General features: G+C 46.6%; 1 protein-coding gene across 2 annotated transcripts; it reads right to left on the reverse strand.

Annotated features, from left to right (window-relative positions):
• Positions 1 to 43,828: 43,828 nt before the first annotated feature.
• Positions 43,829 to 180,660, reverse strand: MAMLD1 (mastermind like domain containing 1). 2 transcript variants are annotated; one of them, XM_069463269.1, is made up of 7 exons: positions 180,615 to 180,660; positions 103,225 to 103,383; positions 81,163 to 82,908; positions 79,118 to 79,240; positions 53,073 to 53,316; positions 46,957 to 47,041; positions 45,040 to 45,092 (listed from the first exon to the last, which is right to left on the reverse strand). In XM_069463269.1, the coding sequence occupies exons 2-6, from the start codon at positions 103,318 to 103,320 to the stop codon at positions 47,001 to 47,003; spliced, it is 2,250 nt and encodes a 749-aa protein (XP_069319370.1). In that variant the 5' UTR covers positions 103,321 to 103,383; positions 180,615 to 180,660; the 3' UTR covers positions 45,040 to 45,092; positions 46,957 to 47,000. The 2 variants fall into 2 exon arrangements, with proteins under 2 accessions (XP_069319369.1, XP_069319370.1); XM_069463268.1 differs by lacking the exons at positions 53,073 to 53,316; positions 79,118 to 79,240 and adding an exon at positions 43,829 to 44,469 and having other exon boundaries at positions 44,518 to 45,092; positions 81,163 to 82,902.
• Positions 180,661 to 288,358: the final 107,698 nt, after the last annotated feature.

Here is a 288,358-nt window from a genome sequence, read left to right on the forward strand (position 1 = left end):
GCTATGTGTGAACAGAATGGAGTCTCAGCCACCTCCCCAACCCCCTATCTCTGCCCTGGTTGGGCCCCCAGAGAGTGAAATACGTGAGGTTTCAAGCAGCAGTGTTTCTAGTGACAGCTGTAGACCACCCACCTGTCCTTCCTCACACCATGGGGGCTCATGAGAACAAAGCTGAGTGAGAGCATTGGCAACTTTCCAGACTGCTCATAGGGCACCAGGACAGCTTGGGCTTTCAGTGCTGCACGTAGAAACCTACCTGTTTAGGCTAAGTGCCCCCCGAATTCCCAACCCTCATCCCCCCAACCCCTGACACAGAACATTGAGCATTTTCTCTTTTAACATGAAGCTATAATTTACACACTATAAAATTTACCCATGTAAAGTGTACAATTAAATGGTTTTTAATATATTCACAGAGCTGCGCAACCATCACTGCTATCTATGTCCTGAACCCCCAAAGAAACCCCATATCCATTAGCAGTCACTTCCCATTTCTTCCTCCCCCCCACCATTTCTCCCTCTCCACTATCTCCTGGCAACCACTTTCTCTATGGACCTGCATATTCTGGACATTTCATATAAATGAAATCATACAATATGTGGCCTTTTCTGTCTGGCTTCTTTCACTTAGCATCATGTTATCAAGGTTCATCTATTTTGTAACATGAATCTTTACTTTATCCCTTTTAATGGCTAAATAATATTTCATTGTATGTAAATATGTATCACCTTTTGTTTATCCATTCATCTGCTGATGGACATCTGGGTTGTTTTCACCTTTTGGGTCTTATGAATAATGGAGCTATGAACATTTTTTTACAAGTTTTTTGTGGACATAGGTTTTCATTTCTCCTGGGTATAGAGCAAGGGGTGTAATGACTAGATCTTATGGGAACTTCATGTTTAACATTTGTGGGAAGTGCCAGACTCTTTTCCAAAGAGGCTGTACCATTTTACATTCCCACCAGCAACATATCATTTCCTCACACCAACACTTGTTATTATCCATCTTTTTGATCATAGCCATTCTAGAGGGTGTGAAATGATACCTCATTGTGGTTTTGATTTGCATATTCTGATGACTAATGAAATTAAGCATATTTTTATTTGCTTACTGGTCATTTATTTGTATATCATCTTTGGAGAAATGTCTAAAAAGAAATTTTGCTCATTTTTAAAATCTAGGTAGTTTGTCTTTCTATTATTGAGTTGTAAGAATTTATGTATCTTGGATACAGATCCATTATCAGATATATGATTTTCAAAAATTTTCTCCCATTCTGTGTGTTGTAGTTGCACTTTATGCATGGTTTCTGTTGAAACACAGAAGTTTTCAATTTTGATGAAGTCCAAATTATCTAATTTCTTATTTCATCACTTGTGCTTTGGGTGCCAGATTGAGGGAATCATTGTCAAATCCAAGATATAGTTTTAGTTAGCTCTTACATGTAGGTCTATAATCCACTTCCAGTTAATTTTTGTGTATCATGTGAGGTAGGGGTCCAAATTGATAATTTTGCATGTGGATACCCAGTTGTTTCAGCACCATTTGTTGAAAAAACTAGTCTTTCTCCCATCAAATTGTCTTGGCACCCTTGTCAAAATTTGGCTGACTATAAATGTGAGGGTTTATTTCTGGACTCACAATTCTATTCCATTGATAAACATGTCTATCCTAATACCAGTGCCACACTCCTTTCTCTTTTCTCCCCAGGTTTATTGGGAAGCTATATATATATCCTGCGCTTTCAGGTTTTGCAAGCACTTTCAATTCCTCTTCTTAACTGGTCCACACAGTAACCTTAGGAGACGAAGAGGGTGATCATCCCTCTTTTACAGATGAGGAAACGGCGTCTCAGGGAGGGTGTGAGTCACTCAAGGTAATTGTGCTGGTAGGTGGCGCAACTGGGACCAGAACCTGTTTTCATCTATAAATCCAAGCTCCTTCTTCGACACAGCACACTTCTCTCTTTAAGAGACATGACTTTGTATAGCTACACAATGGAATACTATCCAGCCTTAAAAAAAAGGAAATCCTGTCATTTGCCATAATGTGGATGAACCTGGAGGGTATTATAAGTAAAATAAGCCAGGCACAGAAAGACAAATATTGCTAGAATGGTGGCTACCTGAAACTGGGGGTGGAGATTTGGGGAGATGTTGGTTAAAAAAAAATTAAAAAAAAACAATATGTTTTTAAAGATATAGATTTGAAGATGTGCTATTTGACACTTTTAAATACAAGTAGCTCCCAGGGCTTCTCTCCCCACCCTAGCTAGTCCATAAAAGTTTTGTGAGACTCAACATAGCTCATGTAAGTATAAACCTTTCATAAACTGTCAAGGGCTAAATATATGTGAGGAGTTATTAGTCATGCATTTCTATAAGAACTCTTGCCTGAAATCATCTGGATCAGAGGTGGAAGTGGGCCATTTCCCACACTTTCCTGCATACTGCAGCCGTAGTCGGACAGCAAACTACTGTAACTATATCATTTTTCCATCCAGGTAGAACGGTCACTATGAGACCTATTATTGTCCCAGTTGTGTTTATTGTTAGGGAAGACCTCAATATTACATGGAATTTCTTCAGGGAGGGAAATAAATACAGTAGCCTTTTTTTGAATCATCGTATTGTTCAGCCACTGAGTTACATTCTTAAAAACTAAACACTATCTCAATAAACAGGCATCGAATATTTCTGATGTTCTAAACATAGTATTAGGTGCTAAAGGGGACACAGAGAAGATTAAGACACAGCCAAACAGGCAAGAGATGACAGTTTTACAGCGAGGACAAGCACCTAAACAAGTGCCTATGACGTTTCTTCATTTAAATCCGGCAATTTTTTATTGTGTGCCAGAACACAAACATGGTCCCCACTGCCACTGGTTAAGAGCAAGTAATGGATTACCGTAATGGATACCGACTCCCACAAGTAGCTTATTATAGCCTGGGCTACAGGTCATGAATGGTGCTATGAAAGCAGTGACCAGGGGGCATCCCTGAGGAAGGTACATTTGAATTGACATGATATATGGTGATAAGTGCCGTAGGCTGGAGATGTATAAATTGCATTGGGAACTCAGAGGATGAACTGATGAAATCTTGAGTGAGGCAGAATACATTTCATAGCAGCAGTGATGTTTGGAATGGGCTTTGACCAATGAGGAGACGTGTACCAGGTAGAAAAGGAGAGGAGGATCACTCTAAGCTGGAGTTAGCACAGACGAAAACTAGGGTGACCACAGAATATATGGTCCAAACCAGAACACCTTTGCAAGGGGGTACTATTCACGATTATATTGGGACAACAAGCATAAGCTGGGGCTGTCCTTATAAACCTGGATGTGTGATCTCCCTAGCAAAAGCACGCAATGGCAAGTGTGCAGGAAGCATTTGGGCTTCAGAGCAGTTAGAGTGTAGGATTGGGATGGAAGGTGAGTGCATTAGTTTGCTAGAGCTGCTGTAACAAAGTGCCACAAACTGAGTGGATTAAGCAACAGAAATGAGTCCGCTTACAGTTCAGGAGGCCAGAAGTTTGAGATCAAGATGTTGGCAGGCCATCCAGGATCCCTCTGAAGGCCCTCTGAAGGGATGGCACCTGGTCCAGGTTTCTCTCCCAGTTTCTGGCAGCTCCATGGCTTGTGGTAGTATAACTCTTACCTTCATACAGTGGTCTCCCTATGGGAGCATCTGTCTCTGTGTTCAAATTTCCTCTTTTTATGAGGATGCCAGTCACATTGGATTAGGGTCCACCCTAACGACCTCATCTTAACTTGATCATCTGAAAAGACCTTATTTCCAAATAAGGTCACATTCACAGGCACTGGGGTTAGGACTTCAACATATTTTGGGGGGACACAATTCAACCCTTAATGGTGAGGCAGAAGATGGTTATAGCTGTGAAAGAATACTACGCTAGTCTAGACTCTCCTGAAGGTCATGGGGAACTGTGTGTGACCAGTTGGTGAACCAGAGTGCAGCACGATTTGTTTCAAAATAGTAACTCTGGCAGCCCAGCCCTTCAATTTGAGCCAGTTGTAGATAGATTACGCTTTTTTGACTTTTTTTTTCCCTCCTCCTAGTTACAAAAATACTTTTTTTCATATTGTGTTTCCCTTTTGGAAATCAAAGAAAGCAAAATATGCACCCTGAAAAACAATGGGATCCCTTTAATCGAAACCATTTTCACTGCCCCGGCTTGCAAGCTAACAATTGCTTTCTCTATCAGAATACACAGTGTAGGCTGCCTTTCAGTGCATGCTTCTGGGTTGGAATACAATGCTGTTTAATCTTACAAAATTAACTTTAGGGATGGTTGTCAATGCTTTGGTGCTGTGTGCCCATTGGCCTTTGATTGCTGACCTCCAACAGGGGTTTCCATGGGTTCCCTGGAGCTCTAGGGTCCAATGGTGCCCCAGGAAGTGCCGTAAGACTACTTGGAGGGTGAGCAGGGCAGACCAGAGAAGTTCAGCTTGGATTGCTTTTATATTTATCAGATTTGTCTGAAAAATACTTTCCCCTCTTTTTTAAAAAAGTTAGGAAAATGGGGACTTTGTGCCAACAGCCAGCTTCTCTCAGCCTAAGGGCAAGCCCATTGGGCCATTAAATGGAGTTCATTATATTCCTTCATCCAGCAACCATTTATTGAGCACCTACTACATACCTGAGACTGTTAAACAGACAGCAGCATGCAGCAGGGTGCTTTTTGGAAGAGAATTTTGTGAAAATGGAAGCCACTTTGAAGCATAATTTTTCTCAATCAACAATATCCTCATTAATAATATCTAATAAAGATAATTTCTGAAATGCCCACATTTGCACAGACTTCAGTTAAGAGTATGCAGTGTGTTGAATAGTGTCCCATTCCCCAAAATTCATGTCCACCCAGAACCTCAGAATGTGACCTTATTTAGAAATAGGGTCTTTTGCAGATATAATTCGTTAAGGATGGCAAGATGAAACCATCCTGGATTCCGGATGGGCCCTATAGCCAAGACTGGTGTTTTTATAAGAAGAGGAGAGAGCACAGAGTCACACAAGAGAGCAGAATGCCATGGGAAGACAGAGGCAGAGGTTGGAGTGATGTGGCCACAAGTCAAGGAACACCTGGGGCCACCAGAAGCTGGAAGCAGCCAGGATGGATCCTCCCCTAGAGCCTCAGAGAGAGCATGGCCCCAAAACACCATGATTTTGGACTTCTAGTCTCTAGAACTGTGAGACAAAACATTTCTGTTGTTTTAAGCCACCAAGTTTGTGGTACAAATGTTCCGGCAGCCCTAGAAAGGCCTCCCATCAAGGCTTTCGGGACTCTCTAGCCTCCTCTCAGAAGCAAAGGGACAGCCCACATCAGTCTCCGCACACTTCCTGACATACGCTAGCACCAGCCCTGCTGGAGCAGAGACTTGTGCTGCTTTCTTGATTCCTCATCCTCTTCCTCACCTGCTCAGTGAGGGCTGACCCAGAGCTCCAGAATGCTAGTGGGAGAAGCATAGACAAGGCAGGGGCAGGTCTGGACTGTTTCTGCTCCCCCCGCCTCCTTTCTCAAGGCCAATGTGTCTCGCACACAGTGATTGCAGTAGCAGCTCTGGCCCTTCTGCACGCTCCAGCCTAACCAACCCAGACTGGCCAGCACAACCTCTGTGCACAAGCACTAACCAAAGCAGCCCCTGTCCCCCCCAACACCATGCATTCTGCACCCTCTGTCTCACAGCCTCCAACAGGCCAGCAGGAAGTGGGGTGCAGTCAAGCCCACACCAGCTGGGTCTTGGTTGTTCCAAATGTGGGAGCCGTTCTTGGGAAACTCCTTCAGGGAAATCAGTCTCAGTGACGTTGGAAGAGTGGTAATTGTGTGAACAAAGTGCCCCGAGCCCGACTCCCACACCTGGCAGTCTCAGGGCCATTTATTCCCTCCCATCATGCCAAGAGTGCCCATTTTTTGAGCACAGAACATATCTTATCTTACTGTATAGTATCATAGTGAATCCTCACAGCTGCCCTGCAAGGGAAGGATGCTTATTATACCCATTTCAGAGAGGAGGAAACAGAAGTTCAGAGATGTTTGGGGAATCTCCCCAAGGTCACATGGCTCTTAAGTGGCCCAGTGATTTGAACCCAGGGTTGGTGGACTCCTTGCAGAGGGTGAGTAGCCATACCATCCCCCAGCCACGTTCAGCAGCTGCCTCTTTCTTCCTGCACTCACTTCTGGGACCAATGGGCTACCTCCCAGGGCCTCTACATCCTACAGTAAATTTTAGTTCCTACAGGGAACTAAAAAGAAGCCATTGGCTCTAACATCTTTGGGGAGTGCCTGTTTCAGGAGAGATCTGGACTTTTAAAATAATTTTCCCCAAATACCTCTAACTTACAAAAAGCAAACAAGATCACTGCTAGTTGAAATTTACTTCCTATTTACAGTGGTTAGCATATTTATTTTAGTCCAAATTAAATTCTGGTTTTATGTATAACCCACATCCATAGCATATCAGTGCCCAATGACAAGCCTCGATGTCCCCTTCTCTCCATTTTTGGTGATTCTGGTCTCGAACTCCTGACCTCGAGCGATCCACCTGCCTCAGCCTCCCAGAGTGCTAGGATTACAGGCGTGAGCCACCGCGCCCAGCCATTTTTGGTGATTCTGGGGGCTTAGATAGCTGTCAAGCCTGGCATGAGGTAGTGTGCCAGGCTATCAGTTGAGCAGCCCCAGTATGGGAAAAGTGCGGGCGACTGTCTTTTAAAGTTGGCTTCCCAGTTTGCACTGCAATCTGACAAGGGCAGAGCTTATAGGGAAAGCTTGCCACGTTTCCCAGGTACCCTCAGAGAGAAGGCCAAGAGTACCACTCAGAGGAAATTCACTCGGCCTCCAGCCTCAGGCCTCCGACAGCAGTTCCTAGCCCCCCTTGCTGTCGGGACTGTGCCAGCTCAGGCTCCCTGTACTACTCCTCTACAAACCAGGCTCTAGCTCCTCTCCTCCTGGCTCTCTCCCCTTTACACTCAAGGACTTCCCTGCTCACTTCCAGGGGGAAACGGACAGGCAGGCATTGCTTTCCCAAGCCGGGAAAAATGACAAACTCCACAACCTCACTGAGTTCTCAGGGCATTTTCCCTGGCGGGTAGGTCCCAAGCCCCTTTTAGAAGTGTCTCCAGGAAGCCTCTGGCCGTCAGAACTTTATTCCTTGGGTGGGACTTGGTCCTACTTTCTCTCTTCCTCCCCTTCCCTGCTGGAGGCTCCCCCTCCTTTATCTTGCAGGCACACCCCTGTAGCAGGGCCCTGGGAATGACAGGCTGGACCCAATCATGGGCTGGAGGGCTCCAAGAAACCTTTTCACCTGAGGGGAGTGCCCGGACTGGGCACTCTAGTCATGCCTGAGTACAGTTCTAGTATAATTATAATGTGAGGTTTCACGTCTTATTCTCCACTGGGCTTTGAGTTTCTTGAGGGCTGGGACTGGGGCTGATTCATCTCCTCTCTCACTTTCTTACACTGCCCAGCAGAGTTTAGGGCCCAGGGTGGACAGAGGTCAGAAGTGGCTTGGTGAGCGAACACATGCATGAATAAATAAACGAATGCCCCTGATTGCCTCCACATGCAAAGGGGTTGTCTTGTGAAAGGAAAGACCTGGCCTGTCTTCCTTTATTGCTAGAATGGCGGCTCCCAAAGGGTAAGGATCTTACCTGTTTTGCTCCTTGCCCTATCCCTAGCACCTAGATCCCTGCTGACACCCAGCGGGGCTGAGGAAACACATGTTGCATGAATCAGCAGTTGTGGTCACAGTTGACCAGCCATTGAGTTTCCTACCTTGGATCTCTTTTTCCACCTCCACTAACATTTCAGAGATGCCTGGTCCTCATCTACAAAGATGCAGTGAGTTGAGTGGACAGTGACTAAGGGAGTGAGAGGCAGGAAACTCCAAAGGGCAGGGAGGACAGTGAGAGGGAGTCCCACTGTCTGTTGGAGGAGACTACAGGTCTGGCTGAGGGCAAGGAGAAGGAGGGCTCACTTAGAAGGGAAGCAGGTAGTGAGCAAGGCCAGGTGGTGCCAGGCAGGAAAGGGGTAACTGGCAAGGCAGCCGGACGGGCCGGGTGCTGGGGAAGCCGCTGAAGTCCGGCCTGTCCAGGCCAGCTTTTCCCCACACCTCCCTAGGTGGGAAGGGGGTGGGGGGATTCACGCTAGAGCAGGGCTGCTGGACGGTGGCGATTTGCAAGAACCCTGGCACAGCACAGAGGCAGCTCCGTCGCCAGCTGGGGAGGGGAGCCGAGCACATGACCCGCTGGGCCAATGGGGAGGCGGCAAAGTCCATGGTCAAGGGCGAAGGGTGGTGTGGAGCCTCGTGTGCAGCCGGATGGGCCCATGGGCTTGGGGCCCCTGCCAACCCTCAGGGTCAGAAGAAGGGGCGTGGGTGCCATGAAGCGAAGCACCCGGGCCCTGCCCCGCTGTCAGAGCCTGCCTGGCACAAACCCCAGCTTGGAAGGGCCAGAGCTTTCCGTTGGCCTGTGTGTGGGTGGGAGCCGGGAGGGTGACCACTGCCAGGAACCCAGCTGGGAGGCCCCCTCCAGCCAAATCTGGAGGGAACAGGACACTCCCTCAGAAGCTGGCCTGCCCAGAGGCATTCTGGGATGGAGACCTGTACTCTGTCACCAATCAAGGACCTGCATGCCCTCTTTCTGGGAGGGCTGCTGACCAGCCATAAGCTCTGAAGCCCACCGTCCTGCTGTGCCAGGGGGCAGCCTCTGAGCACCCCTCCTGCCCTGTCCCACATAGGTGAAGCCTGAAAGAGTGGCAGGAGAGGTCCCCAAACCCTGGAGGAGGGTTAGTGAGGGGGCCCGGATGCCGTTCACTATCAACACGGGGTCATTTCATCACCCCCGCGCTCACCCCATGCCTAACATAGGACCTCACAGCTAGCAGGTGCTTGAGAAGTATTTGTTGCTGAAGAAACAAATGCATGAATGAATGAAGTATGGCAGTTGTAGCTGAGGGTGAGGACTGGGCCCTTGGGTGACACTTGCTAACTGTGATGTCTCCATATGAGGAGCTGTGACAATTCACCTGGGGCTCAAGCCAAATAACCAAAGTGCCCACTTTGGGGGAATGACATAAGTCTGAACAATGTAGTAACACAAGCCTCCTTCTTGTCCCAACATCCATTTCTTCCAGTGTCGCCGTCCTCTAGCAGACCTGCTATGCTCTGCCCAGGAGCATGCCTGAGGTTCCTACCGCCACAACACCTCGCTGCCACAAAGGTCCTCCAGTACTGCAGAGCCAGCTGAGCCTGCCACCTCCTGCCACCAAAGGCAATGAATGGGCCCTTCCCTCCTTGGGACATCCCCAGCACATTCCTTGTCTTGTGGTTCCACCCTCGAGGCACTTCCTGTCTCCTGGAGTCTCAGAAACCTGGGTTGAAATCCACAGCCCCCTTGCTAGCTTATGTTTTTGAGCCTCTTTATCTGCATCTACAAAATGGGATGATCATAATGGCACTGAGATTATTACAAGGCCTGAACACAATGACTCCTATAAAGTGTCTGGCACAGAAGCGGTCCTTGGCAAATGGCAGTTTTCAAGCTCCTGGACAGCAGGGGCTGTATCACGTTTGCTCACTGCCAACTGTCTCTGTGGCACCTAGCAGCCAGCCTGGTGTGCAGTCGGCACTCCAGGAAAGTGCGCTGAGTGAGCTATTGCTGCACTGCCTTGCTTGGCCACTGGGCATGGCTGAGCTTGCAGGCCACTGACGGGGTCGGGGGAGGGATGCAGGGGTGAAAGTCTGGGATAGTAGTTCGAAAAGTACCTACCTCCAAGACCAACTGCTTGCAGATTAGGAGTGGAGAGGGATCAAATCCTTTCACTTGTCTCCGTAGTCCAGCGCAGTCAGGATTCGGGGGGCCTGGCTGCCTCCCTGTTTCAGTGCCCTCCACAAGATGGCTGCTCCTGGAGGTCTGGGCAGGGCCAGGGCTGGAGCTCAGGCAGGCTTTGTGCCCCCTGCAATTTGCCTAGTAACCCAGATTTGTGGCCAGGCACCGGTCTAACTCCTGCCTGGTTTGGCTGGAGCTAGGGTTTCCAGTTTTAGCAAATAAAGTTACAGGCTGTCCAGTTAAATGTGGATGTCAGATAAACAACGAATAGTTTTGTAGTATAAGTATGTTCCAAAGATTGCATGGAACATACTTACACTACAAAACTATTCGTTGTTTATCTGAAAAACAAATGTAACTGGACTCCCTGAATTTTCTCTGGCAAGCCTCGCTGGAGCTTGTCCAGCCGCTGGGGAGTGTAAGGGAATCAACCTTGGGGGTGGAGTGGGAGGGAACTGCTCCCACCGAAAGTGCTTTGAATTGATGTCAGAACAATGGCATGGGTTGTTTTGTTTTTCTTTGCATAGAAAAAGAGCATTCCATGTCATTCAAAAGAAAACAGAACGGTGAATTTCAGCTTTCTGCCTTGCTCCGTTGATGTTGACCCGGAACATGCCTTGATTCTGAAAGGGATATTGACTGGTAGACAAGTAGCTCTTTCATTTTCCTCTGAACCCTCCTTCTAATGGTTAGTGCCTACTGCCCTGGGTCCCATTCGGAATACACTCGGGATGGGATGCACAGTGGCCATTTGCCTCTCCAGAGGGTGCTGTTCTCCTCGGCTCTTCAGATGCTCCAAGTACAAAGGCCACTTAATCAAGTGGCCTTAGCTACAGACTGGGGAGCAGATATTATATTAAAAAAGAAATAAGGGTAGTCCAATTTCCTAATTTCAGATTTCCACATTACACAACCTCTAATCCTCACAGTGAGGCTGACAGGTCGTATTATTATGCCTATTTTACAGATGGGGAAACTGAGGCCCAGCCAGGGAAAGGTCTTGTGTAGGGTCATACAGCAAGTGAGTCCTGAGGCCATGGTTCAAACCCTGCTCTCTTTGAATTCAGTGCCTAAATTCTTTCCCATTGTCCTGCTCTGTGACTTTTGTGCCATCTAGCTTGCTTGATCCCTGCTAAAGGAGTCATTTGTTAGATAAGGAACACAGATGAGATGATCCCTGAGATCTCTCCAGTGATTCCCTTTTGATAGAGATCACCAAAAAGATGAGTTCACTCACCACTTAAATGCATGTGCTTTTGCAGGCAAAGAGATTCTGAGGGTATTTTTCTTCGCCTCAGAGCAAAAAGACTGACTAACTTTTATATTGCAAAAGTTGGCCAGCAACTCAGGGGCTGCCTGTCCCCCATGGCATGGGCCTCATGGCTGTATACATGCACCATGGTCAAGGCCTCACAGCACCCTCTGCACAGGGATGGAACAGCAGGATTAGCTGCACACCAAAAATACATGCAGCACACTTGTAAGAATGACACTTGTAAGTTATGGGCCCAGCCTCTTCACCTGGACGCCACACTGCCAGATGTCATGAGAATAAAGGAGAAAGCTGCCTGGAAAAGACTCGCTCTGCCCTCCCCTCCTTTCCCTGACCTGCTCCAATCCAGCAAGGTGGCCAAGACTCCCCATGGCCGCCACCAATCATTGCTCATCAGCGACTCAGCAGTGGCATGACTGAGGCTGACTTGGGCCAGGGTTGGGGACCAGGAGGTGATGCCCTTTCTCAGGTGGGGGCCAGCTCATTGGTTTCAAGCCCTTGTGACTTCCCCTACCTTTCTTTCCCTGGCTAACTCTCCCCATTCTTCAAGACCCAGCTCAGGGGTCACCTCCTACAAAGAGCTTGCCTGCCCTCACTGGCTCACCCAGGTGGAATGCAGTGCCCTCCTGTGGGTCCCGGCGATGCCCTGTGCCTGTCCTCAGAGTGGTTATTTTGCATTCTCAGCAAATCTGTCTCCCCACTGGGCTGTGAAGACTGCGCCCAAGTCTTTCTCATCTTGTCGACCTGGACTGCTCTACTCCAGCTCTTTGCATGACCAGCTCATCACTTCCAAGTCTCATTACTTCCACCTCCTTGCGGGGGGGTACTTTATTGACCTCCCTGGCTAAAACTGCCCCCTACCCCACTCTGGTTATTTTCTTCCAGTGTCTACATAGCACTGATCACTGTCAAAAGCAAGTGATGTATCTACTTTTTATTGAGGTGAAATTCACATAACATACAATTAACCATTTCAAAGTGTACAATTCAGTGACATTTAGTACTTTCACAGTGCTGTGCAGCCATCACCTCTATCTAGTTCCAAAACATTTTCGTCATCCCAAAGCATGACCCATACTCATTGTGCAATTACTCACCATTTCTCCCTACCTGAGCCCCTGGCAAGCATCAGCTTTCTATTTCTATGGATTTGCCTATTCTGGACCTTACACATAAACGGAATCATACCATATGTGGCCTTCTGTGTCTGGCTTCTTTGACTTAGCACAATGCTTTCAAGGTTCACGCAAGTGGTAGCATGGATTAGTACTTCATTCCTTTGACTGGCTGAATAATATTCCATTGTATGGATAAACCACATTTTGTTTGTCCATTCACCAGCTGATGAACGTTTGGGTTGTTTCTGCCTTTTAGCTATTGTAAATGCTGCTGCTATGAAAGTCACCTACCAGTTCTGTTGTGAACGTGCATTTTCAATTATTTTGAGGATATACCTAGGAGTGAAATTGCTGGGTCCAATAAGGACTCAATGTTTAACTTTTTGAACAACATCAAATTGTCTTCCAAGGTGGCTGCACCATTTAATATTCTCACCAGAAATGTACAAGGGTTTCAATTTCTCCACATCTTTTCCAGCACTTGTAATATTATTCATCATTTTGATTATAGACATTTTAGTGGTGTGAAGTGATAGCTTGTTGTTTTATTTTTTCTTGTATCACCTCCCTCCTGAATGTGGGCTCCATGAGGCCAGGGGTTACATGTGGCCTGTTCTGAGCTATATCCTCAGCACCTAGCCCCTGGCACATGGTAGGTTATTAGCACATGGAGGTTGACCAATGCATGAGTGAATGTGTTCTCCTGAGATCCTTGGCTCCTAACCAAGGGCCTGCTGCAGAGAAGGCCTGCAGTGGCTGTGTGTTGTGTGTCCTGACTCAGTGGCTCTGAGATACAGTCCGGCCCCCAGGGGAAGTGGCTATCAGGACCATCTAAAGCAGCAGTCCCCAATCTTTTTGGCACCAGGGACCAGTTTCATGGAAGACAATTTTTCCATGGACCAGGGGTTGGGAGGATGGTTTTGGGATGATTCAAGTGCACTACATTTATCATGCAGTCAAACCTCTCTGCTAATGATAATCTGTATTTGCTGCCGCTCCCCAGCACTAGCATCACCGCTTCAGCTCCATCTCAGATCATCAGGCATTAGATTCTCATAAGGAGCTCGCAATCTAGATCCCTCCCTCGCATGTGCAGTTTACAGTAGGGTTTGCACTCCTATGGGAGTCTAGTGCCGTAGCCAATCTGACAGGAGGCAGAACTCAGGTGGTGATGCAAGCGGTGGGGAGTGGCTGTAAATACAGATGTAAATACAGCTTCAGTTGCTCACCTGCCAACTCACCAAGGGGTTGGGGGATTGGGGACCACAGACCTAAAGGGTAGAACCCCAGCCATGTGGGTGAGGCTTAGAGCAGTGGTCTTTCCTCCATAGGACCTAGAGCAAGGGCTCAGCCCATGACAAGGACACCTGCTCCATGTGGGGGTTTGGAGGGGGGTGAGCAAGCGAGGCTGAGGCTCCCCCAGGAGAATTAGCCCACACTTTGTAAGTCCTCCTATACCTGCCTGGCTTCCCTGAGTCATGTTGCCCCTTTGTGATTAGACCAGACTCTGGGCCAACAGCTTGAGAACTGAACCTCCAACGATGCAGCTTCTGGTAATTGGCCCTCAGTTGCTCACAACTATGGGGGTGGGGAGCCTCTCTCACTGCCTGGTGGGGAAGGAGATGGCTTGCCAGGGGCTGGTGCTTCTGGGAACTTCTAGCCTGCCTGGCTTTGCTCTCCTATGCTCTAGGATGGGGCATGGTGAAGCTTGCAGGCTGAAGATTCTGTGTCACTTGGGCTCTGTTCCCTGGGCATTCCACAGGCCTTTCCAAAGGCAGCCTTCAGAAAACATTTTGGTGTTTTCTCAAAAAGTTGAGCATAGAATTAGTATGTGACCCAGCAATTCCACTGCTAAGTATAGATCCCAAATCATTGAAAACAAGTGTTCAAACAAAAACTTGTACACAGCTGTCCATGGCAGCCCTATTCACAATAATCAAGAGGTGGAAACAACTCAAATGGCCATCAACTGACGAATAGAAAAACAAAACGTGGTATTGCCAAACAGTGGGATATTACACAGCCATAGAAAGGAACCAAGTTCTGACACAGGCTACATGGATGAACCTCACATGCAGTATTAAGCTAAATGATAGCCAGACACAAAAGGCCACATGCTATGTGATTCCACTTATATGAAATATCCAGAATAGGCAAATCTATTAAAACAGAAAGCAGATTAGTGCTTGCCAGGGGCTGGAGAGTGGGATGGGGACTGATTGCTTATTGGGTACATGGTTTTCTTTTGGGTGATGGAAATGTTTGGGAGCCAGGTAGAGATGTTGGAAGCAGAACACCATAATTTTACTAAATGCCACTGAATTATATATTTTAAATGGAAAATTTTATGTTATGCAAATTTCACCTCTTTTTTAAAAAAAGCAGCCCTCCATACTTAATGCCCATTTAGACCTCAAGATTGCAAGCCCTCATCAGGGTTTGCTTTCAGACAAAGGCAAGAAAATAGTAGGTAGCTTCATGCCAGGAATCACTGGGCTTTGGCATAAGTGCCCACTCAGTTCCCACACGGGCCCACTGTCCTGCTCTGATAACGTCTGTTGGCATTTTCCCCCTTGAGAGACGCAACCTAATCAATACCTATTGTTCATACCCTTCTTGAGCCAATGTCCAGAAAATGTGGGATTAGAGACTCCTGTGGCTTTTCTCATTCAGGTAATCCCCAAGAGACTTCTGGGGCTGGCACACAACCAAAGTGTGGAAGGGCTTGCACTCAATTTGGCAGTGAAAAATAGCAAAAACCTGCTTCTGCTGGAGGGTGGACATAGTCATTTCAGGGAGCGATGTCTGAGAGAGGCTCACAGCATGGGGAATTGTCAGAAGCCTGGTCTTGACTAGTGGGCCAGCGTTCAGATGAGTGATGCTTCTGAGCCAGGGTCTGCTGTTCCCCAAGGCTTCCTGAAGTACAGAGATCCTGCAGAAGACCTCAGAAAGAGCAGTGAGGCTTTCAGGGGGCCGCCCTCCCTTGCTAAAGAAGGTGCCAGGGCATTCAGGCTGTTGCTGGACTCAAAAGGCCACCTACACTAGAAACCGGAGCCCAGCCAAGTCCTCATGTCAGCCCCAAGCTGGCTTCTCTCACAGTTGGGCTGGTCCTTCTGACCTGCCGAGGCCAACAGGGGCCTCTCAGCCCAGGTCTTCTCTGAATCTGGAACTCTGCCTCAAACCCACTTTGGAAGCATGTAGGAACTAATTCATACGTTAACTAATATAGCCTTCAATCACATCTCCTGATGCCAGAGAGCTCTTTCTAGAGCACAGATTGGAACATGTCCTTCCCCTGCTTAAAACTCTGCTAGGTCTCCACGTTGCTTCTTGATTCAAATCCAAGCTCCCTAGACTGCATTCCAGAACATTCATGGATCCCAGGTCCTTCCTGCCAGTTCTAGCCTTATCTGACACCCTACAACCCCCACACCTCCCTTCTGCCACTTAGCCAAACTAGTCCGGTAGTATTCCAGCCAGGGCCTGGGTTCTGCAGTGGAGGACAAGGGACTGGGCTTTGGGGAGCCAGGCTCTAGGGTCCAGAGGGGCCAGGCAGACGTGAGGCTTCGGGAGATGCTACCAGTTGCTCAGAGATACAGCCCAGGCCCCAGGACAACAGACCAGGTTCCCGGCGCCAGAGCAGGTGTGCTCCAGGTCTGCCCTGGCTACCCTCAGCGGGCTGGGTGGAGGTCCCCTGGTTTTTGCTTTACAGCATCTTAAAGTCACCATGCAGGCCCTGTCACATAGCTGGACAACCCAGCCCCATGGAGCCTTTCCTGGCCTTTGTCTGTCACCTCAGCTTGCAACGCCCTTATGCCCACTATTAACATTTTAAACAATATGCGAAGTTATTAGCTCATAAAACAGGAAGTCCAAAGATAGCGCAGATCCAACTATATTGCCAAGCACCGGATTTTTTTTCCGCCTTTCTTCATTGTCATCCAGGCGGATTCCTGTGTCCCTAATGTGGCTGTGATAGCAACTCTGGCTATAAAATTCCTTGTTCGAATTCATTGGATGAGAGAGCAAGTAAAGGTCTTAATGAGCCCGCTTAGTTCACCTGCTCACCCCTGGATCAGTGACTGTCATGGAAGGAAATGCCATGTGCCGTTTGGCTTGAACCTAGGTTCCCAAGTTTCATCTGTGACCATGTGTCGCCAGGCTCCATCCCCGCCCCACACCTCCTGGCCAGTCAAGCAGTCAGTCCCTTCTCAGGGCCCCCCCAACCTCTGTGCTTCACTCTGTCACAGCACTGCTGCCACTGTGTGGTCAATGAGGTTTTTTACTGTCATCTCCAGGAGGACAGGGGCTGTCTTGGGTTCTCTGTGGCCCCAGGGACTGGCCCAGAAGAGCTGCTTTGCAGTCTTTGTTGAAGGAAGGGGAGCATGAGTGAATGAGTGGTTGGTGGGTGCAATGCCTGAGCGGGGCAGGGGGGGGTGTGGGGCTAAGGATGAGACTGGGTTGGGTAAGGAGGCTCTTGCTACAGGTGGGTTCCAGGGTGTCGGAGCCGAGTGGCAGTGGGGTGTGCTTGTGTGTGGGCGCCGAACAGCACAAAGTCTGAGCTCTCTCCTCCCAGGGGGATGCCCTGGCTGGCAGCCCCAGGGAGCACGGGTAGCTCCTTTAAGCAGCTGGGCCAGCACCAGGCTGACCCATTCTCCTCCCTCCCGCTGGCCTTTCCTGGATGCTGACTTCACTCCTCCTTCGCCTGCCTGTCCTTGCCTCACCTTCTGGCTTTGACACACACTGGTGCCCTCTGTCTGGATACTAATAATACTCAAGGGTCATGCTAATAGTGCCCATTCCCGGAGCACTTTCTCAGCGCCAGGCCTGAGCTAGGGGTTGCTCCAGGCACTGGATCTCCTCCCAACCACAAGGTGACATAGGCATTACCCCAATCCCAGAGGAGCATTGGTTGGGAGTGCAGGCGGAAAGGTCCGTCGTGAGTGGTTGCTGCTCTCTTGTCATGCCAGGGGAGGCAGGTTCTTAGCTGAGGCGCAAATCAGGGTGCAGTTCAGTGTGAAAGCAGCAATTCCTTCTTTCAAGGGAAACCTTAGGTGAAGTCCCCATAGAAAAATGGGTCACAATAGACTTGCTCTGGCTGGGAGTTGGGGCTGGAGCCCTGCCTCCCCACCTCCCCATCTCCTGCTCAGTGGACCCTGAGGCTCAGCCTGGGCCTGAGATCCAGCTCTGCCACTTAGTAGCTCAGGGCCCTGAACAAGTTACCTTAGCTCCCTCAGCCTCAGTTTCCTCTTCTGTAATGGGATGGGGAGTGAGATTCCCACCTCAGAGGATTCTGGTGGGTATGGCATGAGATGCTGAGGGGTGAATACGCCCATGAATATGAAGTGCTTGGTATTTGCCTGGTACCAGTCATGTCTCAGTAGGCTGCCCAGGGACTGCTCCCTACCTCCCAAGAGTCCCGTCAGAATAGAAGCCCGCTCTTTCTCTAATTCTTTTGAGCACCTCCCAATCTGTCCTTTATTGCCCAAATTCCCTCCCCTTCCATCCATCCATCCATCCATCTATCTATTCATCCCTCCCTCCATCCATCTATTCATCCCTCCGTCCATCCATCCATCTATTCATCCATCTACCCATCCATTTATTTCTATGACAAGTATCTGTTGGGCACCTACCGCGTGCCAGGCACTAAGCTGGGTACTAGAGGCAGAGGGCAAGGTATCTGCCCTCACCATGCAGTTGTGATCATTCAGTGTCGGGAGAGCTGAACTATGGAAGCAGCCCTCCCCCCACCAACACTCCCCCAAATATCCACAGGATAAATCCATTCACATCTCCCCAGGAGCCTATTAAACAGAGGACTGGAGCCCATGGCCCCTAAATTTTCTGTGGGGGAGGATCTGGGGTGTTTCCTGATGCTGCTAGGAGAAGACAAATGCTGCGATGCCAGCCTCCTGTCCCCACCCTTTGCCGGACTTTTCCCAGTGGTCTTCCGGATGCTGAAGCCCTCAGCCATTCGGTCATGAAATGGGTGCATATGCTAGATAGTCTTGAGCCCAGGAGGCCCTCTTGGGGCCACTGTGGGTAAACTCTTTGGGGCTTGACTCAGCCAGCTGGAGAAGCCTTCCCTCTACCGTGAACCTAAAATCCTTCTGAAATCACAACCACTATAGCTGAGGGGAAGAAAGTTATTTGATTTATTGAAGCCCGTGTATACCCAAGCTACTTTCTAGGGACATGGCCTGTAGCCTTGAGTGATTTTTCTGGGCACTCTGTGGTTTGCCACCCCCTCTGCCATGGGCACAGGCCTGGGGAATGAGGAGAATACCCCACCAATGAGACAGCCACACTGCCTCTTCCCACGGATCCCTCAACCTGGGCACATGGGGCCCTGGCTTGCCAAGTGGGGCTGATGTGTTCATGGGCGCTAACCCTAGGATGCCAGGCCTGCCAGCCTTGTGGAGGTGCTTGAGGATCCTCAGCTGAAAAGGGAAGTGGCTCCTCAGATTGTTGAAAGGTCAGCATGCCGGCAGGACCATGTGCTGTCAGCTTTATCTGGAATGCTCTTCATTCCCCAGACCCTTGGGGGTCTTTCGGGTCTCACCATAGACATCACTTCCTCAAGGAGTGACACTTCCCCCTGAACCCTTTCCTCTGGCCAGGAGTGACCTCCTCCTTTGTTGTCTAACAGCCCCCTGAGTTCGCCTTGGCCATGGCACTTACCGTCCTGTATTATCACATCTCTTTCCCCCACGACCCTGTGACTACTTCCTGTTGTCACTTACAAGTACCTGGCATACAGGAAATGCTCCAGAGAAAGAGTGAGTTAGCAATCCTATATTGAGAATATCTCCAAGGGCAAGAGAGATGAGCCATGCCAATCCCACCACATGCCTCTGATCCTCCAGGCATGGCCCTGGCAACCCAAGTGGTGGTAAGAAGGGCTCATTGCCAGGCGCTGGGGACAAATGGGGGGCTGGGTCACTGCTTGGCAGAGGTATGCAAGGCCCTGAGCCCCCACGGGGGCAGGGACCACACAGTGCACACAGGGCCTGCCAGGGGTGGCATGGAGCCTGCTGGAGGAACAGGTGCCAGATGTAGGCCCAGCGGGGGAGGATTGAGTGGTGACCCTCTTGGCCTGAGCCCTGACAGCAGTGTGCAGGCGGCACCTCTGGCTCCCCAGGTTAGGGGTCAGTGTTGATGGCAGTTTAGTAGAATGCCAGGCCTCTCCAGCTGGGAACCCTACACCTATGACCAGTCCTCCTAGAGGGTCAATTTTGCTCTAAAATTGGGGAGAAAGGATTACTTTAACTGGTAACAGAAATATTTTTTATTATATTTAAACAAGTATGAATGTCTTACATATTAGAATGCAAACGTCATTGGAGTTTTGATCTATAGCATAAGGTGTCAAAAAGGCAACTTTGAGCTGTGCCCTAGGACTGCCCTCGGGGTCTGTGTCTCATCCTCGTCAGTGGTTAGGGGGACCCAGTGGAAACACCTGAGGAGCACCAGCATGCTGGCAGGGGAAAGGTGGCCTTTGGCATCAGATGGACTTGAATTCCCATCCCACCTCCCTCCATAGCTTGAGCTTGCTGTCGATGAGGTGTCTGGGATCTTGAGCAGGTAAGTTTAATTCTTGGGGGTTGAGGAGAGGTTGCCCTAGAGACTGGTGTGAGGACTGGAGACTAAGGAAGGAAAATAGGTCCTGCACAGACCCCTTCCTGGGGCCATGAACATGACAACCTCCCCATATGGAGACGGGGGAGTTGGTGTGACCCTCACAGTGGATGCAGATGTTCTGGCTCCTTCTCCTATTGTCTGGTGGGGGCGTGGGCATTGCTGAGCCTCATGGGCCCAGGACTGGAATCCTTAACATCTCCCAGCACTCAGGAAAGGGAGACCAACTCCCATACTGTCTACTCTGCCAGGCACCGGCTGAGCCCTTTAACCCACGATTGCCCTTTACCTTCCTACCAGCTACGGGAGACATCTGGGAGAGTCTGGGCATTGGGGAGGAGAGAACAGGAGGGGTTGAGGTCCCAGGAAGGCTCTTGCTTGAACACTGAGTGCTGATTGGCTGTTCCACACCCCTGCCCCTCCCTTCCATGCCACCTCAGCTTCTGGGTCAGCCTCCCCTGGTCTGGCCTGTCCATGACACTAAGGGATGGGAGCCTGTTCTCAGCTGGCCAAGCCTCGGAGGGAGCCTGTCTTGGTCTGCTTGGGCTGCCCTAACAAAGTGCCATAAACTGGGTGACTTAAACCACAGAATACATCGTCTCCCAGTCCTAGAGGCTGGAAGCCTAACATCAAGGGGTTTGCAGAGTTGGTTCCTTCTGAGGGCCGTGAGAGAGAATCTCTTCCAGGCCTCTCCTCTAGCTTCTGGGGATTTGCAGGCAATTTTTGTTATCCCTTGGCCTGTGGCAGTATAACTTCAATCTTCACGTGGTGTCCTTCCTGTGTCTCTGTCTCTGTGTCCAAATTTCCCCTTCTTATAAAGACACCAGTCATATTGGAGTAAGGCCCACCCTACCGCAATGTGACCTTATTCTAATGTAACTAATTACATCAGCAATGACCCTATTTCCAAAACAGGTCAAATTCTGAGGTGCCAGGGGTTAGGATTTCACCATATGAAGTTTGAAGGTGGGCACATTTCAACTCATAACAGAGGTGGGATGGAAATTCAAGTTCATCTGATGCCAGAGGCCACGTCTTATTCCAAAATGCTGGTGCGGCTCAGATTTTGCCACTGCGCCTGCCTAAGAGCTGAAGCGAATGAGAGGCAGCCTCTCACTTGCAGCTACTACAGCCGGTGGGGAGAGGGATTTTGAGTGCTTGCTTCCACTTCCGCCTCCCAGGACCTCTCTGCTCAGGGCCACGTCCTGCTGCTTCACGCACCTTGGTCCCCTGTTTCTTATAACCTTCCTCTCCTTACCCCCTGGCCAAGTCCAAGGTAGCTTTGAGCTCCCCGGTTTGTCCTAGGGTCCCAGTCTTGGTTTCCCAGCCTTTCTCACAGAAGGAAGCCCCATATAGAGAGGCTCCCCATTGGTCTACTACCAAGATCCCCAGAGTGCTCTTAGTGACACCCAGGATTGGCTCCCATGGGTACCCTTATTGCATTTCATTGTTCCACCCCTCTGTGGCATTCCCTAGGCTGGGGAAGAGTTCTGGCCCAGGTGTCTGGGTTTGTTGGTAGCCTCCAGATTGCGTCTTGAGGAGCGAGTGCTCTGGGGGCCATGTGCAGCCTCATTTGCAGCGGCCGCGTCAGTCAGAGCCTGGGGTTTCTATTATTGCCATTTCTGCATGCTAACTGTGTGCTTATTTTAGACTCCTCTCAGGAAAGCCTGCTCCCGTTTAATTCCTCTCAGCCACACTTTCACACTGCTCTAACCTATTTAGATTTAACAGTTTGAGCACTAAAGTGCCTTGATTAGAATAATCAATTCTATATTAGAAACAGCCTCCCCAGGAATGAAGACTCGAGCCAAGTGCCCAGATGCCAAGAAAGCAGCCCTCTCTTTCCAGCTACATCCTCCTAGATCTCAGGAGAGCTGTGTGTGGTGGGTTCTTCAGTCCCCAGGTCCTGCCGTTGTGGAAAAGGAAATCAATTTTGATCGAATTCTTCTCAAAGGTTTTATGAAAGGGAGTTGTCCCGTCTGCTCAGCAGCTTCAGGGTTTAAGTTTGTCAGCATTTGTAGTGACCCCATAGGTGGTAGGTACATTTAAGGACAAGCAAGAGTGTGTGCTAATAAGATGCTAATCGCTGAGGCTTATGGAGCCCTGACCACGTGTCAGGCAGGCGCTGGGCCAGCGGCTGTCCCTGCAGTGGGGTATCTTGCTTGACCCTTGCAGCCACCCTCTGGGGCAGATCTCATTATTGCACCCAGTTTACCAATGGCTAGATCAGGGCTTAGAGGAAGAAAGTAGCTTTGAGATCATGTAGTTAGTGAGTGGCAGCAGTCACACTGGAACACATGTGGTCTGGTTCTGCAACTTCAGAACAGAACTACTCTCCTGAGCTAAGTGTTGTCACTAGGAGGAAACTTGAAGATTTAATCAACCCCTTCATGTCTAGGTGAGGAAACTGATGCACGGGGAGGGGAGGGAAAGGAACCTGCCCGAGTTCATAAAGCAAGTTGGACGCACAGGCCAGCACAATTTCACTCGTCCCCATGGCCAGGGCCTGAGGGGTGGGGGAGGGAAGGGCCCTTGTGGCTAGTCTAATTGGGGTCTCTACCCCTTTGGTGGAGGTCTGTCCTGCCAGTGGGCTCCTCTGGCCTGTGGCAGTGAGGGAGGCCCTTGTTACTGCCCCTTCAAAGACACCTTCAGTGTCACCGCTGTCAGAGAAGGTGGGCAGTGGTGGCAGCAGAATGGAGCAGGGAAGCAAGAACGGAGCCTGTGGCAGAGGTCAGCTCCTGGCCAGCTCGGGCTGGCGGTGCCTTATCCCCACCACCAGCCCACGCCAGCTTACCCCATCCTGCCATGGGCAGATTGTCATCTTTCCCAAGCCCTCCCTGGTCTCATTTGTAACTGCGGCCTGAGTTCCTAATGCCCACAGCAGGAGTTCTCAACCATCCTGGGGCTCCAACTGAGTAATAGGACACTGGGCTTTCTCCTCGGACCCTGAAAAGCCTGGACTAGGTGCCCAGGGGAGGCTCCTGAAGTCTTCAGACCAGGAGCCATCAGAGAGAGGACAGTGAGTCTCTGCTCTGTAGAACCCAGGCCTCGGAAAGGACTTCATGGAGGATTCATGCTGCCCCTCCCCTATAAATCATCTCTTCAGGTCCTCTGCCAAGAGGCTATCTTCCCTTAATCTCCTTTTTGTTATTGTGGTAAAATGCACATAACTAAAATCTACCATTTCAGCCATTTTAAGGTATACAATTCAGTGACATTCAGGACATTCACAACACTGTGCAACCATCACCATTATCTACTTTCAGAACATTTTTATTACCGCAAAATGAGACCCCATACCCATTACTTGTCACTCCCTATTCCCCTTCCCCCCAAGCTCCTGGTGACCATGGGTCTCCTTTCTGTCTCAGTGGATTTACCTATTCTGGATATTTCATATAAGTGAAATCGTGCACTATATGACCTTTTGTGTCTGGCTTCTTTCATGTAGCATGATGTTTTCAAGGTTCATCCACATTGTAGCATGTACCAGACCTTCATTCTCTTTTATATTTGAATAACATTATATTGTATGGATATAGCACATTTTGTTCATTCGTTCTTCTATGAATGGATATTTGAGTTATTTCCACCTTTTGGCTATTATGAATAATGCTGCTATGAACATTGATGTACAAGTTTTTGTTTAGATACCTGTTTGCAGTTCTTTGGGGTATATACCTAGGAGTGGAATTATGGTAATTCTATGTTTAACTTATCAAGGAGTAGCCAAATTTATTGTTTTCCACAGTGGCTGTACCATTTTGCATTTCCACCAGCAATGTACAAGGGTTCTAATTTATCTATATCCTTGCTAACACTTGTTATTTTCTTTTTCTTTTAAATATAATAGTCATACTAATGGGTATGAGATATCTCATTGTGGTTTTGATTTGCATTTCCGTAATGACTAATAGTGTTGAGCATCTTTTTACATGTTTATTGGCCATTTGTATATCCCCTTTGGAGCAAAGTCTAATCAGGTCCTTTGTCCATTTGTTAATTGTGTTGTTTGGTATTTTGTTGTGGTGTTCTCCCTTCACTCTTGAGCCCTTTCTGGAAGCAGAAGCAGGGATTGTCACTTTTAGGAAGCTCTCATTGTTAGGAAGTCCTTCTGGGAAAATCACCTCCACTGGTCCTACTTCTGGGTGTTGGAGCCACACGAAGTCTGTACCTTCTGTCCCATGAAAGCCCCTCAGAGAGCTGAAGGAGACACCACTTGCTTTCAGAATTGTCTGTACTCTAAACATTCACAAGTCTTTTAAATCACTCCTCAAATGTTCTGATTTCTTTGTAAGGGTGGAAATTCCAGAAAATTAATCCTGTGCTTACTCAGGAAAGAAGATCATGTCCAATGTTAACACCTGTGCATTTGTTCATCCCTAAAATTATTGTGAATCTAATATGTGCCAGGAACTGTTCTAACAGTGCAGCTGGGGTGTGACAAAGGGGTGGGCCACTCTGCTTGCTGTGGAGAAGGGACTGGTGGGAAGTGGAAGCAGGGAGACCAGTTTGGACGCAGCAGTTATTTGAATGGTGGCCCTGCTCCACCCAGAACCTGTGAACATGACCTTATTTAGAAAACGAGTCTTTGCGGATGTAGTTGAGTCAAAGATATCAAAATAAGATCAGCCAGGATTACCTGGGTGGGCCTAAATTCCATGACAAGTGTCTTTATAAGCAAAGAGACAAGAGGAAGTCCATGTGAAGGAGACAGGTAGACTCTGGAGTAAGGTGGCCACAAGCCAAGGAATGCCTGGAGCCACCATCAGCTGGAAGAAGCAGGAAGGATTCTCCCTTAGACCCTTCAGGGGGAACATAGTCCTGCCAACACCTTGATTTCAGACTTCTCATTTCCAATCCATGAAAGAATAAATTCCTGTTGTTTTAAGGTACTCAATTTGCGATAATTTTTATGGCAGCCCTAGATAACTAATTTATTAAATAGATGCTATTGCAATAAGTCAGATAGAGATGACGGTGGTTTGGCTCAGGGTGGTAGTCATGGAGATGGAGAGGTGAGGACATTTGGGACATATTTTTAAGGTAGAACTGGTGGAATTCTGATGGATTGGACATGGTGGGCGGTGAGGGAAATGGAGAGAATCCCTAGCTACAAATCCCAAATGGGCACTCCACACTACCTGGCCATGCTAGTAGACTTCCCAGATTTTTCCCTTAGGTACTTGGAAGAATAGCAGTGCCATGTAGTGAAATGAGGAAGACTGGAAGGGAACGGCTTGGGAAGAGTGAATCTGCAGTGTGTATGTGACCAGGTTAGGTCTGAAATGCCCATTAGATATCCAGGCAAGCTTGATGAGGTGGCGAGATACATGGGTATGAATTTCAGGAGAGGACCTTGCAGGCGTCATACATATTTGGGAAATTGTAAGTGGAGAAATGATGTATTTTGATAGTCACAAGACTGGATGAGGTTGTCTAGAGGGTGAGTGTCAATACCGAAGAGAGGAGAGATGCAAGGACTGAGCCCTAGTGCATTCCAACATTTGGAGATTGGGTGGTGAGGAGGAGCCAGCAAGGGACACTGAGAAGGGCAGCCAGCGAGGTGGGAGAGAAACCAGGAGGGTGTGGGCTCCTGGAAGCTGATGGAAGAAAGTGTTAGAAGGAGAGAGGAAGCCATTGGGTCCAATGCTGTTGACAGATCAAGTAAGGTGAGGACAGGAAACTAACCAGTAGTTTTGACAAGATGTAGGTCACTGGTGGCTTTTACGAAAACTTTTGTAGTGCATGATGGGGATGGAAAGCTAGCTGGAGTGAGCTGAGATGATGGGAATGAAGGAATGGTGACAGCCTGTATAGGTAGCTCATTCATGAATTTTTGTCTGAATGGAAGTGAAGAAGTGAAGCAGTTAGCTTGAGGGAAATAAGAAAGTGGGAGAGGGATGGATATGAAGAGAATGATCCATAGGAGGCAGAAATTGGAGCAGCAGTGAAAGGGGATAACTGTAGAAGCCAGGTCCTTGTGAGGGTGGTGATGGGGATTCAGGGTACACTTGGAGGGGCTGGCCTTCCAGAGGCACAGGGACATGTATCATGTGCTAATAGGAGGGAAGGCAGGGTGTGTGAGCAGATGTGCGAGTCTTTGGTAGGTTTGATGCTAGAGGATGAGACAGTTCTGGTTTGATTGTCTCTACTTTCTCACAGATGGGTGTGGAAAGTGTCATCATTTGGCAGTGGAGTGGCAGGGAGGTTTGAGGAGAGAGGAGAAAATGTGAAATAGTTATTTATGAAAAACTTGTACTTGGGGAGTATGGTAGGATATTGGACAGTGTTGACTGCTGATTTGAAATTTATGATTGAGACTGTGAAGGGAGACCAGTTGCCAGAGTGGAAGCCTATTTCTTCAGTCCCATTCCAGAGCTGAACAAAATCAAGTTTCCCTTTGTTCTCTCATGTCTTCAGCCTCTCCTTCTTCATTGGCTCTTTCCAGATGGCTCAAGTCTGTTCTTTCAACTCCATACCCTTCTCCAGCCACCATCTCATCTCTTTCCTACCATTCATAAACTTCTAGAAAGAGCTGCCTACACTGGCTGTGTCCACTTTGGCACCTCTCACTCATCCCTCATCTCACTTGAGTCAGGTTTTTCTCTCTAATCCTGTATCCAAATAGCTCAGGTTACATATATGTTGTTTGATCCAATGGACATTTCTAGTCCCCATCTTACTTAACCTCTTGAGAGCATTTAAATTAAAGCTATCCTTCCATTTGTTTCCATAACATAGCACTCTCCTAGTTTTCTCCCTTCCTCTCTGGCCACTTTTCCCTATGGTCTGCTGGCTTCTTCTCTATTGGGCCATTAGATGTTGTGAGTTCCAAGACTCCCTCCTAGACTCCATTCTCTTCCCACTGTCTCTCTAGGTGATCTCATCCTCACCTGGCCTTAGCCCCACCTATATGCTGATGACTCCCAGATTCTTATCTCTACTCTGAACTTCACCTTTGAAGACAAGGCCCATAGATCTAACTGCTTACCTGATATCTCAGGTGTGATTTTACACAGGTACCTTAAATGCAGTGTGGCCAAAACCAAACTCATGATCTTCTCCCTTAAACCTGGGCCACTTTCAGCATTGCCTATCTGGGTGAATGGGCTCTGACATCACCCACTTTTGCAAACAGAGCCATTATACATGCGCAGCAGCCTGGGATCATGGTTAGGAGCACTGGCTTTGAACTTTGGCTTCTTGGATTGGCCCTTCCTAGCTGGGGAGCCTTGATCAACTCACTTAAGTTGCCCAGAATCACACAGAAGAGGACTGAGCTGTGATTCCAACCCAGAGCCTCCAGGCTTTCTACTGTACCATGTGGCTTCTGCCAACCAGAGAACATGTAAAGTATCAGGAAGTAGCCAAAAAACTTCTGCCATGAAGATCTCATTTGGGAAAATGTGACTTTGGGGGCCCTGAAGTTTGCTGCATGCTCATTTCTGGGCATTCCAGCTGGGGTTGGAGAGACTGTGGAATTCTCCCTGGGCTGCCTGTGCCAGGTTCCCAGGCTCTGCTGCTCTCCTCTCCCCAGCCCTTGAGCAGCTTGTCCCTGGCACCTACACGCCCCTCTCTTGGGGCCTGGAGCACAGCCCAGTCCAGCTCAGCTCTGTGCATCAAGAGCTTTGAAGAGAGGCAGCCTTTGTCAGGCTCTGTGGGACTCTCCCCTCACTTTCCCAGAACTAAGAGGGGCCGGGCCTGGGATTCTCCCGTGGTCAGAAATACTTCTTTGAGGATGTTGAAGAGGCTGGAAGAGGGGCAAGGCGTTCTAATTCCCACCTTACCAGGCACTCACTAAAAATTCTTGGCCCAGTGCCTGGTGTGCACACGGAAAACACAGCAAGTGCGATGACTGACTGGTATTAAGAGCAACTTCAGGGGGAAAGTTACTTTAGTCTAAAGACAAAATCACTCAGAGTCTTTGGGTGAAATTTTCCATTTTTTTAAAATGTTGGCAGTGAATTCAAATGAGGAACACAGCATCAAGTGTTCAGGGCCCTTGTCCTCGTGATAGCTTCACTCCAGCAGAAGGTGCGTCTCCTTGGCCGTTTGGAGAATATGGCCATCATGGCTCCCAGGCATTCACAGGACCTGCAAGAATCACAGAGGGGTCCAGTCCACTTCGTGGGTGAATCAGAGATCTGCCTCATGGAGAAGCATTTTTGGAGACATGCTGGAGGCTTTTTGATGTTCCAGTGCTTCCTGTCTTTTCAGTCTGCAGCAGACCCTTTCGATCGCAACAGAATCCTGCTCTATTTATGACCACGTTCCCCATATCACACCAGGACTGTGCGGGTATGTGCCAGGCACTGTTGGAATTGCCTGTTAGGGTTAGAACAGGAGTCAAAGATCCCTCAACACTCGACTTCCTTCCCGCCTACTTTCTGTCCCACTGGGAAGCCATTGAGCAAGGACATTGAACGGTAAGGAGCTAGGAGGCCCACTGGGCTAGGTAAGGCCCCCTGTGCTTTGACATGCGTGTGCGTCCTAAGGGGAATCCAGACTACCTGGAACTATCCCAACGGTAGGTGGAAGTTACTGAGGGACCTTCTGTGCAGCTCTCCTCCAGCTAAGCTGGTGGCCCCATGCTGATGATGCCAGCAATGCTGTCCCAACAGGAGGTCGGCAATGCCACTCATTCATCTCAGAGTGGGGCCAGGCAGAGACTGGCCCCGCCTTGGGCTGGGGGCACCACGATGTGTTTGGTGGACAACTTGGCAGTGCCTCTGTCCATTCGCCCATACAGGTCCTAGCACATCCCAGCACAGAGGTTGCACTCCCTTGAGGGTTGCTCGTCTGCCTGCTGTGAATTGGGGTGGTGGACCATGGAAAGCGGAGAGCAGATTCCCTGCACTCCACTGAGACCTGCATTTTCATCTTGCAGCTTCTTTATTAAATGAGGGAGTGGCAGTCACCATGGTGACTATAACGCTTCTGCCTCTAGAGTAACGCCTGGAGGTAGACATCCTGCAGAAGTAGGAGTGCCTGTGCCTGGGGCAGCAGGAGGCCTGGATGGTGTTTTTGGCTATTCCATAGCTGGACTTCACAGTGGCTACGAGTGGGGGGATGGGAGCCCACTCTACCTTTATCAGCTACGTGACCTTGGGTAAGCCACTCTATGTCTCTGAGCACCAGCTTCTGTCTGTGCTAAAAGGACATCATAACACTGCCCCCTGAGTGTTAGCAAGAGAAGTAAAGAAGACCAATGCCCCTAAGGCTCTGGGTTTGGTATCTGGGATATACCAAGTGTCTAAGTGAGATTGTAAATTTATACCCATGACACTCTTCACATGTGCAAAGAGAAAGTTTGCTTCATCATGTTCCATGATGGCTCTATTCTTGCTCACAAGTCTCCACTCTGCTGGGGGAAGCAAGCTTTACCCTTGCTGACTGATGGTGCCATGGTGTCCTTTTTAAAGTCACTCCTGCAGGTAAATGTGCCCCTTCTCTGCACTGCTTGCACAGATGGCGCCCCTGTCAGGCCCAGGTCTCCAGCCCTGTCCTCAGACATTGCTGGGTTTTCATGGCCTCACCACCCTCGACATGGCACTGAGCCGAAGGCAGGGCTCCTCCTGGGCTGTGGATGGAACAAGCCACCTTCCTCGTCCACATACAGCCCTCATGGACACCAGTCCCAGGGTGGGAGGTGAGACCCACATGTCTCCCTTCTCCCTTTTTCTTTCCCTTCCATCCCTTTGGCCTGAAGTAGAGTGGGAAGGGGAGGGGAAGGCAGTGCTTCCCACTTCGTTTTCATCTTATCCTGAGTTTCTGCTACCCCTGACATATAGTAAAGTGGCCTTGGCTCTTATGTGATCATGGGAACTGTATCACTGAGGTTTCTACAGAACCAGTAGGAGATATGTGTGTGTGTATATATATATATATATATATTGACATGTACACACATACACATATATTGTATACACACATATACATGCATACACATGTATGATACACATATATATGCACATATACACCCATATTTGCACACATATACACATATGTGTGTGCCTATATGTATATATGTGTGTATATAATGTATATACATATATTACAAGGAATGGCTCATGTGATTGTGGGGGCTGGCTAGGCATGTTCAATATTTGCAGGGCAGCCTGGCAACTCGGCCTCGAGACTGAAGCATCAACTCCTGCCTCATCAGTTAGGGCTCTCCAAAGGAATAGAACCAAGAGGAGATTAGATTGATTGACAGATAGATAGATTTTAAGGAACTGTCTCACATGGCGGTGGGTCTGGCAAGGCCGCAGTGTGCGGGGCCGCCCGGCAGGCTGGAGACTCGGGCAGGAGCCGACCCGCTGTCCCGAGGCAGAATTTCCTCGTCTCTGGGAAACCTCCGTCTTTGCTCTCAAGGCCTCTCGACTGACTGGCCGAGGCCCGGCCGGGTCGTCCAGGATTAGTCATCTTTACTTCAAGTCCGCTGATTGTAGACGCCACCCCAGCTGCCAGATACCTCCGCAGCGACACCTACACTAGGGCTGGGTGGAGTCACCGGGGACTAGGGCCTGGCCCAGGTGACACCTGAACCTGCCCACCACAGGATCCAAAGAAATTTAGAAGCAAAATCCTTTCTCTGTAGATAAAGCATGGCTTGCAAGACTATTGTCTGGTCGTGGACACAAAAATCTTATTTTGGGTATCAAAAGCAGACTATCTTTCTTGTTATGTTTTTCCTGTGGTGGCTTTAGTCTTCCTGTTGTTTCTGGAAGGTTGTGGAGAATACTGCCTCTGGAATATTGTGGATGGAATGACACCTACAAGGAAATGTAAATGAGAAAAACACATTAATACAGTTTTAGTGGGACATTTTGCCTAAGGAAGGGTATTTGGTCTTTACAATTACAAATCATCCCAGTGAAGATGAAAAAGAAGAGGCAACTAGTGAAAGCAGTGAGCCCACATTTGAAAAGAGCATGTACAAAGCAGGGGCTTGTCCCCAGGCATGGTGGACACAGTCTATTGGAAAGGCACGAGGAACGCTATGTCTGGAAGGTCAAAGCTGAGAAAGAGATAAGGGGAGCAAAAGATGCCAAGGACAGAGTAAGAAGCATGCTGTCAGCCCCACTTGGCATTAGGTCAAGGTTCCCATAAGGGACGGGCCTGTTGCTTAATGAGACCAGTTTCATATGACCACCTGCTAGAGTCAGGGGGAACTACTCAATTCCTATTTTGTTTCTTATCTGAGAGACAATCTCACACCGCAGAGGATGCAGCTAGCATCTCCAAGTGGACAGGAACCTGGCAAAGAAAATGGTGGGGCAGAGGGGGATGGGCATCAGCCCCACCCTCCCTCAGGGACTTCTGCCTCCAGGATCAGGCAGACCTTGGCTTGTTCCTGGAAGGCTGAAGGAGAAAGCAAGAGGGAAAGAGGTCAATGTGGTCATCTGTACACAGAAAACCTGTTTCTGATCCCAGCAAATGTGCAGGAGGGTTTCTAAACCAGATGCTTGGCTGGGCCTCCCCTGACCCACACTGTGGCCCTCTGCCCCTCCAACCTGTGGCCCCTCCGAGTCAAGGCCTAGCCTGATGCCTTGGTCCTTGCAGCTCAGACAGTGCCAGGCTGTGCCCAGAGGCAGGGAACCGGGCACTTGGGCTCTGTCTTCAAATCTCCTCGTGGGTGAACTTGTATGATGGCCCTAGCCCCTGCGCCGGTGGCGAGGATGACAGGAGAGGAGAGGCCTGTTCTACAGGCTTTACATGCACTCATTCCTCTTTTTTGAATTTAATTCAATGGGCAAGGACATTTATTTTATTTTTTGATGTTTTGTCTATTTCGAGAAACATAACATTTTTAATTTTTGAAAAAAACAGTTTTGTTGAGATATAAATAGCATAACATACAATTTGCTCATTTAAAGTGGACAATTCAATGGGTTTTAGTATATGTGGAATCGTGCAACCATAACCACAGTGAATTTTAGAACATTTTCATAACCACAGAAAGAGCTGTTACCCCTGATGCCTCCATGCCCCCCAGGCTGGCAACCACTAACCCACTTTCTGTCTCTATGGATTGGCCTGTTCTGGTCTTTCCAATGAATTAGATTATATAAGATGTGGACTGTTGTGTCTGGCTTCTTTCCCTTGACAGAATGTTTTCAAGGTCTATCCAAGTCGTGGCATGTGTCAGAACACCCTCCCTTTTTATGGCTGAATAGTATTCCACTGCATGATGGACCATGTTGTGTTTATCCATCCATCTGTCGATGGACATTGGGGTTGTTTCTACTTTTTTTTTTTTTAATTTCAGGATATGATGGGGGTACAAACATTTTGGTTACACGTTATAACTTTGCCTCACCCAAGCCATGATTTGAGGCATGCCCTTTCCCCCTACAATGCTCACTGCGTCCATTAGCTGTGAGCTTACCCACCTGCACCCCCCAACCCCCAATGAATATTACTACCACGTGAGCACCTTAGTGTTGATCAGTCAGTGCCAATTTGATGGCGAGTACATGTGGTGCTCATTGTATGAACGATGTTGCTGTGAACATTCCTGTATAAGTTTCTGTGTGGACATTTGTTTTCATTTCCTTCGGCTATACACCCAGGACTGTCCTGTGATAATTCTATGTTTAATCTGCAAGGACTGTATTCCTTCTTTTACTCCTCACAACGGCCTTATGAGATAATACTACTATTATCTCCATTTGGCAGATGCAGAAACCGAGGCACAGAGAGGCTACGTGGTTTGCTGACCTGCCCAAGGTCCCATAGCTAACAAGTGGTGGTGCCACGATGTGAGCCCGGGGGGTCTGGCGCCAGAGCTCCAGTGCTTAGCGGCTGCCCTGTGCTGTCCCTTGGCTCACAGAGTACGTCCAAGTCCCATGAGGCCTTGGGGTAGCTGGGTCTCTGCCTTTGGCCTGAGTCCACGCTTGCCGAGTCTTCCCATTGCTGCTTGTAGGCCAGGGTGGTCAGCGTGCCAAGTCTGTTCTCTTTGTCCCCAGAGGAGCTTTGCAGACACAGCTACTCAGGAGGAGGCAGGGCTCTGGGCAGGCAGCATGGAGGGTGGGCCAGGGCTCCGCGTGATGCTTTGAAAGGCCCACACATTTCCTCATTTGTTGCTGACTGTGGGCCACATTATCGAGTGTGAGGAGATTGATTTATCAAGTCCAAAGGCAAAGCAACCCAGAGAACAGAAATGACAGTGCTGCATTTCCGTGAAGCCTCTCTGCCATGCGCTTTGCGTCTTCCATGGCCAGAAGATTTCAACTGACAGAAAACCAGCAGATGCTTCGGCGGCCATGGTGAGCTCCCGGGTTATCCAGTGGGGAAGCCTCCCCCTGTGGCCACACAGATGGGAAAGAGAAGGAGAAAAGTCCACTTTGGAAGGAAAGAAGTGGAACTGGCCTATGCCTGTGGAGGTGGCATGTGGGCTGGAGCTGAAGCCTGGCATATAGGGCCAGGGCAAAGCGGGCTGCAGTCTGGGATTTGGAAAGCCTTGTACCTAAATCGACAGCCCCATGGAGGCCCAGGCTGAGCCCCATTCAGACGTGGGCCAGGTCAGGTAACCCTGGGACAAATGAAACCTGCTGGGGGGCAGAGCTGCCCATTTCAGGAATGCATAACAGCAAAAGTGAGATCCTCTTGTGACCCCACCCAGGGACAACCTCTGGTAACAGCCTCAGGTACCCTCTTCCTGATTGGCAGGCTGTTACAGCAGGTGGCAAGAACTCTTATGAAGATATCACTCTGTGTGTATGCGTGTGTGTGCGTGTGTGTTTCTTGCTGTGTTGTCCTTATCCCCAATTTCTTCAAGCAGGGAGCCTTGCCTGGCTTCTTTAGGCACCCTTGCCTCAGGGAAGGTTTAGAGGATGAGCGATAGTGTTGTGTAATGCGCTTTCCTTCTTTTCATTGGAAAAGCAGCTTGAAGCACTGATGGAGGGTGCTGGTGGGGTGGGCAGGGCGGGGACCCTGGACAGAGAGAAACCATGAAGAGGTCATGGCTTGCACTTTGCCATGTCTCAGGTGTGTGTGTGGGGCATCTGTTGTACACTTTCAAAGCAAAACTGAATCTTAATGACAGGTTCCTTTAAACACATGTATTCGCTACTGAAAATGGAAAGACAATCGGTATGGAGCAGAAAAATATTTCCTTTATTGCAATTGTGTTTTACCCAAGCAGTACAATATAAAATCACCAGTATCCATTTCCACATTCCCTGGCCCCAGCTATCTTCTGCTTCACATCCTTAATACTGGGTCTCATCTTACTATTGACTTTACCATATGAAGACACATGTGCGATGTACACCTATGAACGGTCAGTCAGTCCAGGAAATGGAACAAAGCATGTTCAAATCCAGAAGGTAACTTTCAATTGTGTAGCCGGGCATGGTGGTGTGCACGTATAGTCCCAGCTACCCAACAACATGGAAGGGAGGAAGATCTGAGGAGAGAAGACCACTTCCATCTCGGAAACCTACCAGCTTGCCCTGCAGTGATCCTAAGATTACTAATGGGCAGTCTGGGTGCTGGCACTGACATTGCATCCAATCTGCTGCCAGTGAGATCCTTTTGCATCATTCCGCATTTTGCTACTATTTGTCAATTCCTCAGTTCCCGGGAAGTATGTTTGCAATGCAGTAGGGACACCTGTGTCCAATCTGATCTCCATCCTATGAGCAAAACAAACCTTCAACCTCAAATTGCAGGCCCCTCAGAGTTTCTCTTTCATGGAGAAGCACCAAATTCCATTTCTACTGCCTTTTTGGTTGAGTCTTTTCTTAGTCCTGCCGTTGGAAGAACTCTTCTAGCAGAGGGGAGTGGTAGTTGGTTAGGAGTAGGGCTGATAGTCAGGTTACTGAGGCCCTTACTTGGCATTCCTGAGGGGGACGGATGAGAGGGTGCTTTCTTCACTCGAAGGTTCAAAGAACAATTCATGAAATGAGATTAAAAATTAAAGCTCAATATAGTCTGATAGCATAAATACCGAGTAAGCATTTCCAACAGCGATATGTTCCAAGCGATAATGTCTCCTCTAATGGCCTCTTTTGTTGGATCTCCTCGTCACTGTCTTGCTCCGAGGGCAGGCTTTCTGGTGGAGGGTCAAGTTTCTGAGGCCCTCTCTCCGCGTTTCTGGGAGGAAGGATGAGGCACTGCTGTGTCCTCCCGGGAATTTTCTTTTGAGGGTGTCTGGGAAGGGGCGTAGCAGCTAGGGTTGGGTTAAACATCTGTGGTGCATCAGCGGAGGTCCAGTTACAGCTTGAGGCTCCTCTTGGATCTTTGGGTGTGAACAGAAAGGTGATGCTTGAGGCTCTCAAACTGGTGCAAGTTGGTCCGGAAAGGATTCCAGCCTAGTTTGGGCAGTGGAACCCAGACTTCCAACAAATGGTGAGTCCAGCGTGCTTTGTAACAGCTGCATGATACCACATTGAATGGCTTTAACCAGTCCCTATTTTGGACACTTGGGGATTTTCCAGGTTTTGCCTGGGTCAAACAATGCTGTAATCAACAATTTTGTGTACACGTCTTTGAATGCCCACACAAGTTTTCTCTATAACAGATTCCTATCATATCAATAGCCAAACCAGTTTTTCTTGACCCTGGAGCTTAAAATACAGATTCCCTGGCCCTGTCTTAGCCCCACTGACTGATCATCTTTGAGGTTAGGGCCCAGGGCAGGTGTATTTTTCAAAAGCTCCACAAGCGGTTCTGCACAACCAAAGTTGAAACTCTGCCAGGAATTGCCAAACTGCCCCCACAAAAGTTGCACGTGTTCACCCTCCAGCCAGCAGTGAAGGAGAGAGAGGGCCTGTGCACTCATGCTTCATCTACATTGGCTATTATCATTTGTTACATTTGGGGCCAACCTGATAGAAGTGACGTGATACAGCATCATTGGTCTTATAGGCATTCCTTTCATTATGAGGGAGGTTTAGGGTCCTCTATACGTTCACTGGCAATTTGTATTTCTCCTATTCGCTGACAATCCATGTGCTTTGCTCATTTCTTCCTCATTGGGTAGTTCATCTTTTCCTTATAGATTGGAAAGAGCTCTACTTTGATTTCTTATGTAATGCATACAAAAGAATAAATGTTTATCAAGTTAAATAATTTAACTAAGAAGATGAAAATGTAAACAATTTAAAACAGAACAATTTTGAAAATATTAAGACTACAGGGATAATTCAGGTGAGAAAAACAGCTGAACGACGGTTTGAGTGATCAGTTTCTGCAAAATGTTGTCAGACTAGGTGAACTAAGACCAATCTGCTCGGTCATGTCATGTATTGAGTGGCTGTTGAGTTCTCCCTGTGGTTTTGTGCTAAGCTACACTGGCTTCTGGAAAAGTGGTTGTGGGAAAATTGAACAGTGTCCCTTTTACTCCTCTCAGATATAAACTTGGTCTCTGGCCTTTTTCTTCCACTCATATTGCTAGATTTCTATTTAAAAAGCACCTCTGTATTTGAAAAAAAAATTATTTTCCCCTAGTATTTTAGGAAACTTTTCAAATGTTCAGCAAAGTCTGAAGAAATATACAGTGGATCCCCATAGAGCCACCTCCTAGATTCTACTTGTTTTATCACATGTCTATCTCTCCATCCATCCCTCCATCCATCCATCAATCGTCTTTGTTTATTTTATGTGTTTTAAAGTAAGTTGCAGGCATCAGTACGCTTCACCTCAAGCACTCCAGCAGATCATTAACTAGAGCTCAATATTTGTTTCAGATTCTTCTATTGTGGGTAAAATTTACTTACAAGGAGATGTACAGATCTTAAGTAAACATTCTCTGAGTTTTGGCAAATGCAAACATACACCTGTGTAACCCACATCTCTATCAAGATATAGACTCTGCCATCACCCCAGAAAATTCCCTCGGGTTCCTTTCCGGTCAACACCCATCCCTGCCCCGAGGGTCCCATTGTTGGTTTTTTTTCACCATAGATTACTTTTGCCTATTTTAGCACTTCATATAAATGCAATTATACAGTATATACGCTTTTGTGTCTGGCTTCTTGCTGTCAGCATCATGCATTTAAAATTCATCTGTTTTGTAGCCCGTATCAGTGGTTTGTTCCTCTTCATTGTTAAGGAGTATCACTTTTTATTGATGAGTAGGATTGCATTGTAGGAATATACCAGAGTTTATTTGTTCTGCTATTGATAGACACCTGGGCTGTTTGCAGTTTTTGCCTATTATGAACAAAATTGCTACGAAATTCTTATATTCATCTTTTTGTAGACAATCTACTACTTTTATTTTTAAATATTGTGAATATTGGCCTTTTTGTGGCATGTGTTGCAAATTTTTTTCTCTAATTTCATCGTTTATCTTTTGATTTTTATGGTGTTATTTTCTGTGTGCAAGTTTTTTTATTTTATGCAAGCAATTTCATCAGTCTTTCCCTTTATGGCTTCTGAATTTCATGTTGTGATTGGAGAAACTTGATCTACTCTGATATTATGAAAATATCCATCCTTTTTTCTTATAGTGCTTTTATGTGTTCTTTTTTTCTATTTTAATTTTGGAATCATCTGAATACATCTTGAGGTGGAGGATCTAGTTGTATCGTTTTAACGACTGGCCAGTTTTCCCAGCACCAGGCATTGAGTGTCCCTCGGACTTGATTCGCTGCCTTTCCCATGTCTCGATCTCCACGTGCACATCTCTATTTTCCTTCCACTGACCCATCTGTCTTTTCCTGTGTCCAGGGCCATATTCTTTTAAATACAGCAGCTTCATGATATGGTTTAATATCTGCTAGTGGTAGAACCCTTCCTTTTCTTTTTCCATTTTTTAAAATTTCAAATGGTTTTGGTTACATGGATCGATTTTGTAATGCTTGAGTCACAGTTATAAGGGCATCCATCCTGCAAATAGTGTTCACTGTACCTGTTAGGTAAGTTTTCGCCCATCCCCTCCTCCCCACTCCCCCTGCTTGGTTTCCACTGAGTTTTACATTCCTCTGTGCACATGTGTGCCCATCATAGAACACTTTCTTGATTCTTCTTTTTAAGAAATTTCCTGGCTATTTCTATTTTGTAGTCCCCCAGATGAATAATTTTGAAGCATTTTGTCACATTCTAGGAATAATCCTACTGGGATTTTTACTGTGATAACAGAGCCTTTGCAGATTCATTTGGGGGAGAACTCCACCTTGATGGGACACAGGAGGGGTAAGGGAAAGGCAAATATCAAGGGCGACTCCCAGGTTCCCAACTCAGAGACCAAGAGGATTCAAGGCATTCAGGAGCAGGGCAGAGGAGTGTGATGACTGCTTTGCACTTAGTAGGATAACCAGGCTTGGGGGAACTAGGAAAAGTTTGGATCTCTTGGGTTGGAGATGTCCCTGGGAAGTCCACAGGGGGAAGCCCGGGAGGTGGAGGCTCCTTCATTCATTCTGAGGTCCATTGTACACACGGGCACTGAAGTGACCCAAAGCTTCCTTGTAGGATCAGGATAGCCTCCAGGGCCCTGCGTGGTCTGGGCCTGCACCTCCCCAACCCCTCCTACCTTCCCTCCTTTGCTCCCTGGGCCCCACCCACCAGCCTCCTTCCCATTCCTCTTGGCATCTGCACTTGCTGTTCCCTCTGCCTGGAACATCTCAGCTCTTTGCATGGCTTGCTCCTTCCCATCTTTTGATCTCAGCCCAAATGCCACCCTCTCAGAGATGTCTTTCCTGGAGACCCCACTTCCCAGCAGCCCCACCAAACTGGGGTTTCTCCCTCTTTTTTTTTTTTTTTCCTTAAGACACAGTCTCACTCTGTCATGCTGGGTAGAGTGCAGTGGTGTCATCATAGCTCACAGCAACCTCAAACTCCTGGGCTCAAGCGGTCCTCCCTCCTCGGCCTCCCAGAGTGCTAGGATTACAGGCGTGAGCCACCATGGCCGGCCCTGTCTTTCCCTCTTGTTTTCTCTCTCTCTGACCTTTTTGTGTTTCCTTCACAAACCTTAACACAACTTGTTACTATTTTGCTAATGTGTTTACAGCATCTGTCCCTTGTGACAGTTTTCCTTGTCAACTTGGCCAGGCTATAGTGGCCAGTTCAGCAATTAAACAGTAATCTGTTGCTGTGAAGGTATTTTGTAGCTGTAATTAGCATGTGCAATCAGTTGACTGTAAGTAAGGGAGGTTATCCTGGAGAAGCTGGGTGCGCCTCAGCCAATCAGTTGAAAGACCTTAAGAACAAAACTGAGATTTCCCTGAGGAAGAGGGAATTCTGCCTGTGGATTGCAGCGTCGGCCCTGCCTCCTGCGAGGTTCCAGCCTGCCCTTCCTGACAACCTGTGCTATGGATTTTGGACTTGCCTGGCCAAGTCCCCCCTGCACCACCCCACCAATCTACTGGCTCGATTTCTCTGACAGAATCCTGATAGATGCACACCACTCCCCCAGCTGACTCCAGGAGATTGGGGATCATGTCTGTCTACCTCCCCGCACCTGGCACACATGTGTTTGTTGAATCACTGAATGGCCGCCCACTAGGGAAGCCAATCATATGTACTTCTTCAGGACCTCGTGTCTAGCGCCCGAGCCCTGGCTTACCCTGCTGGTGGAAAAATGAGAGACAGCGGCTTACACACAGACCTTGGCCCTGGGGTCTCCAGGGGCCTGAGCCTGCTCTGAGGGAGGAGAGAGATTCTGAGGTCTCACATACTTCCCTGGGGACTTCTAGCAATATCCCCTGGGGCAGGAGAGGGAATGATGGTGTAGGTTGTGGAGTGGGCATCTCCCCTCTAGCGATTGTGTTTTTTTCTGTACCTCCCATGCGGAGACCTTCAGGGGCCACCGGCAGCTGAGTGCCTTCTCCCCCAAAGTCCTCCCAGGGAAGAACTTGCAGCCAGAAAGAGGGGCCCATGGGGGACCCCAGGCAAGGCTGCTGTCAAAGTAGGATGAAGGTGACCTCTATCATGGGAGGCAGGCTCCAAGCTCATTCACCTTTTCTTCAAGGGGCCTCCAGCCCAGCAGCTCTGCCCTGGGGGCTGAAAGTTAGGCCCTGACCAGACACACCATGCTTTTCTCAGCCGCGATGTCAAGGCATTGAGGTGCTGGGATGTAGGCCTCAGACCCGTTGATGTACCTAGGGGAAGAATCCAGAAGGCAGGAAGAGGATGAGGGAGTCCTAGCGGAGTGAGAGGAAGTAATGGAAGGAATAACATCTTGTAGAGGGGCGGGAGGGAGTGGGCCTCAGGGCAGGAGAGAAGGCCAGGCTGCAGGCCAGAGGGGAAGAGGGGTCCCAGCGGAGTGTGGGCCCCTGGAGTCAAGGGGCAGCAGGTCTCTGGGAGGAGGGAGGGTCCAGTGCTGCTGTAGGGGCAAGTCTGCTGAGGGCTGCAAAGCGTCGATGGCCGGGAGGAAGTTGGCACTTTGACCAGAGTACTTGGGTGAAGGAGCCGAGACTGGAGCCAGACTGCTTGGGGTTGAGGGCAGCAAAGAGCTAGAGCTGGTGCTGGATGGGCTGTGGGGTTGAGTGGGTGGTTTTAACATGGCCAGGTAGAAAGCCTCGGAGAGGCATCTAGCAGAGAGGCTGCTGGTGCAGGTGAGGGGACAGCTAAAGTGAGGGCAGAATGGTGGGGCTACCGCCACCAGGAGGAAGGGGGCAGGGATGAGACTGCTGGGGGCAGTGAGGCCAGACTGGGGTCGGTTGGCAGGAAGCATTCAGGGAGCTGGTCTGCACCACAGCCCACACTTGGCTCAGCCCTGAATGTGGTTGGGATGGAAAGTTGAGCCCTCTGGGAATGGAAGATGGAAACAGTTCAGTGGGCCAAGCTCAGCTTTCATATTGGGTCTCTGAGGGCTGGCAGAGCTGAGTGGGGACAGCTGTGACTCATGAGGCTTTCAGGCAGCTGAGGTGGCCACACTAGGAGGGCTGGGCTGGGGCATCTACAGGCCACAGGCTTCCGCACCCGATGGGCAGGTGTGTGCACCACAGAGCCAGGGAAGGGCGAATGGGCCTCCTGGTGCTCAAGCCGTGCTGCCCCTGGAATCACTGACAGGGGGACAGGACAGCTGAGTCCAAGTGCCCTGGTGTGGCCTTGAGGGACAGCGGGGCCTGCCTGGGGCCTGGCGTGGCTGTGGCACTGGAGGAGAGGGAACCCTGGGAGCTGCAGCGAGGCTGGCTCCTGGGGAGGCCTCCTGAGCAGCTACTGCCCACAGGGGCAGCAGGCACAGAAGCAGAGACGGTAATGGGGAGCGATGACTGGCTTAGGGCACCTGTGGGACTCGCCCTACAAGGAACGCTCAGCAGGAAGCAGGAGGGGCCTGTGTGAGCATTGGGCCGACAGCCAGGGCTTTTGGGTAATGACTCTTTCCGCCACCCCTCTGGCTCACCTCTGGCCCCTGGACTGAGGAGGGTGCTTCCGTCCGTCCACCTTTGCCCTTAGTCACAGCCATTGAGAGTGCTGGGTGGGGGCATCTTCTTAGAGCATCTTTAGGCTCTGCTGGACATGACAGGTCTGCCTCAGAGCATGTGCCTTTCTCGGCCTCTGAAAGCTGCCACCACGTTGGAATACATTGGGCATGAGGATATCGACTCTCCCAGCCAGTTGGGGCGGGGGGTTAATGTGATGATGTATTCAATTCTGACCACATCTGATCCCAACTGTTGCTTTAGCTGCACACTTACAGTACATACAGGGGTGTGTGTGTGTGTGTCCCACGTTTGGGGACATGTAGTTCCTTCTGTGAAGCCCTGCTTCCTGCCCACCAGGTCCTGGCCACCTCATGGGAGAGGCACAGGTCTCAGCTGCCTTATCAGGGTCCCCTTTGGAATGAGGGTCGACCATAGCCAAATTCGAAGCTCTGTGGGAGCCACCTTCTTGCCGTGATGGGGGTGGCCTGAGGATGAGATGCCCAGGAGCCCCATTGTTTTTGCACAGTTTAAACTAGAAAACGGCCACCTGCAGCAAAGCCACCTACTGGGCCAGGGCTTCCCAGTCAGCTAGGATCGACAGCAGGTCAGGATTTAAAGGGGCCGGGCTGGGACTGCCGGTGTGTGCCTCCGAGTGAGGTGACAGGGCTCCACAGGGGTGGGACAGCTGTGCGAACCTGAGCAATAACTTCCACTGGCATCTTGGACCTGAAGGCAAGCCATAGGGACTTTGACCCTACCCTCTGCCCCCATCGCCCTCACACCTCTGGCTCCCTGAGCCCTTCTGGCTCCACCGCTCAGAGTGAACAGGGCTGGGTTGAGCCCAGGCTCTGTGCCAGCGACAGGGTAGGGGCGGCGGGAAGATCCTACTTTCCTGGGATCACGCACTGCAGGGGTGCTCAGTTGCCTGGCATTACCAGGGTCTTGTTGGCTGTCTTTGTGAAGTGAGAGTATTTCATTCCCCCATGCAGCAGACGTGTCACTTGCCTCAGGGTCCCTCCGCCCCACCCATAGAGCCACTCTATATGGTGTCTCTTATGTGGGAAGAGTTGGATGTTGAATTGGGTGTGTCAGGCTCTCCAAGGAACCACAGCAGCCCTGAAGTTTAGGCTTTCTTGCTCTTCCATGGTTCATGGTCTGTATTATGTCCCTCGATTTCTGGGGCCACATACAAATATCAAGTCGACAAAGTAACGAGCTCAGTTCTGTTTGGATTCCCTGTCACTCTGTATTCAAAGGTGGCAGGGGCCGGCTGAAGAGGGCAAATGTGGTCTTCAGCAAGGCAAGGAGGAAGGTGGTGTGGAGAGTCTGGCTTCTCAGCACAAGCCCCCACCCGGGCCACCCCCAGCGCAGAGTTGCCTTCGTGGCCTCCTGTCCCCTCTGCTTCATCCCCTGTAAAATGAGGGGCTGGGCCAAAGTTAACATGCTTCTATGCTGTGATGGGAAATTCCTGCAGCACACGCTACACAAACTTGCCACTCCGTCCCCTCAGCGCAGTATCTTTCTGGTGCACAAGACATCGAGCAGCCCACGGAAGAACCAAAGACACTAGTGGGCTTAGCTGACTTGGGTTCGTAGGTACTGAATTCCCCCTCGATAAATGAAAACATAGAGGCACTTTTCTCCTGGCTGTTTATTACAGAACGAAGAAAAAACGCACTGGCTGGAAACAGATGCCAGATTTCAAATGTAGAGGCGAAATACTAGGTGGCAATTAAAATGTGATTACACAAAGTCTGGACACTGAGAAAAGTTTACAGGACAGTGGGTGTGGGTTTTTCTATAACAGACATTTAAATATACATGACGATAATTGCAGATAGAAACCATTAAAGACAAGCCCCAAATCAACTATTAATGTTTACAGATTTTTTTCCCCAAACCACAGAGCCTTAAAACAAAACAAATACTGAAAGGCTTTTACCCAGGACAAGCTCGCCTTCAGCCTGCGAGGGTGCACGCAAAGCTGGTACCTTCTCTCTGCCTGAACCAGAAAGGTAGGAGGGCACTCCAGTTCCTCCAGGCGGAGGCTCAGACAGTGCTCGGCTCCTGCTGTCTCTGCACCGCTCCCGGATGTAAGAAACTCTCTCAGCCTCTCGGCAAAGTGTCTCTGGGGGGCACTTAAGGACAAAACAGTTTCTTCCGTAAATGCTCATTAGGAAAGAGCTAGCGGAGACTGAAAGGTTTGCAAAAGAGATTAAGAACCACACAAGGCAATAGAATTTTTAGTGAAAAATGGAAATACATGGCCAAGTGGTTTTCTATTTGGCATTTGTCAGTTTGCACAACACCCCTTGGTCACATCGACATCGCTCATTGCATCAAAACCATAAGCGACTCAGCCACCTAGCTCAACAAGGTATCACTGGAGCAAACAACACAGTCTGCGTATTTGTAACAATGTATAATAAACACAAAACAATGCATAATAAACACAACTCTACTGAAACAAAAGCCGTCACTTTATTTACAAAGTCACAAAACGAAGTATAAATACTTCTGTCATTAATGTTTAGGAAAACCATTTACAAAATTTTCAAATATGTACAAGTAGCTTGAAAAATCACCAGCTTTCCATTTTCTCACAGGTAGAGAGAGGGATGGGTGTGGGCTTGTGCCACTCAAATGGTAATGAGGAGACAACTGCAGCTGTCTGGGGCCAGGTGTGAATCTGCTACGGCTCATGCCACTCCCTAGAGTGATGCCAACGTGTGGGGCTTCTATGGGCAGCCTGCTCAGATTTAAAGCCCCCCAGCATTCTGGGGGAGTTGGCCAACCTTCTTGGCTGAGGCATTTTGAGCAGCAGCATGCTGGTCCAAAATGTCATCGATCAGCCTCAAGTTGCACACCCAGTCTTCACCTGGGCTCACGCTGGAGCCTTGCAAGAGAGCTTCAATGAAATCCACCTCACTGCAGTCAGGTGGTGAAATCAGATCATTTAGTGGGGGCTGGGGCTGGGGCAAAACATTGTTGGGTGGCGGCTCAGGGGGAGCACTCGTTCTGTTGAACGGACTCGGGAAATGGCTGGCGGTGATGGCAGAAGCAGCAGCGGCAGCAGCAGCAGCGGCCACATAGCTTGGTGGCTCAATGCCTTGTATGGGACTCATGGGATGGAAGCTGGCCATGCCCTGCTGGAGGGACCTGGTGGTGCTCGGTACAGGCACTGGGACCCGCACCGGGCTCTGCCTGAGGCTCTGGTTGCCCAGCAGGCTGAAGCTGGAGCTGGCCAGGGCAGGACTCAACTTCTGGCCAGGCCTGCCTCCTGGGGCCATCTGATCGGGGGGCACAACTGCCTGCTGCGACAGGAATGCTGGGGCTACGGGTGGCACTCTCATAGGTGCCTTGGCAAAGATCGAGTTGCTATCAAAATGCTGCTGAATGCTATTATCTACTTGGCTTGGGTGTGGTTCCCTCGAAACTGTTGTGGTCGCAGCTGCTGCCACCGCGACCCATGCGGCATTGTTGAACACAGTGGGCATTGTTGGCACACTGGGCTGTCTGAGCTGGTGGGGACTCAGGGCCTGGCTGCCTAGGAGGCTGGGACAGAACCCAGGCAGGGGCACTCGTCGAGGGTTGGCCTTGGGACTCAGTGTATGGTGGCAGACAGAGCCAAGACTGCCCAGGGGCTTCTGGCCAGAACGTGAGGGTATGGGAAACCGGGGGCTGCAGCTGAAAATTCCGCGCTGCTTGCCTGGAGTTGGCGAGATCACGCCCACGTCCTCAAGGCTCTGGCGCCCGGTGGGTGGGATCATTCCAGGACTTAGATTGTTCTGAAGGAGTCCAGTTCTGGGTGGCATCATGTGCTGGCTGGATGGGGGGCTTGCCTTGGTCCGGCTACACTTGGAGGTGACTTGTTCTTGGACGGCTACAGGAAGAGAGAAGTGGGGGTCAGTTTCAAAGGCATCTTTGACTCAGGCTCCCTGCTGAGCCTCCCCTGCTCCCCAGTTCCTCTCAACTCCCCTCATTTCTTTGCCCTCAGCCTGGACTGCAGTCCTTTGGGGAAGCCCTCCCAGACTTCCACACAGGCTCCCCGAGTCTGGGCTCACAGCCTGTGTACCAAGAGCATATCATGCTGGACTGAGGCACCAGCTGATTTGTCTGCCTCTTCAGGTAGATCAGAAGCTCCACGAAGCCGGGGTCTGTGTGTGCTTTTGCACATGGTACCGTGTGCACCCCGTGACAGATGGTGCACGTTTTGCAGAAGGAAGGAAGGGGCAGGGTGGGGATGGTGGGGTGGGTGTCAGGGGAAGCTAGTGCAGCCTCTCAGCTTCTGCACAGGACGCATGGGACGGCAAGTGTGGTGAGAGCGAGTGTGGATGGTGTTTTGTTCCCCTCGGTGCTCCCCCCAGCCTAGACGGCCCCTGAGCCCAGATCTGGGGCTCAGACAATATGTTCAATTGAACTGCAATGGGGGTCCTTTCGAAAGGCTGAAATCTAGGAGTTCACATTCTGGAGAGCCTGGGGGTAGAGAAACACAGAGCTGAAGACGGAGGGTCGGTGGGACCCCAGTGCCTAAGATTGGGAATTCATTTCCTCTCATTGTCATGAGAGCCTACTGTGGCCAGTAGCTACTGTGGCCAGTATCACTACTGGTACTTTTGTGGAGTGGAAACTGAGGCATGTGGTTTACCTGAGGTCAGGTAGGGTAAAACTGTGCAGTCTGGATTCGAGCCCTGGTCTGTCTGACCCACCCTAGAGTCTATGCTCTTAACTACGAATACTTTTTTCCCCCTTGTAACTGTGCCTAGGTTCTTTTATTATCATAGGATGAGTAAGTTTTTCAAATAGGTTGCAACCTAGCCTCAGAAGGTTAACCCCCCCAGTGGCCACCCACCATCCCGAACCTTGCCTGTGCTGTCCCTGCAGCCAAGCTTGCCTAATGTGCCACTCCAGCCTGGGCAGGTGGGACACAGACTCAACAAGTATCAAGCCGAAAGGGCCAAGGATTTTGTATAAGAACGGAGGAGCAATGGCGTGGACTACAGTGAGGATGCTGACCACCTGTCCAAGGGCAAGCAGCCTTCCCTGGTCCCCAGACTGGTGCTAAGTGCTCCCTGACCTGGTCCAATCTCACCCCAGTGGCCTGGAAGGATTGCTTAACTCAGGACTCCATGAAGTAGGACGCATGCCTGGCTCTTTGTTGTTGTTGTTATTGGTTATATTCATAGCTGCCATGGTAGGGTGGGGACCCCTGCTATCTGTGGAGGCTCTGGGAGCCTCCGACATAGACTCTCTGGAGCCAAGCCTCCCCAGCCCCTTTTCTATTCCTCATAGCTGACGGATGGCCCAGGGACCCATCTGAAATGCAGCGTGTGAGTGTTTTTGTGGTGGGGAGGAGGGGAAGGGCAGGCTCAGATCCCTCCCCCCCCCAGGGTGTGGCAGCCCCCAGGTGATTCTGATGCACACCCGGGGGCCCGCCCCTCTCTCACTGAGAATAGCTGCTTTAAGGGACCTGACTCAGCTAAATCAATCTCTTGAATTAAACAGTGATTTTGGAGCCATTAAGCCCGGGCCTTCAATTGGGATTGTCCTCTTAGAGCTGGATGAACTACTAATGTGAGAGATCCAACCTGTGTCCTGTTTAACTGACTTTCAGACCTCTCTCTCTCTCCCTCAAAGCTTCCAGGAACACAGACAGTAACTGCTTACTCTGAAATGAATTCAAACCCTACCTCCATGTATATGCCTCCTCGCCTGCCCCTTTGGGGATACTGACCTTAACTACTTACCTTGAAATTGACTCATCTGTTGGGCGATATATGCACTCTGCTGTTCAGGGGTCATTGCCATAAGACCTGATCTCTGTTTCTCTTGCTAAACAGAAGATGAAAAAGACATTAGATTACAGCTACCAAAAAATATTAGCCATAGGATCGCCGTGTGGGGACCTAGGACTTGGCTTTGGTGTAGCAGAAAGCATGAGTGAACACACCAACACACACTCACATGCATGCCCACCCTCCCGAGCAAAATTCCACAGGTATAAATAAAAGTACGATTCTGCACCTGGGTTAAAAAAAACCAACTGCAACAGCATAGGATGGGGCAGGAGAGACAGAGCTTAATAGCAAGAGCACACAGAAGAAAGATTTAGGCATTTTGGATGTCTGTCTGCTCAGGATGGGTCAGCAGTGAGATGTGGTCACCAAAAGAACAAATGTAACATTAGGCTGCATTAATAGAAGCAGAGTATGTAGAAGGAGGGAGGTGACAGTCCTATGCTACTCTGCCTTGGCCAGACCATGCCCACAGTGCTGACGAGTCTGGACGTGCCCGTCTCAGGGAGACCCAGACAGACTGGCTGCGTTGAGAGGCGGGTAAAGCAATGAGAGTCGGGACTGGACTTCAAACTACCCAGACAAAGAACAGCTGAGCAAACCGGGGCAGAGCAGACTCTGGGCTATGCAGTGGCGGGTGCCCAGCCTCTGCAGGGCTGCCATGGGGAAAGGACTGAGACTTGTTCCGGGTGGTCTTGGCACGAATGGCCGGATGATCACATGGTCAGATGGACACAGTGTCCAACACCAGGAGTAGCCAAACACTCACTGTTGCCAACTTCTCCCCTCTCCTGACTGGCTGCAGCATGGGCAAGTGGGAGGAGCTTCCTGTCTCCGCCTCAAGGTTGGCTGGGTGGGCAGGGGAGGAGCCGGCCTTCAGGACTGCAGTCCCAGCACTCAGTCTGGGATCCGCTCAAGGGTCACCCGGGAAGAACATAGCCAGGAGGGAATGAGATGAAGGCCCCAGGGCCCAGGGAAGGCATGACTAGCTCCGAGAGCCTCAGCCTGTCAGTGCCAGCTTGTGACTGGGACCTGGGTCTGACTCCCAGTCCAGTGCTCGAAGCCTCACCCCATGTAGTGGGGGTAGCTCGGCCATCTCTGCTCACCCGCTGTCATCTCTCTCCCCTTGTCAATGACCAAGGCAGCTGTGTCAGGGAGCAAATGGCCCGAGTCCACTTTCTGGCCTATATCCCCCCCCCCCAGATGCCAGCAGACCTGACCCTGCAACATGGCTTGCCCGTGTGGCACCTGCTTTTCCAGCAAAGGGCTTCTGGGCAGCCCTTCTCTGTGCTCAGTGGGGCTGGCGTGGGAGGGGCGGGGTAGAGGGCTGGCGCTTGGGAGTGTGCCCAGCTCTCAGGCCTGGCAGCTGTTCCTGGCCTCAGTTCCTGCCAAGGCAGAGAGGACAAACACATGGCACCGGGAAGACTACACCAGCAGCGATTTCACTGGACTGGGCTTTGCTTTTCCATCCCGCCCTTAGCTGCTTCCTGCCTATCCCTCCCCTCCCCCCCCTCCGCTGGGCTGCTGTGTGGGCGTGGGGGCTGTTTCTGGCCACCCCGTGGAGCTGCCCTCTTCCTGCTACAGCACTGGCTGGGTGGGGGCTGCCTTCTTGAGTGCTCACTCTACTGAGCACTTTGCGCCCGTTGTTTCATATCCTCTAGCAACAGCCCACACGGACACCCAGGAGCACAGGGGTCCAGTGACCACCCAAGGCCACATCATCCAATCTGCCTGAGGTGCTCAGGGTGGGTGACCATTTCTGAAGGCAGCCCTTTCACTTCTGTTCTGCCCCTTGACCCTTACACCAGCCTGGGACATCAGGGCAGAAGGTCTACAGTCCCTAGCTTACTGATGTGACATCTGAAGCTCAGAGAGGTTAAATGACTTGTCCAAAGCGACATGACTATGGAATGCGATACCTACTAACTGCAGACCGGGTGTTTCCACCGCTTCCGGGGACAGGTGCCTGTGTGGCGGGCTAGGTCTCCACCGGCCCTAACTCCATCCCCACTGGTTGTCCCATTTGCAAATAACACAGCTGTACAGGGGCGGGGCGGGGGCAGCTGGAAACTGGAAGTGTGACAGGGAAGAGCAGGGGAGTGGCAGACAAGTCCACAGGAAGAGAGGGAGGGAACCAGGCCTGAGGCATCAGCGACCAAAGGAAAGGCTGGCCGGGTGGGATTCAGAGGGGCGCTGGCACATCTTCGTCCCAGAATGCACACATTCCAGAGCACCCAGCATTGAAGGGAAAAGCTGGTCAGCGGCATCACTACAGAAACTGCCAAGGCAAATGTTGCCGTTGACACCCAGCCAGCTCTGCAGGACCCCCGTGTCTGGGGTGCCACCAGCAAGTGGGGGCCTTCCATGGGCTCTTCACCCCCACTGGGGTGTCCAGGGGCATTGCCAGTCCTCTGCTCCCAGCCCGGTCCTGTTGTCCCTGGCAGAAAGAGCCAGGGCATTCTCTGGGCCTCCCGAGGAGGCTGCTTCCTTTGTTTGGCAGAGGAGGCTCCCATCCTTTGTTCTGAATCAATGTGCTCCAAAGATAAGCCCCAAGAAAACAGTTGTTGCCTTTTGACACTGACAATTAGAATCTTTGGAAAATGGAGAAAACAGGAAATGACAAATGGTTTCAGTGACCAGGAGGAAATGGTGGCTGAAAGTTGCTGCAGTGACTGGGACACTCGCTTTCTGCCTTCTTGTGAAGGATGGCCCAGGCCGTGTGGGTGTTTATAAGCAAAGTTATGGAGGATGTCATCAAATGACTCTATTTTCTAGGGCTGCAATTATCCTGGCACTTGGTCCTATTGTGCCAGGTGACATTGACAAGCCGCACTGCCAGGTAGGCCCTGTGTGAGCCCAGGTGTGCTTCTCCCATGGTGGCCACCATGGTGAGTCTAGGGCTGTAGCCAGCAGGAAGTCTCCCAGAGAACCAAGGCCCGGCTCTTCCTCTGTCACACCCCCTCCCAGTCCCACTCAGACAAGAGGCCACATTCACAGACAGGTCTCAGCCAAGATGGCAACCTAGGAAAACTTGGGGCTGCCTTTCTGGAAGCTGTAGCCCCCTCCTGTCTCTAGGGGCTCATGGAAAGCTAGTGCCTCATTTTGTGTGCTGGGCAGGAGAAGCAAAAGGCTAGGCCAGTGCAAACCCGCCCACTGCCTGCTGGCACAACTGTGCCCAGTACAGGGCCGCCAGCAGACCAGGCTGGGCACCGTGCCAGCTCCATCCATCAGCTACCACATGCTAATGTCTCTCGTCCAGCTCAGTGCAATCACCTGGATGCTCCTCTCTCATACTGCAGAGGAAGAGCAGTCTCATTACTGATTCAACCACTGAATCAGGCAAAAGGGCTCTCTAATTGGGGAGAGGCAGAGGGCAGGTGATCAGGGACAGAGGCCCACAAAAGGTTCCCGGATTCCAGCCTGATTCAGACAGAAGTTCCTGGCCCCATCATGCCCTGGAGGAGAGTGTTCTGGCTTGGAGGGAGGTTCAAACGTAATAGCTTCTGAGGGATGGCAGGGAATGGAGCCAAGCCTTATTTTGTAAAGCCTGTTTAGGGAGGGAGGAAGGAAGAGAGAGGAAGAAGAATGGGGGGGTGGGGAGAGAGGGAAGGAGGAGAAGGGGGAGGGAGGAGAGGGGAGAGGAGGACAGAAGAGGGGACAGAGAGGGAAGAGAGGGGGAGATTATCTCCTCCCCCCGACTAGGGAACTCCTGTCTCCTTTTCCCAGCAGACATTGCCACGTGAGTGCCCTCGTACGGAGCCAGCCTGCAGTGGAAGGCACTGAGCTATCTGTCTCAAAGTTTAATGAGCTCTAGTGTGGGTTTGTTTATTACTCTGCAAGGAAAAGCACCTTCTTTTGTAGTTTTTGGAAGCCAGAATTGGAAACAAGTCCCCTACCCTTCTGGCTTTTCCCTTGACAGCATACTGCTTGAGGGCCACCATGTAATCAAGATCTGAGTTCCAGGGGCTCCGGTACCCAGGTGGGTGGGCACCCCTGAGACCCACTGGCTCTGGCTGGCCATGGCCCACAGATGGACATAGACACTGCTGCCAGAAGCCCAACTGACAAACGTTTATCATGGGTCTACTCTGGGCCAGGCTCTGCCCCAGGTATGGGGATATCATCATGGGTCTCTACTCTTCTGGAGCTTACAATAGACACAAGTTCTAGTGACAACCCAACAGGGTGAAGGGATGGAGAGTGGCCAGGCACTGGCAGAAACCCCAGGTCAAGGCATGGGACCCTGAGGGGGAACTGGAACCTGTCACACCATTGTCTACAAAACCTGGAGCGATGTTGGCCTGCAGGGTTTCTTTGCCCCTCTGGACCCCTGGTGCAGGAGCTGGGGACCTCGCCCATGGTAATAGTGCTGCCTTTAGGTTTGAACCAGACTGAAGCTATCATCAGGAGCTTCACAAAAGAAATGCCATTGAAACTGGACCGCAGAGATCTGTGTAGGTCATCCCTTTACTCTCCATTTTCTATGTTTCCACTTGACCTACAACTGTGTAAATTCTATTCTGACTCCTCCTCAATCTTGGTGGTTTCGGGGCTGGTGGGTCTGGGAAGGGCTTGGTTTAAATGCTGGGAATGATCGCCGGGCAAAGGAAACAAAGGTCTTTCCAGCTCGCCTTTCTTCTTCCCCTGCTGTGCCTGTGTCCTGTGTCTCGCACTGACTCACAGGCTGGACTGACAAGGCGTTTAGTGAATGCAGGGCCTGTCCCTGAAAGCCCCCCAGGTGGGCCAACTTCCAAGGTTCTTAGAGAAGATTTGAGAGCCACACATCTGCCCCGACGACGTCTGCTGCTGGGTGAAAGGCTTTGGCTTGGGAAGAGAGATAACAAGGCGTGGGACAGGAATTCTCGAGGCAGGCTAGCTGGGATCCTCTCCTTTGTGGCTTCCGAGGACGGGGAAGGGCAGGGCAGACCAGGGTGGAAACAGCGACATCTTGAGTGGACAATGTCCATTTTGCTAATTCTGTTTCCCTGGCAGCTTTGTGCCGGGCAAGATTCTCTGGTTTCAGCTGAAGAGTGAACAGCTGAGGAGCACTGCGACTCTGAGAGGGAGAGAGAAAAATCAATAGCCCTTGAACGGAAAGCACTGCTTGTTCTTCCAGGCCAGGGCGGGCAGGATAAAGAGAACAAGGCTGTACGTACCAAAGCAGAATTTCCATTAAAGGCCAGAATCCTGGGAGGCCCTTTCAGCTCAATCACCATCTTCTGATCACTATCACTTAGAAAATGCTCATGTCTCCAGCGTTCTCTGCAGATAGGGCAGGCAGCCTGTGCACGTGGATATTTCATGCACCAGAATGACAACTCCATGATCCAAATGCAATTCTCTGCAAAGGCCCGCTCTGGTGGTGTCCATCATCACACTTTCACGCCCACTAACATGACTCTTTGGGGGCAAGTCAAGCCATTCCTTCTAGACTCTAGAAGCCAGAGGATGGTCCAAACTCACAGCCCTCTTGCGCAGGCTTGGCTCGGACTCCTTTTGCCTGCTCTCCCTGACTGCCAGTCCTCCAGGGGGGCAATCCACCTTCCCACTTCTAGGGTGTGGAAGTCCCAGGTGGGGTGCAGAATCCACAGCAGGATAGCTGGCAGGAGAGGCAGTTCCTGGGCACCCACTAGGTATCAAGCAGGCAGGCATTGTGTGGGGCCTTCAGAGGTGCAGAAGGACAGCCCCTGTCCCCCTTGGGCTCCCAGTCTGACCACAGGGACAGACAGGCAGGTGAGGAAAGGGGGTGCTGGAAGGCGTGCTGCAGAGGGACGGAGCAGCTGCAGCCTGAGAAGTCCCCCACTCATTTCCCTGGAGGTGACGCTGAGGTGTCTGGAGCACTCTGCTTGCTTGGGTTGGCCCTTTGCCAAAGAGTGCCAGGGAGAAAGTAGAGAATAAGCAGGGCCAGAAAGCACTAGCACTCCCTCACGGGTGGATAGAGCTTTACCTTCGGAGCTGTCACCTCCTGTGTTCCTCCTAACAACCCTGTGAGGCAGGCGGGAAGGCTGAGCAGGGACTGCGCCCCGTTGACAGATGAGGAAAGCGAGGCTCAGGGGGAGGTGACTTACCTGCAGTGTCGTAGCTAGGCAGTAGTGGAGCAGGCACCTGCCTCCAGGCCTTCGGATCCCAGCCGCCCCAGGGCGCTGCCTCTGAGGTGCTGTACGAGGAGGTGACTCGGGCCAGCTCATGAGCAAAGGAGCTGCTGGGCAGGAAGGACTCACTCCCCAGGGCCTGGCAGGATGGGGGCTGTCGCCCAAGGCTGACCTGGGGGGGCCTGGCTTCCCCAAGCTTGCAGGCTTTGTCTACATGAGTCTACAACAACCGATTGAACAATCCATCACAAAATGGTCCTGACTGATCTTGTCACTGCCCTGACCGTCTAGCTGGGTCATTTGGGTGTAGACACACCAACTGGTTTGGTGAGACAAAACCAAACAGCTTTGTGGTCTTAGCTTGTCTTGCAAGGGTCACAGACCCCTTTGAGAATCAGTTAAAAGCTATGGTCTCTCTCCACAGAAGCAGCACTTACAGTGTCTACCCCTTCCCAGCCCACCAGCATTTTACATATAATTTTAGGGGGGTTTTCTGAACCATTAAATACCCATCGTGGATCTCATGTGAAGAATCCCCTGCTTTGAGCAATCACTGTCTTGTTGAAAATGGGAATAAAGCTAAGTCAGGTGGTTCATTGGCAATGACTTTGACCAATCCCATCCCTCCCTGCCCCACCGACCACCCCCCACAACATGGCACACAACTCTAAACTGGTTTGTAGGTATGTGTGTGTAGACATGCTGAGGAATCTGCAAAACCAAACAATCAAGTGTAAATCTCACAACAGCCAAGTCCTGACCTGCAGCCCTCGCTGCACTTCACCCCACCAGGGCCCTGAGGTTTCGGGACTCGTATGTGAATGGGACCTCCCTTTCCATCATGCCTTCAAGGATTTCACCAGAATTGAACGTATTGAACATAGGACCCAATTCTTTTAGCCAAAGGCAATTAAGATAACCTCATACTTGATATCCATGTCAGAGAAAGCATCAAAACTCAAATGGGCAGCTGATATAGCCCTGGCACCCTGCTAAGCACACCAAGAGCTTAGCAACAGTGGTGTCCAAAAGGACCAGGGGGAAGTCTACCTTGACAAGAGGTTGCTCTTCTTTCTACCTGAAGCGGAGTCTTTACTGTCATGCTTTTGTTACCTGAGCTGTGAGTGATCATCTGTGTCTGCTAGCAAACATTCCAGTGGAAAAGGAAATACTCGTCCCCCAAATCACTTCAATTAATTGCAATAAACACTTACTAAGCAACTATTGTGGGCAAGTCTTTGCAATGGATAATAGTCCAGTAGATATTTGGAACCATTATTTGAAATAATAAAAATTGCCACCACTGAATTTATTGAGCATTTGCCAAGCTTCACGTACTAATCCAGGTGCTTTAAATATTTAATCTCATTCAGTCTTTATAAATGGCCCTCTATGGAGCAGGGACTATTATTGTCCTTATTTCACAGATAAGGACACTGAGACCCAGAGAGGTTCATTAAGTTGCCCAAAGTCACACAGCTAGTTAGCAGCAGAGCAGGATACAAACCCAGGTTTGCCTTGTCCCCAAGCCCACATGTAGTTTGTATGTGTACACGTATTCAATCTTTAACTTGTTAAATGAAAAGCAAGTTTTGAAACGTAGAAACTGATAAAATATGCCATTAAGAAAACTACAGGCAAGGTTTTACAAGATGGGAGGGGGGTGCCAGACAAAATTTTAACAACAAATTATAAATATTTTAAAAATGGGAATAGGAAGACAACCTAACAACCTGGACAGTTTTAGAGATGACACCCATCCACCCCCAAAACCCAAGCAACAACAAAAACAAAAACCAACATGAAATATTCTTAGCAAGTGAACTCAATGTACTTGTGAAAGACTCTGCCATCACGATGGGATTCATACCAACTACGGAGGGCTCGGGGCCCCTCCCCTCGGGGGGGCTCATTAGTATAGGGCTGAGCTCGCTGGCCATCTGCAGCTTCATTCCATCAAGCTCCCATTTGTCCTTGCAGCAAGGTCATCTGGGACATGAGCAGAAACATTGCTTTCTACAACTTACAATGCATTATGCCTGCATGCTTAGCTCCTTGATAACTTTAACATTATCTTATAGCCACGCTGGAGTTTTTAAAATCCCAATATGCAAATATTACTTGGGTTCTGATTACTTGCCCACTCCATGATGACACATTCCTAAAGCGATGAATGGGGCTTATTTGCAGAGAACTGAAGTGTTTTTAAGCCTGTGCTCAGGAATCCCTGGTAGCTTCGTGTGACTTGTACGATATTAGCGATGGGTCAAGAAACAGGACCCCCATCAGCATTAACACACGCTTGCAGTGCCTCAGTCGTCCATCAGGCAGAAAGAACTGCAGATGGCACATGGAAATGACCAGCGGCAGGAGATGCCCCGGCAGTGTGGGCAGCTCTATTTGAGCACTCATTCAAGTGGAGCAGGACGGGAGCAGGCACTTCGCAGACCAACGCAGTCCCCAGTTCAAAAACGAATAAATGAAAGAGGTGAGATGCAGCCTGGACTCTGACTGACTGGGAGCTTTATAGCTGATGCTCATGTGTTTTCTCCATTTTATTTAATTATGGGGAAAAAACATGCTTATCACACTGCTCTATAAGAGTGAGGCCCAACCTCCAAAGAAAAGGTTGTTAGGGACATTTCAACTTCTTAAGGTTTCCGAACAGAAGTTAAATCCATCTCTATCTTTGGAATCACTGAACAGCTCAGAAAAGCAAGTAAATCAGAAACTGCTGGGCATGATTACCAGCTCTTGGGCTGGCTGGTTCCACATTATTCTGAATCTCATAGAAGTCAGTCATGGTACAGATAGGGTCTGATAGTGGTGCCCCATTTCCTGGAGCTCACACTCACTCATCCCCCTGGACTCTGGGCTGTGCATGACATCCAAAGGGCTTGCTGGAACCAGGCTGGTCCAGGTTCCCTCACCCTCAAAAATGGTCCAGTAGCTCGCAGAAGACTAGAGACACAAAGCACATCCCATTAAGCTCTGCTGTCAGGGTTCCGTCCCTTAGCCTCCCACCCTCCCTGCAGCCACATTTTTACTCTTCCCTCCAATCACACTACTCTCCTTGGAGCTCTCCAGACAGGCTGCCACGTGTGTTCTGCCCTCTGTGCTTGTGCCCCTTGGTTTGCACAGCCCAAAGTGCCCTTTTTTCATGATTCCACTCTGGGGATCCTGTGTGTCCTTTGAGATCTAGCTCCTCCACCCTGGAAATTCTGCCTCTTTGTCGAGGCCCAGCTTCTGTGGCTGAATACCCTTGGTCGACTGAACATTTTTGCTGGGCCAAGTCTTAATCATCTCTAAATCCCTCTGGTGCCCAGACAGTACCTAGCACAGGCAAAGGGCTCAGTGAATACTTGGAAAAGTCAAACAGTTTTACTCTGTCATTAGCTTGGCACTTGGGTGATGTCCCAGGAACTTGGGAGATTATAATCCGGTGAGCACGGTGCTGGTCTCTTTTTGGGATGAGCATCAATGGTAAACTGAGCCTTTACTCTCATTTTAGCACATCTACCCATCCCTTTTGAATGCTGGTGGGCTTATAAAACCCTCGGAGGAAGAGTGATCATAATCATATGGTGAAAATAGCATCAGCTAACACACTAAGCATGCACTGTGCGGGACGCTGAACCCCATGCACATATGCATTTGAGATAGACTGTCCCTACTTTATGAGATGAGGAAGTAGAGATAGACTTACTCAGGCCACACAACGGCAAGGTGGGGTACAGACAGAGTGGCTAAAAACCAAGCAACCCCTGGGTTTGGAAGTGCGTGGGCTCCTTCTCTGCACATGGAGAGGAGCAGTCAGGCACTCTTCCTTCTTCACACTGAAATAGCTCCTTGTTATTGGCTATTCTGTGACATTTTGTGCTATTTGGTAGCTCAGATGGGCTCTGGTGCACGGAGCTCAGGTATGACTAATCCCCATAGATATTCAGCTGCTTTGCAAGAAGCGGATGACTGCTCTGACTTTTAAAATTATTGACTGGATGAGATATTGGATCAATCTCTGCCATGGTGACTCAGAAGGAGGTATACGTGCACTTGCAAGGTTATAGTAGTACACTGTAATCCCACTGGCTTCTGGGAGCTTGTAGATTTCTCGACTTACCCATTCTGGGAGTTCAGGCTATAGATCCTCAACTCCTTTTCTTTCTCCAGCCTTTACCAACCACATAACAGAAGCAAGCAGAGAGAACCCAAGAAAGGGAACTGGAGACTTGGTGAGTGCTAGAGCCAGGACTAGAACCCAGGTATTGTCTGATTGCAAAGCCTGTGCTCTGAGTTTTGCATGATCAAATTGTCCAACGGAAACTCTTGTTACTGTCGCAAGCAGACTAGCAGCAAGAATATTTTGGAGGGCCTCTAGAGTTCCACCAGGGTGCAGTAGCTGCAGGGCTGGCTATCGTGTGACCCAGATGTTCTTTTCTTTTTACAATGACTGTATCCTGAAATGAGGAGAACTCCAAGTTGCAGGATTTCTGTGATGATATGTGTGGTATGAAGGGTAGGGGGGGAGATAGGGCTTACTAAAGAAATTATGCAGAAAACCCTAGGGTAGCACCAATCCCACCCGTTTTGTGGATCTGTTCTATAGATTTGCATTTTGTAGATGTTTTCTTAGAGCAGAGTATCCCCTATGCAAGACCTGGAAGAGTTTGAGCTTTTATGGATTTTTTCCTCTATAAATGTATATAATTTAACTTTAACATTTCAAAGTTTAAGTGTCTAAGGCTTACTGAAATTGACCAAGCCCAGAATCAAGTTCACTCTGTCACTTAAATTCTCAGACTTGGAATTTAATCATAGGATTAAGTTCAACTGGTAAATTGCTACTTTGCCTAGGGGAAAAAATAACCCAATAACACAAAAACATAATGTATAAATCAATTAAGAAATGAAGGAATAAATTTCTACTGGACAGTTAACTCCCTGGGGTAAACTGTTGCTTTGACAGTTTCCAGAAGGTTCCTAATGTCTCAGATATGATGATGGTGGTGATGATGATAATAGCTACCACGTATTGAACATATACAATGTGCCAAGCACTGAGTCAAATATCATATAGTTTTTATCTCATTTAATCTCCATGGCAAGCCTGAAAGGTGGGCATCATTATTGTCCCCATTTGATAGGTGGAGAAAATAAGATTCAGAAAAGCAAAGTAACTTGCTCAAAGTCACATGATGAGTAAGTGGCAGAGCTGAACCCGGGTCTGATTTATTCAAAAATCAGGCTTTTAATCACACATACTAAAAAAGCTTCAATATGAACGAATGTTCAAAGCACAGTCCCTGTGCTTATGCGTACCGCCTCACCCCACCCTCTGGCTTCCAGTTTCCTCGGTGTCTCCTTGCTGGGTACAGTAAGCACTGCCCATAGGCCCTGGGGCTCCAAGGGAGCCATCCAACTAACCATCACCGTCAGGCAACTGAGGAAGGGAGCGGCAGGATTTCCTTTGGAGACTTCCGGATTTAGACAGCAGATTTAATGCACGCGTCTAAAATCACTCCCTCCTAAAGCCCCATTAAAACTACAGTAAAGGTTTATGTTTTCTTTTATTTTTAAAGACAAAATTCCACCAGGAAGAGAGAGTAGGAGAGGAGATAACGGCGCCATAATTTACGAAGCTAAAAAGTAGATAGACCAGAGTTAACAGACTACACGTCCCCAAGGAAGCTGAATGGCAAGACAGCAGAGGGGGAAGCTGAAAAGCAACTGGGCCTATATGGCAGAATCTTCCTCAGCCTCAGGAAAAGGGGCCCCAGCTTATCCCTGAACTGGGAGGTGAGGTGGGATGGGTGGGCGTGGCCAACATAATGGAGTTGGGCTGAAAGCTGTTAAAGAAGCAGGTGGATCTATGGATCCCCTCCCTGACCCCAAGTCCCGGGGCATCTGCCCCACGCTGGCAGAGGTCTAGTTTGACCTTTTTCTGGTAAATTTCCCTCTCTGCCTTCACCGTCCTGCTGGCTGGATCAGCTGAGGCCACACACTTGGCCCCACAGAGATGTTCTGTGTTGCCTTACACCTGGAGCTGGAGGTCCTGGAGGCAGACTGTGGGGAGCTTGCAAGCAAAACACAGAGTGCAGCCCAATCTCTCTGAGCATACTTCTTCTGCACATCCAGTACCATATCCACAACTCTGCTGGCACCGTGATGGTGGTGGGCTCTGCACTCCCCAGGCTGATCATGCCTTTAGCCACTGACTTCCCTAAGAGGGAAGCTATGGGCAGATGATGACCAGAGACTGCTCAGCCTCTCCTCTTCTGGGAGATTTCATCTAATAGTGGCCTGGGACTCTCTCCTTACACACCTAGGTTGTGCTCATACTCAGTTTTTGAAAACGAAGCAATCACATGTTTGAACCCATGAATAAGTGATGAATCTTATTGAAACACTGCATTCCTACATGTTAATGGTAGTTATTACTGGATTATTTGTATATTAAATGCTTGTATATTTTGTTATCCCACAAGGTTTGTGTTTTCTCTCCACTTTCCTGCACTTTCCAAGTTTACTACAAAAAGCACACTCTGGTAATCAGAAAAGTCATAAGATGTATTTAAAAAAGACAAAGTCCCCATCTAAAATTAAAACTAATAAGGATCAAGACAAAATAGATGAGACGAGCCATCTGTGGAAATCTACACAGAAGATAACTACGCAAAGACATTGGTGACACACGTAATCTAACTAGGATGAGCTCAAAGCCCATCAGAGTCTGGGGTCTATTTCTGGAGTTGGCTCATGGGAGTCCAGATGCTTGTTATCTCTGGGAGGGGGCACGGGTACACAGGGGGCTTGTGAGATATTTTGAATGTTCTATTTCTGAACCTCGTTGGTGGCTGCATGGGTGTTGGTTTTATTATTATATGTTTTATACAGTCTTCAGTATGTATAGCATGAGTTCCAAAGAAGATTTCCTTTAGGGAAAGCCAGGAATCACGTAAGTAGAAAATACAGTGCTACGTCAAAGGAACTACACAAGTTTATATAAAATCATCATCATTTAGAGGTTAAAAAAGTTGCTTTGGAATTTTGGTCTTACTGACTTGTCTTTTCTGAAGCAAATCACAGCTTTCTGGAGCTGCTCAGGGCACAGGGGATTAGGGTGGGGTCAAGGCTGCAGGGACTTAGCTCAGCACACTTTCTCCGTGGGATTTAGGGTTTGTCTAGTGTTGGCTCCTGGGTTCTTGTCAGGAATGCCAACCCTTCTTGGGCTCAGGATTTGGGGTCTGCCTTCTTCTCCCAGATTTCGTCCACAAAGACACTCAGGTAAGTATCTCAACTACCAATGCTTCTGTGCTCTCCTGCTACTCCTCTTTTTCAGGGCAGCCTGCCTGGTCTCCTTTCCCTACCTGTATGGGAAGGAGACATCATTCTCTGCTCACCTGTCACCGAAGGCCTCGCCTTCTGTTCCTTCTGGCCCATCTCGTCTCCCTGGAGCCAACTCCTCTCCTTACCACCCTAACACTTTCATTACCTGAGGAGAAATGAGAGTTCACCTTGGAAAGTTCATCATTCTCTGTAGATGAAGGAGAGATCCAATGGTTTTCTCAAGATGGCCAAGAAAATTAAAGACAGAGTCCGAGAGTCGGCAAGACCTATGAAGAGCATGTATCTCTATTGTTTTGTAGGGACTCCATCTCTGTGTGTGGAGCCCTGGAATACCACTCTTTGAGAAACACTGACTGACACCAACTCTCCACTTGCTAGGTAAGGACACTGAGGCTCAAGGCAGGAAAGGGCCTTGTCCCAAGTCAGATCAGACTAGAACTCATCCCTCATGATTTTCAGCCCAGGGCACCTTGTTGTGACCCCTTTATCCCAAAAAGCAGTCACTTCCCCCGGTCTGAAAATCAGGAAGGGAGAAGAGAAAGGTGGAATCTAGGGTATGCAGCTTTGATGCACAGCCTGATGAAAACAGATCTATATGAGAAGCAGATGCCACAAGGGAGAGGAGAAGGAGGTGTCCCATACAGAGCTGGCCTCTTTCAACTTCACTTTGATTCTCACCGAGAGTAACTAAAAAGGGCACCCTGTATTTCTGAGTTCAACAGTGTTGGAAAGGCACTGCACCCCTACATTATCCCCCAGGGCTGTGCTGCTGCAAATGGCCCACAGCCTCAGTGCCTGGCCCTAGGGTGGGCCTCTCTAGACTGCATTTTGGAAGAGGGGACAGAGCTTTTGGAGGCCCACATTAAAAACAGGGGAACAGAATGGGTAAGGTAGGGGATCCTTGATGATGGAACCAGATGGAGGGACAGTAGCCAAACCCCAGGCCTCCTCTGTGGCTCCAATCCAAAGGCTCTGGGATCCCTTCCAGGGCAGAGCATCAGGCATGCTTCCCCCCACTATCCTTGACAGTGACAGCAGTGCAATTTCAGGCAGCTAGCCATTTGGAATGCAACCTCCCTAATCTCAACTGGGAAGACTCCTCAGGGACCCAGTAAGGCCCCTGTGATGCACACCTGGAGGAAGCTAGCTTAACCAGAGCCTCGGCACAGTTCTATCCGAGATGCCCAGGTCTGAGACCAAAAAAGGAACTCCCTTTCCTGAGTCCTGACCCAGCTGCATCTCTCTCTCTCTCTCTCTCTCTCTGACTCCCTGAAATGTCTGTCTGCATTTTTTGTCCCATCAGGAAGCAAGAGCTCTCACTGGGCCAGGCTCTGCCAGAGGACAAGTCAGCCTGGTACTCAGCTACTCCAGGAACTCTCTTCTCCCCACTGCCCCTCACCTCCCAGCTATCCGGCTTCTAGTTTCCCCAGAGCTGCTTGTTTCTTTATGGTCCTTTGTTTCTTGCACACATATTTTAGTCATTAGCATACACAAATGGCAGCTTAGGCCAGTTTATACTGAGGTCAACAGCCGAGGCTCTCAGAGTTGTCACACAGTGGCACAGGACAGGGGGCTCTTCCTGCAGAGAATTTGGAGGACATTCCCGCCCACTTACAACAAAAAGCCCATTGACTGGGCTTGACAGCAGGTGATCTGAGAACTAATGGAACTGGGTTAATCCTGTGGCACCAATCAATGAGGGGAACAGTGAGGGCACTGGAAAGTGCCAGAGGGAGAGGCAGGAGGTCTAGGTTTAGCTCCTCCATGGAGTCAGCTGCTGTGACACCTAGGCAAGTGGCATTACCTCTGTAGGCCTCAGTTGCTTCATGCAGGAAATAGGAATAACAACAAAATGCTCTGCTCGGGGCTGTTGTGAGGACAGGATGAAAGGACAAAGGGAAGGCCCTCAGTATAGGGATCAGTGCAGAGGACACACTGACACAATTGCGAGGGCTGGTTCCACGCTCTGCCCCCACCATCACTAGTATAAAGATGGCTTGTAAGTAGGGTGACCTGAGTTTTAATCTTGGCTTTGCCATTAATTGCATGAACTGGAGAAAGTTCCTTTTCCCTTTTTACATCTATTGAGATGATCATGTGTTTTTTGTCCTTTATTTTGTTAATATGGTATATTATGTTGATTGATTTTTATAGGTTGAACTAGCCTTGCATTCCTGGGATAAATCCCACTTGGTCATGGTGTATAATCCTTTTTATATGTTGCTGGATTCAGTTTGCTAGCATTTTGTTGAGGATTTTTGCACCTCTGTTCATAAGGGATATTTGTCTAGCTTCACCTTTTAGGGCCACAGTTTCCCATCTGTAATACGATGTAGTTGAACTAGACAACCTCCAATGTCTCTTTAAGTAAGTATTCATGTTGTATGATTCTGTGATACTAAGACAATTAAGAAATAGTGATTCTTGGGCACCAAACAAAAATTAGACTCTGTAATTAAAAGGTCAAATGTTCAATTTGCTTATTTCTTAAATAACTTTGGTCTTTCCAGTCTATCTCACCTCTGAGGCATGATAATCTTTAGATGCTTACGATGGAAAGTAAAGTCTGCCAGCTAATCATTTTGAACTTCTTCCAAATGCATAGGGCTTTATTTTCCTAGACCTGGGGTAAGATGGAGGAATCAAACAAAGGAAAGGGGGGGAAAAAACAATAATCCAAACACTGAATGAAAAAGCAACAAAGCAGCACAGTCTAGCTACCAACCAATCAAGCCAGTGTTGGCTCTGCTCTCCAAAGTGGTCTAATTCTGGCCCCTGCCTCTGTTCCTGTAGCTGTCTACTGCCTGCCAGGGACTCTGGGAATGGTCTTCCCAGCCACAACTGCCAAAGGAAGGATGTGGTGGCCATGCCAATGGCTGCTCAGATCTCCTGCCATGGAGCATAATTGACTGATAGCCTCCAGCAGCCGCCCCCTTGGGTCTGTCACTGTCGCCCATATTCGGCTGGGGCTGCACTCCCAGCCAATGGCTGAACATGGCAAGTGAAGTAATGTGGGCCTACTCCTGCGAGGCACAGGACTCTCCATCAGCCTTTTTCCCCTACCCCTCTGTCTCTCCCCACACCGCCCCTGTGAATTACCATAGTGAGTGCTACAGTCTAATATTTGTGTCCCCCAAAATTCCTATGTGGAAACCTAACCCTCAATGTGACATTAGGAGGTGAGGCCTTTGGTAGGTGATTAGGTCATGACAGCAGAGCCCTCGTGAATTGCATCAGTGCTCTCATAAGAGGCCCAAGGGAGCTGCCTCCTCTCTTCCACCATGTGAGGATGCAGCAAGACACCACCTATGAACCAGGAAGTGAGTCCCCACCAGACACCGAATCTGCTGGTGCCTTACATCCTCCAGAACTGTGAGCAATAAATATCTGTTGTTCGTAACCACCAGTTTAAGGTGTTTGGTTAGAGCAGCTTGCACTGACCGAGACAGTGAGCAACACGAGAAGCATCCCCCCTACACCCGTCTCCTCCCTTAATTAAGCACATGGCTCACAGCTCAGTGCTTCTGTCTGAGCTTTATTGTAGTTTCTGCAGATTTCTTGGGCTAGATATGTTTTTCTGTTATTCTTCTTCCTCACCTCAGTCACAAATTGCTTGTTTTAAAAAAGACAATGCAAGTCATGGAGAGAACCCCCTCAAGTCTACTCTCCCAGGGCTCCTGATAAGAGGGGACTCAGTTGAGCCCTCTGATGTTCCCCACCTGCTGAACCCCAGCTGCCCTCAGCAAACATGCAGCCTGTGTCCCGCAGAGAAGGTTCTGGTGTCCCACCATACTGTGCTCTCTCCCTCTTGTGCACCTTTCAACTCAGCAAATGGGTGGTTTATGGGTCTGTTTTGAAGGAAGAAGGGCCAGCTCTGGGGGCCAAAAAAGCAATCGTAAGTATAACCTGCCACTGTGTCTGGGAAATCAGACAACTTTTTTCACGTGTGAACATCCAATGAGAATGGGATCCATCAGTTACATTAAACTTAGGCACAGTCCTCAGATTCAACATATGTGGGATATACTTTTAGTTGGTTTGTGGACTTTATCTGCAAAAAATAATCTGCCTTCTCTAAAGAATTTATTTTAAGTGGTTTGGTTTGATTTAATTATAAAATTATATTTAGTGGCAGAGAATTACAACACTGGTGACAAACTGTATGTAGACTGTAAAAAGTTCAGATCCCATTCTGACACTTGAAGCTGCCTGCAGATGCATTCAAAGATGCAGAGTGCGTGAGCCTAGACTCTGAGCCCGAAGTCGGGAGACTCAGGCCAATAATTTTATAGCCTCACTGGATTCCTGCTTCCCCAGGGGAAACACAGGTTCAACCAGATCAGCTCTCCAGGCCCTGGTGAGTTGGGCATTCTGTGAGCTGGAGCATTCTCTATTGCCTTCAGTCAAGTGCCTATCTACAAACCGTACTGAATGGGGAAGGAGAGACCTGGGTGCTAAGGGGCTGCTGTGTGGAGAGAGGAGGCCCCAGGTGCCTGGTAAGGAGATACCCTATGCCCTGGAGGGTGCTAGATTGCCAGAGAGAAGGAAGAGGGGCTATGACAAAGTTGGCTGCAGCCCGGACACTGGGGTTCTCCATCAGTATGCTCATTTCTTCTGAGGGCTTGTCTGTTTCATTCCTTTGGAGCACCCACAATCATACTGTGGGATGTGTTGTATAGATTGCTTGACAGTTCTCCACTGTAATAAAATACTATGGCTGGAATCTGCTCACAGTCTGCCTTTTATAGCACTTGTGCAACACATATTTATTGAGCACTTACTGTGATCCAGGCCCTGTGCTGTGAAAACGTTGATGGATAAGGCAGATATGGTCCTTGCCCTTTTAGAGCTGGCACATCTATATAATGGAGGAACACTTAAATAAGGATTTATAATAAAGGCTGCTAAGTGCCATAAAGGAACACTGCAGGGTGCTAGAGGTCAAACAATAGGAGAACCTGACCTAGGGTGGGGTGGGGGGCTTGGTTAGAGGAGGCTTCTTGGAGGAAGTGAGCTTTAAGCTGTGACCTGAAGGATGAATAGATGTTGGCCAGGTGAGAATCCCTGGAACAGAAAATTGGCAAAGTCCCCAAATCAACTTTATCTGTGTCATAGCTTCACCCAGTGCCACTAAGACCCGATGGATTCCCAGGTCACGTAGGGAATATGTTTGCAAAATGAGGCCTAAGGCTCCCAGGCTCTCCATGGAAAAAGAGCTGCTTTCTGCAGTCACATGGCATCATCCCACAGAGTGCTGTGCTGCAGTAGATAGGGGAGGGGAGGAGATGAACAGTCTTTATATTTCTGTTCCTAACTTCTTCAATTCCAGTAAGTTCAGTTTCCTGAAGCCTTAAGGTGGCCTTCGCTTTCAGCCCTGCTTGTTGAAAATTAGATTACAAACCAAAGCAGGAGCTCCAAGATGTTTTTAGCTGTTCACATGGTAGAGCTGGGTGTAACCTATTTATAAAAGACTCTGTCATAAGTCAGTGTAGAACAGAAGAGATAGCTAAGAAAAATCTGAGTCCTCTATGTCAGAATCACAAGGGCTCATATCGTCCACACCAGAGGTTCTCAAAGTGGGGGGTCCCTGGACCACCACCAGCAGCATTCCCTAAAAACCTATCAGAAATGCAAATTTCTGGGTCCCATCCAAATCTACTGGATCAGAAACTCTGGGGATGGAATCTAGTAATCTGCATTTTTACAAGTTCTCCAGGGCACATTCCAATGTGAGAGCCACTGGTTTAATCCAACCTTCTCATCATACAGAATAGGAAACTGAGTCTCAGAGAAGCATGGAACATCTGATCCCTGTCCAGCAGGGTATGATATTGATGATGGATCAGTGACCACTGTGTGCTGCTTCCCAACTTCCCCTTTCCCAATGGGAGGTTTTTTTTTTGTTTTGTTTTGTTTTCCTGCACTCCTGCTCTTTCTCTGCCAAAGTGAGCATGGTGGCCAGGGGGCCCTGGAACATGAAGAGCTACCTACTGACAAAATTCAGAGGATGGCACATCAGCTGGGGTTTCTGGATTGGAGCTGGATCCCTTTGGGGAGGGGATAACTGGGTTTTCCATAAGAGTGGGCATTTTGGGAGGGGTATGCATGGGAAGGAGGGAGTGTATGAATGAGAGTGGCCAAAGAGATTGATTGCAGCAAATACCGTTGGTTGCCAGCATTAAGTTTTCCTTCTTGTAATACCTTCCCCCATTTTCATTCAGACAGGCTCACTTGCCCCATGCTGCCAATATGCTTTGGGGGAACCTGACTCCATCTAAGCTTCTAGAGGTGAGGCACTTAGCTTGTCTGATAGGAAGTAGCATAGTAGGCTAGTAGGCATCTGATAAATTCAGACCAGTGTGCCCACAGTTCTTGGGGGCTTTTGGGAAAGAAGCTTCCTCATTGTTCTGATAGATTCTAAAAGCCACTCTCCTGCTCTCTGAATGCAAGCAGGAGAAAAAAACTCATAGCCCCTGGAGTAGCTGGCAGTTCTCGTGCGCCCACAAGGGGGAGCCGGCCTTAGGACGAGGCCTATGCTACGGAAGGCTGAGTAGACAGCCAGAAAGAAACAGCATCATTGGTGTGACACTGTTGATTCAAACCAACCCCGAAATCTGCCCGATCCCTGGACTTTTGCTTACAGGAGTCAGGAAGTCCTTTTTATTGTTTAAACCAGTGTGAAATGGGTTGTCTGCTACTTGGTACTGAATACATCCTAACTGACAAAGAATCTAGGCTGGCCCCTCAGACTTCTGAGTTCATAAGTTCTGCTATCTATCTATCTATCAATCATCTATAGACAGAGTCTTGCTCGGTTGCCTGGGCTAGAGTGCAGTGGCATCATCATAGCTCACTGCAACCTTACACTTCTGGGTTCAAGTGATTCTCCTTCCTCAGCCTCCTGAGTAGCTGGGACTACAGGTGTGCACCATTTTGGCCAGCTAATTTTTCTATTTTTAGTAGAGACGGGATCTTGCTCTTGCTCAGGCTGGTCTCGAACTCCTGACCTCAAGCAATCCTCCCGCCTTGGCCTCCCAGAGTGCTAGGATTACAGGTGTGAGCCACTGTGCCTGGCCATAATTTTTGCTTTTGACTTTCAACTTCACATTAGAAGACACCTCATTTCTACTTATGATGCTCAGGGCCTGCTGAATCCTGCTCAGCCTTTAATAATGTTTCTTTATCCACAGACCAGGTCATTTGCAGAGAGAAATCTAACACACCTGAATGGTCCGCACAATGCACTCCAGCAAATACATCCAGTGCAGATCAAATAGCACAATATTAGGCTCTTCATTCAGATCTCAAGCGTGGTACTCAAGCTCTTAAATATGCATTAGTTGAATGTGATACACATTTTAGAAGCAATAGTCAAGCTTAACAACATTAAGAATTTCTGGATCATATTCAATTCTGATGCAAACTTGAATATGTACTTTGTGGGTTTCTGTGAAGAAAATAATTGATGATCCAAACTGGAATTCATCTATAGAAAATAGGTAGTGCTAGCTTCTAAAAGCAATTATTGGCACCAAGCTCCTGAATTTTTAAATCCCTTGAAAAGTCCAAGAACATACCAGAAAGTCAAGATTTCATTTCAGAGGTAAGAACTGTAAACAAACAAACAAACAAACAAAATGAATTTAAAAGCCTGTAAAAGGAGTTGCTGAGTAGGATGGTGATGGCTCTAGAAAGAATTGTGAGGGTTCATTCTCTCTCAGTCCGTAGTCCAATGTTATATCGAAAGCTTTACGTACTGGGAGAGTGGAAAATAGACCCAAATTAAATTCAGGGTTACAGAGAAATGCTTATCCTTCAGGAACTCTTTTCTAGGGGCAAAGATATGAGTAGGAGTTGGGGTGGACAATGAGCTTGGGCGGGGCAGATGGGGGATGTGGCCACCACCCTGGCAAGTGGGATGGAGCAAAGTGGATCACTGGAAACAGGAGGAGTGAACCTCCTGTTTTCCTCTCTACCAGGCCACATGTACCTGGCCTTGCTCACCCCGAGGACCTCACTCCAGTGCTCTGTGCTCATTTCAGACACGAGTGGCCACAACAAGAGCAAAGAGTCAGGGGAGGAAGGAGCCTGAGAGGGAACATCACAGTTGTCTTCAAATCTCTGAAGAGCTCTTAAGCCTTGGGGGCCTATTGGACTAGAATGTTGATCTACCTCAAGATTTTGTAATTTGTCTCAAAATATGGGGCATGGAGAAGGATTCTGAACTCTAAACTGGGTGTCATTCTAGCTTTGCCAAGTCACAAGCAGATTTCTTGTTTGCAGCAGGGACTTGGTGAAGTCTAAGTTTCTGAGGCTATGCTGTCATTCCGAAAGTTAACACAGTTTTATCAACAGTGGAGTCCTTGGATACAATCTTGCCTTTTGCAGTTGGGGGTAACTACAGAGCTCATACTGCCCACCAGCTGTGGAGGAAAGGGCCAGGCAGAACAGATCTATATGATTCCAGATCTATATGAATTCAGATGGAATCGACATGGTCAAGGTCATTGCCAGAGGCAGCTTTTTCAATTCCATTCTGCTCCTTTCTGGGTAGGGGGCGGGTGAAGGAGTCTCCTTGGGATGTAATCATTCTGACAGAGAAGACACTTCCAAATTAAAAGTCAATAAAGCAAATAAAAGAAGAGAACAATATGGCTGTCAAAATGACAAAAACAAATAAAAACAAAACCCCCAAAAGATAATTTCCACAAAGAATGTAGAATCTGCATTCGTAAACTAGTAAAAGAAACCTCTTAATTTTTTTTAAACCAATGGTGGGAGCTTATTCAAATACAATCAAGTGTTCCTATAAGTTTCATTTTAAGCCTACCAGGAGAACATATGCTGAACAGCCTTCAAAACATGTTCACTTGATACTGTGCTAGTCATAAAGAAACAGCAGAGTTATAAACACACTGTGTGTATGTGAAGACCACTCGCTGCTCTGAGCACTGACTGAAATCGATTGGTTTATGTTAAGAATATTAGTGCCACCCCAGAATGGTAAGAACGAATCTTAACCGGGAAAAAGCAACAAAATGCGTGGCCTGAATTTCTAAGCTAGCTTTTTTTTGGCTTTTCTTATCATGTGCTGCTGTCACTGTGGTATGTGAAATGGCAGCCAGAAGTCTTGTTTTGTCCTTGTAAATTGCATTAAACGACGACGACAGCAGCAGCAACAACAGAACAACCAGTGCAAATTACTACTGGCAGTATATAAAACTGTGTATTTGTTGGAAGTCGAAGAAGTCACATGTATTCAGACATTGCCCAGGCGCTGTGGAAGGACTAGAAGCTTAACTGGACCAGAGAAATGCATCATGGTGGGTGGGTAATGGCCCCACATGCAGACGCAAAGTTCTCCCAAGCCTTGATGACTGAGAGCTTTTATCAGTAATTACTCTAAAACGCTCAAAGTAGTCTCAGGAACTTAATGCTCTGTAAAGGCTAGCAGATGCAGTTCATTCATTAGTTCACCCTTCCCCCCCTTCCCCGCACTCTTCCACTCATTCATTCAAAGGGCCGCTCAGCTCACATTTACAGAGCTAGGTAAGGTATCTTGCTGTGCCTGAGAAGTTTACTACCAAGTGGGACAGCAGACAAGACACGAAGAACTCTGATGAAGAAGTGCACATCACCAAGCCCCAAGTGGCAGAAACCAGAGGTCTTGCAAGCTGGGGCATGAGTGGGGACACAATGACCAGGTGCACCAACTTTTCCAAAGTCATTTGGACATTGGTCAGAGGCTTCCTATTTATGTGTGCTACTGTCAAGGCCTTAGGAGCTGGTTCTCCCTGTACTTGAGATCTTCTTAACCTTTTCCAGAACTCTAACCCAAGGCCTAGCACTTGTTCCAGAGGGACATTTTGCACAGAAAGCCTGTCGGAGATGGTGAGTCACTCACATCATTGTGTTGGCTCCTGTATTACTCAGCAAACTGTGAGTCATCCTGGTGTTTCCAGACTTGCAGATGCACCAGAGAGCCAATGAAGCAAGAGAGGTTTCTTATCCCATTCAGAAGCAGGGATAATGTCCGTTTCTATTTACAGTCACTTCTTTGTTCCCCCCACCCACATTTTGTCATTTCTCCAAAATGCCCAGAGAGGGACAGCCATTTTGCTCAATTTACCAGGAATGCTATTTCTAAGCACTGGCTATGCCCGTGTGTTTAACACACATGCACTTCACTAAGACATGCTGAAAGCCCAGATGGCCCACACAACATGCTGAGTGGCCATGCAGTCAATAACACTCCTCCCTGAGACAGAAAACAGGCAGCTTGGCTTGCTGCTGCTTTTCTTTTGCACACTAATATTATTGGAAAAGAAAAGACTGCTTTTGATTAGGAGAGGATTAGCAAGTGTTTTAACACTGTAGTCTTTTTTATTGTGGTAAAATATATATAGCATGAAATTTACCACTTTAACTGTTTTTAAGTGCACAATTCAATGGTATTAAGTACACTCACAATGTTGTGCATCCATTACTAGCATTTATCTCCAGAAGTTTTCATCTTCTCAAACTGAAACTCTGCCCCCATTAAACATAAACTCCCCATTTCCCCTTCCCCTACGCCGCCGGCACCCACCCTTCCACTGTCTGTCTCTGTGGATTGGACTACTCTAGGGACTTCATATGAGTGGAATAATACAGTGTCTGTCCTGCGTCATGTAATAAGTGGTTAGCTTATTTCACCGAGCATAATGTCCTGAAGGTTCATCCACACTGTAGTATGTGTCAGAATTTCCTTCTTTTTCAAGGCTGAATAATATTCTATTGAGTGGACATACTGCACTTCGTTTATCCATTCACCCACTGATGGACTCTTGGGTCGCTGCCCCCTTTTGACTATTGTGAATAATGCTGCTGTGGAACCTTGATGTACAGATATCTGTTCAAGATTCTGCTTTCAATTCTTTTGGATATATACCCAGAAGTGGAACTGCTAGATATAATAATTCTATGTTTAATATTTTGAGGAACTGCCAGACTATTTTTCACAGTAGCAACAATTCCCACCAGCAATGAGCAAGGTTCCAGTTTCTCCACATCCTCTCCATTACTTGTTATTTTCTCTCTCTCTCTCTCTGTGTGTGTGTGTGTGTGTGTGTGTGTTTATAATAACCATCCTAATGGGTGTCAAAATGTTGGTGTTTGAAGATGTGGAACTAGGAAGCTAGAGTGAGTGCTTTGCCTGCTTAGGTTTTCCAGAGCTCGTCTTTGAAGTGTGGCCTGATAAAGGGGAGGGGCGTGGAATTATTTCTACTTACTCCTGCTCAGAGATGGGCGGAACCTCCCACACCATGCAAAGCTTTGTCACATGGAAAGGAACGATCATCAATCACAATCGCAGAGGAGCAGTCCACCTTCACGAACTGGCCTGCTGAGCCAGCTGGCTTTGGCAAACTCTCTTCATCCAGATGTGGGCCATCTAGATGTGGCCTGCAAAAGAGTCTGGGTCCCCACAGCTGTGCTCCCTTCCTGTGCTCAAAAATGGAGATGGCAGGATATGGTGGAATGCTGCAGGGGGAAATGCCAGCTGGAACCTGCACCTTTAGCTGCAAACCCAAAGCTCTCCAAAGCATAGCAAGAGTGGAGACCATTTCTGATGAAGCAGAGCTATGCATCTTTGAGGCCCTGAAGGCCACATTTAGCTCGGGACTCTATGTACAATGTCCTCAAGTGCCCACTTCTTTTTCCTGTGCATCCAGCCCCAATAACCCCAGTCTGTGGGCTCTGTGACTTTCATTGGTGTGAGTGCAACTGCACCTTTTCTAATCTGTTAGAACATGAAAACTCGGTTAACATGGGTTAAAGGAGCAAAGCGTTGAAGAAATGAATGAACACTGAGCCTTCAGTTCACTTTCGATCTTAGGTGCTGTTACTCAAATGGGAGTCAGGAGTCAGTAAAGTCTCTGGACAGGACAGTCACACAGGTGAGCCTGTGGAGGGGGTGGGGGCAGCTCTTTGGGTCTTTCTGTTGCTTTTAGCTGTCAACAACCTCATTGGTTTAGATGGGGGGAACTAACATGATGAGCCCTCATCAAGCCAAACACCACAACACAATAAAACAAATTGTCATTGTGGGCAAAATAACGAAATTAAATAAAATCCCAGCCTGTTTGAACTCCTTGGGCAACACCAGCAACCCTTTCTTTGGGGGCCTGGAGTAGGGTGCTTTAACTGCTGCCCCCTTCAAGCTCAGAGCACACATAGCTGCTTCACACAGCAGACCCAGGTCGTGGGAGCTGTCAACCCCCAAGGGACAGAACAGGCTAAAAGGACAAATAGACTCAGGAAAGGATTCCATAAATCCATGACGTGGGGCCATGAATGGATCTGGGAGACAGAACCTGGGGAGGGTGCAGGACGGGGAGGGGAGGGATAAAGTTGAGCCTTCTGAACACTCATCTTCTGCTCGCCTTGATGGGTCACCCCCTTGTCACTCTGCACCATCCACTCCTGCACGCAGTGACAATACTGGCTGGAGGTGTTTGGGCCACAGCTGAATGGAAGAAGTAAGTGCACTGTGACTTTCTACCTGCTCTAGACCTTGTTTATAGTGTGCTAATTTTTCACTTGGGGACATAACCGTAGTGGAGCACTTCTCTTTTGTATTTGCTGTATGGACAAAACTGGACTGCCGCTCCATGTGGCATTCTGCATTTTGGGTTGGTCCGTATTTACAAGGAGATACAGTTTAAAGCAGCACAATACGATGATTTATTTGTGTCCTCTTATGCTCTTTGAAAACTGCAATGAGATTCCTTTCCTTGCCTTACAGTGACACATAAGTAAGTTGTTTCAATTCACTTCGTATAAAGTAGTTTATACACTTCATTTTTAAGAGGTCTCATTTTGGGCACCCCAACTTTTGCAAGTTTTCTTGTTTCCCTTCAGGTAGACTAAGATAAAACAAACACAACAAAACGAAACAATCTGACGGGAGGTTTCTGAAAGTGGTTGCCTCTTCAGCTGTCGTAACCAGTTACTAAGCAATGGAAAGATTCTATTGTTCTCTGTGATCACTGAGGCATCCGCAGCGGGGCCTTTTTGCATCCCCACGGCATTTGGTGTTGACTACACTAAGTGATGGCTCGTTAGTTACTCCAGGGGCACAACATAAAGTCGCTTTCGTGGGAACACGTCATCCCACTTATTCTTCAACTTTTGATAGAAAAAAAGGTTGACATTTAAAAGGTCAGCATTTGACAAGTTGCTCATTTTAAACTTCTGCTTTTTGAAAAAGGAACATAGCTTTGAGGTGGAGGATCGCTAACAGCTCTCAGAAACTGGAAAAGAAACTGAAAAAAAAAATTTGATTCTCGGTGACATTACTACCAAGTTCTGAGCCTGCATTTCCCAAATTCAACATCCTATGTTGTTTCATTTCCTGGTAATGTAGAGTGGTTAAAACAAAACATTTCCAATGCTGATATGTCACTCCACAAATTTTCAAAATGCATGTTACACTGTGCCTAATCATAGTTCCTCCCAAGGCAGCTAAGAAAAAGTGTCCCCAAACCAAATAGCTCTTTGTGGTTCAATTTAGTAAGAATGGAAAAACTAAACTTGTATGTACAATCATGTTTAAATACAAAATAAGAATGCTCATGCAGGAAATCATTTCCAAGTCTGCTAGAGAAGATTCGTGCAGGGCAAGCCCTGGGCTCTGACCCACGGGCTCTTTGAAACCTGACTCTCTGGTCCCCAATCCTTTATCGGGCAAGTCGAGGCCCCTCCTTAGTTGTCATTTGACTGGTGGACAGCCCAGAGCTTCCCCCAGAGGCCTCTGCTCTTGCATTTCAGCAGGCCTAACCTTTGAAATGAAATCTGTGATGTTTTCCACCAGAATTAGTAAAAGATGTAATGTAAAGAAACTTCTCTGAGAACAGCACTGCTCTCCTGTAGCCCTTACCCTCAAAATGAGAGAAGAATGCAGGGAAGTGGGTGAAAGGGCGTGCAAGTCCAAGGTGACAGGCCCTTCCTTGACAATATGTAATGCGTCTGATTTGGCTGGGGGTGGCGGTGGGTTATGTGTTTCAGCAAGATAATGATCACTTTTAAAAAAATGTTAATGAGTGATTCAGGGAATAGGAAAATGCTCACTTGCCATCTCTCTTGACTCTTTCTCTAGTTGCAAATGGAGCAGATGTAACTTTGATCAGAGTAGGGAATTCTCTTGGCCTCACTAACCTGTTTTGATCATTTTTGTTTTCAGTGGCAAGTCATGGTTTGAAGGTAAAGAATTTAATTTGCAGTGCTAATTGTGACAGCAGTAATTAAAGGTTACGCTCTACTAAGCGGGCTTGTCTGGCTTCGGCAGTTCAAACCAAAAAGAATCTTGGGGCCAGGCACGGTGGCTCCTGAGTGCCCCTGACCAGTGGAGAGGGGAGAACGTTGGCCTGCAATCCTACCACTCTGGGAGGCCGAGGCAGGAGGATCCCTTGAGGTCAAGAGTTTGAGGCCAGCCTGAGCAAAAGCGAGACCCGGTCTCTAATACAAATAGAAAAAATTAGCCGGGCAACTAAAAATAGAAACAAAAAATTATCTGGGCATGGTGGTGCATGTCTGTAGTCCCAGCTACTCAGGAGGCTGAGGCAGACGATTGCTTGAGCCCAGGAGTTTGAGGTTGCTGTGTGCCAGGCTGATGCCATGGCACTCTAGCCCAGGCAACAGAGTGAGACTTGGTCTCAGAAAAAAATAAAAGAATCTTGGGTTTCTGAAAAGATTCTTTTTGGAAGCTTTAGGGGTGGGCGTGAGTGATGGAGAAGAGGGTAAGAAAGGGGAGGAAGGAGGTACGCTTCAGGATGGGTGCTCTGTGCACTGTGCATCCACCTGCGGCCCAGTTTGGTTTCAAAAACCAAAGCAGACAAGCCCCCAGGGCCGTGACCAAGCAGGACCAGCATTGCTGGTGGCACTGGTGCTGGGCATGCCACCAAGTGTGGCCCTCTCTTTGCCACTCATGCACACACTCTCCATCCCACTCACTCTCCATCCCACCCAGCCCTCGGCCTGGGTCTGGAAATGGCAGGCAGTCTGCAGCCCGCTGCAAGCAGCCAGGGGCAGATCCAAGCCGCTGCAGGCAGAACTGGGTTGCTCCTCACTGGGTTGCTCCTCATGCCCCTCCTCTCTGCCCACCTGAAGTCGGCCTGGGGTCACATTTCTTACTCAGCACCTCGGTTGGCTGTGCCTAGAGGGAGGAGGAGCCAACGTTCTCCCCTCTCTACTGGTCAGGGGCACTCAGGAAGCCACAGCATGGGTCAGTTGCTTTGCTCCCTTCTAGGGACACCAAGCTGCGTCTGCTGCCTTGGTTGCTCCTCAGCCACTGGCAAATGTCCTCCGTGACACCCCCTCTCAGAGAGCACTCCACCTGGGAGCTTTCCCCAGCATGCAGCCCCAGAATGGCAGCTGACAGGGATGGAGCACAGGTGTGTGCCAGGCCCTATGCCAAGTACTTTTACCTCGTCTCATTTAACCCTCACAGCAGCCCCATGAGATAGGTATACCAGTATCTCCATTTCACAGGTGGGGAGACTGAGGCCTGGAGAGGGTAAATAGCTTGCCCAGTGAGAAAGCAGCAGAGCTACGATTTGGACCTAAGTGATCCAAAGCCTGGGCTGTTTTGAACTTGGCTGTGAGCCCAGCCATAGGGCTGGTCCCCTGCCCTGTGCGGTCTTTCTTCAGGCCCTGGGTGCCAGAAGGGCTGCACTTGGGAGAGCTCTGTCTGCCAGGGACAAGAGAACCCATGGGTGGGGATGGTGAGGGGGCTTCCTCAAGGCCCCGCCTCACATGGAGCTGCCCAGATCCGCATGACAGGCCCAGCTCCTGGTTCACCATCTCCGTAACTCCTGGGTGTTCACTGCCACCTAAGCTAAGGAGACTCAAGGCTTATGTCAAGGTAGGAAGTGCATCAGGCCGAGCAGGACCTTAATCCAGCCTTGTCCAAGGCAGGCTGGACTCCCCTTTCTCTACCCTCTCTGACTTTGTCAAAACAACATCATGTGCCTCCTTGGTCTATTTCTCCGCAGCTGCCCCCTCCCCCTGTGCCGCACAGGCTGCCTCAAGGATCAGATTCCAGGCTTTTTTGTTCTTATTCCAACTGGCCACTGTCCACATCCCTCCTCCCCATGAAGCTGCACTCCCAGCTCTGCACATCTGAGCGGGGCTCAAATGCACGTGCACCAAGGGCACTGTGGCTGAGGCCGCCTCTTGCGGTCCCCACCCTTCCACGGCGCAACTCCCGTGTCCTTGACAGACTTGTTTTCATCGTTGAGTAAATGTAAGTTCTGTTCTCCAGTGGCTGATGATAAAATTGAAATAATTTCTAACCCTGATTTTTGCAAAACACTAAGGTATCTCCAGTAGCCTTCAGAGAGAAGGGACATCAAATTATGGAAACAAAATTCACTTTGCCTCACTTTGGTTAAAAACTGAAATATATCACCTAGCCTGGGAGTAAGGTGGGGAACATGGTGAGGTGTTTTGGGGTCATTAAATTCTAACACACCAGGGCTGGGTGTCACAACTCCAAAAAGAGTTAAAAATCCCTCCCTTAGTAATTTCAGGTCCACATCCCCTATCTGTAATTTCAAGTCTAAGAAGCTCTGAAAGCCAATTTTTGTTAATTTGGTGCCAAATTTTATTTGGGGCAAAATTTGACCTGGACTTGGTTAAATATTCATATTTCTGTTCAAAAATAACAAAATGCTGCCCCAGATTCCACTGGAGGGCTGTGTGATATTTGGTATTTGTACCATATCACCTTCCTAAAGTCCCAAATGTTCTAAATTTGGAACCTCATCTGGCCCCAGGGATTTCAGATCCAAACCCACAAACCTGCAGTAGCCCTGGCTGAGCATGTAGTGTGTGTCGGGCACTGCTCTGAGAAATTTCAGGTTAGCATCTCCTTTGTCTTCCTAACGTCCTATGCGATGGGGACTGTTTCTTTCCGCAGTCTCACTGAGGCTCAGAGGGGTTAAGTGACATTGCTCACAGCACCCAGCTCAGTCAGCATCTGTGACTGGACTCCAGCCTCAGTTCTGTCTGCATCCAGGGCCGCACTGAACTGCTGCCCTGAAGCCAGATGGCATTTGCCTTTTACCTTAAGTGGATGTGAACGGTCCCTTGAAAATGGATCACTCACCCAACTAGTAAAATAAAATCCCCCAAATTTGAGGAATGTTCATCTGCAAGTAAGAATATGAGCTCCTATAGACAACTGGAGTGGGTATTTCTGCTTGCTCAGGAGTTTGTGTCTCAGCTCACATTTAGAAACCACTCCTTTACCAAACCGAGATCCAAATTCAAATGAAAGTCTAGTTTTTCCACGGTAACCACTATCCCCCACAGGAAGTGCAACAAGCTAGTAAATGCCATGCCAGAGGTCATCAGTGTTTCTGCTGCTCAGCTGGGTCATCAGTAACACTTGAGAAGTTTGTTTGGCCTGCTGCGCTTGAGAAGCATGCACTTCCCCACCATCAGGGCTGCCATCTGTCCTTCCACGGGAGTACCAGTTCTTGCCTCAAACACTCACTTCTTTCTTTCTTTGTTTCTCTCCCCTAGAAGAGTGACCAGATCTGAGTCCTAAGACCTTAGAGTTAATGGGAAGAGGCCAAAACAAGGAATGGGGGGGCTGTTGAGATGCCCGGCTTGCAGGGCTGTGTGGTGTGTTTTGGCTAGAAGAATGCCAGGTAGAGCACAGAGTGTTGGGGGAGGGGTGAAGGGACAGTGCGAGAGTTCCAGAAGGAGCGAAGCGGAGAGCCACAGCCTGCATGGCAAAGATGGCCCTCTGTCCTTTCCCACCAGACTGGGAGCTGTCCGGGAGGGGCAGGGCCTAGAGCAGGAAGAGCCCATTGTTGTGAGGCTTGTAGGCCACACAACACCTGTCAGCTTTGTGGCAGGCGTGGGGTCTAGAGAGAGCACTGCTCATATCTGTCCTGACACAGTTCCCGGTTTACAGGACTAAGAGCCAGATGTGGGGGCGCAGGGTCAGGAGTTAGAGTTACAGTGACAGCAAACTCTCTGTTGGCGCCTACTTTGTGCCAGGCCCTGTTCAAAATGCCTTAGATGTACGAACACGCTTAACCCTCAGGCAACCTATCATCACCCCATTTTGTAGAGGACACAGCAGTTAAGAGGTTAAGATAGGAATGGAAGGCTCCAGAGGCAGTGCCCCACATGTGGCAGTATTTGTGTGGGCTCTGTAGCTGATGTCCTGCCCTGGCCCTGACTTGCTGTGTGACTTTGGGCAACTCTACTGACTTCTCTGTGCCTTTCTTCTCAACTTTAAAAGGAATAGTAACAGCTCCTACCTCCAAGGATTAAGATGAGAAAAGGCAGGTGGAGCACTGAGTCCCATGCCTGGCCACGGGCACAGGCCAGCACTGCCTGGGAAGGCAGATCTTGGTGGCAATAGCATCCCATTTGGGGAGCCCAGCCTCTCGCCTCTCATGGCCGAGGACACTTGAGCCCTCTGCTGTGCTCCTAGCCTCAGGGAGCTTGGTCTTTCTCCCGAACACCTTCTGCAAGCCCACCTAGGTAATTGTCTGGGTGCAACTTGCATGACCTGCATCATGAAGAATTCTCCCTCTGAGCCAGCTCAATGGCTCTGGGGCAACACAGTGAGGCTACAAAGGTACCCGATTGAAGACAAAACAAAACAAAAAGCTCACAATGTTAGATGGTGCCACGTCTCCAGGGTGAGGATCTTGCCTGCTAGTGTAAGAGTTCCAGTGCTGATGCTGGCGCTCCACCGAGCTAGCTGCAGAAGTCCATGCAAACAGATGGCAACAGCCCTATAATAAAATCAAACCAAAGTGCTCCTGAACTGCCGACAAGGGCCCTGAGCCCCCGGGTGGCCCGCCCTGTCCTCCTGCTTTGTCTGTCTCCACAACACTCACCCTGGCCACCCCCATGGGAGCCCCATCAAATGACCAATTGCCCAGTGTCAAGCGCTCTGCTAGCTTATGCTCCAGGAGACCTGGCAGAAAAAGACATGGTCTCCATCTAGATCCCTGGGGCTGCCATGGTGCCCTCACACAGGGCTCTTGCATAAGAGGTCATTCACTGATGGGGCGAGAGAGGAAAGGTGGGAAGGGAAGGCCAGGCACAGGGATCGGCAGGAAGCAAGGCCAGGACTGCACAGAGCGGCCCAAGAGTGGCAAGCCCTTCAGGGTTACAGAAAGGAAGTGCAAGGCAGGGCCCAGTGGCCGCAGAACCTAAGGAGGCTGGTGGGGCCTGCTTGTGGGCCCCTGGAGACTTCTGAGCCAGTGTGAAATATGATCAGGCCACTGTTTGGGCAAGGCAACTCTTAGAACAATGGATGGTTTATTGGGGGAAACCAGTTAAGGATCAACTGGATGAGTTCAGACAATGAAGAGAGCCTGAACTGGGCAGTGATGAGGGCAATGGAGAGGAGGGATGGTGGCTGACTGTTCTGTGTAGGTACACATGGGACATGGCCCCACTAAGCCCTGCCTCCTGCTGTTCACACCTTAACATAATCCCTCCAGCTTACATGTAATGAACAGAGCACAGCAAATGTGGTGGGATGTTACTTCCCAGACTAGGTTATAAAGACTGAGACTTCTGACTTGCTGGCCCTACCCTCCTCCTGCACCCCCTCGCTGCATGCTCCCCCTGGCTTGCTCAGGTGAAGAGGCCATGTGGCAAGGAACCAAGGGAGGCCACTAGCTCATGAGGAATTGAGGCCTCAGTCCAACAACCCGCAAGGAACTGCTTCCTGCCATCAACCACATGAGTGAGTTTGGAAGCAGATCCTTCCCCGTTGAGCCTTGGGATGACTGCAACCTTACGAGGACTAAAGCTGTGCCAGGATTCCTAAGCCCCAGAAACTGAGGTAACATAGGTGTGTGGTTTTCAGCTGAGGCTTTGGGGGAATTTGTTACACAGCAAGAGATAACCAATGCAGGTGGGGGTGGAGCAACGAAGAGTGGGAACTGTGTAGACACCACCTGGGTAGAATCAGTCGCATTTAGTGACTGAAAAGGCTGGAGGTGATGAGGGAGGGGTAGAAGTCAAAAGTAATTTGTAAAAGAGCACAGGCTCTGGAGCGAGACTGCCGGACTTCCAGTTCCTGCTCTGTCCCTTGCTAACTGTGTGACTCTCGGAAAGCCAGTTCTATCCTCTGAGCCTCAGTTTCTTCATTTGTAAAATGCAGATGGTAAGAGTAACTACCTTACAAGTACTTGTCTTATTCCTTCCAAGACCTGCCCTAGTGCCCGGCACAGCGATGAATGGCACACTGAAGTTGCAAGCAATAGTTTGTTGTGGCATTTCCAGAAGGCTTAGTGTTCATTTTTGTGCTAGCAGGGACAAGATTTAAATGCTTTAGTGCGATTCTTGCATCCTAAGAAGCCTTCACTAGTCCTGGTACATGGCCCAGTGCAGGGGAAGGCAGTTCTGCACAATTCTGACTTATCTCCCCTGCCTCCTTCCCCTGGGAGCGCCTTGTGGGTGCAGCTCTCCTCCCAGGGAAGTTAGATGAACTGAACCGACACTGAAACCATGACCTTAGCCTCATTAACACTGTGCTTTTACACAGATTATCTGACTTTGTTACACCTTTCCAGAGTCAATTCCAGTCTCAGAGAGGACTACAGCCTGGATTTGCCCTCCAAAGCCAAGTATCAATAGCATAAAACGCAGTTGTTCTTTCCAAAACAAAGGAACACAAGCAGATACGCGATTGTCTTACCTGTCTGGGCAGCACAGGCATGGAATCCGGGGCCAGTGGTCGCTGAAAGTGTTGGGGCTGCATCATCTGCTGCAGGAGGAATGAATGGTCAGGCTGCTGCGGCGGCTGCAGGGTGGCGGTGGCGGTGGAGGAGGCAGTGGTAGAGGAGGCCTGCGTGGGCGTCTGCTGCTGCAGGTAGTGGAGCAGGGAAGGCTGCCTAGAGGTGGCAGGCATGGGAGGCATCTTCTGGGAGCCTGGCTCAGAAACAAAATGGGACAAGGGCTTGGTGTTGCCAAAAGTAAATGGTTCCGGTGCTCCTGGGCTGCAGCCCGCCATCCCCTGCTGCATCATCATGCTCAGGGTTTTGGACGAGTTGGAGGTCACAGGCTTGAAGATCGCATTTGCTTGCTGCTGCTGCTGCTGCTGCTGCTGCTGCTGATGCTGCTGCTGCTGCTGGCTGAGCAGGCTACCAGTGGGAGTGAGGCTACGGATGAGCGAGCACTGTGGGGTGAAGGACTGCTGCGGCAGGCCCGGGCTCGAGAGCTTCTCTGGGCGATAGGGTGGCGATGGCCCAGGGTTGTTGGTGGGCAGAGCAGACATCAGGTGTCCTTGAGGGTTTTTGACGTTAGAGGACACGAGGTTAGCAAGAATGGAGCTCTGCGGGCTGAACTGTGGCTGCTGTGTGAGAGCAGGGCTGGGGAGCTTCTCAGGGGCATAGGGCATGGCGGGCCCCAGGGCAGCATTGCTGCTGGACGCCATGCTCGAGAGTAAGGCATTGGGAGAGCCTTGGACAGTGCTGCCCGGCAAGTTACTGGACGACATGCAGGACACCATGAGGCTCTGAGGGCTGAATGGTGGTGGTGGTGGCGGTGGAGGTGGTGGCGGCGGTGGGTGTGGTGATGGCACTGGGCGGTAAGGTGGAGAGAGGCCTGGAGGAGGCAGACCAGACCAACGGGGGGTTGGCCCTTGAGGCTTTGTAGCAGATCCCTGCTTGCTGGCTGCCAACGCCTTCAGCTGGTGGGCATGATGCCACTGAGGCACCGGAAGTGGGGGCAAAGAGGCAGGGAGCATGGCCTGGACCTGGTTCTTGGCCTGTGCTGTTGAAGAACTGGGCGAGACCATCTGCTTACTAGTGGAAGGGATCGAATAGCTGATCCCTGTGGAGGAGGGTGGGATTTGAAGTGACACGCCAGTGACTTGGCTGCAACTGGAGGCAAACTCCTTGCCCGAACCCAGGCTCTCCAAGTGTGGCATCTGAACCGAAGGCTTGGGAGTTGTGCCTAGAGTTGCCTGGGGATGATCTAAGACCAGTGGCTCTTCTGGCTTGCTTCCCAGTATCTTCTCAAGATCCAGCTCATTCGGAGAAGGTTCTTGAATTTTCGTTAGCTCCTCCAGCAGATCTTGAAGTTCTTGGTCTACAGCAGGCATGTTGTTGATTTTCTCATAGTAAGGAACGGTGGGCTCTTTCAGCCCCATTTCTGCAGTTGGTGGCACCACAAATGGTGAATCCATAACATTGCCGTTCATGGAATTATTCTCGAGTAGTAATGACTGGCTAGTGACTCCTACAGCTGTAGGGCTAGGATGCATTGTTAACGGAGGGACCTGCAGCTCTGCACAGGGGGTACTGGGATGGGCACTTGGGCCCATAGCAAGGGTGACATCTTCAAGGCAGGGCCTCTTAATTTTATTAGGGTAACCCCCGTCAGCCATGCCTGGAAACTGGAAATTGTCTCCTTCCTGTCTCCTCTTGATGGTTCCCTGTGGCTGAAAGAGGAGAGACAAAGATGGGGGGCAGGAGGAAGGAATTTTTATAAAGGCTTGGCACATTAAAACTAATGAACACAAACCTGCAAGATAAAACAGACCTCTCAGTTTAAAGACTTAAGCAGTTGTCAAAACTATAAAATACAGCCTATTTTTGGAACCATAGTACTTGTTCCTTTGTTGCTATGTTTCATTTAAACTGTCTTGTTGCATTTCAAGTAAGTCATTATGCTGTCTGTATACCAAACAGGGTAGAAAGTCATGCAAAGGGTGTTCTTTGCCCACTTCAAGGAGAGTTCAACAAAACTATGCAGAAGTCACTAAATGAACTGTACTGCCAAAGGCAGCATTTGAGAGCAAACTAGGTCTAGCTAAATATTTTTAATTCCTACCTCTCTAGACACAGGCCAATTTTAACAAAGGAAAATCATAACATAGACATTGAACTTTTAGGCTGCTTCCCTGTCTTGGTTAAATGCATCAAGCTGCAGTGATAAAACAGAACACAACAGAGCCCTTACAGTAATGAAGTAGATCTGGGCATGTTCTTTTAGGCAGCTGTTTAAGATATATCGTTAAGGGAAGCACAGGTTTCAGAACAGTCATTGTAGGCATTGTAGTCATTGTTCCATTTATTTTCACACACACACACACACACACACACACACACTCGCATTGCTTATATGCACATGAAGATAACTTGGAAGTACTTATACAAAACCACTTGAAGTCCTCATCTCTTGGGGGTGACAGGCAATTCACTTTTTACTCTCCACATGTCTGTATTGCTTATTTTTAACAAGAAGGATTTGTAATAAAAAAAGTATAAAGTTATCTAAATAAGAAATTCCTCTCTGCAGTTGCATCCTCAGGTTGGGGAGATATCAAACAGCAAGAAAAGGCCCCAATCTGGGATCTGCACCTTGGGGGAACTGCCCGCCATTTATAAAAGCATAGCTTTTGGGAACAAAGCAAAGTCCCTAGTAAGGTGGCATTTCCTACTCCTTCACAGCTTCATGTAGTCAACTGTGGCTGTCATGTTAATGATCACGGCCTGTATGCCAGCAGGTAAAGGGGAAAAGGGAGTGGAGTGAAATAGTATGTGTGGGAATGATCAAAATAAGGAAAGGGAGAGAGGGACCCGGAAGTCACCTGAAAGCCAGCAGGCAAATGGATATCATTCTTCTAAAGCACTTAGCTTTGGAAGTCTCACTAGGATACACAGTGCTGATCCTCTGCTGTCGCCTCACGTTTGGTTCTTCTGGTTTGATGAGCTTGTAGCTCACTGGGAGCTCAAGGCATGCATGGGGCCACTTGCGAGCACGACAGGGGTCATGACTCTCATGGCCAAGTGAACATCAAAGTAGGTCTGCAGGGCTGCACGTCTCAGGCCTTGCTGCCCATCAGAATCACTTAGAAACATCCATGTTCCCAGGCCCTCCCACCACAAACTGACTGCTTTCATCTCACCCAGGGTGAGGCCCAGGCACCGGGAGTGTTTGCGCAGCTCCCTGGCTGATTCTGAATGGACAGCCAGACTGAAAACCATTGGGCCAGAGCTCTGGGCCTGAGGTGGACACAACTAGGTCCTGGCCTTACCATTTAACCTGTCTGAGCCCCAGTTTCTTCATTTGTAAAATGAGTGTAATTATAGTTCTTACCTCATGATGCTGCTCTGACTATTAAGTGAAATGGGGCAGGTTGTGTGTCACCTACTAGATCCTCACTAACTGGTACCTAGAATTATAAAGGGCACATCTGGAAGCCCTGGGAATCCAATCTTCTCTTATTAAAGACAGAGACCCTCTGACCCAGGGAGGAGGCAGGGCTTGCCCAGAGCTATTCAGCCAGAGGGCAGCATGGCCCAGGCCAGATGCAGGGCCCTCCACGACCACTCAGCTGCCTCCAAACCCTCTGCTTCATGCATGCTGATAGCAGACACTGCATCATCCGCACAGAAGGGGCTCGCCACCTTGAGTGACAGGACTTGCATACTTCTTTGACTTTTCTTTTGAGATGCCCATGACTTGAACAAGGGCTCTTTGCAGGGCAGCTCTGCCACCAAATTCATCTGAGGCCTAAATACTGTGGGTCAGGCAGGAATGGATGGGGGAGGATAGAACGAGGCACAAGAAGAGACCTATCCTGTCATCTGGGCCCACTTTTCCACGAGGAGCCTGGCTGGGCACAGCACCCATAGTGTCCCTGAGCTGTGTCTGGCCCACAGCAGGTGCTCAGTAAATAGCAGCTGAATGAATTAATGGGCACAGGCAGTGTAGCCATTCATTCAGTCAATGATGGAGCAGCCCAATAAACAAGCCACTGGGTCCCAAACTGAAATTTGGTCTTTTCCACATTCCCCCAAAGACTCCAAAGGGATCCAATATATTAAAAATAGAAATGTATGAAGTAGATCAATCAGGGATGACTGAGTGTGGGTTTTACACAAGGATCCCTTGCAGAGAGTCTGAGCTAGCAATGGTTGGGCCCGATGTGCTGTACATGAGGTGAAAGACACAGTTAGTGATAGTGAGGTCACTGCACAACCAGGCAGGCCAAGGGTGGGTGAAGTGGGGGAAGGACAGGAGGCCGGAGGCTGTGGTGAGCCTCTGAAATCTGCTGGCAGATTCCATGGGTCCCGGAGCTTTCACTTAGTTGTTGGTCTGCCATCAATCTGTGGGGACTAAGATGCATGGGGCGGGGAAGGCAGGGCCATCAGCAAAGGAGAGGAGGCTGCACCTCTCCTAAATGAGAACCTGTGTGCACACAGCTTCTCAAGCACCCAGCAACTACATCCCAGCAAATGGTCCTCACTCAACTCCAATTCTAGAAACCAACTGGCACCTTAATAACAAAGTAGACCCCAGGACGCTCACATTGCTGGTGGATCCAACTTTCTGGAGCCGATGCTACCTTCGCTATGCCAAGTCTGCAGCTGGACAGCCGCTGGCGCTTGCCTCACTGAACATTTAGGGATGATGCCTAATGAGGGGGCAGGCTCACTTTGCTGTCCCCAGGAGTGGGGTGGGGGTGCCAACCGAAGCTGCTGTTTCAGCAGAGTGCCAGGCTGCCAGCCTCTTCTGAGCTTCCTTTGTCAGTGGACTTAAATGAGACTTGACTTTGTTATAGGCCATGCAGCTCCATGTTTTGGATTTTATGGTAGGAGCTTTCAACAGTTAGCCTGAAGCGCCCTGGCTGAACAGCAAGAACACCAGCCAACCCTAAACAAAGCCAAGGAAAGGCGGCTGTGTTTACATGGAAGTGCTCAGCCTCGCTATAATAGCATCTGCTTTCACCAGGCATCGGTGAGGCGTGGAAATCTATTATCCAGTTAATTTTGCCCCTAGATAAAGGCTAGCTTCAGTGTCTCCTCTTTCGCAGTCCCATGCTTTGCTACTCATCTCAACTGTGAGAAGCTGGCTGGGCTTTCCCCCGTCTCAGTGCCACATGGGTGCCTTCACTGGGTCACCTGTGCCAGTGGCTGCTGCTGCCTCAGTTCTGCCTGCCCAGGCTGGGTGTTTTTGACTGACTCCCATGGCCACCATGTTAGAGCAAGTGCAGCAGATAGATCCCTGCTCTGGAATGACTTCCCCCTCTAAACGTCCCAGTGAGGGCGGTAGCCCCCCAACCAAGCTTCCAAACCTTACTAAATAAACCATGCTGCTTCATGCATGTGTCTCTGTGGCCCCAGTGACAGCAAGCTATTAGTCCCAGCCACCAGCCAGCCCTTACTTCCTTTGGGTCATGAATTGCACATGATTTTGTCCTCTTACTGTGAAAATCAGTAGATGCTGGCAGGATTCCTAGAGAGCATATCTCAACCTCTTTTTACAGAAAACAGAATGGGATGGGATTTTCTTTCAGCCGCACAGTTAGTTAAGGAATAAGGACACTGGACCCAGGTGTCCCAACTCCCAGCCAGAGCCCTCACAGGTCCTGCCTTTGGTGGGGAGGGGGAGAAAGAGACAGTGCCCTGGTGTCTTTTAGAAATAAATTACTTTCTCTCTATACATAAATGCCTGTGGAGTCCCATTTCATAATCCTGCAGACAAAGCCACCAATGTGATCCCCATGACCTTCTAAACATTCATTAAAATGCATTTCAAAGCATGTGATGCCTCCCTACCCCATAAATAATGAGGAAACAAAGGCAACCCTTCTGACAGAGGCAAGTTCAGCTCCGAAGTCAACATCATTTCTGGTTCTGTCTGAACAATGACATATGGCAACACTTCCCTTTCTCCATTTTTAGTCCAGAATGACAAAAAGGGCAAAGATTTCTTAGAAAAGGTATAGACTATAAGAATATAGTCCAAGCTCATAAAATTGGCATGGGGAGAATAAAGAGTCTATTATGTCTATTTCTCTTTCCAAAGAAGTATGACAGGCTATGAGAAATGCTTAATTTTGGACACTCTAGCTGAGGTTTAACATGGACACCAATAACAGGCCAGCAAAACGGATGAACAGTTCCTTTTGGGCAAGAGGCTAGGAGGTCAAAGGTAGTCAGGAAAGATTGACTCAGGGAGCCTCATTTTCCCTCTGAGGGCACTGGGCATTTAGGTCCTGGGCAAATTTGTCAACAAGGTGAGAATTGCCTGTGGCTATTTTAGTCTGCTCTGTTCCTCACCAGTGCAGCTCAGGCTCATTTGCTTGCCGGTTCTTCTAGTGTCTCTCTTCCAAGTACATCCTCACTCCATCAACAGTTTTATTTAATGTTATTACACTGTCTCCTGCGAGCTTCCAAGCACCTGATGCTGGCCAACTAGATTAGATTTCAAGCCCTCTGAGGACAAGGATGGTCCCCAGTGGCTTATCTCAGAAGGAAATAATGAAGACACCAGGGGGCATGATGGGGGTGGCCCCAGAAGAGATAAGACAATGAGGCCTCATGGCTGGGTTTGCAGGGGAAGGGGGCCGGGGAGGGGGAGAATGTGAATGTGTTGGATATACACATGAGCTCAGGTGAATATCCACGTGCACAGTATAAATGCCTGTATTTGGGGGCATGTGTCATTTGCATGTTTGTTTTCTCAGCAGAATGTCCCAACAAACTGTAACTGACCCTTCTGTAGAATGAACATGATTTTCTGCATTTCCAGAATTGCAAGATGTGAGGCTCTGGAAAATCCCAGGGTAGTTGGGAATGGCAGGGAACCCTGAATGCTGATTGGCTTCAAGAGGAGTCTGTTATATCTCAGGAACCAATCTCTGCTAATGGGTGGTTTGGAGCAAGAATCTTGACCTACAAATAGGAGATCTACTGGTGCCTGGACTCGCTCTGAGCTAGCAGAGCCTGCGCTCAGGGCTCGATGCAAGCAGAAGCAGGCTGGGATGGAATGCCCTGGAATAGGCATCCAAAGACTGGCATTTAATGAAGTCGTAGCTCCTTCACTTGTGTGACTGTGGGCAAGTCACTCCCCTCTCTGAGCCTCAATTTCTCCTTCTGTAAAATGAGTACTTGGCCTACCATGTGTGCCTCACAGCATCATGGAGAGGCTCCCCCATGCATGAGGGTGCACTTGGGGAGCAGTAATCACTACTGATGTCATTCACCAGGCTTGGGGGCTCCAGGCTGCCTCACTGCATTGGGCCTTGGTTGCTCTCTGACAAATAAGGACACATCCACTAGGATTCGGGTGGGGTGGGACTAGAGGGAGGCAGCCTAGTCCTGACAGCACTGACCTTTAAACTCCCGCCTCTTGCTGCTCTGAGTCCTGCAACACAGTTGTCAGCACTCAGCCACCCCAAGCTGAGCGTCTGTGGCTTCAACAAGCTCCTACCAGAGCTATCTGAGCAGCAGCTGAAAATGGTATGAAGAACCCTGACAAATGCAGAGATGAGCAGACCTGGGTGGGCAGTTTTCTAGAACTGCTTTCTCCTTTTCTGTAGCATACACACACCAGTTAGAAGAATTGATAGTTCTAAGAATGACTCAAGCCTACAGATGTACATGGGTTTAATGAACTCAGAATTTGTACTGTACCATCCCCTGAGAAGAATGGAAATATCCCATCATCACGGAACAAGCATGTCATGAAGGCTAGCCTTGCACTTCTAGGCTGTTGGAACTGCTGGGCCCTTTGAGGCAGGCTGCACCCACCAGCTCGTTTTAAGGCTAGTGGGCCTCTTTTCACAGGAAGAAACCCTGACCCAGTCTCCACCAAACACATTCCCATGTACCATTATTACTGGGAGAAGAGAAACATCTGGATGGACTTGGTGAGGCTCATCTATAGATGAAGCAGGTGCTGCCTGGGGGCTGGAAGACGGCCTGAAGGTGAAAGGTGGGTGCACTGTCCCAGCACACGTGACTTTGTCTCCGTGGGACCCAGGTTAACAAGCTTAATCTATATCTCACCTGAGTTAGGCTGACAAGCCTGAAATTACACAGGAAAGGGGAGAAGTGGCAGCAGCCAGTGTGGGAGGGCAGACCAGGGCACACAACTCCCCGGCAAAACCACATGGCACAGATGACTACTGTGTCACTAAGCACTTTGTGTGCATTCACATAGTTATCTTTACAACTCTACGAGACAGGCATTCCCATTATCATCCCCATCTCAGAAATGGAGAGCAGAGATGCCTGGAGTTCAGGTTTATCAAGGAGTTCTCCCCAGATTGGAGGGATCTGGAACTTGAGTAGTGAGTGGCTAGAGAGAACAAGGAGCAAAGATTAAAGAGCCTGCCTGCCTGCATTCCTCCTCTCCTTCCTTCTTTGCTTTTTCCTTTTATTTTGGTAAGGGAGACCTGATCTCTAGGTAGACCTCAAGAGCAGCTAATGATTTTGGAATACTTACTAAGTGACAGGCACCGTGCCAAATGCACTTTATGCTTTACCTTACTCACATGACAGTGACTCAACGAAGTCCTTACTACTATGATCACCCCACCCCTACTGTGCGGACAAGGATGCCAAGTTGAAGAGAGGGGAAGTCACTTGCTTAAGGGCATGTGGCTGGCTAGTAAGTCGTGGAGCCAGGGAGTGGACTTGGGTCTGTCAGTCTCCAGAGCTCCGCCCTCAAACAGAACTGGGGCTTAGAGGAAATGGGCCAAGGTGGAACTCAGAAGATGGGGAAACGGTTGACTCTGTGTGTGTGTGTGTGTGTGTGTGTGTGTGTTTATGAGAGACAGAGAGGGAGAGAGAGAACCAGATTCCTCCAAAAGCAGTGGAAATAACAAGAGCAACCAAACACAGAGCTTCTCTTCAAGCCCTTTACATCAATTCCTTTCATCTTCATCATAACCGTACGAGGTTAGAAATCTGGGTGCTGAGATGAAAAGGCCTTTGGCCCAGGGCCTTCTGGGGAGCGCACAGTGGCAGACTGCCTCGAAGGCACAGCCAGGAGACAGCTCTGCTGGACCCATGCAGCCCCTCTCCTTTCCTGGCATGATAAAGAACTGACCCCATTTGAATTGCAGTGGCAGGTTCGGGGAACAAGGTGACAGTCCACTCCACTGCCAGGGCACCAACTAGAGTAGTTTAAATGGGGCATGTAGAAAACCAGTTGCTGTGGGAACATTTAAGAACTGCTCTCTTGGCAAATTTCAAACATACAATACAGTATTACTAACTCTAGTCACCATGCTGTACATTAGCTCCCCAGCACCACTCATCCCACAACCGAAAGCTTGTGCCCTCTGACCAACATCTCCCCATGTCCCCTTGGCACCCTTGGCAACCACCCGCCTACTCTCTGTTTCTGAGTTCAAAAAAAGTGAATTCTATGAGTTCGGACAAAAAACAAGTAACCAGGTGAGGTGACAGATATGTTGACCAATTTGATTGTAGTAATTGTTTCATGATATATATGTATGTGAAACTGTCAACATTGTATTTATACAATTTTTATACAATTTTATTTGTCAATTATACCTCAATAAAGCTGGAAAGAAGAAAGAAAAAGAACAGAAGAATAGCTGCTGGTTGATCAGAGCCTTTTTTCCTGTACCCAGGTGGAGATCTCTGCTTTGGGGACTGAAGCTTATACAATTTGGGGGCCTCTTTATGAGAGAATATAATGGCAACAGGGTTTAGGATACACAGAAATTTCCTTGCTTGAGAAACCCACTGCTGTGTAGGTGGGAAAAGACTCCAGAGATGCCTGATTAGTCCAGTGCATTCTAGAGGGATGTGCTGTCTATGGCCTCTTCCTGCCAGGACACACCAAAGACAGATCCTCCCATCATTGGCTCCGGGGGCTTTTAAAACAATTTCCTGTCCAGAAAATGCCTTGCCAGCTGGGCTGAGGGGTCACATGCTTGCCAAATAAGCCCATTTTAGCCACTGGGTGCCAACTTTTGGCCTGCAGAGGTATAATCCCAGTTAGTAGACTTAGAGCTGGGCTGGTGAGCTCTGATGCCCTAGAAGCTGAAGCTTGGAGGGGACATTGGATAGGGAGCATCAGGTCAGTCCAGAGATCCTCCCGATGGCCTAGGTCTTCTCTTTTTTGAGGTAAAATTGACATAGCATGAAATTAAAGTTTTTAAGTGTACAATTAAGTGGCATTTAGGACACTCACAATGTTGTGCAACCATCACTTCTATCTAGTTTCAGAACTTTTTTTATCACACCAAATGGAAACCCCTTAATCATTAAGCAGTCACTCCCTACTCCTTCCTCCCTCAGCCCTTGGCAACCGCTCATCTACCCTCTGTCTCTGTGGATTTGCCTGTTCTGGATATTTCATGTAAATGGGATTGTTTAATATGTGACCTTTCGTATTTGGCTTCTTTCCTCAGCGTAGTATTTTCTAGGTTCATCCATATTGTGGTCTGCATTCGTACTTCATTCCATTGTCAAATAATATTCCATTGTATAGATGTGTCACATTGTGTCTATCCATTCATCCTTCGATGGACATTTGGGTTGTTTCTGTCTTTTGGCTGCTGTGAATAATGCTGCTATGAACATTTGTGTATACTTTTTTTGTTTAACACCTGCTTTGGTTCTTCTGGGTGTATACCAAGGAGTGGAATTGCTGGGTCATGGGCTCATTGTATGTTTAACTTTCCGAGGAACCATCACACTGTCTCCCACAACCAAAGTCCCCTTGGAAACTTCCACCATTGGAGCTACAATGGAAGGGCACCAGGGAGAGCTGAGACTCCAAGCTGATCTCCAGGCTGGCAAAGAGAAACCTATGTGGCTTCTTTAGAGAGGCACCTTTCTGCTCCTGCTGCCTGTCTGCACCACAATGTACCACAGGCTCTGCCAGGACCAGAGGCAGATGTAGGCAATGCTTTTCCCATCTCCAGGCCAAATGAAGGCACCCAGAGGCTGCCCTCCATGCTATTAGGGAGCACTAACACCTAGGAGAGGCTGAGGGCCAAGGGAAAAAGCATGAATACACGTGGCGAACAGAGGTTTGGGTTCCTCACCTTCTCAAGGCCAAGTGTCCTTTCTGATCTAAAATTGCCACATGGGAAGGATTTGGCAAAACCTTAGTATACTATTGGCAGGTTATTGCCATTTGAGTTAGGACATTATATTCCCTTCCTGGCTGGGAATGAGCCATCTAGCATGGACTGCATTGACCTTGGGCAAGAAACTTTTCTGAAGGCCTTGTCTTCCACAAGCCTGTTCTGCTGCACCGATCCCTCCATCTCCTAGCACCTCCAGCCCAGTTCTACATCTGGAACCTCAAAAAGATGAGTTCATCATATACTCCCTATCTATTCAACCAAGTGGGAGACCCCTGCAGAGCCACCTCTGGGAACAACATGGCCAGAAGCAGCAAGAGATGCGTCTGCACACAGACTGGGCAGAGTCTGCTTGTGCAGAGGGTATGTGCCTGGGAGGCTGGCTCTGCGTTTTTACACACATACAAATACAGGAGATAGCCCCTAGTAGCAAAGCCTTTTCAGGGACGTGGGGGGATTTATGATGTTCACGAAAATGACGTAAGCACTCTCACAGTAGGCTGAAGGGAACTATATAGACTCTCAAGATGTTGGACTTTTCTAGGGCTCAGGCCTAAGTCTTGATGTTACCAACCACAGGCCTTTGTAAGATCCCAGCCCCTGTCAGTGGACAACGTACTTTCTCATTTACTTCCCTTTGATTCTAACAGCAACCCTAGGAGGTAGGTGAGGCTTTGCTTAGGATCTCTGTTTTACACATGGGTAAACTGAGGCACAGAAGGGCCAGGTGACTTACTAAAGTCACACGGTTAGTCAGTGGCAGAGCAGAGCCCAGAACTCAGGGCTCCAGAGTGCAGACCAGGGAGCAGAGCCCCAAGAACCTCAGGCATGTACGATGGTGGATGTGTGGACACCTCAGCCATGAGCCAGCCTTCCCTGAATCAAGCCAGAGGTTATTCTAGGGCACAAGGGAAAGGCAGGTCATTTCAGCTCTGCATACCTAGACTGCTATTTAGTCTCACTGGTGGCAGTTTCAATTTGCCTGTAGGGCTTATTGTACTTGCCCCAAGGCTTTCCAAACCACATATCTCAGGGTAGTGGAAGATAGCAAAGACCTCAGAGAAGAAAGCTCCTATTACAACTTTTACTATGTACGTTAGCATAGCTTGACTGCCGGTCCTCCCAGGCCCACCCTTTTGCCTGCAAATCCCTTAACATGCCCTCAAGTGTCAGGGTACACTGCTGTGTATCTGGACTGCCAGATACTCCTCGCACATTAAGGACTTTGCAGGCAAATGGATAATCTGACCATACAAAGAAACTTCCGGACACCAAATTCCAATAGCAAAACTTAGCAGGGTGGAGTGGTGAGAGGGCTGGAGGTAGGCCTTGAATTCTCACAGTCTGTCTAAACCTAATCTCTAATTGGTGGTCACCTCAGGCAAGTCATTTTTCCTTCTGATACTGTTTTCTTACCTACAAAATAGGGAGAGTGAGGCCTAGTTCACAAATTTGTTACCAGGATTACATGAGCTTAGAAATGTAAAGTTAGCACAGTGCCTGGCATGGTGTGGATACCAAACAAATATTATCTCTCTTTCCACTCTTGAAAATGCAAACACATTCTTGGTGGTCCTAAAATAGCCTTTAACATGGTTTACTCAGCAGCATTTGCCATTCAAGGCAGATCTGCCTTTAGTCATTGGCTGTGCTCCTGAACAGCTGTGTGCAAGGCTAACTTTTGTAAACCAAATCATAACAAAATGCAGCAGGAATTTGTCATTGAAAGGAAATCCTCAGTATATCCTTTTATGAAGTGAAAGATCCCTGATCCAAACCTGTCTTTTTTTGAAAGTGTGCATTTGGGAGTATTGCCCTTTCTTATAATGAATCCTAATTCAATTTTGGCCACAAACACACGTGATGTTTCACAGCCCCAAAGCACACGGCAATAGGAGTAGGTTATATATTGAAAATGATAATTTAAAAACATGTATTTATTTCACTATGTATGAACAGTGTCTGTTATTGCATCATGGAAAGTGTCATACACCCACATGCATGTGCACGAGAGGGAGAGGAAGTGGTGGTGGGGCGGTGGTGGTAGAGGTGATGATGATAGTAACAATGGTAATGGTAGAGACAGTGATGGTGGTGATGATGGAGGTAATAGAGGTGGGGACAATGACAGTGGTGGTGATGATGGTGGTGGTGGCAATGGTGATGGTGGTGATGGTGTTGATGGGGGTGGTGGCGGTGCTGGAGAGCATGGGGGTGTTCCCACAGCATATTTCCTTCTTGTTCTACCGCTCTGTAAGAAGCTGCACTGACAGCCAGAGGAAGAAGGCTTATGCTGAATGTGTTATTAACAGAAATCTCAAAACAGTCTGTCCCCATGCAGTCATTCATAATTATCTTTTTCTTACCTAGAAAATTGAAGCTGAATTACTGGGGGAAACACAGGAGATTTTTGTTTGTTAGCATGCTGCCAATAAGGTAATTTTATGTCAGATTTAACTACAGGAAAGGGCAAGGCATTTCTATGTTCCTTAGATGTCATGTGGATTAAAAAAACAAAAGGATGAACAGCAGTGAGCTACTGTACACTTAGCTGTTTGAAGCCATACATTCAGAAAGCAGATGTTGAGTGTCGGTGTTTGGGGACTGGCTTCCTGGAGGTATTCTATATAGGCCAAGTTCATTGTTCTAAACCCTAAAGGCTTGACTTGAGGGAGGAAAAGAGGCACAAAAATGTTTAGCTTTTCTGACAGCGTCACACAGGCAGCTGTAACACTAGACAACTTTAGCACCTGAAGCTGATTCTAGAAAAAGAGGCAGCTAGAGAGAGTGGCACTGGGCTTCCCCCCACTACAGAGATGAAGGATTCTAAGAGCACAGGCGGGGTTGCATGGGGGGCCCAGAACAGACACCCCCACCAGAATGAGCACACATCAGGGAGAGAAATGGTGAACCAGAGAAGGAGCTGGAATTCTAGTGGGACAAACAAGCGAGCAATAAGAATAAGATCAGAGTGTGAACAGTATTTGTCAAAAGATTGAAAAAAAAAAAAAACAGGTGACATGACAGACAGAGTGGCTGGTGGCTCCTCTGAGGAGGAGACATTTAAGCGAAGGTCTGAATGCAGGAAGGAGCAGGCCAGGAAAAGGACTGGGTGCTGCGAACTCCACACAGGAGGGCAGCAAGCAGGAAGGCCCTGGGGGGGGGGGGCTCTGGGCCTGTTTCAGGGACTGGCAGGCAGCCAGCGTGCCTGGTGCACGGTGAGCCGGGGAAGTAGTAGCCATGAGCTGCCTGAGGGCCTTGCAGGTTATGGGAAGCTGCTTGATTGTATGTTGCTTGTAGTGGGAAGCCATGAGTAGGGGGTTAAGCAGAGGAAGGACTGGCTCTGTCTGTTCGGAAAAGCTCTTTCTGGGAAGAGAAATGAATGTTATAGGAGGAAAAGGGACAGGTGTAGAGGTAAGAACTCTCAAGAAATAGTAAATATCAGGCTTTGCAGGCCGTATGGTCTCTGTTGCAACTCTGTATAGTAGACAACATGCTAACGACAGGGCATAGCTGTGTGCTAATAAAACTTTATTTACAAAAACAGCCTGCAGGCTGGATTTAGCTCACAGGCTATAGTTTCCCAACCCCTGACCTGGAGTGTGAGATGAGCATCTTCTCGGTGGGAAATAAGTTCTTTCTAAATTGCCCTCTTCACACTACAGGGGCCACATAGGCCCCTTCTCGCAGGGGAGTAGGCAGGTAGCCTCTTGGAGCAGAAAAGCCTAAAGATCTGTACCACGGTGCAAGTTAGGTGACCCTTTCTGAACTGTGCGAGTTATGCAGCAGTCCCAAATGCTATGCTCTCCCTGCACTAATGAGGCTTCTTACTGCGCAGCGTTGGCAGGTGCCAGGCAGAGGAGGGAAATAGCATCTCCTGCAGGCTTGCCTTACAGCCTTGTAGGCTGTTGAGCAATTTTCATTGTCTAGCGGATTAAAACACACCCTTCTCCCTTGAGCCTTTGGCATCTCTACGATAATTCCCCTCACCTCCTACCCCTTTCCCCCCAATCTCAGGCATTCTGGCCACCCTTGAGGCTGCCATGTTCGGCCTAAGTGTTGCCCACCTCCACCACACAACTCTCTGAAGGCCAGGGCGGTTTCCTGCTCATCTCCCTACCCGCAAAGTGCCTTGCCTCATGCCAGGGCTCAGTTGGCATCTGCAGATTTGAATTTACCATTGAAGAAGATCTACAAATGATCCTATTCCCTTCCCATTTCCAGTGTGAGGCCTAGAGCTGATCACCTTTCAAAAACTGTGATGAATTCACTAATTGGCCCAATGACTTGGGGCATGCCCCTTCCCCTCTGTATGCCCCTGACCTTCTCTTGTGTCCCACAAAGGAGGTAGCCTGGACAATTTCTAAGGGAATTTCTGGCCAAGACGAACAGTAGCCATTGCTCATTGAGCACTTCCCGTGTGCCAGACCCTGAGCCCCAGCTGCAGGGTCACAGGAGCAGCAGCTCTCGGGGTCGGGGAGGGAGTGAGTGCTGGGTAGAGCTTGGGAGGGTGATGAAATTTGCAGCACTGGAGGGAGGTGGACAAAGGTGAGTCTCTGCAAGGGGAGGTGGGGCAGAGGGGGGCAAGAGGGAGGGTGGCAATGACAGCAGAGCTATGCCTGGGCTTTGGGTCTGGGTCCCCAGTGGTGAAATCCATAGACCTGTGGCTCATGCTTGCCTTTCTAACTTTGGAATTTGGGGGTTGAGGATCTGGAAAGAAGGGAAGAGCAGGGTAAGGAGGAGAAGGGAAAGGCAGGAAGGAAGGGGAAGGGAAGGAGAGGAAAAAGTGGAGGGGAGAGGGTTTGGACAAATTATTCTATATAAACTGCAGAGATCGAAATCTGTAGCCCAAACCTGAGAAGCACATGCTCCCCTCTCCCCCACAAGCCTGGAACGTGGCACCTCAGAGGCAGCTTGTAACCCAAATATCTATGTGTAAAAGGAGAAACACTGAGTCCTCCAGCTGGGGACGTTCAGTGAAAGCAAGAGGCCTCAGCCTGCACAGGCCAGCCCAGAGTTTGGGGCACCCCAGGGTCACACCCCCAGGGAATGGCCCCCGAGTTTGCACACTCCCTAGAAGGGAGTGGAGCCCAAGCCTCAGCTCTGCCCTGGAGTCTAGCAGTGTCCCCTCTCCTCCCTGGGGCAGTTCCACCTCTAGAAACCCGTTATCTTGGGACTAATGTCAAGGAAACTGAGGGAAGGGGCTAGGCAGGAATGTAGACAAGGCCAGAGGGGCCCCTCGAAGTTCAGAAATAGGCATTGTCAAGCTCCCAGATGCCTGCGCAAGCCAGCGGCAAAGTGGAGCTCCTCTCCCATCCTCCCCTTCAAACAGACTGCAATTTGCAGGTCACCGGTTTGCTGAGCAAGGCTACCCAGGCAGGACCCAGATGCCAAGTCCAGTGGTGTCCTGCAAGCTGAGCAGCGCTCAGCCGTTGTGCAAGGGATCTGTGTGAAGGCAAGTCGGGTGTCTGGAACACGAAAGGGCCCTTACTGCAGGAGAAGGAGGAGGGAGCAAAGGGAGCGGACAGCTGCGTGCTCCACAGGGAGGATCCCCAAAATAGAAAGGCGCATACGCGCTGCAGCCCTTGACCCAGAATGCTCATAGCGACACCATAAATCCAGCTCTCCTCAGTGTAGCGGGGCTGCTGATGAGACTGTGGGATCCCCGGGGGTCAGGACACACATTTCCCATCACCCTTCTGATGGCAAAAAACTCAGAGCCAATTTCGACCTCCAATCATTAAAAAAAGTGCTCACAGCAGTCACGCCCTGTGTGGTTTAGAATGTGTGCACATCCATGCCTTGTTCATCATCATCCCAGAAACCCTGATGTAGGCAGAGAGTGGAGTTATTAACCCCACTTCACTGATGCAAAAACTGAGGCCCAGAGGCTCATGTGAGATCTCAGGAAATGGCAGGGACAGCTGCCTCCCTGATGAGCTGGCTCCTGGGACCACGCGGGTCTTAGAAATGGGACCCCTGCACAGGGGCTCCCCTCTCTTGGGGCTGGCCAGCTTTGCACCTGCGACATGCCCACAGCCTGCATGAAGCAGGGGATGCTGTCAAAGACTCAAACCCCTGAACCTGGGCTTCCTCTTGAGGCTTCTAAGAGTGCTGTCTGGACAACTCACTCCAGTTCTGGCTGGCTGTCCCCACCTCCCCACGGGGCTGTTAAGTAGCCTGTCTTTCTGCCAGGCTAGGAAGCAGATGATGTCAGTCAGAAGGCTCCAGGGAGCCACCACAACAAAGTAAAGATGCTTCCACTCTACTTGTACATGGGCTGTCTGTCACTGGAACGAAAGCTCCAGGACATCTGGGACTCTTTTGTCCACTGCTCTAGCCTGAGCACCAGAAGGCCCCACAGATATCTGAGCTCCTAATCTGGAAATGGGAAGCAGCAAAGGAAGAGGAACTTTGGAGGCAGGCACTTGAGTTTGAGAGTCGAATTCATAGCCTCCTGCCTGTGTGATACTGGGAAAATCCCCATCCTCTCTGAGCCTCAGTCTCCACTTTGGGGAAGTAAAAATATCAATTTTGTGTCACAGGAGCAAATGAGATAATGCACACAAAGTACCTTGAACAAGAAAGCCACTCAACCACTCTCCTCCTGGTTTCACCAAGAACTACAGAGTAGGATGGATTTGTTCCCAGTGGAGGAAGTCTGGGCATAATTTGCTCCTAGACTGTATCTAGCACAGGGCTGGGCACACAGAAGGGACTCTGGAAGTGTGGCAGGAGGCCAGAGATAGACAGGTTCTTGGAGACCACACCCATGCCTTCTGACCTCAAGGGGAAAGGGACTTGCTCAAGGTTTCACAAGGTGCTAGCTCCAGCCCTGGAATCAAGTCCGAGGTCTCCTTGTTGAGTCCAGCACTCTCTTTGCTAGGAAAAGCATGTGCCTCCAAGGCTGATGGGCACAAATCTTGAACCCGATCATACACCAGAGGAGGAGGTGACTAGAGCTCCTGTTCCTGGCTATTTCTAAGGTCACCAGTCTAATGGAGAGGGATGATAGAATGGGGCCAGTATTTTTGTAGCCATCCAAATCCTCTACATACCCCATTATGCTGGGGCTCCTTCCTCAGCTGCACTTGCATTTAGAAGTGAGAAGGAGATGTGCTGAGGGGTTGGTTTTGGTCACACTGTGTGTGGAAAGCACACTGCTCTTGGAGCCAACCAAATGACAACCCTTGGTGTAGCTCCCCACTTTCTGGATGGCCATCCTTCTGAAAGTCACTATATTTCTCAGACTTTATTATCTTTATCCATAAAGGACAATGATAATAACACCTTTCCCCCCAGCCACAGAGTGGCTGGGAAACCCAGAAGTAATACTGGACATGGCGAGTTACTGTAACCTATAGAATGAGTCATTTATTAACATTGATGGCTGAACACAGAAGATATGCGAAGAATACAGTGCCCCCTTCCTTCTCCAATGCTACATTTCATGACCGTAACATCCCCATTTTGTCTAGGAGCTGCCTTATGAATGGAACGATTGGCTGCTCAGAGCTGCGGGAATCTTTGCCACTTGCAGTGAGGTGTAGACTGAGACAGAGAGACAGGTGACATGCGCACTGAATCCCAACTCCACGCAGGCTCCATAGCACTCCCAATTTGGAGTGCTAATGCCTTTGAGTTCCTCGCACTAGCAACCAATTGACCTACTGATTTGGGGGAAGAGTCGAGATCTTAACTTCAAAGGGAAGGACCAAAAGTTCTGCTTCCTGTTAAAACTCCATACAGAGACTGGATACCTTATTAACTTTGGATAGATGTTCAAATGTTCAAAAGGTAAGACTCTTCTTTTCCCCAGATCACAAGAGTCATTAAGCAATCATGTTACTGAATGAATGAACAAATGCTGAAAAGGTACTTGGATCGCTGAGATTTCTTATGATGAATTCATGACATGAATTCAGCATCTTGTGGTTTCCAATGTGCTTTAGATCTAAGAGGCAGCAAAGTATGGTGCTGATGACACTGGGCTCTGAGATCTGCCACTTCTTAGGTCTGTGACTTTGGTCAAGTTGCTTAACCTTTCTGAGCCTCAGTTTCCTACAGATAATAATAACCTCTTCTTCTCAGGGTTATCATGAGGGTTACAGGAGTGTCCCCCAAATGCTGAGCAAAGTGCCCAGCACCTAGTTAATGCCCAATTAAAGGTGGTTATTCTTACTCTTGGTTCATTTGAACTTTGTCCTCAGGGACAGCAAAAGATGGAGAAAACCCCATGGCTAGATAGCAGTAGATGCAAGACTAGAACCCAGGTGTCCTGAGCCTTAGTCTTAGGCTAAGAACAACTGTCACACCAGATGCACATTTTCCTGTAAGGAGGAACTCAATTATTTACATGTAAATCTAAGGGCTGTTTAAAAAAAAACTCTCCTCTGGGACTGATATAATTATATTTCAAGACTGATTTGAGACATGCTTTTTTTTTTCTTTGTTAGCATGTTTTTCAGTAAAGGACAAGAGGACCAGCTAAGCGGAATGCTCGAAGCAGCTCTCTTGTTAGGAATGCTTTCAGGATGAGGAGAGTGGTGGAAAAAAACGTGCTTCCAGATGTGCCCGTTTTCCTGGGATTAATGTTCAGGGTGTCACCCCGGGATGTTGTGAAGGGTCAAAGGGAGAGCAAACAATGAAAACATCTGAGATCCAGCTAAGGCCACACCCTGGAAATGCAAGCCCAGCTCTTGCAAAGGACCTCCTTCTGTCACTCGCGTTCTAAGCCAGACCCTTCAATAGTTTGTGTGGACTGCAGGTTTCTTGGTGGACTCCCGGGCCATTGTGCTTTTAATCTGTCAGCCTCTGTCCCTCAATCCACAAGCACCCAAATGCCGAGATCCTTAGCGTGTGCAACAGGGTTCGAGGTTAGCACTGGATACCTTCTGGAGGCTACAGGGATTGACTGACCATGAAAATTCAGCTGTTCTCAGACCAAGAGCTGCCCTGGCTGCTCCCCAATGGTAGTAGCAGCAACTGGCAGGCCCAGCCAAAGGAGTGGCATCTCTCAGTGTCACCCCCTTTGGAGACCATATGTGTTTTCCAAGAATACAAATGTGGGTTCGACTGTGAAGAAGACTCATCTGAGGGAGTTGCTTTCAGAGCCTGAGGCACAGTTTTTGGATCCTCTCAACTGGGGAGAATCCTTGGTCTTCTAGGACAGCTTGGAGTTCCAGAAATAGGCCAGTCAGAGCCAAAGGCAGCGAACAAGGTATGGCGCAGAGGAGGCAGAAAGGGTGATTTTTATCTAGTCCGAGATGTGACTCTAACGCAATAAATGTGAGTTTTGGCAACGCTTACAAAGGGCTCTAAAGCCACTTGCACATAGAAGTCAATCCCTGAATGGTGTAAGCAGTGACAACTTCTTCAGAGTAAGAGGATGGATGGCTACTCCAAGGACCTAGTCTAAGGACAATCTTCTCTGGAATACAGCATTGAGCTCTGTAGTGATCAAAACCAAAGCAATTACTTACTAGTCACAATTTTTAAAAGAGTGTAGGTGGAAGGGGTGAGCAGAAGGGGAAGAGGACCCCTGCAACTACAACCCACCCACCATTTTCTTCTAGAATTTGACCCAAGTAAATGGAAACAAGTGGGAAACAAGGGGAAATTTAAAGTCATAGTGAAACTGATCATGGCCTCTGAGTGCATTACCAGGAAGTTTTCCATTACTGACTCAGTTGCTGACCATAAAAAAGAAAGAAATAAAAAGGGTAATTAGGATGGAGGTTAGAGATGTCCTTCTAGAAGATGCCTGACTAAGGGCTGGCAATTTGGAGGACAGGCTGCTGGCCAAATAGTACTTCCATCTCTGCCATCCCACCTGACTGCTATCTCAGTGACAGCTGGGATGTCAGTAAATCAAGTTTTGTAAACATCCACACAATCAACTCAATATCACATTCTCAATACATTGTTGGTGGTTGACGAGGAAAAAAAGAAGCAACATTTGAATCACCTTCTCCCACACCTGTGCACATATCAGAATCTCAAAATAAACAGAAAGCTGACTTGCTGAAAGTGGCTTGCCCTGGGAATTAGAGAAGACAGGCCCTCTAGTTATGTGAAATGGCATTACCTCAGAGCCCAGGGATCCCGGTTCTATGAACAGGAAGGAAGCAGACCCACGGCTCTATAAGAGCAATTTCCTCTCTGCTCTATTAATTTCAGAGATTAAGCAAGCCACTCCTCTGTGGGCCTAATACCCTGAGATAACAGCCATTGTGTTTGCTGCAACTCCTGCTAACTGAGCTAATCTTGGTAGACTGGCAGTGTTGCAGGCTTTTATTGTCAAATTCAACCAGCCAATGGCTCTCATGGCCCCTTCTATCATCATCCTGGCCCCTAGAACTACCAATGTAATCCCTAACGCTGAGTTCCAGACACTTGGATGATGTCTGGGTTCCCAGGGAGGAAAGTAGAAGTGTCAAATGAGTTTTAAAAAGGACACTAGGGCCAGATAGTTGAATGGGAAGCCCTTTCTGTGTTCTACTCACTAGCTTCTTGTTCTCAGTCATACTAGGAAGCTCATGCAATATATGCAGTGCTTGCTGTTCTGACTGGTTTCTATTAAGAGAAAAAGTAGGATCGTTTCCCCACTCGTCTTTCCTCTTTTTTTTTTTCCTTCTAGGGGTGCAGTGCAGAGATCACGGGACTGGGAGTTCAGGTGGAGCCTTGGGCTGTATTTCCAACTTTCCAGAAACCCACAAGGGATGGAGGCAGCTCATCTTCCAGATCTTTTCTAGATCAGATTTGAGCTCCTTATATTTGGGGTGGGTTTCCTGCCACCAAACTTGCACAGAGAATTTCAATAACACATCTTACGTTCACATTTAAGATTAGAGACATTCAACACCCCCCTCCCCCCATAGCCCATTATCTGACCGATTCCTGGAGCTTCCTGGGCTCCTGACGATTTCCCACCATGGTGAAATGGGGAAGCATGCTCTTGATTACAAGCCGACTTTTCCAGTCATCCATTGTTTGACGTGCAATTTTATTCTTGACTCTCCAAGGCGCTTCCCAAACGACCTAGATACAGGGCTTAGGGAGACAAAAAGTACACTGTCTTTCAGATATGAAGATGAGACCATTGACCCCGTGAATCACAGACTTCCACTTTGAGGACAGGTTTGTGTGGAGTCAGCCACATTCTTTTCCTGTCTCTCTCCCCACCCCACCACCCGCATTGAGCACCCCCACCCCCAAGGATGAGGGCCACTTCTGTGAGGCAGTTGGCTGGGATGAAATGGCAGTTGTTGGCCAGGGGGCAGAACAAAGTTCTGGGCTTACAGGCAGGGAATGTGGGTCCCAGGACTGGCTTTGCTTTTGTGTCATATGTAGTGGGACCCAGGAAAAGGCTCTTCTGCTTTTTGAGACACAGTTTCCTTATATGAAAAACATGGTGATTGAATCACATGATGACTTAGACTAGAGTAAGCATTATGGTCTGTAGAAGGAGCAGCCACCAATTCTGGCCCGGTTAGGACCCAGCCAAGTGAGTTGACCAACAGCTCAAAGCCTGACAGACACTAGAAGGAAACAGTGGATGTATAAGGGGCTCATGAAACCCTGGTGCACTGGTTTAAAGGAAACTAACTGAGCAGGATATGACCACATCTACTCCAATGTATGCTCTCCATGATGGATCATCAAACATATGCAAACCCAGAGAAAGTCGTCATTTCTTTTTGTTTTTCATGAGCAGACCTGAAATAAGAGCTCTGTTAAGGCATTCATATATAAGGGTAGCTCTACTTCCCATAAACCTCCTTGGCAATATAGCATCAGGCTCTAAAATTGCAATGTCCAAACTTCTACCTCTGGAAAGATTGAGAAGTACTTTTTCTCATTCTCCTACTGAGTATAACTAAAACCTCTGAACATCATATATAAAACAAACATAAGAAGATACCAAAAGGTGGAAATAAAAAGGTAGACTGGCTAGAGACCTTGGGACCTGAGGAATGATGTAGTGTTGGGTTCCCTGGATTTTCTTTTTGCCTTATATATGCCAGACTTGGAGCTGAAGAAGCCCATAACCCAGAATGCCAATGGGCACTGACAAAAATGTCCCCAAAAAAGCCTGCACTTTCTAGGGGTAGCCTATCAAGACAGAAAACCTTTAGATAATAACTGTGTTCTAATCCAGCTAAACACCATGGAAAAATTGCAGTCCCATTCCATACCATCAGCAAAGGGCAAGTGGGGGGCCTAGACTTCACCCTCACTTGGAAGTAATGAGGTGATCTTCCCCATCTCCACTAGGGTGGTATCACTAGAGGCCTGTGGGGAGCTGGAACTCTCAACCCTGCCCAACAGTAATGCGTCTAACCTCCCTAACGTGAATGAAGGCTAAATGGGTAACCTGGACTTCTATACTCATCTGACAGAAATAATATGGTGTCCCCCTCCCGTGCCAGAGCAGTGTCAGAGGAAGTCAGTTAAAACAGAAGATTTAAATATGATCCATTCTTTTAGCACAATACCCCAAATATCCAAGTTTTACTACAAAAGCACTTGTCATACCAAGAACCAAGAAGAGATGAAACTGATGAAAAATATTATCAAGAGATGCCAATAGCAAGATGACACAGATGTTAGAATTATCTGACAAGAATTTTAAAATGCTTCAACCAACAATTATAACCATGCTTGAAACAAGGGAAAAAAACAGAGAAAGTCTCAGCAAAGAAATAGAATTCTCAGCAAAGAAACAGAAAATATAAAGGAGAACCAAATAGAAATTTATAACTGCAAAATACAATAACTGACATAAACTCAATGGAAGGAATCAAGAGGATAATAGAAAGGACAGAGGAAAGAATTAAGATAGAACAACAGAAATTATCCAATGTGAACAAAAAGAAAATAGACTGGAAAAAAATGAAAAAAGATTCAGGAACATATGGGATTATTAACAAAAGATGTAACTTCATGTCATTGGAATTCCAAGAGAGGAAAGGGAGAATGGGACTGAAAAAAGTATCCAAAGAAATAATGGCTGCAAAATCCCCAAATTTGGCAAAAGACATAAATCTGGAAATTAAAAAAGTTGAATGAACCCCGAACAGTATAAGTCCAAAGAAATCCATTCCAAGACTCATCATAGCCCAAATTCTAAAACGTGAAGACAAAGTCTTGAATGCAGTGAGAGGGAAATGACACCTTACCTATAGAGGAAAAAAAATTGAATTACAATGGACTTTTGATCAGAAACCATGGAAGCCAGAAAGAAGTGGCACAATATTTTTCAAGTACTGTAAAAAAAGATCTGTCAACCCAGAATTCTATACTCACTGAAAATATGCTACAGATAGATACAGAAGGGGGATCAAGACATTCTCAGATGAAGGGAAACTAAGAGAATTTGTCAACAACAGACTTCCACGAAGCGAATCTCTAAAAGAAATTCTCTAAGCAGAAAGGAAATGATAAAAGAAAAAATCTTGGACATCAGAAAGGCAGAAAGAACAATGGAGAGAGAAAAAATGTGGATAAATATAATAGACGTTCCTTCTCTTGAGTTTTCTAAATTAGGTTTCATGGTTGAAGCACCAATAGTAACATTATCCGATGTGGTTCTAAATGTACGTGGAAGAAATATTTAACATCATTACATTATAAATGAGGATGGAGGTAAAGGGATGAAAAGAAGTAAGATTTCTACACTGAAACTGGCAAAATGTCAACACCAATAGACCATTATAAGTTATATGTGTGTATATACATATGTAATACCTAGAGCAAGCACTAAAAATGCTTTACAAAAATACAGACTGAAAAACTCTATACATGAATCAAATAGAATTCTAATAATTGTTCAACTAACCCACAGGAAGTCAGAAAAAAGAAAAGAGAAAAACAAAAACCAGAGAATAAACAGAAAACAAAAATAAATGGGCAGAACTAAGCACTAACTTATGTTGATAACTACATTAAATGAAAATGGTTTAAATATACCAAATAAAAGACAGAGATTAAAAAAAAATAGAAGTGGCTCTAGTAATGAAGTAGACTTCAGAGCAAAGAAAATTACCAGGGATGGCTAGAGACATTACATAATGATAAAAGGGTTAATCAACCAAAAAGACATAGTAACCCTAAATATGTATGTTCTAAACAACAGGCTTCAAAACATAGGAAGCAAAAGTTATTATGACTGAAAGGAGAAATAGAAAAATCCACATTTATAGTTGAAGACTTCAACAGCCTCTCTCAACAATTGATAGAACAACTAGACAGAAAATCAGCAAGTTTTGAACTAAACAAAAGGTTTCAATAAGACCTAAACGACATTATAGAATGTTCCACTGAAAAATAATAAATTTACATTTTTTCAGGCATCGAAAGAATATATACCAAGATAGACATATTCTGGACCACAAAATGCCACAAAAAATGTAAAAGAATGAAAATAATTCATGATACTTTCTCTCACTATAATGGAATCAAATTAGGAAACAGTAACAGAAAGACAACATGAAAATCTCCAAACACTTAGAAATTAAACAGCACACTTTAGTCAAAGAGGGGGGGCTCCTAAGAGAAATAAAAACTACATTGAAGTGAATGAAAATGAAGATGCACTATATCAAAATTTGTGGTACATTGGTAAAGCTGAGCTGAGAGGAAAATTTATAGAACTAAATGCTTACATTAGAAATGAGGGACAGTCTACAATCAATAATCTAAGTTCCCATTTAAAGAACCTAGAAAAAGAAGAGCAAAATAAACTCAAAGCAGGTATACACACATCCCTTCACCCCAGCCCCCACCTCTGTCCGATACCCAGTTGGTGTTATTCCCAAATGTGCACTCAGGGAAACCAGTTTGTTGGTGAGTACATGTGGTGCTTATTTTTCCATTCTTGGGATACTTCACTTAATAGAATGGGTTCCAACTCTCTCCAGGAGAACCAAAGAGATGCCATATCGCCATTATTTCTAATAGCTGAATAATATTCCATGGTATACATATACCACATTTTGCTAATCCATTCATGAATTGATGGGCATTTGGGTTGTTTCCACATCTTTGCAATTGTGAATTGTGCTGCTATAAACATTCGGGTGCAGGTGTCTTTTTTATAGAATGACTTTTGTTCTTCTGGGTAGATGCCCAATAATGGGATTGCTGGATCGAATGGTAGGTCTACTTGAATCTGTTTAAGGTATCTCCACATTGCTTTCCACAGGGTTTGCACTAGTTTACAGTCCCACCAGCAGTGTATGAGTGTTCCTGTCTCTCCGCATCCACGTCAACATGTATTGTTTGGGGACTTTTTGATAAAGGCCATTCTCACTGGAGTTAAGTGATATCTCATTGTGGTTTTGATTTGCATTTCCCTGATGATTAGAGATGTTGAACATTTTTTCATATGTTTGTTAGCCATTTTTATATCTTCTTTTGAAAAATTTCTATTCATGTCCTTTGCCCACTTTTTGATAGGGTTGTTCGATTTTTTCTTACTGAGTTCTAAATAGATTCTTGTTATCAGTCCTTTATCTGATATAGTATGCGAAAATTTTTTCCCATTCTGTGGGTTGTCTGTTTACTCTTGTGACTGTAATTTGATCAGGTCCCATTCATTTATTTTTGTTGTTGCTGTGATTGCCTTAGGGGTCTTCTTCATAAATTCTTTGCCTAGGCCAATGTCTGTAAGAGTCTTTCCTACGTTTTCACTGCCTGGGGAATGGACACGCTTGAAGTTCTGATGGGGGGGGATGGGGAGGAAGGGATGGGTGCATACCTACATGATGAGTGCGATGTGCACTGTCTAGGGAATGGACACACTTGAAGCTCAGACTCGGGGGGGTGGGGAGGCATGGGCAATATATATAACCTGAACTTTTGTACCCCTATAATGAGATGAAATTAAAAAAAAAAAGGTTACATACTGTATGATTCTGTTTATATCATATATGGAAAGGCAAAATTATAGAAACAAAAAAATAGATCAGTGAGATTGCCAGGACATGGGGGTGGAGGGAGGGATTGATTAAAAATGGCAGCATGATGGGACTATTTTGGCGTTGGTGGAACTTTTCTGTATCTTGATTGTGGTGGTGGTGGTCACACAAGTTGCATGCATTTATTTAAACTCATAGAACTGTACTCCCAAAAAGAATGAATTTTACTGTAAGTAAAATTTAGAATATGGAAGAAATACACTTTTATGAAATGAAAATGCAAGTCACAGTCTGATAAAAAATTTGCAAAGCATATCCATCAAAGGACTTCTTTCTAGAATATATAAAGAAGTCTTACAATTTAATAATAGGGAAAAACAACTCAATTTAAAAATGGGCAAATAATGTGGATAGACATTTAACTCAAAAGATATACAGTTGGGTGATAAAAATATTATGGCATTATATAGTGGTGATGTTTGCAAAACATTGTAAATATTTAAATACTTGTGTACTTCAAAAGGGTAAATTGTATAGTTTGTAAATTATATCTCAATAAAAAAGAAAATATTCAAAAAAAATAAATAAACTCAAAGCAAGCAGAAGGATGAAAATAATAAAGAATCAAAATCAATAACATTAAACAGAAAAACAATAAAGAAACTCAATGGGAAAAAAATATAGTTCTTTGACAAAATTAGTAAAATTAACAAGTCTCTAGCAAGATTGACAAGGAAATAAAGAGAAGATACAAATTATTAATATCCCAATTGAAAAAGGGGATATTCCACAGACCCTGCAGACATGAAAAGGGTAAGGGGACACTATGAACAACTCTACATATATAAATTTGGAAACTTAGATGAAATTGACCAATCATTCTAAAAGTACAAACTACCAAAATTTATCCAATATGAAATAATCTGAATAGACTTATAATTATGAAACAAATCAAATTCATAATTTAAAAAATCTCCTAAAAGAAAAACTGTAGCCTCAGATGGTCTAATTAGAGAATTATGCAAATTTTTTAAAGAATTAGCACCAATTCTACATAAACACTTCCGTAAAGGAAAAGAGGGGGGAACATTTCCCAACTCATTGTTTTACCTTGACAGCAAAGACAAGCACTATACAAAAATAGAAAACAATAGACCAATATCTTTTACGAATATAGACACAAAAATCCTTAAGAAAATTGTAGCACTTTATGAAAAGCATTATATACCATGATCAAGTTGGGTTTATTCTAGGGATGCAAGGCTGGCTTAATTTTCAAAAGTCAATCCATGTGATCCACCATATTAAAAAGAAAAGAATAAAAATTATATGCTCACCTCAAAACAATACTGAAAAAAGAAAAAAAGTTGGAGGACTCACTTCCCGATTTCCAAATTTACTATGAAACTACAGTACTATGAAGCTACAGTAATCAAAACAATGTAGTACTGATATGAGAATAGACAGATAGATCAATGTAATAGACTTGAGAAATCAGAAATAAACCCATAAATCTATGGCCAATTTATTTCCAACAAGGTTGTCAAGATCAGTCAATGAGGGAAAGAATAGTCTCTTCAAAAAATAGTCCTGCGACAAGTGGATATCCACATGCAAGAAAATGAAGTGGGTCCCTACCTCACATCATATACAAAACTCAGCTCAAAAATGGGTCAGCAACCTAAACATAGGCATTAAAACTATAAAACTCTTGGAAGAAAACATAAAGGTAAATCTTCATGTTCTTGGATTTGGCAATGGATCCTTAGCTATGACACCAAAAACATGAGCAGCAAAAAAAAAAAAAAAAAAAAAAGGTAGATAAATTAGACTTCATCAAATTAAAAGCTTTTGCCCATCAAAGGACATTATCAAGAAAGTGAGAAGATAACCTACAGAATGGGAGAAAATATTTCCAAATCCTGACGATAAAAACCTAGTATCCAGAATATACAAGTAAGTCTTACAAGACAATGATAAAAAGACGAACAACACAATAAAAAAAATGGGCAAAGGACTTGAATAGACATATCCCCAAAGAAGATATATAAATGGTCAATAAGCATACATAAGGATGTTCAACATTATTAGTCATTAGAAAAATACCAATCAAAATCATGACACATCACTTCCCATCCACTAGGATGTCTATAACAAAAAAAAAAATGAAAATAACAAGTGTTGGCAAGGAGGTGGAAAAATTGGAACCCTCATACATTGCTGACGGGAATGTAAAATGTACTCACTGTGGAAAACAGTTTGATGATTTCTCAAAAAATTAAACATAGAATTACTATTTGACCTCACAATTCCACTCCTAGGTATATACCCAAAAGAACTGAAAATAGGTGCTCAAACAAATACTTCTACACAAACGTTCATAGCAGTGCTATTGACAACAATCAAAAGTGGAAACAACCCAAATGTTCATCAATGGATAAATGAATAAACAAAATTCCATACAGTGGAATATTATTCACCATCCAAAGGAATGAAGTACTGATAACACACTGAAACATGATGAACCTTGAAAACATTATGCTAAGTGAAGGAAGCCAGTCACAAAAGGTCACATACTGTATGATTCCATTTATATAAAATGTCTGGAATAGGTAAATACATAGAGACAGAAAGTAGATTGGTGGTTGCCAGGACATGACAGGAGGGAGAGAATGAGGACTAGTTGCTTGAATATGAGTTTTTATTGGGGGGTGATGCAAACGTTTAGAAACTAGACAGAGGTGATGGTTGCATAATATTATGAATGTACTAAATGCTACTGAATTGTTATATGAATTTCACCTTTGTAAAAAAAAATAATGACAACACCAAATGGTGGTGAGGATGTAGAGAAACTGGATCACTCTTACATTGCTGGTGGGGATGTAAATGGTACAGCCAGTCTGGAAATTGGTTTGGCAGTTTCTTATAAAACTAAACATACAACTCCCATATGACCCAGAAATTGCACTTCTGGCACAGTTTGGCAGTTCCTTAAAAAACTAGACATGCAACTACTATATGACCCAGCAATTACACTCGTGGGCATTTATCCCAGAGGAATGAAGACTTGTATTTATACAAAAACCTGCACATAAGTGTTTATAGTAGGCTTTATTCATAATAGCCCAAAACTGAAAACAACCTAGAAATGCTTCAGTGGGTGAATGGCTAAACAAACTGTGGTACATGTATGCCATGGAATACTACCCAGCAATACAAAGAAAGGTATTGTTGATATACACGATGACCTAATTAATCTGCAGAGAGTTATGCTGAGTGAAAAAGACAACCCCCAAAGCTTACATACTATATGATTCCATTTATATAATATTCTTGAAATGACAAAACTATAGAAATGAAGAACTGATTAGTGGCTACCAGAGATTCAGGAGGGATTTGGTATGGGAGGGAAATAGATGTGTCCATAAATGGGCAACATGAAGAATACATGTGGTGATGGAAATATTCTGCATCTGGACTGTATCAATGTCAACATCCCAGTTGTGATATTGTACTATCATTTTGCATGATGTTATCATTAGGGGAATCTAGCTTAAGGCTACATGGCATCTATCTGTATTACTTCTTACAAATGCATGTGAATCTACAATCATCTCAAAAAATAATTTATTTTTATTTTTTTCAGAGAAATTATTTGTTTTATTTTTTAATTTCAGCATATTACGGGGGTACAAATGTTTAAGTTACATATATTGCCTTTGCCCCACCCAAGTCAGAGCTTCAAGTGTGTCCATCCCCCAGACGGTGAGCACCACACCCATTAGGTGTGAATATACCCATCCCCTCCTCCCTGCTCCCATCTGCCTGACACCCAGTGAATGTTACTACTATATGTGCACTTAAGTGTTGGTCAGTTAAGTCAGTTAATACCAATTTGATGGTGAGGACATACGGTGTTTGTTTTTCTATTCTTGTGATACTTCACTTGGTAGAATGGGCTCCAGCTCTATCTAGGATAAAAGAAGAGGTGCTGGATCACCGTCGTTTTTTTGCGGCTGAGTAGAACTCCGTGGTCATAATTTAAATCACATGGTCATATCATTTAAAGCAAAAAAAGCACTTGACAAAATTCAACAACCATTCATGGGAAAAACTTTCAGAAAACCAGGAATAGAGGGGAATTTCCTCAGCTTCATAAATAATATCTATAATAACCCCCCAGCTAACATCTTACTTAATAGTGAAAGTGACTGCTTTTCTTCTAAGATTGGCAGCAAGGCAAGGATGTCTGCTCTCACCACTACTCAACATGATACTGGAAGCTCTAGTCCATTAAGGCAAAGAAATGAAATAAAACACACAATATTGGGAAAAAGAAGTAAAATTATTTCTATTTGCAGTTGACATGATTGTCCATGTGGAAAATCTCAAGGACTCAACAAAGAAACTCCTAGAAATAAGTGAGTTCAGCAAGGTCTCAGGATACACAAATGGCATATAAAAATCAACTGCATTTCTATATACTAGCAATGAACACATAGACAACAGAATGAAAAGTTCAGTACCATTTACTATTGCTCAAAAAACATTTAGGTGTAAATCAAGCAAAACATGTACAGGACTTGTACACTGAAACCTACACATTGATGAAAAAAATCAAAGCTCTAAATAAATAGAGGGATATGCCTTGTTCACAGATTGGAAGATTCAACATAGCAAAGATGCTGATTTTTTCCCAAATTGATATAGAGGTTTAACCAATTCCTATCAAAATCCCCGCAAGAATTTTTGTAGATATAGACAAGATTATTCCAAAATTTATATGGAAAGACAAAGGAAGTAGAAGAGCTGAAACAATTTTGAAAAAGAATAGACTGCAAGGAATCAGTCTACATGGTTTTAAGACTTATTATATGGCTACATTAATTAAGACCGTGTGATATAGACGGAGAGACAGACACATAGATACCTAGACCAGAACAGAGAACCTAGAAACAGATCTACATTGATATGCCCAACTCATTTTTGACAAAAGTGCAAGAGGAATTCAGTGGTTCTGGAGCAAGTGAACATCTATAGGGCAAAAAATGAACCTTGACCTAAACGTCATACTTTACACAAAAATTAACTCAAAATGATCATAGATGAGGCTGAAAGAAAAGCATTGCTAAAAAAAATGACCATAGAGCTAAATGTAAAACATAAAACTATAAAAGTTTTATTAAAAATAGGAGAAAATCTTCTGGATAAATAGCTAGGCAAAGAGTTCTTCCTTATACTTGATACCAAAAACACAACCCATATAAGGAAAAATTGATAAACTGGACTTCATCAAAAGTAAAATCTTTTGCTCTGTGAAAAACCCTGTGAATACGATAAAAAGACAAGCTACGCACTGGGAGAAAATATTTGCAAACCTTATGTTTAATAAAAAACTCTTATCTAGAATGTATAAAGAATCTCAAAACTCAACAATAAGAAAACAAACCAGCCAATTAGAAAATGGGCAAAATACACGGAAAGGCATTTTGCTGAAGAGGATATACAGATAGTAAACACGTGCAAATGTTCAACATCATGAGCTATTGGGAGATGCAATTTAAAACCACAATGAGGTATCACTACCTATCTATCAGAATGGCTAAACTGAAAAACAGCAACAGCACCAAATGCTGGTAAGGATGTGGAGCAACTGGATCACTCATCCATTGCTGGTAGGGATGCGAATGGTACAGCCAGTCTGGAAATCTGTTTGGCAGTTTCTTATAAAACTAAACATATGACTCCCATGTGACCCAGAAATTGCACTTCTGGATATTTATCCCATAGACATGAAAATTTATATCCAAAATTCAAATACAAAAATTTGTTTTTTAAAATATAAAATGTTTAATATAAATTTTTAAAATTTATATACAGAAACCCATGCCAGTATCGAATTCTTGATTTTGATATTGTACTATTGCTATGTAAGATGTGACCACTGGGGGGAATTGGGTGGAGGGGGCAGGGGGCCTGTCTGTACCATATTCACAAGTTCCTGTGAATTTAATTATTTCCAGATAAGAAGCTAACTGCTATTCAAAAATGATCTCAGGGTCCAGATCCAGGGAGACATCAATTCTTCTTATTGCTGCTGGGACATTTCCTACATAGAATTCTTTTTTCATTCAATTTACAGATGTTTGTACAGACGTTTTTATTTTATTTTTTTAAAACAATTCCCACCCAAATATTTCTTGGTTGTTTCAGGGACCAAGCCTGAAACCTCAGCTGTGACCTCACTCAAATACTAGGGTCTAGAGACATTGCAATGAGGAGAAAATAGTGTATGATATACAGTGCACCCACATGAAGAAGGGAAAAGAGATCTCAGATACTGCTGAGGCCATCGCTAACTCCCTGGCCCTGGCAGGCCCAGCATCTCCAGTCTGGGTGGGGGATGGAGGCTCAGATCTCATTTCAGGGCTAGCAACACAAAACCTATCAACATCAAACAAGCTGTCCATTCAGCCCTAAAGAAAAAAGGCAGAAAAAAAAAATGCCGCTTTGGCTTTTAAAGACTCCACTCTATTGATTTCATGTCTTGCTGCTTTGTGGCCCCCAGAGCCCACGTGAAGGGGACAGGTGGGGGGTAGTGGCCAGAACTTCATGAACAAAGGCGCAATTGTCTAATGGGCAGTAGTAATCATCATGCTTGGGTACTGGCTGAGCCCAGGGCTGGGGAGCAGGGCCAACAGAGGTGACGCTAGAGAGGGATCACCGCCTGGAAATTGACTTTGGTCCAAGTCAAAGAGGATATCACAACCTCAGCACACTAGCCTGTGGACATGGTCTTGTTTCTTCTTTCCCTCTAGGTGAATCTAGATGAATAGCCCTTGGGCAGACCTTTCTGTCAGAAGCAGGGGTAAGCCACTTTTTGACCCCAGAGCCCTGGCTGGATTCTACCTGCACCAGCAGTGTTTACAAGCACCTGTCCAGGAAGCCTATGTCTCCCATAAAAAGAAACAAACCCCCCAGCAATGTTTCTCACCTGAGCACAATGCAGGGCTGAAGATGCACCCCAAAGCCATCTTCCAAATGCACTTTGGAGTTCACCCTAATACATCCCTGGGACCTTAACTTTCTATTTTATACTATATCCGTATTTGCTTTAATATAGAAACAGAATGTCTGCATCCTCAAGTAAATGGATGTCCAGGGAGATGTATTGCTCTGTGGCTTTGTTACCTGTGCACCCGGGGAGAGAGGTGGGGTAAGGAGCATACTCATACGTCAGGCAGAGAATCGGAGGCCTGTGGGCTGTCTTTTTCCCCTTGGGCTCTTAGCCACCCAAACCCAGAAGAAGATATCAAATAGAGCAAAGACGCTTCACCCTGGGCTCTGAAGGCATCACAGTGGCCCCAGGGTTGTCACAATTTACCCCTCCTGGAGTCAGCCATGGTCTCTAGTACATGACTCTTGCTTCCTAGGCCAATGGACTCTCCTGGATCCCTGACACCCATCTCAAAGTGCCAGCAGGTGCCAGCTGTACCTTGCCACCACCTGGCTCTGAGCATGACTGAGGAAAGAACTGAGGAGCCAAATCAAAGGCACTTGGCAAGAAAGGAAGGGGAGTGCGAGGATATTGGTGCAGCAACTCTAAAAGGCAGAAATCTTTAAAAGTTCAAAGGTGTCTGAGTCACCCACCCACACCAAATTAGTCAGAGGAAAAATGAACCCAGGAGCAGAAACAACCTTGGACTTCAGACTGGAAGGTTCAAAGGCGAGCTGCATTGTGAAGTCAAGCTCTGTGCCTGCTTCTGAGCTGAATCCTCAGCGACTCCAGGGAAGTTGCCCAACATGCCCGAGTCTGTCCATCACTCTAATAGCTTCTTCCTCTGTGTTCCCGAGACGGGGTGAGGATGAGGAGACAGGTGTGGCTCAGGCATCCCCAAGGAAAGTGGTGAGGCCATGATGTCCCACCCGGTGTCTCCAGATTATTGGGCAGATTTTTGGTTAGGGCAGAAGACATTCAGTATTAGAGCCCTCATTTTTCAAGGGTGAAATTTAGCGCCCAGAGAAAAGGAAAGCAAAATATCTCCCAGTGTCAAATGGGCTTGCAGAGGAATGGAACACATCTGGTTGGGTGGAGATAATGTTGATGTCAAAATAATTCCAGTCTGTCTTCAAACTTGTGTGTTAGTGCTATGGGCTGAAGTGTGTCCCCCAAAGTTCATATGCTGAAGTCCTAACCCCCAGGACCTCAGAGCGTGACTGTATTTGGAGATAGGGTTGTTAGAGATATAGTGAGTGAAGGTGAGGTCGTACAGTGGTAGGGTGGGCCCTAATCCAACATGACTGGTATCCTGATAAAAAGGGGAAATTTGGACACAAAAACACGCACACAGGGACAATGCCATGTGAAGATTGGAGTGAAGCTGTCACAAGCCAAGGAACTACCAGAAACTAGGGGAGAGGCCTGGGTCAGATTCTTCCCTAGCAGCCTCAGAGGGAGCATGGCCCTGCTGACACACCTTGTTCTTGGGCTTCCAGCCTCCAGAACCGTGAGACAATAAATTCTGTTGCTTAAGCCATCCAGTTTGTCATACTTTGTTACATAAGCCCTAGCAAACTAATGTATAGGGGATAAAAATGTTTCCACAGACAAGGTGCAGGTGCCAGTGAAGATTGGCCCATGTCTGCAGCAGATCATGCTCACTGGTTACTATGAGCTTCTGGGCTTGCTTACTCTTCTGTGACCATCTCTTGTTGGGGTGACTAAGAGCTGGAACATCCTGAGCCCAGGGCAGTTCTTGGCTCTCGGCACTTAGAGAACACCCAGTTCTGGGCTCTTATTATGCTGTCATTTCCATAAGCCTGAAACCAGGGGTCATCTATCTCAGGCAGCTCTGAATCTGAGCATGCAACACCATGCTTTGCTTGTGGCAAACACTTAAGAAACTTCTGTAGACAAAACTGTGGTGTAGGGGCCATGTGGGAATGGAGGGGAAGCAATGGGAAGGAGGCACCTCCAGGGAGGATTTGCATTACTTGATGGCTGGCTGTGTACAGACCAGGAGGCCAAGGCCACTTCTATATTCCAGACTTCCAGCCTGGATGGTGGGAAGAAGTGTGGAGCTGCTGACAGGCAGAGAACACTGCACAAGCAATAGACCCATCAAACCGCTGTCATCAATCATGGCCACTTCAGGTTCTAATTACAACAGACCGCCCTGCTCTACAAGGGACTGGCTGTTAGCAGTTACTATCTGCCACTCACAATCTTGGTGTTAGGCAAGGAACATGAGTCAAGTAGGATGCCTTGGTCTAGGGAATTGGACCTGGGAGAGGCAGGAAGAACCCAGGCTGAAGACAGGCAGGCCAAACGTTAAGAAGGCCAGGCTTCTAGATGGTAGTACAGCCAAGGCCTTCGAGTCCAGTGAGCAGGGCCTGAAGAAGGAAGATTGGCTTCTCAGTCATGGGTTATGGGGCTCTGGGAAAGCAGTTTAAACTTTAAGACTCAGTTTCCTCATGTGTAAAATGCAAAGTACTATATGGAAATATAACAGCTACCTTTGGGTGCCTGCTATGAGCCAGGCATTGGGCTTGGCAATTTACACAGAGCATTTCACTGGCTCTCTCCAACAACCCTACAAGGCACATATGAAGAGCCTGCTGCACAGGTGCTCTGTCTGTGTCCCCTTGTCCTTTGCAGGAAGTATTTGTCTAGCATTTGGCTCCCCCTTTAGACTATAAATTCTTGTGCGGGAAGGAAGCATGTCTTATATGGGACTGTAGCCCCAGAATGTTCAGAGCACTCAGTAGGGTCTCAGGAACTATCTGCTGAGTGGATCTGCAGGGTGGATTCGAGCTTGGGTGGAGGGCTAGACTAGAACCCTCTGAAGGAGTCACCCAACCTAGAGCCCAGATGACTTGGTGTGTTAAAGCCCAAGTGAGCTTAGCAATGCATAACACATTGTTCAATATTTCTGTGCATTTGAAAGGACTGTTTTGACACTTTGCAAGAGCTACAAGGCATATAATCATAGTCTTGTGCTAATAAATATATCAATATTCTAAAACATCACTTTTAGTTTTGAAAAGTTGACTTTAAAAACCTCAAAGTGATGTGGAGAAATTGGAACTCTCATACATTGCTGGTGGGAATGTAAAACAGTGCAGCTGTTATGAAAAAGTTAAACATAGAGTAGCCATATGATCCAACAGTTCTGCTCCCGGGTACATATCCAAGAGAATCGAAAATACATTGACACAAAAACTTGTACATGGATGTTCATAGCAACACTACTCATAATAGCCCAAGGTAGGAACAACTCAAATGTCCATCAGAGGATGAATGGATAAACAAAATGTGGTCTAACCATATAGCATAATATTACCAGCCATAAAAGGGAATGAAGTACTGATACATGGTACAACGTAAATGAGCCCTGAAAACATGATGCTAAGTGAAAGAAGCCAGCCACAAAGGACCACATATTGTATGATTCCTTTTATATAAAATGTCCAGAAGAAGCAAATCCACAGAGACTGAAAGTAGCTCAGTGGTTGCCAGGGCTGGGAGGAGGAAGGAAGAAAGTGGACTGACTACTAATGGCTACAAGGTTTCTTTTTGAGGGTGATGGCAATGTTCGAGAATTAATTGTGGTGATAGTTGCACATCTTTATTAAAACATTGAAACACATTGAATTGTACATTTTCAATAGGCAAATTGTATGGTACGTGAATTATATCTTAATAAAGTTGCTTCTTATCAAGCCCAAATTGTTATCATTCCTCTAATTTGGGATTTTAGAAAGATGTTTCTTTTAGAGAAAGGATAAAGCAACATCTTTTAAATTTTTGCAGGAAAAAAATGTTTATATCCTCCACTCTTAGCAAGACTGGCTGCTTTTGAAACGGGACACCAACACATCTTTTCTCCCTCTTTATCTGCTGACACGGCGGTGCTGTAAACCTTTCCCCAGTGACCCACATAATGAATGAACAACTTACAAAGTTGGTGCAGAGATATCCTAAGTTCTAGCTGATCTTACTTTTGACACTGCTGCTGCTGCTCCCCAGGAACTCTCAATGTCCCCCTTTTTGGTTTCAAGATGTTTTCATACCACTGAGGTTAAAAATGCCTCCCCTCCCCCGAATCTGGGTGTCATGTGCCACTCAGTGACAAATCAGCTTGGGGCCAGGATTTCCTGGCAAGTACAAGTGTCCCATGGTCCCACACACTGGGCTCAGACGGCAGAATCCTGCTTCAAAGAGCCAAGAATTGCACAAACCGACAAGTCAATTGAGAGCAAACTGTTTCTCAAGCTGGCCATGCCCTGAAAACTTATTTGACTCTAAAATCAAATAGCACACAGTGACCACCCATTATTGCAAGCAGAGAACAGAGTTTTCTGGAACTTGGAGACATCAAGAAATGAGGACAGATCAAGACTATATTATAGCAATGATGACAATGCTGATCTTATCACATGATCAGCTACAGCAGAACCAGCCTTCAAGGTAATGTGAGACTGAGTTTTTTCAAGACCTCAATTCTTAAAAAAGAAAAGTCATTGGATTTGTTAAGCATCGTCTTTTCCTATGCCATAAACATCATGCATTTTGAGAATTGAAAAAGGCCTTGGATTTGAAGTGGAGTCCAAACCAGAAGGCCAAGTGATCTATGTGTTAGCTTTCCCATCAGCTAAATGCCTGCAACCTTAGCTCCCCTAAGCTCTTCCACAGTTGACTCTCAAAGTTGGGGTTGTGTGGGAGGGTGCTGGGAGATTGTTCCTGCATCCTCTGCAGGGCCAGACTGTCCCACTCATAAGTTGGCATACATATACACCCCCATACACAGACGAACACGCAGACACAGACACAGACACAGACACAGACATGCCCACAGACACATTCATTCTCTCTTTCTCTCCCTGCCCCCACTTCTGTAAACAGTAGAGGCCCTGGGAGAAAGGGCCTCCTCTTTAAGCCTTTAAGCTTGGGGTCATTTCCATCAGTACCAGTGGGCATCTAGTCCCTCTACTTTACCATCAACTCACCCCTCCGGTGGTTCCACAGTTGACCAGCAGAGGAGACAGGGACAGCAGCTGGTCTTCCCCTTTTCTGCCCCCACTGATTGCTCACCTTTGGCCCCAAAGGCACACACACACAAACGGGGTATTCTTCCCCTGGAAATGATTTTAAAACAATATGTCTCTAGACTTACTATACAGGAACAACTGGGGATGCTGCACTAGGAAGGAGGAAAATGTTGGAAATTGTTTGGTTTTGTACCAATTTCAGCAGGCAATCGCTTCAGAATGTAGAAACAGTTTGTAAACATGTGACACTTGGGCCCAGATGCCAGTCATAACAGCAGGCCAAAGCAGGCCAATAAAGGTTTGCAAAGCGTTTTTAACTGGTGGTCTAGGAGAAATAGTGGACTGAACAGGGGGCCGGCGACCAGGAGACCTGGGTTCTATTTCCATCTACAGGTCACTCAACCTCTTTGAGCCTCTGGTTTCTCATCTGCAAAATGCAGTTGATCTTTACTTGCTTACTCTTCTCCTCTCACATAGTGCATGTGAGGATCAAATGAGAACTTGCACCTGAAAGTGCCTTAAACAGAGTGGCGCTGTGTGCATGGGAGGCTCAGGGTGTGGGCAGCCCCTCTGCAATGCAGGCAATGGAGCCAGCAACTGAGCTGAATGGAAGCAATCTCTTTTTATAGTAGAGCTTTGTTAGAATGCTAGAATGTTAATATCAGGAGGGAAAACTAGAGATTATAAGGTCCAACTCCCTTTCTGTACAGATAGGGAAACCAAGGTGGAGACTGGCCCAGGAGCACATGCTAGCAACGGATGGGGAGAGCTGACTCTAGAAGGTAGGTTTACTGAATCCCAAGCCAGGGCATGAACCCAGCAGGTTGGACTTGAAGACAGACACTCAATGTAATATTTCCTTGGGTCCACATTCCAAGAGGTACTGGGCAGAAGAAGCCTCATAAATCTGCAAGGCAGCCTCCCAGGCTGCCCAGTGACTGCCTCTCCTTAAAGAAGTGCCGGCGTCATTGAGGTTTCAACATTTCCCTGCCAAGGCTGACAAGTGTGTTGCTTCACCTCTCTGAGTTTCACTTTCTTTCAATATACTAAAGAGCTTGGCCTGGAGGACCCTGCGAGGCTTGCCAGCTGGTGCCATCTCTATGTTGGTGACTAGCTTTTCTCTATGGCCACCTACCTACTAGGATTCCCCAGCCAGAGCATACAAACAGACTTCCTTTCAGCAGCTGCTGGAAAGAACGTAGACTGGCTCCAGATTCCCAGTAAGGCTGGGTGAGGTTTGGGGTAACCCTCTTTCCCCATTAAACCAAAGATTAGTGAGAAACTCCCCCCCCCCCAATTCTAAGCAAAGCAATCTGGGGAATCAGAGTCCTGGATCATTAATTAGGACAATACTCAAGAATTATTAAAAAAAAAAAAATTTCCCATATTATTTCATATCATTGTACAAGAAATAATGTATACATTATGAGGACATACTGTATCTAACAAGATATACTGTTAGACTCTTTGATTCTGTAAAATTAAATTGAAAAAAAAAGGAAAAAAAGAAAGAATTATTCATCAACCTCCGGGCCCAAAGTCCTATAAAAAGAAAGTGGGAGGAAACAAGGCCACAGCTAAGAGAGAGATGTGGGCAGTTGTCACTGGACATTGCAAGGAAGTATCCCCATAGGTTTGCACCCACGTCTACCCTTCAGTCTCCAATTACACTGGGTTAGGTCCAACACAGAAAACAAAAGAAGGTAGGTAGGGAAAGGGAAGGGTGCTTAACAAGTGGCCAAATATCCATTTAAAAATAAAATAAAATAAAGACTCTATTACTAGGCAAGAAAAGATTTGTGAAGAGTTCATATTTAAGTTGTCTTCCTTAATACATTACACTCTTTAGATAGATTTAGAATGATACGAAAAATCCCTATTGTTGCACTTAGAGACTTCATGTGAAATCCCATCTGATGGGAGGAAAATGTGCTTTCAGTGCTCATTATAATGAAATAAATTCTCTCCATTCTTGGAAATACTTCTTTGCAAATATTTTAGATATTATTTCACAAATGAAAGAAAACAGTCAAGGCTGCTACCATCAACTTTGGAGGAAACAATCTAATTTTCAAGATATTTATCTATTGTGAGTTGGCAACAATGGCTCTGGTTTCCAAAGAAGTGGGAAAATTACTGTGCACTTCGGAAATGGTTCCCAGACACTTCCCTTCAAGAACACAATCAACAAAACACATACAAGCAGGCATTAAAGACAAATGCAATTTTATAGGCAGCCATTCAGATGCATGGCATGATAAATAGGCAAGACCAATGTTTTGCAGCCAGCCGGCTTTGGGCTTCTAAAAGAGCTGGAAGGGAAAACTGACATGAATACTTTCAATAGGCTACTCTGGTTGATAGCAAGAGCTGATTGCTGCAGTTAAAACTATTGCCTGCTCTATGTCAAGTTCACCTATTTATCAAGCACAAAGTTCCATTGCTGTGATCTACCACAAGCATAGAAGAACCTGCTGAGTCCCAAGCCGATCTTAGATTCAAGTCACTTGACCCACAGCTCAAAACTACTGCTTCCTATAAGCCCAAATGTTAATACCAGGGTGAAAAAGACATCTTTTCTTGACCAAAATTCTCTTTTCTGAGTCAGCAGAAAAACATGCCATTGGCTGGAGCCTATAAACTGTGGAGGCCACACGTACAAGTGTGCTAGTTAACTAGGAGAAGGAAGTTCTAAGGAAAATGACCAAAGTACCATTTCAGGATTATTCCATCCTGCTCAGCGGACCCCTGTCAGCTCTGTTCACCTGAGAAGACATCCTGAGCCAGCCAGAAAAAACACAGGTCTAGTTTCTCTGAGCTTGACTTTGTCCATTGTATTTATTTCTTCTGGACCGATTTCTTCAAAATCCAAATCAGTACTATCTCCACAACTTCAGTAGTTCTTTTTGCTCTAATTCTTTCAAGGATTTAACTCCATTTTTGGATCAAATACAAATGTATATTCTGAGGTTTAAGGATTCAAACAGCTAGAGCTCGGAAGGCATGCCACCCCAACACCTTTCTGACCCACAGAGCTACAGGTCTCTGATGGAGTGTCATCCATTTCCAGTCCTCAGCTGTAGCATAGTTGATTACAAATTCGGAAACAGTCCAAATAAACACTTCTGTGCCAAGACTTTGCAGTTCATTCATCTAACCAGCCATTTGCTTATTCATCTAATCAAGCTGTCTATGTCATACTGATTCCGGTACTCGGCCTTCTTATTTTTGCTTATACAAAGCAACTATGAGAGAGTTGTAGAAAGGGTATGAGAAAAGAGACAAACTTTTCATTCTGTATTGTATTTTATTCTGTATTCAAAGTTAAGGTACAGTAAAGTCCTGTCAGCTATGTAACCTTGGTGCATCCAAAAGGTATTGCTTTAATAATGCTCACCTTTTAAAATGGTTAAGAAGCCTCTGGTGGTTTATGAAATTCATTTCATATTCATTTAAGAAATTGCTTTTTATGAGAGAGTATTTCTGCTGAGTTTCTCTTGGGCACTGGAAGTTAGAGAGGGTAGCTCACACATCTATAAAGGCCAATAGGGTCTCTGTTTTCCATTAAAATGTCTTCCAACTCTCAAAGCATTTGTCAATATACCCAGAGGAATCAGAATGAAATGAATCCAAGGCCTGATATTCAGGATGCAGCAGACATGTCGCCTACAGGGTTTTGCACAGGCGTTTACCAAAAAGTTCTAAAGTTGGAATCAGGAGCCCTAAGTTCAAGTCCCAGCTCAGGGAGACCACTGGCTGCACGTATGTAATTAGGAGCCTCCTCATCACCCTGGTCTCTCACTACAGGGGCAGCAAAAGCAGCACCTTCGCCCTCATGCCCAACAGGCCACAGCTTGCAGTGCAGCCTGAGATGATGGCAATGTTGCCGGCAGGCCCAGCCCACTGCTGGATCACACGGGGATGACTGTCAATTAACAGCCCCTCGCTTTTTTTTTTTTTCTCTCAAGCCATGTTTCCTCCACACAACAATTGGGAAGACAGGTTCAGGACCCAAATGTTGGACTTGCCATTTATCCCTGTTAAATTTCTCAAGCTCATCAAGATCTCTTTGGATCTCAATTTCATGCTACGGAGAATTCATCACCTTCTGGCACCGTATTAGGGGAAAATCTGCTAAGAGTGATTTCTCAATCTCCACCCAGATCATTGAGAAAACGCAAAGCAAGCCAGGAGGAAGCCCCAGGACTTGCCTCAAGACCTCCCTCTCTAAGGGAGGACATTAATCCATTATCCATGGCCTTTGGATTCAGTCCTTTAATTGGTTACACAATCACATAACTGGGCTGTAAATGAGGATTTTACAACAGATGCTGCCCAATGCTTTTCTGAAGTTCAAAAACACTCGCCTGCTTTTCTCTGCTCTACCTGTCTCGTGAGCTCTTCTAACAAAAAAGGAGGCTACTCCAACACAACAAGCTACTCCTAATGAACCCTTTTGTTTTTGTTTTAGACCCATTTTTTACTGGCTTCCTTTTCTAAGCATTCACTCACTATGCCTCTAAGAGTATGTTCTAGATTTTTTCTAGGGAGCCACATCAAGCAAACTATAGCTACATAAGATATCCAGTTTAAGGACTTTCCCTTCAGGATATTTGGAAGTGCATGCCCACCCAGTGGTTTAGGGTTCTTTTTTTGCAGTTCTGCATGATTCCTTAACACTCCATGATAAAGGTTCCTGGTCTTGTTAGCAAGTGCTCCCTGAGTAGCCTGGCCTGTCATTCATCCTGGCCATCACTTCATCCATCACAGTCTTCAAGTCCAGCTGAGCAGTATCCTCCATCGTTCTATCACTTGTAGGTTAAAGATCATTCTTTTCTATGAAGAAGCCTGAAGATTTTTCTCCAGGAGTCTGGTTTCTTCACTATCCCGGGACTTTGGGGGTATGGTGTTTCTTTGTCTTCTTCTCTCTTTCCAGGGCACATACTCCTAGCTCTCTACCCCTGACTTTGGTTGTGATGCATCTCAGCTGCCCCCTCAGATGCTGCTGCCTCTCCTGAGCCTCAAAGTGATTGTTTCCTGCTAGTGGAACAGGATTTCTTCTCTTCTGCCCTGTCTCAAGCTTCTCTTCACATTCCTGACTCAGCCTTCTGTCCTCACATAGTGTTCCTGGCTAACGAGGGAAGGGGGAAGCTGCATGTCCATAACTAACCTGTAGATGTCCAAGCACATTTTGAATTGCCCTGGGCACGCAGGATCCAGTGCTGGCTGAGCCTCCAGCACTGTGTTTCCGAAACAGCTACCATACGATGCTCACGCAGAGGGGAGAAATTCAAGAAATCCCGTGGAAGAGGGGGTAACTGAGTGGTCACTGAACAAAAAGACATCTCAGATGATCTCTCAAGATCCCTAAGTAGGTAGGATAGGTGATCTGATCACCCACAGTAAGTAGAAATATAGGTACCAGCAAGTGAACACCTCAAAAATTTCAGTCAGGCTTGTGATGCCTCAGGTAGCTAAAGGAGTGTTGAGATTGGAAGAAAATTCATAGTATTCACCTTGGCATAAAAACAAACTCATAAGGCTATTTACTGGTGAGGGGAGAGCAAATCACATTAGTGGGGCAAGTTGTCACGACTCCACAAAGGCTTGATGCAAAGTCCATCAGACCATGTGGAGTCCACGGGTTGAGCTGCAGAGGCCAAGCTGAAGAACGGGCCAGAGGAATACGAAAGGTTGCAGACAGGCAGCAAGTCTGCCAGGAAGGGGAGTCCATCTTGGGGGATGCAAGAGGGGAAGAGCCTGATGATGGGGCTGAAGAGGGGGATTTGCAGGGAGTGGCAGGTGCTCCTCCAGCTGTGTCGATGGGTGAGGGTTGGGGGAGCCTGGGAGGGGAGGGGTGCTGCTGGGTGAGGGTGCAATGCCATGAGAATTGGAGAGCACTTCGCATGTTGTTCCCCAGTTAATAACAGGACTGCAGGGAGAACTGAAATCCTCCCCTCTCGCACTCATGATTGTGCTGATGTGTTGTGATGTCAGGTTGTGAGTCTCAGAGCTTCCACGTTATTGTTTGTAGCTAAAAGTGCCAAAGAGAATCCCAGTATGTCAAGATGCTGACACATGGACTTTTCTCTTCCTAATGAGTCTTTGATTATGTTTCGTTTTCTGAAAATCTGTACCAACACCCTAACACCATTTTAGTTTCAGAACATTTTTGTGGGGAAACTTTTAAATCTTTGACTTTTTAAATATGGTTCTTGATCATATGGTTTTAATTACTAAATTTTTACTCCCTAAATTCAGCTCAAAGTCATGTGATTTGCAAAGCAACCAGGCCAGTTAAACAAAGTGGATTCAATTCACTGGCAGCCTGCCTTGCTTTTCCTGTCAATAAGTTCAGTTTCTGCTCATGGCGCTCTCACAGCTCCTGACAGGTGGCTTGCTGGGACTCATGAAGGAAGAAAATGGGTCAGAGAAAGTGGCCATGGCAGCAAAGGGTCTCGCTGGGCAGGTTTGTAGAGCAGTCTTGAGATGGGGCAGTGTGGGATGTGGTGACAGCATCCCAGACATGACAGACGGCCTCTAAGCAGCCTGTGGTGCAACTAGTACATGTCTCCTCTGCTCATTACAGTGCCCTGGGCTAGAGCTTCTCCAGTTGGTTTGGAGGCCAAATCCAGGATGCACCATGTATGCCAAAGGTTGAACTGGCCTTGCAGCTGGCAAGACTGCTCCAAAGCACAGGCAATAGTGGCAAAGAACTCATTCAGCAAGGCAATGATCTATCATTCTTTGCAAAACTTGGTGTCCCAGCTCAGAACTCGAGTTGTCAGTGCTGACAAACTTGTGGGGGCCGGGGGCTGGTGTGATCAGAGCTGGCTCCTCAGAGCCCCAAAACCATTCTATGAAGCACATGGGGCTGAGGAAGGGGAAGGGGCACTGGCCAGGCCTGGTGACATCCAGCTAGCACATGGCTGTCTCTGATTTCCTTCCAGGGTGAAGGTGCTCGCCCTTGGTAGGGAGGACCCTGGCTTGGCTGTTGGGCGTTCCTTGAACTTGGTGGAGTCTGGGCAGGCAGAAGAGGCTTTATTAGACTCTGCACCATCCTGAGAGGCAGTGTAGCTAAGCGGTTAAACATGGACTCTGGCACCCAGTGGTCTAGGTTTAAACCCTAGCTCTGCCACTGATTAGCTGTGTGGCATTGGGGGATTTACTCAATCTCTCTGTGTTCATCTGTGAAAGAGAGATGACAATAATAGCATCTACCTGACAGGGCCGTGGTGAGGATCAAAGGCACACATGGGCACAGAGAGAAGTAAAAGTCATTGGAAATCAAGAAGCGGGAGGGGAGATGGGGAGGGGTAAAAACCTACCTAACAGGTACAATGAACACTATTCGGGTGATGGGCACACTTATAGCCTTGACTTAAGCATTATACAAGCTATCCTTGTAACAAAAACATTTTTACCCCCTTAATATTTTGAAATTAAAAAGACACATCTGCAATGTGCTTGGAACAGTTGCTGACATGTAGTAAGCCCTATCAAATGTTAGCTAGTGGCACTGTCATCCTCCTCCAGACCTTCACCCCAGCCCTAGCAGAGGGAACCCTGGCCACTGTGACAATAGCTGCTGGGTGGAGTGAAACATCGTCAAAGTGCACAAAGCAGCATTGACTGGTTTTCTGTCCAGTCTCTCCCCTCTAGAATACAAGCCCCATGCTGAATGCCCGGGCCCAAGAAAAGAGCCTGGCATGTGGCAGGTGCACAGTGACAAATGAATGAGTCGGTGCAGGAATTCCCATTTGTGGTGGATGTCTCTGGAGAGAGTGCCAACATTCAAAAATTACTAACTTCAGTGCAAACACAGTTGTGTGACAGCAAAAGAGACCTAAACAGGTATCAGACATTCTACTGGGGTACAGTTAAGAGCTGGCCTAGGACTCAAGAGGCTGGCTTTTGAGAAGCTCTGCTGCCTCTTTGCTGTGGGGCCTTAGACCAGTCCCTGCTCTCTTCTGGGCTTCAGTGTCCTCTCTGGAAGACAAACAAAGTAAGGTGGGACCATGCTCTGCACCGTCCAGGGAGTTCCTTTCCCATCAGGCTCCATAAAAAACAAGAGAGAAAGGGACACACCCAGTTCCAAGGCTTGGGCTCACTAATATCAAGTTCAAGGTCAGGCTTAATTTCTGACAGCACTATCCACACATCCTTTCTATGTCAATTATAGGAGCCAACGTCTCCGGTGGCTTACTTCATAAAATGTCCATTACTCCCCCCACCTGCCACCCCCACTCCTAAATGTGAAACTTACATTTAAAAAGACATTTTGGAAAATAGGTACATTTTGACAGGAACAGTCTGAAATTGCCACAGGCATAAACATACAAATGGATACTGTTTGGTTTGCTTCTGAGAGCCACGCATTCGTCCTTTGGAGCGGTGGCTCAGCCAGCTACTTTATCCGAAGTGCACCGGCTGTGCTGTATCAGAGAAAAGGGTGAGCCTGGCCTAGTCAAGTGGCTGGATGCTGATGTGCCCCCTTTGCGTCTAGAACCCAGATTCCAACTTGGCAGTAATGGTCCACATCCCTGGATCCTTATCCTCTCTGGGTAATCATGATATTAATGTCCCAGCACTCCCCAAGCCCTTGTCATCCCTCTTGAAAGCTTTTTGCAGACATGAAGTACCTAGCTGGGGCGGGCTCCCCCCTTCCTCCGCCGGAGACCGGAACTGATGAGACAGGCAGGCCTGCAATCCGAGCTGGGCTTTAAGCTTGCAGCCCTCACTTCTCTCTCGTCCAGCACCAGCAGTGTGGATGGTGAGGCTGGCCTGTCCAGGTCTACCTGCTACCAGGCAGCCTGCCAGAGGTCTTATCCAACTGAATGGGGTCTAAATGAGAGGAGAAGTCCGAGACACGAACTGCCTTACGGAGCACAATAATGCTGACCACCTGGCAAGGGAAGGCTCGAGACACCCTGAAGCACCACATTGACTGGACCCACATTTTGTAAAAAACAATACGATCCAAGGGAAACTGAATCCCAGTGGGGAAATCATCAGATCAATAGCTCAGCAGCCCACCCAACACCACAGCACCTCAAGGCCAGAGCAGAATTAGCAGCATGCCTTCCCTGCGGGAGCACCCCTATAGCAGCCTCCCAAAGAGGTTGTCCAGTCCCTTCCATGACTGAGAGGAGCCCACAACTCTGTAGCCATCCTCTCTGCCCAATTCAACCTCGTCATGGCTGTAAGCAGTTCTCTTGCTTGCCACTCCCCATCATATTTCTTTTCCCCACGGTGTGTTAGCATACTTAACAGAGGGGGTGCGGCGTGTATCAGTGGCTTATAGGCTGGCAAGACAGCAGAGACGCATTTGAAAACAGCTCATGCAACCAAATGCCAGTGATTGAGCAAACCACCACCCCAAGACTGACTCCCCCGCGTTGGCCCTGCAAATCTAGCTACTCAGCGCTTCCATTTGCAGACATAAACATCCACTTACGAGTTCTGAAAACACCATCTAAGCCAACATTTGGACTCAAGGAACACTAACAGGGCTGCATAATCAGTAAACTCACTTTTTCGCTCCATGTCTTTGCAATGCTCTCTGGGAAGAATGCACTGGAGTCTTACAGATAAAAATTGACATGGAAGTAAATTACTAGTACACAGAAATACTGGATTTTAAGTAAAACATACCTCATGCTGTCAATAAAGAAAACAGAGATTATTTTCTCTTCATCTGAAAACAGATTCTTTTTGCAGAATTGCTGAAATGGAGGTAATTATCAAGAACTGAGAGTAATAATCAAGAAAAATCTGTTTCTTCCTTGATCTGAAACTTTGTAGATAAAAAAAAAAAACCAATATAGAACAAATGAGATTAACTCAGACCACAAAGAACATTTAGTTTTTTCCCCCTAAAACCCACCTCATGCTTCATTTTCCCCGGGTAAGTTACAGGTTGCCCCACCAACATTTTGATAAGAACAGCACTTCTAGCCACCCTCTCCCAGTGGTGTGCTGGTAAATGTTTAGCAAGCGGTTCTCTGGGGAAAAAGCTCTAACCAGAGTGCTATTGTAGCACTTGATTTCTGTGTTGTAAGTACTCTCACTGTGGCTGATTTCAAGCTACCAACATGATGTCAACCAGCTTGTAAAACTCCTGAAAATGTAACAGTTGGCTTTTGAGAGCTGCTCACCACTCCCCTCTCCCCTGTCTGTGTGTCTCCTACGCCTTCCACTCCGGGATCAGAGATGACAGAGAGATAAATCACCAAAGAATAAGGCAGACTACTATAATGGTCAGCATGTGCAAGCTGCTTTTTGGTTTAAGTTTATAAACTTAAACCTAATAAAAAACTTTCTCTAATAACAATCATTGTAGCTAACCTTTATTGAGTGCCGACCCAGTGCCAGGAGGTTTTACAAGCATCATCTCATTTAATCCTCATGTCAACACCAGGAGGTAGGTTTTATTATTATCCCCATTTCCCAGAGGAGAAAACCAATGTTCAAATAAAGTCACAGCTTTTAAGTGGGTAAGCTAGCACTGGAACCTAAGTTCCCTGGTTGTGCTCTGGCAGCAAGAAGAAAGCACAGTATAAAAAAAGGTGTAAGGACAGCAGTTTGACTTAGCTGAAAAATCAGGGAAAAAATTCTGATCAATCAACTAATTTTCAATGTATCCTCAGCAGGTGCTCTTATCCTAGGATTCATGGACAGAGTTCAGGGAGTTTGTGAACCTGAATGGGGGAAAAATTCCATTTTTATTTTCACTGACCTCTAACTGAAATTTAGCCTTTCTTCAGTTGTGAATGTTGGCAACACATCACGAGTAGTAATTACAGAACCTGTGACTTTGTCACAAAGAGAAATTATAGATATTTGTCCTTCCCATTACAGTCAGAGCAGGAATCTCTAAATATAACTACCTGCAAATTACAGCAACTATGAGACCTACTGCTAGATCTTATTTATTTAATATGTTAGGAAATGTAGAAATAAATTTATCACCAATTTCCTTTGTTAATTTGTTGATAGCTATTTCAATCTAACTGGTATTCTTTGTGATCCCACTGTTTTATTCTATGCATTTAAAAACTTTTTTTTCCTGAGAAGGGGTCCATAAGTTTTACCAGAAAGCCAAGGGCCTCCGTGAATCTCCGGCCTCCTTGCTCCCTCTCCAGGTATAATGAACCTTTTAATGCCAGTTAGAAAGGTTCTCCTGAGAGCTTTATGTCTGGCTTCCAGAAAGCAGGCATGCTTGTTTATATGGGATTCCTGGTCCCATCTAGACAGAGGATGTGCCCATGGCCTGTAATTGTCGACAGGCACTCCAACATTTTTCCCCAGTGAGACAGCTTGGGACCCATGAGTCAGTACTTCCTGGGAAATGGCTGAGAAGAAGCTTTTAGAGATGAAAATGAAGTGGAGAGGGTGAAGAAGGGAGGGACGGGGAGAGGCTGAGTCAGACCCCTGACCATTCTTCTAGAGCATCCTGGAGGCCCTGCTGGATGGAAAAGGGGCACCGTCTCACCCTCCTGGGGCTGACTCATGCCAGGGAAGATCTGCTTCTTTGCCTCTGCCTGCGTCTCCTTTGGTGGGGCTCCAGGCCTTCATTTGAGGCCAAAATAAAGGACCCCAGACCCAGTCAATATCTACCACAGAGAAATTCTAGAACACAGGTGTTACTATCTTGATGGAAAAATACTAACTGTGGGTCTTCCAAGGACAATGGGACCTATCTCCTCTTGGCTGGAGCATCAGGGGATCCTGAGCCCACTGGTACCTGCATTTTAACAGACTAAAGCACTGAAGCTGCAGTTTGGGGTTTGGAGTTATTCTGTTTGGGCTGACCTTGTTTTGGTCATTTCTACCTCAGACCAAAGGCTCTTTGAGGTGGTGGGGTCTGAGGACAGTATGTCTTTCCTTTCTGACTTGCACTTTTAGACTGCATCTTGCTGGGAAAGAATTTCTTTTTCTTCTTACCAGCTCTGCCATTCCCTGGCTATGTGATAGGAGCATGGACTTCACCCTTTGTGTGCCTACATGTCCTCCTTTGTAAAATGGAGTCAATAAAAATAGACTCTACTTATCAGGTGCTGCGAGGGTTAAAAAGAGACACTGCTTTAAGTCCTGAGCGCCATGTCCGATCCAGAGGGAGAACTCGATAAGGATCAGCTGTTGTCATAGCTCTTCTTAGCATGACACGAAAGGCACCCGGCATGTATGCTTGGCGAAGAGGGCAGGTTCAATAAATGTTCAAGGTCTTTCTCCTCCTTCTCTTCCCACCCTCTCATTCCATCACTTTAAACCCAAGGATGGTCAGAGGGGACCATGGCAATGGGCACTCAGGGTCTGAGGGGCTGAAATGGCGGGGCAGAGCTGGGTTGCTGACCCTACAACAGAGATCTCCTGACCCCAGGTGTGGGCGCCCAGCATTCTTCTGCTTCCCCCTCACTGACAGTCCCCAGGCACCTTCTGAACACACCTCCTGACAGCCTTAAAGGAATGCCCAGCACAAAGGCCTCTGTCCAGCAGGGGACCTGTGTGGGGTGTGGCGTTCTCTGACGAGGCATGATATCAGCAAGCTGCCCTCCCCACCTTGCATCTCTCCAATCAGCCTTTAAGAGATGTTAGGGAAGAGAAGAAAGGCTGTGAAAACAGTAAGTGCTCAAAGGGTGGAAAACAGGTAACAGCACAACTGCCCTCTCTTTCTGGCTTATTCCAAGTTATAGGCCAACTGTATCCTGTCCCATTTTGGTGGCTTCCAGATCCAGGCAATAACATGACCGCACAGGCAGGCTCCAGGGCCTAGACGTGGGCGCCCAGAAAAACTGCTCATTCATTCTTCAGGGAGTTCCAATTCCTCTGGCATGGAGCCAGGAGCTTTAAATACATGGCTGTCCCCTTCCTACTTCAGCCACCACCACCAGCTCCTTTTGACGGTCCCCTGTTCCCAATGCATCTCCATTCCCCACATTCAGTTTTCCCTTCACCACTTGCCCCTCCTCCCAATTGTGTGCAGTAATGTAGCCTCCAGAACCAGGTCACAGGTTGTTTCTGGATCCAGCTCAATGTCTAATTTTCTGCAGAATATGTGTGGAAAACCATGAACCTCAGCCAACCCCATGGAGAGCCATGGAATTCTTAAAAAATTACACCAGTGTTGGAATATAATATTGTACAAATACTTTGAAAACACAGTTTGGGAATTTCTTAGAAAGTGAAACATACACCTTATGACCCAAGCATCCACTGCTGGGTATTTATCTAAGAGAAATGAAAGTGTGTATCTACACAAACCCTTGTACAGCCATGTTGATAGCAGCTGTACTTATAGTCGCCAAAGAACTGGAAACATCCCAAATGCCCATCAATAGGTGAATAAATAAATAAATTGTGGTATAATCCACACGATGGACTAGCACTCAGCAATGGAAAGCAATGAACAACTGACATGCATGCAGTAACGTGAATGGGTCTCATCATTATACTGAATGAAAGAAAAGCCAGGCACAAAAAGAGTCCCTATCCCATGGTTCCATTTATACAAAGCTCTAGAAAATGCACACTACAGATCTTTGGTTGCCTGCAGATTATGGAGAGGGGCAAGAGGGAGGGACTACAAGGGGCCACAAGGAAACTTTGGGGGTCAATGGATATATTTATTGACTTTGGTGATGGCATATACATGTGCAAAGCTGATCAAATGTACTTTAAATATTTGCAGTTTATTGTACATCAATTATACCCCAACAAAGCTGTAGAATGCTGCACCACAGGGTTAGGTTGATCCACTCAGAAATAAGGCAGGAGTTTGAAATGTCCCAGCACGTGGGCAGCCTAGGACTACTCTGGGGAGAGTCAGGCTACCTTGACCAGCATTCTATGTTGGCAAATGTGAACTGATGTCAGCTTACTCGGACTGTCTGCCCACTGCTCAGCTGAAGGTGAGGAGATTGCCCTGCCCTCTTCAGGGCCACAGATAAAGTTTGACCTTCAAATTTTCATAAATTGAGTAAAATAATACGGTTTCAAGCCTGCAATAACTTTTTTAAATTGAGCTATAATTCACATAATGTAAAATTAACCATTTTAATGTGTACAATTAAGTGGCATTTAGCACACTGGCAATGCTGTGCAACAATGGTTTCAGCTAGTTCCAAACACTTCCCTCACCCCAAAAGGAAACACTGTCCCCACTAGCAGTTACTCTCCATCCCCAACTCCCTACCCCAGCCTCTGACAACTACTGACTTGTTTTCTGTTCCTATGGATTTATCAGCTTGGGACATTTCATATAAATGGAATCACACAGTATGTAACATCTTACGTCTGGGTTATTTCACTCAGCATCATATTTTCGAGATTCCTTCACATTGTAGCATGGGTCAGTTCTTCATTTCTTTTCTATGGCTAAATCATATTTCAGTGTATGGACCATAGTGACTTTTAACATCTTTGTCTTTTCTCCACTTTCTAAATCAAATTCCTCTGGCTAGAACCCATCGTAGTTGAAGTCTATGTAACTGTCACAAGTAAGGGATGAGATATGGGGTACTGAGGTAGTGCAGGAAGAACACTTGGAGGTGCGGTTCTGACCTCCTAGGGGAACTTCCATTCTGCATGGAAGAGAGCTGGGCCCTCCCAGTCTGTGATCCGGAGGGAACCACTTCAGCCACAGGGCAGAGTGAATTTGTAGCTCTTTTAGGCCACCATTTTGTTTTTCCAACAACGGCAGGTGAAAACTAGTATTTTTCTAATGAGCCTCTTTTGAGAGAGCAATGGGACAAGCTGGGTCCTAAATACAAGATGGTGATATACAGCCACTGCTAGAGTTTTACAAAGCAAACATCCCCTCCTCAACCCTCTCAGTAGCCCCTGAAAGCCCATTCAATTGTTCTTTCATACCATTTGTATGAGTTTTCTGGGGCTATCGTAACAAATGCCCACAAACCAGGGGCTTAAAACAACAGCAATCCATTCTCTTATAGTCCTTGTAGCAAGAAGTTTGAAATCCAGGTGTTGGCAGGGCTGATTCCTTTTGGAGGCTCTGAGGCCTCCATGGCTTCATGGCTCTCTCCTAGCTTCTGATGGCTTCCAGGAATCCTTGGAGTTCTTTTTCTTGTTGGTGCATCATTCCAATCCCTGCCTCTGTCATCACATGGCCTTCTCCTCTCACTGTGCCTCTGTGTCTAAATTTCCCTCTTATGAAGACACTAGTCATATTGGAAGAGCTCACCCTAATGACCTCATCTTAACTTGATCACATCTGCAAAGACCCTATTTCCCAGTAAAGTCACATTCACAGGTTCTGGGGATGAGGAATCCAACATATCTTTTTGGGGGACACAGTTCAATCCACCACACCATTCAAGTCTGTGAGTTGAGCACCATCCACAGTTGTTGATAACAATATTTCTATCACAGATTCTAGCCCACATCTCTGTACAAGTGAAACGTCAGTCAAGTCTGTCTTTGGAGTAATAGCCATCTGTTGATTCTGGCTCTCAACCGTCTGTCAGGTCTGTCTCCTTCCACTGCCCTGGTTTATCCTCATCATCTTTTCCCTGGACTCCTGCCACAGCCTCCTCCCAGGGGACCTCCCTTGCCTCCAATCTCTGCTTTCCTATTAGTCTTCCATACTGCAGTCAGAGCAACCTTTCCAAAACAATGACCTGATCATCTTCCCTGCTCAAAAATGTGGTGGTTTCCTACTCCCTCCAGGGAAAGTTCCAAAGAGACACTAGCATTTTATACTCAGGGCTTAGCATAGTACCCGGTATAGAGCAGGTGTTCAGGAGATGCTTGTGGAATGAATTCTGACTAAGGAGACCTAAGAAAGGTTTCCAGGAGAAGTGATATGTGAGTGGGACCCCAATGAATGAATAGAATTCTGATAGGGAAAGAAGACAGAGTGGGAGATGCAGACGTGGACGAAAAGGACCTGCCTTAAAGGAACTAACTATAAATAATTGTATTACAAGGCTGCAAGTGATCAGTACCTTCAGAAAACAGAAATGTCCTATGGGAGTTCACAGAAGAGGTAGTAATCTATAGTTTGCTTTGTATTTATAGTCACTGGTATTATATTTATTTATTGGTCTGTCTCCTCCATTAGCCTGGAAGCTCCTTGATGGCAGCATATGTGTATCACTACACTCCAATTGTGTCAAGTGCTTAGGAGCATCCATTATTGAGTCCACTCTCAAAATGTCCCAGTGTAATTATTATTACTGACAGCCTTCCTATCAAAAATGTCAATGCTGCCAGTTTTCTTCTACCTCCACCGATAGAGCTGGAAAGAAGGAATATCCACCACTAATGTTCATAAGGACCTTTGGAAAGCTAGCGTATTCCAGCTCCTTCCTCCTCCTTCTCCCCTCTCTCTCTACCGGCCCCCTACCCCCCATCTTTCTCTCAGTAGTTGGTGATGAGCTGGTAAAGGGAGGCAAAGGCCATCATCAGAAAATGCCCTGGATGTTAGGCAGAGAAGTTTGGCCTTCAGTCTGCATGCTGGAACCTGGCAGAGCCATTGCCAGAATTGTGTCATAGGAAGAACCCCATAAGAAGTCCACAAAGAGATGGGAAAGAACCATTATAAGCTGAAGCAACATTCCAGGGAAGGGTCAGGGGCATGGGGTGGGTGTTGAACAACCAAAGGGTAATGGTTTTAGAAAGGAGGAGATGGACTTGAGTGACATATATATGGAGAAATACATGATAATCAGAAATGGCCAGAAATAAAATCGGCTGCCTCATAAGGAGTAAGTTTCCTGGCCCTGGAAATGTATGTCCAAGCATATGCCAAGAAACCACTTCCTGGGGACATTGAATAGAGTATTTAGGCATCACAAGTAAGGTTAGGCTAGATGACTTGATGATTTCATCTAACACATAGATTTCATGACAACATCTTCTAAAATGCTAGAGAATTATTAGAACTGAATGACCAATTCACTAGTGAGGGGGTGTAGAGGGATGACTCAGAAATAACTCCACAGCATCCGGTGAGTGTCACCAGTGTTAAAGTGAGGGTTGGGGTGATCAGGGAAGAAGACAAGTTAAACTTTGGACACACTGAATTGAAAGTATGAGAGGGCCAGCCAGGTGACAGTTGGGATGAACTGTCACAAATCTGGGTCTGGTGTTCTGGTGACAAGCTGGAGATCCAGATTTGAGTGTCACTGGTTTACTTTATATACTCAAACAACTATGGCAGGAACACACACAATGGAAATGAAACCAAATTTATAAAATGAACAAAGAAAATAACATCCTTGGCAATAAACATGACAACCAATGTACAAGATCTCTATGAAGGAAATTCTAAAACACTCCTGAAAGACTAGACATGAATGAATGAAAATACACCCTTTGCTATTGAATAGGATGACTCAACATCATAAAGATGTCAGTTCTCTTTAACTTATAAGAGACTTAAACCTAAGGCATGAAACTATAAGAATTCTAGAAGAAAATGTTGGAAAAACTCTTGTAGACATTGGCCTAGGCAAAGAATTTATGAATAAGACTCCCAAAACACAGTGACAACAAAAATAAATAAATAGGACATGATAAAAAGCGTCTATACAGCCGAGGAAACAAGCATTAGAGAGAGTAGACAACTTGCAGAATGGGAGAAAATATTTTCTTGCTATATATCTGACAAAGAGCTGATAACCAGAATCTATAAAGAACTCAGGCAAATCAGCAAGAAAAAAAATCAAATAACCCCATTAAAAAGTGGGCAAAGGAATGAACAGAAACTTTTCAAAAGAAGATAGACTAATGGCCAAGAAACATGAAAAAATGCTCAGCATCTCTAATCATCAGGAAAATGCAAATCAAAGCCACAATGAGATATCACTTAACTCCAGTAAGAATGGATTTTTATCAACAATTCACAAAATAACAAATGTTGGTGTGGATGTGGAGAGACAGGAACACTCATACACTGCTGGTGGGACTGCAAACTAGTATAACCTCTTATGGAAAGTAGTATGGAGATAACTCAAAGAACTAAAAGTAGACCTACCATTTGATCCAGCAATCCCATTACTGGGCATCTACCCAAAGGAACAAAAGACATTCTATAAGAAACACATCTGCACTAGAATGTTTATAGCAGCACAATTCACAATGGCAAAGATGTGGAAACAACCTAAGTGCCCATCCATACATGAATGGATTAATAAAATCTGGTATATGTATATCATGGAGTACTACTCAGCCACAAAAAACAATGGAGAACTAATACCTCTTGTATTAATCTGGATGGAACTGGAGTTCATTCTTCTAAGTGAAGTAGAAGAAATGGAAAAAGAATGGAAAAACATGCACCACATGTACTCACCATTAAATTGGTACTAATTGATCAATACTTACGTGTACATATGGAAGTAACATTCATTGGGGATTGGGCAGGTGGGAGTGGGGAGAAGAGGATGGATAAATTTACACCCAACGGGTGTGGTGTGTGCTGTCTGGGGGTTGGGCATGCTTGTAGCTGTGATTTGGGTGCTACAAAGGCAATTTATGTGACCAAAGCATTTGTACCCCATAATATTATGAAATAAAAAAATTATAAATATCAAATGAAATCCCAATAAAAATACCAATAAGCCTTTTAATGTCACTAGACAAGTTGATACTAAATTTCATATGGAAGAAATAAGCATTCAAGAATAGCCAGGAAAACAAACTATAGGACACTTCTGGTTGTGACCAACATGGAGTAGCCTCATTTCTCCCAGGTGCCCCTTCTTACAATTAAACAAACATGGACACATTGGACAACAATGTGAATATACTGAACAATACTGAACTGTACAGTTACAAGTAGTTAAGATGGCAAATTTTATGTTTTATGTATTTTAATACAATTAAAAGTGTTTCAAAAAGCAAACTACAGAAACAGACAAACAAAAACCTGGACATAACATAACAAAGAAGCATACAAAGACTCTAGAAGGTACAAAGAAAAGGTGACCAACCTAGGGTCCTAGACTTGAGAAACAACACAGCAATAAGTTCCCTGGGTTTCCTTATTGACTCCCATATATTATATTCTGGGCAGGGCATCGCAGAAGCTTGTAACATGGAACTGGCAACAGGAACAGGCAAACAAACAAACAAACAAAAAGCTCAAAGGCAGGACACAGCTGAACTCAACACCAGCAATCAACTACATATAACTGACATCTATAGACTACTTCATCCAACAACAGCAGATACACATACTTCTTAAGCTCCCATAGAGCTCTGAGCCATAAAGCACACCTTAACAAATTTAAAAGAAATCATACAATGTCTGCTCTCAGACCACAAAGGAATTAAACCAGAAATCAATAAAAGAAAGATAATCGGAAAATCTCAAAACTCATCAAGATTAAACAATGTACTTCTAAAAAACACATGGGTCAAGGAAGAAATCTCAAGAGAAATTTAAAATATATTTTGAACTCAATGAAAATGAAAACAACTTATCAAACTTTGTGGAATGTGGTGAAAGCTGTGATAAGAGGGTAATTTATAGCTTTGAATGCAAATATTAAAAAAGAACAAAGATCCAAAATCAATAATCTGAATTTCATCCATAGGAAGCTAGAAAAATAAGAGCAAATTAAACCCAAAGTAAGCAAGAGAAAATAAATAACAAAAATTAGGGCAGAAATCAATGAAATTGAAAACAGGAAATCAATAGAGAAAATCAATTTTAAAAAGCTAGTTCTTTGAAAAGATCAATAAAATTGACAAGCCTCTAGCCAGGGCTAAGAAAAAGAGAGAGGGCACACGTTATTAATACCAGAAATAAAGAGGGGACATAACTCCATAGATCTCATGGAGATTAAAGGATAATAAAAGAATATCATGAATAACTAACTCTACGTTCACAAATCTAATAACCTAGATGAAATTAAACCAATTCCTTGAAAGACACGATCTGCCAAAACTCACATAATAAGAAATAGACAATCTGAATAGGCCTGTGCCTATTAAAGAAATTGAATCAATAGTTAAAAACCTTCCCAAACAGAAAGCACCTGGCCCAGATAGGTTCACTGGTGAATTTTACCAAATATTTAATGAAGAAATGATACCAATTCTCTATAATGTTTTTCAGAGTATAAAAGCAGAGGGAATACTTCCTAACTCAATTTAATGAAGCCAACATCACCCTAATGCCAAAACCAGACAAAGACATTAGAAAAAAAGAAAACTATAGACCAATCTCTTGTGAACATAGATGGAAAAGTGCACAATAAAATATTATCAAATAAAATCCAACAATGTGTAAAAAGAATTATACACAATGACCAAGTGAGATTTATCCTAGGTATGCAAGGCTGATTCAACATTTTAAAATCAATTAACCTAATCCATCACATCAGCAGACTATAGAAGAAAAATCACATGATCATATCGATAAATACAAAAAAAAATTTAACAAAATCCAATACCCATTTATGATAAAAATCAGTAAACTTGCAATTGAGGGGAACCTCCTCAACTTGATAAAAAATATCTACCAAAAAAACCGTACTCAATGGTGAGAAACTAAAAGCTTTCCCTGTGATTAGGATCAAGGTAAGGATGTCCCCTCTCACCATACCTTTTCAACATTGTCTCAGAGTCCTAGATAATGTTAATAAGAGAAGAAAAGGAAATAAAAGGTATACAGATTGGGAAGGAAGAAACAAAACTGTCTTTATTTGCAGATGACATGATCATCTACATAGAAAATCTGAAAGAACTAAAAAAAGAAACTTCAGGAACTAAGTAGTGATTATCGCAAGGCTGCAGGATACAAGATTAATATACAAAAGTCAATCACTTTCTTATATACTGCCAATGAACAAGTGGAGTTTGAAATTTAAAAAAACCCACAATACCACTTACGTTAGCAACCAAAAATGAAATACTTAGGTATAAATCTAAGAAAATATGTACAAGATCTATATGAATAAAACTATAAAATTTTGATGAAAAAATCAAATAACTGAATAAATAGAGAGATATTCCACATGCATTAATAGGAAGACTCAATATTGTCAAGATACCAGTTCTTCCCAACTTGATCTATAGATTCAATGAAATCTCAGTCAAAATCCCAGGAAGTTCTTTTGTGGATATCAACAAACTGATTCTAAAGTTTATGTGGAGAGGTAAAAGACCCAGAATAGTCAGCACAATATTGAAGGAGAAGAACAGAGTTGGAGGACTGACAACTACCCAACCTCAAGACTTACTATAAAGTTACAGTAATCAAGACAATGTGGTATTGGTGAAAGAATAGACAAATAGATCAATGGAACAGAATACAGAGCCCACAAGCATACCCCCAGAAATATAGTCAACTATTCCTTGACAAAGGAGTAAAGGCAATATAATGGAGCAAAGATGGTCTTTTCAACAATTAGTGTTGGAACAACTGGACACCCACATGCAAAAAATGAAACTAGATGCAGACCTTATACATTTTGCAAAAATTAACTCAAAATGAATCATAGACCTAAATGTAAAACACAAAATTATAAAACCCCTGGGAAGATAACATAGGAAAAAACCTATATGACCTTGGGGTATGGCAATGATTTTTTAGATACAACACTAAAGACATGAACCGTGAAATAAAGAATTGATAAGTTAGGATTCATTAAAATTAAAAACTTTGGCTCTGCAAAAGACAACATCAAGAGAATGAAAAGACAAGTCACAGACTGGGAGAAAATATTTACAAAAGGCACATCAGATAAAGGACTGCTATCCAAAATAGACAAAAAAAAAAAAAAACACCCACTTAAAACTCAAAAATAAGGAGACAATCAACCCTAATAAAAATGGGTGGAAGGTCTGAACAGACACCTAACAAAAAAAGACACACAGATGGCAAATAAGCATATGAGAAGATGCTCCACATAATATGTCCAGGTAAATACAAATTAGAACAATTAGAACAATGAGATACCACTACAAACCTATTAGAGTGGTCAACATTTGGAACACTGACAACACTAAGTACTGGTGAGGATGTAGAGCAAAAGGAACTCTAATTCATTGCTGGTGGGAACACAAAATGGAACAGTCACTTTAGAAGACATTTTGGCAGGTTCTCATAAAACTTAACATATTCTTACCATATGATGCAGCAATTGTGCTCTTTGGTATTTACTTAAAGGAGCTGAAAACTTATGTGGGCACAAAAACCTACACAGGGATGTTTATAACAGCTTTATTCATAATTGCCAAAAATTGGAAGCAACCAAGATGTCCTTCAGTGGGTGAATGAATAAATAAACTGTGATACATCCAGACAATGGGCCATTATTCAGTACTAAAAAGAAATGAACTATCAAACCATGACAAGACAAGGAGGAACCTTAAATGCACGTAACAAAATGAAAGAAGCCAATCTGCAAAGGCTACATATTATATGATTCTGACAATATGACATTCTGTAAAAAGCAAAACTTTGGAGAGAGTAAAAGATAAGTGGTTTTCAGGGGTTGGGGTGGGGAGGGATGAATAGACAGAGCACAAAGGATTTTTAGGGCAGTGAAACTACTCTGTGTGATACTATAATGATGGACACATGTCATCATACATTTGTCCAAACCCACAGAATATAGAACATCAAGAGTGAACCCTAATATAAACTATGGACTTTGGGTGATTATGATATGTCAGTGTAGCCTCATCAATTGTAACAAATGTATCATTCTAGTGGGGGATTTGGGTAATGGGGGGGGCTGTGAATATGTGGGGGCAGGGGGAATATGGGAACACTGTATCATTCTTTCAATTTTGCTATGAACTTAAAACTGCTGGAAAAAAATAAAGCCTTAAAAAAAAAAAAAAACCCTCCAGGGAAAGACTTTCCCCCTCATCAAAGGACTGTGAAAAAGGTGGCCTAAATAGCAGAAAACCTTTCTGAAAATACCTACCCTACTTCAGTCAACACCAATAGAAAACCATGCCCCTCCTGTGGTTTCAGCCTTGCAGAGTGGGAAGCTGATATTCCACCTCACCTCATCTCCCAGCCTCATGTAAGCAGATGGTAGAACTCTGATTTCCCTGCTCAGGGGTGTCAGTCCAAGCACACTCCCATTCTCCCTTCAGAGTAGTGTCAGCAAGGTCAGGAGGGGAACCAACCCTCCACCCACATCTGGCAGACTTAATGAGGTAGTGTGAGATGGGGCTACTCAGCACTAGACCTCACCAGTACCCCCCTCCCTAAGTACTAGTGAGGTTAATTGGAAAGCTTTACTTTCCCCCAACCCAGTCATGCAAGTTGGAGATGGTCAGCACCCCACTTTCCACCCAACCACTGGTGTCAGCAAAGACCAGTGGGAGCCAAATCTCCATACTCTCACCTAGTAGCAAAGAAACTGAATGAAGAAGAGTGAGGTAGGGCTAGGCTGCACCCTTGCTCCTTACTTTTCACCTGCTGTCAGCTGGACCCCAGCAGGGATCCAAGATTCCCCCTTCATCTTGCAGCAAAAAGGCAATATGGATTAGCCCTCTATTTTCCTCTTCCCCAGCAGGGTCTAGTGGGGAACTGAGCTTACATTCCACTCAGGGGCAACAAGGCAGGGCAAGTTAGCTCCCCACTTTTCCTGGGAAGGTCTCAGCAGAGCCAAGGGCAAAACCAAACCTCCACCCCATCGATCAGCAATGCAGCTGTGTCAGTCAGTGCTATACTTTTGCCAGCGCAGTGTAGTGGGGCCCAGCAAGAAACTGAACCATATACCCACATGGCCTTTACATTACTTCTTAACACAGAGACTGCCTGCTAAAAAGTAAGATTGAATACCATCCAAAGTCTTAAAATACAATATGCAAAATATCTAGAGAATGACAGAAAATCACTCATCATACCAAGAACCAAGAAAATCACAACATGAATGAGTAAAGATGATCAACAGACTTCAACACCAAGATGATTCAGATATTGGAATTATTTGATGAAAATATTAAAGCAGTCATCATAAAAATGTTCAACAAGCAATTAGAAATATACTTAAATTAACAAAATAGAAAAATCTCAGCAAAGAAATATGTTATAAAAAAGAACCAAATGTAAATTATAGAACTAAAAAAACACAATCACAAAAATACAATAACTCACTGGATGGGCCAATTAGAAGATTAGAGATGAGAGAAGATAGAATTAATGAACTTGAGGACACATCAATAGAATTTACCCAATCTGGACAACAGAAAGAAAGAAATCTAAAAAAATAAAAAAACAAGAAGAAGAGGGGGCTCAGAGGCCTGTGGGACAATAACAAAAGATCCAATGTTTGCAAAGAAAATTAGTCCAAGAAATAATTGCTGAAAATTTTCAAAATTTATGAAAACCATAAACCTACAGATTGAAGAATCTGAGAGATCAAAACAGGATGAATTCAAAGAAATCCATGCCAAGACACATCATAATTAAACTTCTGAAAATTAAAGACATAGAAAAAAATCTGGAGAGCAATCAGACAATAATGACACATTACTCAAAGAAGAACACCAATTCAAATGACAAAGGATTTTTCTTCAGGAACCATGGAGTACGTAAGGAAGTGGCACTACATTTTTCAAGTGCTGAAAGAAAAGAACTGTCAGCTCCAAATTACATATCTGGCAAAAATATCCTTCAGTAGTGAAGGGGAAATCAAGATATTCTCAGATGAAGGAAAACTAAAAGATGTTATTGCTAATAATCCTACCCTTAAAGAATGCCTAAAGGAAGTTCTCTAAACAGAAAGGAAATGATAACAGAAAAAGATTAAAACTTCATACAGCAAAGAAGAAATTCAGAATAGATAAAAAAATAGCGATAAGAATAATAAACTATTCTTTTCATGAGTTTCTTAAATCATATTCAATGGATGAAACAAAAAATATAACACCATCTCATCTGATAACCAATATGTATAGAGAAAATACTTAAGATAACTACATTTTAAAAGTAGATTGGGTAAAAGGACCTAAATGGAAGTAAAATTTCTACACTTCAATCAAACTGATAAAATACAGACTGTAGACTATGATAAATTACTTATGTATACTGTAATACCTTGAGCAACAACTGAGAAAACTATACATGTGATATACTAAAAGACGTAAAATATAAATCCAGATGGAATCCTAAAATATGGTTAAGTAAAGCATGGGAATGCAAGAAAACAGAAATAGAGGAACAAGAGCCAGAGGAAGCAAAGAGTAAACAAATAATAAAATAGCAGAATTAAGCCAGAACATATCAACAATTACCTTACATTTATATGGTTTAAACACACCAATTAAAAGACAGAAGTTGGCAGAGTAAATAAAAAGAAACATGTCCCAACTATATTCTATTACAAGATATTCCAAATGCAATAGCATAGGTAAATTGAAAGTAAAAAGACAGAAAAAGATGTACCATGTAAATATTAATTAAAAAAGCAGTAGTGGCTATATTAATATCAGAAAAAGACCTCAGAGCAAAGAAAACTCTTGGAGACAGACAGACATTACATAATAACAAAATAAGCAATCCACTAGGAAAACATAATGATCCTAAATGTATATGCACCAAATAATAGTGTCTCAAAACACATGAAGCAAAAACTGAGAGAGCTAAAAGGAGAAATAAACAAATCCACAATTATATTTGGGGACATCAGCACCCCACTCTCAGCAATAGATACAACTGCTAGATAGAATCAGCAAAGATGAAGAACTCAATACTTCATCAACTAACAGGATCTAGATGACATTATAGAGCACTCCACCCCACAACAGCAGATTACACTTTTGTTTCAAGTGTCCATAGAACATATACTAAGATAGGCCATATCCTGGGCCCTAAAGCATACCTCAACAAATTTATAAGAATTGAAATCACATAAAGTATGTTCTCTAATCACAATAGAATCAAACTAGAAATCAAGAAAATCTCCAAACACTTTTAAATCAAGCAACACACTTCTAAACTATAGGTCAAAGAGGAAGTCTCAAAGAAAATTTAAAAATGCACTGAATTGAATGAAAATGAACATATGAGTTATAAAAATATGTGGGACACAGCTAAAGCAGTGTTGAGAGGGAAATGTATAGCACTAAAATGCATACATACATTAGGAAAGAGGAAAGGTCTCAAATTAATATCTAAGCTAAATCAATAACCTAAGCTTATACCTCAAGAATCTAACAAAAGAGGAGAGAGAAGATGGCGGAGTGATGGTGACTGCCTGGATCCGCACTCCCAGTGAGGAAGTTGTGGATCCGGACCTGCCACAATGCTAGAGGACAGCTCCCACACAGGAACAGCGGTGTGAATCCACAGAAAATCAACGTGGGACAAACAGAGCGAGTGAGGTCTGAGGTGAATGAAAATTAGGATTGCGAAATTCTGCAGAACACGGGACAGACAGTAGACAGCGGAGCGTGGGTCGGCTGCCCCCGCCCCTAGGTGGGGCGGGGGCAGCCTCCTGGGAAAGCGGCTTGCTCTCCTCAATGACCTCCACTCCCAATTGTTTGGAGACCTGCCTCAAGCCAGTGCAGAATCACCGAGGGAGACGTGGGGCATTGCAGACAGGAGGCTTTTTCGGGAAAATAGTTTAGAACCTGGGGGGGTCTCAGCTGAGACAGCGCTTGGCGAGGAGGGACGGACCTGTGCCAGGGCGGAAAAGCACAAAAGATCCCTGAATAGCGAATTATGTTGTGCCTCCTTGCTGCCTTTTTTGGCGGTTCTCCAGCCGGTGGCCCCCAGTGGGTGACTTTGCTCACCAGCCCCCGGCAGTGGCAGTCTCTGCCTGCCGGAGAGCCGGTCTCCTCCAGCCCCGGAGCTCTGCAGGCGCCATCTTGAAAGCAAAGGCGAAACTGCTGGGGAGCCATAAGGTGCCGAGCGGCTCTCTCTGCCCAGCGCCCTCCGCTGGTCTCTGAACCCACGCCAGGAGCGCGGGATATGCATGAGAACGCTGGGCAGGAGACAATAAAGGGTGAACAGCTTGGACCCTGGGGGAATCTCCACCGGAACCGCGCTCGGCGTGAAGGGGCGGAGCTGTGCTAAGGTGTAAAAAATTAATAAATAAATAAAATAATAATAATAGGCTCACCGAACTATATATTTTATTCTTGGTGTATTTTTTCTATTTTTTTTTTGCAGCGGCTCATGAGCCAGACACCTTCAGTGGGCACCTTTGCCCTCCAGGCCTCTTGCTGCCGTGCCTTTTGAACGCAGAAGCTAGATCCCCACCAACCCCGGAGCTCTGCGGGCATGCAGGCGCCATCTTGAAATCGACAGCGAAACCGCTGGGGACCCAAAAGGTGCCGAGCGGGCGTGAAGGGGCAGAGCTGTGCTAAGGCGTAAAAACAAAAATATAGAGTCTCCGAACTATATACTTAGATTTGTGTATCTTTTCGTTTTGCGGTGTGGTGTGGTGTTGTGTAGTTTTGTTTTTGTTCTTTTTTGTTTGTGTTTTTGGTGTTTTTGGTTTGTTTTTTTGTGTTTTTATATATATATATATTTTTTCTTTTTTCTTTCTTTTTCTTCTCTTTCTTTTCTTTTCTTTTTTTTCTTTCTTCTCTCTTTTTGCCTTCTAACTGGGGAGCCACGGTGAGCTTCGGAACTAGCCAGGCCCCTGGCTCTGGTACATACCGGAACCTGAGCAGTCACCCCCAGCGCCAGCGATCTGCGGGCGCGCAATCGCCATCTTGGGGCCCACAGCCAAGTCACTGCGGAGCAATAGGGTGCCAAGAGGCTCCCTGGATGGCCCCTTCCCCTGGTCCATGGACCTTATAGAGGGGCCCCGCCCATGTGGAAACACTGAATACTTCTCCAGAAGTGAGAGTGTGGAGCCTGGTCCCTGGGGACATTGGGCCAAGGCAGACTTTTGCCCGTGGGAGCTGCAGGAACTGGGGCACTGAGCGAGCGAGGGCACCATCCACTCCCCATAGCTAGTATCTTTCCTGTGGATAGAGACATAAACCACCCCTATAGAGGAAGAACCAAAGGGAAACAAACAAACAAACAAACAAAGAGAATTTCGGTCTACTACTAGTGTGGACCCTGCCTGCCTTCTGAAAGACCACAACACACTGTCCTAACTCGCCAAAGTGGTCTTGGATCACTCCAATCCTCTAGGATTGGACCCATCAGAAGCAGTCCCCCAATGGAAACAGAAAGATCTCTAAACAATACACAACAGTCTCCCCCTCTTGACAAAGGAAGCAACATACCTAGACTGCTTCACAGCCTAAGAATAGAGCACAAAGAGTGCTGTTAACCAGACTAAATCTATAAGAAAAGATCCAACAATAAATCTAGATGGGAAGGGCCCAGCGAAAAAACACGGGGAGCACAAAGAATCAAACGAAAATCTCACCCCCAAAGAGAAATACCGGCTCTCAACCATTTGACACAAACTAGACTCAAAACACCAACATGTCACAGGAAGAATTCCAATTATGGATTATAAACAAGCTGAATAATATACAAGAATCAATGGATAACCAACACAAAGAAACCACAAAAAAAAAAAAAAATACAGGATTTGGAGGAAAAATTCACTAAAGAAATTGAAATATTGAAGAAAAACCAAACTGAACTCCTAGAAATGAAGAATTCACTCAGAGAGCTACAAAACACTGTGGAAAGTCTCAAGAGCAGGGTAGATCAAACAGAGGAAAGAATCTCAGAAATTGAAGATAACTCTTTCCAACTAAATAAGTCAGTCACAGAGATAGATCAAAGAAGTAAGAGAAATGATCAGAGTCTTCAAGAAATGTGGGATTATGTGAAGAAACCTAACTTGAGAGTTATTGGCATTCCTGAGGGTGAAGAAGATAATAAACAAGGGTTGGAGAAGCTATTTGAAGACATAATTAAGGAAAATTTTCCAGGCCTTGCTAATACTCTAGACATACAGATTCAAGAAGCTCAAAGGACCCCTGGGAGATTCATAGCAAATAGGAAAACACCACGCCACGTAGTCATAAGGCTGACCAAAATATCCACTAAAGAGTCCCTTCTACGAGCTGCAAGGAGAAAGAAACAAGTAACTTACAAAGGAAAACCCATCAGAATTACACCAGATTTCTCAGCTGAAACCTTACAAGCAAGAAAAGGTTGGGGCCCCATTTTCACGCTTCTGAAACAGAATAATGCCCAGCCTAGAATCTTGTACCCAGCTAAGCTAAGTTTTCTATACGAAGGAGAAATTAAGACATTCTCAGATAAACAAAGGTTGAGGGAATTCACCAAGACAAGACCAGCCCTCCAAGAAGTACTCAAAAGAGAGTTACACACGGATCAGCACAAGAAAGATCCACGAATGTAAAACTACTCAAGAGCTAAAGATCAAATTCCAGATACCACAATGGCTCAGGAGAGAAAACATCACAATGAAGTTCTACCCAACAAGCTGAACAAAAAACTGTCTCACTTATCAGTTTTCTCAATAAATGTGAATGGCTTGAATTCCCCGCTCAAGAGACATAGACTGGCCCAATGGATTAAAAAAACACAATCCAAGTATCTGCTATCTTCAAGAAACTCACCTAACCTGCAAAGATGCATTTAGACTGAAAATAAGAGGATGGAAATCAATATTTCAAGCAAACGGTAACCAAAAGAAAGCTGGTGTGGCAATCTTAATTTCCAATAACTTAGCTTTCAAACCAACAAAAAAAAAATAAAAGACAAAGATGGCTACTACATACTGGTTAAAGGCACAATTCAACAAGAAGCCATGACTATACTCAATATATATGCACCCAACCTAGGTGCACCTAGATTCATAAAGCAAACCCTACTAGATCTGAACCAAATGATAGATAACAATACTGTAATAGCTGGAGACTCTAACACCCCACTGACAGTACAGGACCGATCCTCTAAACAGAAAATAAACAAAGACATAATGGACCTAAATACAATGCTAGAACAAATGGGCATGGCTGACATCTATAGGACATTCTACCCAAAGTCCACAGAATATACATTCTTCTCATCAGCTCACGGGACATTCTCTAAGATTGACCATGTCCTAGGACATAAAGCATGTCTTAAAAAATTCAAAAAAATAGAAATTATACCATGCATCTTCTCAGATCACAGCGGAATAAAAGTAACAATGAACACAAACAGAAACCCTCACTCTTACTCAAAGTCATGGAAGCTAAATAACTTTCTCCTGAATAATTATTCTATAAAGGAAGAAATCAAGATGGAAATCAAAAGTTTCTTTGAATTAAATGACAATGGAGATACAACTTATCAAAATCTATGGGACGCAGCTAAAGCAGTCCTGAGAGGAAAATTCATATCCATAAATGCCTATATCAAAAAGACAGAAAACATGCAAATAGATAACCTAACAAATAGACTCAAAGAACTGGAGAAAGAAGAACAGAACGACCCCAAACCCAGCAGAAGGCGAGAAATAACTAAGATCAAATCAGAATTAAATGAAAAGGACAACAAAGAAACTATAAGGGAAATTAATAAAACAAAAAGTTGGTTCTTTGAAAAGATAAACAAAATAGACACACCTCTCGCTAGACTAACCAAGAGCACAAAAGTAAAATCTCTAATAATCTCCATTAGGAACATGAAAGGCGAAATCACAACCGATGCTACAGAGATACAAGATATCATCTATGAATTCTACAAAAATCTTTATGCACACAAACTGGAGAATGTGGAGGAAATGGACAAATTTTTAGAAACACATAGTCTTCCCAGGCTCAACCAGGAAGAAATAGAGTACCTGAACAGACCAATATCAAGAAATGAAATCGAAACAGCAATAAAAAACCTTCCCAAAAAGAAAAGCCCTGGTCCAGATGGGTTCACACCTGAATTTTACCATACATATAAAGAAGAACTGGTGCCCATCCTACATAAACTATTCTCCAATATTGAGAAGGATGGAATTCTCCCCAACACGTTCTACCAAGCCAATATAACATTGATACCGAAACCAGGAAAGGACGCAACAAAAATAGAGAACAACAGACCAATTTCTCTCATGAATATAGATGCAAAAATTTTCAATAAAATACTAGCAAATCGAATCCAAGTACTTATCAAAAAAATAATCCACCACGACCAAGTGGGCTTCATCCCAGAGATGCAGGGGTGGTTCAACATACGTAAATCTATAAATGTAATTCACCACATAAATAGAAGCAAAACCAAAAACCATATGATACTCTCATTAGATGCAGAAAAAGCATTTGACAAAATTCAACACCCTTTTATGATAAAAACGCTTAACAAAATAGGCATAGATGGAACCTACCTAAAAATGATACGAGCCATACATGACAAACCCACAGCCAACATCATTCTGAACGGGGAAAAATTGAAAGCACTCCCACTTAGAACTGGAACCAGACAGGGCTGCCCACTGTCCCCATTACTTTTCAACATAGTATTGGAAGTCCTTGCGAGAGCTATCAGGCAAGAGAGCAGAATCAAGGGAGTCCAAATAGGGAAGGAAGAGATCAAACTCTCACTTTTTGCTGATGATATGATGTTATATCTGGAAAACCCCCAGGATTCAACCATGAGACTCCTGGAATTGATTAACGAATATAGCAAAGTCTCAGGCTACAAAATTAATATACACAAATCAGAGGCATTTATATATGCCAATAACAGTCAATCGGAAAACCAAATTAAAGACTCAATGCCCTTCAAAATAGCAACAAAGAAAATAAAATATCTAGGTATATACCTAACTAAAGAGGTAAAGGACCTCTATAAGGAAAACTATGAAACACTGAGAAAAGAAACAGCAGAACTTGCAAATAGATGGAAAAATATACCATGCCCGTGGATTGGAAGAATCAACATTATTAAAAAGTCTATACTACCCAAAGTGATCTACAGATTCAATGCAATCCCTATTAAACTACCAACATCATTCTTCACAGACGTAGAGAAAATAATTACACACTTTGTATGGAATCAGAGAAGACCCCGTATAGCAAAAGAAATTTTAAGCAACAAAAACAAAATGGGAGGTATTAATTTGCCAGACCTCAAACTATACTACAAGGCCGTGGTTCTTAAAACAGCCTGGTATTGGCACAAGTTCAGGGACACAGACCAGTGGAACACAATAGAAAATCCAAATATAGAACCATCCTCATATAGTCACCTAATTTTTGACAAAGCAGGAAAGAATATACTCTGGGGACAAGAATCCCTATTCAATAAATGGTGCTGGGAGAATTGGTTAGCCACTTGTAGAAGACTGAAACAGGACCCACAGCTTTCACCTCTCACAAAAATCAAATCACGGTGGATAACAGACTTAAACCTTAGGCGTGATACAATCAGAATTCTAGAAGAAAATGTAGGAAAGACTCTTACAGACATTGGCCTAGGCAAAGAATTTATGAAGAAGACCCCCAAGGCAATCACAGCAGCAACAAAAATAAACGAATGGGACATGATTAAATTAAAAAGCTTCTGCACAGCCAAAGAAACAGTCACGAGAATAAACAGACCACCTACAGAATGGGAAAAAATTTTTGCATACTACACATCAGATAAAGGACTGATAACAAGAATCTATTTAGAACTCAGGAAAATCAGCAAGAAAAAATCAAACAACCGTATCAAAAAGTGGACAAATGACATGAATATAAATTTCTCAAAAGAAGATATAAGAATGGCTAACAAACATGAAAAAAATGCTCAACATCCCTAATCATCAGAGAAATGCAAATCAAAACCACAATGAGATATCACTTAACCCCAGTGAGAATGGCCTTTATCAAAAAACCCAAAACAACACATGTTGGTGTGGATGTGGAGAGACAGAATCACTCATACACTGCTGGTGGGACTGCAAACTAGTGCAACCCCTGTGGAAAGCATTATGGAGGTATCTTAAACAGATTCAAGTAGACCTGCCATTTGATGCAGCAATCCCATTATTGGGCATATACCCAAAGAAAAAAAGGTCATTCTGTAACAAAGACACATGTACCCGAATGTTTATAGCAGCACAATTCACAATAGCAAAGATGTGGAAACAACCCAAATGCCCATCAATACATGATTGGATTAGTAAACTGTGGTATATGTATACCATGGAATATTACTCAGCTATAAGGACTAATGAAGATATGACATCTCTATGGTTCGCCTTGAGAGAGTTGGAACCCATTATATTAAGTAAAATATCCCAAGAATGGAAAAACAAGCATCACATGTACTCACCAGAAAATTGGTTTCCCTGATCATCACCTAAATACACATCTGGGAACGACACCAATCGGATATCAGACTCAGGTGGGGGGTGGGCGAGGGGATGGGGGTATGCCTACACAATGAGTGCATTGTGCACCGTTTGGGGAATGGTAACGCTTGAAGGTGCTGACTAGGGAAGGGGGGGTGGGGAAGGGAGGGATATATACCTACATGATGGGTGCAACGCGCACTATCTGGGGAACAGACACGCCTGGAGGTCTGACTTGGGGGGAAAGGCGGTACATGGGCAACGTATGTAACCTGCAATTCTGTATCCCCCATAACAATAAGATGAAAAAAAAAAGAATCTAACAAAAAAAAGTACAAAATAAACCCAAAGTAGCAGAAGGCAAAAAATAATAAACATAAGATTAAAATCAATGGAATCCAAAACAGAAAACAATACAGAAAAATGAATGAAACAAAAAGCTAGTTCTTTGGAGAGATCAAGAAAATTGACCTCTAGCAAGATTGAAAACAGGAGAGATACAATTTACCAATATCAGAAATGAAGCAGAGTGTATCATTTACAGATCTGAAAGACATCAAAAGAATAATAAGGGAATATTACCAAAAACTTTACACATATAAATTTGACAACTTAGATGAAATGGACCAATTCCTTGCACAGCACAAACTACCAGTCATTTGAATAGCTCTATCATTATAAAGGAAGTTGAATTCATAATTTAAATACTCTCCCCCAAAATCTACAGGGCTAGATGGTTTTATTGGAGAATTCTACCAAACATTGAAGAAAAATTAATACCAATTCTACACATTCTCTTCAAGAAAATAGAAGAGGAGGGAACACTTCTCAATCCATTTTATGAAATTAATATTACCCTGATATAAAAATCAGACAAAGACAGTACAAAAGTAAAACTACAGACCAAAACTCCTCGTGAATATACATGCAATTATTAAGAAATTATCTAACTACTACCACTTACACAATATGAAATATTTAATCCAAATTGTCCTACAACTTTAAAGGAAATGAATTTGTAGTTAAACACTCGAAATATCCAGACCTCGGTGGTTTCACTGGAGAATTTTACCAGATGTTAAGAAGAATTACTACCAATTTTACACAATTTCTTCCAGAGGATAGAATAGGCAGGAAGACTTTCCAACTCATTTTATGACTCTGATACCAAAACAATACAAAGATAGTACAGAAAAAGAAAATTACAAATTAATATCTTTCATTAACTTAAATTTTAGAAATCAACAAAACATTAGCAAATCTAATCCAGGAATACATAAAAAATACACCATAATCAAGTGGAGATTATCCCTGGATTGCAAGGCTCATTCACCATTTTTAAGTTAATCTATATTATCCAGAATATTAACAGGTTACAAAAGAAAAATCACATCATAACAATTGATGCAGAAAAAGCATTTGAAAAATTCAACATCCATTCATAATAAAAACTCTCAGAAAACAAGGAATGAAAGAGAACTTCCTGAATTTGATAAACAACGTCTACAAAAACTCTACAGATAACATTGTACAGTCATCCATCAGTGGGGGAGCAGAGATTGGTTCCAGGACCCCTCATATATACCAAAATCCGTGCATATTCAAGCCCTGCAGTCGGCCCTGCAAAACTCACGTATATGAAAAGTCAGCCCTCCATATACACATTTCAAATCCCATGAATACTGTATTTTTTATTTGCTTTGGTTGAGAAAAATCTGCATGTTAGTGGATCTGCGTAGTTCAGACCCAATTTGTTCAAGAGTCAACTGTACTTAATGGAGAAAAACTGAATGCTTTCATTCTAAAACTGGTAACAAGGCAAGGATGTCTGCTCTCAACACTGCTATTCAATAAAGTACTTATAGTTTTAGCTAACATAGCAAGATAAGAAAATGAAATAAAAGATATACAGATCAAAAAGGATGAAATACATCTATCCCTATTTACAAATAACATGATAGTCTACATGGGAAATCCAAAATAATCAACAAAACAACTAGAACTACTGAGTTCAGCAAAGCTGCAGGATATAAAACCAGCACATAAAAATTGATCACATTTTTATATATTAACAACAAACATTTGGAAACTGAAATTAAAAACACAATGCCATACTGACATGAAAATAAATATGTAGATCAATAGCACAGAATTGAGAGCCAAGAAATAAATCTTACATTTATGGTCAATTGATTTTTGACAAGGGTGCCTAGACAATTCAATGTGAAAATAGTAGTCTTCAACAAATGGTGCTGGGACAAGTGAATATCCACATGCAAAAGAGTGATGTTGGACCCCTTTTTCACTATATGAAAAAATGGGCAAATGATCCAAATAGACATCTTTCTAAAGAATACATACAAGTGTCCAACACGTATGTGAAAAGGTGTTGAACATCACTGAGATATCACCTCACACAAGTTAGGATGGCTATTATCAAAGAGATAAGAGACAACAAGTGTTGATGAGGCTGTAGAGAAAAGGAAACCCTTGTAAAATGTTGGTGGGATTGAAAATTGGTATAGTCATTATGGAAAACAGTATGAAGGTTCCTCAAAAAGTAGAACTACCACACCATCCAGTAGTCCCACTTCTGGCTATATAGCCAAGAGAAATTATATCAGTATCTCAAAGAGATACCTGTACTGCCATGTTCACTGCAGCATTATTCATAATTGCCAAAATAAGGAAACAACCTCTGTCCATTGACACATGAATGGGGGATAAAGAAAATGGTGTGTGTGTGTGTGTGTGTGTGTGTGTGTGTATGATATGTTGACCCTTGAACAACATAGGTTTGAACCACCCGGGTCCACTTATACACAAATTTTTTCAATAACGATATTGGAAGACTTTTTGGAGATTTGCAACAATTTGAAAAAACTCAAAGATGAACCATAACAGCCTAGAAACATAAAAAAATAAGAAAAAGTTAGGCATGCCATGAATATGTAAAATATATGTAGATAATAGTCTATTTTATCATTTGCTACCATCAATTACACACAAAGCTATTATAAAAAGTTAAAATTTATCAAAACTTATACACAGACTGTACATGGCACCATTCACAGTTGAGTAATGTAAACAAATCATAACAATATAAATCATAACAATATAAAATTAACTGTAGTATGTACTATACTACTGTAATAATTTCATAACCACCTCCTGTTGCTATTGTGGTGAGTTTAAGTGTTGTATTTGCTTAAAACACCATGTGACACTAATCATTGCCCCATGAGCAGTTCATCTCTGCAGTAAATTTCTATTGCAGTAAAAAGTGATCTCTCACTGTTCTTGTGTATTTTTCATCATGTTTAGTGCAATACCATAAGCCTTGAATAAAATAATGGGACCCATAGAAGTGCCACTAGTGATGCTGGCCATGATCCCAAGAAGCAGAAAAAAGTCATGACATTACACAAAAAAGTTGAAGTGCTTGGTATGTACCATAGATTGAGGTCTGCAGCTGTGGTTTCCCCACCATTTCAAGATAATGAATTCAATGTAGTGGACCATGGTAAATAAAAGAAAAGGAAATTCATGAAGTTGTTGGTGCAGCTATGCCAGCAGGTGCAAAAACCTTGTACTTTTGGTGAGATACTACTTTATCTCCTATTGAAAATGCAGCTTTTATGTGGGTGCAGGATGGCTATAAGAAAGGCACACCTATACACTCCAACATAATTCTAAAAAAAGTGAAGTCATTATATGATAACTAAAAAGCAAAAGGAAGGTGAAGGATCTAATGCTGGAGAATTTAATGCCAGCGAAGGATGGTTTGATAATTTTATAAAGAGGTTTGGCTTTAAAAATGTCAAGATAACAGAAGCAGCTTCCGCCAAGCAGGAAGCAGCAGATGAGTTCCCAGACATCATTAAGAAAATCATTGAGGAGAAAGGATATCTGCCTGAACAGGTTTTTAATGGAGAGGAAAGTACCCTATTCTGGATAAAATATTCCACAAAGAACATTTATTAGTAAGGAAGAGAAGTGCGCACCAGGATTTAAGGCAGGAAGGGATAGGCTAACTCTACTGTTTTGTGCAAATGCAGATGGGGTTTATGATCAGGACTGCTCTCGTCTATAAAGCTGCTAACCCCTGAACCTTGAAAGGAAAAGATAAACACCAGCTGCATCTTTTCGTTGTACAACAAGAAGATCTGGACAATGAAAACTCTTTTCCTGGGTTGGTTCCATTGATGCTTTGTCACTGAAGTCAAGAAGTCCTTTGCCAGTAAGGGACTGCCTTTTAAAGTCCTTTTGATATTGGACAATATCCCTGGCCACCCAGAACCCCATGAGTTCAACACCAAAGGCATCAAAGTGGCCTACTTGCCCCCAAACACAACGTATCTAATTCAGCCTTAGATCAAAGGGTCATAAGGACCTTTAAGGCTCATTACACACGGTGCTCTATGAAAAGGACTGTGGATGCTGTGGAAGAAACCCTGATAGAACATCACGAAAGTCTGGAAGGATTACAACATTGAAGTTGCCACCATTGCTATAGAAAAAGCTGTGAAAGACATCAAGCCTGAAACAATAAATTCCTGCTGGAGAAAAATGTGTTCAGATGTTGTGCAAGACTTCACAGGATTTATGACACAGCCAAACAAGGAAATCATGAAAGAGATTGTGGATATGGCAAAAAAAACAAACAAATAAAAAAAATAAATAAAAAAGTGGGGGTGAAGGTTTTCAAGATATGGATCATAGGGGAATTTAAGAGCTATTAATAACAGACACCACACCAGAGGAATTAACAGAAGATGGCTTGACGGAGATGAGTGCTTCCGAACCAGTGCCAGATAATGAGGGAGAAGACATAGAAGAAACAGTGCCAGAAAACAAATTGACATTAGACAATCTGGCAGAAGGGTTCTGATTATTCAAGACTGCTTTTGGTTTCTTTTATAACATGGACTCTTCTATGATACAGGCACTAAAACTAAAAAAACGTGGTGGGAGAAGGATTGGTACCATATAGAAACGTTTTTAGAGAAATGAAAAAGCAAAAAAGTCAGACAGAAATTATTAATATGATGTATTTCTGTAAAGTTACACTGAGCGTGCCTGCCTCTCCACCTCCTTTTCCACTTCCTCCACATGTCCTGAGTCTGCCACCCCTGAGACAGCAAGACCAACCCCCCTCCCCCTCAGCCTACTCAATGTAAAGACGATGAAGACGAAGACCTTTATAAAGATCCACTTCCACCTAATGAGTAGTCAATATATTTTCTCTCTTCCTTATGATTTTCTTAATAATATTTTCTTTTCTCTAGCTTACTTTATTGTAAGAACATAGTATACAACACATATAACACAAAAATATGTGTTAATCAACTGTTTATATTATTGGTAAGGCTTCCGGTCAATAGTAGGCTATTAGTAGTTAAGTTTTGGGGGAGTCAAAAGTAATATGTGTATTTTTGTCTGCACAGGGGTCAGTGCCCCCAGCCCGTGTTGTTCAAGGGTCGTGTGTGTGTGTGTGTGTGTGTGTTTATGAGGGAGAGGAGAGAGAGAGACAGAGAGAGAGACAGAGAGAGAGAGATAGTTCAGTTATAAAAAAGAAGAAAATCCTGCCATTTGTGACAACATGGATGAACTTGAAGGACCTGAAGTGAAATAACCCAGACACAGAAGACAAATACTGTATGGTTTCACCTATACATGAAATTTTAAAAAGTTGATCTCTTAGAAGCAGGGAGTAGAATGGTGGTTGCCAAGGGCTGGGGGTTGGGGGAAATGGGGAGATTTTGGTCAAAGGGTACAAACATTTAGTTACAAGATGAATAAGTTCCAGGGATCTAATATACCGCATGGTGACTATAGTTAACAATACTGTACTGTTTCCTTGAAATTTGCTAAGAGAGCTGATTTTTTTTTTTATTTCAGCTCATTATGGGGGTACAAACGTTCAGGTTATATATATTGCCCATGACCCCCCCATCCCCCCGAGTCTGAGCTTCAAGTTTGTCCATTCCCTAGACAGTGCACGTCACACTCATCAAGTAGGTATGCACCCATCCCTTCCCCCCACCCCCATGCCCCCCAGTCAGAACTTCAAGCATATCCATTCCCCAGACAGTGCGCATCACACTCATCAAGTAGGTATACACCCATCCCTTCCCCCCAGCCCCCACCTCTGTCCGATACCCAATTGGTGTTATTCCCAAATGTGCACTTAGGTGATGATCAGGGAAATCAGTTTGCTGGTGAGTACATGTGGTGCTTATTTTTCCATTCTTGGGATACTTCACTTAATAGAATGGGTTCCAACTCTCTCCAGGAGAACCAAAGAGATGCCATATCACAGCAGATTTTAAGTGTCCTCACCACACACATATATACACAAAAAATTGTAACTATAGGTGGTATTGGATGTGTTAATTAATTTGATTATGGTAATCATTACACAATGTATATGTATATCAAATCATGCTGTACACCTTGAATATACACAATTTTTATTTGTTAATTAAATATTTTACAATTAAGAAAACCTCAAGTGGAAGATAGACTGTTATACCTTTATACTTTCATACTGCTTTATACTCACTGGAATGGCTACAATCAAAAAGACAGAAAATTACAAGTGCTGGCAATGACATGGAGAAATTGGAGCCCTTATATATTTTTGGTGAGATTGTTAAATGTCATAACTTCTTTGGACACAGTTTGGCAGTTACTCAAAATGTTAAACATAGAGTTACCATATGATCCAGAAATTCCACTCCTAGTTATATACCCAAGAGAAATGAAAGCACATGTCTATACAAAAACTTGTACGTGAATGTTCATAGCAGCATTATTCATAATACTCAAAAATTGATAACAACCCAAATTTCTATCAACTGATGAATGGAAAAACAAATTGTGGTATATCATAAATAATATATGAAATATAATCTGGCAATAAAAAGGAATGAAGTGCTAATTCATGCTATAACATGGATGAAGCTTGAAAATATTATGCTAAGGGAAGGATGTCAGACATAAAAGGTTGCCTATCATATGATTTTATTTAACGGATAAACCCCAAATAAGCAAATCCATAGAGACAGAAAGCACATTCATGGTTTCCAGGGGCTGGGGGTAAGGGAGAGTGGGGAGTGGTTGCTAATAGATATGTGATTTCTTTTTGCGGTAAGTAAAATATTTTGAAATTAAATATTGGTGATATTTGCACAACTCTATAAATATGCTAAAGCCATTGAACTGAACACTTTGGGTGAATTTTGTGGATTGTGAATTAAATCAATAAAATAATGTTTAAAAAAAACCAGTACCATTTATAATTGCTCCAAAGAAAATGCAATATTTAGACATCAAATCTAAGATAATATGTATAGGAGATCTGTATACAAAAAATTACAAAATACTTTTGAAAGAAATAAAGATCTAAATAAATGAGGTGACATACTGTGTTTATTGATTAGAAGACTCAATGTAGTAAAGATATTAATTCTCAAATTGACCTATAGGTTTAATATAATTCCTATCAAAATCCCAGAAAAGTTTTTTGTAGACATAGATAAGCTTATTCTAAAATTTATATGGAAAGGTAGAGACCCTAGAATAAAACAATTTTGAGAAACAAGAAGTTGTTGAGAGACAACTATCTAGAATATATAAATAAACAAGAATACAAGGGGAGGAGTGGATCTACCTGCTATTAAAATTTATTATAGTGCTACATTAATCAGGACTGTGTGGTATTGGCAGAGGGACAGATACATAGATCAATGGAGCAGAATAATGATCCCCAAAATAGATTCAGAACAGAAATGCCCCATTAGTTTTTGACAAAGGTGCAAAAGGAACTCAATGAAGGAGGGATAGCTTTTTCAACAGATGTTGCTAGAGCCATTGAGCATCCAGAGGCAAAAAAATGAACCTCAAACTAAACCTCACACCTTATACCAAAATTAATTCAAAATGGATCACAGTCTTAAATGTAAAATGTGTAACCATAAAACTTTGAAAAAAATGGAGAAAATCTTTGGGACCTATGTCTTGGTAGAGTTCTTAGACTCAACAACAAAAATCTGATCCAAAAAATAATCTTTCTATGAGGGAACCCGGTAAGAGAATGGAAAGACAAGCTACAGACTGGGAGAAAATATTGCAAATTTTATATTGGACAAAAGACAAGTATCTAGAATATATAAAGAACTTGCAAAACTTGTATAAAAAAACAAGAAAAAAATGCAAATAATCCAATTAGAAAATGGGCCAAAGTCATGAACAGACATTTCACAGAAGAGAATATACAGATGGCAAATTAGTTCCAGAAAATATGTTCCATATCATTAGGCATTAGGGAAATGCAAATAAAATGACAGTGAGATATCTCTACACACCTGTGAGAACGGACCCCTCATATATTGTACTACACCACTGTCAGAATTATGCTGAGTGAAAAAGGCTAATTTCAAGAGGTCACATGCTGTATGATTTAACATATAACATTTTCAAAATGACAAAATTGTAGGGATAGAGAACAGACTAGTGGTTGCCATGAGTTTGGAACTTGGGGTAGGGAAAAGCAAGAGGGAAGTGGGTTTGGTTATAAAAGAGCAACAGAGAGGATTGAGGATCCTCGTGATGATAGCACTGTTCTTTATCTTGACTGTCGTCACATGAATCTACACATTTGCTAAAACTGCTTTGAGTTAAATACCTACACATATGCACACAAATAAGTACGCAAAATTGGTAAAATCTGAATGATGTGGATGGATTATATCAATGTCAATGTCCTGGTTGTGATATTGTAATATGGTTATGCAAGTTGTTACTATTGGGGGAAACCGAGTGAAGGTTATGGGATCTCTCTTTTATTATTTCCTAAGACTGCATGTGAATCTACAATTATCTCAAAGTAAAAAGTTTTTAAAAATCACTATAAAGCCTCTATAATTAAAACAGTGTGGTATTGGAGGAAGAATAGACAAATCGACCAGTGGAATAAAATTTATGTCCAGAAATAGACCTTAGTATATGTGAAAATTGAATAAATGATAAAGGTAACCTTTCAAATCACTGGGACATAGATTGACATTTTAAAAAATGAGGCTGTGATAACTGGGTAGTCATTTGAAAAGAGATAAAGTAAGATCCATACCATACACTACACATAAGAATAAACTCCAAATGAATTAGGAATTTAAATGTAAAATATGACACTATACAAATACTGGAAGAAAATTGGGTGAATTTCTCTTTAACCTGGGTGTGAGAAAAGGCTTTTTAACTGGAATTCAAAATCCAGATGTGATAAAAGAAAAGATTAATATTTGACTACACAAAAACCCTTTTGCATGGCAAAGAAAAACAACATCAAAAAATCAACAAACCAATTAAGAGAAATTACTTGCAACATATATCACAGATAAAAACTAATATCCCTAACACATAAAAAACTCTTAAAAATGAGGATAAAAGACCAAAAGCCCAATGGAAAAAGAGAGAAAAGACATGAACAGATAATTCACACACACACACACACACACACACAATAAAATCAAAAAGGCTCTTAAGCATATGAAAGGATGTTCCAAGTCACTCATAATTAGAAAAATGCTAATTAAACTACACTGAGATATCATTTCTCACCTATCAGATTTGCAAAAATTAAAAAGTAAAGCAAAGCAAACACTTTGTTGGTGAGGCTTTAGGGAAAAAGACACTCTCATACATTGCTGATGGGAATGTAAATTGGTACAAGCTTTCTAGAGGGGAATTTGGCAATACCTAGCAAAACTACATTTGTGTTTACTTTTTTTTTTTTTTTTTTTTTTTGAGACAGAGTCTCCCTCTGTCGCCTAGGCTGGAATACAGTGGCATGATCATAGCTCACTGCAACCTTGCACTCGGGGCTCAAGCCATCCTCCCACCTCAGCCTCCTGAGTAACTGGGACTATGGGCACACACCACCACACCTGGCTAATGTTTTTTTAATTTAATTTTTTGTAGAGACAGGATCTCACTATGTTGCCTAAGCTGGTCTTGAACTCCTGGCCTCAAGTGATCCTCCTGCCTCAGCCTCCCAAAGTGTTGGGATTACGGATGTGAGCCACCACACCCAGCCTTACATTTGTTTTTACTTTTTGACACACCAATCCCACTTCTAGGAATTTACCCTGAAGATACATCTCGAACGATATGAAAATACATACATACATATATGTGTGTGTGTATATATGTATACACACACACACACACACACCAGGTTGTTCATTGAAGAATTGTTTGTAATTGCAAAATACTGGAAACAACCTAAATGCCTATACATAGGAGGGTGGTTGAATAATATGACACATTCACACAGTGCAGTACTATGTAGCTGTAATGAAAAAAATGAGGATGATTTCTACGAACTGATATTGAGTAACTGCTAGGACATACTGCCAAGTAAAAAAGTAAAGCCCCAAAGAGCATCTATAGCATGCTGCCATTCATGTAAGAAAGAAAGGGATATAGGACAATACACAGGTATCTGTTCATTTGTGCAAAAGAAACAGAAAAACTAATGAGGTTGGTTACTTACAGGAGATGAGTGCAATGAGATGGAAAGAAGTAATGAGAAGTGTCACTTTTCTGAGTATTCTTTTCTGCACAGTTCTATTAATAACTTTTGGAACTATGTTACATGCTCAAAAAAAGAATTAAAATTAGCAAAGATGTGGGGGAAACAAAAGGAATCTAAACAAAAACAAGTGAACCAAACCCTATTTAAATGACCTTACAGTGGGGACAAGGAGATGGAGAACTAACCCAGGCAACTTTTTAACAGTGTTTGGATTATATAGTCTCACTAAACAAATATCATACTCTAGCAAATAGGCTTCTTCATAGAGTCATGAGTTAGCAATTCTGAAACTACTTTCTGTGTATTATAGGATTGAGTGAGTAAATACATTATGGATTTATCACCGTCTTAGGAGGGAGTTAAAATATGGAAAGAGAAAAGACAGAATAAATTTTGGTGTTGGATTGGAATTTGGAGGTATTGGTGTGAGCTCATGGTTTATAGATAAGTATAAATAAATAAATAGAGAAATACATATTACCAAAATAACAAAAATAAAAAGAAATAAATTTAGATGTGAGATAATTAATTTTCTAGCTTTGTGGTCTGAGAGGGTCTAGTAGCAATGACATACCTGTAGAAATAAGCATATACCTAGTACCAGATCTTGGTTTCTAAATATCATTCTCCACTAAAAGCAGCCAGGGGTCCTTGGAAAAATGGATGATTTTAGGGCTGAGGCAGGGAAAGTATAAGATGAGCCTACAGCATCTTGTGCCAGAAAATAAGGCCATGCTCAGAGAATGATTAAGGGCATGTCAAAAAGACATAGGAGCCAATTTGAAGGTGTTCCCACTGGCCAAACCTGGGAAAATCTGAGCATCAAAATAAATAATGACAGCAAAGGACTATAACTTATTGAATAAAATAAGAATACACAAGTCCATCTAATATAAATAATAAATAAATATAAATAAATACATAAGCAAATAAATGGGGGGAGAATATCTTTCTTACTGTAGAAAGTCAACTAATAAATATAGAAAAGATTATGGAATCAGAAATCCATTATTTGGCAACCAACATAATAAACTTGCCTCAGACAAGGATCATCAACGGAAGCTAAACTAGTGAGTGAAAGTTTGAGGCAGGGGTGGGAAGCCTCTGGCCTTCAGGTTCCCCACTCCCAGAGGAGTAATAGGATATTAACATAGCTTCAAAATATACTTATTCCCCTAAGATACTCATTAATTGCAAAAGGAAGAAATACAGGAACTTGACAGTGGAGAAATGTGGCAGACACCACCTTAACCAAGTGATCAAAGCGACCATCACCAGTAATGAGACATAGTGACCTCCTGTGCCTTCTTTGGTATTTCTGTCAATAGTACAGAACCCAGATCTAACCATGAGGGAACATCAGACAAATCCAAGATGAGGGACATGATGCAAAATAACTGGCATATACTCTTCAAAAATGTCAGTACTACAAAACTCAAAGACAGACTGAGAAATCCTTCCAGATTAAAGGAGACTAAAGAGACATAACAACTGAATGTGCCACGTGATCCTGGATTTTCTTTTGCTATAAAGGACATTATTGGGACAATCGGCAAAATCTGAATGTCTTTAGATTAAGGTCTTTAGATAGATTAGTACCAATGCTACCTTCCTGATTTTGATCAATATCCTGTGCTTATGCAGGGGAATGTTTTAGGAAACTTTTTTTTTTTTTTTTTTTTTAGGAAATGTACACTGAAGTATTTTGGGATAAAAGAGCATCATGTCTGCAATTTGTTCTTACACAGTTCAGAAAAAATTGTGTGTATCTGTGCACGTATGTGTGTGTGTATGTGGTAGGGGTGGTGGATAAAACATAAAGAGAATGTGGTAAAATGTTATTAATAACACTTGGGGAATTGGAGTGAAAGGTATTCAGAAATTATTTGTAGTACTCTTGCAACTATTCTGAAAGTCCAAATTTATGTCAAGAGAAATAATTAAATTATGAAAGGTTAGAAGCGAGTGATCAATTAACTTTCTAGGGAGAAAGTATAGAGAGCAGATAGTAAAATCCTGAGGGTCAGCTCTTAGAAAATACTCACAGTTCATGGGTGAGTTTCTAAGAGGCAACGGGACAGGAGTCTCCAGGCACATGCAGGCTTTCAAGAAATGATCACTCTTGTTTTGATAAACTTTCAAGTCAAAACAGGATCCCTCCTTCTGACAAAGTACCCATTACTAATGCTCCTTAAATCTCTGCTCAGTGTGACGGACACCAGCTGGTCCGTTGAACTCCCTCTAGATCCTCACTCAGAACCTAGTCCACAAAGAAGAAAAACTGAGAACTGGGGGACTTGTTTCAGGCAGACACTTTGGAGGATGGATGGATGGATGGATGGACAGGTAGATACATGAGCATTAAGAGGTAAAAGGCTACTAAATATCCATGATGAAAGACTTATGCAAATTAATGATGCATAATTAGTTATTTTTAATAATTTCAGCCCACTCAGCAAATAAAGCACCCCATAAAGTACAGTTTATAAGGGACATACTAAAATGAAAACATTTAACCTGAAGAGTCTCGTTAATGTACTGTACAATATGGTAGCTACCAGCCAGATGTGCCTTTGAGCACTTAAAATGTGGCTAGTCAAAATTGAGATGTGCTGTAAATGGAAAATACACATGGGAATGTGAAGACTTAACATGATAAAAAGCGATGTACAATATCTTACTAACTTTTGTTAATTACACCTTGAAATAATATTTTAGATATATTGGGTCAAATAAAGTCTATTATTCAAATTAGTTTCACCTGCTTCTTTTTTTTTTTTTTTTTTTTTTTTTTTGAGACAGAGTCTCACTCTGTTGCCCGGGCTAGAGTGAGTGCCGTGGCGTCAGCCTAGCTCACAGCAACCTCAAACTCCTGGGCTTAAGCGATCCTACTGCCTCAGCCTCCCGAGTAGCTGGGACTACAGGCATGCGCCACCATGCCCGGCTAATTTTTTGTGTATATATATTTTAGTTGTCCATATAATTTCTATTTTTAGTAGAGACGGGGTCTCGCTCTTGCTCAGGCTGGTCTCGAACTCCTGACCTCGAGCGATCCACCCGCCTCGGCCTCCCAGAGTGCTAGGATTACAGGCGTGAGCCACCGCGCCCGGCCCACCTGCTTCTTTTTTAATGTGGCCACTATACAATTTAAAATTACACATGTGCCTTGCATTTGTGGCTCACATTGTATTTCTATTGGATAGAAAATGCTCACAGTTGATGGGTGAGTTTCCAAGAGGCAATGGCCTAATTGATAAATGATTTTGCAAGTTTTTGCTCAAATCTCACAATCTTGGCGAAGTCCTTGCTGTCCATCCTATTTAAAATTACACTCTTCTGCAGCATTCCCCAACTCCCTTCCTTGATTTATTTTGCCTCAAGGCACTTGTCACCTTGGACATACTATTAATATATGTTTTACTTATTAATCTTGTCTATCATTGGTCTCCCTCACTAGACAACCTTTCATGAGGGTTTTTTTCTTTGTTTTTCTCACTCTTGTATCCCTGACACATCATTAATTTGCACAAGCTTTTCTTACTTTGCGTATTTAGTAGCCTGTTACATCCTAACTCTTATGTATCTACTTGTCCTTCCTTTTATCCACCCATTCATCTATACATACATTCTCCAACAGTGCCTGGCACATAGTAGACACATATAAAATCTTTGCAGAGTCCATTTTTCAAAATAACTTTTGACCAGCTCCTGAACGGATTGGTACGCAAGTTCCAGTTTTGGATTACATCAGGTTCCAGTTTCATCCTGCTCACTTTCCCATTGTCCATCCCTTTGTCATTGCCCAAATGCCAGCCCCACCATCTGAGAGGGTCCACAGAAGAGAGAAGGGTCTCGGGCAATGCCCTCCTTGTCCACCTTTCTTCTTGCCTTGATTTCAAAGCCAAAGCTTTTAACAAATATGAATGAGGGCGGAGGGAGGAATATACATTTCTCCAAAAGGCTGACAGCCATCAGGAATTATGCAGGCAGAGAAACACACACACTTAAAAGTGTTCATCTATTTCATTTTTCTTGGCCTGTCTACCTACCTTTGTCAGAAACATCACTGAACATTGCCTCTAGAAAGGATTTAAAGGTCATATACTCTACTGGTCAAGTCACATATTCCAAATATAACAATCCAACATAAAAAGAGGAAATTCCCAGAAAGCCCCTTTAGGCCAGCCCCCTCTTTGTAGCAATGGGAACCGCGAGGCCCAGAGAGGGGAAGGGACCTGCTCAAGGTCACGCAGTGAGGCAATAGAGCTGGGCCTGGCACCCAGGCTGTCCCCCTCCCAGACCATCGTCTCCTTGTCTCTATATCCCCACATGGTCTGGTTACAGGACAGAGGAGGGGGTGGCTGGGCACCAGATAAGAGGTAGCTGGGCTGGAACCAAGCAATTAAGTCGCAGAGCTGGTGGCTGTACAGGGATGAGCTGGGTGCATTTTATAAGCATCCCATGAGCTGTAGATGGCTAACACATTTATGTGATTAAAAAACCAAAATAATGTTGAGTACTCTCAGTGCAAACAGTCAAGAAACTAAAAGCTTCTTTTAGACAAGACAAACTGTTACTCATTACAAAAATAAGGGTGGGGTGGCTTGGGTTTATTTTTTCTTTTGCATAATGAAAATTAGCAAATATGAAGTCAAACCTAAAACAGCCCATCTGTTTAAAAGAAAATAATTTCAAATAACAGGCCCCCGAGGATTACTCCCCATTATTCAAAGAATCTCTTTTATTTTAAATTAGGTATTGGTACAAGACCAACAAAATTAAATATTTACTGTTAGCAGAGAACAACTCTCGGATGTTGAGAACAGAGCTGGGGGATAAAAATTCCTTTCTGATAAGCTATTATTTGATAGCTAGAAATCAAAACCACTCAGCTGTATATTCTGCTGACTGCAGGCCCATAAGAAGCCTGGATGCCTCTCCTGTAAGGGCCTGGGAAGCATGGGCGGTACAGGCAGTGGGCTGCAAGCTGGGCTTCTGGGTCCTGGACAGCTCAGCTTTTAGCAACTTGCTGGGGAAGTCTGAGCAAGCGTGGTTTGTTCCTCCACCTGCGGCATCCTCATGTGTAAAAGCAAGGGTCTCTAAGGGAATTTCCAATCTTTCTATCCTTTGGTCCTAGATAAATACATAACTCTTTGCCCCTATAATATGCTGAAATAAAAAAATTAAAAATACATAACTCTTTGTCTTTAGCCAAAAGGTCTAGAATTGTTATCATTTATATAATGGTTGCAGTCCCCACCTACCCAAACAAAAATAAAACCTCCATGTTTTCAAGTCTCTGGTAATTTCATGAAGAACAGATTATTAGTTATCCTTTTCAAATATTTTAAGTAACTCAGAGTTTAATTTGCTACTAGAGAATCATGGAATATCAGAGCTGGAGGAGCGGTTTGGATTCTCCTAATCCATTCCTTCCTCCTGCAGATGGGGAAACTTGAGGCCCAGAAAAGGGAAGTGATTTGTCCTAAGTGCCATGGCTAGTTGGTATCAGAGCTGGACCTGGAGCACGTGCTGGCAGACCCCCAGGTGGATGTTCTTCCCACTACAGCACCAGGGACGCCCCCTAGACTCAGAAAGCAGGTCCCAAACAGTGAATCTTCTAAACCACAATTGTCAAATGTTTCAATTTACAAACCACTATCATTTTGTTTTTGTGATGGTGCCTAAAATTACTGAGTGGCATCTGCTTTCAAGTGACTTGCAGATTCTGCCTCTTCCAGATTAATAAGGAAGCTAAAGTCCAGACACTGCAGGCCAAGGATGGGAATGGAAGCCACTCTGCATAATGGCCTTGTACTAAACACTCATTTTCAACGTGATCTCCACTGAACTACCCCTGGAAAATCGGGTTGGTTTAACAAAAGCAAGAACGGGTAGGGGGACACCTCAGTGTGTTTTCAAGCCAATTCAAAGCAAAACAGTGCTCCTCTCTTTATAAAGGAGAGGGAGCGTCCAAGCTCCTAGCAACACATTCCCTTCCAAAAGGTTCCTAAAATTCACGTGGGGGAGGGGGAAGGGACTAAACAGCTCTACAAGCCTGTGGCTGCCTTGCCTCTGGAACCGCATAGCAACAGGCTCAGCAAGGCCAGAATCTTCCTCTGAGGGTTCAAAGGGCTTTCTAAACCTGCTATTTACTCTCTAGGGCTGTCTTTGAGGACGTGAGCGTTCAATAGGGGCTGGTTAATATGATGACAGGTTTGTGTTTTTAAGAGAAGTGAAAAGACATTCTTGGGAGGAGCTAGACAGAGAACCTGGAGGGTGCACAGTCCAGCCAGGGCCAAGGACATGTCTGCATGACTTACCATGTGACCTCGGGCCAGTACTGGCTCCTCTCTGGGCTTCAGTTTTCCCATCTGTGATATATGAGCCCTGCTGGCCTTGCCATGGGAAGCCTTTCCACACTTCAGGGTTGGGCGAGAGAGGTGGAGGAGGGCTGTCTGCATTCAGTCCAGCCAGCCTCTTCCCTGCAGAGAAGAACCCCCAAGTGCCTACAGGCTCCTCCCGAGGCTTCTCTCCAAAAGGAGACAACCCCTCCTCCCTCAGGACAGGGTCCTGGACAGATCCTGGAGCAAATCCACCTCCCGGTGGACGGAAAGGTCGTGACTGTGAGGGAGAAACCAGGATCCACATTAGCTTCTGATGCCAGGTGTGGCCTAGCCTTCTCAGATCCCATTTGCTCACTTTCGTGGGAGGCAGATGTGGAACCTTCTCCAGGGCACTGAGCCCAACACATACACCCTTGCCCCACTCCAGAGCCACTGCGGGCTGGGCAATCAGCATCCCCTGGAACTGTCTAGATCCCTGACACACTGCATTCTCTTTGAGGTCCCTCCCAAGCCAGAAATTCTTTTAGTTTGCCTGGGTGTAATTTATACAATGGCAAAGGAATAGACTAAAGGACTTCCCATGTCAAAAGAAACCTGATTTTCTTTTGTTAAATTTCTCAGGTCAAATGGGAAGGCAAAATAAACAATGGCCAGTGACAGCCCTAAGTCTGATGTTTGCAAGATCATCTCACCAACACCATCTCTTCTGAATTTCCCACAATGCTGTGAGCTGGGCGGGACTGGCATTCTGATATTGCCATCTGACAACTGAGGGCACTGTGGCTCGGGTGGGTTCACAGACTTGCCTAAAATCCCATAGTTGGTCAGTCTCCCATCCAAGGCAAAGCTTGTCCTCTTCTCACCACGTCATGATGTTTCTGTGCCCACGTGTGACCAGGGATGACCATCTAATCTGGCACTATCCAAGGTGTCTGTCATATTGAGGCATTCTCAACTTGTGTCAACGGATCCCTGAGGGAACCACGAATAGGCTTCCAAAAGGATCTATGAGCCCCTTAAATTAGATGCAACATTGCATATTATTGTGTGGTGCTTTAAGGAGAAGACCCAGAGTTTTCATCAGATTCTCAAAGAAGGCAAGAGCCACCCCTGCTCCAGAGGGTCAGGAATCATTTTTCTTATGATTTCAGGTTCAAGAGACCAGTTGGGGTTGGCTTCCCTGGGGGCAAGCTCAGAAGAGCTTTGGAAGCCAGGTCGTCTTGGCCGTTCTCTAATTCATGAACAGGAGCAGCTTTAAGCCAGGCATGGTACCTACTTGGCGGGGGGCAGGGGGCAATAGGGCCTCCCTAAGCCCTGAACGCCTCCCTACTTGTGCCCTGCCTTCCCTCCAAGGCATGGCAACTCTTGCATCGCATAATTCAAGTTAGAGGCTCTAGATTCTTCCAAGGAAGGGAGTCCCACTAAGGCACAGAGGGCTGAGGGATAGCACCTTTCCAGGTAAGGGGGAGAAGGTGGGGAAGAGCAGAATGCAGGCCATCTAGGACCCAGGAAGGGGAAGATAAGGGGACTGAATCCAAACTTAGTTTGCTCAGGATTTGGCAAACAGCCAACCCAAGGCCAGGGAGCCTGTCCCCAGCCACATGGGCAACAGGGCTTCAGACCCAGCCCTTCCTATATAAGGTACCCTTCCAGAAAGGATGTTGTGAGGATAACAGAGACAATGTCAGCTTTGAAGTCTCACCCCCTGGAGTGAAATGTGCTCGAAAAGGCAGAATTCTACTCCCGAGATAGGGTGAGTATGTAAGTGCCAGAGGCTGCTCTTCACAACTACCTGGGCAAGGAGATGAAAACTGACAAATGGCTAACCTGGCCATCTCTTGCATCCCATAAATTGGTTTCTGTGGACTCAAAATAGGAGATTAATGTCACTGCTAAGGATCCCCACCCTGGGCCTGAGAACACAGACTTCCCAACCACCCAGAGCAGGGAATCGTCCTCCTATTCTGGGATCCACTGCCTCTGTTTGGGAAGATGGGGATGAAAGGGATTTGTAGGACTGCCAAGGGGCTCTTACTCTTGGGCATGGGGGGAGGGCAGTCAGGAGCTGTGGGGAGTAGGAGGGAGAGAATCTTGTGATTTCACTGTTGCAGCCACTCAGAACAGGTTGGGCACCAGGGCCAGGCTCTTGGGAGGCTCCAATCTGATAATGGCCTCACCTTTTGATGCAGGAAGAGACCTCACCACCAGGCCCATTAGCGGGCAGGGGAGGACTCCCTAGCTGTCCTACTGAGCAGGACATCAGTCTCGCTCCAAAGGTAACACCCAGGCTATGTGCTGGGCAGTGTCCCATGTTCTTGGGAGCACTGGTTTCCCCCAGGGGGATTAGTGCAGTGACACTCCTTGATATTAATATTTTCAGGGCTCATTTTGAGGGCTGTGGTGGCAAAGAACATGATAATGTTCTTTACCCCATTGCTGGGGGATCACTAGAAACAACCAGATTGTTCACTTTAATTCGAATGTCAGCACAATTATTTTAACACCAAGTGTGTCAGATTTGACTCCATATCCCGGAAATTAATTTTAGAGTGGCAGGGAAATAAAATGGCATACTTCTTTGAGCTTTGTTACAACATGTTCGTGCAGCAAACTGCGAAGAAAATGTAGTAATTAGAGGTTAAATTAATCCTTGACAGACAAGCAGCTTAGAAACGCTGTGCCCTCCTCCCCAAGCCTAACATAATGCATGCCAGTCTTTCAGAATTAGACACGCGAAGCATGTGACATTGGCAACTGCACCAAAACTACTGTCCCACTTAAAATTCCAAGGTCGGCGCTGGAACTTCCAGAGGCAGATATTAACAGTGAGATCTCATTAAGAATAAAACACAAACAACCTCCTGCCACTGCCAGTGGATCCCCCCAGCCAAGCCATCCATGGGGCTGGCTGCCTGACTCTCCAGCAACAACTTGAAAACAAGAGGAGACACACTCCTTTCGGATCCATTCCCCAGCTACTTTCCGACTTTGAGTTCAGATTCCAATATGCCTCTCTGCAGTCCTAATGATGCTGAGCCAAGTACACATTGATATCAGGCAGATTATATTACACCCATTACAAATGTTCCGCCTCATGGGCTGCACCGCCTCTCACCATGTTTGTGCTGCCTCAAAATGAAAACCTGTGTGCTCACACGTGGGTGCAAAATGGGTGTTCTGCACTTGACTGTGAATTGGAGACAGGATTCTGTCTACTCTGGGATCCCTTTACTAAGGCCCCTCAGGAAAGTTGGGCACTTCTCTGGGCCTCAGTTTCCTCTTCTGTAAAATCATGGGGTTTTATTCTTCCAGCTCTTGAATTCTCCATCTTTCAGCAACTGAGTTTGTAGGTAAGGCGGTGTACCTATGCTAACTCTGCACTCCTCCCGCTCTGTGCTGGCATGCCACTGAGCTGAAGCCCAAGGGGGTTAGGGTTAGGATTAGGGTTAGGGTTAGGGTTAGAAGCTGAGGGTGGGGGTTCATCTTCAAAGCCTGGGCAAAATATAAATGTACAACTCATGGGGTGGGGGTGGGACAACTGGACAGAAGACTTGGGATTCCCCAAAGCATTCAGAATGACTTGACTTTGTTTTTGTCCTGCCTTTAGGCCCCAAAGGCTCACACTTCCCCTCCAAAGGTGGAAGGCACAAGCCAGGGCCACCAGGCCCTTCTGACCCAGATGTCATTCACTAGCGCAGGTCCTATGGCCACCAGTGACTTCCTACAGAATCAGCAGAAATGTGTCCCTATTGCCTAGTGTCCAGGCACTCCCATAGGAGGAAGAAAGGGGAAAACACAGTGGCCAGTTGGCCAGGCCCCCTTCCAACAAGGTGAAATCTCCTAGTCTGCCTCATCCTTCTCTGGGCCTCAGGGAACAATTCTCAGCCTTAAGAAAATGGCATTTCCCAAACCTCACTTAATGGTTATTTACTGGGCAGATCACGCAGCGGGGTACATGGAGAGGCTAAGGCATCTGCCAACTCCCCACCCCCTCCAAGGAAATGAGGGGCTGGGAAGCTCTAATTGGGCTGTGCAGAAAGGGGCATTGGCTGCCCTGGGGTCAGAGGAAAGCCAGGGCAGCACCAGGTTGCCTTGGATGGGCTCTTCCTCCAGAGACAGGAGGAGCCCACCCTCACTCAGACCAGGGAGGGAAGGGAGGAAGTTGAAGCTGGTATTCCAGAGAGATCCAGGAGAGCCCGTCTGGGCAAGAAAAGTTCTCCTAGACTCTGCAAAGAGCTTTTTCCTTGTGTGCCTAACCCTGCCCCTCCTTAGGCCCCATCTCTGCAAGCCTTTCTCTGGGGATCCCAGTGCATACGGCCAGGAATGCCCCTCCTTTCTCTTCTCCCAGGGGAACCTTTTTGCACTGTTTCATATCTGATTGCTTTGGAAATTATGAAGAGGTCAAATTTTAGGAGGAAACTTGAGGCTTGAAGGAAACCAGGGATGCTCTGTGAAAGGAGAGAAAAAAAGAAAGCAACTGGAGAGGGGAGGTGGAGGGGAGGAGGGAAAGGGAGAATCCAACTCTTTTGCTTCTATCCCTGCCCCTTGCAGAAAATTCTCCTGGGGCTTCAGCAGCCTTGGGCTGGTAATTTAAGAGCAGGAGCCCACCTGACTGTGGATCTGCCATCTTCATATTTTGCATGTAAATATCCTATAACACAAGCTACTGTTTCACACCTCCACAGGGAACCCCCTGACTAACTGCCCAGACAGCTCCATGAAGCCTTTCCATTTTCCTTTGATACCTTTACAGACTAAACAACAACAATGACACAACAAAAATAACAAGTAAAAAGCATTTGCAACAAAATCCCTTCAAATTCATTCTGATTTATGAAGTTCCCCTTCTCAAAGTCCTGAAGATGTTTAAGGACTTGATGTCTAAAAAATCAGACCAGTTCCAACTGAGCTTTGCAATGCTTCTCTCCTGCCGTACAGTTGACTGGTGCTGCCTAGGTTACTCTCCGTGGCGTTGTGAGAGGTGTATGATGGGAATTGGTTTATTGTGCTGATCCATAGTAACCGGCTCCTGTTCCTCCATCATTTATCTCCCTCCCCAGCGACATCTGGGTTGGTCTATTCACACTCTCAGCATTCTATCTGCTCCAACAAACACTCAGCCTTTTCTGCTTGGATAAGGAGATTTTTTAGTTACATCCATTATATGTGTATCAACATTTATGGCAGCAAGATAATTGCCAAAGAGCTCAGAGGATAAAAGGTCCTTCTTCATAATGTTCACCCCTACCCGTTTAAAAAATCAATACTAACATCAAGTAGGACAGTGGCAGATTCTTGCATGGCTGCTGTGGCATCGAAGTTGGAAACATGATTTTTTAAAAACACCCAGCTGGACTAGAAAGAAAAGGAAAGGTTCAAGAGTAAGTTCAGAACCCACACCCCACTGATGCACGTGTGTGTGTGTGTGTATGGAAGGCCTTTTTGTCCTTGAAACCTTTGCTAAATAACTGCAAAGCAGCAGATTTGCTCTACATTAGGTGAGTTTTTTGGAAATATGTCAGCCTAACTTTAAAGAGTTTAGATCCTGTTACACGAACTCACTGATGAGGAGGCCTGCCATCAATAGGTCCCGAGATGGCTGCGGTAGGAGGGCTGGATAAGAGGTCCTCTGGGATTCCTCCTGGCCTCCACCATCTATGAGTCTGGGTTAGATGTTCACACTTGCAGAAGACACAAGAGAGGGAACATTTCCCACTTTTGCACTGTTTTGATTGGCCTTCTGCCATTTGTTACTCCTCTTATCCCTGTCCTTCAGAATCTCAGCACTCCCGTCCCCATTTCATTATCTATCTATCTAGCTGTTTTCCCCGATGATAAGGTGGAACTTGGTGTTTTGCTTCCCCAGAAAATGACTATTTTGTTCACAAATCATAGTGGTTTAGAACTGGAAGGGACTCGGAGGTCATGGTGGGGGGCGAGAAGGAAGGATAGACTTGCCCAAGATCACTCCGCTAATTAGTAGGGAGAGCTTTCTAGAACACAAGTTTCCCAGCCCCCTAGGCTAATGATCTGTACAAGGCACTGTTGCAGAAAGAAAATCAGAATTTTTTTTTTTTAAAAAAAGGTTGGCTGCTGATGTGAAGCCCCTTTAAAGACAAGTAGTCCAACTCTATTTTCAGAAGAACTGCTTGTCTAAGATCAGTTTCTTCTCATTTCATAACCCCAACTAGTAATCGAGTTTCCCAGGGATGATCCATTAACAAGTGCATTTTAAGCCTTTAGGTGATCAATTTAAAAGGGAAAAAAAGGATATTAAACATGCTGGCCAAGCTTTAAAAAATATCCTTCCGTAGTGAAAAGGATTGACAACAGTGAATCTCCTACCTTAAGACGAAGTGAATGTGTAGCCCCCACCCCCACCCCAGCAACAGGCTATTTCCTAGTTGAGTTTAAAAATTCAATGACGTTCCTGTTTCAACCCACACATCTGTGTCACTGTCAGCGTCAGTGGCAGGAAAACAGACGAAGTCACCCTTTGCTAATGATTTCCTAACATGGAATTTCCTTGTATCTCCTAAAGGCTTTCTTTTTCTAATGCCAAACTGTCCTCCCCCCTTAAACACATTGTACTGAAGGAAAACTGAAAATGGCCGGAAGAGGATGATTTTTAAGGAGATCTTGTAAGGAAGAGCTTCAGCTCTTGTTGATATTTTTAAAGGGGGAAGGGGGGAAGAACTGCTAGTTTTTCCAAAGCCAGCAGGAACACAAGAGAGAGATTTCCTCCCAGTCATCTGGAAATCTCTCAGCCCCATCTCTTTCTTTTGCTTTTCCTGCCTCCCCTTTCCCAAGTTCCACTTTGAGCAACATTCTAACATCAGTATTGAAGGAAACACACACACACTGGAGGTAGGCACCAGGAGAGGGCAAGGCGGCCCCCAGAGCAGGGAACAGGCATTGGCGAACCACCAAAGCACAAAACAACATAGGAGCCCATCACTTTTCCACTCTGGAGAATATCTTATTTAATACGCAAACTGGTCGTCAGGAGAAAAAAGGGCTGTTACTTTAAGGGGAAGAAGCTGATTAGCTGCTCTGGCTGGCAGCAAACAGCTGGTCTGTCCGGCAGGTTCAAGGCCATTTCAGCTTCTCTCTTATGGAGGCACCATATGTTCCATCTCGCACATCAGCAGCTTTATTTTCCAATGATCGTGCTCCAGAAGAGAAGCAGAAAGGGGGGAGGAGAAGGTAGAACCAGTAGTTTACCCTTTGATTACTTTCCTGTGGTTTTAGATGCAGTTGGGGTATGTGTGTGTGTGGGGGGGGGGGCGGTGTTAACGCTTCACCTTCTACTCCAAAGACCAGAGAAAAAATGTTTGACCACCACTCGTTAATAACCTCCAGAGATGGGAGGGGAGTTGAGAAGGGGAAAGTATGCAAAAAGGCACAAATAAAACGTTGACATCAGATTAAATTGGAATGGGAGGGGCGGACGCGGCGAGAGAGATCGGGTGGAATCTGACTTCGCTCTGAGACCCACCAGCCTGAGTTTGGGCCCCGCCCACTTCTCCTTATTTGTCACTTTTTCTTATTGTCAGTATTCCCTCCCCGAACAAACTTCCCAGAGAAGCTGACCACTCGGGGGGACAGGGGCGGAGCAGGTCAACAGAATGGCGAAAGGTTACTTCTAACATTATATTCACATTCCTCAGTGCAAGCCCCGGTTCCCACAAGTTTTGAGGAAGGACAGGTGCAAGAAACAGGGACCCGCTAAGTCTTCAATCCAAGTAAAGCCGGCAGCCCATGCGTGTTGGACACCCTCAGGTGCCGGACACTGGGTCGGTGCGGAGGCAGCAGGCCGGCACATGGTCCGGAGAGGCACGCTTGTCCTCGCTGCCCTCCCAAGCTGCACCAATCCTGGAGGTGACGGCTCTGCCTCCGCGCCTCCAAACAAAGGGTGCAGGCCCAGAGTTTGAGCCCCTGAGGGGTTGGGGGGCGGGGGTGGAGGTTGCCGCAGAAGGGCGGGGGAAGGAATGAGGAGTGCAGCCAGACACGGGGTGGTGAAAGCCTCCGAGCCGCCGCCGTCGTCTGTGCCACCCGCGGCGGTGTGCGACAGCCACCCTGAGCCCAGGCGGCGTGGGGCGCCCGCTGCAAAGCGAAACCGAGGAAAGGGCGCCCCCTATGCCAGAGCCCGGTGAGCGCATCAGCGAGTCGCGTCTGCCCACCCCGCCGAGCTTTTGCCGCCTCGGGCCTCTGCGTCCGCCCGCCCGCCCGCTCGCTCGCTCGCAGTGCTCGCAGTGCAGTTCGCCGGGCCGTCCGGGCCGCCGGGATTTAGGGTGTCCACCACTGGCTGGCCGGGCGCGCAGCTGGGGCCGGGGGCCAGGGCTCCTCGCACCTTGCAAAAGGTTCCCACGAAGGGTCCTGGAAACACGGCCCCCTCCCCCATCGCCTACACTTGCCCTCCGTCCCGAGCGGCTCCAAGCCACTTGGAGGCAGCCACCCCCGCCCCCTGCCTCTGCGTCCCTTTCCCCTTCCCTCTCTCCAGCCTCCTGGGAAACAAAGGGGCTTTTTATAAAGCGGATAGTTGGCGGCGGCGGCGGTGGCGGGGGTGGGAGGGAGGGGGGATCTATAAAGACAAGAAGAGGTGGGAGCTGGGGAAGGAAAGAAGCTGCGCGGCCTCCAGGGGCCCGGAGCTGCGGTAGCGGCCGGGAAGCCCCGGCGGGTGCACGGTCGACCCCGCCCGGTCGGTGGTCACCCAGGCGGCGGCCCACGCCCGCCAAGAGCTGGGCCGCGCTGCTGTGATGCTGCCCGCCGGCTCAGCATAGCCAGGGAACATGATCCCCGGCCGCGGGCCGGGGATGACGGCGGTGGCGCGATTCCCGCGGGGGTCGCCCCCAGGAGACCCAGGCTCTCTCCCTAGCCAACTCTTTCGAAATTGCTCGGGTTCAGGGAGACTTTGCGTCTTTGTTCCAGCGCGGCCGCCTCTTGTAAGCTTGGCTCCGCTCGCCCTCGCAGACAATGTCCCGGAGCCGGCCTTGGTCTACTATCCGCAAACAGTACGTTTGCCTTGGGTTCGGCGCCCCGGGGGTGTTCCTTCTGGGCCAAACAACAACGTCAAGCCACCCCAGTAAGGGAAGTCCCTTCTCCTCAGGTCCCCTAGCCACCCTGTGCTCCCGCCCCGCTCACACACACGCACACTCGCGGTGCCCAGCTCAGCCGCACCCAGCTGCAGGAGCGCGGCGGGAGTGAATGCCCCAGCCCGAGGCGCGTCTGTTTGCCCAGGTTCCGACGGCTTCAGGGCCGAGTTTTCTGGCAGGCTAATCCTATTAGTGTCTGCTCAGTCCGAATTTAATCACGGATCAGAATACGACGACATCGCCAGCTTTCCTGGAGGCTTCGGACACACTGCATCGGGACGGAGCCTGGCCAAGCCAACTGGCGGAGAAAAGTACTTGGCGGCGCTCCGGGGGGCTTCCCGCCCGCCCTGGCCGGCGCCGGGCGCCCGGCTCTGCAGCCGCACGGATGCCCACGAGCCCGGAGCGCAGAATCTGGCTCAGGGGCGCCAGGGACGCGGGGCAGGAGCCTAGTCAGGGCTGCTTCAAGCCCCCAGCTCCGCTCAGTGCTGCTCTCACGAGGAGTTGGCGGGGGAGGGAGCGCAGGGGAGCAGGCTCGGCGCACGCACACTCCACACTCCGGTTCGGAGGCGGCAAACCTGATTGGGGGTAACCCTTCGCCCAGGGCCCACTGCTGACCGGCCCGGGGGCTCAGGGAGCTGGCATGCAAAGGCAATGTCGCCGGTGGCACCAGGGCTGCAAGCGGCCCAGGGGCGCTGGGACCGAGTGGGAGCCTCCTGGTAGTGCAGCGAAGCCCAGGGAGTCCGCGCAGCTTGCGCCCCTCTACCTTCCCTCCCTGGTCTGTGGCTGCCCCCGCCAGATTTCAGACACTCGATGGGCGCCAAGGAGCAGGCAGAGGCCTCGGCCCTGAGCGTTGTGAGCAGCGCTCAGCCTGGCCGGACTGGTCTGAGAAGGGGGACGTCCGCCTGCAGCGCCAGGTGGGCCCTGTGCTCGGAGCAAACTTTAGGGTTCCTAGGCTCGAAGCACCCCGGGGCCCCGATTCTCAGCGATGGGGACTATAAGTGGGGGCTACAAGTGCACCCCGGAACCCTCAGAGCAGTCGGACCTCCCGCGCCCGCCCTCAGCCTTACCGTGCTGCGGAGCTCCGGAGGCGGCGGGGGCAGTGTCCGAGGGTTGGCGGTCGCCAGTGCGGGGCAACCTGGCCTGAGGCGCCCGCCGAGTGGCCCGGCCCGGCTGCAGATCACCCCCTGGCTAGCGGCCGGTGCCCCCGCGCCCGCCCGCCGCCGGCCGCTTCAGCTAGCGGCCAAGTTCATGCTGGCGGCGCTGCAGTGGCGGCCTCAATCTGCTCGCTCCATTCCCACCGCCCGGCTCCGCGCCGCGCGCCCGGAAGGTGGAGTTTCGGGGGTTTAAGTTACTGATAGGCATTTCTCACTGCTGTGTCACTCGGGGAGGAGGAGACACGCACGCCGCACACTCACACACCCTCACACTCACGGCGACGAGCGGCTCCGGCCTTAAAGGGGAAGCCACGCTGCCCTGCCAGCGACCCCGCCGGCCCCAGGCATCGAAATGCCGGGTTTCCAGACTGGGCTGGGGCCACGGGCAGCCAAAGGGCAGCGGCCGCCCAAGGGGCCGCCCAGGCCCTCCTGCCGCTTTTCAGAGGGGAAAGAGGCCGCAGGCTGGCTTCGCTGTGGCCGCCTCATTTCTCCAGTCAACTCGAACCAGGGCGGCTAGGGAGGAATCTGAGGGGCAGAAAGGGCTTGGGTGCACTCACCTTTTTGACTCCTCACGAAGTGGAGGGTGGCCTGTGCCCTCGGCGTCAGGTGGCTCGCCTAGACGGTGCGCTGATAGGGAGAGGCGACAGCAGGGTTACCGAGCGTCTCCAGGCGCAAGCAGAGCCCGCCCGAGGGCCGCAGGCAGGGCACGGCGTGCTTGGGAAACTTGCACCCCACAGGTAGAGTTCCCGCCTCTGAGGACTGCGAGCTGGTGAGCCTTGGGCACCCGGGACAGACTAAGAGCAAGCAGGGAGAGCGGGAAAGCCAGCACTCACCAGTGACAGGGCGAGAGACCGCTCAAGACTAACAGAGACCAAGAGAGTCAGCAGGAGACCATGAGAGACAGCGAGGGGAGAGACTGAGAGACAGAAACTGAGAGAGGCACCGACAGACACCGAAGGAAATCCGGCAGAGAGAGAGGTAGAGAAACAGTGGGGGAGAAGAGAGAGAGGGGGAGAGGGAGAGGAGAGAGAGGGGGAGAGGGAGAGGAGAGAGAGAGGGAGAGGAGAGAGAGGGGGAGAGGGAGAGGCAGACGGGGGGGGGGGGCGGGGAGAGGGAGGAAGCGGGAGGAGAGAGAGAGAGAGAGAGAGAGAAGAAGCGAGAGCACTAGAGAAATGACAGATCCCTGGAGGACCCCGAAGCTTCTCAGGGACGAAGCCTCATCACAAAGTAGCCTATTCAACACCCCCCCCCCCCATCTCTCTTCCCATTTTCATCAGAGCCCGATCCCAGAGCTAGCGGCCGGTCCTCCTCTCCTCCTTGCCCCGGGAGGGCACTCACCTGCAGTGGGTGGCTGCTGGGTGGGTAGCACCCATCCCCCCGCCCACGCATCTGCCCGCCTGCTAGCGCCCTGACTGCCAAACATACCCGCTGTGGCAGCAAGGACCAGGGCTCTCAGGTGGCGGCTATGGAACTGCATCCCGACCCCCTCCTGCCCAAGCGCCCCACTCCCCACTTCCCACTCCCTCCCTTCTCCAGCTCTAGGCGCGGACGCTGTGTCGCCCACCAGTGCACTTAGCCCGCTTAGCCCGAGTCCAGGCTTCCCGGCCACAGTCTCCCGCCCCCCAGGCGCAGGGTAGGCAAAGCCGCTGCCCAAACTGGGCTAGACTAGCCCTCTCAGCACAGTTATCCCAGGCTGACACCTGAGGCTTCTGCAGGAACATGCGTTCTTTGCGAACTGCCCGGCGGGCCAGCGCGCCATATCCCCTCTCTGCCCTGGCGCCGCAGCGGCGGGCGTCTCCCCTCCCCCTCCCTGGGCTCTCTGCACCCCTTCTCCAGGGTCCCCGCCTGGCGTGCGTTTCCTAACCTGGACTTTCCCAGGCGGCGGCGGCTGCAGGGGCTGAGCACAGCCCGGGGATGCCGTGTCTGCTCCGACAGCGGCAGCGCTTGGCTCCTGCCCGCACCTCTGAGTAGCGACCTGTCAGCACCACATCTGGTCACGCTCGGCCGAGCCGCGGGCCACGAGTAAAGGGGTGGGCCCGCCGCCCATTCGGCGGCAGCTCCTTCCCTCTACGCCCACGCCCTCGGCCCTCAGCACGCGCTGGGGCCCCTCTGAGAACCCAGCGAAATCCGTCCGTGCCGCTACGTATGCGTAACGGGGCTGGGCGTTTCACCAAGTTCCTTGATGGAGGAGCGGCGTCCGGACCCAACCACGAGGCTCAGGTGGCGGACTCTGGCTCCGCAGCTCCGGCCCTAGGGCACGCGCGGTCCAATGGGGTGAGCCGGGGGGCGCACAGGGTTAGCAGGGCTGTTGGGAAGGAATCCACCTTGGCTGGGCCCAGCCCTGTCTGCTCTGGAGTGGACCGAGACCAGGAGAGGTTATGGCTCTCTGGTGGCTGAACCCATGGCAGTCCTTACCTTCACGGTCCCCGCAGGGAAGGAGAGTCATCCCAGGGCTACCAGTTCCCCCGAAGCTGAGAGAGCTCTTCAGTCTCTTGAAGGGAGTGCGATTAAACAAAGCTAAATGGGGGATTGACCCCTGGCAAGATGCTTTTAAAACTCCAGCCTCTCTTTCAAAGCACACTATCCAAGGAGTTGAAAGAGGAGGAATTCTGTTCCCAGCACCTCCACTCAATCCTCAAGTCACTTGCTCTCTGCTTCCCCAGAGGGAGTGGGTGATACTTGTTCCTCCAGAATGTCCCAAGAAGCCAGTGAAATCACAGCCACATGTTTGTGAGATGGCTAAGGCCTGCTTGGCACCACCACCTGGATGGCCGCTAGACGGCTCGAACTGCACCTGACCTGACCTCACTGAGCCCCGATCGTCCCCCAAACCCACCGTTTTATTCATCATCTTCATGTTCTAGATGAGGAAATAGGATGCTCAGAGCCGCCCAGGCTGAACACCCTGGAGTCTTTCTTGATTCTCTTTTGCTCACACCCCACACCCAGTCCAGCAGACAATTCTATTGTCCTCATCTTCAAAATAAATCCACAAGCTCAGCCTTCTCTGCTCCTCCACTGCTATCCAGGGGTGCCAGCCAGGAGGCTCCCCCACCCCCATCACTCCCATAGATTCCTTCCTCCCTTCTCCCCTCCCCTCCAAGTCTATTCCCTAATCTCTGTGCCAAACCCTGCAGTGGCTCCCCAGTGTACTCAGAATAAAACTGAAGTGCTTCTGGTGGCCTATGAGGCCCTGCATGACATGCTCTTCCCCCATCTCAATGGCATCATCTTCTCTCTTGCCCTCACTCACTCTGCTCCAGCCACACAGGCCTCCCAACTCTTCCCAAAACACTAGGTACATTCCTACCTACTGGGGCCTTTGCATTAGCTGTTCCCTTGGGCTGGAATTCACTTCCCCCAGATATCCATGGGGCGGGCTCCTCATTTCCTTTAGTCTTGACACCAATGTCACCTGGCCACCCTATGTAACATTTCAAAGCCCCACGCCCACCTCTGGCACTTCCTCTCCCCTCCCTGCTTTGTTTTCTCTTTAGCCCTCACCACTAGCTGGCCTCCTCCGTAGGCTGATCCCAAGAGGGCAGGGCTCAGGGCCTGTTTCATTCACTGTTGTATTCCCAGCTCCTAGCACGGTGCCTGGCATGGAGTATCTGTTCAATGAACGTTAGTAGATTCTGTTTTCCTGGGACTTTTCAGGAAAGTCTGGGGGCCACTGGACTATACACATACACTGGGAAAGAGGCCCATAGCTGTCATCACATGTGAAGGTAGTTAAACGAAGGTTAAGAAGGATGGTGAACAGGCAAAGAGCTTTTGTTATGGACATGAAGCCAGCCTCAGGTCATGTCACCAAGGGGTACTGTGGCCCATATATGTTTGTGGCAGTCTCACAGGTGTCCCTAGATGTACAAAGAGTAATTCCTTTTGTTACTGTTGGAAAGAGAGGTTCCCTTTTGGTTGTCACCTAGGGTACCCCAAGGTTGATGGAGAAATGGGAGAGAGAGGCTCTGCGAGGCTTCTCCTCACTGAGTAGACTGCGTGTGACAGCCAGGGCCCTCTTGTCATCCAAAATGCAAGACCAAGTCTTGAGCTAGCAGCACATCTTCCCCCATTTACCTAGGCCTAGCCTGTGCTTTACCTGCAGGAGTCCATGTGGCCTGTGAGGTGTAAACAGTCATCATCTTCATGTTCTAGGTGAGGAAACAGGAGGCTCAGAGGGGTGGAGGCACATGTCCAGGGGCACACAGCTCAAGAGTGGCAGAGCAGTAAGCAATTGGGCCTTGAACTTAGGCCATTTCCACCTGCTGTGTGGCCACCCAAATTTAGTGTGCGCAGTCCTGGCCTGCAGGTCCAGGTGAGGTAAGTGATCCCATGGGGGTCTCAAGGAGCTGCCCTTCTCCTCGGGGAACTCCTGGCCCTGTTGTTGAGTGGCTGCCAAGCAAAAGGTTGGGCTTGGGCCATTGGGGTCCAGGGGCACCATGCCAAGGCCAATATATGCCCTGCCTTTGGTCTGACCCAAACCTGGAGATTGATGGATTTGAAAACAATCACCAGCCACCTGTCATTCATGGTCGTATTCCTGTGAACATATGCCAAGTTTTTGCAAGTTCCCATGACAAATGCTGGGGGCTTAACTGGGCAGCCTCTGGAATTCTGTGTGTGGCCTGTGCAGGTAGGGCCCATGGAGAACATGCATGCCGACTGGAAATCTGAAACACACACACCCCGTTGCTCTGTTTATCATTACCCCTTGCTCCAAAGCTTCCTGTGGCTTCCTGCTGCTGAAGGAACTAAATCCCAACTCCTCAGCCTAGCATTCAAGGCCCTCCTAGGTAGATAAGAGCCTCTATTTCTAGATTATTCTCTTGGTGCTTTCATACATGCCCCTGGGCTTCTGCACCTTGGCTCATGTATTTCTCATGTCATCTCTCCTGTCAAAATCCTGCCTGGCTTCGGGGCTCATCTCAAAGACCTCCTCCTCAATGAATCCTGTCCTGAGTCCCATCACAGCATGGGCGCCCTCCCTCCCTTGCCTATCCCTGGCCTTGGCTGGCTTTTTCTGACTCCACAGGTTTTTGTCCTTAGCTTTTCTTTGTTCCACAGTTTTACCATGCCTTTTGGAGTTTTGAACAAGACTCCCTGATGAACTCATAGCTGATCCTTGACTGGGGTGGAAGTGGGTTTAGGGAGCCCTCTGGATGGCAGAATCCAGACCCAGAGAGAGGAGGTGAGGTTGTGGATGTGGCCAGGCCCAGCATGGGACCTGGCACCCCCACCCCATGCATACTCAGAGGCCGTTGGCTGTGCCCATCTGTAGTCATCACCTCCTCCTGCTCCCTTGACTTTCACCCCCTGTAGCCACATCTCACCCAGGCAGAGGCCACTGTCCCAGAGCCCATCAGCAAAGCCCAAGCCCCCAGGCTCTCGAGCTCCAGGCCCCTGGGGCATTGGCTCAGGGCTACAGATTCCTCATTTGCATAGAGTTCCTGGGACCTGAGTTCTCTGACCACAGTAGACTGGAGGCCACAACCCTACAGGAACACAGGACCAAGGGCAGAAAAACGTCCCATGAGGAGGAAGCGCATGGAACTTGATCTGGGAGACAGGAGGTGCTGGTTCTGCTGCCTCCTGACTGTATTACCTCTGGAGCCTCGCGGCTCTCATTTGCAAAATGGGGTCATAGTAGTACCTGCCTTATTGGGATATAGTAAGGGTTGGAGTTCCCGTATGCACAGAACCACCCCTGTCAAGTTGCCTGTCCCATCATTCCTTAGCCCCCAGAGAAGAGGATGATGCTACGATTATTATCCCAAGCATTCCCAAAGACAGGAGGCAGGTATTGACCCTAACGAGATGAAAAGTGTTCAGATGGAAGCTCAGGTCCTGGATGTAGGTTCGAACACCTTATAATATTGAGCACTCTGCAAGCGCTTGCTATGCCTGGCAAAAAGACGAGTCTGTGCCAGGTAAGGAGCCAGATTTGGGCACTTGCAGAAGACACATGCATTTTGCCCTGGTGGGGCAAAGGAGAGCCACTGGAAAGCGAGTTGACTTATTTCTCTTCGCCGTGTTCTTAAACAATTTTAATATTCTCGAGGATGCTGAAGCAGCACAATAGAAATAAATGGGAAATTGTTAAAATATTGATTGTAATTTCCTGGCGACTTGACTGATCTAAAAAACAGGAACCTTTAAGAAAAAAAAGCCCTCATTAGAGAGCGAGCAGTTAATTAAGGGGCTGTAGAATGGCTTGCATCAATTTCACCATGAAACCAGAAAACTGTGGCTACAAGTCAATTTTTCCCTCCACAGCTTCTTACCACAAATGCAGCTTCCAGAAAGCAATAGGTAATGCTACCAAAGCCTAGATAAGGAGGGGAAATGGTCATTTAAACAGAGATGGATAAACAATTTGGGGAATTAATGTAAATCCAGATGGCTGCCAGGTTTCCTCTTGCACCATACGTAGGACTGAAAGACATTATCAAAGCTCTTATATAGAAAAAAGTATGCAGATGGCATGCTAATTATTACTCTTCATGCAATGACATTTTTTTCCAATAGCACAGACACGACTCAGGCCCCACATGGGAAGAGGCTCTATCCACTGTTCTAGGACCCTTCAGACCATTTGCAATTTGGTGATAAAAAAAGAAAACAACAAAACCCTGGCTGGTGGCTTTCCTAGCAACCAGCTAGGCTGCTGCTGCACCATCACCACAACCATTCAGAAGGTTAATATGACCTAACACCAGGAAACCAGCCAGGGCCCAACATCAGGCAGGCATGCTGTCCAGGATGTCTGGAGAAAAAACAGACAATGCACTCTAGATGATCATATTAACAATTAAAGCAGCTAAAGATTGAGGGCACAGCTACTATGTGCCAGGCCCTATGCTTCACCTCTGTGAGCTCAATGAAGCCTCATAAAAACTAATTTTAGAGCTAAGCAAACTGAGGCTCAGAGATGTTAAGCAACGTCTCTGACACGACACAGTTACTCACTGTGGAAACCAAGATTTCAATGTCCTGGGCAGTCTGAAACTGACCAGCCTCAATAGAATGCCATTAACATAAAGCTCACCAGGGAGGAGGGAAGTAAGGTTCACTTCACACATGTAGCTAATGTTGGCTGGCTTGCCTCAGCTTTTCAGAAAGAACTGTGCCATTTTCAGAAATTTGTCAGCCTGGTGATGACACATGGGTAGTTTGAAATTGACAATGGTAGGGGTAGTTACACCACAGAAATGGGCAATGGCTACAAATCAGGGCTGATTTGTTAAACAGTTACCAATATACCATTGTATGCAGATGTTAGAGCCAGACTGCCTGGCCCCACCACTTACTAATTGTGCAGCCTGGAGCAAGTTTCCTAGTTTGTGAAATGGCAATAATAGTGCCCACCTCATCAGGTTGTTGCAATCATTAATTAATCCATGTAAATCACGTAGCACAGTATAAGTAATCAGTTAGTGTTAGTTGTAAAAATATACTGGATCCACTACTATTACTACTTATTATTACATTTAGGTGGCCATTCATTTTCATCTGGAATACAGCAACCATGTCCTAACTAGTGTCCCTACTCCAATCTTCTCTTCTCCAATGCATCCTCCTCACGGCCACTAGGGTAAATTTTTAGATACTCCCCTGCTTAAAACATTTCCATGGCTCCCTATTACCCTCAGGGCTAAAGTCCCACCTCCTTTGCCTAGCATGTATGGCCCACCTGATGTGGCCCTCCTCCAAAATACCAAAATCTGTCATAGTTTGTTAGGGCTGCCATAACAAAGTACCATTAACTGAGTCGTTTAAACAACAGAAATGTATTGTTTCCCAGTTCTGAAGACTAGAAGTTTGACATCCTGGTATCATCAGGGTTGGTTCTGGGGACTGTGAAGGAAGGGTCTGTTTTAGGCCTGTCTCCTTGGCTTGTAGATGTCCATCTTCTCCCTCTGTCTCTTCATATCATCTTCCCTCTATATATGTCTCTGTGTCCTAATTTATCATTTTTTTTTTTGAGACAGGGTCTTGCTCTGTTGCCCAGGTTACAGTGAAATTTCTCCTTTTTATAAAGGACACCAGTCATACTGGATTAGGGCTCCACCGTACTCCAGTATGGCCTCATCTTAACTAATTACATCTGCAGTGACCCTATTTCCAAATAAGGTCACATTCTGAGTTAGTGTGGGTTAGGGCTTCAACATATGATGGTGGGGGGACACAATAAAACCTGTAACAGTCCACCTTATGGCCCCAAAAGTTCATGTCTTCCTCATGTGCAAAATACAGTCACTCTATCTTAACATCTTCAAAAGTCTTAACCTATTCTAGCACCAACTCTCAGTCCATAACCGTATTCAAATGTCATTTAAATTACATATGAGTGAGACTGGGGTTATAATTCTTCCTGGGGCAACATTCCTCTCCATCTGTGAACCTGTGAAACCAGGCAACATATCTGCTTCCATAATGTCATGGTGGGCCCGGCGTTAAGATAGACCTTCCCCTTCCAAAAGGAAAAAAGGGATCATGGGTCCCAAGAAACTCTGAAACATAGCAGGGCAAATTCCATTAGATCTGAAGGCTTGATAATCATTCTTTTTGGGTTTTGGTTTTGTTTTGTTTTTATAGATTTAGGGGGTACAAGTGCAGTTTTGTTATGTGGATATATTGTGTAGTGGTGAAGTCTGGGCTTTTAGTGTATCCATCACCCAAATAGTGTCCGCTGTACTCAGCAGGTAATTTCTCATCCTTCATCCCCCCACACATACCTTTGGAGTCTTCACTGTCTACTGTTCCACACTGTATGATCATGTGTACTCATAGCTTAGCTCCCACTTGTAAGTGAGAACATGCAGTATTTGGTTTTTCTGTTTCTGAGTTACTTCATTTAGGATAATGGCCTTCAATTCCATCCATTTTTCAGCTAAAGACATGATTTTATTCTTTTTTATGGCTGAGTATTATTCCATGGTATATATATACACCACATTTTTTTTAAATAAAATCATCAGTTGATGGACACTTAGGTTGATTCCATATCTTTGCTATTGTGAATAGTGCTGTAGCAAACATACGAGTGCAAGTATCTTTTTGATATGATAATTTCTTTTCATTTGGGTAGATACCCAGTAGTGGGATTGCTGGATCAAATGGTAGATCTATTTTTAGTTCTTTGGGAAATCTCCATGCTGTTTTCCATAGAGGTTGTACTAATTTAGAATCCCACCAACAGTGTATAAGCATTCCCTTGTCTATGCATCTGCACCAATGTCTATTGTTGACTTTTTCATGATGGGAATTCTGACTGGAGTAAGATGGAGTAAGATCTGGAATAAGACTGGAGTAAGATCTCATTGTGGTTTTAATTTGCATATCTCTCATGATTAATGATGTCGAACATTTTTTCATATGTTTGTTGGCCATTTGTATGTCTTCTTTGGAACAATGTCTTTCACAGAATTAGAAGCACACAATCCTAAAATTCATATGGAACCAAAAATGAGCCCAAGTAGCCAAAGAAATCCTAAGTAAAAAGAACAATACTGGAAGCATCATATTATATGACTTCAAATTATACTACGAGGCTATATAACCAAAATAGCATGGTACTGGTATAAAAGTAGACATATGGAACAGAATAGAGAACCCAGAAATAAAGCCATAGGCCTACAACCAACTGATCTCAAAAACATACAGTGGGGAAAGGACACCCTATTCAATAAATGGTGCTAGGAAAATTGGATAGTCATGTGGAGGAACAAAACTGGATCCCTATCTCTTACCATACACAAAAATTAACTCAAAATGGATTAAAGACTTACATTTAAGACCTGAAACCATAAAAATTCTAGGAGAAAACTTAGGAAAAACTCTTCTGGACATTGGCCTAGGCAAGGAATTTATGACTGAGACCCCAAAAGCAAATGCAACAAAAACAAAAATAAATAAATGAGACTTACTTAAACTAAAAAGCTTTTGCCTAGTAAAACAATCAACAAAGTAAATAAACAACCTACAGAATGGGAGAAAATATTCACAAACTATGCATCCGAAGGACTAACATCCAGAATCTACAAGGAAGTCAACAAGCAAAAAACAAATAACCCCATTAAAAAGTGGACAGACGAGAATCATTGTCTTTGGCTTGATACTTTGTCCTCTGGGCTTGCCCCCCAGCCTCCACAAAGACAGCTCATGTGGTGGACATAGCAAACAAGTCACTGTTCTGAAACACACTGTTCTTTCGCACCTCCATGCTGTGTACAGGTTGTTCCCTCCAGGCAGCGGGAGGCCCTTCTTTCCCTGATAACTGGGGGCATTCCTCTGCAGCCATTAAGCCTCTGCTGAAGCCTTAGCTCCTTGCTGTGAGGACTTCTTTGAGCCCCCTCTTCCCTGAGGCCCAGAAGAAGGAGCTGCCCCATTTGTAAAAAAATGCCTCTGGCACTTGAGCTGACTCTAGTGCAGCCTTTGCCACCCTGGCTTGTAACTGTTGATGGACCTGTTCCCTCCGTGGACTACATACTACTTGATTTCAGGCAGCAGCTCTCATTTATCGTGTCTTCACAGAATAGGATGGGGCACAGAGCCGGTGCACAATATATAAATGCCTGTCATCTGTGTTACCAAATGCACAAAGGAGCCTCTTCTGAATACCTACTGTGTGCAGAGTATTGGACTTGGGCTGTATGCTCCTGTGGAGGGGAGGGACAAGGACGAGCTATCTCGCACTCATCATTAGAGACAACATAGGTACCGCACTTGAGAGCTGGAGGGGCCCTTAGCAGCAGGTGCTGATGCCTGACAGATATTATTAATAACTCCTTGATTGGATTATCACACCAACCTTCTGAAAGACAACATAGCATAGTGTAAAAGCGAGAAATCAGGAGCCAGCCTGGTCTGAATCCAGACTTTGCCACTTACCAGCTGTGTGACCTTGGGCAGCTTACTTACCCTCTCTGTGCTCTGTTTCCTCATCTGTAAAATGAAACTAATAGCAGTACCTACCTCACAGGGTTGGTGTGAGGATTCAGTGAGTTAATATCTGCCAAATTTTAGCAATCATTCAGGTATAGCCAGTGCCTAACTAGATATCCTAGATCTGATGCTGCTGAGAAATGCTTGCTGAGGGCAAAACATGCTTATCTGCCCAGTGACAGGACTGGGCAAAGTAAATCCCAGTTGCTCCTCTGGCTCTCAGGTAAGGTACTTCTGTCCCGTACATGAAATGACCTCAGTGTACCAACAAGCAACATGTCTTTAAGCACAAATAAATGTATATAGGGAGGGGACAGGCCCCTAAGAAGACAGGGATGCCAGGTGTCTGGTTGTGGCAGACTCATGACATGGTAAGATCTCTGGCCCGGGAGGCAAGACCCTGGATTCTTGGCTCCGTCCTGCAAGTGGCCCACTGTGGGACATGGAGCAAGCGTCTTTCCCTTTCTGGGCTTGAATTTCTAGCTCTCTCAGAGGCTTGGACCTCCCATCTCTAGCATTTTCCAGGGAGCCTCCCCCAGCTACCCTGGAGGCCAAGAGACCTGTCCTGGCCTGTGGGTGGCTGCCAGTTGTGCTGGAGCTATGGCTGTGCCTATGCCTCCACCACCCTGCCTCATGGCCACATGGCATGTCTGCCAGCCCTGCTGCCTTGAGGACTGAGTATAGATGTTAGTGCTATTTGAGTAACAAAACCAAAGGGCAAGGAAATGGATTGCTGCTTTTCACAGTCAGCTGGGACGTTTCTCTCCCTGGCCCTTTCTCCTGATCTTGGAGGCGAGTGAGGCCAGAAGATGTTTTGCTCCCCAGGTGCATTCTCTCTGGGTACCTCATTACTTCCTTAGTGCCTCGGGACCTGGGCTGAGAGTCACCTTTTTGCCCCTGTGGTTCTGCTCAAGGCACTTCCAGGGTGGTACTATATGGGGAATTACGGTATTGGGCAGTTGCCAGGAGGAAGAGAGTCTGTGCTTTACATGGGACTGAAATGTCCCTGCTGTTCAGAGAAAGGAGATTCAGAGAAGAAGACAAAATCGATGCCTTTTGCAGCAGCCAAATTTCCATCTCATTGCTGTGTGCCGGAAACATGATGCCCAGAGCTTGATCACACAGGCTAGTGTCACTTTGCATCAGCGGCAATACAAACAGCTTTAGTAATCAAACCCCCGGACCTGATGGCAGATGCCTCCCTTGCTAGGAGGGCCACGGTGCCCAGCTTTAGAGCTATGGAGGTCCAAGTAAGCTAGACATGGTACAACATTGACTCTTGCAATGGACAACCAGAAACTTCCCACAGGTAGCCATGCAGTGTTCAGCTTCTTCCCTGTCCTGTCCCTGTCCCTAGCTGCCCCACAGAAGCCTTCCTTCCCAGAGCACTTCATTGCCCATTTCAGCACCCTGGCCTGTCTGTGAAGCCACAGCCCTATATTGGCTCCTCGTTCCTGAAGAGCAAATGTGACAGTATGCCACCTTACAGGCACCATTCTGCCACTCCATGGGCTCGGTGAGACTAGGAGAATCAGAGAAGAAGCCTCAAGAAGATTCTGCAGCCCTCAGCAGAGGCTGGGGTAATCAAAGCAGAAGCCTGGAGAAATTCTGTAATCCTAAGCAGCTGCAGCCACCAGGGGCCACGTTTCTCTATAGTAGGGCAAACAGCAAGCAGAACATTTTCTACCCTTGATGGAGGCCAGAACTAGCTGTCCCTTGCCAAACTGCATGCCAGCTCCTCTTGCTCTCCATTCAGGGCTTGTTCCTGCTAATGAAATGGCCATTCTGCCAGTGTAAAATTACTTAGAGATTTATTAGCAATTATTGATTTTCAATTGTGGTTTCCTGGGGCTGTGGGATGGAGCAAATCGAAGGCATCCGGGTTGTGGATCTCCATCCATTTGCTTGAGGCCATGGGCCCACATACAAGTGGCTCATCCATTGCCAAAAGCGCTGGGAGAGGCAACCAGTGCTACTTCCTGCTGCTAGTTTCCCTTTCACTGGCCCCTGAAGAGCCCTCCATCCCACTTTCCCCATGGCCCCAGCTGCAGGTGAAAGCAGACAGAACTTTAAGTAGATGCTTTCATGACAGTTTTCATGGCCCTGACCAGATCCTGTTCCTGCCTCCTACAACCCCCTTGCCCCATTGCTTCCCAGAGACTTCTCTCCTTTACTCCCTCTTAAAGGATTCCTACTTCTTTCTAATGGTCCATTGTCCCTCAGCTTGGAAAACTGTGGCCTCCCTACTCTGGAAGGAAGTAGGAGCCTCTTGGCCAGTTGTCTGTATTACCTTCTGGCCTTGGGCCTTCCCACCACCAGCCTCCTCAGTCTGGAAGGAATCTTAAAGCCAGGTGGTCCAACGTGTTCCCTGACCTTGTTCGTGACTCCCAGCTCCAGCCTCCAGCCTGAGAAACAGTAGGCATGAACACATTCTTTCCTAAGTGTCTCCTGAGCACCTTGCTACAGCACCACACTAGTCATGGAAGAAAGATATATAAAAAAGGAAATACTACCAGAAACCACTAATATATTATACCACATATGCATAGTCTCATCTGTCTCTTATTCCAGCCACTTCTGAGGCTGCTAGCTCTTTCTGTGTGGGCTCCAACAAGCTTCGTGAAGGTACAGCTTCATAGCACTTTGCTTCAGGCTTACACCACATGCCGCTACCCCTGGCCTTCCCTTTTCATGTTGGCATGGAATGTCAGGGGGACTCATTTGGTATGTGTACATGCAGGGGAGTTAAGTTCCCACGGAGTGAAACTTTGGCCACAGCTGAATCTCTTACCAGTTGGATGAGAATAAGGGCCCCATTTCTCGTTAAAAGAAGGGATTGTGCTAAGCCCTGGCATGCAGTGGCATCATAGTATACACTCTCACCTGTGAAGCATGTAGTTATGTGGCAGTTGTGACACTTGAATAGCATGGGGACAATGGTAATCATAAGGATTTGGGGGTTGGTTGGCTTTCGTTACTCTGGGAAACTTACAGTAAAGAAAATGACAGTCTTGGGTCATCCAACCATCAATTCAAAACACTTTGTGAAAGCTAGACATCCTCTATGGCAGATTTAAGGGGATCCTTATCTCCTACAGTGGCAGGGCATACCATGCTGAAAATCAGATTCAACACCAAATTGTAATACTAGAGTGCTACAAAGAAGATTGAATGGCGGCCTTGATAGTTGTCTATATGAAGATTCTCATGGGAAAGCAGTAGGACCTTGAATCCTAGGATGGGGATATTTATTTGAGTGTATAAGCCTGAGAACTTGAACCTCCATATTCTCAAAGACCTTCCATGCTGGCAGCCTCTTTCTTTTGGCCAGACAAGAGCACCCTGTCCCTGTGTGGAGACCCTGCAGTGACCTCATCTGATGCAGATGCCTTACAAGATGATGCTTTTCCTCCTCAAGACTCACCTCCACTACCCTTCATTGCCTCCAGGTCGATGACCAAGGTCAGATTTCAGCATAGCTCAAGCTTGGAAGTACATTGCATATTCTGGAATAAAATAGCTTGTATGCCAAAAAAATTGCAGAAACTGGAATTGTGAGAACACTTATGGGAGGGGATATTGATGATGTTGGACCCAGGGAGTAGAGAGGGGGTAATTTATTGACACGGTGGCACTCACTTATGCCTAGGGATTCAATATTCAGATAAAGACATCTGAAATGGGTCCAAATACTCTGCTTGGATGGCTCATTAAAACTTGGACATGACAATAGCCTATAATAAATGAGGTAGAGATGCTGTAACTTTCTTGATACAGTATTGAGGAAGGGATTATAATGATCAAAGAGGTGTTAGAACAGATTTTTTACATGATATCAGAAAGCCTACCATTTGACTGTGCTCCCTGAGTGGGCCAGAGGTCACTCCCTTTACCAAACAAAGCAATAGGTGAGAGGGCCACTAGCATATTTGAGAAGCTTGTTAGGTATTTGTTCTCTCTAGGTTAAATTTGACAGTGGGAGATATCACTATGAGACTGGCCTCCTGGATATCAGTGTGATGGTGGGATTCTGGAATGGGAGAGGGCAGGTGGCAACACTTAACCATTATTGTAATAGGAAGCAAGGTCAGATTATGCCATACCTTCAGGGATCTGTGCGATGACCCACAGGCCATTGTGTCCCTAGGACAGATAGAGAGGTAACTAGGGTCTCACTTGATTAATGTAATACAAAACAAAAAGCTAGGTATTATTAGACCCATCAAGTTATAAGGTCAGGCAAGCACACTAGCAACTCATTGTAACATGAAAAGGATAATTTGACTTTGGCTCAAGTAAACTATAGAGATGTATGGCCCAGACACCCATGTCACCTACATCTGTGGCATTGACACACCTTTGCCTCAGCTCACAACTATGACCTTCTGGGATTTCCCTATAATGAACTGATGGAAGACAAAATAACATAATTTGGGCCTGGTTCTCAAATGGGTTGGCACAATATATTGGTGAAAGTTGAAAAAAATGGACTGTTGCTACGTTCCAATCCCACTCAGTAATGGCCTAAAGGAAATATTCTTGGATGGGGGGCAGGGAGTTGCAAGCAGTAGGATTGGTGATCAACTTGGTGTGAACGGAGACGTGGTCTACAAAAGGATGAACTACTGGGCAGTGGCAATTGGCCTAGCTGGATGCCATGAGTTGAATCGTGCTCCCCCCAATCAACTTCATATAGCCAAGTTCTAACTCCAGGTACCTCAGAATGTGATCTTATTTGGAAATAGGGTCACTACAGATGTAGTTAGTTAAGATGAGCTCCTACTGGAGTAGGGTGGGCCCTAATCCAATATGATTGGTGTCCTTATAAAAGGGGACATTTATACACAGAGACACGCACAGAGGAAAGACAATGTGAAGAGACTCAGGGAGAGGACGGCCATTCACAAGCCAGAGAGAGAGGTCTGGAACACAGCCTTCCCTCACAGCCCTCAGGACTGACACCTTGATTTCAAACTTCTAGCTTCCAGAACAGTGAGACAATGCATTTCTGTTGTTTCAGCCACCCAGTTCTTGGTACTTTGTTATGGCAACCAGAACAAATGAATACACTGGTTGGTTAGGGGCCTGGAAATAACATGCTTGGAAAATCAGACATCAGGAGGTCTGGAGAAGAGTATGTGGATGAACTTGTGGGAATGGGCATAAAACCCGTGGCTCTTTGTGCCTCATGTTAAAGCCTACGAGAAAGCACTCACCATAGAGGATGCATTCATTCAATAAGGCACATAGGATGAGCCATTCTGTGGGTTCCATTAGTCCCCCTCCTTGATGAGCCTCTTCCAGTGTTGGTGCGATAGGCCCATGAATGGAGAGCATGTGGCAGGGATAGAGGCTAGTGTGGAGCCAAGAGCATTGCATTTCTTCTTGGCAAGACTGATCTAGTGATGCCAATGCTGAATGCCCAACCTGCCAGCAGCAGAGCAGGATGCTGAGTCTTTGATATGACACCATTGCTTGATAAGACCAACTAGCCACTTGGTGGTAGGTTGATTACATTGGGCCCTTTCTACTCTGGAAGGGGAAGGCATCTAGCCTTACTGGAGTTGATACCTACTCTGGCTATGAGTTTGCCTTCCCTGTCCACAATGCCTCTACCAGAATCATGGCCTGAGGGCTTACAGAATACCTCATTTAGCAATGTGGTATCCTGCACACCATTGATTCTGACCAAGGCACACATTTTGTGGCAAAGGACGTGCAAAAATGGACTCAGGATTCACTGGTGTTACCTGGTATCCAATCACTTGGGAGCAGCAGGCTTAATAGAATACCCTGTTAAAGGCTTATCTATGATGCCAACTTGGACAACACACTGTGGGGTTGAATTGCTGTCTTCCAGGATGCAGTACGTACATGGCTATAATGGCTGATACATGGTGCTGTGTCCCCAATAGCTAAAACCCACAGATCTAGGGATCAAGGGGTGGATATAGGAGTGGGATTTCACACCGTCACTCTCATTGACCCACTTGTGGAATTTGTGCTTCCTGTCCCTGAAGACTTAGTCTTTGCCAGATTGGAGGTTCTGGTTTGATGGGTGAGAATGCTTCCACCCGGGGTCACAGTAAAGATTCTATTGAACTTAAAGCTGCAGTAACTATCTGGTTAGTTTGGGTTTCTCATGCCAGTAAACTATCAAGAAAAGAAAGGAGAGGTTAGGGTTACTGCCATGCAATGGAGGCAGGAAGGAATATATTTAGAGCCCAGGGAATTCAGTACTGGGGGGTGTCTTGGTGCCTCTAGGTCCAGTGATAAAGGTGAATGAGCAATTGTGGGAACCAAGGCAACCACAGACTTAATTTCCTTGGGAAAACAGGCCTGAGCCACCTCAATAGGCCAGCAACACAGTCAGAGTGCTGGCCCACGGAAGAACATTTCTAGAATAGAGGGTGGAAGAGGAAGATGGTGAGTAGCAATTATGGCAGGCTAGGAGAGTAGGCACATGCCTACCCAAATGGAGTTCTCGGTCTGGCTGGGGAGATAAAAATAGGGCATTTATAAATCTGGTGTAATATGTACCATACAGGACTGTAGGAGGCCCCCCTAAGTTGTGATGGTTCAGCTGCCATATGAAGCATGGGTAGAGAGTTAGTCAGGAGAAAGGGGTGTGGGCTAGTGATTTTGTGGGGGAAGTGTTTTTGCAGGGGCAAGGGGAGAAGGGGATGCATGGAATATCATTGGATGTTTCAGTGTTGGAAGCAGGGGCTGGAGTGGTTTGGGGATGCAGAGGAAGTGGAGAAGCCAGAGCAGAATATTCTTTCTAGAGGAAGTGAGGTCCTGCAGGAGATGGGACAGGATGGGGTCCAGGACACAAAGGAATAGGTCAGCCCTTCACAGGGGTAGGGGTAACCCTTCTTCCTCTGAGACTGGCGTGAAATAAGGAAGAGGGAAGGGAGGTGTGCGGTGATTTTGAGGTGGAGAGGATAATGAGAGTCTAAAGTTGAACAGCTTCAGTCTTCTCCGCAAAGCCTGAGCTGAGCCTGCTGCTGGCAGAGTCGGGGTGGGGCGGGGCTGGAGGAAGCTGGTGGGGAAGGCTCAGGACAGCTGCTGGGGGAATTCCAGAGGGATTGAGTTGGTCAGTGAGCTCCCCCTGCCCTACCTGCTTGCTGGCTTTGCATGGAGGAGAGCCTGGAACTGTTTGCTCCATGGAGAGTGGGTTTGCTATTTGCACCTGAGTTGCTGTGAGTTCACACTTACCTTCCACTTGAACCACACTTGCCTTTCCTTCTTACTGCCTCCCCCACTCTCTCAAATGCACCCGCCTTTCCCACCCCCAAACCTTTGCCTCCCTCTGAAAGCAACAACTGGTCTTAGATCCCCCAAGCCACAACCCACATTCTTTAAATCGCAGCTCAAAACCCCACCTCGAAGAAGCTATCTTTGTGATTAATACCGATCATTCTCGAACCCTCAGCAGAAGCCCGAAACTGGCCCTCTTGTTCAGTGCACTCTTATAATGCCTGTTGCTTTCTGAATTTAGCCAGGCCCGGGAGACAGCAAGCGTCTGTCTCAGGGCCCTTTTAGAATGCCAGCTCTGAAGGGCACTCCTGCCCCTGTCACCTCGTACTAGGCAAGTCGGAAGTCTCCAGACTTCCTTGGGGACCAAAGGTAGTCAGAGGTAAGCCCCATTCAAGAGCCCTAACACCATTCCAAGGGATTCTTAAGTCAAGTTCACACACTCCTATGAGATCCTTGAATTGGGGAGCAGAATATTGTATGTGCATATGTATGCATGTGTATATGCTTCTGTGTGCTTTTTCTGAGTAAAAGTTCCATAACCTTTCTCAGCTCTTCAAAATACCTATAATCCCCGAATAGCTCAGGTCCACTGCTGGAAACCTTTCTTGGGGCACACCAACCTGCAGTTGGCCTACACCCCCTGTTCTGTGTGAAGACCTGGGAGGAATCACTGATTATTGCATAGCTCATCTGCAGTCAGAGTGTCAAATTCAGGCATTCACATGGTTGCTACATCCAAGTCCCTGGGCCACTGTCAAGGGTATTGTGGCCATAGCTATTTGCACCCAGCCAGAATCCAGTCTGTGAGCCATAGCATCCTTCAAAATCCCAATGAATGGATGACAATTAATAGAGAGCCACCCAGGTGTATTAGTCTTGTGGAAATAAATAAAATCATAACTTGCTGGATCTAGAAGGCCTTTTAAAGTCCATCGAGTTCAGTATTTCCAGCAATTTGTTCTATGGAATATGAGTTTTGCCAGATGTGAATAGCTGTTCCAAGAAAAAAGGATTCAGAGACAAAAAAGTAATTTAGGCAATATTGGGCTAAACAATATTAAATAGTTCTCTTCCTAGCAGGACATCTCAGAGCCTTAGTTATGTAATACAGGGTTGGAATTTTCAGGAAGGAGAGAAAGTGAAGAGTGTTTACCAACTATATTTAAAGTACTATGAAATTCCTTTGCAGAGTATCTTTCAGAGGTAGGGTTCCAAAGAGTGCTCTAATCCACAGGTCTAATTCAACCCCCTCACTTTACAAAGGAAGAAATGGAGGCCTAGAGAAGTAAAAGGTCTTGCCCAAGGTCATCTAAAAAACTATTCAGTTATTAAAGGCAGCCGTAAGGTGCAGACCAAGGCACAAACAGGCTGCCTTAGTTTGTAATGAGCTCCCTGGCTGGCTCTGGAGGACTGAGCAAGGGCCAAGTGTCCCTTAGCAGGATGTTATCTGGGACTAACCACATTGGCATTTCCGGGGCACTTGTTACAAACTTAGAATCTCAGGTTCCTCCCCTGACCTACTGACTCAGAATCCACACTTGAACCGGGGGATTCAGTGGCACATTCAAGTGAGAGACAAGGGGGCCCTGTGGGTCATTTATTTCCAGTCTTCTGTTGGCCAGGCTTGGGTTAGCAAACATTTCCTGAGATTCAGGAAGTTCTATTCTCCCCCTACCTAAGCGGAGAACTTGGCTGGATATGTGAGCATCCTTGCAAATTAGTGGAGAGTGGGGACGCTGTCACTCTCTCCAGCCCCCTGCCCCGCCCAAGTTGCCAGGCATTTATTCTATTGTCACTTGTGCAGTGCTTACTTAGGTGCGTGATGCACTTGACACTTGTTCACTGTTACCATGCAGGGTTCTCTAGGGAAACTGAGCCAGTTGGAAACATATACGTTGCACAACACAGAGGTTGGGGCGCCAACCCCCGTGCAGTCGAAAATCTGCATATAACTTTTGACTCCCCCAGAACTTTACCAGTAGCCTACTATTGACCAGAAGCATTACCAATAAAGTCGGTTAACACATATTTTGTATGCTATATGTGTTAAATGCTATATTCCTACAGTAAAATAAACCAGATAAAAGAAAATGGCATTGTGAACGTCATCAGGAAGAGGAAATATATTGACTACTCATTAAGTGGAAGTGGATCATCATAAAGGTCTTCATCCTCATCGTCTTCACACTGAGTGGGCTGAGGAGGAGGAGGAAGAGGAAGGGCTGGTCTTGCTGTCTCAGGGGTGGCAGGGGTGGAAGAAAATCCATATTTAAGTGGACCTGTGCAATTCAAACCGTGTTGTTCAAGGGTCAACTGTACATATATATTTTAGGAAACTGTCTCACGTTCCAGTGCGGCTGGCAAGGCCACAGTGTGCGGGGCCGCCCGGCAGGCTGGAGACTCGGGCAGGAGCCGACCCGCTGTCCCGAGGCAGAATTTCCTCGTCTCTGGGAAACCTCCGTCTTTGCTCTCAAGGCCTCTCGACTGACTGGCCGAGGCCCGGCCGCGTCGTCCAGGATGAGTCATCTTTACTTCAAGTCTGCTGATTGTAGACGCCACCCCAGCTGCCAGATACCTCCGCAGCGACACCTACACTAGGGCTGAATGGAGTCACCGGGGACTAGGGCCTGGCCCAGGTGACACCTGAACCTGCTCATCACACTCACTTCAGCCTTATAACAATCCTACAGTGACCTACATTTTGCTATTGAGGAAATGGAGGTGCCGAGAAAATAAGTAACATGCCAAAGGCAGCTGGCCAGCCGGGGGTAGGGGCAGGATCTGCATGCAGGCAGCCCAGCTTCAGATGGTGCTTCTGCCACTCAGTCAGGTCACCTCTCAAGGCAGTCTGCCCACAGAGAGTCACAGGTTTCAGGGTGGCAGCTCTCTGGCTCCTAGGTATGGCTTTGGGGGCTGTTACATGCTCCCACCCCAAGGATTTCCACTGACAGGAGATGCTCCCACAAAGGCAGCAGAGACTTGGCACCTGTCTGGGCCAGGCCTGCAGGGCTTTATTCACCTGTGTTTGGAAATGTATCCGGGTTGTGTTTCCCAGGCATGTGTGCTCAGGCCTGCGCGGGTGGGGGATGCAGACTCGTTGCCTGGTTATGAGATGGAGCCTTGATATCCTGGTGCTTCCAGCACTGCCCATGGGCCATCCCAAACTCCGAAAGTCCAGGCCTTTGCCCCAGTTCATGCCCAGCTTGGACCCCAAGCCAGGACTACAAATTTCCCACATGGGGATGCTTCAGTGAGATGTCCGGAAGTGCCCTCCAGGCTGGCCCCATGCTCTGATGGGGGTCTGAACGCAGATGAGGCTGGGCTGGGGGCTGATGAAGTGGCTGTCCTTTTGGTTGGGACTGATACGGCAATCTCAGTACAGGCCTAGCCCCCTCTCTAGCCTCAGTGGTCTCATCTTTATGATGAGAAGGAAAGACTAGAATGATCTTCACGGTGCTCTCCATCTCAAAACTGGTCTTTGGCAGCAGAGTTTGAGGCCGCTTTCCTGGGGCACCAAGAGAGGCATTCCAGAGGGCTCTCTTGAGGGCTCTTTCTGGGGTCTAGTGTCAGGAGCTGGCTATAGACATCTAATGGCAACGCACAGCTTGTTTCCATGCTTGTGTAAAACAAGCCAACACCAAAAACCTCTAGTAGAGCACAGCATTCTAAGGGTAAGAGATAAATCTTGGGAGAATTAGGAAATTTAGAAGAGGCAGCCTCTGAGATTCTCTCCCTCCCTTCTCCCCTTCTTTCTTTTCTTCCTTTCACTTTTTCTATCTCCCCCTCCTCCCTCCCTCCTTCCTTCTTCCACTTTTCTCTCTCTCTGCCTCCCTTCCTTACTTGCCCACTGTCATCTCACCCTAGGCACAGGTCAGCTCTCTTGGCCCGTCTGGGGAGGGGGCTGAACGGCAGCATTCTTCCCTCGCTTCCCCCTCACATGTAAAAAACACTCCCCCATTATTCTGAAAGCAAAATGCCAGGATTCCAGGAAACAGTACAAATGTGTGTTGACCTTGAAGCCCTGTATCCATAGTGGCAGCTTGTCCTCAAAGCAGACAACCACAGATGGATGTGTCAGAGCCTTCAGTCTCTTCTTCCTTCTGGGCCACATGGAGGCTGACCCTTGGGCCTTGACTCTGATCACAGGGGCTGCAGATAACACCCTGAAAGACAGCCCTGACCAACGTCAAGTTTAGGGGGAAGAGCTGGCCTGGCCACAGCACTCTAGGGAGACTCCCTCTGCTTGACTGTCTCAGGAAGAAGAGCCTAAAAGCCTGAGTTCTTGTTCCTGCCTTTGGCCCACTTGGGCTTCCATAAGAGGGCTCCCTTGGGTGTTCCCACTTCTTTCCAGATTACCAAACAGGTCCCTCTTCATTCCATTTACCTACTCATCTGTTGAGTCTTACGTCCACTACGTATTCATCAAGTGCTTGTTGTATGCTAGGCGCTGGACGTGGAGCGGTGATGGAGATGAAGCTTATTGCTGCTCTCCTGATGTTTGCCATGTTGCAGAGAAGACAGAGAATTCCAAGAGGAGTACATGTATCAAAGGCTATGAGACTCTACTGCAGCAAAAGGGGGCAAGGAGTGCCATGCTCAAGACTACGTGGTTAGAAAAATGTGGGTGGGGACATTTGATCCCAGGTGTCCTACCTCCCAGCTCAGGGCTTTCTCAACCCCTCCCCGATGCCCTCCCCATATTTCTTCCACCTACCCCCAGCTGCTGCCAATTGCATCCTCATTCACTGTCAATCATCCAGTGAGCTTGGCCAATGACGAGATCCTGTGCTGGCTTCCTCTAGCTAAACCAGGTGACAAAACTGAGGCCCTTGGCAATCTGGAGAGAAGGCCAAGTCATGGGCAACCAGGACAACTCATCAGCCTCTTTTGGCCTCCCGCCCTTGCTAGCAGGATTGGGTTCCACCCTGGGGCTCCCAACACCAATGAGGGAGGCCACGTTAGAGGGAGCTGAGGGGGTGGTGCAGTCAGGCTGGGGCTGGGGAAGGAGCTACCTGCCCTGAAGAGGAAGGCTGCGGGTGTGGCTGTGTTCAGGACGTAGAGGGAACCAACCAACTTTGGGCCCCTCCTGTTGTGCAATAAGCCTGCATTTTACAGGTAGGGAAACTGAGGCTTAAAAGGAGTGCAAATGTGACTTATCCAATATCACTTGGCTTCAGAGCGTTTTGAAGGGAAGAGGATCTGGCGTTGACTATTCCCAGCAAAAGGGAGTCCAGAGAGCATGAGTGTCCGAAAGGAGCAAGGAGGGCAAGGCTGCCGGGATGGCCTTCCAGCCCTGGGTTAGGAGCTCTGCATTGAGGGCTTCCCTGGAGGGTCCTCTAGGTGGATGCCAGTGCTGCCTGTGCCTGCAGGATTCAAAGCCGACGTGCCACATTTATGTCCACGTTTCTTGCTTTGCCCTTGCCACATTCCCCTTAGACATTTTGGGATGGCAGTCAAAGCTCTTCAACAGCTAGCCTTGCCCCTGTCCAGCTCTGTGCTAAGTGCTCTCCAGATGGTCTCGGGTCGTCCCCACGCCGGCCCTGTGTGGGTCATCCGGTTGGCAGTCCCACTTCACAATAGAAAACCTGGAGGCCCAGAGTGGGAGAGACGTGCCTGAGGCCACCTAGCTCCCACCCACATTCTTCTGCATCTCTGCCCTGTATTCAGTTGTCCATGCCTGTGCCTTTCTATGGAGTGGGGCTTAGCTCATGGTGGCTGAGCCATGTTCCCGGAATTTACAGAAGAATCCACAACTGTGGACAGCTCTCTCACATGAAACACTGGTTCCCTTTGCTACTGCATGGACTCGATTCTCCCGGGAGTTGGCCTGCTGTCCACTCTCCACCAGGGACAGGAAGCCCTGACTCCAGGCATGTGACTAGACCCATCAGTCTCGTTGCCCCCTCAGGGTGGAGCTAAGGCAGTTCCCAGACCCTTGGCACTCAAGCCTAACTTTGCTGTGACAAACTCAATAACTTAGGGCCAGGAGGCCAGCCCATCCAGGAAGTGCTGGCCCATTGTCATTACCCTGAAAATCTCAGCAGCTCCACCATGAGTTGTCCAGAGAATTCCAGAGCTAAATTTGGCAGGGGAAGAATCCTAGGAATTCTTTAGGCTCTCATATTCCACTTTTTAATTTGGGGGTCAAGAGAAGAAGGGGTGGAATCCATGAAACTGTATCCTCAGCCCCAACTCTGGAGCTGAGGGAGACGCGGTGCTTACAGCCCAAGAGACTGACAGTCCCCTCCACACCCTAAGCCCCTCCTTTGGCACCAGAGCCACCAGGACTCCACCATAGTGTCTGGTTTGGCCAAATCTCTCTTGATCCCTGCAGCCCTGTGCTGGGGGATTTTGGGCCCCTCTACTGACTGGGGGGCTTCTCTGGGGACCTAGTGGGGCCCAGGGCTCCCTGTCAGGCAGAGCCTTGTGCCTTCATGCTCCGGCTCTGTCCTGGTCACAGCGGGGTGTCACTCTCCAAGGCCTGCCCACTGCCCCAGCCCACCTCCACCTCCCCTGGGGTTCCTGCCTGGGATTGGTCCTCCGCAGACACCCAGGGGTGTGCTCAGCCATGGGAGGAGCCTGCCTGGACCGCATGCTGAGTCTCCACCGTGTGTCCCCCTCTATGTTGGGGACACAGAGCCACCCACCTCTGTGCCATGCCAGAGTGGGGTTCTGCCACCAGAGCCGCGTGTTACATCAGCCCTGTGCATGCGTCAGCCAGGCCAGGGGCCTGCCTGTGGGCCAGCGACAACTGTCTCACCTGTTGTCCTTTGCAGAGTGGCCCAGAGCAGGGGCAGCTGAGAAAGCCGCCAGCCTGCACATGACAGCGCCCTCCTGCTTGTGGGGAGGAGCCCACTCCTTAGAAGGGCTAAGGGAGACACACGGGTGCTCAGGCGGGAGCCCAAAGGGGCCCCAGAGCTGAGGCCTTGTCCCTGCATCTCCCTGACAGCCTGGAAAGGAGGGAGGGAGGGACAGAGGGAAGGAGGCCCATGGCTTCCCTGGGCACCCACCCAGAAAGCCTGGCCAGTCACCATCAGGGCCAACTCAGGGACACAGCACCTGCTTCTCAGATGCGTCTTGTCCTCTCGGGGACCGTGTGCTCAGCAGATGCCACCTTTACCAGGTGATCTTTGGAGAGGGCCACAGAGTCACTCAGACCAAGCCAACAGAGTCTCTGAGGGGGAAATGTCCCACCCTGACCCCAGCATTAAACTGGTTACTTCTGATGAGCTTGGATGGGGCTGCCGGCTCCTCCAGAGCCCAGGGCATCTTGCACCAGGCCCTCATAGGACAACCAGAATTGTGATATGGGTGATGGTCAGAAGCTGTGTGTGTGGATAAAGCTAGCAGGGCTCTCAGGCTCGGGCTGAGGTTGACCTGGGCCATCACCTCTGGGAATCGTCACAGCAGCTCCATGAGGCAGGTTCTCTGTGTCTGCAGTGCCCAGCAGGGGTGGCTCCAGGAGCTGCTATTCCAGTCCAGGCTTGATTGACCTCAGAGTCCCCAAACTGCCTCCTGCTCTCTCCTGGTTGTGCTCTAAGATCCCTGGAACTGAGACCCTAGTTGGACCTGTCCCCCTGTATCCAATGTCCAACACCATGCAGGCACGAAGGTGACACCCAGTTGGCATCTCTTGAAGGATGATCTGGCCAAAGGAACAGTGAGCCTAAGTGGACAGGAGCAGTGCCCTTTCCAGGCCTGTCCTGTGCAAGAGGCATGTGTCGAGGGACATCTGTTTCTGCAAAGGGATTGTTCTTTGCCCTCCCAGCACCCCTGCCCCCCACGCCTGCTGCCCCAGGTGGAAGGAGCTGGGAGGGATGGGGAGGGGTAAGCAGGGGTGGGGACGTGAGGGGAGAGGTGGGGAGGGGTGCCTTCAATGTCTTCCATGGAATTACATTTCTAGAAATAAGCATAAGTTACAATCAATTTCCAGATAATACATGCCTTGAAAGACAGATGGGTGGCTTGCATGTTCATTGTACCCAAACTTTAATTAAACCCTTTAAAACGAAAACCTGCCCTGTATTATTCTGCTAATTGACCCGACCTGGTGAAAGAAGGCCCTGTCTGGGGCTGCAGTGATTGTGTGCTAATAAAATTTATTTCTGCAGGCTTTCCCAGTTTCCTATTATGTATTCAAGAAATGTGTAGGCTCAGAGCCAGTCATCACAAAGCAAAAAGTACTAAAACCTCCAAAAACTGCCCACCCCCTAGGCCTGCCATTTCTGGTCAGGCTCTGCCTTGTCCCAGCTCTTGTCCCTGAGTTCAGTTGGGATCATTTGGGGTTTGTCCCCTTTGCAGCAGTGGGGGTTTGGAAGTGCCCATGTTTGTTTAAGCGGGTCCTTTGAGGGCTCCTCACGTTCATAGGGCAGGGGGCTGATGATGAGCGGAGATGTAACTTCCCAGTGCTGGCAGCATGGCGCGCAGCTTGCTAAGAGGTGAGAGTGACAGTGTGGCCCCATTTTTTTTTTATTTCAGCTTATTATGGGGGTACAAAAGTTCAGGTTATATATATTGCCCATGTCCCACCCATCCCCCTGAGTCAGAGCTTCAAGCGTGTCCATTCCCCAGACAGTGCGCAATGCACTCATCATGTAGGTATACACCCTTCCCCTCCCCCCAGCCCCCACCTCAGTCTGAAACCCAATTGTTTACAATTCCATTCAGAGAAATCGGGGGCTGCGGCCGGCCAGCCCAGCGCCCTAGCCTCACCTCCTCAGCAGGCTGCAGTGCCCAAGCCGTGGCGGTGCTTGGTCCCCACCTGCTACCCACGTGTCTGACAGGAAAGGAAGAGCCTGGAGCCTCTGTTTCCTTGGCAGAAGGGCAGGGCTTGGGGCACGGCCTTTCTTATGCCCCACGGAGGACTGGGTGAACCCAGCTCTGCCACTGCTCTGCTGGGAGACCCTGGTCAGGTCCTGTCCCTCTGGTACTTGGTGTTGCATCAGTCCAGGGAGGGGAAGCCAGTGTTTGGGGGCTGTGAGCACTCCAGTGCTTATGGGGGCTTCCCAGTGCCGAGAGCTGCAGGCCTCCTGGCCAGGGTGGGAAGGCGTTCTGCTTGGGAGGACATGGAGCCCTGTGCCTTCTCTGTGGAGGGTGCCCACCCTCAACCCCAGCTCATGTCGCCTCCATGACCTGTGCTGTTTGCTGGGGGTAGGGGGACGGGGACCTTACCGGAGAGAGAAACCACAGCACGGTGTTCCCTGACTGGCCGTGCCTCCCACAGTTCCATCTCACCAGGGATTCATAACCAGTGAAAAAGACCTGGCCAGAGAACTGTGTCCCCCTGGGCATGGCCCCTGAGCTTTCACAGGACAATAGTAGGCACTCTTCCAGTCACTCAACAAAAATGGGCACTGGGTATAACAAAATGATTCAGTGCCAGGCCCTGACTTCATAGCTGTGGAGACAGAAGTGCCTGAAGCACCGCTCTGCAGGTGCTGCAAGATGGCCACGTGCAAAGCCCTGTAAGGGCTCAGGCAAAGAGTGACTCAGCCCTTGAGGCGGAGCTGCCAGACAGGCAAGGCTCACTGAGAGGAGACAACTGGGCTTTGAAGGAGGAATAGTGATTTGCCAGGAGGAGAAGTGGAGAGAGCAGTGAAAAGATATGGAAGCTTCCAGTGAGCTCTGGGGTCGAGGTGCTTCTGGCCTTGTCCGAGCTTACCATCCTGACACCTGCGCTGACAGGAGTGGCTGTAGGGTTGTGACTGAGCCTGAGAAGTGCAGCGCTGCAGACGCCTATCTGGAAAAGGCAGAGGCAACCTCACTCAGGAAATCCAGAGGGCGGCGGTGGCAGCAGCCTGGCAGAGCTGCTGATTCCATGATACACGCGCACACACACACACACACACACACACACACGCCGCGCGCACATTTGGGTGTTGTATGGACTAAATGTATCTTGTGTTAAAGCCCTGATGCCCAATGTGACAATATTTGCAAGTGATGATGAGGCTCCCACGGTGGGATTAGTGTCCTCATAGGAAGAGGAAGAGACTCCAGAGCTCGCTCTCTCTTTCTGCCCTGTGAGGACACGCAAGGAGGTGGCTGTTTGCAAGCCAGGAAGAGTCCCCTCACCAGGAACTGAATCTGTTGGCACCTTGATCTTGGACTTCCCAGCTTCTAGAACTATGCAAAATAAATGTCTGTTGTTTCAGCCACCCAGTCTATGGTATGTTGTTATAGCAGCCCAAGCTGACTAAGACAGGCAGCGTGTAGACACACACTCAGGTACACAAACAGACGCATACACACATGCACCCCAGGCACACATGCACACACATGCACCCGTGTGCACACATGCACATAGCAACAGACAGATACATACACGTGCACATACACACCCAGAGAAGCACTCACACTTCCGCCCATAGACATGTGCCCACACCCAGAAGCATGCCCGAGCACACGCGCACACAGACACACATGCCCACAGGTGCATGCACACAGCACGTGCACAGTGACCTCCCGTTCCACAGCACCCAAGACCCCTCTGCTCCTGGGCAAACAGTCAAAAGGCTGCACTCCATGAATGGAAACAAAGTCTGGAACAGACTCTCAGTGTCCTATTCATTCCACAGGCTGAGACTCTGAGTGGCCCTTTCAGATAGGCATGGAAAATCCTATCCCAGGACTCTTAGATGGGACAGCCGTTCCCAACAGGGACGGATCAAAATCTGTTCTTTCATTGCTGCTTGCACTTCCCCACCCTCCACTGCCACCCGCCCTGGAGAGAGAGCAGAGGAGGCAGCGACTGCAACTCTGGGGAGAAGGGAGGGCTGCCTAGCCTTGAATCTGGCCTGTGTGTGTGTGAGCATGTGAGTGGGAGTGTACATGAGGGTGAGTGTGTGTGCACATGGGTAAGTGTGTGAGATGGTGACTGGGGGAGTGCGTGTGTGTGTGTGTGTGTGTGTGAACTGCAGGTGACAACCCTCGCTGGGCCCCTCTGGAAATGGGCAGCAACTGCCACCTGCATGCCACCCAGGTCCATGCCAAGGGGAGTAGTGAAGATGTGCTGGGACCTTGGGCCATCGGAGGGGCTGGGGATCAGGGCAGAGCAGGGCGTCATAGCCAGCAGGCAGGCGAGTGTGTGCCTCCTCCTTCCTCACCCTTTCTTCCGGGAATGGAGGCCTGGCGCTGCTGGGAGCTACAGGGAAGACTCCCTGGCAGGCCGCCCTGGGCTTCTTTTCCTGAGGGGCAGTGCCTTCTTGAGGGCAGGTCTCAGACCTACTGCCCAGATGAGGTGGCTGGGAGCACCCATCCTGCCTCTGCATGCCTTTGGGCCCTGGCTGACACTCAAGGGATGTCTTCCCTGTCCTAGAGAGCCCCCTGGCTATCTGTCCCTTCTCTCATCTGTGCCAGCTCCACACCCTCAAGCCCTGCCTGCAGCTTTGGAAGTTGCCCCCTCACGCCCTCCCAGCTCACCTGGCCTTCTGTGGGTCCTGTGGACCTATCTCTCCTTGCGGGCCTGGGAGCTCCCTGCCCCCTCCCCTTGGCCTGCCAATCCCCCCAGCATGGCCAGCCCACCTGTTTGCAAAGTGGCTGTCTGCTCATTAGCCCATCTTAACATCATGCCAAGCCTTGCTCCCCCCTTCATTTTATACATGGGGGAACTATCAGAGATGGGACATGACTGCTCCAAGGTCACTTGGCAAGGCAGTGGTAGAGCTGAGACCTGGCTCATGGTCTGTCTGCACCCCAGGACTCTTGAGTCTAGGAGGCTCACACAGGTACATGGCAGGGGGGGCAGGTTCAGGGAGCCCTCTGGATGGCAGAATCCAGACCCAGACAGAGGAGGTGAGGTGATGGATGTGGCCAGGCCCAGCATGGGACCTGGCACACCCACCCCATGCATACTCAGAGGCCGTTGGCTGTGCCCACCTGGAGTCACCACCTCCACCTGCTCCCTTGGCTCCTGGCCCCCAGCAAAACCTGAGCCCCCAGGATCTCGAGCTCCAGGCCCCTGGGGCATTGGTTCAGGGCTGCGGATTCCTCATCTGCATAGAGTCCTGGCTCCAGGGACCTGAGTTCTCTGACCACAGTAGACTGGAGGCCACAGCCCCACAGGAACACAGGATCAAGGACAGAAAAATGTCCCATGAGGAGGAAGCGCATGGAACTTGACCTGGGAGCCAGGAGGTGCTGGTGTATGCCCAGGTTCTGTGGCCTCCCGGCTGTACAACCTCCAGAGCCTCACAGCTCTCATTTGCAAAATGGGGTCAATGGGAAGCACAACTCGTCCTATGGGGCTGGAAGCCTGGGCTGCATGCTGGCTCCATCCCTGTGTGGCTTTGGACAAGTCCATTCCCCTCTCTGGGGACACAGTCTCCCCATCCTGGGGACTTTTTAAAAAGCAACAGGTAAAATAGTTGCTACTCTTGTTAAAGGGAGGAGGGTGAAATTTGAGGATCAGGAGGCATCTATTTAGTATCTCCAAGTTCATTCCACGGCATGCAGCTGACACAGATGCGCAAGTGCCAGCTCTATCCAGGCTCCGTGCTAAAGGGGTGGCCACTGGGCAGTGAATGTGACCAGCTTGTGTCCCTGCCTCCAGGGGCTGACATTCTAGCCAGGGAGCTAGAATACGCAGAGCTGGACACAACAGGTGGTCTCTAAGGCCTCTTCTGGCTCTGAGGCCCCCGAGTTGGCTCCTAAGTGGCCTGTGGTTAGGGACCTACTGTTGGGCCTGGTCAGGAATGAGAACCCCAGAGAGAGGAAGAGAAGATGAGGTTGGCAGAACAATGCCCCCTCCAAATGTCAACACCCTAATTCCTAGAGCCTGGGAATGTGTACCTTCCATGGCAAAAGGGACTTGGCAGATGGAATTGAATCAAGGATCTTGAGATGAGGAGATCATCCTGGATCATCCAGATGGGTGCTAAATGTAATCCTAAGGGTCCTCCTGGGGGGGTGCGGGAGTGTCAGCATTAGTAGGAGGAGGTGTGAGGATGAAAGCAGAGGTTGGAGCGGTTTGAGGAAGGGCCATGAGCCATGGAACACAGGTGGCCTCTAGATGTTGGAAAAGGCAAAGAAACAGATTCTGCCCTGAGCTTCTGGAAGGAATGCAGCCTGCTAGTGCCCTGATTTTAGCCCAGTGTGACCCATTTCAGACTTCTGATATCTAGCACAGCAAGAGCATAGTTGTGTGTTGCTTTAAGCCACCACACTGGTGGCAATTTGTTACAGCAGCCCCAGAAAACTAATCCAGAAAGGAGTTGGCTCTTCAGCCCTTACCACGTGCCAGGCACTGTGCTCAGGGGTTTCCACTGATTGCCTCATTTGATTCATAGAACAGTCCCTGTGGGTTTGGAAAGCTCTTACTCTAATACCCATGTTACACATGAGGCTTATGGGGGAATGGCTTGCCTATTGACAGAGCTCAGGAAATTTCACCCCAAAATATTACTGCTTCGTATAAAGAGTATTTTGAATTAAAGGCCCTTAGAGATCAACAGGTGTTGGAAGGGGCTTTCTCTCTATCTGCATAAAACCAGATCATACCCATCAAAAGAACAATTGCCTTTCCTACCCCTCCCTGTTACCTCACTACATTGCAGAAAACAAGATCAAGAATGCAACCAGACCTGGCCCAAATCATTTAAAATATGATACCTCCCTCTCAGGTTAATTTAATTTCCAAAGAGAATCATTTACAAGGCAATACGTTTCCCCCACCCATTCATACTCCCCAGTGTCTAGTCATCCCCGTAGTAACCATTTATTGCCCCTAAACAGAATTACCTATATTTCTCATCTCCCTCTCCCCTTTAAAAGGAGGGGATACAAGTTTCTGGACCCCATTGGGATATTGGGTAATCACTCCGTGTTCCTTCCTGTGTGCACGGTAAATAAGCCTCTTTCTCTTATTAATCTGCCTTAATTGTGAGTTGATCTTTCAGTGCACTTCCGGGGGAAAGGGCAAGTTTCCCCTCCTCTCCACACCATGTTCACCCAGCAGAGATGTAGTAGCGCAAGGACTGGTCTCAGGCCTGCTGGACTCTGTGCCCTCTGCTTTCCCCCAGCTGCTGCTGAGGGGAAGGAATTGCCAAATTGGAGGGTAGATTCATAAGCAGCCATCCCGCACTGGGAAGAAGGGGCTGTTCTGGAGCAGGTTGGACTCACCTTCCATCACTGACTCCCCCAGAAGCCTGGGGATGGCCTGGGCATCAGGTCCTCCTCTGGCCTCCAGCCCCAGCAGTGATGCCCTTTCCAGTAGCCCTGCCTGGGCACTGACCCCAAGCTTTGGCCAGAATGCTCCAGGGACAGCGAGGTCTTGGAACTCATGGAACTACTATGGCCGAGCAGCCACTCCGTCCCATTGTATTCCTTGAAACTGAGGGAGTTTTGAACATCTGTGCTCTGAGGTCCCAGCACACCTGGACACTGAGGATCAGAGATGGATAGGGCTTTTGCCAAAGGTCACCCAACTGAGGCAATGTCAGATGGAGACAGAGCCTGTGGCTCCTGATTGCCAGCAGCTGGCTCTCTCTGTTGGCTGAGATCATCGACCCTGATTTATGAGCCGAAATGCCAAGAAGACCTGATTCAGTAGCAGGCACAAGCGGCACCCAGTTAGCTCGCTGGTATGGTCTGGAGTGTGGCAAAGTGAATTTCTCCACTGGCCCTTGAAAGACCTATTTGAATAACAAAACGTGTTAACATTGATCTGATCGGGAGGGCCTCATTTCCCAGCTACTTGGATTAGCACTGACAATTTTCCAGCCTGTGACAGGGCAGTGGCTGACCATGTCATCACCACCTTCACTTGATGCCCCCATGGGGCAAACAGCCATAGCAGGAGGGGATGTGTGTGCTTCCATCTCATCAGGCTTGTGTCTGCCAGGGGGATGGGGTGGGCGACAGACTCTTCCACATCTGTGCCCTGCCCTCTTCTCTTGCTGTCAGGACCCTCCTTTTGGGCAATGCCAGAGATGTAATTATAGCACCATTCAGAACAGGAACACAAGAAGATGGGAGTGGTCCTCTTTTCTAAGCTCATTGGAAACCCCACAGACACTCCCAGGGTGGCTGGGGACCTCCCTGGAAGATTCTAACTGCAGCGGAGCCCTGGTGTTGTGCAAAGTAGTTCTGCCACCCCCTGTCTCCCTCCACAGGGTCCTAGCTCAATTCTCAGAAGCCTCTGAGCAGCCTTGAACCCCAGTGGACTACAGAAGGTCAGAGCTGGGGGGTCCTGCTCCCAGTGACAACTCACAGTCTAATGGATGAGAGATGGGGAATCTGAGGGCCCCCCAAGAGCCATGTGTCCCCAAGAATCATGATTTAGGACCTCAAGGCCTTAAACTGTCACCCAAACCCCTGCGAAGCAGGTCTTTTCATCTCATTTCACAAGTGATGAAAGTTAGACTGAGAGCAGCTCACCCAGTGTTGCTCAATTGGAAAGGAGCTGACCAGAGACGGAAGCCCAGAGGGGATTATGATCAATATATCAAGACGAGTGCTGAGCCACGTGCTGGACAGGTTGCCATCCTCTGGGGGACCAATTGTCCCTGAACCACATGTTGGGATTTCTCATTGATTTGCATTCTTGTTTGGGAGCCACCATATTTTCATCTCTAATTGATCTTCAATGTATTTTCTCTATTCCAAAGTAGTTAATGGTCTGTAAACACATTCGTAAATGCACCGTTGAGATATTTAATCTGTACAATCTTTTTTTGTTATTCTAGTGCTGTGGTTCTCAAAGTCTGGTTCACAAACCAGTAGTGCTATTATCACCTAGAGTCCCTTGGAAATTCACATTCTCAGGCCCTGCTCCAGATGATTAAAGAGGAGATTCTGAAAGTAGGGTCCAGCCAAGATTGACATAATTTGTGGGCCTTGGTGCAAAATGAAAATGCAGAGTCCCCTGCTCAAAAATTATTAAGCATTTTAAGATGGTGACAACAGAGCATTAAACCAAGCATAAAGGTCCGTCTAAGCGTGGCGCCCGCGTGACTGTGCGGGTTGCGTTCCCATGAAGCTGGCCTTCTGCCCATCAGCTGTGTTTCCACAAACACTCCAAGTGATTCCGATGCCTGCGCAAGTGTGAAAACTGCTGCACTAATGCTTTTCCATTTTAAAAATGATGCCTGTTTGCCAAAGAAAATTTAGGAAATAAAGAAAATGCAAGGAAGAAAATTAAAAGGAAAGAGACCCACAAATGTTCTCACTACCCAGACTCTTCAGCGTATTTCCTTCCCGTCTGTTTTCTATGCACAGGTTTTAGGTTTTCATGTACACATGTGATTCCACTGAATATTTGCATGTGTACCCTGTTCTCTTCCTTAACATGATATCCTAAGCATTTTCCATGCAATCACATCTTTTTCATAAGCATCATTTCAAATGGCTGCACACCCATGTCAGCCATCTTTTATCCTCGTATCTTCAGGGTCACCAGCTCACCCCGACTTTCTGCCCCAGAGCTATTTTATTGTGCCAGTCTTCTTAACCATTCCTGCTGCATGTGCAAACCTGGAAACATGAGAGTCATCACTCACTGGGACATCCTCTGATGAACAGATAAATATTTTCTTCCATGTCTTGGGCAGACAATTCCAGATACATTCTATTGGGTCCACAGCAGTGACCAACTCAATACCTCGAGTTGGCTTTTCTTCCTTTCCTGTTTCATTTTCCCAGCCCCTGGTCCCTATTGACTAGGACCACTTCCCCAAAGAAACTTGTCTCAGACTCTCCTTTTGGGGGAATGCAAGCTGAGACAATACTCTTATAATCAAAAGGGTGAAACATCATTACCTTAACCACTCCCACTTGTTGGACACATAGTTGGATCCTTGGTTTTCTCTCTCTACACAGAGGTGGACCTTACTTGGTACGAAGCTTTTCTGTATGCAGATAAATTTCCCAGGACAGAATTGCAGAGATAGAATTCATGGGTCAAAATTTGGAGCATTTCTTTAGGCTTTCAACCTTGTACTGTCTAAAGGAGAGCAGGTTGGCTTCTAGCTGGCCAGGCCAGCTGCACTTGACTGCTGGAAAGCCTATTGGCCAAGCTCTCCTGGTCTGGAGGTATAGCAAGTATGGTCTGGACACAGTCCTCACACTGTCTACCAAGAGTGGGTGGCAAGGTCAAGTCTGAGGTGGGGGACAAGGACGTGGGCATATGAGTTTGCTGTGGATGCCATAATAAAATACCTCAAACTGAGTGTCTTAAATGACAGAAATGTATTGTCTCCCAGTTCTGGAGACCATAAGTCTGAGATCAAGGTGTGTCAGTGGAGTTAGCTCTTTCTGAGGTCTGTGAGGAGGAATCTGTTCCAGCCCTCTCGCCTAGCTTCTGGGGGTTTGTTGGCAATTTTTCATGTTTCTTGTCTTGTAGAACATCATCCTGATCTCCATCTTTATTTTCACACGGCATTCTCCATGCATGTGTGTGTCTGTCTCCAAATCTCCCCTTTAAATGAAGACTCCAGTCATATTGGATTATGGGATCACCTTATTCCAAGATGACCTCACCTTAACTGATTATATTTGCAATGATCCTATTTCTAAGTAAGGTCACATTCTGAGATACTAGTGGTTAGGACTCCAGCATATGAATTTTGGGAGAACACAATTCAACCCATAACAGTCATAGGCCACACAGGAGTCCCTTGGGCCCTGTCCCTCCATGGAATCAGCAGGAACCAGGGCTCTCCTTCAGCCCATAGTCTCACAGGCACTTGGGAAGTTACAGGTGGAAAGAGCCACAGTTCCTGTCTGGAAGTGGATGTGGAGTGGAGCTTGTCCCAAACCACAGTGCCCTGAACTGGGTGCTAAGGCCACCAGGCTAGCACAGGTCACCTTCAGTGCATGACCCACCAGCAGGACCAGAAGAACCACCGATTAGGGGTGGTTTTTACTCAGCTCCTTGTTTTCAGAGAGGAAGCGGAGGCCCTGAGAGGCAAAGGGCTCACATGCTACAGAAAAAGAAAGTGGCAATCGGGCCTGGGAGCAGGTGCTCTGGACTCCTACACATGCTCAATGGCTGCTGCGTATTTTCTGCCTTTTCCTTTTTAGCACAGAGTCTCAGAGCTGTGAAGTCCAGCAGAGTCCCAGACAGGAGAGGGATTGGCTCCAGGCTGTCTAGCAAGTCAGTGATGGGGCCAGGACTCGGATTGAGATCTCCTGACTCCTAGCCCTGTGCTCCCTCCGGAGCCCCTGCACTCAGCATCCAGCCCTGTTTCCCACATCACATTTCACGGACACATTGTTAACAGTGGTGTTACACCAAAATGTCCCGGCTCAAACATGCTCGAGAAATGCTAAATTCAGCAAAGTTAAACTACAGGACTTCTCAGGGCCTTTTCTTTGCCATGTGCATTGGGATTCTCCAAGGCAAGCACAGAATCTGCGGGGTTTTCCCAGCTGCTTTGACTTCAGAAAGCCTTTATCTGTGAACCCCTGTTGACTTTTCTCTAGACCCCTGGGATGGGCCTCTGAAGGCCGTGGGAGCCTTGAGGTCTCTCTGCAGGCAGCAAGCAGAGCAGCGTGGGCCTCGAGAGGAGGATCCTGCTACAGTGATGTGTGGGATGAAGTGGGGGAGGGGGAGATGGCAGAGGTCATCAGGCCCAGGCCTGCTTTCTGGGGATTCAAGAACTGGAACCATCTGTGGCCTTGGTAAGAATCATTCAAACCTTCTCTTAATAGCACCCCTTTCAAAACCTCTAATTTAATCTGTGCTGAGGGCGTGTAGTCATATTTACCTCTCTACAGAAACGTCTAGTCTTTTCTGTTCTCATCCATACCCACCCTAGCGCTTAATGGCACTCGCACACTTTAGCCTGCAGCCAAGAAAAATACAGGTTGCTCCTAAGGCCAATTTCCCTCCTCACGACACAGCTCAGTTTTTCTAGGGAGAGGCTGAGACTTTACAGCAGCCAAGGCAGGGGATTTGGATTGTCCCGTGGGAGGGCTGTGGAGCCTTCGCATCAGCTCCTCGGGGAGTAGCTGGACTGACCTTGCCCCTACCTGCAGCCTGTTCCACACGACGGGGCTGGCACGAGCACCGGGATGGCTGCTCTTTGGTGCCGGACCTTTGCAAAGAGGGGCCGACACACGGAGATGAAATGTCCCTCCCAACACAACTTGTTTCCCGAGCTGAGGGAAAGCGTGCTTGGCAAAGAACTTCAATTACAGCCCAAGTTTGCAAGCCCAGATGCACGTGGGTAATGACCCCAAACCTCCCAAGGCAGAAGACAACAGAGGATTTTTATCCCAACACTGGGCTGACATTTGTGTAAAGAACGTGCCGGTGTCTTGTAGTAAATATCCTCTGATGCAGTGCTCATGTCTCAGCTCTCGGTGTGCTCATGTCTCAGCTCTCGGTGTAGCCCGAGTACAGTATATGCTTTATAGCAGATTTAAATAGGCTTTATGAAGCATTTCAATTTGAAGCCAATGGATGTGGATTGGGGTCAATGCATCCAATAGAGTCTCCTTGTTGTTCTACAAAAGCCAGTGAGGTGGGTATGTCCTCCCTTTTACAGATGAGCACGTGGAAGCGAGAGAGCTGAAGCATTTTGTCCAAAGCCACGTAGCTCATTAGTGGCAGAGCTACACCAGGCTGTTAGAAACATTGCTTCTGTCACCAGGAAGGGGAGACTCTGAAGTGGTACCCTTGGCTGGCAGGGAGAGGGGAAAGGACCCAGCTAGGGGCTGCGGGTATCACCCAAAAGCCCAGATCTCTGCTCCCCGCTCAGTGCCCAAGGAGAAGGCTAGAAGCCAAGCAGGCAGGAAGCTCTCGTTGTCACTGTTCAGGTTGCCTGTCATCGTAGGAAGTCTGTTCTCTGCCCTTGCTTCAGGGGAATTTAGGAGCCACGCGCAAGTCGTTTAGCTTAGTGACTTCCTGCTCTGCACTGGCTGGGGGCTGGCATATTGCTGATTCAGAGGCTTGGGGAGAGGATGGGCAAGTCCAGCTGACCTCACAGTGCATGATAAAAGATGTGTTCTGAGGTTGGCAGAATATCCTGTTTTATTCATGAAGCACCTGGCCCAAAATAGAGCAAGAGCTCTTACATGTGGACGTCCTGGAGAGCTTGGAAAGTGAGAAATAAAACTACTTTAGCCACAACATTTTCTATCCCAACTTCAAATATAATTGTCACTTAGGCATACTAATAAGTATACAGTATCAGCCAGGCTGACAGCAGGGTAGAGGAAGGAAGGGGGCTTGCTGGGCTGAGAGCCGCACCTCTCAGCTTCTCAGGAACCAGGTGACTGGCAGCATCCATGCTGCTCAGGGGCTGAGGAGCCAGAAGTTGGGAGACGAGAGGAGCCAGCTCCCCATTCCATCCAACCTTGAGTGCCCCTGACAATGGCTGGAAACAGGAAGCCCTGCCTAGATTCCCAAGATGAGAGCTTTAGTTGCAAGCTGGGGGAAGCGGGTTTTCCTGAAGCCCATTGGAAGAGCCAGCTCCGGGGCTGCCCTGGAAAGTGGATGGGCTTCCGGCCTGGGAAGCCCCCAAGGTGCTGACAGCCTCAGCCTGGCTGCTAGGCCAGCATCCTGCTCGCAGAGAAGGGTTAGTCAGGGATGACAATGCTCCAAACCTCAGTGCCCGAAGAGAAGTGGCATTAATTATGTTGTACGGCCCCAAACCTGGTTTAGTTGTTGATCTAAAAACTTAGAGAGATGGGAGGGGGAGAGAGAGAGAGAGAGAAATTCTGCTGAGAAAATACAAAACTCTCTAACCCTATGGCAGGGATAAAAGCTGCCCAAAACATTTATACCTACTAATAGAGTATCAGTAAAGCCAACCCTGGCCACACAGGGGGCAGCCCAGTGTCCAGGAGAGGATGCCGAGTTGGCATTAGCATCTTGGATGCTGGTCTCTGCTCTGCCACTTGTTAGCTCTGTGACTGCGGGCCAGTCACTCACCCTCTCTGAGCCTCAGTGGCCTCAACTCTAAAATGAGGACAATAAACATTTTAGCCCCATAGGACTGTTTTAGCTCATAAGGGTCAAATTAGCTAATAGTGGTGAAAATGCTTTGAAAATCACTGTGGGTGGAGAGGAGAGTGAGAAACGCAGGGATCCACAGACGAACTGCTTTCTGCCCTCCCGCCTGCGTATCTTACTACTTCCTTTGCCAGTGAAGTCTCCTCTTTCAGGTCTCAGCTTGAAAGTTGGATCCTCAGGGAAGTCTTCTCTGACCCCCAGGCTTGGCTCCCTGGACTTCTGCAGAGCATTTGCCTCTGTTTCGTGATTGTTTGCTGTTTCTGTCCCTAGACTTCAAACCCCACGTCATCGAGGGCTCTTCCTCCTTCTTCACTGTTGAATGCCCAGCATGGCGTCTGGGGGCTGGCACAGAGTTGGTGCTCAGCACTGCTGGATGAATGAATGAATGAAAGGCTCTGAGCCTTTCAGCGTATCTCTCTACTTTCCTGTGTTGCGGTTCCTTTGGCTGCTAAGTGAGAATGATGGTGTCGATATTGATGATTCTAGGAGTTCTAGTGGCAGCTCGTTTGGAGCATTCTCTGTGGGTGATCTCATGTAGTCCTCGCAACAATCCTCTTGTCACCCCCAACTAAGAAATTGGGAAACTGATGCTTAGCAGTCAGGCAAACCTCATCCAGGTCACACATCTTGTGAGGGGTAGACACAGGACTTGAACCCAAATCAGTCTTCACTAGAAGCCATGGCTCCGGTATACCATCACATTGCCAGGTGTGGCACAATAAAGTGCTCAGAACATTTTCTAGAGTCTTATAAAAAGTGGTGGAGGAAACTGTAGGGTGACATGGAAGCAGAAGAGGTGGTGGTGTGGGTGTGGGGGGGTGGGGGTGGGAGTGGTGGAGGTGGGGCCGTGATGATGAAGTAGAGGTTTTGATGCTGGAGGTGGGGTGATGGTAAAGGAGGCCCTTGCTTGGTCCCTGACTCATCTCTGTGGCCCCTTGGTGAAGGGCTGAGGTTCCTCAGGGAGAAGCAGAAGGAAGGGGAAGGTTAGTGGGAGGGACGAGAGCGAGGTAGAGCGAGGACACTGAGCCCCACTGCGTACATCTTGGGTAGGATGGGGGTGGCATGTGGCTTGGTGATCACCGTGGGCTGAGGGTTCAGGCTCCAGCGTGGTTCTTATTTATCACTGGCCTGTTCCTCCTGAAAGTGCGTCTTGGACAGACAGACCAGCTGGGGCTGCGGAGGGCTACAGCCTGGTCCTCCCCCCAAGCCCAGCTAATGGGAATGCCACCACCTGAAGTTTTCCCACTGCATTAGCCATGGTCCTTCAAGGAGCAGAGGCCAAGATGGGATTATTATCCAGGGATTTTTTTTTAGAGGAAACACCTGTGAGAGAAATGGGGCGGAAGCCCCGGAAGCCTGAAGAGCCATCACACCACGGTGCAAGTCTGACCCTGAGTGAAGGAGAGAGGGAGGGAGGGTTGTGTGGAAATGTCTAGACTGCCATGGAAGTCTAATGAAGGCTCGGCAAGGCCATCAGGGAGTCCTTAAGCAAGAGGCGATCGCCAGAGGAGGCCAGTGTCTCCCAGGCATGGCCTAATTTGGTATTGCTGCCTGCATCATCATTGGCCAGAAACAGCCCACATACGCCCGGTCTCCGTGCAAACACGGTGACGAATTTCAAAGTGCACATGCCGGCCGGGGCTCCAGGTCAAGGACACCTGCACTTGGGGATCTGCTCACCTCTCTCCACCAGCTTCCGGGTGTTTCTGGGCTGGCCCAAACTTGAATGTGACAGTTCACCTTCTGGGCTGACTTTGGGAACTTCAGCTCCTAGCCTGGCCTCTGGCCCACCGCTCCTGCCCTTCCCAAAGTGGAGGCTGTGCCTTACACCTTGCAAAGCCCCCTCAGGCTGAGTGACGTGTTTTGGAGTTGGCTTTCTATTTCAGTGCAGAATGGAGAAGCCTTTCGCCAGGCACAGGAACTACCCCAGCTGTACAGAAACCTCTCTTTTTAATGCACCATGAGAGATCCTCTTACAAAACAAACCTCTAGCAAAGAGACTTCCCACTTTCTTACAAGGACGACACTGCGGCCTTCAATTTGATTTCAGTCCCAAAGTCCTGACTCTTCTACGTTGTTACTGGCCTATCGGACACCTCAGATACTTTTTCTCTAATCTGACTCCTGAAACACACACACACACACACACACACACACGGAAAGAAACAGAAATAGAGACAGAGAGATAGAGACACACACACACACACAGAGAGAGAGAGAGAGAGAGAGAGAGAGAGAGAGAGATTATGAGAATGAAAGAGTAAATCTGTGGGAGAGGTGAGTGTTATTGCGAGCTAGTAAGAGCTCACATGAAAAAATAATGTGGTGTTGTGAGGGAAGAAAAATGTGTTTGGTTGTAGTGGAGGTGAGCAGATGGGGAGAACAATCAAATTGTTTCTCATACCCGCCCTCCCAGAGGGCAGCTATGCTCAGAAGTGGAAGGAAGGAAGAAGGAAATGCAGGAAGATACAGGTGATACCTAGCTCAGGCTGGGACTAGCCCTCCGTGTTCACTCGGAACGAAGGCCTGGTCAGGCCAGTGCATTTGTGGTTAGTGTACACCTGCTTCAGGCTTGGGTCCAAGGGGCAGGTGCCTGCACCCGGCAGGAGCGCCAGGGTCCTAAGGCCTCCCAGGCTACAGAAGTAACCAACGCATGCTTTGCCTTCTACTCTGGGTCCTTCCCAGGACAGACGACCTTTTCGGGACCTCCCAGTGAATGTGGTGACTCAGCTATGTCCTTCATAAGGCCTATAGGCTGGTCACACTGAGCGACTCCGTCCTTGTTGAACACGTCCTCTGCTTTCTCGCCTTTGTGATTTTTTTTACACTATCTCTACAGCTTGAAATGTCCTCCCCAGCTCTCTGCCCCATCCATGCTTCCGGGTAGCAAATCCAATGCCCTCTCCTCTATGAAGTCCTCCTGAATTCCCTCAAGGGTAATGAGTCGCTTCCCCTTCTGTTCTCCAGGGGCAATTTGCTTTTATCTCTTTTAACCCTTCATTGTTTCTGATTGCCCGAGCATGCTTGTGGAGACGATTCAGACAAAATCAAAGAAGCAGAAAGAAGTCAATGGAAAAAACCACCCATAATTCCCTCTCCCAGAAATAACTGCTGTTAACATTTTGCTGTATTTCCACACATAGTTTCCTTACTGTATACATGTATTTGTATCCTTTTCTTTTCTTGCGTACCATTTCTCTGGATGTCCTGAAAGTAGGGCCCAAGACAGTACTTGGATACAGGTAGTTTATTTTGGAGATGTAATGGTTAATTTCATGTCAACTTGGCTGAGTTACAGTGGTCAGATATTTGGTCAAACATTATCCTGTGCTGGGCACAGTGGTTCATGCCTGTAATTCCAGCACTTTGGGAGGCCGAAGCAGGAGGATCACTTGAGCCCAGGAGTTTGAGACCAGCCTGGGCAATAGCAAGACCTCATCTCTACAAAAAAATTTTAAAAATTAGCTGGGTGCGGTGGTGAGCACCTGTAGTCCCAACTACTCAGGAGGCTGAGGCAGGAGGATGGCTTGAGCCCTCCAAGGGCTCAAGTGAGCTATGTGAGGCTGCAGTGAGCTATGAGGACTGTAGTCTGGGCAACAGAGCGAGACCCTGTCTCAAAAAAAAAAAAATTATCCTGGATGTTCCTGTGAGGTGTCTTTTGGATGAGATTAACAGTTAAATCAGTGGAATTTGAGTAAAGCAGACTGCCCCCCATGAAGTGGGTGGGCCTCATCCAATCAATTGGTGGCCTGAACAGAACAAACGATAGACCTCTCCTGAGCAAGAGAGGATTCTGACAGCAGACAGCCTTAAGACTTCATCTGCAACATCAGCTCTTCCCTGGGTCTCCAGCCTGCTGGCCTACCCTACAGATTTTAGACTTGCCAGCCTCCATAATCACGTGAGCCAGTTCCTCAAAAACACTCTCTCTGTATAAATATGTGCAGTCTATTAGTTCTGTTTCCCTGGAGAATGCTGACTAATACAGGAGGTGATTCCAGGAGGTAGGTGGGAAGGGGCAGGGAGCATGAGACAGGAAAGGAGGGGGCGCTGCTGTGAGCAATGAGAACTCCATTCTGCTGGGGCCTCCTAGGAAGTGCCCAGAAAGCCTCCCATAGTTGCCCACCCACCTGAAGGCTGGGAGGCTGGAGTATTTATCCATCAGCTCCGGGCTCCGTGAGCTAAGAGCTGTTGCTGGGGTAATTAAGAACCCCGCACTTCTTGATTGTACTTACAGACCGGCTGGGAGGGCTCCCACAGCTGTGAGAAAGGCCCTGGCGCTGACAGTGGAAAGACACGAGGCCCACTCTCCATGGGAGAAGCTGTCAGTGGTAGGTCAGTCACAGCTGCCGTGGAAGTGTCCACTGCATTATGACTGAAACCAGAGGGGATGTGACATGGGGCATCAGATATGTCTGCTACCCCCATTGCAACACATGCATTGCCCCACATCATTAAAAATGCTTTGAAATCCTTACTTTTAATGGATGCACAATCCTCCACTGTATGGATGTGCCGGTTAGTTTCTAATGTTTTTATCTTATAAATAATGCTGTGATGAACACCCCCTTTGTATTAGGCTGCTCAGGCTGTCATAACAAATGCCAGAGGCTGGGGGGCTTAAACCACAAGAACTTATTTTCTCCCAGTTCTAGAAGTTGAAAGTCCAAGATCAAAGTGTGGGTAGGACTGGTTCTTCCTGAAGCCTCTCTCCTTGGCTTGCGGATGGCCGTCCTCTCCCTGTGTCCTCACGTGGTCTTTCCTGTGTGTGTGTCTGTGTCCTAATCTCCTCTTCTTATGAGGACACCAGTCAGATTACATTAGGGCCCACTCTAGTGACTTCATTTTCACTTGATTACCTCTGGAAAGACCTTATCTCCACATACATTCTGAGGTACTTGAGGACAGGGCTTCAACATATGAATTTTTTCTGGGTGGGGACACAATTCAGCCCATTAAATCCCCAAACACACATTTTTGTATGTTAGATTACTTCTCCATCAGATGTGAACTAGAGCCGGTTGTTTCTGAGTCTGTTTCTTCCACCGAACTGTAATCTACCCAAGGGAAGTAACTGGGTGTGATTGAACCCACTTTCCCCAGGGCCCAGCACTGAGAGACCATTGTGTAGCTTTGTAGACATTAACAATATTAGCACTGACTGCAGCTGATGCAGATGGAGCACTTGCCGTGTGAAAGGCACTTCATGGACTTTCTCTCTCTCTCTTTAATTAAAAGAGTACACTCTGTATGCCCATAATTAATTGGAAGTCTGTTGGTATTGACAACACATTCATTCCCCTTTACCCTCCCCCATTTGTAATATAATTGTCTTAACAATTTTCTCTACATACATTGAGAGCCACATCAGAGAGTGTTACAATTTTTGATGCAACTATCAACATAATTCAGAAAACTCAAGAGGAGGAGGAAATTCTGGTCTAATGTATTTATCCATATTTTTATTCTTTCTGCTGTTCTTTCTTTCTTCCTGATGTTCCCAAATTCCTTCTTTTATCATTTCCTTCCTGTTTAGAGAACTTCCTTTAGCCATTCTTTTAGGGTAGGTCCTGCTGGTGACAAATCCTAGTTTTCCTTCAGAGGGATATTTTTTTCTGGATATAGATTTTTGCATTGGCAATTCTTTAAAAATGTTGTGCCAATTCCTTCTGGCCATCATGGTTTCTGATGAAAAATTTGCTGTCATTTGAATTGTTTTTTCACCTATGGAGAAGGTATCAGTCTCCCTTAGCTCAGTCAAGATTTTCCCTTTATCTTTAGTTTTCAGGAATTTCACTGTGATGTGTCTTGGCATTGATTTCTTTGAATTTACCCTGTTTGGGATTTGCTTAGCCTCTTGAATCTGTAGGTTTCTGTAAAATTTTAGAAAAATTTCAGTCATTATTTCTTCAAATACTTTTTCAGACCTGCACCCTTTTTTTTTCTCTTCTTGGGACTTTGATGACATGAATATTAATCTTTCATTATAGTCCCACAGGTCCCTGAGGCTCTATTCATTTTTTCCCTGTAAATTTTCTGTTTCTCAGATTGAGCAAATTCTATTGTTCTACCTTCAAATTCACCAGTTCTTCCTTGTTATCCCTGATGTACTCTTGAGTCCATCCAGAGAGCTGTTCATTTCAGTTATTGCATTTTTCACATCTAAAAATCTCCATTCGATTCTTTTTTATATCTCCCATTTATTTGCCAAGATTGTATTTTTATTTGTTTTGGGCATGTTTATAATTGGTTGCTGAAGTATTTTTTGACAGCTGCTTTACAATTCTTGTCAGATAGTTCCAACATCTGATTTGTCTCAGTGTTAGTATCTGTTGATTGTCTTTTCTCATTCAAGTTGTAATTTTCTTAGCTCTTGGTATGGCAAGTGATTTTGATTATATCTTGGATATTTTAGCTATTATGTTGTGAGACTTTGGGTTTTCTTTAAGCCTTCTGTTGTAACAGGCCTTATCTGACAACCCTTGGTAGGTAAAGGAGAGTGCTGCCTTGTTCTTGCTGGGTGGGGTTGGAAGTCCAAGTTCTCCACTTAGTCTCCTTTGCCACCACAGGAGGGGCTGGGGAACCTTGCTACTGCTGGGTGGAGGTGGGAGTTCAGGTTCTCCACCTCAGCAGCTGAGATAGGGCGGGACACCTCCTTACTGCTCCCCATATGGCCTCCATGACACTGAGGGTGAAGGTCTCCTCAGTGTGGGGTGGGAATGGAAATCCCAGGTGTCTGATCGGTCTTCTCTAACACCCCTGAAGGGGAGGTTGGAGTGCCTTGTTACAACTTGGTGAGGGTGGAAGTATGGGCTTTCCTTCCACTCAGTCTTTGCTAATAAGGAGGGGGCAAAGGTCACAGTTATTCCTTGGTGTTTGGCTGGAATAGAGAAGTTATTTTGTGAAAGTTTTCTGTCTTACTAGGCTGCCCCCTTCCCTAGTCCTCTGGCTAGAGAGAGCAGGCTTTTCTTTGTCTACTCCTGCTGATCTTTCTGGGTTGCTGACTTCTTTGGCTCCAAGGCTGGGATATATGAGAAAAAGAGAAAAGTTGGGGAGCTCCCCACTGTGTTGTTCCCTAGGTCCAACATTCCCTAGCTGGTCTACTTTCTTCTTTCCACCTTTCAGAGTCTTCTTATGTTTGTTTTATATATCACGTCCAGGGGTACTTGCTGTGCTTAGTGAGAGGAATAGGGAGAAGTGTGTCTACTCCATCTTGTCTCAGCTGAACTGTATCTCTTTTAATCCTCATAACGACCTTGTGAGGCAGGTACTAATGTCATCTCCATTTTGCAAATGAAGCAACTGAGGCCTGGGGAGGTCACACAGGTACCAAGTGGTAGAGCAGGGGTAGGGAACTTGCGGCCTTAAGGCCACTTATGGCCTTTTACGTCCTTAATTTCAGTCTTTTGACTCAATCCAAATTTTACAGAATAAATCCTTTATTTTTATTAATACATTTTTGTTCATCTTTTATATTTTTATTTTATTTTTAAAATAAATGTATTTAAAATACCAAAGAATAAAATAAGTTTCAACAATATAATCCTCCCAGATTGATTGGCACAATGAGAACATTAGTAAGTCATAGGGCTAAATTGACAGCTGCTACACTTGTGATTTAGTTCTAACTTCCCCGCCTGACTGGCGCCACTACCGTAGGAGGCTGGCTGGCGAGAGTTTTTAGGGGTTGAGTACACAAGTCTGTTATCAGCTTTTGACAGTGGTGCACTGTGTTTCTGTTTGAAGTGGAGTTTGTGTATAGTTGCACAGCTCGACAATATTTTTTAATTCTGTCTGATTAACAGCCCATGATGTCAGAGAAGACCCAGAGAATGCTGAAGGAAGAAAACAGATTTTTTAATGAGGATTGGGAATTGCAATATTGTCTTGTTTCTGCAAAAGATAAGATGATTTGCTTGCTTTATGATGCTACAATATCAACATTAAAGAAATTCAATGCTCATCAGCATTACAACAATCATTAAGGACCACAAATATTTTAAACTAGAGGGAAAGGCACAAAAGGTTGTATTGCAGAAATTAAAAGATGAAAAGCCAAAGCAAAGACAGTTCCTTCAAGCAGCAGTAAGACCTGGAAATAATGCCACTGAAGCAACTTATAAAGTAGCTTATATACTCAGGGAAAAAAGGAAGCCATTCGGTGATACAGAAATTGTGAAAGAATGCATTATTGAAGTTGTAGGATGCTTAGACCTCGATAATGTTTCAAAGTACAAACAACTTCCTCTTTCAAGGAGAACCATAACTGATCGGCAGCATGAATTAGCCTCCAACTTAACAGAACAACCTCACGCAACACTTCAAAAGGAAAATAAATATTCTTCAATTGCTTTGGATGAATCAACTGATACTATTGACTCAGTGCAGGTTTTAAACTTCATTCGGATCATAATAGAAGATTTTCTTTGCTATGAAGAGTTACTCACTTTGGGCACTCTTGCAAACAGAACAGGGGGAATAGATGTCTTCAACAACTTTCAAGATAAATGCCTTGAAGTTGGACTGAATTTGGTATATTTAGTGAGTGTATGCATAGACAGTGCACCTTCCCCATGTTTCCTATCAAAAACATGAAGAGTTTTTTTGCACAGGTAGAAAAAGTATTAACAGATCTAGATGCTCTCATTTCTTTTCATTGTATCTTGCATCTGCAAAATCTCTGTGCTAAAGCCACTATTTTAAGTGACACTTTGCAACTAGTTATAAGTATTGTTAACTATATTTGTGCAAATGCAACACAGCATCGTCCATTTCATAACATGTCGAAGTTGGACAATGGGTATTCAGTGTGGATTTACTGTATTATTCTAAAGTGCACTGGCTATCGCAGGGACAAGTGTTAGCCAAAATTTTATCTCTGTGAGAACGGAGAGTTAAATTTTATGAAGAACAGAATCAACAATGTGAATTATCGAAAGAAGGTTTCTATAGGAATGCAGCATTTCTGTGTGATATCATGTTCAATCAAAACGACTTGAATATTTCTTTGCAAGGTAACAGTAAGTCTATATATGATATGTGGCAAAAATCCAAGCACTTTGAAAAAAAGCAATCTTTTTTCAAAACACTTCTTCAAAAGGAAATTTTGGATGAACATTTTCCCCAGTTAGCAAAGGTCATTGATGAATGGGATAATATATGCGAATCATTTGAAGAATATGCAGCTGTTATAGACCTATTAATTGGAGAATACGATGAAAGGTTCACTGACTTTGAGAATCATGACATCACACTCAAATGAGCATTTTAGCCTCACCTAGTTGATATCACCAAGGCACTTAAAGAACTATGGTAGGAATTGATTGAGCTCTCAGTAGAATCTCTCTCATGCCCACCTTTGTGGCCAATGTGCGTCTCCTATCTGGATTTCTCAGCACAGGGTCCTTGTTCACAAGCTGGAAAGACAGGACTGGGAAGGCCGTGACAGCATTAGGGTAAGAGTCAAGCCAAAGCCCTCCAGGCATTTCCAAGGCCCAGATGAGTGGCAGTAGGCCTGGGCCCTTCTCTTGCTTCTTGAGCACTGGTGGGAATGGTGAGAGATGTATGGGGCTAATCTGTGACATTCACTGCCTCTTTATGTTCCTAAAAGCACATGCCTGTTCCTTAGCTCATTACAGACTCAACTTCTGTTGTTATTAAGCCCAGAAAGGCAAAGAGACTTTGTGAAAGTTCAGTAGCTCCTAAATGCTTGTGCATCTGGCTCCCCTCTGATTGAGAAGCCCCTAGAGAGGGAGCACTGTACCCGATTCAGTTCTGAGTCACCAGCTCAGTGTCCAGCACAGGGGTGAGGCAGCTTTCGTTCTGTTTTTCTCCTATCCCTAGATCAATTGTGGGTAGGGGTCAGGTGGGGGCCAGAACCCACTAGGGAATCTCAACTCTTGCTCATGTGCAGAAAGCCAAGCCTGCGAAACAGGTAGAAGGCAAAGATGAAGGGGGAGTCCACTATAACCAGTCCATCTGACCTTGGGGCTTAATACCTAGTCCTCCTACTTCCAGAGTGACCAAGGAACAGATGGCTAAAGGTTTGGCATTAACCAAAAAGGGCATGGCTGGTATAGCAGTGGGGTCCATGGGCAATGGGTGAGATCTTTTGCTGCCTTCTCTCATGTTTAGGAAATATTTCCTGCATATAGGCTTTTAGTAAACCCCCCTTCCTGCCCACCTGATGCCCTTTGAGTAAAACCAGGATGATGACTTCATGCTAATTACAAGACTTCAATTACAGAGCCCCAGACATATCTCATATGAGCAGACATATCTCATGTCACATCTTTTCAGACCAAGCCAAGCTTATATATGTGCTGCTAAACAGAAATATTGCTATTGGATAAGATTCATAATAAACTACTGCATAGTCTGAGCCAGGAACTGCTCAGGAGGCTGGAAGATTCATCCTGATGAGCTGCTTGGTAGCATCCAATAACCCCAGAAATTTGTTGCGTGTGGCCACACACACACACACACACACACACACTGCAATTCTCTGATGTTTTTCTCCATGACGAGGCAGGAGAGGAGCTACTGTGCGGCATTATAGAATGACTGTGGGGTGATGGGGCTCATTGTATCTCCGTGGTGGCTTTGGTATGGTGGGCACTGCAGAGCTGAGGGAAAAGGATGTTTTTCTGAGTGGCCATTGGGGCTTGTCTTGAGAGGGGCAGACAGAGTGTTCTTTCTGCTGACCATGGCAAGTTGAGCTCTTCTGGTCTCCTAACCTGGCCCGAAAGCCCCTCTCCAGGGCCAGGGATCTAGAAACAGGTCAGGGTGGTACTGTGTTCAGGGGGCTAGCCAGGCTGGTGGGGCAGCATGGGAGACTGAGACCTTCTTCCCAGCCCACTCACCCTGAGGCTCTGGGCATGCCACCTGGCAGGTTGGGATAGACTGGCCAGGCCTATTGGCTTACATGTTTAAGGCCCCAGTGACTCCATGTCCTCTTTCTGTCTTTCCAATGAAGCATCACTATGTCCTAGGATGGGCCTCCCTGGAGACATTATATGTGACTCAAATACAGAACTATTACCATCTGAGCCCTGGGACATTTTTGGGTTTGGTGGCAGAAGGTGTGCTTAGTAAGAAGAAAGTCTTCTGCTTATGAATCAAGTCAACTTTATGTTCCTCAGGTCTCCTCGGAGAACAGCAGGGTTTCTGTCCAACCAGGCCTGGGCAGGCTGGAAAGTTTGCAATTCTTGATTGGGCTTCTAATATGTGGCCTTTTGGTCTGCCATGTTCTGTTAATGCTCAGTTAAGTTACCATTTGCTGAGCACATACCTCGTGCCAGAGCCTCTGTATAAATAAAGGGTCTTCTGAAACCTTCACAACCAACCTGCCAGGGCCTATATGTTTCCTGTAACAAATTGCCACAAACTCAGTGGCTTAAAACAATGTAAATTTATTCTCACACCGTTCTTGAGGCCAGAAGTCCACAATCAGTATAACTGGGCTGAAATCAAGGTCTCAGCAGGGCCACGCTCCCTCCAGAGGCTCCAGGGGAGAATCCATTCCTTGCTGCTTCCAGCTTCTGGTGGCTACTGGCATTCCTGGATGCAATGACTAAATGCTTATATCTCCCCCAAAATTTATAAGTTGAAGTCCTAACCCTCAATGCGATGGTATTGGGAGATGGGGCTTTTGTGGGCTTAGGTTATGAGGGTAGAGCCCTCATGAATAGGATTGGTGTCCTTGTAAAAGCAACACCAGAGAGCTCTTTTGCCCTCTTTCTGTCATGTGGGGATATGAGAATTCAGTCTACAACCCAGAAGAGGGCCCTCGCCAGGACCCAACTATGCTGGCACCTTGATCTTGGACTTCCAGCCTTCAGAACTGTGGGAAATACATTTGTGTTGTTTCTAAGCCACCCAGTCTATGGCACTTGGTTACAGCAGCCTGAACTGACTAAGACACCTGGCTTGTGACTGCATCACTCCAATCGCTGCCTCCACGGACACATCACTTTTTCTCTTCTGTGTGTGTCTAGTCTCCCTAAGGACACTTGTGATTACATTTATGGCCCATCTGGATAATCCGGGCTAATCTCTCTATCTCAAGATCCTAAAATCAATCACATTCTTGCCATATAAAGTACTGTTCACAGGTTCTGGTGACTAGAGCCTGATATATTTTGAGGAACATTTTTCAGCCTCCCACACAGGGGCGGTTGCCAGTTCTCCAGGAGGACAAGGTGGGGTGGAGCTGTGAGTGGCTGGGCAGTGCTGGGGTGGAGGGGGTGGTGTCAGGACACAGATGCACATGGGGTTCTTCTCTGTGCCTCCCACCAAAGAGCCAGGGCTCAAACAGGCGTGGAAGGAGGCACAGAATGGAGGATGGATGGAAGGCTGGGTGGACTGATGGACAAATGGAGGGCTGAGGGGACCATGAGGCCTTGGACACCTCAACCTTTCTACCTGTGTTTCCCTATACTCAAGATCTCTGCGTCAACTGCCTGGTTGCTTTTGCCCTCTGTTCAGGGTTTCTCATTTGCTCTGCTTGCTGATTCAGATTCCGAGCTGAAATGCCTTTGGAAGATAGTCAACCTTCTCTGCAGCGCCGCTCCCCAGTGGCCTGTGAGGGTGGAGATCTGATGCTGGCTGGGTGGCCGTACTCCTCTCTCCCCACGGCCGCAGGGCCAGCTCCACGGGCACTCTCCTTCCCTTCCTCTGCAAGGCCTCGGTGCTTTTTCCTGCAGGCAAGTCGGGAGTCACGGGGGTGAGACCTCTCTGAGTCTCCTGAATTCGACTCCAGCATAGCTGCTGTTCTGGCTGGAGCTGAATTCAGGCTTTTCTTCCCCCAAAGAGCATGTCCTGGTCTCCACACCACCCCTATTGAAATCCAGTTCAATGGCAACACTGTCATTGGAAGAAAGTCTCTCTCATTCTCAGATGCTCGGTTCTATTTAGACTCCCCCGACTTGGTCAGATTAGCTGTGGCAGTCTGTCACTCCTGCTAGCAGGATCTGCTTCTGAAGGCTGTGTTCCGGGAGCCTCACATTCCAAGCCGCCGCATCCCACAGCTGCACGTAGGTAGCTGCTGCTGATCAGTTACACCTCTTGCGTCTGAGCCTGCCCTTGTGTGAGGCTGTGTGATGCAGCCCCTTTATGAGTCTGTGCCTTATTCTTAAGCTGCATCTACAGAGAATAGTAATCTTGGGTGGCAGAAGGGGCAGAAAGAACATAGGCTCTAGAGTCACACAGATAGGTGCTCGGCTCTCAGTCACCCCTGTGCTAGCTGTGTGACTTCAGGCAAACCACATACCCTCTCTGAGCCCCGCATTCCTCATCTGAAAATGGGGGTATAATGGTAGCTACCTGATAGGGTTAACATGAGAACTGAATAAGGCAATGCCTGTCAGTGAATGCGGGCCACCTCTGTCCTCCTGTTGAACTCCAGCTTTTGGTAATGAGCCCTGGGGAATGGGAGCTCCCAAGGGCCGGGCCCCCCAGGAGAGCTTTGGAGCTGGCTGCAGAGGAGTCTTGTGGGGGGAAAAGGGTGGGTGGGACAGGACAGATGCACTCACAAGGCAGGGCTGGGGCAGGAAGCAGGTGGGGTGCTTAGGGAGCTGAGAGGAAGAAGGGCCTGGAGGGCACATGCCTGTGACAGTCATGTCACCTCCTTTCCCTATAGGGTGTACTGGAGCTTGTGTTCAGGGCCTGCCCACTCCCTCCTCAGAGCTCAGAAGCCCTCCAAGGCCACACAGGCATTGTATTAGTCAAGGTTCTCCAGAGAAACAGAGCCAAGAGATTAATATCTATCTGCCTATCATCCATCATTTATCTCTATCTACCTATTTCTATCTATTTATCTGTCTGTATATCCCCTGTTAGGGAAATGCTTCATGTGATCGAGAGGGCTACAAGTTCAAAATCTGCAGGGCAGGCGGGCAGGCTGGAGACTGAGGGAAGAGTTGATGCTGCAGTCTTGGTTCTGAAGGCTGGAAACTCAGGCAGAGGGTCCATGTTGCAGTCTGGGGGCGGAATTCTTTCTTCTTCTGGGGACCTCAGTCTTTATTCTTAAAGCCTTCAACTGATTGGACGAGGCCCAGCCACTTTATGGAGGACTGGTGATTTCCTTTAAGTCAATCAACTGATTGTAAATGTTAATCACATCTAGGCTCAGTGCCGTGGCCTAGCCAAGTTGACACATACAATTAACCATCACAGGTCTCTTGGCCACAGCCCGACATCCTTAGCTACCTGCAATCTTTGCTCAGGGTCAGTGTTCTGTGTTCTGATCAGACAAGCAAACCCTGGAAGCCTGGATGTTACTCTTCAGATGTGAAGTTGTAATGGTACTTTTGGTGGCCTCCAAGTCATGTCACCGTAAGGTGGCCAGACACTGGGAACTGAATTCCTGTTTACACTTTAAACTCCATCTTCCTGAGCATGTTCTCCCTAAATGGCGGGGGTAGGGTACAATGGTCAGGCAAGGAAGTTGGGTTTTTAGCCTAAGAAGATGGAACCCTTTAACCTGGTAGGTAACTTCCCACCTTTGTTTTGGTCTCCTGTCCTTGGTAACATGTTAGGGTCATTCATTCCCTTTGATGCAGCTCTTTACTGTAGAGTGTCAGTGTTTCAGCCATGTGATGCAGCATTGCTTGGCTCCAAAATGTGTTAGCCTGTGGGCACTCCCAGACCCAGGATGTGAGGGCGCCTTACTGCTCAGGAGAGGGTTGACATCCAGAACCTCAGGGTTTTCAAAATTTCTCTGCCCCTTACCCTCCCACACACACATTCTTAAGAAGCTCACCAAATGCTATAAAGTATGTTTTGAGGCCTTCAGGGTGTTTGGACTTGGCTTCTGTGACAGGTGCAGTGAGTTGGGTTCCAGCTGGAGGGTACATTCCACCAGGTGAGGTCCCAAGTGGGCCCCAGGGGATTTTGTCTTAATATACCAGGACACAGTAAAGTGTTGGATATGGAGAGAGTTCTCGGTGTCTTCACTGACTTTTCACAGCTGAGAATAAATGAATTCTGTGAAAACCTTTGAATCAACATGGAAGGGCTATAGAAACACCAAGAAAGGCCTGAATGGTGGTGTGGCAGGCCAGAAATCGTTCCCCAAAAGATATCCGTGTCATGATCCATGGAACCTGTGAATGTCACCTTATATGGGGAAAAAAGGACTTTGTAAAGGAGATGAAGAATCATGAGATGAGCGATTACCCTGGGTTACCCAGGTAGGCCCTAAACACAACCACAAGTGTCTTTCTAAGAGAGAGGCAGAGGGACACCTGCCACAGACGCACAGAGGAGAAAGCAGTGTGCCCCCAGCAGAAGAGATCTGAGTGATGCAGCCACAACCCAAGGAATGCCAGCAGCCAGCGGAGGCGGGAAGAGGCAAAGAACAGAATGTCCCCTAGAGCCTACAGAGGGAGTACGGCCCTGCTGACACTGTGCCCAGTGGTCCTGATTTCAGACTTCCAGCCTCTGGCACTGGGAGAGGATAAATTTGGCTAAGCCCATCAGTTTATGGGACCTTGTAAACTAGCACGGGTGGACTGACGTGAGTACCCTTCTCTGGGAGAAGGAGGGAAGATCATGAACTGGCTCTGCTGGGAGGGCCTGTAAAAATAATCTACATCAGATCTCTTGATGATGGGGACGCTGAGGCCCAGAGGGGCAAAGGGCCTCCCCGAGGGTCTACAGTGAGGCAGTGGTTGGCTGAGACCAATTCAAGTCTCCTGACTCCTGGGTGGGCAGGGGCGTAGCCTGCACACTTGTTCTTTCCAAGAGATTGGGCTTCCTGCCTTCTCCTTATCTTACCCTCTCCTCTTGCCAGGGACACCTCCCCCCCTGCAACCTATGGCTTCCCTGTCACCAGTACTCATTAGGAGAAAAGGACTTTAGAACTTCTGTTCCCATCCAAGGCTCTTCTGGCCTCCAGTCTGGCCTCTAGCTTCCTGCGGGCAGGCCTGGGCCCATTGACTTGCTCAGTCTTCAGACTTCTGCCTGACTGCCCACTGCCTGGCTTGCCTGCCCAGCACCCTCCGCCCCCAGGGAAATTGTCTTCTAGCTGGCTGTTGCTTTCTCACCAGCAATCTGTCACTTGCCACAAGAACACACTTAAATGCCATCGGCACTGACACCAAACACAAACTTCGCTTCTGTCTGCAGCTTCGAGGGATGTGTGCTCCTTTGCCAGTCAATGCCAAGGCCAGTCCCCATTCTGGAGGCTGTAATCCTTCTGATACTGCCCAGCCCACGCGGCAGGTGGGCCACCCAGAAGCTTGACCTCACTGGCTCACTGCTTCACCTACACCTGTCCCCAAGCCCATCACCACGCCAGCACCATGCCAGCCAGCCAGGAAGAGATGGAAAGGGTACCACTGCTCACTTAAAAACAAACGCCATTTCCTAAGAAACATAACAACTGTCCTGTTAAAGATCAGCATCTTGCCTCTCTGTGTTTTAACAAGTAATGCTCTAGAAAAACAAAGCCCAGACTCTGAATAATGAATGTGACCTTGCCCTCATTCCCAAACTGACTCTTATCGGACCACTTTGAAACCTTCAGATGAAGTTTCTAAACGTTCAAAACGTGTGCTGTTGCCTGACACCCAGCCTCCTCCACAGATGCCAGAGCAGCTGCCAGGAAGACTCTCTCATGGCCCTCATTTGAGGGAGGGGACCTGATCCCCAGAGAGGCAAAGTTGCTTCCCCAAGCTGCTCTGGCAAGGAAAAGCACAGTGGGGACTCCAAGCCAGGTGCGTATGGTCCACATTCCAAGCTCTTTCTGGTGGCCATTCTGTTGGTATGGCTCTTCTCACCACTGTGGTGAAAAGTCACCAAAAGCCCAATGCCTAGAGTTAGGGTTCCTCTCTAACCTTTAAAGCACCAAGTTATGATTAAACCCCATGCTCAACTTGGCCTTGAAATTGCCCCATGAGACAGCAGAACCTTCCACCTTTTGGCAGCGCTGCTGCCATCAAGTGCTTTCCTGTGGGGAGCGCCGATCTGCTTTTGGGAGCTGCCACAGCTAGGTAGCTCTAGCCCCTGAGGCCTCATGGGACAGCTCTGGGCCCTCAGTCTCAGGCCAGTCTTCAGGAAAGCTGAGGACATTGCTCAAGACTCCCACACCCACTCAGATGCTGTGGCCCAGGTCCCTTCCCCATCTGGGGCCTGTCCCTCCAGAACACTGTTGTTTGTCCCCAGGCCTCTTATAGCATGGGGCCCAGAGTTAGCGGAGCCATAGACGGACGGAGGACAGAGGGGTAGCAGGATTCTCACCTCCTTCATTCCGAGGATTCCACTTCCGTTAATTCATACCATGGCTTGTCTCGCAGTCACATTCCCCTGCTCACTCCCTCCTGCCAAGCCCACTTCCATTGCCTGGTTCAGGGACACTTGGACACTTGGACCTCTTGGCTCAGGCGTTCACATCACTCCCTATGTGTAACTTTGTCCTGTTTGGCCTAGACTCCTTGGGGCTCCTGGGGCAGGGGGTGGATACGTGGGCTATTCCTCTCACCTCTGCATCACCCATAGTTGGTGCTCATGTCTCCCCTCCTCTGCAGAAAGGTCCCGTCCCCTAAACAGTTATGTGAGTCCCAAACTCAAAATGTATGCCTGCTAAGTGAGAGTCCTTTCAGGATTGCCCACACGCCAGCAAAGGTGCTGCCAAGTGCATCTCTGCCGGGCAATGCTTATTCTTTCGTTGGTTGCCATTATGTTTTTCCCATAGGAAAGAAAAAATCTAGTTGTTTGAGATAAAAGCCTTTTGGTCAGGATTGGGTTAAGGTGGGGTCTAGCCCCAGGGAACCCTGTGTCCCCTTGGCATGACCTTCCCACCTTTTATTAGTTTCCTGTAGCCGTTGTAACAAAGTATGACACACTGGGTGGTTTAGTACACCAGAGATTTATTCTCTTACAGTTCTGGAGGCCAGAAATCTGAAATGAAAGTGTTGGCGAGGGTGTGCTCCTTTGTGACGCTCTAGGAGAGAGTCCTTCCTTGCCTCTTCCAGCTTCTGGTGGCTCCAGGCTTCCTTGGCTTGTGGCTGCCTCACTCCAATCTCTGTTTCCGTCTTCACGTGGCCTTCTCTGTGTCTGTCTTATAGGGGTGCCTGTGATTACATTTAGGGCCTACCCAGATAATCCAGGATAATTTCTTTATCTCAAATCTTTAACTTTATCACACATCTTTCCACACAAGGCAATAGTTACAAGTTCCAGGGCTTAGTACCTGGCCATATTTTGGGGCTACTATTCAACCTATGATACATCTCTAGGATCCCCCAGTGACCCCAGCCCTAGGCCTCCATGCTAGGGAAGGCCCTGATTCTACCTTCCACGCTCACAGCTTCCAGGATGGGTCTGTGTCATCCCCACCTGCTCTACAAACTCAGGCTCCAGCACGGCACTGCCACTGGCTGGCTGGCAGCTGATGGGCCGTCCAGTGGGTGGGCCAGGAAGAGATGTGGTGTCAATGGGCAGCGCAGTCACTGGGAGGAAGGGAGCACATTAGCAACTGTCCATCCTGAAATGACAGCAGATCCAGGGCTAGAAAACAACATGGGTTTATTCATGGACATTTAGGCCCTGAAAGCAGGAGAAAAGGCACCCAGGGCTGCAATGCGAGACAGCAGCAGAAGAGACAAGACCATTCTCAGTGCTGCCCCCACATCCCAGAACTGGAAGCAATGATAGTCTGCACAGCACAGGACTCTGTGCACCTCTTCGGATATAGATGGCATTGACCTTGGCCTACATGCACGAGGGGCTGTGTCCTGTGGGACTATCCACCCCATTATGCAGATAAGGAAGCAAGGCTCTGTGTTCTCGTCTTTCCCTCCCTTTCCAAGGCAGCGACCCTGGGCCTTGACTCATACTCCTCCCCCCGGATCCATACAAGACCTCCTGTCAGGTTTCCTGACCACTCCCCACTGCCAGAAGACTAAGGTGCCTCAAGGCTAAAAGCAGCCTTATTCCTTTGTTCTGGAAGCCTCTGTGGCTCTTCACTGTGAAAAGAAGTCCTTACCAACCTTTCATGACCACCTAGAAAGTGATCGTGTCTGTTGAGCAGATGAGGCTACTTCAAGCTGGAGGAGGGGCCTGGGCACCGGCCATTCAAACCAGGCACTGGCTGCACCTGCTGGGCATCAGCTCTGCCTACAGCCACTCAGGGCACCCAGTGTGGAGGCACTGGGTGAAGGATGATGTCCACAATCCATAAAGGGGCACTGAAAGCCCGCTGGGAGCTAGCCCTGCCCGCCGCAGCCAGGCAGCCTGATTTTCCTTGAATCACAGACCCCTAGCCTTTCCTGATAGCCTGTGGAAGAGGCTGGCCAAAGCCTTCTGGACGATGTCATGCTCACCCCACACCTGCACCTTTGTGCCTGTTGGCCTCTCACGTGGGATGCCTCTGCTCTGCCAAGTCAAATCTTTTTCCAGTCTTTCTGGACCAGTTTGGGAGCTGCTTTGTGCAGGAAGCCTTTCCTGATTGCTTTAGAGCTGTTTTAATTTTAATTCATTTTGACCCTCTAATAAGTTACCCCTGCGTGGTTATTGAGCTATTGCTTGTCGGTGTGTTTGCATTGACTTCCCTTCAGGTTTGGAGAGCAGCGACCAAGCCTCGTGCCTCATGTCACCCCACTCCAGCCCGCTCGGGGCCTGGGATGCAGCAGGTACTCCACAAATGATGAAAAAGGGGACTTGACTAAGGGAGCAGAATGACCCTTCTCAAAATGAATTTGGCCTAAATTAGACACAACTACAGCTTTCTCCAAATGAGGATGAGTCTCGGGGTCAGGCCCTGCCAGTTCCAGGCCCCTGGTGCCCTCCTCCCCCGACTCCTGGGGCTGCTCACCCCGACCTGCATGCTCACACCCAGCCCAGCACGTTCCACCCTCCCCCACTGACTGATCTCCAGGTGCTGCTGTACTGTCTGCTTCTCAGCTGTGGCCTGCCTCTGCTTACCGGCCTGTTGCAATGGGCCCAGTTCTTGCTCCTACCCTGCTGGCCTCCCCGAGGGCTGCTGATGGTTGTCTGGGGGCTGCTATGGACTGAACTGTGTCCCTTCAAAATTCCTGTGTTGAAACCCTGACTCCTGATGTGATGGTGTTTGGAGATGGAGCCCTGGGGAAGTGATTAGGGTTAGATGCAGTCAGGAGGATGGGGCCCTCATGATGGGATTAGTGCCCTTACAAGAAGAAACACCAGAGAGCTTGTGTGCACTTATTCTCTCTCTCTCTCTCTCTCTCTCTCTCTCTCTCTCTCTCCTGTGAGGACATGGTGAGAAGGTGGCCATCTATAAGCCAAGAAGAGAGTATGATTAGAGATCCACCATTATGGCACCTTGATCTTGGATTTTTAGCCTCTAGAACTGTGAGAAAGTAAATGTGTGTTGTTTAAGCCCCACAGGCTACGGTATTTTGTTGTGGCAGCCAAGTTGACTGAGGCAGGGGCTGCCTGCTCTGTGGCTGAAATCCCTCTCAGCCTGTGGCAGGCTGAATAATGCCCCTCTCCTCCAAAAATGTCCTAATTCCTGGAATCTGTGAATACCACTTTATATGGCAAAAGGGATGTTGCAGATGTGACTGAATTAAGGATCCTGAGATGGGGAGGTTATTCTGGATTATACGGATGGGCTTAATATATTCACAAAGGTCCTCATAAGAGAAAGAGGGAGGCAGGAGGGTCAGAGTTGCAGAGAGAGACATTTGAAGACACTGTGTTGCTGGCTTGAAGATGGAGGGAGGGGCTGTGAGCTAAGGAATGCAGGCGGCCTCTAGAAGCTGGAAAAGGCAAGGAAATGGATTCTTCCCTGGAGCATCCAGAAGGAATTAGTGCTGCTAACCTCTTGGTTTATGCTTTCTGACCTCCAGAACTGTAAGAGAGTAAATGTGTGTTGTTTTAAGCCACCGAGTGTGTGGTAATTCATTACAGCACCCCCAGGAACGCGGCTACACAGCCCCACATTCCTGTTGCCCTCTGGCATGGGCCTGCCCTGCCCCCTCCTCCTGACAGTGTCCGGCACCTGCCTCAGCCTCACCCCGAGTTCTCCCAACTGACGCTCCACGACCCTGGCCTCCCTTTGCACCCCCAATGCCAAAGGCCAGGGGGCAGGCACCAACCACCAGCCCCCATGCCAGCTCTGCTGCCAAGTCAGGACCTAGGAGGAGAGAAACACCCTCCCAAGAAGGGGAGCAGGCCCCTGGGGGAGAAGAATCCAGAAGCTAATGAAGACTGATGCTGATCAGAGGCAATGGGCCCCGGGGGAAGGCGAGTTGATGTCACTTGGCAGGCAGAGACTGCAGGGAGCTAGTGGTCAGCCGGCCTGTGGGCCTATAGTGTGTGGCCATAACCACTCACCAAGAAGAGGTCCAGGGGCAGTAGTGCTTGGCTTCCTGGCCCTGGTGAAGCACAGGGTGTGGGTGACCTTCTCAGTTGTGGGCCAGCCTGTCAGATGGAATCCAGGCTGTGTCTTCCTCATGGGAACTTTCCTCCTTCCTATCTTGGGCCTGTGCCCAGAGAGGACGGGATCCAATTCATCCAGAGGAGGTTCCACTGCTGGTAATGCTGAGTAAGCTCCTTTGGGACCAACCCTCCCACGACAACAGCTATAGACTCCGGACAAACACAAAACAAAACACACACCCTGAAGGCACTGGAGAGCTACCCAAGAGGCAGGTTCTGGAGGCCAGCCACCGCTTGGGAGATGGGAATAGCCCTGGGCGAGCTACTGGCTTGCACAGTGTCTAGCCAGGGGCAGCCCCACTGTGCACCTTGCGGGGTACCTAAAACTCCAAGGAGAGCCCACAGTCCTCCTGGTCTGAACAACAAGAGGGCTGTGTTCAGGGCAATGTCAGCTGCTACAAAGTGAGGGGGCTCCCACAGAGGGGAGAGGCAGAGAGGAGTCCGAGATCCTGTGTGGAAACACTGCCACATCTCTGGCTTCCCCCTGAGCCATGCACACATGCGGACTGGAGGGTGGGATTTCTGGAAGGTCATCCTTTTAGCATACTTTACCTTTCCCTGGTGTTTAGTGAGTGCCTACCACATGCCAGGCTTTGTGCCAGATGCCAGGAAGCCTTAGTCCAGGTTAGTGCAGAGTCTTACAGCAGCCATGGCTTTACCGCCTGCGTGCAGTGGGACCTCAGGGAACAGGGGTTACGAGAAAGGGCATCAGAGCAGGAGCAGAGGGGTGACCCACGCGACAGGCACTGAGCTCTCTGGTGCTACCTGTGATGAATTGCTTGAGCCTGTGCTAACTGTGTCTCAGAGCTATGTGTCTCGGAGGAGAAGGGGAAGAGTGTAGCCGTAGGCTCCCAACTCCCACTGGCCAACGGCTCACCGCTCGTTTCTGGGTTGCATGTGAGTGGGTGCTAAGCAAGGTTGGTCTCACAGCACCCCATGCCTCTGGGCCAACAGGGAACCCCCCACAGATGATGTCAGGCTCACAGTGTGGGCATGAGGCGAGCCCTCTTACTGGCCGTGTGACTTCGGCACACGACCTTACCTCTCAAGACTTGTTTTCTCATCTGTGACAAGGTGCACTTGTGGCACTTGCTTTTCCTCCCTCCTAAGACTCAGGAGGCTTGAACAATTCACTCTTGTCAAGCTGAGCCCGGGTTAGCACTTTGCTTAGAAACTTGGCTTCTCTGGAGTTTCTTTTACATGAAGTATGGTTCGAAGGGTCCTGACTTATGTAACACTTGGGTTTGGCTGCGAGCACCTTTTGAAAACACACTCCATAAAATCATTTCTAAATTCTACATGTTCATCTGCATTAAAGTCTGCATAAGAGTATCCCAAAGTTTCTTATTAGTAAGAAACCTTTGATTTTCAAGAAAAAAAAAAATTGGGCAACCATTCATGTGTTAGGTGGCCTTATTTTCTTTGAGAGTTTAGAAATCCTAGGCTCCGAACTCAGACGAGAGCATCTGCTTTGGACTAATTTGGCCATAACAAAGCAACCAGTCCCGTCTGGGCATGTGCACCACTTTTTCCCCAGAGTGGTGTAGCCAGTGGCCACAGGAGGGGTCTTATTCATGCCCTGCACTGCCTGTTGGCTAGTCTGCACCAGGCCAGGGCTGTGGCCTGAGAGGTCGGGACTTCCTACAACCCTCAAGGTCATCACTTGGGAGAATGTCAGAGCTAGAACTGGTCTTAGAGATGATCCTGGCCAGGGCCCTAACCATATGATGGGCACACTGAATCCAGAGAGGGTGTGGACTTGGCCACAGTTACACCATGGGCTAGTGGCGTGGGCCTCTTCTTCCCAGCTCAGGGTTTGCTGTGCATCCTGGCCAGCCATTCCTACTTGGCTTGGAGGCACAGATGGACCCCCAGAAGACTTTCTAGAAGTATCAGAATCCAAAGCAAAGGGTCTATAGCCACTTGGGCTCAAGCCCTGCCTGGCTGCGCTGGCTGAAAGTGCAAGGCCCCAGGCAGGGCCAGGACTAGAGTGAGGCCAGTGAGGCCAGGGTGCTGACCCTGCACTTGCGCAGTCCTGACACGAGGCCTCCCTAGATGTCTCACTGGCCTTACCCTAGTGCCCAACCCAGACCCAAATTCCAGTGGCTTCCATGTTGGTTCTGAGGGTTCCTCCATCAGACATAGGGGCTCCTGCTCCTCAAATGCCCCTGGGTGCCTAGGCTGCCCTCCTAAGGGCAAAGCATTGATAGTAGACAAAAGACATTGATGCCCGTGATCCCATGGGGTCTTACAACCTTCTCTTAATGGAGATTGGCTCAGAGAGGACGAGCAGTTCAAGGCCACGAGGCCTGCAGTTGGCAGAGCTGCAGCGGGAGCCTGGCCCTCACCCTGCCCTGTTTCCTCATCCTCCACTCCTGTCCTCCAGGGCTGCTCTCTGCCCACATCGCCCATAGCCACGAGGCAGAGCCTCTTGAGCTCAGGGCCTTTCAGCAGACTTAGGTGCTCTTCCTCTTGCCCTGTAGGACCAGCAGCAGCACCAGATACTGTTAGGCAAACAAAAGAGGTTATAAGGCTGAAATAATTGCCCTCATTTTGAATCTCAGAGTCTTTTCATATAACATAATCTTGTGCAGCCCCAAAGAGGCTCCTGCCTGCTTCTGCCGATTGGGATGATTGGGATGGAACAAGCCCAGGTAATTGCCTCTTCTGTGTAAAGACCAATTTGTCCAGGGAAATAAGCACAGTTGATGTAATCAATTAAAACACTGAAAGCGGTGCAGAATATACAGGAAATGGAAAAGAAATTAGAGCCCTCTGCCCCGCCTCGCCTTCCCAAATGCCTGAGTCCTGCCAGACCAGGTGACAATTTCTTTCCTTTTTGAGCATTACTTCAATTTGTCTAAAGGAGGCTGAACTTACAGGGCCCCTGTGGGCACAGGGCCCCAGCTGCCCAGACAGCCCAGGCCCCTCTGCTGGGCCCAGCCGGGCCATGGGGGAAAGGGCCTCCCTGGATGGGGACCCTTGAGAAACCTGGGGTTTCTCTTGTGCCCAGCCCCAGGCTGGACACAAGCTCATGCTTCGGGGGTGGGGGGACAGGTGCTGAGCCACAGATCCACCAGGGCCCTCTTTGAAGCTGGGCTCTTAGGTGAGGAGTGGGTGCTTGAGAGGCGCTGGGGGCAGAACCCAGCAGGAGCACTGCTGTGAGGCCATACCACCCAGGAAGCCACCAGAGTCTGGGCTAGTCCTCTAGCCCCGTATGGCTTGTGGATCCCCATTTGTCAGTTCTGTGTTCCTTCAGGCTGTGTCCCTGGCTCCTGAGGCAGGCAGAGGCTCCAGGGGCTAATGACCACTGGTGTGGGGCCTGCTCACTGGCTTGCAGTTTTGTCTTTCTGGCCTGGTGCCTGCAGCTGTGACATAGGCCTGGTTGCCTGGCCCCTGGGGTCCCTGCCTGCTGAGAGCCCACCGTCTGTGAGGAGGCAGGTGCATACAAGGTGTTGCAGGAAGCGAGGCCCTGATTGCCCCATCTGAATAGGCTCAGCGTTTCTGTGTGCGCCTACCTTCAGGGTGGCCTGGGAAGCAGAGAGGATGAGATGATGGCAATAGCAAAGATGACCAAGACAGAGAAAACGAGAAGCAAGATACAGCTCTCTCTCCTCTCAGGAGAGCTCTCCCTGCCCCCAGGTAGGAGCCCTCTCTTATCCTCATCAGGTAGGCCCTTGCCCATCTATGAGAAGAAGAGCAATGGACGCCCACCCAGGCATGAGTACCACCGCCTGGGGCTCAGAGCTTAATCTTGTTTCAGGGGAAACTCACCACCGCAGCCTAGGGAATTGCTGGGGACCGTTTGGGGGCCACAAAGTGACATGTAGAAGTGTTGGCCGTACTTTTGCCGTGAAATGGCATCCAGGGATGGACAAGCTTGGCTAGGAGACAGATGTCTTCACTACTGTTTGAGGTAATTGGGCTTGTTAAGCCATCTGGGAGCTGGGTCTTTTCATCTAAGATTTCTAGACATGGTGTGTCTCCCTGACTTACCTCTCAGCTTCTTGTGGGCACAGGGCACATCTGATTCCTAGCTGGGGTCCCAGAGAGTATGTTCTGTCATTCTACCCCACCCAGATTTTGAGGTTTGGGGGCCCATGGTGCCTGGAAGGCTGAGATGGTGGAAGATAGAGAACATCCTGTCTATTCTACCCCCATTTGACCTTGGTAGTGATCTGGCTGCAATGTGGCTCATTTTTGAGGGATTGTGGGGAAGAAAGACCATGTGGCAGACATCTGAAACCCCTGAACACTTTAGAGGCTCTTCTGCCTGCTGACAGGAGGAGGTTCTCTCAATGACCAAGACCTTTAGACTCCAGAACAAGGAAGGCAGATGGGTTTCTACTTGTGTTCCAACACTGACAGACTGAAAGTGACTGAATCCAGGCTCAGTGGGATGAGCACCATGATTGATTAGTGATGTCTGACAGGCCAGCAGGAAGGAGGGGTAATGGCACGTATTTAAATTTCTTGCCATTCCTTGTCAGGAGGATTCCCAAGGATATGCAGGGCATGTCAAGGATGGAGGAGGGGCACGGCACATGTTTTGATTAAAAATCTCAGTAGCTTTCCCAAGCCAACTCACCTTGGCCTCCAGTGCCTCTTCTTAAGCCATATTCATTCTGTGGCAAAGACAAGTGGGTGGCAGATGCTTACTGGCAATCCATTTGCTTCAAAAAATGCCAGATAAGTCTGTGTATTCTTGTTTTCTTGTTACAGTAGCAGTGACTCTGGGTCCCAATGGCACAGTGACACTAGGCAAGAGGCCTGGTATTTTCCTGCTGGAAGAAAACTGAGTTACCACAATAAGTTGCTTCTTATTGTATCCTGCTGCGACCTCCATCTTCCATAACAACTGAGGTCAAGACTATTTCTTAGAATTGAAAGATAATCAATATTCCTTGAGAGAAACCGTTGTTTTTCCTGATCAAAAGCCTCTCAATGGATGTCACTGCTGGTCCCCAGCCTGGTGACTGCTGTGACCAGTCTGGTTTGTGTCCTAGAGGGCCATAAAGGCTCCAGACACCGTTAACTGACCAGCCTGGCTTGAACATGTCGTGTTCAATCGAGAGGGGATGCTGGCGTTGGGCCAGGAGGGGGTGCCCTGTGGGGGCAGGAACAGGTGTAGAGGCAAAAAAGTAAACTTTTTCTATTTCTTGCCAAACACTTGGCCTCGAGAGTCTCTTGAGGACTGCTGGTTAAACACAGCGGATTGAGCACCCATGTTTCTGTCTGCTCCCTTTCCAAACCCCACTCAAATGACAATAAAGACATAAAGAAAAGCCTATGCCCATAGGGGCAAAAGAAGGGGTAAAAGAGGCAACTGCAAACAAGAGATGCAGCTGGAAAGCGAATGGATGAGTGGTGGGTGAATTTTCAGTGAAGAGAGCAGAAATTTAAATGTGTGTAAGCCGGGAAGAAGCAAAACAGTCTATAAGACAGAAACTGGGAAGACTCAAGAAATGGAGGCATCACGGTCTTCTGAAGGGCAGGGTGTGCAATAGAGCTAAGAGCAGGACGACTGGTTCAGAAGGTTCATCAAGTGTCATAGTTAGCCCTCTGCTGTCCTCCCTGAACCGGGGCACAAGCATCCTGCCAGAAGACAAGAGGTTAGCTTGCCGGACAGATACCCAGTTCAGCACTCTGGTGAAGTAGCTTGCTGAAAACAGAGGGATTACTTAAAAGCCCCATAACTGATGGTGAGAAGACCCCCAGCTTTCTCTCCTACTTGCATTCCAGAATGTCAACAGCCAGGTTTATACTCTCTCTCAGGAAGAAGATAGGAGGACACCTCTATGGGGGGACTGGCCAGGCCAAGAGAGAAGGCCAGCAGTAACTGACACTTGGGAGCCCCCAACATATCAACTGAGTCCCCATCAGATGACTCTACAGTGATGGCCATCAGGTGATAAGGCAACCTTCTGAACATGGAGCCTCTAATGGCACGTTAGTGCCCCATTCTCACCACAAACACATAGACAAGGGTCCCCTGACATTTGAGGAAAGCCTTCTATACAAAAGTCAGGGACCAACACCAACCACCGAACAAGCAAAAAAGAACTCAAAGGAAGCAAAGATAATGCAGGGATCTGAAGAAAACTTCAAAAAGATTAAAATTAATATCCTTAGCTGGAAAAGGTAAAGAATAGGTCCTCCCCTAGAGCCTGAAGAGGGAACACAGCCCTGCCCACACTTAGATTTTAGCCTTCTGACTGACTTGGTACCTCTGACCTCCAGAATTGTAAGATAATAAATTCATGTTGTTTTTAAAAATATAGATTATTATCCTCAGAGAGATAAGAGAAAATAATTATCTCAAAAACAACTATATTCTATATGATTCCAATGATATGACATTCTAGAAAGGGATAAAATTATGGCCATGGTGATTAGATCAGTGGTTGCCAGGTGTTGGTGGGGAGGGAGGAATGGATAGGTAGAGAACGGAGGATTTTTAAGGCAGTAACACTACTCTGCATGACACTATAGTGGTAGAAACATGTCATTATTCATTTGTCAAAGCCAATAGAGTGCACACACCAAGAGTGAGCCCTAATGTAAACTATGGACTTTGGGTAATAATGATGTGTCCGTGTAGGTTCATTGATTGTAACAAATGTCACAAATGCACCCCTCTGGTGCAGGATATTGATAGTGGGGGAGGATGTGCCTGTGTAGGGGCGGGTGTATATGGAAATTCTCTCTACTTTCCACTCAAATTTTCTGTGAACCCAAAACCACTCTAAAAAAATGACATCTATTAAAAAATAACACAAGTATATCCATCACCTCATGCATTTATGATGCTATAGAAAAAAAGCAAACCAGAGGGCATGACAGCGTCCCTGGCAAATAAAAATATGGTAGGATATATTTTAAAAATACCAATAGAAAGGTTGGAGATAAAGTTGAGGAAAAATCCCAGAAAGTACAACAAATTGACAAGAGAAGGCCATCGGAAAGAAAAGATATTTAGATCAATCCAGGAGGTCCAACATCCAACCAATGATAATTCCAAAAAGAGATAACAAAGAATAACGTGGGTGAAAATTATTGCAGAAATCACACAAGAAGACTTCCTGTAATGCAAGTACCAGAGCTTCCAGCTTTACAGGGTCCACTGAGTGCCTGGCACCGTGAACAACAAAATTTGAAATGAAGGAATATCACCATGAGATTTAAAAACATCAGGAACAAGGAGAAGATCCTGGCCAGGCACGGTGGCTCACACCTGTAATCCTAGCACTCTGGGAGGCCGAGGCGGGTGGGTCGCTCGAGGTCAGGAGTTCAAGACCAGCCTGAGCAAGAGCGAGACCCTGTCTCTACTAAAAATAGAAAGAAATGATCTGGACAACTAAAAATATATAGAAAAATTTAGCCAGGCGTGGTGGCGTATGCCTGTAGTACCAGCTACTTGGGAGGCTGAGGCAGCAGGATTGCTTGAGCCCAGGAGTTTGAGGTTGCTGTGAGCTAGGCTGACGCCACGGCACTCTAGCCTGGGCAACAGAGTGAGACTCTGTCTCAAAATAAATAAATAAATAAATAAAAATAAATAAAAGATCCTAAAAGCTTCCGAAGAGAGAAAGAGAGGTTAAATTCCAATGATCTTGAATCAGAATGCCTTCAGGCTTCTGAACGGCAACACTTAGACGTCAATGGAGCAACACCTTCACAATTCTTGGGGGAAATCATCTCCGCCTTAGAATTCTATACCCAGCCAATTTATCGATAAAGTTTGTGGGTAGGATAAAGACATTTTTAGATACACAAAGCCTTCAAAATTGTGCCTCACGTGTGCTTCCTCTCAGGAAGACAAATAAATATTATTTCCATCAAATTGAGAAAGAAAACTAAAAATGATAAAGACATGGTGTAGGAAACAGGAGAGAGGGAAAAGGAATTCCCAGGATGACTGCTGTAATTATGTGATGTGTTTAACCATACTGAGGGGATATTGGAACTTCACAAAGTTTGGAGATGAATAAGTGATAGGTATATTATTTAAAAAAGGGAAAAATTCAAGCAATTATTGACTCCAGGGGGGAAAAAGTTTGTATGAAAAAGGAGAAATTAAACATAATTAGACTGTACTACCTGGCTCTGCTGTGAACTATATTTACATAATTATAATAACAGAAACACTGAATCTTGATTTAACTAAAAATGGTGGTATAGTTATATTGGGAGCTTGGAGTAGAGAAAGAGTAGAGTATACGGGGTGGTCCAAGAGAGTTAAATCTTTATTTTCCATAGTAGGAAGTCAAATAATTTTCTAAAATGGCAAAATTGAAAAGCTTCAGTATGAACGTGTTATATAGAAATATGGGAGTACATTACCAGAAGCTGAAGAGATACAAGAGTTGGAAGTGGCTGCCTCTATGGAGTAGAAATTGGTATGGGGAGTGGTGGGGCAAGGGATGCCATCTTCATATAAGCCTGGTGTTCTGTTTGACTTTTGAAACTACTTACAAGTATTACTTTGACAAAACTTTAAAAATAAGTAATTTGTATAAAAGTCCCTTGAGCCAGATGAACAATTCAAGTACATCGGCTTAGTTGACACTAAGGTTGAATGCCAGGGGAGGTTCTTCTGGCAAGATGGCAGAGTAAGAAAATGACTTGTATGAGTAATGGACAGGTGTTGGCTCTGTGCAAAGCAGTTTCCTTTCCATGCTATTGAGCTACCCAATTCCCTTATGTTCCTGTAATGAAGAAAGACTCTGTAGCCCAGAGAGAGGAAGGGGCTTGTCCATGGTTCCACCATGAGTATGGCAGGGCCAGGACCAGATCTGCCATGCTGACTTTCTAGCCTTGGCTCTCAAGCCAGCCCTTCTGTGACCACAGCCCCACCATTGCCTCTCAGCACTCAAGAAAGAAGCCATATCCAAGCAGGTGGCACATGCCTGTAGTCCCAGCTACTCAGGATGCTGAGGTGGTGAATCACTTGAGCCCAGGACTTTGAGACAAGCATGGACAACATAGCCAGACTCTGTCTCTTTAAAAATTTAAAAAGCCATATCCCACAGAGGCTCCACAGCTATTCCTTTCAGGTGGATCCTATTAATATTCCATTTTGCAAATAGGGTCACTGATGCACAGAGGAGTTAAGTGAGGGTTAAATAAGGGGTGAAGGTAGGGCAAGCTTTTCTGGAAAGATTTCTGGATGGGGCAAGACATGAGGTAATTTTTTTGGAGATAACTATCGGTTCAAATGCAGTTCCCATGTACCCTTCACCCAGTTTTCCCAATGGAAACATCTTACAAAACTGCATTATAAAGTCACAACCCAGATATTGACATTGTACAGTCAAGACACTTCTCAATTCCATCACCGCAAGGATCCCTCTCGTTGCCTTTTATAGACACACCTACCTCCCTCTGCACCCCCATCCTTAACCTCTAGCAACCACTAATCTGTTTTCTGTTTCTACATTTCTATCGTTTTGCCATCTCAAGACTGTTCCATAAATGGAATTGCACAGTAGGCAACCTTTAGGGATTGGCTTTTTTCACTCAGCATAATTCTCTGTAAATCCGTCTAGGTTGTTATTATGTGTATCCATAGTTTGCTCCTTTTCACTGCTGAGTAGTATTCCAGGGGGTGGATATACCACAATTTGTGTATCCACTCACCCGCTGACTGGCTGCGTGGCCTCAGGTGAGTCATGGGACCCCTCAGTGCCTCAGTTTCCTCATCCATAGATCTGGATTATAATAATAGGGCTTACCTCAAAGAATTGTACATGAGTAATACTTGGGAAGGTTTTAGAACAGGACAGTGCACACATTAAGTGCTGTATGAGTGTTGGTTAAATAAAATATAAATGAATGAGTTCAGGGAGTCACCTTGCATTTGAAGAAGCAGCAAAAATGCTCGCTTTCGTGATCAGCAGAAAGATTGCCTGAGTTTGGTCTGAAAGCCAGAAAGCTGTATAAACCCTTTCAGAGGGGCTTCGTGTGCAGTCTATTTAGGGCAAATGGAAAGACACTTGTAAACGTTCTCTGGTTTTCAGCCTTCCTTTGATTTAAAAGCAGGAATGGTGTTGCCAGCTCTTTTGCAGCCTCCTAAGCATGGGGTCCCTCCTCATCCTCTTGTGCCCAAACCTACTCCCAACAGTGCAGCATGGCAAGTCTTATGATACACTGCTGATTTCCCTTCCCTTCCCTTCCCTTCCCTTCCCTTCCCTCCCCCCCTTCCTCCCTCCCTCCCTCCTTCCTTCCTTCCTTTCCTCCCCTCCCCTCCCCTCCCCTCCCCTCTTCTCCTCTCTTCTCCTCTCCTCTCTTCTCTTCTATTTTCTTTTCTTTTTTGAGACAGAATCTCGCTCAGTTGCCCTGGGCAGAGTGCAGTGGCATCATCATAGCTCACAGCAACCTCAAACTCCTGGGCTCAAGCAATCCTTCTGCCTCAGCCTCCTGGGTAGGTGGGACTACAGGTGCATGCCACCACACCCAGCTATTTTTTCTATTTTTAGTAGAGACAGGGTGTTATTCTTGTTCAACCCAGTCTTGAACTCCTGACCTCAAGTGATCCTCTGGCCTCGGCCTCCCAGAGTGCTAGGATTACAGGCGTGAGCCACTGCGCCCGGCCTACACTGCTGATATTTCAAGCCCTAGTCAAAACATCAACCTTGTTTATATCAGACATTACTAAATGCCCAAAGCAAATGCCTACCTCAAGGGAAACAGTGTGAAATCATTGCTGAGCTGTATTGCAGATCAGCTTTCTGAGGCCCAAGTTCCTTGATAAGAGTTCCATCCTAGATATGAGATATCTGGAGGTGAAAGTCTCGGCTAACCTGGATCTGGGGTGTGAAGTGAAATGCAAGACTTGTTCAATGCAACACCTGAAAACTCCAAACCCTCTGTGACAACTCACAAATCCCTCGGGAAGTCCAAGCAGCCTGGGTAGTCCCAGGAGGGAGGAAAGAACAACTCTTAAGAGTCTGCAGTGGCACTTAAATCCACTCCTGCCAAGCAAGGACCAAGTAGAGGGGGCCCCAGATTTTAGAAAGCTCCCTTTTCTGTCTCCTCCTGTTAAACTGGGAATCTGCAAGCTGAGTTGCACAGGGGAAAAACTGGAACCAAATCTAGGCCAAAAGAGTTTGTGGTGCAAATTACATTTCTCTGCTAATTGTAATCTGTTAATTACATGAGAAGAAAGGATAGGAAAAGCAGAGGCACTGCCCCCCCCATCCCAAGGAAACCCAATGCTCCATGTGCGCACAGGCTCAGCGAGCCGTACACAATTTCAAGACATGAAGGCACACATTGAAACATGTCGCTATATTTAGAGATAATGGAGTTTTTCTTTCTTAAGGCTTGATATAAACTTTGATTACATAGCATTTCTTTAATTTGCTGCTATTCAAGAAAACCCTGGGAGCACTATGGTGAGCAATGCCTAGCTTTTCCCATTTGCATTTTTCATTTGCATATTTTAATTCCTCTGACTACAGCTCCACACCTACATGGGCAGTCCCTATGGGAGGGAAGGGAATACTTTTCAGGAGAAATAATACCTTTTATGGTCGGGGGGCAGGTTACCAGCTGAATTTAGTCATTCAAAGGATTGGAGAAAACATATGGGTCTTGGAAAATTTGGGGATGACTTGTCCGCCTGCCACGTTGCCCAGGCTACACCCAACTAAAGAATGGGGGCCTTGTCAAAAGGCCCCCAGATAGCCTTCGACTTCTCCCACCTGTAGGGTTTCTAGTGGTGAGCAAGAGCGGTGCCACAGGGGAGGTGGTCACCACAGAAATTCAGCTGAGCAGCCCTGGAAGGAGAGGAAGGTCCTGGAAACCACCTCATTCTCCCTCCAAGGGGCAGAGATGAGACCACTGAGCTAGGAGCAGGCCAGAACCAGGGTTCCTTCCGTCTTCCCACTGGACTGCAACATGCTACTTTGATCCCTGGGCTAAAACCAGAGCCTTGGATCCATGCTCCAGTTTGGGAGATCTCTCTATGGCTTCTTACTTTAGTATGTGAAACAAACAAACAAAATAAACCTAAAATCCACACAACCAGAAAAATCAACAGTGTTAATTTCATTTCCCAAAATAATGCTGTGTAACAATATAGGAAATTTGTGGGATGATCTCAGATCTTCTCTAGAATATGTTCTCTATAGAAAGAAGCAGGACTTTTGAAAAAGATGGTTAAGTTTTAGCTATCTGTTCACTGTAGGGATCCTAATCTGCATGCCTCCCCGAAGTTACCCCAGGGTAACTAAATAGCTGGTGATGGGAATTTTCTTTTTATGGAAGTATGCTAGCTAATAAATGAAGAAGAAATGGGAGAAATGGAATATCATCATTTTGCAACCCCAATTAAATGATGGACATTGATACGATCCACTGATCTTATTCCTATTTCTCCAGTTTTACCTGTATTCATTTGTGAGTGTGTATTAGTCAGGGTTCTCCAGAGAAACAGCCAGTATGATATACAGTCATCCCTCAGTATCTGTGGGGGACTGGTTCCAAGAACCCCTGCAAGTACCAAAATTCATGGATGCTCAAGTCCCTGATATAAAATGGTGTGGTATTTGCATATAACCTATGCACATCCTCCTATATACTTTAAATATCTCTAGGTTACTTATAATACCTAATACCATGTAAATGCTGTGTAAATAGTTGTTATACTGTATTGTTTTATTTGTATTATTTTTATTGTATTGCTATTTTTTTGTTGTTTTCCAAATATTTTTGATCCACAGTTGGTTGAATCTGCACATGCAGAACCCATGGGTACAGAGGGCTAACTGTATATTTTACATACACACACACACACACACACACACACACAAACACACACACATACAGAGGAGGGTGCCAGGAGTTTTATTATAAGATATTGGCTCACACAATTATGGAAGCTGAGAAGACCCACCATTTGTTGTCTGCAAGGTAGGGATCCAGGAAAGCTGGTGGTGTAGTTCAAAGGCCTGAGAGCTGGAGAGCTGATAGTATAGATTCCAGTCCAGGTCTGAAGGCCTGAGAACCAGGAATGCCAAGGGCAGGAAAAGATTGATGTTGCAGCTCAAGCAATCAGGCAGAAAGCAAATTCAACCTTCTTCTGCCTTTTTGCTCTATTTGAGCCCTAAATGGATTGAATGAGGCCCCCCCCCCACCTTGGGGAGGGCCATCTGCTTTACTCAGTCCATCAGTTAAAATGGATTGAATGAGGCCCCCCCCCACCTTGGGGAGGGCCATCTGCTTTACTCAGTCCACCAGTTAAAATGCTAATCTCTTCCAGAAACACCTTCACAGACATACCCATAAATAACATTTAATTAGTCAAGGCATCCCCTAACCCAGTCAAGATTGTCTTTTTCACTCAATGAAAAAGATTTATCCAGATTGTTGCATGTATTAATGGTTTGCTTCTTTTTCATTACTGAGTAATATTCTATGGTATGGATGTACTATAGCTTAACCATTCCCACTGAAGGATATCTGGGCTGATTCCAGCTTTTGGATATTACACTAAAGCTGCTATGAACATTCATAAACAAGTTTTCTGTGAGAACACATGTTTTCATTCCTCCAGAATAAATGTCCAGGAGTGTAATTTTTCAGTTGTATGGTACTTGCATACGTAAACTACATATGGCAGTTTAGTTTTATATGCCATTGCCAACTTGTTCCCAGAATGGCTATGCCATTTTATATTCTCACTGGCCATTTATAAGTGATCCAGTTTTACCACATTCTTTCCTCCTTTTTGTGTCGTTCATATTTTTTAATTGAGACATAATGATAGGTGTGTGGTGGTATCCCATCATGGTTATAACTTGAGTTCTCTGATGGTTAATGATGTTGAGTCTCTTTTCATGTGCTTATTTGCCATCTGTGGATTATCTTAAGTGAGATGAGATAATCCACCCGTTTTTAAGTTGAATTATTTTTTATTGTTGAGTTTTGAGAACTCTTTCTATATTCTAGAAACAAGTCCTTTGTTGGATATGTCGTTTGCCAAGATTTTCTCCCTGAGTGTAGCTTGTTGTTTCATCCTTTTTATAGAGTCTTTTGCAGAGTAAAAAAATTTTCATTTTCATGTAGTCTAATTTATCTATTTTTCCTTTTATGTAACAGGCTTTTGCAGTCATGTCCAAGAACTCCTTGCTTAGATTTTCTCCTGTGTTGTTATTTTTTTAAGAGTTTTATAGTTTTATGTTTAATTCCATGATCCATTTTGAGTTAATTGTTATATAAGGTGTGAGATTTAGATCAAGGTTTTTTTTGGGTTTTTTTTTTTTTTTTTTTTTGGCTCATGGATATCCAGTTGCTTCAGCATCATTTGTTGAAAGACCATCTTTCCTCCATTGAATTGCTTTTGCAGCTTTGTCAAAAACCAAAAGGTGATTCTATTATGGATCTATTTTGGGGTTCTTCATTCTGTTCTATTGATCTATGTGTCTATCCCTCCACCAGTACCACACTGTCTTGATTACTGGAGTTGTAAACTCAACCCTAACATTGAGTAAAGTGATTCCTCCCACTTTATTTTTCTTCAACAAGATTTTAGCTATTTTAAGCCTGTGCCATTCTATATAAATTTTAGAATAAGCTTGTATATAGCTCTTAAAAAATACCTTGCTGGTATTTGGACAGCATTTATATTAAATCTGTATATCAATTTGGTGGGAATTGAAATCTCTCATGTTGAGTCTTTCAGTTCATGAACACGGGATGGCTCTCCATTTGTTTAGGTGTTCTTTGATTTTTTCATTAACCTTTGTAATTTTTGGCATACTGATGCATGTTTGGTTAAGGGTATACTTAAGTATTTCATTGTCTTTGGAGTGATTATAAATGGTATTGTGTTTTTAATTTTGGTTTCTACATATTCATTGTTAGTATATGAAAATATATATAATTGATTTTTTGGCATATGTCGGTCTTCTGTGTCCTTGATGAATTCACTTATTAGTTCTTGGATTTTTTTTAGTAATTCTTTGGGATTTTCCATGTAGATAATCATGTCATCTGCAAGTGGAGGCAGTTTTATTTCTTCCTTTCCAATCTGTACATCTTTTATTTCCTTTTCTTGCTTTATTGCAGTGGCTAGGACTTCCTTCCAGTACTATGTTGAGTGAAAGTGCTAAGATCTGACAGACTTGCCTTGTTTCTGACCTCAGGGAAGAGCATCCAGTCTCTCACCATTAAAGAATTCTAAATTATTTTAGGTATACTAATGGCAATGTGGTTGTACTTCAGAAAGGATTAATAATACCATTTTATAATATACCATTCTATATTTCCATAATAAAAAATTAAAAACCTTAAAAAGTGAAGGAGGGTGTTATAAAATAAAAGAGACAGTATTGTTTGGACTGATTCAAATCAAAGGATTGTATTATGGACTGAGCATTCGATGATAATAAGGAATCATTGTTAATTTGATTGTGATCATGACATGTTAGGCATATTTTCCAAAAACTCCTTATAAATTGAAGCTGCATACTGAATGTAGATTTTTAGACTCTCAGTCTAGTGCTCTTTCCCCATCTACTGCCTTTTATCCCACAGCAGCCAAACAGAATATCTGTGAGTCTGGCTGAAGCTCAAAGAGGTGGGGGTAGGGATAGGTCTTTGGCCACAACAACTCACAGGAAACTGCCTGTGCCATCCAGCATATCAACTGGCTTTGCAAGTACCCAGTCCAGATGTGTCAGGCCTATGGACACAGACCCTCTTTATGAGGCTTGTTCAATGGCTGTCTGTGAGCCCAGGGTTGCCCAGCCACCTCCTGGCCAGGGGCATGCTGGGTAGCTGCCAAACCAATGACAGAGTTCACACTCTTGGGCCTTTGCTCCTCCTTCATGTCGACTGGAAAGTCTCCATCTTCCACAACGCAAGCGGGGACACTGCAAGCACAGTTGCTGGCTGGCAGGGCTCAGGCCACTCTTCATTGTATGCAAGCCGTGGGCATTGGGCACTGGTTCAGCAAACATTTACTGAGAAGCCACTAGGTGCCCAGGAGCACGCCAGCTCAGGGGACAGGGCTGAAGAAAGCATGAAGACCCATGAGCACAGCTTGGTACAGACCCCAGCCAGAGAGGAGGGGCGAGAGCTACTAGGGGAGGGCAGAGAAGGAGGGACACGATTCAGGCCTGTGCAGAGTACAGTGGGCATGGGGAAAGCAACAGGGAGCAGCCTGAGTGAAGGCTTGGAGGGTGTAAGTTGTGGAAGACAGAGCAGTTCCTTTCATCCAGGGTGGAGGAAGGCAGTTTGGAGCCTCAATGGAGAGGGCCTGCAAGGCCAGGTGAAGGGCTGTTGAGGGAAAAGTGGTATTATTGAGCAAGAGTGGGGAGGGGGAAGAAACATGACCAGAGTAATCAAACAGTGGGATTATTTTCTACTCCCAACGATCCTTCATGAAAACACTCCGATAATATCTGTTATCACTGTGCATTTCCAGACAAGCAATTTGAAGCCCTGTCATGATTAATGGGCCTGACCACATCGTGGGGCACAGATTCCGAGGGAACTTGAACTTGTGAAAGCAGATGTTTTGTGCCAAGCTGGGTCCATATCTCAGAGCATGCCAAGGCCTCCGTACTACAGAGCTCTTCACTCATCAGCCAGGGGCCATGCCACAGGAATAGGTTTGCCTACTGGTTCAGCCTGGGCAGTACCTGCAGTTCAGGACACTATCAGATGTGCCATGGGGCAGGACCTGGGCTATGGCCTGGGGAACAGGACACACAACCAAACTGTTCACACTCACTACACCTAAGGTGCTTTTTGTCTGGTGGGGAGAAGTGGCCCAGGCACGCAGTTGCTTTCATATCAGGACAAATGAAAATGAAGCAAGTGTCAAGTTGTAATAAATCAGGCTACCATTAGGTAGCTCATTTTACTGAGCATTTATTCTGGGCTGGGCCTTGAGCCAAGAACTTTTACATACACTGGCTCACTGGATCTTCTCAGGAACCCTGTGGAGTAGGCCCTATTATTAGCCCCATTTTACTGGGCAGGAAACCAAGGCTCAAAGAAATGACATAACTTGCTCAAGTTCACACCCAGCTACTAAGAAGTCAAGATAGGTTTCAAATGCAGGTTTCAAATCCAGGACTGGCTAACTTCAAAGTCCACGCTCTTTCCACTATATATAACACACTTGGGAGTCTACTTTTCTTTTTAACTTCTAATTTTGAAATATTAATGATTATATTCACAGGAAGTTGCAAAGATACTACAGAGCAGTTTTCCCCAATTGTTACATTGCATGTAACTACAGTACAACATTGACACTAGGAAATTGACATTGGTACAATGTGTGTACAGTTCTATGACATTTGATCGCATATGTAGATTCCTATAACCATCAATGCAATCAAGATACAGAACTGTCCTGTCACCACAAAAATCCTCCCTGTGCTACCCCTTTGTAACACACACACACACACACACACACACAGCCCTTCCTTCGTACCATCCCTAACCCCTGGCAACTAGTAATTTGTTCTCCATCTCCATAAGTTTTCATTTTGAGACTACTATGTAAATAGATTGTTTTATTTTTATTCATCATAATGCCCTTGAGATGCACCCAAGCTGTAGCATGTATTATTAGTTCATTTCTAGTTATTGCTGAGTACTGTTCCATGGTTTGGCGGTACCACAGTTTGTTTAACCATTCACCCACTGAAGGACGGCTGGGTTGTTTCCAGTTTTTGGCTATTATAAGTAAATTTGCTATGAATATTTATGTATAGTTTTTTTGTGAAAATAAGTTTTCATTTCTCTGGGATAAATGACCAAGAGAGAAATTTCTGGGTGGTACTGCAGCTGCACGTTTAGTTTTATAAGAAATTGCTAAACTTTTTTCCAGAGGGATTTTTACCGTTTTACATTCCCACCAACAATGTAGGAATGATCCAGTTTCTCTGTATCCTTTCCAGTATTTAATGTTCTCACTATTTTTCTATTTTAGCCATTCTGATAGGTGTGCAATGATATCTCATGTGGTTTTAATTTGTATTTCCCTGATGGCTGATGAGGTTGAATATCCTTTCATATGCTTGTTTGCCATCTGTGGGTTATCCTCTATCAAATGTCTCTTTATGTCTTTTGCCTATTTATTAACAGGAGTATTTCTATTACCGTCGATTTTTGAGAATTTCTTACATATTCTAGATACAAGTTCTTTGTTGGATATGTAGTTTGTAAATATTTTCTCCCAGTCTGTAGCTTGTCTTTTCATCCTTTTAACAGCATCGTTCACCAGCAAAGTATTTAGTTTTAAGATATGATTCAATTAATCTATTTTTTCTTCTATGGATCATGATTTTGGTGTCAAGCCTGAGAATTCTTCACCAAGCTCTATGTCTCAAAGATTTTCTCTTATGTTTTCTTCTGAAAGTTTTATACTTTTACATTTAAGTCTATGATCCATTTTGAGTTAATTTTTATAATAAAGTATGAGGATTAGGAGCTGGGCGTGGTGGTTTATGCCTATAATCCCAGCTACTCAGGAGGCTGGGGCGGGACGATTACTTGAGCCCAGGAGTTCAAGACCATTCTGGGCAACACAGCAAGACTCTGTCTCTAATTTTTTTTTTAATTAGCCAGGTGTGGTGGTGTGTGCCTGTGATCCCAGCTGCCTGGGATGCTGAAGTGAGAGGATTTTTTGAACCCAGGAGTTTGAGGCTGCAGTAAACTATGATTGCACCACTGCACTACAGTCTGGGCAACAGAGTGAGACTCTGTCTCTAAAAATAATAATAATAAAATAAAGTGTGAAAATTAGGTAGAGATTCTTTCTTTTTCTTTTTTTGCCCATGTATATCCAACTACTCCAGCACCATTTGTTGAAAAGACTGTCCTTCCTCCATTGAATTGATTTTGTAACTATATAAAAATCTGCTGGGCATGTTTGTGTGGCTGTATTTATGGGTTCTCTGTTCTGTCCCATTGATCTATGTGTCTATTCCTCAGCCCAAACGCATTGTCCTGATTACTGTGGTTATAAAATAGGCCTTAATATCAAGCAGAGTAACTCCTCCTATTTTATTTTTATTTTTCAAAATTGTTTCAATTCTTCTAGTTCCTTTTCTTTCCCATATAAACTTAAGGATAATATTGTCTATATTTACAAACAAATCCTGCTGGGATTTTGATAGGAATTGCATTAAAACTGTATGTTGATGTGGGGAGAATTGACATCTTTACTATGTTGAGTCTTTTAATCCCTGAATATGGTATGTCTCTCCATTTACTTTGGTCTTCTGTGATTTGTTTCACTAGCTTTGTGTAGTTTTCAGCATAAACAGACTGTGCTTGTGTTGTTAGATTTATAGCTAAGTCTTTCTCTTTTTTGGAGTTATTGTAAATGGTATTGTGCTTTTAATTATGGTTTCCACATGCTTGTTGTTAGTATATTAAAGTGGGATTGATTTTTATGTGTTGATCTTGTATACTGCAACCTTGTGAACTCATTATTACTTGTTTTGTAGATGCCTTGGGATTCTTAACATAGATAATTATGTCATCTTCAAGTAGGAATAGTTTTATTTCTTCCTTTCCAATCTATATTCTGGCTACCTCTTTTTCTTTTCTTATTGGGCTAGCTAGGACTTCCAGCACTATGTTGAATAAGGGTAATTTTAGAGGAAAATGTTCAGCCTTCCACCATTAAATATGACATTAGCTGTAGATTTTTTGTAGATGCTCTTTATCAAATTGAGCAAGTCCCCCTCTAATTAGTCTAAGTGGCTTAAACAAGAGAGAGAAAGAGAGAGAGAGCGAGGTATAGATAGATATCTCTGGTGTCTCTTCCTCTTCTTATAGGCACATCAGTCCTATTGGATTAGGGACCCACCCTTATGACCTCATTTAACCTTAATTATCTCCTTAAAGGCTCTATCTCCAAATACAGCCACATTTGGGGTTAGAATTTCAATACATGAATTCATTTGGGTAGGGAGACACATAATTCAGTTAGTAACACTCTCTATTCCTAAATTACTAGGAGGGGTTATTTTTATTAAAATCATAAATGTATTTTTCCACATGCTTTTTTGCATCAATTGATATGATTTTTTTCTTCTTTAGCCTATTGATATGATGGATTACATTGATTGCAAATTATTGAAGCAGGCTTGCGTACCTGGAATAAACCCCACCTGGTCAAGGTGTATAAATCTGTTCATATACTGCTGATTCTGTTGCTAATATATTTTTAAATATATCTTGTATCTATATAAGGTATATTGGTGTGTAGTTTTCTTTTCTTTCTTCTTTCTTTTTGATCCTGTCTTTTTCTGGCTTTCATATTGGGTAAGACTGGACTCATAAAATAGGTTTAAAAGAATTTTCTCCTCTTCTGTTTTCTGGAAGAGACATTAAAATTGGTCTTAATTATTTTCTAAATTTTTGATAGGTCTGGAGATTTCTTTCTCAGAGTATTTTTTAACTATGGATTCAATTTTTAATGGCCATATGGATATTCAAATTATTATTTTCATATTGAGTAAGTTTTTTTTTTTGGACTTTTGTTGTGGGGTTTTTTTATTATTTCATCTTATTATGGGGGATACAGAATTTCAGGTTACATACGTTGCCCATGTACCGCCTGTCCCCCCAAGTCAAAGCTCCAGGTGTGTCCGTTCCCCAGGTAGTGTGCGTTGCACCCATCATGTAGGTATATATCCATCCCCTCCCCACCCCCCCCTCCCCGAGTCAGCACCTTCAAGCGTGACCATTTCCCAAACGGTGCGCAATGCACTCATTGTGTAGGCATACCCCCATCCCCTCCCCCGCCCTCCACCTCAGTCTGATATCCGATTGGTATCATTCCCAGATGTGTATTTAGGTGATGATCAGGGAAACCAATTTTCTGGTGAGTACATGTGATGCTTGTTTTTCCATTCTTGGGATACTTCACTTAATATAACGGGTTCCAACTCTCTCCAGGAGAACCATAGAGATGTCGTATCTTCATTATTTCTTATAGCTGAGTAATATTTCATGGTATACATATACCACAGTTTACTAATCCAATCATGTATTGATGGGCATTTGGGTTGTTTCCACATCTTTGCAATTGTGAATTGTGCTGCTATAAACATTCGGGTACATGTGTCTTTGTTATAGAATGACCTTTTTTCCTTTGGGTATATGCCCAATAATGGGATTGCTGGATCAAATGGTAGGTCTACTTGAATCTGTTTAAGATATCTCCATAATGCTTTCCACAGGGGTTGCACTAGTTTGCAGTCCCACCAGCAGTGTATGAGTGTTCCTGTCTCTCCTCATCCACACCAACATGTGTTGTTTTGGGATTTTTTGATAAAGGCCATTCTCACTGGGGTTAAGTGATATCTCATTGTGGTTTTGATTTGCATTTCTCTGATGATTAGGGATGTTGAGCATTTTTTCATATGTTTGTTAGCCATTCTTATATCTTCTTTTGAGAAATTTCTATTCATGTCATTTGGCCACTTTTTGATAGGGTTGTTTGATTTTTTCTTGCTGATTTTCCTGAGTTCTAAATAGATTCTTGTTATCAGTCCTTTATCTGATGTGTAGTATGCAAAAATTTTTTCCCATTCTGTAGGTGGTCTGTTTATTCTCGTGACTGTTTCTTTGGCTGTGCAGAAGCTTTTTAATTTAACCATGTCCCATTCATTTATTTTTGTTGCTGCTGTGATTGCCTTAGGGGTCTTCTTCATAAATTCTTTGCCTAGGCCAATGTCTGTAAGAGTCTTTCCCACATTTTCTTCTAGAATTCTAATCATTTCACACCTAAGGTTTAAGTCTGTTATCCACTGTGATTTGAGTAAGTTTTGGTTTGTGCTTTTCAAGTACTTGGTCCATTTTATATAGGTTGCCAAGTTTATGTGTGTGGAGCTGTTCATAGTATTCCTTTGTTATTCTTTTGATGACTGCAGGGTCTGTGGTGATATTCCCTGTTTCATTCCCAATATTGGTAAATTTGTCTTCTCCTTTTTTTTTCTTTGTCAGTATTCCTAGACGTTTGTCAACTTTATTGATCTTTTCCGAAAACCAGCTTTTTGTTTCATTAATTTTGTCTTGTTTTCTGTTTTCTATTTCACTGATTTCTGTTCTTTATTATTTGTTCCTTCTGGTTGCATTGGGTTTATTTTGTTCTTTGTTTTCGGGTTCTCAAAGTAGGAACTTAGGTTATTGATTTAAGACTTTTCCTTTTCTGTAATGTATGCTTTAGTGCTATAAATTTCCTTCTAGCAGTGCTTTACCTGTGTCCAAAAAATTTTTGATATGTTGTATTTTGATTTTTACTTTGATTCCATTGTGGTCAAAGAACACATTTCATATGATTTCAATTATTTTAATTTTTTTGAGGTTTGTTTTATATCCCAGGATATGGTCTATCTTGGTGAATGTTCTGTAGGCATTTAAAGATAATTCCTATTCTACTTTTGTTAGGTGAAGTGTTTTATAAATGTCAATTAGATCCTGTTGGATGATGGTGTTATTTTCTTCTATATCTTTGCTAATTTTCTGTCTAGTTATTCTATCAAAGGTTGAGAGTGTGGTGTTAAAGTCTCCAATTATAATTGTGGATCTGTCTATTTCTCCTTTTAGTTCTATCAGTTTTGCTTCACATATTTTGCAGTGCTATTGTTTGGTTTACACACATTTAAGATTGTAGTAGCTTTTTGGTAGATTGATCATTTTATTATTATATAATGTTCCCCTCTGTCTCTGGTAATTTTCTTTGCTCTGAAGTCTACTTCATCTGATATTAACGTAGTCACTCCTGCTTTTCATTGATAAATGTTTGCGTGACATTTTTTCCATCCTTTTATTTTCAATGTGCTCATATTGTTATATCGAAATGAGTTTGTTATAGAAAACATATATATAGAAAACATATATAGAAAACAATCCACTCTTCCAATATCTGCCTTTTAGAATTCCATTTTGAAACATCTGTACTGTTTTGGAGAGTATCTATTTGTATGTGTTTAGTGGTTGCAGTCTACTGGTGTCACACTTTACCAATTTGAACAAAATGTAGGAACCTTACCTCTGTTTGTGTCCTTTTGCCCCCTCACTTTATAGCATAATTTTCTTAAATATTTTATCTGTATGCATTTAGAATCCTGTTAGATTATGTCAAAACTTTTGCTTTGATCATCTAACATAATTAGAAAACTTAGGAGAACAATAGTCTATTATCTTTATACTTATTGTTACTCTTTCTGTTATTCTTCATTACTGATGCTCTAAGTTTTCTTATTCTATCATTTACTTTCTATTTTTGAGAAATTTATTTCACCTTTTTTTAGGGTAGGTGTTCTAGTGACATACTCTCTTATTTTTTTTCATCTGAGAATTTGTTTATTTTGCCTTTATTCCTTTAGTATATTTCTCTGAGTATGGAATTCTAGGCTGTCAATTCTTTTCTTTCAGTGCTTGAAAAATATTGTGCCACTACCTTCTGGCCTCCATGGTTTCTGAGGAGAAATACACTATTGCTCAAATCATTTTACCTTGCTGTGGACTGAATGTTTGTGTCCTCCCCTAAATTCATATGTTGAAACTTAATCCTCAATGTGATGGCATTTGGAGGTGGGGTCGTTGGGAGGTGATTAGTTCATGATGGTGGAGCCCTCATGAATGGGATTAGTGCCCTTATAAGAAGAGGCCAGAGAGCTTGCTCTCTTTCTCTTCCATGTGAAGACACAGCAGGACTCATCTGCAAACCAAGAAGAGGGCCCTCACCAGAACCTCACCATGGTGGCATCCTCATCTCAGACTTGAAGTTTTGAGACTGTGAGAAATAAATTTCTGTTTTTTAAGCCACCAAGTTTATGGTATTCTCTCACAGCAGCCTGAATCAACTGAGACATAACCTCTATAGGTAATGAGTCATTTTTCTTTAACTATTTAAAAGATATTTTTTTTTGTTTTTAGTTTTAGGAAGTTTGACTATAATGCGTCTCAGAATGGATTTCTTTGAGTTCAGCCTGCTTGGGTTTTGCCCAACTCCTTGAATCTATAGGTTTATGTCTTTCACCAAATCTGGGGATTTTTTATCCATTATTTTTTACAATAATTTTTTTCTCTCTCTTTTTCCCACCCACCCCCCTCTCCTTCTGAGATTTTGATAAAATGAATGTTAGATCTTTTTGTTACCCAACATGTCCCTAAGGCTCTGTTCACTTTTTTTTTTTTTTTTTTTTTGAGACAGAGTCTCACTCTGTTGTCCAGGCTAGAGTGCTGTGGCGTCAGCTCAGCTCACAGCAACCTCAAACTCCTGGGGTCAAGCAATCCTTCTGCCTCAGCCTCCCAAGTAGCTGGGACCACAGGCATGCACCACCATGCCTGGCTAATTTTTCTATATATATTTTAGCTGTCCATATAAATTCTTTCTATTTTTAGTAGAGATGGGGTCTCGCTCTTGGTCAGGCTGGTCTCGAACTCCTGAGCTCAAACAATCCGCCCGCCTCGGCCTCCCAAAGTGCTAGGATTACAGGCATGAGCCACTGCGCCAGGCCTTGTTTACTTTCTAAGATCTATTTCTCTCTCTTTTTCAGTTTAGGTAATTTCTATTGTTCTATCTTCAAGGTCACTGTTTCTTTCCTCTGTCCTCTCCATTCTTCTGTTGAGCCTATCTACTGAGTTTTTTTTTTAATTTTGGTTATTGTATTTTATAGTTCCAAGAATTTAATTGGATTATTCTTTGGTCTTTTATTTCTTTATTGAGACTTTCTATTTCTTAATTTGTCTCAAGAGTATTCATAATTTCTCACTGAAGCATTTTTACAATGGCTGCTCTAAAATCCTTGTCTGCTAACTCCAACATTTCTGTCATCTAGGTGTTGACAACTGTTGTTGTCAAATTGTGATTTTCCTGGTTATAACTATGACAAGTGATTTTTGAATGTATCCTGGACATTTTGGGTATCATGCTGAGATTTTGGATCCTATTTAATCTTCATTTTTGCAGCCCCTACTAATACCACCCCTGCAAAAACAGATTGCCAAATCACATGCTTTGCATTGGCTTGTTGCCAACAGGTGGGAGTGGAAGTTAATCTTTTCACTGGCCCCTGCTGACATTACCCTGTCGGGATCAGTGGAGTACCGACTAGCACAACCTCTCACTATCTTGTTCCACATTTTTGCTATTAGAGTGGGGCCAGAAATTCAGCTTCCCACTTGATCTCACTGACCCTGAAGGGTTGCGGGGAAGGAGGTTTTTCAATTGTTGTCTGGTTAGAGAAGGGTGGATAATATAAAAAAAAAAAAGTTTCTGGTTTGCTAGGCCACCTTTTTCCTAGTCCTTTGGACAGAGGAAGAAGACATATATTATTTTTGTTTGTTTGTTTGCTTGCTTGCTTTTGTTTTTTATCTGTGCTTGTTGACTGTTCCATTTTGGAAATGTCTGCATGTCTGGGCTATATGAGAGAAAATAAGGAAAAGTAGCAAAGTCACCACCATGTCATTCCTTTAGTACAAAGGTCCCTAGATAGTTCTCCTTCTTCTTTCCACCTTTTGGAGTCTTCCTATGGCTTGTTGGTTGTGTTATGTCTAGGATTACTAGTTGTCACAAAGAGGACTTGGAAGGAATGGAGCTATTTCATCATGGCCAGACCTAGAAGTCCCTACATTTTATTAAAGTAATAATAGCAATAATAAGAACAATCAACCCACATTGAATGCTTACTGTAGGCCAGATACTCTGTCTTCTAAAAGCTCTCTGTATATCATCTATTTTCATCCATACAACAGTGCTATGAAGCAGGTGCTGGTGTCTCCATTTGACAGATGAGAAAACTGAATCTCAGAACTGAAATGATTTGCCTAAGGTCACACAACTAGTAGGTGATCCAGAGTTATCTGACTCCTGAGCCCTGTCATTAACCCCAATGATGAAAGGCTTCTTTGATCTCAGAGCAAGCAAACTGCAGCAGGAACAGAAAGGAAAGTGAGATGAATAATTCCTAGGGAATGAGGAACAGTCAGCAAAAGGAATGGGGGCATTTACTGAGCATCTACTCCAGCCCAAACACTGTGTTAATCAGTTTATATGTCATGTCATCAGGAAAGGCTTCCCAGAGGAGTTGGCATTGTATTGGGTCTTAAAAGATAAGTGGGGGTGTCATAAACAGAGAAAAAAGTAAAAGAAATTATAGGTAGATGGAACAGCATGAGCCAAGCTCGGAAAATCTGGGAGGAACACAGGAAACTCAGGGGATGGGGACCACCCTGGGGAGGCTGGGACATGGAAAGGTGAAGTTAGAGAGGAAAGCAGGACCAAGTCACAGGGGGCCTTACTTGTCAGGCTCAGGGACTCAGGCTGCGTGCACCTGAATAATTGAAAGCAAGGACAATGTATCTTGATCATGCGTAAGGCCACGACGGCCTGTAGGCAGGTGCCTGCTTCTCTTCTTGCCTATGGCTTCTGGGAAGTACAATTTTGTTTAAGCTGAAGAATTTAGTGCCTGAATACATAACATTAAAGCTCTGACTAGATCTGATAATTTCAGATTAATGAAAGAGAAGGCCCAATCCTTGGGGAAGTTGTGATTTCTGGAGAGAGGAGTGGGAAAAAAGACTACAAAGCCAGCCAGTGAGCTCCACCCAAGAACGAGCCCTGCTCAGCACTAGCTTAATCCATTGCATGCTGTCACACCCAGGGAGAGAGAGAAGGAGACTCCAAAGAAATCAAAGTCCTTGTCCAAGCTAAAAATCTCTCATCAATTCAGAAAGAGTGAGTGAGCTGCTCTCACCTCTGCCTAGAATCTCCTACCTCTCTGGCCATGGGACTTCACAGCCCAACCTAGCGAGTGCAGCAGGGGCTCAAAATAGACTCCTTGAGTGACTGATCAGCTATTACCTCTCAAACTGGCAGTGTGCATTCCCATGTACAGCATATTTCTACATAATTTGCATCCTCCCCACAAGCCTACCAGGTAGGGTATCTGGCGCCACTATACACATGAGGGAACCAGAGCTGCCCAGTAGGAAGGGGCTACTCTGGATGTAGTTGAGCCTCTGACTCTTGGCTTATGTGCCCACCCAATAGGACCTCCAGTCCATTTCCTACTGGCTCTCCACTGAGCACCTCACCTCACCTGCCCACAATGTCCCCAGCCTCTGCTCTCATTTCCTCCAAACCTCCTTTGAAGAGCCCCTTTGGGCTAATCAGAAGAGGTAACTGGTTTCCACTGGCACCTTCCTTGACCAACTTACATCTCTGGATCTCCCCTCCCCCAGCATCCCCACCGCCCCTGGAGCTGTTTGTGCCATGCTTATGGTCTCTTGAGTGATTCCTGCATTTGGTCCACAATGGGACCTCATCTGTAGCTCCTTCCTATACTTCAGTGTTAGGGTGTTCCCCAATGCTGAGTTTTCAGAAGCCAGCTCAGTCTGCAAACAGACCCTGGCAGCCATTCTGTGGTCACAGTATGCAGCTGTAGTATAGTGGAACAAGTCTGGGTTTTGGTACCAGACAGACCTGGGTTTGAATTACAGCTTGGCACCTTATTTGCCCTGGGTCCTTAGTCAATCACTGTACCATTGTACTTCTGAGTGTGGTTCTCAAAGACGACCATAAACAACAAGGCCTCGTGGGACTGTCCTAGGTCCCTCCTGCTCTGAGCCCTACACCTCTGTGAAGCCACTTGGTAAAAAGAGCAGCTGAGGGAAGAAGCAGCTGTGGCCAGTGAGGCTTTGTTCTACTCCTACACCCAGAAATCATTTGGGAGGAGGGACATGTGCCCAGCTGGTGGAACACCCCAGTGTGTGCTCTGGGCACTATGGAGTGAGTTTGATTGAAGGTTTAGACAGCACCATGCATTGTGACCATCCATTCTGGGTTTTAGGCAGCATGGAGGGTGCACTGAGCAGAGATCCTGTGCCAGCCTTGGAGGGCTGGGTGAGGGTAGGCAGAGGTAGGGAGGAAGGGGCTGCTGCCAGGGACCACCTTATGGGGAAGCAGAACAAACTGAGAAAGGAGGTAGGAGCCAGAGGGGGCACAGCCTGGAGGAGAAAGATAGTCCTGCTGCGGCCCCTCCCCACACCCCCCATGTAGAGCCTCAGCAGACCCCTCCTTGAGAAGAGCCATCTTTTCCCAGAGTCAAACAGGAAGAAAATTCATCATTCTAAAAGAATAGCAGAAATTTCCTGAAGGAGCAGAAATGAAATCTGGAAGGGAAGAGATTTTAGCAGATCTGATATGGGCTTTTTAATCTGCTAGCTGATATCTCTAAACTAATTTCCAAACAAAGAGAACAAAGAGCCAGCTGGGCCTCTGGGGACACTCTATTTTCTAACTGAAAAGTGCATTAGGTTGGATGAGAGTAAACAGACCCACACCCGCTGCATCGTCCTCCGTCCTCCGTGAACAAAGCACAGGAGAGGCAGGCTGGTGGGGCAGAGCAGCACAGGGCCCAGGGCCGTCAGGAATGTGAGCACCTTGTGCCTTGCCTTGGAGAGCTGTTTATTTTCTACGTGCCAGCTTTCCAGCTGATCTGGGCTCACACACGTGGGCATATCTGACAAGAAGGAGTCTGACCTCCAGAGGCAGGGCAGAGTGGGCCAGAGACCTGGATGAGGTGGCTGAAGACCTGGAAGTGGACCATGGCTCCCTTGTGCCCTTCCCCTGTTCTGCTTAGCTGTGTCACATGGTAGGGCTACCTTGCTCTCAGTTGTGAACTCTGCACAGCCAATCTCCCAGGGCTTTGGTAAGGAGCAGGACAGGGTGTCACATCTGGGGAACTGAAAATGCTGTGCCCATGGGATAAAAGAGTCTCATGGCCATTTATGGATGCCAAAGGGCAACCAGCAAAGTCAAGCTCAAGTCCACATAAGGACAGTGCTGCCCAGTCTTTTTCTACCAGGTCAACCCACAGAACAGCCACACCCCCTGCTGGGTGTCCTAGGGGCCAATGCAATGCTTCTTCTCCCAGAAGCCTTGCTCCCCCAGCGTGTACCACACGTTGCTGTTAAATGTACCCCATGCATGGCTTTGACTATGTCACTTCTCTTCTCCAAACACTTCCATGAGTTCCCATTGTCCTCAAGATAAATTCCAAGTCCCTCAGAATGGCCTGAAAGGCCCTCATGTCCTGTCACTGCCTGCCCACTGGGCCCCTTTAGTCATCTGATTACCACCCTTTCTTTAGGATTCTTCTCATGTTTTCCACCATACTGTTGGAATTATCTGCTTTCCAGATAATGGGGGCTGTCTCCCCCATTAGACTGTGAAGTTCAATGGTAATGACTGGCTTCATTGATGCCTGGACCCCCCTGCCTGGCACAGAGATGGAGTGGGCACTCAGAACAGCTTCATGGAATGGACCTCAGGGACCATGTTTCTGTGTGGACACAAATTAAACGACACGGGCAAAGAGTCCCTTATATGCCTATGTCACCAACGGCCTGTTGTTCACGTCGCTTCTCCAGCCCAATGGGCCCAGGACCTCACTGAGACACATGAAATGCAGACACCTGGAGCCCAGACTTCCTGGGTCCTGTGAATGTCTGGTGTAAGAGACCTGCTATCAGCCCTGCAAGATGGAGCCAACTCCAAAGGCACCATGAGTGAAGTCTTGTGGACACCCAGTTGCTGTGCAGGGGTGGGAGTCTCTGCCAAGCCCTTGTTTACCACCCTGTTGGGTGGAGTGCTGTTGACAGTTCTACCAGCCTTCCCTTTCCCCTCTGGGATTGGTCATCATGGAGTACTGAGAAGCAGGTCCTCCTCCCTCTGGAACACCATGGAGCAGCTCCTTGGGAAGAGTCATTTTTCTCCCCTTGAACATGAGCCCCTTGAGGCCTGATCCCATGTCTCCTATCCTTCTCAGCCTGTAGGGCCTTCATTTAACTGCAGACTGGCTCCAGTCATTGCAACAAATTGCTACTAGTTACGGACCCAAAGTGAAGGGGATACATTTGTCAAGAAGAAATACTCCATATGGGGATGCCATACAAAGACAGCCACATACGGACACATTTGACCCCAAACCAAAAAGCCTGGGGAGCCCACCAGCTGAGCCCCCAGCAGAACTGTGCCCAAGAAGCTCAGCTTGAATACTGAACCCTAGATTTTGTTAAAAATTGGTATAAGAAACAGCCATATGAATGTCTTCTGAATTTTCTTTGAAACTCTCGACAAGTGTTCCACTGAGGATCTTGACTCTAACACTGCATGTTCTCACTCATATGTGGAAGCTAAAAAGAGTTGATTTCATAGAAGTAAAAAGTTGAACAGAGGATATTAGAGGCTGGGAAGGGTAGGAGGATTGTGGGGATAACGAGAGATTTGTTAAAGGGTACTCAATTGCAGCTAGATAGGAGGAATAAGTTCTAGTGTTCTATACCCCTGTAGGATGACTATAGTTAACAATAATATAGAGTTTCAGCAGCTAGAAGGAGGATATTGAACATTCCCAACACAAAGAAATGATAAATGTTTGCGATAATGGGTATGCTAATTACCCTGATCTGATCACTATGTATATGTATTGTCATCACTATGTACCCCATAAATATGTACAATTATTATGTTAATTTTCAAAATGTTAAAAATTAATAAAAAATTGAAAAAAAATCCCCAGGTTGAAAAAAATGTTTTTCTTTCTGAATGTAGGGCCAATGGTGTAAAATACCCACCCCTTTGAAGATAAAAGTGTTTCCTTTTTTCTGATAATGAAAGCTCTGGAGTCCTACGTGGTTTTTTTTTCTTTTTTTCCTCTGGCTAATAAGCTCCTGGATAAATTTTATTTTTAGTCCCCAAATTATGTTAATCCTTAGAATTAGCAAGAGTTTTCTTCCCTTTCCCCCTAATTCTTTATATTTTCTTAGTATTCCTATTTTATTAACATAGGACAATGCCCACCCTACCACCAATCTTATGTAGAGTTAGGGTGGGGATATAGAAATAATATTTTGAGTAAAGTCTTTCTAGAACACTAATCACAATCCAGCTGTGTGGCTGGATGACAAATGCTAGCTTATGGGACACCAACTGTAATAGTAGGGGTGTTCATAGGGGGACTCTGGGGAGCTCCCTTAGGGGAGATGGCTAACTGACGAAGCCATTGTGCAGTCCAGAAGCACTGGACAAGGGGCCAATATTCTTCTTCTTCCTTTTCCAAACCCAAGAGAAGGGAGACGATGTCCCCAAGGTTATGGCTCAAGGTGATGTCAGATTGGACAGAATCTCTCCTTAGTTACCACTCTATGTCACCACAATCCTCTTGCTCTCCAGTGTCACAACTGGAGAAATTAAGACTTAGAAAAAGCAAGTGGCTGATGATAACTCCCCTTGGCCACAGAATTCCTGAGGCCACTAAGGATGTCTAACTTCTTGATGTAACCCCACTGTGGCACTAATGTGTATAGTATAAGGGAGGAAGAAGGGAATACATTCTATTGTGTAGCAGATCCTGCCTTCACTGTGTAAATGGAGACATGGTTTAAGCTACGAAATGGCCACATCTGTGGCCTAGTGAGGTGTTTATAGCAACTAGATACAAGCAGGGGATTCTGGAAAAGCACCAACAACCGATGTAAGACCTCCAGTGTAAACCACATGGCAGCCACTGCCTGAGTTGTTCCTCCAGTCTGGCTTGGTGCTGAGAAGGCATTCCAGGTTGCCTTTCCATGAGCTCCTGTGTCCCATCAGTCCACAGTTATCTAATCAGCTGCCCATACACCCCAACCATGGCACCCTGGGCAATGCAGTCAGCTGTGCCAACACCCGTCTGGCCCAGTGCTGGGCGACAGGCCTCAGCAGTATAGTCTAAACACTTCCCAGGGTTCTAGGCACTGATCCCTTTCCCCTGTTGCTCTTGTCCTGATACTTGAAGAGTCTTTATGTCCCGTGGAGGAGCTCAAGCAGAGGAAGAGATACCACCAAAACTGGAAATGGACTCTGCCCCTGGAAAATGGAGCCTCTGTAATTGCTCCATTATAATTCAAGAAATAAAATATATTTCCGGTGATTAACTGGGTCTATTTATAGATCGTGAAGCCTGAACTGTGATATTTATAGAATGTCATCACATTTAGCAGTAATAGCACAATTACATGTTTATGAAGTAATGGTTTTGCAATTTTTCCTAGAATTCTCTGACATTTAGATCTGGAAATTTTACATTTTAACAAGAAAGAACAGCAGCTATTTATTTAAGAGTGAACAGCAGAAACTGTCTTCTCCATAACTTCTTTTACTCCAAGGGCCCGAAAATGCCCCAATTGATTTTGCTTTTATGTAAGAAATAAGATGATGGACAGCAAATAACATACCTACTTTTGTAAAGTTCTGATTTCCTTCTTAAAAGGTGCCTTTCATTGCTTGGGATTCTTATATCCCTAAATCTTCCTTCTTGGGATTTAGTGTATTATGCTTCTCCTTTTCCCATAATGATCCAAGTCAGGCTAAAAGGCTAAGACAGATATGTTCAATATCCAAAATAATATAGTGGGAGTGAAATGAGACCTCATGCCAAAGAGTCCCCCTTTGCTCTTATCACAATTTAAGCCTTGGTGTTTAAAGTGGGGGAAGTAGAACTTCTCCTTGGGCTGTTGGTCCCAGCACTAAACCAGTGTGGCCAGTTAGGTGTCTCTGTGGCAGATGCTAGAAATACTCTGTGAAACTCAAGCTTGATTGTTCACCATCAAATCATTTTCTCATCGAATTCTGAGGTGGCCATTTTTCACATGCAGCTACCAATCCATAACTCACAGGCCCCTGGCAGTGGGCACAGCCCTTGGTGCTGGAAGACAGATCTGCAGTGACCTGGGGCTAGTGGTGTGCTGGTAGCATTTGCCAATTACTATGGTGTAAATACTCATGTCATGGCTGATTTCAAACTACCAATGTGCTGTTAATTGTCAATTGGCTCCAATATTTCTGAAAATTTAATGAACATCTTTGAGAAGCAATACAGATGAGCTCCAGCATACCACTGCCTGGAGCCAGATGATGAAATAGAACCTGCACCAGACGGGGAGGCAGGAGCCGTGGGTCCAGGAATAGTTGTATTGGAACTGGATTCATGGGATCATCCTGCACATTTCCTACTCTAAGCCTCCATTTACCCAGCTGCCAAATGATGGGAATAATCTTTTCTCTGCCTGCTTCAAAGACATTGGGATGCCAAGAGTCAATGGCTAGAGCAGTGCTTAGGAAACACAGGAGCAGCTTCTTCCTTTCTTTCCCTTCCCCCAAGCTCCTTGCTAGATGCCTTTAGCACCTCCTTGTGCACTCTCTTAAGCCCAAACACATTTTCAGGTGGCAAATTGCATCACTCTCTTGCTAGCCAAACTCCTTTGTGACGCTTGGTGGGTGTCTCAATATTTAAAACATGAATATTCTGGGAAGTGGCCCCAAGCTGCCTGGCCATGGAGGCCTCAGGACCCACTGGAAGTTGGGAACAATTGCTTCTGATCATACTGGATGCCTCTGGAGGGGTTCCAGGTACAAATGTTCCATTTCTCCCCATATCGCCTAGAGCAGAACACTGTGTACCTCACAATCTCACTTTCGGTAACTGACCCACCAATACTTGGCCTTTGCCCAGGAACGGACTTGTGCATCCCACAAATACCATCTCCTTATCAGTGCTTTCTGGATCGCTGGAGATGTCCTCTGGCCCATGGGCTGAATGCTGCCAACACCTGCCAAGGGCCAGACCCCTCTCTTTGTAGCAGCATATTGGTCTCCACTGATGACGATGATGCCGGCAGGCTAGCTCTCCACCATCTTCCTCCTCTCCTGGCCACTGGGTGTTGGGTACTGGACATTTCTTCCAGGAGAACCCACAGGCACCTCTCACTTAGCAAGGTCCCCTGAGACCTGTGCCTCCTCCAGTGCTTGTCGTCTCAGTTAATGGCTTCTCAAGTTGTAAACCTGGGAGTTAGCCTTGACTTCTTCCTGTCCCTCACTTGCCACTGCCAGCCAGTCACCAAATCCTGTCTGTTCTACTCCTCCATGTCTGGGATCTGGCTGTTGCTCCCCAGGCCCACTGCTTCTGCAGTAGTCCAGGCCACCACCATTTCTGTCCCCCTGCCTGTGATCTCTTTCCCTGTGTTCCACCCTCCACATTTATGACATGACCTTTCTAAATTGTACATGCTGTCCTCGTACTCTCTGGCCTCACACTCTTCTGGAGCTCCCTGCTACTCTCATGCTCCCTGAGCAACGTCTGCTCCTTGCTGGCCCCCATCTCTATCTCCAGCTCTAAGCATCAGGGTCTCTATGAGCAACCGTCCCCTAGATACCTTCCCTGGATGCTCTACAGACTCCTCACACCCACTTGTCCCAAACTGCAGTCATCATTTCCCTTTGGCTCCTTTGGCTGCCTCTTCCCCAGTGTTCCCTATCTCAGCATGAGGTCCATCACACCACTGGCCACCCCGGGGGTCAAGCCAGAAAGCTGAAAGCCACTGCTTACTCCTCTATCTCTCTCTCTGTCTGTCTCTCTGTCTCTGTCTCTGTCTCTCTCTCATGTGGAACTTTCCAGTCTATGTCTTAGACGTGTCCAGAATCCACCGCTTCTCTCCACCCCCACTGCTAGTACCCTGCTCCAAGTCATCACCGTTTCTGCCTGGATGATTTCTACATCTCCCACCTCCCATTCTATCCCCTTTGTAGTGGTCTGTGTGCTCTTAAAACATAGATGGGGAGGCATGGGCAATATATATAACCTGAACGTTTGTACCCCCATAATGAGCTGAAACAAACAAACAAACAAACAAACAAAAACATAGATCTAATGCTACTTTTGCTAAAAAAAAATGTTCAAGAGTATTCCATTACCTACATGATAAAGGAATATGCATACATTAGCTCCATTCTTTATAACAACCCAGCCAAGTAGCTGTTATGCCAAGAAACTGATTTGCAGGGAGGAGACAGTAGCCAAGTCAGGGTGTGTGTTCAGCCCCACTCGGCTCTGAAGCCCATGCTCTGTCCCACAGCACATGAGTTGGGAACAGTGGGCACGTGAAGTTGGTAAAAGCTACCTCATTCCCTGGCATCCCTGGCACAAGAGGCTCTTCCAGCTTGGACAGTCACAAACTTCAAGATTTGGGAGGCCATCTGTCTGCTGATTTGTCTTCCTTCAGGCCTGTATCCAGCTCCTACTAATATAGAGGCACCAACTCTTCATACTGCAATGTGAGTGTGTGGACAGAGAGTGTACAGTCAAGGAGACAACTTCTCTTGGCCTCACTAACCAAATGAAAGGATGCTTCATTCCCTGCTTGCTTCCCTCCCCAGGTGGTTGGGTCAGTAAAGGAAAAGTGGACATGAACACGCTTTGCAAACCGTGACATGCTCTATACCTGGGTATGTGGTTTTATTAGGCAGAACCCTCTTGTTTTCCTGTTGGCACTGGGTAAGCAAGAAGGAGTGCCCTACAGCCATAGAGTCAAAGACTCTGGATCAGTGCAAATCTCCAGCTGTTGACGGAGTTGTCCCTTGTTTATCAACTTAGATGGGCTGTAGGCCTGGTGGGCTAATTCTCTAGGTGCTTTCTGCCCTGGGCCTCAAGCCACCAGCTCAAGGGAAGGCCACTTCCCTGATGCACACTCCAGGGGAGCAGTGGGTGCCTCTAGCCTGGAAACCTGACTGCTCAGGTAGACACAACTCTGAAGCCCCAGACAAGGATCAGCTCGACTTGAATTCTGATGCTGGCTCTGTCTCTGGCCAGCGGTGCAACCTGGACTTCTTAGCCACCCAGAGTCTCAGCCTCACCCATAAAATAAACCTAATTATTATTTTGGCATAGGGTGAGTTTTGGCTTCATATTAAATAATTAAAACTATTTCAACATGCAATGACTAGGTACCCACTCTGTTAGCCACGGATCCAGGCAATAATAACCATGCGCTTTGGTTGGGTGCCTCTCCTGTGCCGGGTGCTTCATGTGTCCTCACCAGAGCTGGGACAGAGGCACTACTAATGTCCCATGTTATACATGAAACAGGAAACCAAGACTCTGGAAGGTGAGGTGACTTGCCCAAAGTCACACAGCAAGTGAGGGGCCAGAGCCTCCATGCCACAGAGCCTGTTTCTGCTTCTTTGCAGCACCATGGGACCGGAGGAGGTACAAACCGGCCATGGGTTCCAACCAGCATGGCCACGTGCCAGCCGAGGGAGGAAGTACACAGTATCACCACCACAAGCCCACCTGCAGCCTGGTGGCCAGAGATATGTGATCTTTCTCAGCACCCTTGAGAAACCATGGGCAAAGTACAAACAGACCTCAGGATGGCTCCTTGCCACCCACTTCTCCTGTGGCCCCACATTTAGCATTCCATGTGGTGACCTCCTCAGTTATAGCGACAAAGACTCCAAGGCAGGCTCTGTCCAGCCTGTCCCCAGCGTCACTCCTGGCTGCTGCCTGGCAGAGCCGATGTCCAACTCGGTGTTAATGATTAACGCGCAGCAGTGGGATCGTAGAGTTGCCGAGAGTCCTGTGTCCAAGAATGAACCGCATTGCTAAATCAGTGAAGACAGTTGCCAAGGTAACCCCCATGTAATCTATTTAACCGGCTCCCCAAACACCAATCAAGGTCAGATAACGCACTCGAGCACCATATGAACACACTCAGACGGCATCAAGCTTTGTAGCAAGACAGCAGGGAAGGAAGAAACCTCATTAGGAAGAAGGAAAAAAGAGCCCCTAAATTTCATTTTGAAAAGTGTTAATTGGGAATGCAGTGGCTCAGGCGGGGGCAGAGCCCACCACTAGGGGCATGTCCTGGACACAGAGGAAGTCACTGGGGGCCATTTGTTAAGAGCTGCCACAGTCTTCCCACTCAGGATCAAAACAAAAGGCGCCACTGGACTAAATTATTCATTTCATTGAGTGTTTATTAATGCAAAGGCTACTATTTACATTTTAGCCTAACAGCGTGGTTTTGGCTCCCTTTAGGGAGCCCTTCCTTGCCTCCACCATTCAACCAGTAGCCCCCTTGCAAGCACTTCCCAATAGTCCTAAATTTCTTAAAAGGAGCAATTGAAATTGCATTTCCTCTCCCCTCACCCTGCCAACCTCTCAAGAGAGCGGCCAGGGGAAAAAGACCACTTTGTGGAATTGCTGTCTCATGCCATCTCATTTCCTGCTCCCAGAGTGTTCAGGAGAAAGGTCCTGGGCAGGAGGCGGGGAGGGAGGAGGGGTGGGTTGGGCTTCTCTGTCTCCAGAGGCCCCAGGCGTGCCAGCTAGCCGCGTCCTGGGCTGGCCTTGGGCTAGGAGAATAAAGGTGGTTTGCCTCAAAGGGATCAAATCTCCAGGGGTCATTTGGGCTGTCTGGGGCCTATTACAGAGTTGGGGTGCCCAGCCCACTCACTCATCTTCCAGTCTACCTCCCAGTCTCCACACAGTCCATCCTGGTGGCATTGTCTCCCACAGTCGGGTCTCAGGAAATGGCATTGAGTTAAATGTTCCACCTCCTCCCAGAGCGCATCATGAGACCTGGCTCCCTGCTCTCTGGCCCTTCATGCATCTCCCCACTTCTAGCCCTTCCCTGCAGGAGACAGAACCATCTGGACCACTAGCCCTGGGAGTAGTTGATGGGCATGTCAAACACTTTCTCTGAAGAAGAGAAGAATTTTGCTTTTTTAACCCAAAGGCACAGCCCAGCCTAAATTTGCCAAATTTGTGTTTTGGACCCGCTTTTTCAAGCAGGATTAACTTGAGGAACTCCATGTGGGGGCTCTGAGAGCTAAAAGAGCTCTCAACACTGGCAGTTCATTAGAAAACTAGCAGCTTGAGTCTGGATTAGGGCCCATCAGGTGGTGCTCATGATGGACTGAGATATCCTGTGGTGGAATAATTGTGTTTTATGAAAATATGGTTGTAACCCTGGGACCTTTGAGCCACCACTTCCCCATCTGTCTTGAACATGGAAAGAGAGGCCATAGGACATAGGACAGCTCCAGCAAGGGAATACTCGTTTAGCTTGCGGATTGTCGGTAAATGCTTCAGAAGACCCATCGAAGCTGTGGTTGTGGATTTGGGGGCAGCAAAGCTCCCAGAGGGAGTTGCTATTGCCTGGTTGGGGAGAGACGTGTGAAGGACCCCTCACCTCTTATCACAGTGTCCTCCTTTCCCAAGGCCCTCTCTGCATCCCTTCCTCCTCGACCAGGGCAGCCTTCAGAAGGGAACTGAGGTGGGGGGGTGGGGAATCCCGGGGTAGGCTGGTGCTTGGCTTCCCACCCTTCTCTTGCCTGGGCCTGCACCCCTCTCCCCCCACTCCTTATACAAAATAATTCCACTTGGGAAGCAAGCCAAGTGTTCATCAACAGAAACTGGACAAACAAGTGGGATCTAGCCAGACAATGGAATATTATTCGGCCTTAAAAAGGAAGGAAATTCTGAGACATGCTACAGCGTGGATGACCCTTGAGGACATTATGCTCAGTGAAATAAGCCAGACACAAAAGGACATATATTGCACGATTCTACTCGTATGAAGCTCGTAGTTCAACTCACAGAGACAGAAAGCAGAATGGTGGGTGCCAGGGACTGGAGGAGACGGGAACAGGGAGTCAGTGTTCAATGGAGAAAGAGGTTCAGTATGGCAAGATGAGAAAGTTCTGTGGATGGACGGTGGTGGTGGCTGCACAACACTGTAAATGTGCTTAATGCCACTGAACTGTACACTTGAACATGGTTAAGATGGCAAATGTCATGTTGCATGTACTCTACCACAATAACCATTTTAAAGGAAGAATCCCACTTGGCCCTGCCTATAGGCAACAAGGAGGGACTCGAAAATCAAATCCTATTTAGGTCAAGCCCCCATCGCACTCATGTCAGCTAGGGACCACTTTTTTCTGAAAGCACTTTGAGCAGGGCCCCAAACACTCTTCTCCCGTAGTGTAGAGGTTTTAGTACTTTAGGAGCGCAGCGAAATGGTGAGTGCTCAGCTGAAAGCTGCACAAGTGGGCTCCTCACCATGGGTTAGAAATAAACACAAGCAACAAGGCCGGCTGACAGGGAGGCTTGGTCGGGCCCTCAGTCTGCCCTCCTCGTCCAGAGGACTGAAGACAAGAAGGAATGGGGCTCACCAGCGAGGACATTTGAGCTGGAAGGGCCCTAGACACTGTCTAGCCCGGGATCTTCTCTGAACAGATAAGAACACCGAGACCGTGCCCAACACCACGGACTCCATGGTGGAGTCGGGACTGGAACCCTAGCGTGCACCATGGGACTGCAGGCTTGCCTGGGCATTTGGGCCACGCTAGGCTCCATTGGACAGAGCGTAGTTTGAAAGAGAGCAGATTCTGGTGCAGGAGCTACCATTTTCAGGCATGGGGAGCCAAGTTCTCTTGAAACAGAAAGCCCCTCTGCCAACACCAGGCAAGCCCATATTCCTCATTAGAAGAGCTCCAGTGGCAGACTGGCGCGGGTGAACGAGGAAGGAGAGCGTGCCATTTCAGAGGAAGAAACTGAGGCTCAGTGAGGGGAAGTGATTGCCTGAGGTCACAGCTAGTAAGCAACAGAGAAAGGACTGAAACCTCCTAAATCAAGTGCTCTGGCTTACTTCCCACTGTGGTACCCTCTTCCCAACCCAGTCAGCTGGAGACGACCATTGATCAAGTACTAATCATACGTGAGGCATTGTGTGAAGGGCGTTGTACCGTTGTACGTATTTAATCCTCACAACAATACTGAAGAGCTGGGTGCTGGGATTACCCTGATTTTACACTAGAGGATGTGCTGACTCAGAGAGGTTAAGTGACTTGCCCAAGTCACCCAGCCATGAAGTAGGAAGCTGGAATTCCAACCCGAGACTGTTTAGGTCCAGAACACACATTCTTAGCCATGAATTTAGGAAGCCTCTCCAGAGTTCTTTAGAGATGTGTTTCCTTTAGCACTGTGCCTCTTTGAGATGGAGAATTGAGGCCTAGTCCTATAGGTTATTCCTGCCCCACTCCCAGTTTATCATAGAGATCAAGGTCAAAGAGACCTTAGAAAACAAGGTTTAAAAGTCACACAAGCACAGAGGCCGAAGAGTGCAGATCCCCAGATCTCACCAAAGTTAATCCCAAACATGCATTTCTTTGATAGGCAGTCAGGAGTCCTTACTAAGTTTTTACTTTGTTTATTATGTTTTAAAAAATTTAGATACAATTCATATATCATCAAATTTATACCTTGAAAGTATACAAGTTTTAGGATATTCACAAGGTTGTGCAACCACACTATATTCTAGAACATGTCCATTACCCCGAAAAGCAATCCTGTGCCCATTAGCAGACGCTCTTCCTTTCCTCTCCCCTCCCCTCGGCCACTCATCCGCTTTCTGTCCCTAGGGATTTGCCTGTCCCAGAGATTTCACACAGAGGGAACGCTACAGTGTGTGGCCTTTGCGGCTGGCTTCTTTCCCTTAATACATTTAAGGTTCATTCATCTTGTAGCATGTATCAATACTTCATTCTTTGTATGACTGAATAATATTCTATTATACAGAATATACATTTCGTTTATCTACTCATCTGTTGATAGAAACTTTGGCTGCTTCTACATTTTGTTATTATGAATAACACTGCTATGAACATTTGTGTACAAGTTTATGTATGGATATCTTTTCAGTTCTTTTGGGTATATACCTAGGAGTGGAATTTCTGGGTCATATGATAAACTCCATATTTAACTTCTTGAGGAACTGTCAGACTATTTTTCAATGTGACTATGCCATTTTACATTCCCACCAGCAGTGAATGAGGGTTTCAAATTCTTTGTATCCTCACAATACTTGTTATTTTCCTTTTTTTAAATTACAGCCATCTTAGTGGGTGTGAAGTGTTATCTCATTGTGGTTTTGATTTGCATTTGCATTTCCCTAATGCTTAGTGATGTTGAGCCTCTTTTCATGTGCTTATTGGCCATGTGCACATCTTCTTCAGAGAAGTGTCTATTCTGATCTTTTGCCCGTTTTTGATTGGGTTGTTTTTTTCTTGTTGAATTATAAGAGTTCTTTATTCTGGGTACAAGTCCCCTATCCAATATGTAATTTGCAAATATTTTCTCCCACTAACTGACCCTTGGTTCATATGGTTCTAGAACATCAGGGCTGGGAAGATCCTCAGGGATCACCTGGTCCAGAGCTTCCCAAATTTCAGGCTCCACATGCTCATGTCTGTGCTGTTATTTAATTTAAAATTTTCTTTAGATCGACCCATTATTTTTACTTATATTTATTTTAAAGAGAAACTTCCCATCATTGTGTATGTGCAACACCAGTATCACTTGCCATAAACATGAACATAATGAAAACTAAACCAAAGTATAAGTCCAAGTGAGAACCTGGTGTCTGTGGCTGGCTGGGCCTGAGGCCTGCTTTCTCTTTGATAAAAAGGAGATGAGCAAAGTTTAGAAGAGTGTTCCAGGCAAGTAGCACTGGCCTTAGATGGAATCCTTGCTGCCATCTGAGGATTGAAAAGCAATTGACCTGAGACTGACGTTCTTATTATGTGTCTGGTTGACTATTAACAACATGCCTCTGTGCCACCTATAATTCATCTCCAGCTTTGAGAATTCTCCCTCTCATCTAACATCATTGCACCTTCAGGGAAACAACCCAAGTGAGTCAGGGATTTGTCCCAGGCTACAGTGTGAGCCAGACTGTTGGCAGGGCAAGAAAGTGTCCAGGTATTCCAAACCAGCCTATTTCCACAGTGGCACAACAAACAGCATGAAAGATGAACAGCCACCGAAGTACCTCTGGCTCAACTCCTACCCTCGTATGAGTCAATGCAAGACTTCAAACAAAAAGTCAATCGATGGCTAAACACCCTCTAGCTTAAGCATAAATGTTCAAGGCCCTTATTGCAATGGTTGCTGGGGGGTTTTGGTGGTTAATTTGTTTACCAGCCTTCGGTTGTAGGAGGCAGACTTTACAGGGCTTGTGGTGTGCAGAACTACACAGTACAAGTCAGAAGCCTGGTCGGCAAGGAAATTGCTGTCCCGAAACAAAGCAGAGATGATGGGCCTTGGAGGTGCTACCTCCCGACTGGAAGTCACTCCCCAGAGGACCTGCAGACGGTGGAAGCCAAACACTCAGGGTACAGGATGGTTCTAACAACCAGTTCTGACCCCTCTTGTGGATGTTCCAGATGATTCTGAAGCCCAGTGCTATCTGCCTGCTGCTCCCTCTTGGCACAGGCAAACCCTCCAGTGGGACTGGCTGTGTCTCAGACCTTGAAGTCGAGGGCCTGCTCATGGCTATTGCTGGGCCATGGACAGAAGCCCGGGCACCGCAGCAGCCCTTGCTTCTCCAGCAGGAGCTGTTGGCCTCACGCCGCTGTCTTGAGGTGGGCTTCACCAACGGGGACGCCTTTGCCCACGAGGCTCCTGCTTCCTCATTGTAGTTAGGGTCCCCTCTATCAGAACCCCATGGCCTGTTACATTAACTTATCTTTATCTTCTGAAATAAAATAATGTGACAATTGAGGCAAAGGACTTGATGTTTTTCTTACTAGTGTTCCAGCCATCTCTTGATCCCCTGCACCTGAATATCCCTTTAAGACTACCAGCTGCTGTCACGGCAACCAGGTGGAAGCAAGATATAAACTGATGGCAAAAGCAATTTGCTCTTTTTAGATGCAAGCAGACTCACCCCAATCTGCTGTGGGAAATAAATGAAAACAAAACGAAACAGCCATCAAGAGGCAGCCACCTTCAACAAACAATTCACCCAAGTCCAGAACACTGGGAGCAGCAATCCCATTCCTCACACAGAGTATGACCCACCCCGTTTATCTCCTTAGTTTTGAAAGTCTTACCCCCAAGACATTACAAATTAGATTTCAGTTTAAATTAAACCTCATTCAAAACACACGTGTTCAATCACAGCAGAGCCGCAACAAATTAGCTGAGTCCATTTAAACAGAGTGTTGGCTCCAGCTGGGCGGGTGTCTACCTGGAGTTTATTCTCCACAAGCCGAGTGTTAGTGAACTGACTCACAGGTATGTGTGTGCCTTCTAGCAGGGGACCTGTTTGCCTGTCACAAGAATGGTGGCCAAGCTGTGATGGGGCCTGCTTGAAAAAGGAAGCATTTGTGTTTAAAAAAAAAAAAAAAAAAGAGTTGCCAAACAGGACCCTGAATTGAGAAACCACAGCCGTACACTAATATTAACAAGAACATACCAATGGGCTGTGCTCAAAGCTTAGCCTCTGATCAATGTCAAGGTTAACTAGCAAACTGTAATAGATACTGGGAGAATGAGCACATTCCTCTCAGCCTTGTGCTGCAATCTGTAAAGCACCTGGAGTACGTGAAAAATACCTGTCCGCCTCAGTCACTCCTGCTTCTCTGCCGACACTAGTCTTTAGCAAGTCTTATTGCCCTGGCTGATGAGATTGGGCAGCTAGTGTCCACATCGGTCAGAGAGTTGGGCCTTTTGCCACCACAGAGCTGCTGCGGCCTGAGTCTGCCCCCGGAGTGTGCATAAGTATGTGTTTGTGGTCTGAAGGATGTTAAGGCCACTCCAGTCTCTGTCAGATACGAAGCCACGTTAAAGGTGGTGCTTTGCCAAAGGCGCCCCATAGACCTTCCATCCTGAGCCATTCCTTTGCTGCTGCAAGACTAGACTTGCTGGTTGGGCTCTGCAGCGCCATGTAGGGCTTGCTTATCTTACCTGCCATGTCACATGGCCAGAATGGGTCAGAAGTGAAGGGGACAGAGCAAATTCAGCCTCATATTCAAGAAAACTAGGAGAGCTTCTGAATGAGTTGCTCCCAGAGGGGAAAGCAGTGGAAACAAGATAAACATTAAAGTGAGAGCTCAGCTGTTACTGAGGCTGGGTATCTTCTGAATTTAGATCAAATTCTTGCCAAGAAAAACATCTCAGCATTGTTATTGATTAAGGGAAAGAAAAGCCATCATTGCAACTACTGTGGAACAGGTTTGGAGAGACATTTTCAATTTATTTTCAAATTTGTTTGCAGTAAACAAAAAGTACATTTCAGTGTTGCTACTTCTGTGGTTTGGGTCCTATTATATGGGCGTAACGATCTAGCAACGCTGTAAACTCAAGTCACAGAAAGAAGAGATTTTTTTGTCCAAGGAAGTAGGGCTAGCTGTGCCTGGATTGGCCTTGGAGAGCTGGCATTGTGGTTTCCCTGTGTCATTAGGAGGATATGAACAACTTCATCTCCTCTGGGGGAAACAGGCGGGATAGCAGGTGTGCCGCCTTGTGGGAGCAGCACCGCCGATGAGACACTTCCTCAGCTGTTTCCCAACAGGGAGACACTGCATTGAGTCTTTCACGCAACATGACTAGTCCTCATGCAAACCAAATCCACCCACCTTGCCTAAAGAGCACGGAAACGCCAACAAGCTGTTGTGAGTTTCCTTCAAATGTGGGCAAAGCATTTCGAATCAAAAGGGATTACATTTAAACTCGCTCTGTATTCTCACCTTGGGAAACAGTGTGGTCAAAAACAGTGCTGCCCCCAATTTCGATTTTCCTGAATTTCTACATCTGACCCAATATCCCCCATCTTTCTCCTGGTTCCAGGCCCTTTCCTGCACTGCCCATAGACTGAATTCCTGTCCTTTGTCCTTGCTCAGAGCCATTCCCTCTTTCCAAAGAAGACACAAGGGCCCCCACCACCTAAGGCATCAGCCCATTGTTGAACCTCTGTGCCTTTCTCAGAGCCACCTCCCAAGCCTTCTCTTAGGCCCCGGGGGCAGTAATGCTATCTTTCCCTTTTCTGGGGTGGCCACACACCAGAGATCTCAGGGAGAGAGTGAGCTTTCTGTACCTGAGCCAGGGAAGGTTCCATCCAAGCAGAGGACACCTAGCCTCTAAGAGCCACTGCTATGGGTTGAATTGTGGCCTCCAACCTCCCCTCTCCCCCACCCCCGAAAATATATGTTGAAATCCTAACCCTCAGTATCTATCTCAGAGTGCAACTGTATTTGAAGATAGGGTCTTTACAGAGGTGATCAAGTTAAAATGAGGTCATCAGTGTGGGCCCTGATCCAGTATGACTGGTGTCCTTATAAAAATGGGACATTTTACAAAGAGACACACACAGAGGAAAGATAATGTGGAGAAGATAACAAGGAAAAGACGGCCATCTACATGCGAGGTGAGAGGCCTGGAACACAGCCTTCCCTCCCAGCCCTCAGAAGGAAGCAACCTTGTCAACACCTCCATCTTGGACTTCTGGCCTCCAGAACTGGGAAATAATACATCTCTGGTGTTTGAACCACCCAATTTGTGGTACTTTGCTACAGCAGCTCTAACAAACTAAGATAGCCACCTTGCTATGACAGCCATATGATGGGTATTAAACATCCAAAGGAATTTTCTGGAATAAATATCAAAATACCTCTGAAATCCATAGTAAAGTACAATTTAATTCTTTTACATTCTCTTTTAAAAGGGATCTGAAACCATTCATTGCCTTTTGCAAAAAAAGAAATAAGAAGAAATGAGAAATGTATATCCATCGAACTACATGGCAAGCTGGACAGAGGGCCAAGCCAGGAAAGGAATGGCAGCAGGGCCCCTTGGGGACACTGGACCTGAGACTAGTGCTCCTGGTGAGGGCCCCATTGGCTCTGAGGAGGTGGGGCTGAGGATTAGGGGCAACTAGCACAGGAAGCCACAGGACAGAATAAAAGCTCGTGGCAGCGGCTTGGCTCTTAGAGCCAGAGACCCACTGGACAAAACCAGCCTTCTCAGATGGTGGTGGGGCTGGCCAGGGCTTTGTGGTCTTAGTGTGTCTCCCAGATCCCCACAGAAGGTCCCCGTAGGAGCCTGGGCCAGCACAGGGCTAAATGGACTGGAACCAGCTAGGCACCCACTGGAGTGGGACTCGGCTTCTCACTGTACCCCGCAACACCAGTCTCAAGTTTGGGAAGTCAGAGTGTTTGTCCACGTCAGGTCAGGGTTCCTGGGCAGCACACTCAAATGAGACAATACCCAGACAGAAATGTGTCCTCTCTGCATGCAGGTGGTGGAAGGAAGGCTTATCCTGACGAGCCCCAAAAGGCCAGACCCCAAACACAGTCACCTCACCTCAAGTGAGCATTATTATTGGTGATAATGACAACCACAAACTGTGGTGACTTCTGGTTTAAAACATGAATGTCCCCCGAATTCTGTCTCTCAGTCCTCCAGTGGCCTTGAGCGTGCTTACTGTCTATTCCCTGGCTTGCCTACAATCACATGACACGTGGCAGAATGGGAACTCATACCCGGTCCTTCCCATGATGCCCAGGCCTCCAGTGACATTTCTCCCAAAGCCCCAGAAAAGTGGAGGATGTTGCCATAAGTTTGGGGCAGGGGGCGGGGGGCGGGTAAGGTAAAACAAACTAATCAAAACAAAACCAAAAAAAAAAAAAAAAAAAGAAAGAAAGAAAAATCCAACCCCATGTATGCTTCACAAAGACGGCTGCAGGAAAAATGTTTTGCTTGGAAGCCGAAATGTTTTTCCAAGCTACAAAAAGGAAAGGACCAAGAGTCGGGGGTTCAAATGGGCATGTTGACTACATTTCCAAGAGTGACACAATGGCTTAGGAATTGCTGAACTGTTTCTCTTCTTGGCTTCCTTTGGCAGGCAAGAATGAGGGTGGAAGCCTTCCCAACAGCCCAGGGTCATTGCAGCAGCCCCCAGGACCTGGGCTCAAAGATGGCACCAAATGATGAAACGACAAGTCCAAGCAGCCAGTGAGGCTGTGAGATGACCTCAGACCATTCAAGCAGTTCCCTGATTCCACCAGTGGGGCCTGGCTTGACAGCAGAAGCAGGACAATGTAAATACCCAAAGAAAGCAGAGAGGACTCCAACCCAAAGCCAGACCTGTTTGGATCAGGTCTGCAAAGAGCGGAGGAGGCCATTACATCAGTTGCTCCTGTAGACTGGAGGGCTGTGGCAGGAGAGGGTGGACTGAAGGGTGGGGATGGTGGCGGCTGCCAGCCCACCGGGCACAGAGATGCAAAGATGAGGCTGGCTGTGGACATGAACACATGTGCCTGTGTGTGCTTATGTGGATCTGTGTGCACGTGTGTACATGCATGTGTGAAAACAGATGGGTACAAGAGTTTGCACACGTGAGCATGTGTGAGAGTGTGTGAGTGCATGCC

The sequence above is a fragment of the Eulemur rufifrons genome, chromosome 30 (assembly GCF_041146395.1).
Source record: "Eulemur rufifrons isolate Redbay chromosome 30, OSU_ERuf_1, whole genome shotgun sequence".
Classification (NCBI taxonomy): Eukaryota; Metazoa; Chordata; class Mammalia; order Primates; family Lemuridae; genus Eulemur; species Eulemur rufifrons.

Coding starts and splice junctions, on each gene's coding strand:
- MAMLD1 (XM_069463268.1), bottom strand. CDS start 103,320: ATGGATGACTGGAAAAGTCGGCTTGTAATCAAGAGCATGCTTCCCCAT. Junction 82,903..103,224: donor CCAGGAAGCTCCAGGAATCG/GTCAGATAATGG, acceptor TTTCAGCCACAG/GGAACCATCAAGAGGAGACA. Junction 47,042..81,162: donor TGCCTGTGCTGCCCAGACAG/GTAAGACAATCG, acceptor TCTTCTGTTTAG/CAAGAGAAACAGAGATCAGG.